The 275,172-nt window shown below is 40.9% G+C and overlaps 2 protein-coding genes across 9 annotated transcripts; one reads left to right on the top strand and one right to left on the bottom strand.

Moving 5' to 3' along the window:
* The first annotated feature begins 54,763 nt into the window (after positions 1 to 54,763).
* PRKAA2 (protein kinase AMP-activated catalytic subunit alpha 2) lies at positions 54,764 to 131,443 on the top strand. Of its 7 annotated transcripts, none has more exons than XM_070245298.1 (11): positions 55,209 to 55,319; positions 63,279 to 63,389; positions 64,655 to 64,805; positions 89,511 to 89,652; positions 109,449 to 109,542; positions 110,168 to 110,312; positions 111,358 to 111,445; positions 113,038 to 113,262; positions 120,400 to 120,904; positions 122,382 to 122,508; positions 123,776 to 131,443. In XM_070245298.1, the coding sequence occupies exons 3-11, from the start codon at positions 64,682 to 64,684 to the stop codon at positions 124,012 to 124,014; spliced, it is 1,689 nt and encodes a 562-aa protein (XP_070101399.1). In that variant the 5' UTR covers positions 55,209 to 55,319; positions 63,279 to 63,389; positions 64,655 to 64,681; the 3' UTR covers positions 124,015 to 131,443.
* Positions 131,444 to 134,409: 2,966 nt separating this feature from the next.
* On the bottom strand, positions 134,410 to 250,885 carry FYB2 (FYN binding protein 2). 2 transcript variants are annotated; one of them, XM_070259876.1, is made up of 20 exons: positions 250,789 to 250,885; positions 217,130 to 217,871; positions 213,785 to 213,964; positions 211,981 to 212,014; positions 190,669 to 190,769; positions 174,641 to 174,675; positions 172,303 to 172,334; positions 168,786 to 168,888; positions 165,945 to 166,104; positions 157,963 to 158,077; positions 157,831 to 157,871; positions 156,409 to 156,472; positions 155,248 to 155,346; positions 151,300 to 151,328; positions 149,790 to 149,850; positions 141,713 to 141,799; positions 139,274 to 139,367; positions 136,089 to 136,245; positions 135,946 to 135,979; positions 134,410 to 135,611 (listed from the first exon to the last, which is right to left on the bottom strand). In XM_070259876.1, the coding sequence occupies exons 1-20, from the start codon at positions 250,795 to 250,797 to the stop codon at positions 135,590 to 135,592; spliced, it is 2,199 nt and encodes a 732-aa protein (XP_070115977.1). In that variant the 5' UTR covers positions 250,798 to 250,885; the 3' UTR covers positions 134,410 to 135,589. The 2 variants fall into 2 exon arrangements, 1 of the variants encoding a protein (XP_070115977.1); XR_011436334.1 differs by having other exon boundaries at positions 134,991 to 135,611; positions 149,610 to 149,850.
* Between the last annotated feature and the right edge of the window lie 24,287 nt (positions 250,886 to 275,172).

Genomic DNA, 275,172 nt, shown 5'->3' with positions numbered 1-275,172 from the left:
GGCAGAAACAATACAAGCTATTTCATGATTATTTCACGATTATTGACATTCTAAGAGGAATTCCGGGATTCCAGTTTCTTTCTTTTGCCCACTCCACCCTCATTGTAATTATAATCATCCTTGAAGTTCGAAGTCACCCAACCCTATCTTTGGAATTCCAAGCTAAAAGCAAGGGCAAGCCTTCCTCACGCTGGAGCCTGCCCTGGTCTTTCCCTCCTCGGAGCCCCGAAGTCTTGGGCGTCTGTGCCTCTCAGGTGGCCACTTCTATTCCACTGTCTGCTACTCCGTTCTACTATTTGAATTTTATAGTTACTTCCCTTTACATGTCCTGTCTGCTTTTCCTTATCTGTGAAGTGACTTTTTTAAATTTAAGAATAAACATTTTCAAAATCCAGACTTTTCCTGTGGTTAAATGGTATTGTAACTCAGCAATCATTGTTGGTCCCTATAAAGTTCTTGGGGAATATTATTAACATTAGTAGGCTGGAATACTAGGAATCTATTTTGCTTTAAGGTTCTCTGGATTAAACTCAACTACTTATTAAGAAAGATAAAAATCTGTTATTCCAGGACCGAATAAAGGGAAAATGAATGAATGTTAAGTAAAAGTTTCTATTTCCATTTACAAGGTTCTGTGGGCTGTTTGTTTCATAGTGAGGAGATCCCAGTGTTAATTGATGGGTGTGTTGTTGCAAACAGTCTTATATGTGGATAATTCTTCTCGGGAGCAGAACACTACAGATACTCATTAAAATTGACTTGAACAAGTCATAAATATGTCAATATCATTCTTTAGACAACAGGAAATAAAACAGCCTACCCAGACACATAAATTTGAAGGCCTCTTTGCTTTAAACTCTAAAACTGAACAATCTAACTAGCAAGTAAAATGCAATACAACAGACGTGATAGTTTAGAATGGTGTCATTTCAAAGTCATTAAGTAATTAAAATTCCTGGTAAACATAGCTTACCAAAATTCACACCTGAAAAGGACACCCAGCTCACTAAACTAGCTTGTATAAAACCTGTAACATCCACGGGGATGAATGCTGTTTTAAGATTAACTTATTATGTGTGGCAACAGCAGCACATCGCTCTAAATAACTGATCCCTCCCAAGAGGTGTAAATGGCCTTCATTTCTGAGATCTCGTCACCTCATAATTTTATTTCTCTCTCTTTTTAACCCCTAACATTCAATAATTAATCATTTTTTCTATTTTGAAAAGGCATGAATTGACTCTGGAAATATTTAAGGGAGAGGTAAATGAGTTCCTTTACGTAAAAGGGTATAATCCAAAGGTCAGAGCCCGAATTTCTCAAACCACTGAAATTCACTTAAGAAGACAGAGAAATTTTGGCTACAAAGTGCCCATTTATCCAGGTTCTTTAATACTGTTACATTCCGCCGGGGTTTTTACTAAACAAAAATTGCTGGCTTGCGTGTAACTGTTGGATTCCAGGTCGTGAGTGCCCCCCGCAGGACGGAAGAGAGCCTCCACACTAACACTCCCGAGCAAAGGCGGGAAGAAGCAGGGGATCTGAGATCCCGCTGTCTTGCATTTGCTGTTTGAGGCAAGCTGAGCAACTACTCTGAATCTCAGTTTCCCCAACTTTTAAATGGGGCTAACATTTTTCTCCAGTTCTGGGGACTAAAACATTAAAAATGAAATAATACATTTTAATATACCTGGTACACACTACGCAGTTGACAAATGTTAGTTGAATGTTGGTATTTTAAATGATGCTGTATTTCTACAACACACGTAATTTAAATACAGAGAGTCAAACAGCTTTTATTGAGTACTATGAATATACCATTTAATTTTATTCATCCTTCTCTAAATGCAATAACACCTTTGGCCATTCTTTCCTATCTTTTTTTTAATTGTGCAATTTCTTGAAATTTCTGAAAGTAGTAATCAAACATCCTTATTTTTTCGTAGGCAATTTAGTTACTTAGTGTTTTCCTCAGGATTGTTTGTGAAACTCAAGGAAAGTTATTTGCTTAAACTAATGCTGTAACCTTGTACAAGTGAGAGTATTTTCGTTTTAAAGCCACTTTCACATCTATTATCTTATTTTATCCTTACAACTCACGGGAGTAGGTGGGGTTGCTATCATTAGCCCATTTATAGATGAGAGAACTGAGGCAAGCCCGTTTAACTGGCCAGAACTGGTTTTCCCTGTAGATAAAATGGACGTGATGCTAACATTAGCTCATGCAGAATAAAACAGAGCCCTTTACAGTTTATAAAGGTATTTACATTCACTGATCTCATTTCAAGTAGGTAAAGCAGAGATTATTACCTTTGTTTTAGAAATAAAGGTACTGAATTTTAGAAAGATAAAAGATTTACTTAAAATTTGGGGCTAAGGAGATTCCTGAAGCCTTACTAGAATCCCAGGTGTCTTAATTTCTCAACCGAGAGTCTTTTCTTTAAGGTTTCACCCTCAAAGGCGCTCAGAAATTTCTGCTTCTTGACAGTGGTTTCAGAGTGATTTAGATTATCCTTACCTCTTTATTTAAAAAGACAGAGGAGAATAAGTTTTATCTTTTTTTCTTTTCTTATAGACTTGAAAAGGAACAACGTTGTTGCACCTTGTGTAACCGAAATGGAAGATTTGGGTTCATTATTTGTCAAGCAGTTATTTGTTACAAAAAAAGGAGCTTTAAGAACACACAAAACAGTAGTGTTACTATACTGCAGCCTCAATTCATGTCAGTATTGGTCCTTTTTTATAAGCAATAATCTTTTCTTTAGCTAGAAATTAGGGCAGTTAAGAGCTAACCTCATGATAATTGAGAAAGTTAATGTTCATTTTTTAAAAAAAGAGAATCTAGAATGGATGGAGGGACTTGCGAATGAAGATGTTGCAGCGTTTGTCCCTCGAACGGGTAAAACTGGACCGGCTGATAACTCAAAAGGAGACGGATGCTGCCACCTTGCGTCAGTGTAGAAAAATGCTGTGACTCCCAAGATTGGCGCGTCGTAACTGGGGATGGGGAGTGGTTGGAACGGGAATTCAGAACTTTTATATCAGACACGAAATAATAACACCCAACAGTTATTGGGATTTTCCTGAGCTGGGTGTGTGTCATTCACACAACAGGTGTCTACCCAGCACCTGCTGTGTACTAAACACTCTCCTGGGAGCTGGGGATGCGGCCGTGAACAGAGCAGGCAAAAGTTCCAGGCCTCATTGAGCCATTGGGCCTCTGATTATTGTGTATGTATGAATTCATTTAATATTCCGGACAACTCTGTGAGGAAGGCTTTCCCATTTTACAGGCGAGGTTACTGGGGCACCGAAAGGTTGAGTAACAGGTCTAAGACTCCGCGGCTACCAAGCAAGAGAGCCTGGATTCGAACCTGGGCAGTCTGACCAAGAGCCGCCAAGACTTTAATCACTAACATACGCATAAACTTCGTCCTCTGTGTGAGGTATGCAAGCGAAAGATCAGTGGTGTCCCTAAGTTGTGCCTTAGCTGTGTGTGTCCGGGAAGGAGACATATGGCTGTCTACAGCTGCTCTTGTGCTGCAGTGGCAGAGCTGAGTAGTTGCAAGGAGTGGAAAGTGTGTGTGTGTGTGTATGTATGTGTACACATATCTACACATTTATGTGTATTATTCGCTGAATTCCTATGTGTACACATTCTGTCTGCATGTTCACTGTATGTATATGTGTATTTATTCACTGTATATGTGTGCGTATTATTCATTCATCCATTCACTCATCAAATTTTCATGAGCACCTATTCTGCACTAGAGTTTATGCTAGGTGCTAGAGATAATCAAATTAAAGCTATGGTCCTGTCTTCAAATGACCGTTTTTAGTAGGAGAAAAACATAAACAAATACTTGCAATATTATCATGGCACTTATCACATTTTCTTGTAAAGCCTTAATAGGTTTCTTCAAAAGAGTAATCTCCTTCAGACAAAAACCAAAGTTTTGTGCCTAGCATGGTACGTAGTTAGCCTTTGAAAAGCAGTTGTTGAATGAATGACTGGCAGGGAGTTATAAGTTCCACATAAAGCCACCAGGAAAAGTTTCACAGAGCAGCTAAGTCATAGCTACATAGTAAGGTGGGAAAAGGTATATAATAAATTGAGTACGTAGGTATATAATATCTAACAATAAAAGTATATAATAGTGAGCACATAGAAACAAAAGTGTAAAACCTTTACTTCACGCCATACACAAACTTAATCCTAGACAGATCATTGACATAAACCTAAATAATAAAATACAGCTTTTAGAATAAAACAAAGGAGAACATGTTCATGACCTTGGGGTAGGCAAAGATTTTTTATATAGGAATAAAAAGCTTTACTTCACACCATTCAGAATGGCTATAATTGACAAGACAGGAAACAACATGTTGGAGAGGATGTGGAGAGAAGGGAACTCTCATACGTTGCTGGTGGGAGTGCAAACTGGTGCAGCCACTGTGGAAAGCAGTATGCAGATTCCTCAAAAAATTAAGAATAGAACTACCGTATGATCCAGCTATTCTGCTTCTGGGTCCAAAGAACACGAAAATACGAACAATAAAGATATTTACAACCCTGTGTTCATTGCAGCATTAGTTACAATAGCCAAGACTTGGAAGCAACCTAAGTGCCATCTGTGAATGAATGGACAAAAAAGATGTGGTATACATATAAAATGGAATACGACTCAGCCATAAAAAAGACAAAATCTTGCCATTTGCTACAACATGGATGGACCTCGAGGGTATTATGCTAAGGGAAATAAGTCAGAGGGAGAAAGTCAAATACCTATGATTTCGTTCATAAGTAGAAGATAAAAACAATGACAACAAACAAACACATAGATACAGAGATTAGACAGGTGGTGACCAGAGGGGAAGGGGGGAGGGAAGAGGGTGAAAGGGCTGATATGTCACACATGTACAGTGATGGATGGTAATTAATCCTTGGGTAATGAACATGATGTAGTCTACACAGAAATTGAAATATAAAGATGTACACCTGAAATGTATATAATGTTAATAAACCAATGTTTCCTCGTACATCATACTACATATTTCATAAAAAATAAGTGAATAAATAAGTAAAAAGATTTCTTATACAGGAATAAAAAGCATTATTGACAAAAGAAGAAATATAAATTGGAATTCATTAAAATTAAGAACTTATATTTATAAAATATATATAAAGTCACAAAACTGGCCTTTGGGCTAAATTCAGCCTGCTACATGTCCTTGTACAGCCTATGAGCTCTAAACGGTTTTTACATTTTCACATGGTTGAAAAAAATCAAATAAAGAATAATATTTCATGATATGAGAAATGCATATAAAATTCAAAATTTCAGTGTCCATAAATAAAGTTTTACTAGAACACAGCCATGCCTGTTCATTGAACATATGGCTGTCTACAGCTGCTTTTGTGCTACAGTGGCAGAGCTGAGTAGTTGTAAAAGAGATCACGTGACATGCAAAGTCTAAAATATTTACTATCTGGCCCTTTATAGAAAAAGTTTCCTGATGGCTAAGATATACAAGAAAGTGAAAAGGTAATTAGGACAGATTAGGAAAATGCATATGTACACGAAGAAGACTTATATCCAGAATATATAAAGAACTACAAATCTATCAGAATAATACAGACAACCCCCCATTTTTTTTTAAAAGGGAGGTAAGCGGGGGGTGGGGGGGAACCTTAAATAGGCTCTTCACACAAGAGGATGGATGAACGGCCAATAAGCATAGGACAAGGTGCTCAACATCATTAGTCATTAGGGAAATGCAAATTAAAACCACAATGAAACACCACTACATACCTGTCAGAATGACTACAATTAAAAATCCTGACAATATTAAGTGTTGGTGAGGATGTGGACCAGCTGGAGTGAAAATTGGAATAGCTACTTTGGAAAACTCTTTGGCAATATCTACTAAAACTAAACATACACCTATCCTATTGCCCAGCAAGTCCACTCCTAGGGAGATGCCCCACAAGGATGAGGGCACATGTCTACCAGAAGACTTGGACAAGAAGATTCATAGCAGCTTAGTTCATGATAGCTCACAAATGGAAAAACATGTGAATGTGACCTTGTTTGGAAAAAAGGGCTTTGCAGATGGAATTGATTTAAGGATCTCAAGATGAGATCATCCTGGGTTACCCAGGTGGGCCCTGAATCCAATGACAGGTGTCATAGGTGTCGATGAAAATAATCCATAACCGATCTATAAATGAAAATTTGGGTGAGTTTATTCTGAGCTGAAATCTGAGGACCATGGCCCGGGGCCTTTCTTCCCAAAGGAGGAAAGGGCACCGAAGAAGTGGGGTGCACACAGTGGTTATATACCCCCAAACAGGGTGTTTCACATATGATTGAAATGTCCCTCCCACAATAGTCACAAGATTCCCCTGTCGGCACAGGCACTAGATGGACACAGCAGGTAGTGGGTCTGCTGTCTTGGTGGGCGTAGCAGGAGGCAAGTCTATTGTCTCGAGCTGGGCGGTCACAGGTGAGCGCAGCAATCAGTTTCTAGCCAAAGGAAAGATGCTTAATCCTTAAGGAGATGCCAACGTTGGGAGGGGGAGGGAAGTTGCACCTTTATCTTAAGGGCCTTTGTTCTTGCCATAGGGAATCTCTAAAGCAGATATACAATGCATGCTCAACAGCCCCGGTAAGGCCCTTTTGGAAAGACAAGGTCAGGCCGAATTAGGTTTATACCAAATGGCTTCCTCATATTCTCCAATATACCCTATTGCTTGCCATTTTTATTTGTCATTAGCGACATAAGAGAAGACATGGACACACACAAGAGAAGACCGCATGAAGATGGAGGCAGAGGCTGTGGTGATGGGGCCAGAAGAGCTGGGACAGCCACCAGGAGCTGGAAGAGGCGAGGAACAGAGTCTCCCCTGAAACCCCCACAGAGAATGTGGGCCTGCTGGATTTTGACTTTCTGGCCTCCAGAACTGTGAGAAAACACATTTTTGTTGTTTTAAGCCACTTAGTTTGTAGGAATTTGTTAAAGAAGCCCTGAGAAACTAAGACATTGAATTACCGAGTGCATTATCTTCTCCAGTCCAACAGAAACTTTTCTCTTTCTTTCCTCCAATGCTAGAGGCTGGTGACATGGGACACTGGATGGCAGGGACAGGAGCCACAGGGCCTTTGCCTGAATGTCCCCCCTGGAGAAGTGCCCCTCCTTCAGGCCTTTACTTCACTCAGGGCATCCCCGGCTCTCCTGGCACCGTTGCTGCATTCTTCCCCATAGAATTCATCTATTTTACTTTTTTTTTTCCCTCCTGTCTTCCTCCACCAGACTTCAAACTCCATAAGGATGAGAACTTCTGTCTTTATTCCCCTTTTGTCTCCTCATTGCCTGGCACTTAGCAAATATTTGTTGAATAAATTAGCAAACGAATGAGTGAGTGAGTGAGTGAGTTAATGAATGAATGACACGCTGGATGCCATGCGTGAACGCCTCGGGAAGAGTGCACAATATCTTTAGATATTGTTGACCAGAGTCCTCCTTGGGGAGGACCGCTTCATTGTTATGCATTAGATACAACACAGAGCTGTGGGTTTCATCTCTCAGCCAATGTCCCAAACCAGCTCCACTTTCTTCAGGAGTTAGACTGTCTGCTTCGCTGACTAAGCTCAACTCCATATTTGCTGATTGCATTCTGTCTCCCCAGCCTGGATTGTGCCTCCCCCTTAGACATTCCTCTCTCCATTTCCCCCTCCTCAGGGGATGTTAACTGGCCTTTATCTCCCATCTTAAATGGTTGGGCAGTTCAGTGGGCTTTCTCATAATGAGAGAGTGTCTCAGGTTAATCTAACCCTGATAAAAGTAAAAAGTTTGATTAAGACAAAAGTCAGGTGGAAAAATAAGGAAAGAAACTTTAGCAACATACTTTGAATATCCACAACACAATGGTTCCTTTCATATGTATTGTCTCTCTCTTCATGTTAAGCCTGTGAAGTAATAGCAAGAGCTACTGCTTAGCAGTGCTTATACGCCCAGCCCAAAGCACTTTGCATGTGTTGACCAATGCACGTACTATTTAACAAGTCTATGAGATCAGTGCTATTATCCCCATCTAAGGGTTAAGAAAATGAGATTGAAAGAGATTAAGTAACTTGCCCAAGGTCACACAATGATAGGCGTGTGGTGGAGCCAGGATCCAAATTAAGCAATGGGGGAGCAAAGTCTGTGCTCTTAACCAAGAAGCTATAATTAACCCAGTAGGTTATTATTTGGCTATTGGAGGTTATTGTTATCTCCATTAACAGAGGAAAGAATCAGGAAAAAAATAATTTTCTCAATGTCACATAGTTAGTAAATGGCAGAGCCAATATTTGAAACTAATCTAAACTATATATCAAACTACATATGTACATATCTACTTGGTTGTGTTCAAACGCATCTCAAATTTAGCATATCCAGAACTACCTCACCAAAAAACACTCCTCCTGTAAGGGTCTTTATCTAAGTAAATGAATCTCCACCTACCCATATCCTTCATGCCCTACATCCAATCAGTCATCAACTTTCATTGATTGTCCCTCCAAAGGAGATCCCAAAATCCATCTGTCTCCACTTCAACCATTCTTTCTCCTCGTCTACTGCAATAACCTTTTGATTACTCTATTTCTGACTTGCCTACTTCCAATTTTCCACACACCAGCCAAAATGATTTTTTAAATGGAAATTTGATTATGTCACTTCCTTGCTTAAATCCCTTTAAAACTTTCTTTAAGGCTTACGGTAAAATTTAAGAGCCATGTCATATGTTCCTTATCTAAATCACCAGGTTTTTCCCACCTTGCCCATACACCTTGGGGACATTGGCTTTCTCTCTTTTCCTCATAGACATTTAGTTCCTTCCTAGTTTGGGGTCTTTACATATACTGCTCCTTTTATTATGTTTTTTCCCTCCTTTCCATTACCTTACATTTTTTAAACAGCTTTTTAGAGATGCAATTGACGTACTATAAAATATGCCCATTTAAAGTGTATGTTTCAATAGTTTTAGTATATTCGCAGAGATGTGCAACCATAACTACAATCAATTTTAGAACATTTTTATCATCCCCAAAAGAAACCCTGTACCCATTAGCAGTCACTCCCTTTTCCTCCAACCCCCCCCAGCCCTAGCCAGTTCCTAATCTATTTTCTGTCTCCATGGATTTGCCTATTCTGGGCATTTCTTATAAACGAAATCATAATATGTGGTCTTTTGTGACTGGTTTCTTTCACTTAGGATGTTTTCAAAGTTCATCTTAGTTGTAGCATATATTAGTACTTCACTCTTTTTTCTTACCAAATATTATTCCATCGTATGGATATATCCCCCCTCCCTTTTTTTTTTTTTTTGAGAAAGTTTAGCTCTGAGCTAACATCCACCGCCAATCCTCCTCTTTTTGCTGAGGAAGATTGGCCCTGCGTTAACATCCGTACCCATCTTCCTCCACTTTATATGTGGTATGCCTGTCACAGCATGGCTTGACAAGTGATGCATAGGTCCACACCCAGGATCCGAACTTGCAAACCCCAGGCTGCTGAAGCAAAATGTGTGAACTTATTAACTGCTGCGCCACTGGGCCAGCCCCAGATATACCCCATTTTTGCTTATACATTCATTTGGTGATATTTGGGTTGTTTCTACTTTTTGGTTGTTATGAATAATGCTGCCATAAACATTGTACCACTGAAGGGACTTTAGCCTTTACTCGGAGTGAAACAAAAGTCTATTTTAGAGCTGGGATAAGAGGAGTTAAGTTTTAAAAGAGTCATTCTGGCTGTTTTGAGAATAGATTGGGTGTGAACAAAGGTAGAAGCAGAGAGTCTAGTTCAGAGACTCGCAGTAATCCAGGAGAGAGATGGTTGTGGATTGAATCAAGGTGGCAGTAGTAAAGAAGGTGGTGAGAAAGCTCAGATTCTGGCTGTATTTTGACGATAGAACCACCAGGATTTGTTGACAAAATGGATATGCAGTAGTAGAAAAAGAGAGACGTCAAAGATGACTCCCAGATTTTTAGCTTGTGTAACTAGAAGGATGGAGTTGCTGTCAACAGAGATGAGAGAGACTGAGAGCGAAGCAGGTCTGTGGAGGGAAGATGGGAGCAGAGTTTTGGACACGTAAAATGTAAAATATCTGTTAGGATGTAAAGGACATTAGGATGCCAAGTAGGCAGACATATATTATAGATAAAATTTTATTTGTCCCTATAACACCAAATAACCTGTATTACTAATTTAATTTTTTATTCATTCAGTAAACAATTAGCAAATGCCTGTTATGTATAAGGCACAATGTAGAAGTCCAATAAAGCTAACCTAACTCTGTTTACGTCTCAGACAGCATTCTCCATAGTGCTGGTTATTAGCAAAAGCAGTGTGGCGTCTGGAAACATACATAGTAGCTCTGTCGTGTTCGGAATGATAATCCTAGGCAAGAAGCCTCACTTATCTGTGCCTCAGTTTCTTCAACTTTAAAATGGGGAGTTGTGCAAGATGATAGCCAAGATCCCCCACAGCCCTAAAAATCCTTGCATTAGCTTATCTTAATTGAAACCTAGTTTTCCTCAAGCGGCATCATTTCCTTGAAACTGTACTGGGAAAGGCAGCTGCTTTTCCTCCTTCTGTTAATGCACTGGGCAAAGAAAAAGAAGCCGGTCTATATATTCCTCACTCTCTGACCACCTTTGTTTCTCTTCCATGAATTTAACAATCGCTCTTCTTTAAAAAACAAACGAATCTTTTTTATTATTATTACAAGAGTAATGCATATTCAGTGTAGACTAAAATTAAAATTATGTTGCCCCTCCTTTTCCTCTGCTAATTTCTCCTAACACTGCGCTCACACTGTGTCTGGTACAGCGTTTGTAACACTCTGTCTGCTCCTATGGTTATTTGCATGCCAGAGACTACACAGTTCATAAGGTCACTGATCATTTTCACAGTTCTCATAGTGTTCAGTTCAGTGACTTGTCAACGACAGACACCCCAAAACGTATACTGAATTGATGAATGAGTCAATAAACCATCTATAATAAAATACATTTTTTTAAAGATTTTATTTTTCCTTTTTCTCCCCAAAGCTCCCCGGTACATAGTAGCATATTTTTTTAGTTGTGGGTCCTTCTAGTTGTGGCATGTGGGACGCCACCTCAGCATGGCCTGATGAGCGGTGCCATGTCCATGCCCAGGATCCGAACCAGCGAAACCCTGGGCTGCCACAGCGGAGTGCGCGAACTTAACCACTCGGCCACGGGGCCGGCCCCATAAAAGACATTTTAAAAAATCTAATATACAATAAAATAAAATTTTCTAGGAGGATCCCTCTGACGTCTGTCAGTGGTTTATCTGCTCTTCTGAGCTTTTGTGTAATATCATTATACCTTCTTTGATTTGATGTATATCTGTGAGATCTTTAGAATGCTCTCTGGCACAGACAAGGTATTTCTGATTTTTTTAAAAAGTAGCATAAAGGAAATATTATAGCAATTAGAATCAGCAATTTGAACCCCAAGTCTGGCACTAAGTAGCTGTGTGACTTTGGGGAAATTGCTATTTATCCTTAAACCTCAGTTCTCGATTTGATAAAGTGAGAATCTCAGACCTTATACACTAGGTTGATGTGGGAACACAATGAGATAATGAATGTGGAAATTCTTTGTAGACTGAAATGACTTTATTTAAAAAAAAATCGTTTAGAAAAATTTCTGAAAAGATATACTATTATTATATTATTTTTACTGTTAAAATGATCAAAATTCTTCAGTGGAATAGTTTAGCAGACTCCTAGTTTAATGCTAAGATTTGAAAGGAATTTGACTCGAGAGGCATGCTCTATAAATTTTAAATGAGAAGACAGAGAACTATGTCCGTAAAAATTTTGGAAATTTATGTAATCTTAGGGCCACCGTGTGTGGCTGCACTGTTCCAGGATCTCCATTCGCATAGCCATCCATGAAGGCCCGGCCTTGCGCAGCGTAGCTCCTGGTGGTCAGCCAGGCAGTTACACAAAGAATGGAGAGCCCAAGTTGGGAACACCCAGTAAATTCTGTGAGTGTTTTGGGAGGTGTATTTATAATGAATTCGTAAACTGTAAATGACACTCTGTATCATTACCAATACTAAAAATATGAAGAAAAAGCGTTGGGACAACTATCCAAAGAGATTGAGTTGAGAGAGTATAGCTGACTAGCAGAGAGAGAGAGGGCTAGATACGGACCCATCCTCCCTTAGCCTACGTGCCTCCCAGCATTTTCTTAATGTGGATCTGGATCTCATTCTTCAAAAAGAAGTGCTTCAAAACAAAGGTATAGTTATACTCTGTGAACAATTATATATCCAAATAAATCATGTCTAAAAAATACGTGCAAATGTATTAACATACATAGGTTGAAATGTATAAATGCTGTGCTACACAATTTTTCTTATGTAGCATAACTATTACGCTTACTTAACAACTATGTTTCACCAATTTATCCATTCATTCAAATAGACATCCACTGAATGTTGCCTCTTGTTACGTCCAGCTAACAAAAAATTGCCTCAAAATGCTCACAGATATTCATTGTGGGTCCAAGGGCTCTTGAGAAAGCATAAAGTAAACTTTAAACGTGATTGTATGGAATCCAGAATGGGAATGTTTAAACCTAAAAAAAAAAGAAGAGAAAAGATAAAGATTCTCTGGAATTTCTATGGGGTAAAATCATCCTGACACAGGAAAGAGTTAAGAACCACGAGTCATCTTGGGGCTCAAGTCAATCATTTGGCGAGAGGAATGGTTTCAAGTAGGACACTGAATCACTGTCAAATGTATTTCGTTCTAACCAATGGGGAAGAATTTATAAAGCTTTTTGTGAGCTAAGGACAAAGCTATGAATGCTGGGAAGGGAAGACCCTTTTCCACTCCTAGGCATGACCAGTGACACCAGGAAGGGAGGAAGCAGCAGTTTTGGAAGGAGCCCAGCAAGTGCCAGAGCAGCACAGGGCACCTGGCGCAGCAGCCACATCAGGAAGGAAACGTCATCCAGGACCCCCAGAGGAAAGGTGGACACTTGAGGGGCTTAGGATCCCAGTGACTTTACTGGCAAAGGCAAATAATGTTAAAGGTAACAAGTAACAAGGAGAAAGGGTTACACAAAGGGGCTTTGTTGTCCTTCAATCTCTTCCAAGAATGATAAGCCTATTTGTCCTTAAAAAAATAAAAGAAACGTCTTCTTTTTTTTATAATATTATTCAGACTCAGTTTTTCCACTTTTAACCCAGTTTGCCTTATAGTAATAAAGAAGACATTATTTTGCAGTCAGATCTGGGCAAAGTATTTTGCCTAGTGCCCTGTGGGGTTGGAGCGACGGTGAAGGGAAACATCCCGAGGCGATCACACGGGGAAGTTCATGGACGCCCTTGAGGTTCTTTCCCTGTCCTTCTGGTAACCAGTAGCTCTTCAGGTTCCAGGATTTGATATAGATACTCTCTCTTAAAACAGGTCAGGAAACACAGGAGAAAATATTAGAGCTAATGTCTGAGGATGTCTCTTAAGCCTTAATGGGCATATTTCTGAATTTTCAATTTTGGAGGAAAGTGGATGTCTTCCTTGCATCACCTCCATGATTCCACTGGTTTATCTCAACATTGTGACAGCACAGAGTCAGACACGCTGTGCTACTTCCTAGTATATGTGACGATAGGCAGGTCACCTCAGCTGCCTACCCTGAGTTTCTTGGTCTGTAAAATGAGGAGAGCTAGACCCGCTTTGCAGTGTTCCTGTGCAGGTTACGTAAAGAACGTGCATAAAGAGTGAAATTAAATGCTCAATTCGTGGTGAGTGTTTGATATTTCAGCCACGTAATGGCAGTGCCCCCTGGAAACTGCGCCCTGTCGTGGAGGATTAAGGCTTCGTGTTTGGTAACTGATTGAAATGCTCAAATTTCTAAAATGCTTGGACAAATGAGGAAAGAAATTTGGTATTCTATATCAGACAAACAAGATTTATCCAAACAGAAAGAGCTAAAGATGAAAACACAGGACTGTGAGCTCATGTAGGGCAATAAATATTTTCATTTGAAAAAGCTTGGGAGGCTGTCCAAATTCTTCCTAGGCTTTGTCATCTGGCCTCTAGGTTGCTTGATTGCATCTGCATAGGAGGAACAGTGAGAGGGTCCAAACTCCACCCCTCCATCACTTCCAACTCGCAAAACTGGTCTGAGCGTCCACCTTTGCCACAGAAAGGAGGCACCTCGGCAGAACGATTCCTTTAATGCATAAAAATTATCAAATCTTCGAGCCAGGAGGACTCTTAGTTATAGCCTGGACCTCATTCTATAAGAAGGAAATTATTCTAGAGAGACAAGGGACTTGCTCAAAATAGAGGAAAACCAAGTTCCCAGCTCTCCTTCCCAGTCCTGTGCGCTTACCCCTACGTCACACTGTTTGTTTCTGATTTGTTTTACATGTGAAGGATTCTGTTTCATCAAAGAATTAGAGGGAAGAAAGAAGCTTTACATTCACATATCTATTACTGTGCCTCCTAATCCATAACTCTTATACATGTGGTTTTCAACCAGAAATATTTAGAAACCCGGGATGATATTTGTTAATAGTCACTATGATGGGGGTTTGCTATCTGTATATAGTGGATGTGACTCAGGAGTGTTGCATAATACAGCATAATAAATTGTCCTTAACAAGAGCAACAGCCATCCTGCAACAAAAACATTGGTGCACTGACCATGTTCCAGGCGATATGCTGCTAAATGCTTAAATGTGTTATACCCCAATTCATTCACACAATAAATTACTAAGATAGGTACTATCGGAATTTCCATTTTACAGAGTAGGGAGCCAAGGCAGTGAGCGGAAGACCTGCTGTATGTGCCTATGTGTGTATGCATGTATGCACTGGCATTTTTATACTATCAAAGCACAGAATATCTGGAACATCAAAAAGGAGGGAAAACCATTATCCATGTCCCACCACGTTTTAGTATATTTCCTTCTAATATTATTTCCCATGTATCTAACTTTTAAAAATAATTATAATAGCATGCATGCAAATGTAAGTTTATATTCTGATTGTTGTCACCTAACATAAGAACCCCCCCCCACTGCTATATAGTCTTCATAACCATCATTTTTAAAGAAATTATGGTGTTCAAATCAGCGCCTGTACCATAATGTCTTTAAACATCCTTTCTTTAGTTATTTTTGCTAACGGCGTGCCTCATTTTATTATGCTTTGCGGATGTTACGTTTTTCATAAATGGAAGTTTTGTGGCAACCCTGCACCAAGTAAGTCTATTGGCGCTATTTTTCCAACAGCATCTGTTCACTTCATGTCTCTGTGTCACATTTTGGTAATTCTTGCAATATTTCAAACTTTTTCATTATTACTGTATTATATTTGCTATGGCGATCTGTAATCAGTGATCGTTGATGTTACTATTGTAATTATTTAGGGGCACCAAAAACTGTACTCATATGACGATGAACTTAATCGATAAACGTTGTGTGTGTTCTGACTGCTCCACCAAGTGGCTGTTCCCCCGTCTCTCTCCCTCTCCTCGGGCCTCCCTATTCCCTGAGACACAACAATATTGAAATCAGACCAGTTAATAACCATACAACGGCTTCGAAGTGTTCAAGTGAGAGGCAGAGTCGCATGTCTCTCACTTTAAATCAAAAGCTAGAAATGATTAAGCTCAGTGAGGAAGGCATGTCAAAAGCCAAGACAGGCCCAAAGCTAGGCTCTTGTGCCAAACAGTTAGCCAGTGGTGAATGCAAAGGAAAAGTTCTTGAAGGAAATTAAAAGTGCTACTCCAGTGAGCACACAAATGATGAGAAAGTGAAACAGCCTTATTGCAGATATGGAGAAAGTTGTAGTGGTCTGGATAGAAGGTTAAAGCAGCCACAGCATTCCCTTAAGCCATAGTCTAATCCAGAGCAAGGCCCTAACCCTCTTCAATTCTGTGAAGTATGAGAAAGTGAAGAAGCCACAGAAGAAAAGTTTGAAGCTAGTACAGATTGGTTCATGAGGTTTAAGGAGCGAACCTGTCTCCATAACATAAAATTGCAGGGGGAAGCAGCAGGTGCTGATGTGGAAGCTGCAGCAAGTTCTCCAGAAGATCTAGCTAAGGTAATTAATGAAGATGGCTACGCTAAACAGCAGATTTTCAACGTAGATGAAACAGCCTTATGTTGTAAGAAGATGCCATCTAGGACTCTCACAGCTAAAGAGAAGTCAACGTCTAGTTTCAAAGCTTCAAAAGACAGTCTGACTCTCTTGTTAGGGGCTAATGCAGCTGGTAACTTTAAGTTGAAGCCAGTGTTCATTTACCATTCCAAAAAATTCTTAAGAATTTGCTAACTCTACTCTGCCTGTGCTCTATAAATGAAACAACAAAACCTGGACACACCTGTTTACAAGATGGTTTACTGAATATTTTAAGCCCACAGTTGAGACCTGCTGCTCAGAAAAAAAGATTCATTTCAAAATGTTAGTGCCCATTGACAATGCTCCTCGTCACTCAAGAGCTCTGATGAAGATGCAAAATGAGGTGAATGTTGTTTTCATGCCTGCTACCAAAACATCCATTTGGCAGCCCACAGATCAAGGAATCATTTTGACTTTCAAGTCTTATTTTTTTAAGAAATACATTTTGTAAGGCTGTAGCTGCCAGAGGAGAGTGATCTTCTGATGGATCTGGGTGAAGTAAATTGAAACATTCTGGAAAGGACTTTCCACTCTAGATGCGATTAAGAACATTCATGATTCGTGGGAAGAGGTCAAAATATCAGCATTAACAGGAGTTTGGGGCTGGCCCTGTGGCGTATTGGTTAAGTTCACATGCTGCTCTTCAGTGGCCTGGGGTTTGCAGGTTCAGTTCTGGGGCGTGGACCTACACATCATTCATCAAGCCATGCTGTGGTGGCATCCCACATACAAAATAGAGGAAGATTGGCACAGATGTTAGCTCAGGGCCAGTCTTCCTCAAGCAAAAAGAGGAAACTTGGCAACAGATGTTAGCTCAGGGCCAATCTTCCTCACCAAAACAAAACAAAACAGGAGTTTGAAGAAGTTGACTCCAACCCACGTGGACGACTTTGAGGAATTCAAAACTTCAGTGGAGGAAGAAACCGCAGATGTGGTAGAAATAGCAAAAGAGCTAGAATTAGAAGTGGAGCCTGATGATGTGACTGTATTGCAGCAATCTCACAATAAAACTATAATGGATGGGGAGTTGCTTCTTATGGATTAGCAAAGAAAGTGGTTTCTTGAGATGGAATCTACTCCTGGTGAAGATGCTGTGAAGACTGTTGACATGACAGCAAAGGATTTAGAATATTACATAAACTTAGTTGATAAAAGGAGCAGCAGGGTTTGAGAGGACTGACTCCGAATTTGAAAGAAGTTCTGCTGTGGGTAAAATGCTATCAAACAGCATCACATGCTACAGAGAAATCGTTAGTGAAAGGAAGAGTTAATCGATGTGCCAAACTTCACTGTTGTCTTATTTTAAGAAATTGCCACAGCCAACACAGCCTTCAGGAACCACCACCCTGATCAGTCAGCAGCCATCAGCATTGAGGCAGGACCCTCCACCAGCAAAAGGATTATGACTCGCTGAAGGCTCAGATGGTGGTTAGTATGTTTTAGCAATAAATTATTTTTTAATTAAGGTATGTACATTGGTTTCTTTTAGTCATAATGCTATTGCACACTTAATGATTAGTATCGTGTAAATGTAACTTTTATATGCACAGGGAAACCAAAAAATTTGTGTGATTCTCCTTATTGTGATACTTGCTTTATTGCGGTGGTCTGAACTCAAACCTGCAATATCTCTGAGGTGTGCCGGGACATTAAATACATGAGGAGAAGATTCACAATTCATTTTCTCCTAAATAATCTCCTATCTATTCCTCTCCTCCACTCCCTGCAAATTCTACTCTTGGCTTCAGCTATACTTTTGATAGTTCTAGGATGCTTCTTTGCCTCTGTTCATGATATTCCCTTACCTGAAACATCCTTTGTCCCTTCTCTTTTTGGCTTCACTTTTAGAGGAGGTATTACTTTCTCTGGAAAATCTTTTTGAGAGACTGCTACAATATCTATGTGTTTGGGTGAACTGTATGCCCATATCTATCAAAACACTTATTATGAAAAATTTCCACTCCCATGACAATGGAATAATTGGTACTGGCCTTGCTCTCTTATCATAAGAAAACTAGAAAAGTGGACAAATATATGAAAATTATTGCTTCAGAATTTGGACAATAGGCATAACAAAGCTTTGACCCCTGAGAGAAGGGAAACAAATGGGAAAAACCCTCTGATTTTCCCACCTTTTTACTTGGAGTCACTCTACAGAACAGGGTGGGAGAGAAAGAGCATAAACAGCATAGTAGTCACACTGAATTGAGAAGAGAAAGAGATCAGAGGTCAGGGAGGCTGAGGTGGCTAAAATTACAGAACAGAGTACCAGAGCAATGGAAGCTAAACAGAAAGAGGTGTCCAGTAAGCTGCATAGGAACCCACTGAGAGCTGATGAATACTAAGCTGTGAATACACAGAGTAAAGCTCCATGAGGCTGGACAAAGAATAATGAAGAACTGCAAGCTGAGCAATTCTTAGAACTCACAGAAGAGTGGAGAGATACTCAAGTTCCAACAAGTCAAAGAAACAGAGACAGTGTTGAACACCTGGAGCATACAATAGAAACCCAAGAAGGCTCATATCATAGTAGTAAGACTCAACTAGTTCTAGAAAAAAAGCTACTCTGGGTCAGCAGTAATAAAAACTAAAAACAGACCTCAAAAGCTTCAAACTGATTTTAACTTAGTACTCTTTTAAAAGGCATCAGAATCGATACGTGACACCACAACATCACAATGTCTAGCTTCCAGTGAAAAATTTCTAGACATGCAAAGAAGCAGGAAAATGTGACCTATAACCAGAAGAAAAATAAGTTGATATAAATGACTCAGAAATGATAGATATAGGCAGGAACTTTAAAGTAGTTAAAGGAGATAAAGGAAAATATAAATATAATGCAGAGAAAATTAAAGACTTAAAAATTCTACAGCTGAAAAATACAATATCTCAAAAAATTCACTGAAGTGGTTTAACAGATTAGATGGTACAGAAGAAAAGATAAATGAATTTGAAGACACAGTAAACTTAAATATATCCAAAGTGAAGCACAGAGAAAAAAGACCAAAAAAGAATGAACAGTGACAATGATTCGTGGGACAATATCACCATGCAATATACATGTAATTCGAGTCCCAGAGGAGAGGCGAAATAATGGCTGAAAATTTTCCAGATCTGATGAAAACTATAAACTCACAGGCCTGAGAAGTTCAACAAGTACCCAGCAGAATAAACACACACACATACACAAAACCAAGGCACATAGTAAACAAATTACTGCACACCAGTGTAAAAAAAATCTAAATGCAGCCAGAGGAAAACAGATACATTACCCCTAGGGGCGACACTGTCAGAAACAATCCTAGCCAGAAAAAAATGCTACAATATTCTTAAAGTGTTGAAGTGAGGAAAAACGTCAATCCAGAATTATATATCCAGGAAAAACATCCTTTAAAAATGAAGGTGAAATACAGATTCTTTCAGAGAAAAACTAAGACAGTTTATTGCCTATAGACCTGCACTACAAGAAATGATAAAGTTCTTTAGGCTAAAGGAAAATCATACCAGTGGAAATTGGGGCATAGATTCCCCCTGAATCAAGGTGATACCCCAATTACTAAAACTTTCTGGTGGTGACTTGAAAGAATGTTCTCGCTAAGGGGGATTCCTTGGTGGGTGAACGATTCAGCCATGGGAGTTGGAGGTAATGCATATTAAATTGTATCTTACAGATCCTCTGTCTTACAGAAGAATAATGGAAAGCCAAAGGCAGTTAACAACGGAAAATTAATTGTTAAGGCCAGAGAGCCTCTTTGGTATCTTAGAAAGAGGCCCTTATCTACTGCAGTGAGTAGCAGAAAAAATTAAAAACCAAACTCAGAATTGAATAGAGTCCCTAGCTTCAAAGACAATTGAACACGTAACCAAAGAAGGTCTATTATGCCAATGTCAAGGCACTGGTTGGGAAAACCGGGGATCCAGACACATGAGTTGGGATATCTGTATGGATGCCCCTGGAGACTTTTGCTCCTCAGCCTTATCCAAACCCTCAATGGCCTACCCCTTCTCATTAAGAGCTAGCACTCTCTTCACGGAGGAAGACACTCTAGAGACCACTCCTCCACAGCACATCTGGGCTGAGCTGCCAAGTCAATAATTGTGTGGAGTAGCAGCATAACCCAGCTGGGTTCATGCTAAGCTTGATAAGGGAGGATGGGATCTGTAATCTAAACAGGCTGTGAGAATTAGTCAGTGTGTATTAGACACAGCCGGGGCAGTACCTGTCGGACTGGATTTTGAGAAGGGGCTAGAACAGAAGACTGAATAAGGTAATGTTTATTGACTTTGGAGGAACTCTCTTGAGATGTTGGATTTAGCACCCCTCCAAGAAACTCAGGGGACAGTGCAAACTCACTGCAAGGGCAGCTGAAGAAAGCAATGGTTCATGCTGAGCTAAGCTGAAATGCTTGAATTTCTGTGGCATGTGGTGGACAGAGAATAAAAAGCTTAGGCAACAGGCATGCTGGAGTTGTGAGGCTAAAAGACTCACCAGAGGATTTCATGCTATGAGAGTCCCAAAGATCATGCAACTTACCAAGGCCATCAGGTATACATCAGTGAGAGAGGCATCAGCATCACAAAGAAGTTTAGTGGTGGCTCTCTTCTAAAGGCCAGGTCTGATAGTAGGAGAGGTAGGTGAACTTGGCTCATTGGTAGGAAGGGGAACGAGGCCAAGTGGTAGCGCTTAACCACCAACCCATGCTTATCATAATGATGGGCAGCACTGATGTGGCATCCAAGATATTGACCCACAGAGTTGTAGAGGTGGCTAATAGAAGACAGTGCCCCAGGGACAAAACAGATGGACAGCCAAAAAAAGTGTTCCTTTATGTCTCTAATCAAAAGAAAGCAAGAATGGATAAACAGGGGGCTGAGGACAGTTGTCTCAGGAAAATTCCTAATTCCTTGCTCAGTTTCTAGACCTGTGCCAGACACCAAACCTGGAGCACATTTCTTTCAGTCTGGGTCCAGTCACGAGATAGAAACCACACTGTGATTTAAACAAAGGAAATTAGATATAAAATATTATCAAGCTCTGATAAAAGAGTAAGTATAGATATAAATATACCTTGAGGCCAAGGGATAGTAACCAAGGAAGGAAAAACATGTACAGGGGTTCAGATCTCATTGGAGAAGGTGTAATTGAAATCTACTAGATGATGAAAAATTCTCTAATTTCCAAGACCAGAGCTGCTCCACAGTCACTGGGCCAACAGAAGCAGCCCTCTGGGGCACAGGCAAGCCACAACCAGTGGGCATGTGTGGGGTGTAGGAGAAAGCTACTTCCACGAGTAAGGAAGCTGAGAGTTAATGAGCCTGAGTTTGTCGGGTTATTTTCTCTGTAAGTGTTGAAGTGATCTCAAAAGAATCCGTCCCATTCCACAGTCCTTATTGTCATCACGACTGCCATAGTGGTCAAAAGTAGTAGTCACTTAAGTTTCCAAGGCACATGATTTATCTAGCACTTCATCGCAATCAATGACAGCTTGATGAATCGTGATGTCATTGCAGGCCATGGGTTGCTAGCATCCCATTGCCCATTAGCAACGTGCTCAGACTGCACTCAAGCTCAGGGCATGACCAACCCAATCCCCAGACCTAAGTTTCTGGGACAATTTCCATTCTATAGCAATCTGGGTCCAATCAAGAGACAGAAACCACACCATGATTTGAAAAGGGAAAGTTCAATATTAAGAATAATTAAGCTATGATAAAAGACTAAGTATGAGATATAAGGATAGCCTAGGGCTAAGAGAAGGGACCCAAGGAAAGTCAAACTTCTAAATGGGGAGTTCTCTTCCGAAGGCTGAGTTCAGACCTTGCCCGAGAAGATGTAGTTGCAACTCACGGAATGGCAGAGGAGCATGCTGGTTTTACGAAGCTAGAGCTGGTCTACTTTCTGGGCAAGCAGGGAGACAACCCTGTTGTGGGGAGGGTGGCCTGCAGAGGGAGTCAGGGTGCCAGCGCAGATGAGATGCCTGGATAGCACAGTGTCTATACCAGGAAAGCCACACCGTAGTTGGAGACGTAGAAGACAAACCTCTGGGGGAGGGGTAGCGGCCAGCAGAAGGAGATGGGGTGCTAACGCAGGCAAGAGGCTTGGAAGGCACAATGTCTGTGTTAAAGGGCTATGGAAAGATTATCGGGCTAGGCTGGAGCTGTGCATCCTGGGACCATGGTGGAGCAGAGCACCACTGACCACATCACTGATCAACAGCACAGCAGCCAGAATTAGTGGAAGAAGCCTCTTCCTCCTGCAGTGTCCCTCTAGCACCCTCTACCGAGAAAGCTTAGCATTTTCTCACTGGGAAGGGTAAATCCTTAAAAGAATCCCACCCATTATACAGCAAGTATTGATGGGTGAATTTGGAGCTGAGAGGTAATGAATTGAAAACTAGCACATCATTGAATAAGGAGGTGGTCTGTCTCCAGGAAAAAAGACCTTGAAACGCCACAGCAAAAATATACCCAAATTCTCCCAGTCCTTTCCCAAAGGGGACTATGGCCATTTGCTTGAGTGACTGTACACTGGGGTAAGAGAAACACCAATACGTTTTTTTTTATTGAGGTCATAATAGTTTATAACATTGTGAAATTTCAGTTGTACATTATTGTTTCTCAGTAACCACATAAATGTGCCCCTTTACCCTGTATGCCCACCCCCCAACTCCCTTCTCCTCGGGTAATCAATAATCTGATATCTTTGTCCACGTGTTTGTTTATCTTCCACATATGAATGAAATCATATGGTGTTTGTATTTCTCTATTAGGTTTATTTCGCTTAATACAACACCCTCAAGGTCCATCCACGTTGTTGCAAAAGGGACAATTTTGTTTTTTTATTTGGCTGAGTAGCATTCTACTGCATATATATATACACCACGTCTTCTTTCTCCATTCATCAGTCGATGTGCTCTTGGGTTGCTTCCACACCTTGGCTATTGTGAATAATGCTGCAGTGAACACAGGGGTAAATAAATCTCTTTGAATTGTTGATTTCAAGTTCTTTGGGTAAATATCCAGTAGTGGGATAGCTGGGTCATATGGTATTTCTTTTTTTAATTTTTTGAGAAACCTCCATACTGTTTTCCACAGTGGCTGCACCAGTTTATATTCCCACCAGCAGTATATGAGGGTTCCCTTTTCTCCACATCCTCTCCAACATTTGTTGTTTTTTGTCTTGGTGACTATGGCCATTCTAACGGGCATAAGATGATATCTAAGTGTAATTTTTATTTGCATTTCCCTAATGATTAGTGATGTTGAATATCTTTTTATGTGCCTATTGGCCATCTGTGTATCTTCTTTGGAAAATTGTCTGTTCATATCCTCTGCCCACTCTTTGATCAAGTTGTTTGTTTTTTGTTGTTGAGTTGTGTGACTTCTTCATATATTTGGGAGATTAACCCCTTATCAGTATATGATTTGCAAGTATTTTCTCCCAATTGGTGGTGGGTTGTCTTTTCATTTTGTTCCTGGTTTCCTTTGCCTTGCAGAAGCTCTTTAGTCTGATGAAGTCCCACTTGTTTATTTTTTCTTTTGTTTCCCTTGTCTGAGAAGACATGGTGTTTGAAAAGATCCTTCTAAGACCCTGTCAAAGAGCATACTGCCTATGTTTTCTTCTAGGAATTTTATGGTTTCAGGTCTTACATTCAAGTCTTTGATCCATTTTGAGTTAATTTTTGTGTTTAGTGAAAGATAATGATCTACTTTCATTCTTTTGCATGTGGCTGTCCAGTTTTTCCCAGCACCATTTTTTGAAGAGACTTTCCTTTCTCCATTATATGTTCTTAGCTCCTTTGTCAAAGATTAGCTGTTCATAGATGTGTGGTTTTATTTCGGGGCTTTCGATTTTGTTCCATTGATCTGTGTGTCTGCTTTTGTGCCAGTACCACGCTGTTTTGTTTTTATTTTTTATTTATTTTTTTAAATTTTTTTATTTTTTAATTGCAGTAACACTGGATTATATTATACAGCTTTCAGATGTACATCATAATATATTTTTAATTATGTGTAGATTACATCATGTTCACCACCCAAAAACCGATTATAGTCCATCCCCTCACGTGTGAGCGTAATCACCCCTTTTGCCCAGCCCCCCTTCCCCTATAGTAACCACCAATCCAATCTCCACTGCTATGTGTTTGTTTGTTGTTGTTTTTGTCTTCTACTTACGAGTGAGATCATACAGTATTTGACTATTTTGATTATTATAGCTTTGTAGTATATTTTGAAGTCAGGAATGGTGATGCTTCCAGCTTTGTTCTGTTTTCTGAGGATTGCCTTAGCGATACAGGGTCTTCTGTGGCCCCCTATGAACTTTAGGATTCTTTTTTCTGTCTCCATGTCACTGGGGTTCTGATTGGGATTGCCTTGAATCTGTAGATTGCTTTGGGTAGGAGAAATACCAACACAGTTTGAAAACTATTGCAGCAGGGCCTGACGTTTAATGCTGATACTGTAATAGTTAATTTCAGTGTCAATTTGGCTGGGCTATGGTGCTCAAATGTTTGGTCAAATGCCAGCCTTGATGTTGCTGTGAGGGTATTTTTCAGACGTGACTAGCATTTAAATCAGTAGATTTTGGGTAAAGATTATTCTCCATAATTTGAGTGGGTCTCATCCAATCAGTTGAAGGCCTTAAGAATAAAAAGTCTGAGTCTTCTTCAGGAAAAAGGAATTCTGCCTGCAGACCACCTGTGGACCTGAGCTACAAAGCTGCAATATCAACTGTATCCTGGATCTCCAGACTGCCAGCCTGCCTTGCAGAATTCAGACTTGCCAGTCCTTACGATCACGGCAGCCAGTTCCTTAAAATCTCTTTATTTCCTTACACACACACACAAACACACACTATTAGTTTTGTTTGTTTGGAAAATCCCAACTAATACAGATACTTAGAAACCCAGTGTCATCATAACTCTCTGTAGAGTGGCTGCAAAAGTGAGCCAGGCAATAAGTAGACTCTTGGCCAAAGTCTGGCTTAAAATTGGCATACTAGGTCTGTGCTCCCACCCTATGGTTATTTCCCCAATTCCTGAATGTATAATTGAAATGGATATACTTGGCATTTGGAGTAACCCATGGCCTATGGGGTAAGAAATAGGATAGTAGGAGAGGCCAAGTGGAAGCCTCTGAAACTGCCCCACCTGTACCCCCAATCAAGATAGAAGCATCATTGTATCCCAGGGAGGGTGCAATAGATTAGCACCACCCCTAAGGATCTCGGGGATGCAGGGTTGGTGGTCCTCACCACATCTCCAAGTGCCCAGTCTGGACTCTGCAGAAACCAAATGATAGATTTAGAGAATGATAGTAGGCCACTGCAAGCTCAATCAAGTAATGGCCCTAATATCAGTTAACATCCTAAATATGGTATCTTTATTAGAGCAGATTAGTTATAGCCTTAGGTACATGGTATGTGGCCCTTAACTTGAAAGTTGTATTTCTTTCTACCCCAATCAAGAAAAAGGACAAGAATCAGTTCACATGGAATGGACAACTATATACATTGACAATATTGTCCCCAGGGTTATGTTAACTCACCCGCTCTCTGATATTAATACAGTCCAAAGAGATGTAGTCTTTCTGGATGTTCTGCAAAACATCACATCGATCCATTACAGTGATGACACCATGTTGATCTGGCAGACTAGGCAAGGAGGGGCTAGCACACTGGAAGCCTTGATAAGGCACATGCATATACTCTAGTGGATGGGAGAGAAACCTTTTGAAATTCAGGGACCTGCCATTTCAGTAAAGTTTTTAGAGCATCAGTAGTCAAGCATATTCCAGAACATCTCCTCCAAAGCAAAAGACAAATTAATGTATCTTGCATCTTTCCATAAAGATGGAACCACAATGCCTGCTGGCTTCTTTGGGCTCTGAAGGCAACACCTTCCACACCTAAGCATACTGCCCATATACTGGTGTCGTGACAGTCTGTGAGCTTTGAGTGGGGCCTGGAAGAGGAAAGCGCTCTGCAGCAGATCTAGGCTGGGGTGCAAGCAGTTCTGCCACTTGGGCCATATAATTTGGCAGATCCTGTGGTGTTGGCAGTATCAGTGGTGGAAAAAATGGTAGTGTGGCATTTGTGGTAAGCTCTAGCGGGAGAATCCCAATGCAGGCCCTTGGGCTTCTGGAGTAAAGACGTTCCATCCACAGCAAAGAATTATATGCCTTTCGAAAAACGGTTCTTGGCATGCTACTGGGTCCTGGTAGACATGGAATGACTGACAGTAGGACACTAAATGATCAGGTGGTCAGAATTTCCCATCATGACCTCTGGGCTCTGTCAGACCCACTGAGTTATAAAGTTGGGCAGTCCCAACAGCAATCCATCAAAAGATGAATGAGTTATATCCGAGATCAAGCATGAGCAGAACCAAAGGGCAGAAGTAAGCTGCATAATCAGCTATCCCAAAGCCCCGAAAGAACCCTGGAGGAGATAGTCCTTCGGAGGAAGCAGGCTGCTTGGGGAAACGGGTGGATTGTAGTGGCCAGAGATGTGCATCCTTTACTCTCCCTTTAAGAAAGAACTGGCTGTCCAGCTACAGTTGCCAAGAGTGAAGTCAGTTGACAGCCTCCTGTTTCAGGAACTTCAGGGTTCACTTTGGTTTTTGAAACGAGCCCTTACTTTTTCCAGGCAACCCCAAGACAATGACTAAACACAGTGGGTGTATGTTATGAACTGAATGTTGGTGGCCCCCTCACACAAATTCATATATTGAAGCCCTAACCCCCAATGTGATGGTGCTATGCTCTCAATGTTTGTGTCCTTTCCAAACGCATATATTGACATTCTAATGCCTAGTGGGATCGTGTTAACAGGTGGGAACCTTGAGAGGCACTTAGGTTATGACAGTGGAGCCCTCATGAATGGAATTAGTGTTATTTTTTTTCATTCATTGAAATATAATTGACATATAATACTATATTAGTTTCAGGTGTACAACATAATGATTCAAAATTTGTATATACTCTGAATATATTGTGAAATGATCACCACCATGATCTAGTTAACATCCATCACCACACACAGTTACAAATTTTTTTTCTTGTGATGAGAACTTTTAAGATCTACTCTCTTAAAACTTTCAAATATACAGTACACTATTACCAACTACAGTCACCAAGCTGTACATTACATCCCCAGGACTTATTTTATGATTGGAAGTTTGTACTTTTGACCACCTCCCCCCCCCCCCCCCCCACAACCATTGATCTGTTCTCTTTATCTATGAGTTTGATGTTTTGTTAGATTTAACATGTAAGTGAGATCATATGGTATTTGTCTCTCTCTGACTTACCTCACTTAGCATAATGCCCTCAAGGTCCATCCATGTAATTGCAAATGACACGATTTACTGGTTTCTTGTGACTGAATAATATTTTGTTTTATACACACACACACACACACACACACTACATTTTCTTTGTAATTTTTTTGTCTTCACTGTTGTAAATAATGCTGCAGTGAACATAGGGGTGCAGATATCTTTTTGAGTTAGTCTTTTTGTTTCCTTCAGATAAATACCAAGAAGTGGGACTGCTGGATCATATAGTAGTTCTATTTTTAATTTTGGAGGAGCCTCTATATTGTTTTCCGTAGAGACTGCACCAGTTTACATTCCTACTAACAGTGCACAAGGATTCCCCTTTCCCCATAACCCCACCAATGCTTGTTATTCTTGTCTTTTTGATAATACCATTTAACAGGTGAGAGGTGATACATCATTGTGATTGTGATTTGCATTTCCCTGATGATTAGTGATGCTGAGCACCTTTTCTTGTACCTGTTGGCCATCTATATGTCTTCTTTGGAAAAGTGTCTATTCAGATCCTCTGCCCATTTTTAAACGAGATTGTTTGTTTTTTTGCTATTGGGTTGTATGAATTCTTTATAGATTTTGGATAGTAACCCCTTGACCAGATTTATGATCTGCAAATATCAATTTTTTCTCCCATTCAGCAGGTTGCCTTTTCATTTTGTTGATGGTTTTCTTTGCTGTGCAGCTTTTTATTTTTATATATGGCCACTTGTTTATTTTTGCTCATTGCCTTTGCTTTGGGTGTCAAATTTAAAAAATCATTGCCAAGAGGCATGTCAAGGAGCTTACCAGCTATGTTTTCTTCTAGGAGTTTTATGGTTTCACATCTTACATTCAAGTCTTTAAACCATTTGAAGATAATTTTTGTGTATGGTGTAAGAAAGGGGTCCACTTTCATTCTTTGGCATGTGGCTGTCCAGTTTTCCCAATATCCTTATTGAAGAGACTGTCTCCTCATTGTATATTCTTGGCTCCTTTGTCACAAATTAATTGACCGTATCTGCGTGTCTGTTTCTGGGCTCTTGATTCTGTTCCATTGATCTGTGTATCTGTTTTTGTGCCAGTACCACATTGATTTAATTACCGTAGGCTTGTAATATAGTGTGAAATCAGGCAACTTGATGCCTCCATCTTTGTCCTTCTTTCTCAAGATTGCTTTGGCTATTCAAGGTCTTTTGTGGTTCCATACAAACTCTAGGACTGTGTGTTCTATTTCTTTGAAAAATGCCATTATAATTTTGATAGGAATTGCATTGAATCTGTAGATTGCTTTGGGTGGTATACACATTTTAACAATATTAATTCTTCCAATCCATAGTCATGGAATATCTTTCCATTTAATTGTATCTAATTCAGTTTTTTTCATCAATGTCTTATAGTTTTCAGTGTACAAGTCTTTCACCTCCTTGGTTAAATTTATTCATAGGTATTTTATTCTTTTTGATGCAACTGTAAATGAGATTATTTTCTTAATTTTTCTTTCTGAGAGTTTGTTATTAGGGTTTAGAAACACAACAGATTTTTTGTTTGTTTTTTTTTTAGTGAGGAAGATTGGCCCTGTTGCCAATCTTCCTCTATTTTGCATGTGGGTTACCATCACAGCATGGCTTGATGAGCGGTATGTAAGTCTGTGCCTAGGATCTGAACCCGTGAAAGTGAACCCCACACCACTAAAGTGGAGCACACAAACTTAACCACTATACCACCAGGCCAGCCCCACAACAGATTTTTATATAATGATTTTGCACCCTGCAACCTTACTGAATTCATTTATAGTTCTAACAGGGATTCGTGTTCTTATAAAAGAGAGCCACAGAGTTCCCTTCCACCATATGAGAGCATAGCATGAAGTCTGTGACCCAGAAGAGGGCCCGCACCTGACCATGCTGGCACCTTGATCTCAGACTTCTAGCCTCCAGAACTGTGAGGAATAAATAAATTTATGCTGTTTACAAGCCACTGTCTGTGGCAGTCCAAAACAGCTAAGATAGATGGTGTTTGGAGATGGGGCCTTTGGGAGATAATTAGGGTTGAGCAGGTCGTGAGAGAGGGGCCTTCATGATGAGATTAGTGGCCTCGTACGAAGAAGAAGAGAGAGCTCTGTCTCCTCATGAACACAGAAGAAAGGCCACAAGAGGATGCAGAGAGAAGGCAGCTGTCTGCAAGGCACGGAGGAAGCCCACACCAGGAACCGCACCCTGTCAGACTTTGATCCTGGACTTTGCAGCCTCTGGAACTGTGAGGAAACGAACTTCTGTCGTTTAAGCCACTCAGTCCATGGCATCCTGAGCAGACTCAGTCAGTGTACCACAGCTTGGCCATTTATACCCAACCAGAACCCCTAATGTTTGCTCCAGGCTCCTCGTTAGGTTGGTTAAGACTTTGTCAGATCTGTATTTTCAGCCTTACGCCCTCCTTTTATTGGTAACCATTCAAAATATCTATGGTCTGTCACTTCGTGGTTTTAATATAAGCAAACACTAACATATATATTTGAATCGTCTCCTCCCTTTCTTAGATAAATGGTAACATACTATGCATGCATTCTCCTCCTTGCTTTTTACACTTAACGATATGCCCTAAAGATAACTCCACAGTAATATATAGAAATCTTCATTCCCCTTTTACATCTGCTTGGTACTCTATTATATGAATACGCTCTGGCATGCTCATCTAAGCCCCTATTGATGACACTGGACTGTTTTCAGTGTTTTGTCATCAGTTTACCCTTAGGATAGGGTCTTAGAAGTGTAATTGCTAAGTCAAAGAGCAAATAAATATGTCATTTTGCTAGATATTAACTGGCATTCATTCTGGAATTTGCCATTAAGCCCATTCCTACTCTTTAATTTGCCATCGTCCTTCAAGGAAATTCTATCCAGTCAAACTAGTCAGACACTTGGAGATTTTCTCCAACCTTCCTTTTATTTCCTGCCACCACTGAAGCAGACATAAAATTAAAATAATCTTGCCTTCTTGGGATGTTTCAAATCGAGTTCTAACTTTTATTTCCGAAAGCCAGTGCTTAAGTCAAACCCTTATGAACTATTTGGACATGCTGTCTCATATAGCATATTACTGGTATCCTGATGCATAGGATAGAGTGGAAAAAAGAATTTGACTTGGCTTGAAAGTCAGGGAATGTTTAAATTAAAAAAAATGATTTCTAAACATATACTGAAGACTGAACAGGCACTAATAAAGGGCATTCTTGGCAGAGAGACACACACGTCCCGAGGTACTGTGGTGGGAGGACGCACGAAGAGCGGGAGGGGCAGAAAGACAGCCAGTGAGTCAGAAGCACAAAGAGCAGAAGGCAAACTGGAGAGGTAGGCAGACGCCAGAACACACAGGGCTTGCCGGCTGGGTTAAATACCCCTTTTTTATTCTAAGATATATAGAAACCATTTAAAGATTTTAAGCAACAGGGTGACAGAGATTTGGGGATTGAAAACGTCCACACAAGAAATACTGGTACACTCTGGTGGCAGTGAGGGTGGCAAAAGAGACAGATTCAAGAAATATTTAAAAATAAACTTAATATAACTTAAATTAATTAAAGCATTTAAAAATCTCTACAAATAGGCAGGACTCAGTGATAGAGTGGTTGGGGGAGTGTTTCCCTTAAGCACGTTTCTGCTTGTATGACTCAACGGACAGTGATTTCAGTCCCTGAAATGGGGAGAACGAAAGACAAGCAGGCTGGGCAAAGCGGAAGGTGGGGTAGGAAAGTGGGCTGGCTTTTTGGATGTGCTGAGACTGCAGTACACTTGAGATTCTAAGATAAGACGGTAAGCACTAGATGGAAGTAGAGGTCCGAGGAAAGATCTCAGCTGATGACATACATTTGTGAGTCATCTGCGAATGACATAATTGGAAATCATGGGTGTATGTGAGAACGCCTAAGTAGGTAATGAGCACCGGAGAGGCCGAGACCCGGTTTTGAGGACTGACAATGTTAGGAACCAGAAAGAGGAGAGGGAGCATACAAATGTAATAGAGAAATGGCAGCAGGTAACTGAGGTTAAAAGGTAGCCGGGGAAAGAGGGTGTTTAAGGGAGAGAATGCTTAGTAGTGTTGATTGCTGCTTGAGGTTGGGTTGGAAGGAAGCCATAAAAAATGATCATTAGATTGAGCAACAGGGAAGTCAGTAGTAGCTTCTATAAGGCAGTTTCAGTGACGCAGTGGAGGTGAAGCCTAATTAAAATCAGTGGAGGAGTGAATAGACGGTGAGGAAGTTGAGACAGCTTTCCCTTTAGAGAAGTTGGGGAAAGGAAGTTCAGAAATGTGCAGATAACTGGAGGACAGTGTGTGGTGAAGGGAGGTCTTCCAAAGATCGGAGAGTGTTTTGAACGCAGATGGGATGATGCAGTAGCGTGGGAGAAACGATTGCTCCAAGAAGGAGGGGGAAATGACAAGGAACCAAGCCCCTGAGGAGGCCAGAGGGAATCTGATCTCTCTTGAGGTATTGCTGAGAGTAGGAAAAGGGACACTTCATCAGGTGAAATCAGAGAGAAGGAGGGGTGAGGGCTGGCACAGACCTGTTTGTTGAACTAGTGACAAGGTTATGAAAGAGTGCCCATCTGATGGTTTCTACTTTCCCAATTAAATTTGAAGAGAGGTTGTCGATTGAAGGTGAGAGTGATGGGGATGGGAAGTTTGAGGATAGAGATTCTATGAAACAGGTATCTCGGAGAATGCAAAAGTGAGCTGAGAAGAGAAACGTAGTAGGATGGTTGGACAGGGGTGACAGTTCATTTTACGAGTCAATTGGCGATATTACTGTTCTTCTGTATTTAACATCCTGTCTTGAAAATTAAGCCAAACTGATCTCTGCAAGAGTTTGGCCTGAACTAACGAGATGATGGTTTCAGTTCTCCGCTTTGCTCACGTCCTAGCCTGAATCTCTCAAAAGCAGAGCCTGAAGTGGTGGGCTTATGCACTCTTATTTTATGAAGGAGTACAGTCCCGGGGAAGAAATGTGAAGGATGAGCAGAGTGAAGCAAGGAAAGTAGGAAAACCAAGGTGACGATGCTTGATGTTGGTGGTTGTAAGGAGCGATTGATTGCTGGATCCAAAAGACTGTGTTCTTAAGAACCAGGGCACGCTGTATCTCACAACTGCCCACTTAGGAGAGAAGGGGGTACAAAAGAGGAAGATTCCATCCACTGGCTATGATCCATGAGATCACAGGTGTGCCCCCCGTACTTCCAGGCTGCACATGTCTGGGTGCATGCAGCCTTCTGGTAGGAAGCTCTCCAGTGGGAGGAGAGACATGCAAGGCAGGGCCAGCAGGTGAAGTGCGTTCGATCTAGGCCTGTGCGAACTTTGTCAGAGCACACACAGAGCTGGCTGGCCCAGGAGCAGCTGGAATAAGACAGATGTTGCAAAGAAGTATCTGATACAACTTACGACTGCGAATATGGCTTACTTGATTTGGCTGAGTGAAGTAATACTTTAGAAATACAGGCAAAAATGAAAATCAACTAGTCTGTTTCTAAAGTCCTTAATAGAAGTCTTCTAATCTGGATGGCGAGCCATTCAGATATTTTAAGGTGCTTTCAACATAGCAGAAGAATTTCAGGTTTGCTTTGGGCAGACTTACGCAGGAAACAATTTTAAAATTATGATTTTAATGTACTATTTTCACAGGGTAGAAGAGTCTCACGGATTGTCAATGATGGCTTTGTTTTCTTAATCACAAAGCACCCTGTGCTGCCATCTACTGTTCACCAGTTTGTAAGAGGAAAATTTGTGCAGAGTTGCTTTACCTGTTTCTCAATGGCACTACTGACGTTTTGTGGCTGGACAACTTCTAGTCATGAGGGACTGCCCCAGGCACTGCAGGATATTTATGTCCCTGCCCCCACTAACCAGCAAGAGCCACCCCAGTCACTGTCAGGACTGAAAACCCTCCCACACCTTTTCTGATGTGCCAACACTCCAACCATTGAGACCCCTGCAGGAGGGGTGGTGGTGAAACTAGGGCTTCGAGAAGCTAAGTGGCAAGGTCACATTCCAGATGAGCAGTGGAGCAGGGGCTCGGAAACATAAGTCCCTTTCGAACTTTCCCTTCCCTCTAGAGATGGTCTTTAAGTAACTTTAGCATTCTTAGTGCATCTGTAATATGACACAGTTTATAACAAATTCTGTTTTCACATAGCTGTATTTCATAAAGCGAGGTTCACTCATAAGATCCTGAGGCTAACAAAGATAGGATGGATGATAGATGAGAGAAAAGTCACAAAACACGAAGATCATCAAGAGTCTGAGAAAGAGATTTTGTAGGGGGACATTTTAAACAAACTAGGCTATTCAGCCTGGAAATTAGAATGGCCATTTGGTGATGGTCGTCTAGAGTGTGAAGGATCTTCACACAGAGAACAGTGTGTGCGACGCACTGTGCAGTCTGAGGTGACCCGAGTCAATGGAGATTGCGTCAGGATAGTGTTTGTGCTGTGTGAGAGCTGACCAACAACTTTCACGCACATTGTCTCGTTTTAACAATCTTTCTAGTATTGTTAAAAACGTCAACGTTGCATATATCTTGCTATGTACCTATGTAAAAGAGCAGGAAAAAACAATCTTTACTGACAAAAAAGAGAGAAAAGACTATTAATATCAAGATATCCAACGACCCAGGTTTTAATTAGATAGAAAGATGGGAGTTCAGATGGCCCATGCCTGACCCCCTAACATCTGGATAACGGAGGGAACTGATTAATTTAATTGAGGCTATAGGTATGTGTTACAAGACCTGGCTAGCTGAACAAACCAACAAAATTTCAATCAGGAGCCGGCCCTGTGGCCCAGTGGTTAAGTTCTTGTGCTCTGCTTCCGCAGCCCAGGGTTTCACCGGTTTGGATCCTGGGCGTGGACATGGCACCACTCATCAGGCCGTGCTGAGGCGGCATGCCGCATGGCACAACCAGAGGCACTCACAACTAGCATATACAACTATGTACTGGGGGGCTTTGGGGAGGAGGAGAAGAAGAAGAAGAAAAAGAACATTGGCAATAGCTGTTTCTCAGGTGCCAATCTTTAAAAAAAAAAAAAAAATCAGTGAAAGTGAAACTAAGTTCAAAGAGAAACTATGTATGCATGACATTGCAGACTATCAATGGAAACAAACACAAAGTTTTATAAAACAGTGAAGTTAGGAACACAGGATTATAGGGAATGTATGAGGCACAACAAAAAGGACAAAGAAGATGATATAAGAGAAAAGTCTGGAAAAAAGAGTTTTGAGACTTCCTTATGAGAACAGAATTATGTGCAAGCTGCAACTGTCTAATTTGTTATTCATGAGGAATTGTTCATTCCATTGCCTACGTATGTAAAACCAAATAACCAACAATGGATACCTAATATAAGTGAGAAGAATGGCCGACCATGTATTGCGCATAAATATGTGTTTTTGTAGTTACATTATCCAACCAACTTTTAAATAAAGGAATCACCTCCTAAGATAGTGTTATTATACCTACCTCCTTGACACACTCATTCAACAAGGAGAGCACCCACTGTGTGCCAGGTGCTCTGATGGGCTCTGGGGACACTGCAGAGAGAGAAATAAATATGTTCTTCCCGCATGCAGATTACTTTCTAGTGTGTGTGTGCGTGTCGGGGGTGTGTGTGTGTCGTGGGGGAGGGACGGAATAGGAGCTAGAAGAAACAAACTAAAGAAGTTAAAAACGTGCAGTCTGTGAACGGTGGTAAGTGGGATGGAGATGGTAAAGCAGGGAGGGAGGACGGGGACTGCTGGGCATCGTGAAAAAGAACATTTGTTGCTCGGGATAAAATACTAGGTGAAAAGAGCAGGATTGAAAACTGCGTATGGGTACCCTGCCTATTTTTATGTAAAAATACATTTGATACACTATCCATAGAAAACAGAATATTAAATTCTGTTTAATCTTAAATATTAAAGTTCCTAACTATCAAATACTATCCTAAATATTAAAGTGATTATCTTTTGAGTTGATGAAACTAAGAGTAATTTTTAAAGTGCTTTTCTTCGTTCTTTGCCATTTTTATTAGTTTTTCTATGATTAGTGTGTATTACTTTTATAAATCAGAAACAATAAAAATTTTGTTATTTTTCTAAACATCTGTTTCCCGTCTCCACTAAGTAGAATGGTTTATACTCCCCCATAATAGATTTGTGTTAGCTATACAGAAGAATCATCTAGAGAGAGATCATATAAAACCTTCCTAAAATGCCTGTAGCATTTCCTTTTGTCATTATTCACGTTTCTTCCTATTAAAATGTTATCAAGGGGCTGGCCCATGGCTTAGTGGTTGGGTTTGGTGCGCTCTGCTTCAGTGGCCCAGGTTCGCAGGTTCAGATCCCAGGTGCAGACCTACACCACTCACCAGCCATGCTATGGCGATGAGCCACATATAAAGTAGAGGGAGAATGGCACAGATGGTAGCTCAGGGCTAATCTTCCTCAAGCAATAAAAAATGGAGATTGCCAACAGATGTAAGTTCAAGGCTAATCTTCCTCAGCAAAAACAAGCACACAAACAAAAAACCCCAGTGATCAATTTTTTAAGGTCTGGATCAGAAGCCCCTGATTTCTCTCCCCTCATTCACTTACTGCTTAGACCACTCATTAGATAGTTATCGTCTGTTTTCTTATATTAGTATCCTTCTCTTGAGAGGCAGTGTTGTACAATGGTTAAGAACACAGATTCTAGGCACACTCAGCCTGGGTTTGAATCCCACCTTGCTACTCACTAGCTCTGACACTTTGGCCAAGTTACCTAATCTTTCTGTGCCTCAGTTTCCTTACCTAGAAAGCAGGGTGCATATAATTTCTATCTCACAGATTATTGCAAAGAAAGTGAGTTCGTCCATGTTGTTGCTTAGAATAATGCTTGCTATATATCAAATATTACTCATTATTACTCTAAATTTAATTTGCAGAAGGAAGGGACCACATTTTGTATTTCTCTATGTTCTAAGCTACAACTAAGACCAGTGCTAGGAAACGCACCCATCCATTTTGTGTCCCTAGGACTTAACGTGGGGAAGAGGTGAGACTTGAGGTGGGGTGGGTAGAACAGGATGTCAAGCAGTTTTGTATGTTACGTTTTGTAATCCACTCTATCATTCTTTGAGGTAGATAGCAGATATGAAAGCAGAGGCTCTGAGATTTTAAACAACATCTCTGAGATCACCCAGCTGTTAAGGGCAAATTAAATCCGTGTTTGTTTGACCCTTTTCATTGTACTTTGTGTTGGAAATAAATATGAATAAATGGATGAATGAATTTGAGAAGGATCTGAAATTGTCTTTTGAGCCCCTCCTGTGTTTATTTATCTACTGCTGTATTCCCGAAACTTAGCACAGTGCCTACTTCACAGGAAGAGCTCAATAAATATTTATTGTTAAGTGAATGAATGAATAAATGAAGAGAGGGACAAAGGAAAAAAATCAAGGGATGAATGGGCAAAATGACTTCTCAAAAAGTTATTTTCAGCCTTAATATCCAGTCTCCTACATTCAGTGTCTGACAGATTCATGACAGAAGCTTCTGTACAGTACCTAGAGAAAGTGGAGGAAGGAATTTGTTACCTATCTGCTATACCTACTAATTCAGACCAACTGGGACACAATCGCCTGTGGTTTTATTTTTATGAAATGAAGAAGTAGTAAGTCTCCAGCTGTGCAACCACAAGCTTCATTTGTTTGGCTGTGGGTTCACTCGGAATAGGCAAAAGAATTCAAATGAATCCGTGCAGTTTATCCCAAACGTATTTTGTCTTTTTGATTCAAGGAACTTTGGGAAAACACTTTTGTGTATATTTCGGATGATTGTATCTCTCTGCCAACACCTCCCCTCAGAAAACTCAGCCTCAAGCTGGCAAAGGTCTACAGGGAGTCCTGGGGGCCCTGCCACCGACTCTTCTTTCAATGCAAACTAGTCCCTCACTTCATCTGAATATAAGTGTGGGAGGAACACCATAAGTTTAACATAAAATGGATTTGTTTATAATAAGATGTCAACATGATAAAAACACGCTAATACATCTGCAGGGTACAATGAAAAACTGCTGTAAAAATAATTTTTATTTAGATGAAAAATACCAGATCGTTCAGGAATGAGCCAATATATGTCTTTGTGAAGGGAGTTTATATCCCACTGGTGCTTATAAAACATTTCTCAATTTATAAAAATATGCTTTCTAGGGGCTGGCCTGGTGGTATAGTGGTTAAGTTTGCATGCTTCGCTTTGGCAGCCCGGGGTTTGCAGGTTCAGATCCTGGGCACGGACCTCTGCACTGCTCATCAAGCCATGCTGTGGTGGCATCCCACATACAAAATAGAGGAAGATGGGCATGGATGTTAGCTCAGCAACAATCTTCCTCAAGCAAAAAGAGGAAGATCGGCAACAGATGTGAGCTCACGGCCAATCTTCTTCACCGCCCCCCCCAAAAAACCTTTCTTACATGATTTTAGAGTACATAAAAGTCCACTGGAAATGGCATAATATCATAATGTTTTATATGGTTACATTCTCTCCACTTGCACAGACAAATATTCAACATTGTAATTAATTTTGGAACAGGGAGTTTGCTTTGAGATAGCCAAATAACTATAATATGTAAATACCGTGTAGTGAGAAGAGCAGAATATAAACAAGATGAGTGTTAAGCATAGATGATTTTAAAATCTGGTGATCTACTGCTAATGCACAGCATTGAACAAGAAATCTTTCTTAGCGTTGGAACCAGAACCCTGCTACAAACGAGGAGATGAATAATGTTTGGTATTATTATTGGTTTTGTTTTTATCCCCACACACATCTGGGTGTTCAGTTATATAACGTTGTAATCATACAACATGGTTTGTTTCCTTTATTTTGTTTCCTGTGGTCCTTGGTGGATAGTGAAAACTGTCTGAAGCATTTAATAAGCCTCAAGTTCTATTTTATTAGGATAAAACTCTTTTTTTGCTTGTAATTTTCTGCATTGAATTAGATGAATGGCAATAGATTTTATTATAAAAATGAATCACTGTCCTTTTGAATTTTATACTACCAGGGGAATCATGACAGATACACAACTATTCATTATTAATACAAACATACAGACACATAGACATATCTGGAGGTCAGTGCCTCGCTCCTAAATATTTGTACCCCATGCATGCACTTTTATACTAAAAGGTAGACGTTGTGTTAAGGATGATAGAAATGGAGCATATTGTACAATCTGTGTATAACGTTAGCTTCCTTTTTGTTTTGAAAGTCACTTCAAATATCCTGCCTTTTGTTTATATTGCTTACGGTTTTTCACACAAGTGTGCGTCTAAGGTTGACTTTTGTATTAATCACTCTTTGCTGCAGTACAAACAACTCTGAAACGTCAGTGGCTTATACTAATAAAGATTTACTTCATGCACACGGGCTTGTGAGCTGCCTACAGCTTTGCCGGGCTCTGGATGTTTTTCAGGACGGGGCTATCTGAGAGCTCCTCTTTCGGCAGAGGCCAGAAGCTCAGGAGGCCAAGCCAAACCCCGCAGGCAGATTCAACGCCTTTGCAAGAACGGGTCCGTGTCACATCTGCTCACACCCCATCTACCAAAGCAAGTCTCGTGGCCAAGCCCCTTGTCAATGCCGTGGGGAACTATATTCCTCCATTGGGGCTGAGGGGTTAGGAGAGTAAATATTAGGTGGAAAGTAATATAATCTATTATGACTACAGATTAAAAGGCTATTATGTCTCTCAGTTACAAAAAGAGTTAAATATTAAAATGTCACAAATTTAAGTAAAATTTTAATATTTCTTTGGACAACTACTTCCAAAGGACATGATTGCTTGAGAGCCAGAATGGAAGTTTCAAGAAAGAAATCTGATACATTAATTAAATCTAGGAAAGTACAAAACAAAACATATTCATTCCTCTTTGGGGCTTCCTCAGCACCTGTGCTTACGTCTTTCATTTTACTTATTACTATGCTTTCTGATTGTTCATTTTTGAAGATAAGAACATTATCTACTATCTTCGATATTCAAGGCCTAGTAAAATCTCTGGCATACGGTAAGCACTTGGTGAATGTTTGTTGAATGACTAAATGAATCCATGTATACATAATCCAGAATATGTTTTTCTTATTGGTTCTTTTCAGTGCTGAAATTATTATAATTTATAACATGAGAGAACCAACATATTTGCTTTTCTCCTGCTATTTTCTTTTTCTACCTGAGACTTTTCACTTTTCCTTCCCTCAGTGAGGTTATTTTATTTTAAATAAAATAAGTTGAACACATTTAGTTTGATATACCTCAGGTATTTTCCTGCAGATAAGTTTTGTGCACATACGTGCACTCCTGTGAGTGTGTGAGTGTGTGTATGTGAGGGAGAGAGAAAAAGAGATCTGTGCAAATAGTTTTTGTACATTTAGGGAATATCTTTCTGGTATTTACCATCCATTTTCTGTACTACTGATGAAAATCGGTTCTTGAACTGGGTTCTTTCCATATTTTTATTTCTTTTGTGATTTGCCTTCTAGAAAAAGCTTCAGTGAGTCACATGATGTAGTTATGAGCCTGTCAGGAGGACTACTCCCGTCCTAGCACAGTCAAAAATATTTCAGCTAGGTTGTATAGTACAGTGCCTTCACGGTAAATAGCAGACAACAATATAAAGGAACGAGGAAGCTGATGAAATTCAAAAAGGTGAAAATGGAAATAGTAGAATGCACGCTGGTTTCTATTCCCATTCAACACATATAATAAACCTTTCAATTTCTATAAAACTATCTTAAACTCACTTGGATCAACTGTGTATTTTTCACGATTTAAACTTCACTCTGAAGTCATGAAGTATTTAAAATGAAGTCCACGCAAAATTGCATCTTTGCAAATCATCCGGAAATAATAGAGAAATATCATCTCTACAACGCCTCCTGCTTCCCCAAACCACGACTTTCCAGTTCTGTACCTGGTTTTAGATAGACTACGTATGTGACAAGAGTAGAAAAAATTCTTTTAATGTACCTACGCAAAAGGAAACAGAATTTGCTCATGATTTTTACATATGCATATCATCTTATTACAGGAAAATTAACTGCTCGTGACAAAGCTTTTGAGGACTAAATGGGTATGGTTTCTTAGTTCAAGTTAACTTGGGTTTTTTTTTCTTTCTTTTTTCTTTGCTGAGGAAGATTCACCGTGAGCTAACAGCTGTTACCAATCTTCCTTTTTTTTGCTTGAGGAAGATTAGCCTTGAACTAACATCTGTGCCAACCTTCCTGTATTTTGTATGTGAGCTGTCGCCACAGCATGGGTGACGAGTGCTGCAGGTCTGAGCCCGGGATCCAAACCTGCAAACCCCAGGCTGCTGAAGCAGAACATGCCCGACTTAACCACTAAGCCACTGGGCTTGCCTCCTGGCTTTTTTTTCTTATAAGTTAAAATGTGATAACAGTTTATAGACTAAATGAGTTATCCAAAATCACACAGCAAAGCCAGCTTGCCTCAAGAAATATCATATTTGAATATTCAGAAGATTTTAATTTAGGAACTTAGACATAGCGTGGCAGAAACAGTACAGTGATGAAAAATAGTTAACGTTTGAAACCTCAGAATTCTTTGCTTAATGCTGAGAAGTATTTGCAATCCAATATTTGTTTTTATCTGATGATTGACTGTGTTCTGAGGATTCGCTCAGATCCAAACTCAGTTAAGACCCGTGACAGGAAGCTATAATAGACGGCCCCTGACAGCCATGGAGTGATGACACACACATTTGGGTAGGGATTTATTTTTTAATTTATATTTGAAAAATGTTCCTGACTGATGGGCAAAAGTAAGGAGCTGTTCATAAAACCTTTGGCTTATTTCCACAGAAATGCTCCATTTATTGAGCAGGAAATAAGGTACAGAAAGAATTCATTTCTCTAATTTATAAAACCTATTCATTCCTTCTGCGACAAACCAAACATCTCCTCATCCCATACCTGTCGTAGGCTTGACTCTTTAAATCGAGCTCCAGAGTAAGTGTTTATGGCACCCTCTTTCGTGAAGAAGAGGAAAGAGCAATTGCTTTCCAATGTTGATAAATTCTCGTGGGTAACAAGGTTGGGGGTTACTTGGTGTGACAAGAAACTTGCCAGAGTGGCACCTCCTTGCTTTATTTGATGCTATGGCAACCCTTTTCAGGTGAAAACCTGAAGTTTGCTAGGACGTATCCAAATTTTACAGAATGAATTTTGGACTGGTGGGGATGAGCAAGATGTTGTTAAGACATTCAGACTTTGGATGCAGCAGGGGTGGAAAACAGGAGTAAACGTCAAAAATGTGGAACAGAGTTAACCTGCACATTAAGAGGCAAAGTAAGGAACAGCTGGTGAGAATTAACAGGGCGCCTTTCCAGAGAGAAAACTCAGCTTGGAGTTTTCGATTCAAGAAACATAGTCAATGTTGGGACTTAGAAACATGAGATGTATTAAAGACAGGTTTGATCAATTCTGTCTCAAAAAAAATAAAAGAAGAAATCTCCCTTGCCTTTCTGGCTGTTTTCATTAAGCAATCACCACACGATTCCGCTTTTGCCCCCTGGGCATCATAAGGATACCATTAGATTTTTAGAACAGGGGAGTGAAGAAAAGGGCAGAAAGCATATATAATCACACTCTTACACATCTATGTTTCTGAGGGTGTTTATGTCATATGCAATGGAAATAGGTAACAAAAATCAAGTTACTTCTTTCCTGTGTAAAGAGAGTTTGGTGAAAGAAATATAATGAGGTGCCATTTTAATCCATGAGTTAAAAAATAAGTAACTTGTTTTTGAATTGCTTCCTGGGCCCAAGTCTTCTCCTTGAGAAGGTAACAGCTATAAGGGCTCTGCTATGAGATCCTTCTTTTGTATCTAGCATGGTAGGCACTAAAAAATTTTTGAGGCTTGAATTACACTTAAAAAAATTAGCATTTAGCTTACCAAAAGAATTCCTTTAATGATTCAACTTTATAGTAAGCAAAACAATTGTTAACTGAAAAAAGCCATATTAAAAGTAAAGTTTTATAAAAGTGAATTAGAATCAGTTAAAAAAAAAAGAATGCCTCCAAATTTATTTTTTTATTGTTCCCCAAACAACGTTTGAAAAAGATTATAAAAGGCTTGAAATATACTTTTTTTTCCTGCTGAGGAAGATTCACCCTGAGCTAACGTCTGTGCCAATCTTCCTCTATGTTGTATGTGGGTCGCCACCACAGCATGGCCACAGATGAGTGGTGTAGTTCCGTGCCTGGGAACTGAACCTGGGCTGCCAAAGCAGAGTATGCCAAACTTAACCACTAGGCCACAGGGCCAGCCCCTGAAATATCCATTTTAAAAAAGTAGAGGGAGATACTTAAGGTGATTTCTTTTTATTCCTCATGAGGAAAAATTTAAAGCCCCATTTCTGAGAATATAGTTAAAGATAGCTTTGACCTTTAGTTTTTTTCCTGGAAAATCTCAGGAGAGACACTGTGATAAGTTTCTCATTACTCATTATAATTGTTAGCATTTCCTGAATCTGTGTCCGTAGGCCTAAGATTCCTCACGCTTTATTACGTACTCCATGGGAGGTAGCAGGTGGATCCTCAATGGAGGAGGCCAACCACATGCTAGCTTTCTGAATTCTGGCAAAGGGACCAAAGTGTCAAATTTGTTGGGGATCTTCTCCCAATATGGTTTGTTTTCCATTCTCCCTTTTTCCCAGTAATAGGAGAAGCTTTCTGGGGCATTAAGATGATGGCACAAAGAGGAAAAGCAAAGTGGGGGAAATAAAAGCTGCCTCCAATCTCCGGGAAAGTGGAAGACATTACTGAGTAGGTCAGAATTTCCCAAGTGGTCGAAGGAAGCAGAAAGACAGGGACGCTAGCCTTGCCTACTCAGTCATGGTTCGCAGGAATCGCTAACGATGGTATGTGGATGACATCCTGCACGTGTCGCTCAGTCCTTTTCCTGAGAAATTTGTTTCAAGTTCTGCATTGCAAGGGGCTGTAAACTAAAAGAATAAAATCAACTTTTCGATTGTTAAAGAGTTGTAGTCACTGGGAGAAGAAAACAAACAAGAAACTTCTCTTCCATTTTGAGGATTATGATGGCAGCAGAGGGCACCAGATGGACAAGCAGTGCTGAGGAACACTGGGAAACAGAATAAGCATGGGTCCCTTGGGTTCCACAGAGATCAGAGAGGTCAGAACTTAATAAAACCTCAGGGAAAATTCAGTTCCTGCAACATTTCTATTTGTTTCCAAAACTAGCATGGCCTGGGGAAAGAAGCATAATTTTTTAAAGTAAAACTATTACTTTGTTTAGAATTTAGTTTATGAAGGACGATATTGTCTTCCTCAAACCCATACAAATATATTATTTCTGGCTTTGAACAGTAATAGATTAAATGAGTGGACTAATTATGTACAAAACACAAAATCTGAATTCCCTCTGAATTTGGTAGTGGAAATAGTACTCCTTCCTTCCTTTATTCATTCATCGAATATTTAAAGAATACTAACATCTAAAAGGCTCAGTGGAGGAAGACGTTGTCATAGTTACTAGTGATAGTGTAACTGTACTAGCTTATTAATGGTTTATTTTAACAAGATAAATCATATCAGACTGAAGAGCGTCAGTTTCATAGCTCTCTCCAACGGGAAAGGGCAGGACTATGCCAGCTGCTCTAGGCATTGGCAAGGTGTGCACTACTCAAGTGCAGCAGTACACAGAAAAGAAGAGTTGAGAATCACAACCCTCTGGGAATATGATGAAAAACAAAAGTGTTCTTGTTCTTAGGCTTTGTAGTCACTCTATATCAATAACTGTCCCAGAAAGTGATAATTACACGAGAGAGAGACAGCTACGGCTTAATAGAATGCCAGAGTAAAAGATTAATTCTAGCCAAGAGTGATTAGGGAATTCTTTGTGAAGGTGGAAAAAGATGGGCATGATTACATGATATAAGACTTTAAAAGGTAAGATGGCTCTTGAATGATTAAACAATACATTCTTAAAACATTTATTGAGAACCTAGGTGCTTGGTATACAAAGATAAACAGGATAAAATCCATGCCCTTGAACATTTCAGGCAGGGGACATTTACACCAAAAAAGGGAGAAAAAGCAATGTCATAGAACAAACGCAGTGTTATAGCACAAAATAGTGCTAGAACAGAAGTGATCTAGGACCTTACAGGAATAAACAGGAAGAAGCCTTTAGTGCTGCCTGGGAGGGGATAGGAAAATTAAGATAAAGTTATTCCTGAACTGAGATTTCATTTGTTTCTTACTCATTCATTCGACTAACATGTATTAAGTGCCTACTATGTTCACAGTGCTTGCCTTCAAGGGATTAATAGTCAAATGATGGACAAGACACATAAATAGATAAGTACAATGATGGGTTTAATTAAGTATACAGTACATGGTGTTATTAAAGACGGGGTGGTCAAATGTATCCAGGAGGTTGAGGAAAGGCCGCAAAGAGGAGGTGAATTTTGAAACATGTGGAGGTATTTGTTAGGCAGACTGCAACTGGGAGTCCCAAGGGCTGAAGCGTTCCACACAATGAGAACAGTGCAAGCACAGGTGCACCGGCCCACCGCAGCTTGGTGTGTGCACAGAATGCAAAGAAATCTGATAGGACTAGAGCTCTGGCTAAAGCAGATGAGATAAGAAATTAGGTTAGCAGGGACCAGATTAAAGAGGACCTTGAATGCAGAGTCAAAGACTTTCAAACCGGATTCCACCAAGTCCTTGAGTTCCAGAGTGCCTCAGGTAAGGGCAGACTGTGGGGGCCATGAATTCCAGACGACAGAGTTCTAAACATTAATCTTTAGGCAATATAAAGTCTTTGAACATTTGTAAGGAAGGAAGTGACAGGTGAATAACTGTTTTTGGAGGATTCATCCATCCACAAAACCATGCCAGAAATCTGGAAGTCATCCAAAATTGCTTCATTTCTCTCCTAATTCATAAACAAGCAGTCACTAAATCCTAGTCGTTCTTTCTCTTAAATATCTCTCAAATCCATCCTTTCCCCCCCTCCCTACTGGAACTGCCAGTGGTTCTCGTTCTCATCATTCTTCTGCTGGTCAAATAAAAGAGCTTTCTAACTTAGTGCTCCACACTCTTCAATCAGTCCTATCCACAACTTTGTCATATCACTTATCGCATATCACTTCTTATTAATAAACTTTGAAGTTTATTCATTTAAATGTATATGTTTTCCATCAGACTATGAGTCTCTTGAAAGCAGGTATGTGAGGTCTTGACAGACTGCCAATTGGGATTCACTGCTAAATGTTTTACCATTATTCATTCTATCCTACACTATCATTTTTTTCCTCTTCTACTCTTTTCCCATCAACTTACAAGCAGGTTGCATATTTCCTTATCCAAAAAAATCCACCCTTGTCTCCACATCCCCCAGTTGCTACTGCCCCCTTCATAGCAAAACTCAAAAACTTCCCTGCTCCCTTTCATAGCAAATATGAAAAGAATTGTACAGAATCACCTTCTCTATTTCTTCATTGCAATTTTCTCATAGACGTACTCTGTTCCGACTTCTATCTCCTTCACTCCAAAGTCATTTGTCAAGGTCATCAAATCCAATAGTGAACTCTTCATCCTCATCTCACTTGACCTTTTCATGGCATTAGACATGGTTGATAATAGCGTCTTGAAATAGATGATAATACTTACTTCCTTCTGCCTTAGTGGATACTCCTTTTCAGTATCTTTTGCTAACTCCTCTTCCTTTCACAGATCTCTAAATCTGGGATATCTCACTGTGAGAATCTCTTCCTTTTGTTGTTTATATTCACTTCCTAAGGGATCTCCAGTCCTATCGTATGTGTAAATGCTCATGATTTTTAAACTTACATTTTCAGTCAGGACCTCCCCCCTGAAGTTCACACTCTTGTGGTCAACTACCTACTTGACATGTCCTTTTGAATTTCTGCTAAACATCTCAAACTTACCACCTTCGAAACAGAATTTCGTCCCTTAGCCTCCTCTTCCTCCCAATTTATTTCTCATGAAGTCTTTTAAATTTCAGTCTGTGGCTCCCTTGCTTATCTAGTTTTATAGTCCAAAAAATGTAAGTCTTCAATTTCTCCTTTATGATTCTTTTCACGCTTCTCATTCAACCATTGGCAAACCCTCTTGGTGTTAACATCAAAATATGTGCCAAATCTGAATGCCTTTCACCATCCTCACTGCTACCACCTTGGTGTAGGCTACTACCAGTGTTCCTCTTGTCTACTACAGTGCGGCCTTAGTGAGTTTCTTTGTGTCCACTCTAGTCCCCATAGACTTTGCTACACAGCAATCTAGAGAGATCCTTTAAGTCTATAATTCATATCACATCACTCTCTTGTTCAAAAATCCTCCAAAAATATGTGATCACACTTTTAAAAAATCCCGAGCTTTTAACATAGCCTACTGATAGGATCTGGCTCCAGGCATTCTAACTGCAAACACCTCCGTTCTCATCCTGGTACTCTCCACTCTGGACACAGTGGCCTTCCTGCTGTTCCTCCAAGATGCTATTTGTACTGCCTGTGGGACTTTGTACTTTCTCTTTCTGTCTAGAACGTTCTTATCCCAGACATTTCAATGGCTCCTTCCTCCAAGTCATTGTCAGGTCTCGTGCTCAAATGCTACATTCTCAGAAAGACTTTCTCTGACGACCTATATAAAAGGCCTATTCAACCCTCCCCTCTCCCCCACTTTCACCTCTGTATCCATTTACTTGGGTTATTTTTCTTTACAGCACCTGTTACTAACATTAGATTATATTATATGTTTGATTGTTTATTGTCTGGCTTTTCCATTAGAAGGTGACAAAGACTTTCTTCTTGACCTAACTCTTATCAGGCTCTTCTGAGCCCAACTAGGCCCCATTCCAGGGCATGTCCTCAAGAGCCCAGTTTTATCAAGAATCCTACTAAGTCAGTTTAGCTGGAATAATCACCTTGATATCCAGCAAAATTTCCTCATCTTTGCCATCACCTCAGCCTGCCTGCAGCAAGTCTCCTGTTAGGTCAGTTTAGCAAAGAATTACCCTATGCTCTTAGTAATTTTCCATTCACCAATCCTCTCACCCTGCTCCTTGGCTATAAATCCCCACTTTCCTTTTTGTATTGGAGTTGAGCTCAATCTCTCTCCTCTACTGCAAAACCCTGTTGCAGTAGTCCATATATGTATAGAAATAGTCCTGAATAAAGTATGCCTTACCTTCCTTAAAATTGGCATGAATAGGGGTCGGCCCTGTGGCCTAGTGGTTAAGTTTGAAGCACTCTCCTTCAGTGGCCTGGGTCACTTCTGAGGTGTGGACCTTACACCACTCATTGGTGGCCTTGCTGTGGTGGTGACCCACATACAAAATAGAGGAAGACTGGCACAGATGTTAGCCCAGGGTGAATCTTCCTCAAGCAAAGAGGAAGATTGGCAGTGGATGTTAGCTCAGGGCAAATCTTCCTCAGGGGAAAAAAAAATTGTCATGAATAATTTTTTCTTTAGTAAATGGTAGCATTATGAGTGGTAACCAAGACAGACATGGTACTCTTATATCTTCAGTGCCTAGAGGAGTGTCTAGCACTCAGTTGGCATTCAATACTTCTTTGTTTAATGAATGAGTATATTTAGAACAAGGAATGATATGCTCAAAAGAATCTGGGAATCTTTAATCGATGGAATAACTAGTTTGCTACCACTTTTAAAAACATTTCAATATTTTAAAACCACGGATGAAAAGCTCATTAATGAATACTTCAAAAAAATTATTAACACATTTAATTTCATAGAATCAGAACCTCAGAGTTAAGAGCACTTAAGGGTGCCCAGTGCAAGCCCACATTCTAATTAAAGAAAGAAATTGGATTCTTTGGCTATTTTTTTAAGGCTTTTAGTCTTGGAGGGAGAATTAGTTTATTATTTACATAGCATTTGGAAATTTTGAAATTATCTAATTGATCTTCACTTCACACTAATTAATCACATCAAAGCTTTGTTTAATGTTAACAGAATTGAGCCGACAAGCCAAAGCATTAACACTGACTTGAGGTCACCAAAAGTATATTTTAAAAAACTTCAAATAATATATATACTGTATAGTTTTGCCGAGAGTTGTTTTAATTCCAAAGTACAGCCATAACAAAGAAGATAAGCAACTCAAGGTGACATTGGTTTCTCCTTATTCAAACCTCACCAATTGAAAAGTGTTCAGTAGAGAGGGGCCCTGAATCCCTGCCAGTGGGGAAATAACTGATTTAACTGATCCAAAACCGTGTTTGAGCTTTCTTCAGACAAGCCGTCAACACACACATGAGACCAAGATTCTAAAATACTGTAAGATCCATAATGTTTATACAGCAAAGCAAACAACCTTTGTTATTCCAATTAATGCATCTGCTCATGGAGGAAATCTGAGCCAAAATGTTTTATTTTTTTCTCAGCTACACTGAAAATTACAATGTTGACTCATATTGAAGCAATTTAGAAATGTACTCAGCCACAAAATGGAAATGGATTCCATTAGGTTTAATATTTGTTGCTAGGGTACCTGCTAAAAATAACATCTCAAAGTTGTATGTTACACTTCCTTGAAAGGGTTTTAAGTATTGTCACACATATTGCATCTACTTATCATCTAGAAGGGGGTTGGGAGAGGTAATATTATTCTCTCAACCTTACAAACCAATAATAATAAATGTCAAGAGGTAAAATGTGTGCAGGGAAAACAGTATACCCAGATCAAACTGTTTGTTGAGATGTCCCGGCCTATAGCCTACAGTGCTTTATAGCAATCTCCCTGTCTTTTTCCATGGTAGCTTCACCCTAAAACGGGACTGGGATTTGGGAGCTGAATTTCCTAATAACCGAAGAGAACTTTAAATATAATCAGGTCAACACTACGAGTTTTACCAATGAAATGTGAGATGATCTGTTTAAGAACATACTGCTAAGTGGCTAAGCTGGGACACGAACTCGGGATTTTTTTCTAGATACTCTGTTTTGTCTACAACACCATCTTACCTCTTCTGATCAAGAGTAATTATTGAGCTAAATCCAACAGGGTTTAGGATATTCAACAGGTAAAATGATCCAATTTTCAACAAATAAATGACATTTTAACAAAGAGGGGGAAGGGGCTGGCCCGGCAGCCCCTTAATTTCATGGTTAATTTCACACGCTCCACTTTGCTGGCCTGGGGTTCGCTGGTTTGGAACCTGCACACCGCTTATCAAGTCATGCTGTGGCAGGCATTCCCACATATAAAACAGAGGAAGGTGGGCACAGATGTTACCTCAGGACCAACCTTCCTCAGCAAAAAGAGGAGGATTGGTGGCAGATGTTAGCTCAGGGCTAATCTTCCTCAAAAATAAATAAATAAATAAATAAATACATACATACATACATACATACATACATAAATAAATAAAAAGAGGGTGAAGGAAAATCGTTATTGATTAAAAGAGACATAAGATCCATATCAACAAAATGCTAACTGTAGACTTTCTAAAATCTTGATTAGAATGAACCTAATGTAAAACCACATTCTTGATACTATCAAGGGAAATTGAACACAGAGTGGATATTCCACAGCGGTAAGGAAGTATTGTTAATTTTGTTAGATGTGACAGTGGTAGTATGGTTATACCACAAAGAAGTCCTTATCTGTTAGAGCTAGACACTGAAGTATTTCCCAGTGAAATAATCTATCTGGTTATTTGCTTTAAAACACCTCAAGAAACAAATAAATTTTGGGGAAGGATAGATTGGTAAATGTTAACGATGTTGATAATCATTAAGGATGGGGGTTGGTTAAATTACCTTACTTTGGTGTCTGTTTGAAATTTTCATAATAAGAATAAAAAGAGAAGTGACTATTGAACTTGTACTGCCTATAAAACACCATCAGCACACTTCATTAATCAAGTGTCCAACTTACTTTTTATTTTAAACTGGAAAACAATAAGAGGAGCACTTTATCATGAATCTATAAGGTCCTATATGTCCTGGCTTATGCCTATGTCCAACCTCACTAATAACTACAACACCCAGAGAGAAAATTTTGCTTTTTTTTTAACATGTGAATGAATAAAATGAAGCTGCTATTAAATTTGACTTCTTAAGTGCTCTTCCCTGTATTCTTGTTCCTTGATTTCATAGCTTAGTAACCATTTTCTTTATTTCAATTCAACAAATATTTCTGGAATGATGGTACCAGGTTACATTAGGCCCTAGGAACAGCAGATGGGGTAGGTCATTTTCATATATATATATATATATATATATGAAATATTCATTTATATGTGAAATGTATATGAAATTCATGTATATAACAGAATTGGTAGATGTTACATTAGCTATATGAAAAAAGTGCTATGAGAACTCTAAAGAGAAACATGTAATCAAAAACTTGATCAATCATGTTAGAGAAAGGACAGAATTATCTTTCTATTGTCTCTACAAAAAAAATTATAAAATATGAAGAGGCAATCAAAGAATATGCAGCTAAAAAATGTAGAAAACAAGTATTATAAACGTATGTGGGATAGTTAACTTATAAAAATATCATGGTTTTTTTCTGGATTTAGGGATGTTTGTGTTATTTGTCAGCTTCAAAAAATCTGTAGATAGTTCTGTTTCTTCACTTCAAATAAATATACACTTTCATAACCAATTTTGTATTTTTTTTCCTTAAAGAGGTCCCCCACATCGTGAAAACTTCAGGTGCCACACAACCTGAATCCACTTGAGTCCCTTTAATTTGCTAGGCACTGTTCTGGGAGCTCAGAACACATCAGTGAACAGAATAGAGAGAAAACCCTCTCTCTTGTGGAGCTTACATTCTAATTGGGAGAGACAGACAAAACGAAAAAATAATAAACACATAAATTAAATAATATGTTAGAAGGAAAGTGCCATGGAGAAAACTTGAGAAGGGTTGGAGGGTGGAGAGTGCAGAGCAGGGAGTGTGGGTGAGATGAAGAAGCATTTGACAAGATCCAGCATCCATTTATGACAAAAATTGTCAATAAAATGGGTCTAGAAGGAAAATAACTAAGCATTAAAGGCCATACCTGACAAACCCACAGTCAACATCACACTTTTTTTTTTTAAAGATTTTATTTTTTTCCTTTTTCTCCCCAAAGCCCCCCAGTACATAGTTGTATATTCTTCGTTGTGGGTCCTTCTAGTTGTGGCATGTGGGATGCTGCCTCAGCGTGGTTTGATGAGTAGTGCCATGTCCGTGCCCTGGATCTGAACCAATGAAACACTGGGCCGCCTGCCGCGTAGCGTGTGAACTTAACCACTCGGCCACGGGACCAGCCCCCAACATCAGACTTGACAGTGAAAAACTGAAACCCATTCCTCTGAGAACAGGAACAAAAGAAGGACGCCCACTCTTACCACTCCTATTCAACACAATACTGGAAGTTTTAGCCAGAGCAATTAGGCAAGAAAAAGAAATAAAGGAGATCCAAATTGGAAATGAAGACGTAAGACTCACTATTTGTGGATGACACGATTCTCTATAGAGAAAACTCTAAAGAATTCACCAAAAAACTATTAGAAATCATCAACAAATACAGTAAAGTTGCAGGGTACAAAACCAACATACAAAAATCAGTCTCATTTCTTTACACTAACAACGAACTAGCAGAAAGAGAAATGAAGAATACAATCCCATTTACAATCGCAAGAAAAAGAATAAAATCCATAGGAAACCGCAATTTTAAATAGGCTGGTCAGAGAAGGTGAGCCTCACTGAGAAGGTGACTGTGAGTAAAGACTTGAAGGCCTGGTCGTCGATAAGACCAACGGAATCTAGTATTCGAGTTTAGCGGTACTCCATTATTCTCTTATTCAGGCCCTACTTTAGAATATTTGAAGTAAGATCACCCCAAAGACCCAACAATGGGAGGGTAAAGCAGTAACAACTGACCGGCATTCAGAACGGAGTGGCTGCCGGGGCACTCATCTCAGAGATTGGTACCAAACAGCATAGGGACACTAAAACATCACTGAAAATAACACAATGGGGAATACTGTATTTACCAGAACATCTTTAGTGGGTGAGACCCCTGAGGGGCATGACTCTTCAGGAGATTTGGTCCAATTAACTGTCTGGTTTGCATTGCAGGGTAGGGTGACGCAAATATGGAACCGTATCTGAAACGGTCAGAGCAACTGAAGGCTGCGTGCTGCCACCCAGCGCTGTCCTTCCCCACCCCCTCCCCCCGACCCACTTAGCTTTCAAGCTTTCCTCTCAATAGAAGTCGGAAAACAGCTAAAAATAGGAGTTTAAAGTATATACTGCCCTAACAATAAAAATAGGAGACTAGGGCTCTAATTGTGAACATTTTAAATGTCCTTAGAGCACTACAGTTCTTTCTTTATAAGCGGCTGTGGTATAGTAGAGAGACAAAAGGACAAGTCAGAACTGGACATTGAGTTCTGACTCTGCCACTTAGCTGATTAGCCTTGGGCACATCAGAGAGGGAAAAACTAATTTTTATCATCTATAAAATGGGCATAATAATAAGTTTCTTTTATGACAATTAAATAATTGTGTTTAAATGAACTTTTTAATCACCAGAGTATCATACACTTGTTTGGTATAATCATAAAGCTACAAGGTAGTTTTATTTTATGTATTTATTTATTTATTTATTATAGTTGCTAAGTAAGGATCATAGCTATGAAGTCTATAATAATTTAAGTTGTAATTATCAACGAATAGTTAAGACAGTGCAGAATGCTTTAAAATCTCTATAGTCTGTCTTCATGGAGCTTCAAGAAAGCAATCTAACAGACTTTTCAACATCTTTTAACCGGATCTTAGCACAAGAGACAGACATACATGTGGTATGTCAAAAGCAGAATAGGTATTTTGTTTTCTTATTCACTTGAATGAATACTGAAGGAGTGACCCTTAACCAAATGGAGGGTTGGCAGCAAAAATAACTGGCTATTTTCTCCAAATTGCCAGCTAGGTAGAGTGATTCTTAAACGATACTTCTTGTAAGCAAGAAAGATGATCCCAAGAATGAACAAAAACACCCTCTGTCCGACAACTGTGCTATCTATCATTTATAAGGTGCGATCATCTCTCGTCAGATTGTCTTGGGTGTCTAAACAAGAATGGATGTTTATTTGCCATTTGTATATCTAACACTTCTCAGAAAAACTTTTGTTACATCTTTCTGATCAATCTTTCTCTCTTTACATATAAACAGTGCGATAAGAGACTTCTTGTTTGAGGAATGTGGTCTTGAAACTCTATCGTCATGCACAATGCTAAAACTGTTCAACTAATCCTTAAACATTTATTCCCAGTCAGTAAATAATTTGTAAGCACTGAAAGACAGGTAACATTGAAGAACAAGACCACACGGAAGGAAGGAAGGGAGGGAGGGAAGGAGATAGGGAGGAAGGAAAGAGGGAAGAAAGGATAGAAGGGAGGCAGGAAGGCATAATCACTTCGCTACTAAGTTCCTGTGGGTCTTCAGACTCGGCCTGTGTGCTACGCTTCCAGTCTCTTAGGATTTTTTCCCCACTTTTATTTTTACCTTTCTTTAATTTGTGCCTTTATAGCCCTTGCTCTTCACACTTCTCGTTGTCCCTTACGTATTTTACTTCCTATGCACACTATATTCAATTTCCCATCTCATTTCTTGCACTATTTTCCTCTTGCGCAGCCCCATCACAGGCTATTTCGACACCATATATTTACATAAGCATATGCTAAAATACCATCAAGCAAATATCGTGACCGACTTGATGAAGAATTTTGTGCAAATTAGTCAGAATTGAGAGTTCTGGAGGAGATCGTGTCTTCCATGTCTCGGACAACATAACTGAAAATGATAAAGCAGCGGAGGGGGGCAACTGCCCATGTACTCTGTGTGGCCGTGCCCGGCGCCCGGCGGAGCCCCCGCGGCTGTCCCGGCCCGCCCCCTGCCGTGCCCCCTGCCGCGCCCCCGCCGCGCCTCCGCGCCGCCCGCGCCGCGGTTTTCACGCGCCCCGCCTCCCCGCGCTGGCGGCCTGTGTCTCTCCTTCAAATTCGACTCGCACCTCCTTCCATTCGCCAAGATCCCCCAAATCTCGGCCTCATATTTCCTCTCCCTTCGCTTGCCCTCCTGACGGCCCCCGCGAGCGCCCCCCGCCCTCGCCCCGCCCAGGTAGGGGCGTCCCCTCGGCCGTCCGCGCACACCTGTCGGCCCCGCCCCGGCGCGCCGCCTCGGTGGGCCCGCGCGCGCCCCGCCCCCGGCCCGGGCCCGCTGCACTGTGGGTAGGCGGCGGCGGCGCCGGGAGCCCGCGGCAGCCGAGCGGGCGGCGGGCGCTGAAGATGGCAGAGAAGCAGAAGCACGACGGGCGGGTGAAGATCGGGCACTACGTGCTGGGGGACACGCTGGGCGTCGGCACCTTCGGCAAAGTGAAGAGTTGAGTACGCCGGGCGGCCCGCTTGCCGGAGGCCGGGCCTCGGAGCCCCGGGGGAGGGCGGGCGGCCCGGCGGCAGGTGGAGCGGTGGCCGCGCGAGGCCGGGGCCGGGGGCGCGGGGCCGGGGCGGGGGTCAGGGGGCGCGGACCGGGGCGGGGGTCGGGACCCGGGCGCGGGCCCGGGGCAGGGGTCGGGGGTCGGGGCGGGGACCTGGCGCCGCGCGCCCTCCGCAGAGCAGGGGGTCGAGCCCGCGGGGTGGGGCTGAGTTCCCGGTCCTGCCGGGCGCCCCGGCAGGTGCCTTCCCTGTGACCTCGGGTAACTGTCCCAGCAGCTGGGGCAGGGCTGGCCTCACATTGACGGTGGGAAGACGCGGACCCCAGAGGCGGAGGAACGTGCTCAAGGTCACACCGAAATTGGCAGAACCAGGCTGAAGTGTAAAATGTCCTCCCCTTCTGGCCAGGCTGGGAGGTCCCTGCCCCGGCTTCTCCCGCGCCCCCCGAGCGCGGGCTGGCGGCCGACGGTCGAGGGGGGCCCCGGGGCCGAGAGGAGGGCCGGTTTGGGGGCTGGGGATGCGCGGGGCTGGCGCGCAGCTGCGGTTGTCGGGGTCGCTCAGAACTGGGAGGCTGGGAGGCTGAAGGCTGGTTGGCGGGTGTAGGATGGCTCTGGGGAGGCTTCGGGAGTGGGCAGAGGAGGAGGGTTCCTTGCTGTTGCAGCTTGGAGGGCGTGGGGCTCAGGAGGCAGACCTGCTGAGGCATATTCTCCGGAGGTCGGTTTTCCCGGTGAGAGGGTCCCATTTTGGATGTAGAAAAACAGGCTGCTTTTGAAATGTTTTTACTTCTTACTGGTTAAGTATTGAACTTTCCTTTTTTGTTGTTAATAAGTCACGTGGGATTTATTTTGTCCTCTTTCCAGAGCTAGAGCCCCCTTATTAAATATACTTTCCCTTTGGTGGTTGCGATTTCAGAATTATAAGTAAAATGTTGGCTTTTTTTTTTTCTTTTTGCTGTAGAGATGTTCGGTAGGCAGTTTGGAGATTTTATTCTGAGGCCTCTATTTCCTTTAAAAATTCCTATTTTAATCTTGTTAAATAGGTTCAGAAAACACTTACTGAGCACCTATGATGTACTGGCCACTGTTCTGGGCAGCGGGGATACAGCAAGAAACAAAATGAGATTAAAAGCCCTCCTTTTGTGGAGTTTATATTCTAGTAGGGAAAGACAAACAATAATCACAATATTTATGTATAATGTATGGTATGTTTAGTGCTATTGAGGAAAATGAATGAGAGAAGGGAGCATAGGGAGTTTTGTGAGGTTGACAGCTTTCAATGAAGTTGTAAAGCAAGGCCTCACAGATAAGGTGGAGTTTATGTAAAGACCTAAGAAGTTTATAAAATTCTTTAAAGTCCTTTGAGGGCTATGGAGTCCTGGATTATTTTTGAAAGACCTCATAAATAAAGTGGATAGTTAGGGGGATATGTTTGGAACGAATATAGGAAGGTGCAGGGATTGGATTAACACTTGTAACATTAGTGGTCGTTACATATGAGTTGTGAGGACTCTTGTGCTTTGACATTATGCAGTTACTCAAGCAAACAGTGCCTTTGCCATCTGGACGTGTACACTCTCAAAGTTATATAACTTACCCTATGTCCTTTCAAATCGTGTTAACGTGTTTATCTTTTTAAATTCTTCAGCTGTAATCTGAATGTTGACTAAAACTCCCGTCAGCTCAGTTGGCCCATTGTCAGAGGACAATTTAAACCTCTTTTGTGTGTACTCTTGAGCTGCTTCCAGGCGCCGGCTTCTTCAGATATAGACCAACAGAAGCTTTTTTGATTTCTGAGAAGTCCTTTTCCTGGAGGACCCCTGTCCAGTGAGCAACCAGTTGGAGGGGTGTCCTTAACACCGGGTGAAAGCCTCTGTGAAGCTAGGCTGTGGCTTCCCAGGCAAGGTTAGAGGTGTTTAATGAAAGTTAGGGAAGTGGCTCCAATCTAAAGTTACTCATTTAGTTCTTCAAGGGACGAGAAACAAAAGTACGTGCATTTTTAAAAACGGGTTTATTGAGGTATATTTTACATTTCCTAAAATTCACTCATTCCAAGTGTACAATTCAGTGATTTTTAGAACTTTACCAAATGGTGCAGCCGTCATCATAGATCAGTTTTAGAACATTTTCATCACCACAGTGAATCCCTCATGCCCGTTACAGTTAATCCTTGTTCCCGCCCTCAGCCCGAGGAAACCACTGTTCTATTTTCTGTCTGTATAAACTTGCTTTCTCTGAACAGTTCTTGTAAATGGGGTCATTCAATATGGAGTGTCTCATGTCTGACTAATTTAACAATGTTTTTGAGGTTTATGCATGACATAGAATGTGCCACTAGTTTGTTGCTTTTTGTTGCTGAATAATAATCTATTGTGCGGGTATGCCCCATTCTGTCTGTACCAGTTGATGGACATTGTTTTCAGTTTGTGGCTATTACAAGCAATGCCACCACAAACATTCGCGTGCAAATGTTTGTGTGGACATAGGTTTTTATGTATCTTGGGTAGATACCTAGCAGTAGAATTGCTACGTCGTATCATAGTTTTATGTTTAGTTTTTTGAGAAACTGCAAACTGTTTTCCAAAGTGGTTGTACCATTTTACAGTCCTACCAACAACATATGAGGGTTCTTGATTCTCCACATTCTCATCAACCTTTGTTACTGTCTGTCTTATAATAGCCATTCTGATGGGTGTGAAATGGCATCTCATTGTGGCTTTAATGTGCGTTTCCCTAATGACTAATGATGTTGAACATCTTTTCATGTGCTTATTAGCCATTCATATGTCTTCTTGGGTGAGATGTCTATTCATATCTTTTGCTTATTTTTTGATTGGGTTGTTTGCCATCTCATAAGTTGAGTTATAAGAATTCTTTATAACTTCCGGAGACAAGTCTCTTGTTGGATGTTTTGCAAATATTTTCTCCCAGTCTGCTTTTTGACTTTTCATTTTCTTAATGGTATCTTTTGAAGTATAAAAGTTTTGCATTTTTGTGAGGTCCAGTTTATTGATTTTTTTCTTTTTATGAGCCGTGCTTTTGGTGTTATGTCGAAGAGATCTTTGCTTTAAGTCTCAAGGATTTTTCTCTTATGTTGTCTTCTAAACGTTTTATTGTTTTAGCTCTTGTATTCAAGTCTCTGACTTATTTTGAGTTAAATTTGAGCGTGGTATAAGATGAGGTTTTAAGGTCAATTTTTTGAATATGAATATCCAGTTGTCCCCAAACCGTTAGTTGAAAACATATGCGTTTTTAGTTGTTATAGATGTAGACTTTGTAAAATTAATATCTAGTAAAAAACTTAATAGTAGATAATTTCGTTTTATATGGCTGTAAAAACATGGAAATGCAAGAGTGAGTTTGCCTTCTCTCTTAATAGTTATGCTGATTATATATTTTGAAAATTTAACTTAATTATTGATGAGTCAATTTATGGACCAGAGTTAGGTATGATAAGAAAAAATTGAAAATGGCATAGTTTTCATTCAATAGCATTCGTTTCAAGTTATTTTTAAAAAGTAAATGGAAATCCTTCTCTATTTGTTGAGAAATAAATAAAGCCTATTAAAATGTTCTAAACTGAATTTTCTCCTTCGTTATTCTATTTTCTTGGATTACTAGGAGAGTGCTTATGGAAACAGATTATGTGGTCTGGCAGAGTTTAAAAGTAATACTTTTTATTTACTTAAATGTTTTCTTTATATTGATTGTTTCAGTTCTTACTCTTTCCAGGGTAGAGTGGAACCGCTGTTCAAGAGCTCTTGTAATTAGACTTGTTCAGCTCTTATTGAAATAGCAAAGGCGATAGAAATTCTAGAAGAATAGATCTGTTTGTGTTATACAAAGACTGGTTGAAGAAATAAGTATTTATTTATAATAGAATGCTGATTATCAGTTACAGAGAAGCCTCCATTTTCCAAGTGAGGACTGGCAGATTGGGTTTATGAAGTAGTTCTTTATCGGAATTGTGCATCAAGAGAGACTTTGCCATCACATTCTCCCTGAGCAGCAAATTCTCATCAAGGACTTACCTTCTCTGTTTTTCAATAGTTACGTGAATGGCCCACAGAATTGACTGTCAAGAAATTAAGTAAATATTTTACTAATTCTCCACTTCTTTTGAGATAATAGGAAAGATAAGCAAATAGAACTTTCATTAAAAATTTTTAACAAATAATGTTCCCTTTTTTGAAATGTAAATTCCATGTCCTAAATGATAAATTGAATTTCAGACAACTGCCCGGTCAGTTGGTGGTCCTGGGAGTTGTGCCTCTGATATTTTGGGCCCTTGCTGGGATTGTCTGTGATGCCTGTGTGTAGTGTCAAGGCCCTCAACAAGACATTTAACCTTTTTGGGCCTCATTTTCTTCTTCTCCTAAAGGATGACTTTAGAACACCTGATCTCTCCGGTCTTCTCCAACTTTATCATTAAGCTGATTTTTTTAAAGATTTAATTCCAAAATATGGATGTGTTTAATGGAAATCTGAATTACTGAAGACCCGAGCTGAAATGCAGATGTCACGCAGAACAAAAGAAAAGAAGCGTGTGTGTAACACTTGAGTGATGAAAGCTACAATTTGATTCAGTTTTTACTGTATTCTGAGTACTTTTTATGTACTTGATTTTATTTATTTTCCAGAGTAATCCTCTGAGTTTGGTATTATCTCCATTTTACAAGTGAAGAAGTTGAGAATCAGATACTTTTTGAGTAACTTGCCCAAGGTCACAGTGCCAGTACGTGGCAGAATTGGCAGTTAAATTCTGGATTCTCTGACTCCAGAGTCCGTGCAATATGGCATGTCAAGTCAAAATGCACAGTATGTTATCTTTTGAGTTTCAAATCTACAAGGATATAATTTTACATATCTGTAGATATTATCAAGAATTGAGAAAATAAGATTTAAATGTCTTTATTTTAGTCCATATTTACAGAGAATAAAAATTTTTTTGAAGCTCCATATGTATGGTAAAAATTTATATTTTCATATTCCCAACTTTTACTCATATGCCTCAGTCCGTTCCTTTTCTTATATGATGAATGTGTTGAATACTGACATTTTAACCCAAGTTTCTTAGAAATACCATGTATTTCGGGTTTTTTTTCTTCCTATGAAAATAACCTTGACTAAAGATTACCAGCAACCTTTGGTAATCAGACTACAGAGAACTTGTAGAAAGGATTTTATGTCCTAGAAAGAGCGTTGGTTTTGGAAGGCATTATCCGTTCCGCTACCAGTTTTATGGCTTTGGGAAAACCATTGAACTCCTGTGAGCCTTTGTTGCCTCCCTTGTAAAATGGCAGTAACAAAACTTGGCCTACCTACTTTCTAGAACTTTTAGGAGGATTAAATGAGTCAAGATACCTAAAATGGCTTTAAAGCAGACAAATTGCGGTACACATGGGTGCTGCTGTTGTGGAGGTGACTTGACGCGTGGCGGTTGTGAGTAAATTCCGCCCCGTGTGAGGTGTGAATAAGTGTTTGCTGGGTTTAGGAGTGCCTTCAGCTCTGATAGCAGTATTGAGACAGAGCTGTGAGAAGCTGTCCCTAGTTTTTGGCTGCCAGCATTGAAGAAAGTTCTTAATGACTAATTTTTTTGTGCTCTGTTATACCTAATTATTAGCATTTATATTAAAATGCATATCCTTTTTGGTTGTCATGTAATTTGTTTTTTCACAAATATGGAAAATGAATGAGAGTCAAATGGAAATAATAGTGAATGTTTATATAAGTCACTAGCTGAACTGATTTTACTTTTGAAATTATGCAAATTCTAAACATGTATTAAACAATAGTTCCAAATAATGAATCTATATTTCTCCTCAAAAACTAGAAGATTAGTGTTTGAATTAAAATCAATTCAGTCAGATCTCTCAAACACTTAGGGAAATGATGTACTATTTAGATTTTTTTTTTGCTGACTTATGTATCATTTATATGATTGTGACGTTGGTAATTTTGTTCTGAATTTCTCAATGATTTTGTTCATTTTGTGTAATCAGTTGGTTGACTCTCAAAAGATTTTTTCCCGTAGGAAACAATGTTCTAAATGGTGGATAGGTTTAGGGTAAACCTTCGAAGGCAACATGGTATATAATACAGAGAACACTGGATTTGGAGACCTGCTGTGGAACTTGAGCTGTGTCATAAGCCACCTGTGTGACCTTAAACCAAAGACCCTTGATATATAAAGAAGAGACTAATACTGTATGTTCTCTTACACCATTGTGAGAAGTACATGAGAAAATTGAGGTGAAAAGATACTTAGAAGTACTTCACTCCTAGGTACTTTTATGTACTTAGGTCCTATTATGCACTTAAACCCATAATTAGCTGAACTCTGAGAATAGTCAGTGATCTGGTTCTGACACCAGAAATTTATTTGATGAGGTGTAGGAGGAGTTTACTATCTCCTGTTTTGTTTTTCCCATGTCTTCTTTCATGTTTCACTCAAATATGTTCAGAAAACTAATTGTCTACATGCTGCTCACTTACCACCCTCCCCTGTACACCACTGCCAAAGCGTATATGCAGACACTGTGACATACGTATGTTCCATTCCCGTGGTGGCAATCATAGAGCTCTTGGAGGAAGGAGGAGCGTGTGAGCATCAGCTGGTAGTTTTTATGTATGTTATTTTTAAAGCCATGTCTACTTAAAGTAGAACCAAAATAATAAATCAAGTTCATTTTTCTTAAACTACAGAAAATGCAGACTCGGAGCTAAAAATGCCTTTCTACAAACTTTTTCCTTATATCTGTGTAAATTAGAAAGGATTCTTGTAGTTTGGTCATATACTGAGGTAACCACCTCAGTTCTGTAGAGACTCTTCCGTTCCCATGCTGACACGGCACTGCTTTATCTAGTTCTTTTGTAAAAACATGCCAAAATACTCACTTGTCTTGTGGTCCGTGTTAGCTTTCCTCAAAGCATTTGGTACTGGTTTGTAATGATACTTCTGCATTTATTCTTCTGAGATTCCTGTGGTTTCCTTAATGATGGGGAAAATATTCTGTAGAGAAAATAGTTAATTTTTTGAAGCCAAACAGATAATTCAGTTTGATCCAGCAGAAGATCTAGTCTCAGATCCTTTAAGAGAGAATGAATCAGTAAGTGGGTGGCACAAGACCCCTAAAATTTTGAATGTGTTATAAAAATGAGAGCAGGTCCTCCTGGTATATTTATTAGATGCAAATGTAAGAGAAAACACCTTGATTCAGGTTGAATAGACTTTCATGTGTTATTTAAATGATTGAAATGCATATGCAGAGCAATGTGTTTATTTTGAAATGTGGTGAACCATTTTATTTTTAGTATGGTCTTATTAAGGAAAGAATTTCAGGCAGCTCTTATCTCTGCTAATAATAGAAACCTTCTTCACCCCTTCAAGGGAACAGGATTCTAGCTTAAGTGGTTTCTTATGTTTAACACTGTTTGCTTCTAATAAATTTTACTGTCTCTTTTGGTGGTGACTTTGACTTTAAAGTGATAATTTTTTTCCATTTGCTCTTAGATTTTTAAAATATCCTTTTATATGATTAAAGATAATTATCAAATCCTGCTATAATTTGTCTCATTCTGAATGCTAATATATCAATTTATTAAAATAAGGTTTCTTAGGATCTTTTTTCTTTATATTTTCTTATGTACTATTAAAAACACAATGAGCAATATGTTCTCATTTAACATCTCTCAATTTCTAAATTGCAACGTAGTTATAAGGTAATTATCTAGCTATCATAATTGAAAATAATGGAATTAAAACCTTTAAATATACCATAATTTTTTTCTGAATTCTTACTTGATAAATACCATAAGTATTAATTTAATTTTTTAACGTGTTTGAGTATAACTTGGTACTGTATTGGTCAATTCCATAATTGACTTCAGTTCTCCCAGAATAAGTTAATAGAATAATAGAACCAGTGTATATTAAGCATTTACTGTGTTTAGTTATTTTTGAGTTAAGCAAAATATTTTATCAGTCTTAAAAATGGGGCAGTGATACTACAACAGATGATTTACTAATTTAAAACAAAGTGGGAATCGAAATGATTCTTGTCTCATATTTGAATTCTATGTCAACTATGATATGGTGAATCCGCCTTTTACTGAGATTATACCAGGGCCCCATGGTGCTTTACGAATTCACAGTTTGATAGTATAACAGTTATACTGTATGCTGTAAACTTGATTTCAGCGAGAAATTTTACTTTTGTCTTACAGTAGCTTTGTGGATAAGATGAAGAAGTGTGCACTGAATGGCTTATTGAACAACTATTCCCAAAGGAGTTAGGTGTCCTCCTAAAGGGAAATCTTGGTCACTGACTCTGTTTAGTAAGTGTAATAAGAGTTCCTATTTGCGATGGCACAAAGCTAGATGAGATAATTAGTAGACGAATCATGGCATCATAATTTAAATTTATATTGAATGTTTGCATTGCTAGGTGGAAACCAAGAAGGTGAAGTTTAATAGGGACAAGTGTCAAATCTAGCACTTAGGTTAAAAACAAAAAAACCCAGGTGCTTGAAAGAGTAGAACAGTCGATAGTAGTTCCTAAGATGCTGGAGTTTTAGCTGACCACAAGTTTAGAAGTATATATTATGAATGCATAAATGTAAAAATTGTTACTGGATGGGAAATAGTTGTACAGAGGCCATAACATTGGTAGCTGTAGAGGTGGTATAGTTCTGCTGTACTTTGGATTCAGCTAAATTTTCTTATTGCATATTCAGTCCTTGGCACCACAATTTGGAAAAAATTTAACCAATTATATCTCAGAGAATGATCATTACAGTTAGGGGAGCCCCAAAAGTACGTCATATGAGGTATAGTAAAGGAAATGTGATATTTTTCTGACTATGAGAAAACGTATTTTAAGTGTGATAGCTGTTTTTAAATAGCTAAAGTACCGTCATCTGGAAAAAGGAGTCACCATATTCAGTGATGCTGTGGTAGACAGAACTGTGACTATTGGGTGAATGTTTCAAGGAGGCAAATTATAATCCAGAATAATGAGGATCTTTCTATCAAGGAGATTGTTTAGGAGTGGTACAGTTTGTACCAGAAATCAGTTAGATTTCTGTCATTGATATATTTACTTAGATACTGGATGCTTGTTTATCCAGATTGTCATCACAGAATTCCTAGTTTGAATGGAAGGCTGACATAGATAATTTTTAAAGTCCTTTTTAACTTTAATGTTCTATTATTGCATATACATTTTTTCTAGTGTGATTGACTTCTACACCTGGATATGACCTCTAACTTGTATCAGATCAATTTCTAGGCAAGAACAATTAGAAAATCTGGAGAAAATTGAAAAATCGATTTGAAGGCAGCCAAGACTTGAGTGATCAGTAACCCAGTGAGAAGAAAAATGCATTGGAGGAATCTGGCATTTTGTTTGGCTTTTCTCTTTAAGTCATTTGCTCATTTGTAATAATGGTAGATTTTGAGAGCAGTGGCTAAAAGTCAGAAAAGCTAAGCAGAGTTTGAGTCATGGAGAGACAACAGTTAGAGTTCACAGCTTGTCAAGAAGGTCCCTGGTAAACTGTTAGATTTTTGTTTGCAACCCCCTGAAGATTTAAATCCTTCCTAGAATCAGCTTAATTCAAGACTTATTAAGATGATCTGCCTCCTGTCTTTATTCTCTGGTGGAGAAGAAAATCAGCTGGAGCCTCTACAGCTTATCACACACAGAGTTCAACATTGTGGAGGACAAGGCCAAGACAAAAGAAAGAAACTTACAGGTGATTCAGATATTAAAGTTATCAGGCAAGGACTTTAAAATAACGGTGATTAATATGTTCAAGATGGAGAATTTTAACATAGTATAGGAATCTATAAAAAATAATCAAAGGGAATTCTGTAACTGAAAAATATGGTAATTGAGTTAGGACTGTGTGGATAGTTTAAGAGCAGATGAGATTCTGTTGAAGAGAGGATTGGTGAACTGGAAGGTAAGTCAGAAGAAAGTATCCAGACTGAAGCATCAGGAGACAAAATGGGGAAAGAAACTATAAGAGACATATGGGAACACAGTGAAAAGTCTAACATAAATATTGTTGGAACCTGTAGAGAACAGGTTAATTGCAGGCATAAGTTTTTTTCTGTGGAAAGATGACCTCAGGTTTACTTTCTTTCAATACAATTTCTCTGGACATATATCAAGATAAATGTGGTTTTTCAGTTCTGTTACCAAACACTGGTATTTATGGTGAACATTACCTGTGATTGGTGAATTACATCTGGACTGGGAAGATTATGAATGGACATGTTATACTCCAGTGGACTACATTACTACTACATTGTTTTACTAGTATAAAACTTATAGGGAAACAGACCTCCAGCTTCCCTTTATGGAGTCTTTTCTAACTCAGTGCACCCATTGTGGGAAGCTTAGGAGTTGCATGAATGGGCTGGTATATGATGTGGTTACTTTTTGGGATTTAGGAATGCTGGAGTAGATTTTATGCCCTTGTGGGTGTCATCCCCCACAACCTAGTCTGCCCTGTACGATGAGGGGTCTGGGAAGCAACGCATATTTTAAGGACTTCTGTTGATGTATTTGATTCTGCCATATTGATACACTGTGTTTCTGGTCCTAAATCTTTCCAAAAAGTTAAGTAAAACTCATGTTAGATTACTACTCATTGTGTCCTGTGAGTATGAGTGTCATTTGGAACCCAAGACCGCTGATGATCATACAGAGTGGGCACTACGCAATTCCAGAAAGAGGGGAGAGAGGGAATGGGTTAGAAGAAATATTTAAAGAGATAATGGTGGAAAGTTTACCGAGACTGATAAACATGTCAAGCCACAAATTCAGAAGCTCTGTAAGCCCCAACGGAATAAATACAAGAAGACTGTTCCTAGGCACATCATTGAAAAAATGCTAAAACCTGTTCCCTTTGCTTAAGACTTTCCTATACTGAAGTCGACTCCATCTCTCTATGCAGAGATGGGGGAAAATGTTAGGAAAAAAACCGTAAAAGTAGCCAGAGGGTAAAAGAGATATATTGTCTTCGCAAGAACAACAATAAGCTACTTTCTCAGCAAAACCAGTGAAAGAGAGGAAACAGTGCAGTGATATCTTCAGAGAGGTGAAAGAAACAAGCTGTCAAACTTAACTTTGTACTCAACAAAAATATCCTTCAAAAATAAAGGCAAAATACATTTTCCAGTAAGGATAAATTTAGAGCATTTGTCACCAGCAGACCCACGGTAAAGGGAACCCCAAAGAAACTTCCTCAGGCAGAAAGAAAATGATGCTCCCAGATAGAAGCAAGAGTGCAAGAAGAAATGAAGACCGTTAGAATGGGTAAATATGTGGGTGACTAAAGAGATATTACTCTATAAGATTATAATGTCTTGTGAGATTTAAAATAATGTAGGAATAAAATACAAAAACAGGAAAAGTGGGAGAGGAAAAATAGAATTAAAGTGTTCTAAAGTCCTTGCATTATCCAGGAAATGGTAAAAATACTAATTTATATTCGATTCTAGTAAGTCAAGGATGCATGTTGTGATCTCTAGGGTATCCACTAAAATGAAAACCTAATGGCACTAGAGATTAAAAAACAGTTTGTTTTTCATTTTGTTTTAGAGAGAGCTCTAAATCATTCTACAGCTCTACTTTAAAGAGAAATTTTATGAAACATAAAATTATATTCAGTAAATATATTCAACTGCAAAAAATTATTCAATTAGGGGCAGGTGATGGGCATAGAAGGGGAAGTGTCTGAAGACAGGAAAAGAAAGAGTGAACAAGGAAGAGACAAAGCATGTCAAATAAGAGAAACATAGAAAGAAAATAGACACATAAGGACCAGAGTTGCAAAGACAGAGAGGGGATGATTTAAGAAGCTTTGGGATTGTTTCTGGAAGACTCTACCATTCATCTGGAGTGAGGACAGCTGTAAACATCTTTTTCAAATCTTTTATCTCTGACCTGAATGCTGATGCTTTCTCTAGCAGTTTTAAATAATCTCTTTTATACGGGGAAACTGTTTTTTTGATTCTGTGTAAATGATTCATCATAAATGATTATGTAAAAAGTAAGTTGATTCTCCTGTGGAGTTCTTGATTGACTTAAGTTTTAAAGTATATTAAAGTTACTTTAAAGAATTTTAAAGTCTAAAGCCAGTATAAACACAAGGTTTAAAAATAAAGTAGAATACAGCATATCACGTAATCAGTTCTCAAAGAAGTTAGCTGTAGGACAAGTCTTTACTAAAAGATCACATCCTCAGCCCTTTCCTGATCTATTTAAAGTAGCCCATTTTTCTCCCTCCCCTCTCTCACTCGTGCTCTGCTTTATTTTCATTTTTCGCCACTATATGACCATTATATTGTATGCTTATATATTGTTGATATTCTCCACCCAAATGCACCTTCCATTTTTACCTGTATTTTCAGCATTTGGAGCAGTGCCTAGTGCACATTAGATACTCAAAAAATATTTTTTAAATGTTGAGTGAGCAAATGAACACTCAGACCAACAGAGAGTAAAAACACCTGGGAGGAAAAGGTCTTCCAGGGTATGTGAGTTTGCTCTCAGTAAAAGTCCAGTGCCTGTTACCTACTGTATTATGGGACCGTTTTCAGTCCGTATTTTATTTTCTTGACATTTGGCAGCTCTTAGTGAACAACTTTAGTATATCTGATTCATAGCAAAGGCAACAGCCCTACCTCAGCCTGCATGTTGACTGAACACAGTAATTTTTCTATGGTCATGTGTTGCTTGACGACAGGGAATCGTACTGAAAAATGTGTCATTAGGCAATTTCGTCATTGTGCGAACAAGATAGAGTGTACTTACACAAACCTCGATGGTGTAGCCTACTACACACTTGGGCTGTATAGTGCTAATCTTGTGGGACCATTGTTGTATGTGGTCGGTTGTTGACTGAAACGTCGCTATGCGGTGCGTGACTGCTTGATTACTCTTATCCATTGTCCCTCTTCCCCTAATCTGTCACTCCTAGACTCCATCCCTTCACTATGCCCTAATTTCCTAAATGCTGGAGATGAAAGGATAAACCTGCGAGTGAGCCTTGTTGATATGTTCTAATCAGGAGAGCCTGGTGGTTAGAGGTAAAGTGGTGTGTTTTGAACTTGGGTGTTGGAGGCACATATACCATCTTGCCACGCACTGATTGTTCTCTAATTCCTGGTTTCTTCATCTGGGAACTGGGTGTAATAATATTTACTTTCTAGAGTTCTGGGGATTAAATAAGGTTTGTATATCAAGTGCTTAATAGTACTTGTTTAATCAGTGGTAGATTGAAAGGAATACCGTCCTTTTCTCCTGTTCAGAACTATCCTGTAGAGAACTGTAAAGGACTTTCAGGGGAAGGAAATTTGGAAAAAAGCGAAGAGACTGTTTTGTTTCAGCATGTGTGAAGAAGAAAGGAGCCTTATGTTATTTTGGCAGCGTCTGGTGATGACGGGCCAGAACATATGTGCGTCAGATGACTCGCCTGACTCCCAGAGTGAAGGCTCTTGATAAAAATGAGGAAGGGTGGCTGATGCCCCCAGGGCCCTGCTTGTTGACGCATAGGGTGTCCCTTCGCTTGTCATAGCCTAAGTGTGGGTATAGTGTCATCTACACATTCTTTCTTAACTTTGTGATTGTATTGTGCCACATATACAAAGAGGTACATGCATTCTAAGTGATTTTTTTTACATAAATCCTCATTGAATTTTCACAGACTGAACATACCCATATAAACTACTAACGGCACAAAAGAGGACCAGTATTCTACAAGCTCCCCGTGGTGTCCCATTTTAGTTACTGTTTCTGTCCTCCACCCCCACTAGGGGTAACCACCGTCGACGGATTAGTTTCACCTATTTTTGAACTTTATGGAAACAGAATCGTATTTGTGAGCTGACTTTCACTGGAGACTGTGTGGTGAGATTTATCCACGTTGTTGCGTGCAGTTGTAATTTATTCATTCTCATTGCTGTATGGTATTACATTAAGACTCTGCTCTTTATCCATTCTGTTATTGTTGGGTATTTGAGTAGTTTTTACTTTTTGGTTATTATAAATAATGCTGCTTTAAACGTTTTTGCATGTGTCTTTTTTTCTATTTATGATATATTGCTATTTTAGATAAACGTTTAAAATCATATCATTAAATATTTTAGAAGTACTGTTTTTTTTCTACGTCACATTTCAGATTTTTGTCTTTACTAGGGTTACTTTTTGAATCATCGACCATGGTTTTCTAGAGTACCATATTCATTTTCATTTAAGTTATTTTGAATCTGTGTGCAGTACTATAACAGGTACCCACTAATATAACATTAGAGCTTTGGGTTTTTCATTTGTCTTGTAGGCTTATACTTAATGAGCTTCACAATGTTGCAATCACACAGTATACTGCTTCTTAAATGTGAATCTTTAAAAGGCTTATTTAGGATGATACTCTACATTTTTAAGTATGAAATTATTCATCAGGAATAATTATATTACCTTATCCTTGATAAATATCTTTTTTTTAACTGATTTCATCAAATGTTTTCTCTCCGCTAATGATTGATACATGTTTAGGCAAATGTGTCTTTTATACGTTGTCATTTGTTGTCCAAAATAACTTAGAAAGTGCTTTCTTAATGTAGAAGGTTTATGAGAACTTGGCTTTGAGAACAATCTCTTTTTTCTGAAGTATAACTTTTGGTTAAAAAAATCAGGTTATATTTGGACTATATTGTGTACTTTTGAGAAAAGGATTTTGTCGTGTTGTTCTTTTTAGTCTAAGTGCTGTTTCCAGTCTATTTTTGCATCATTTAACAAGTGGCAACAGGACTCTTCAGAACTCTTAGGAAATGAATACAGAGCAAATTTTTTCCCCCTGAGAATTGCTTTGGAGATAGCAAGATATAGCTTTGAATCACAGCTCTAGTACTAATTTCTGATAGGAATTTTGGGTAAGTTTCTTAAACTCTGTGAGGCTCAATTTTCTCTGTAAAAACCCTTGTAGGGTTTAAATAAGAAAAGTATATATATTAAGTGCTTAAAACGCATGTACACACACACACACACCCACCCACAAAAGTGCCTGGTAGGTAGTAGGCACTCATTACCATTACCATCGTCATCATCTGCGGTTCAGCAAGAGCTGTCTTCCTGTTGCTGTCGTAGCCACCTTTCCCCAAATTGCTCTGCTTCCTGGGCCCCAGAATCGTCTGGTCCTTTGATCCTGCCTTTGTGGACCCACTCTGGCTAGTTTCCTTTCTACAGTACCTTGTGCTTTTCTTTCTATTTCTTGGGTCTTTGCTACTTAAGGTGTGAGTCTATGGACCAGCAGAATTGAGAACTTTTTATAAAGATCTCAAAGCACCCGAGAACTTTTTATGTGTACATTTCTGTTGGTTGTGTACTTAGGAGTGGAATCAGTGAGTCAGAGCATACATACTCAGTTTTAGTAGTTACGTGTTTTGCACCAATTTACACTTTTCCCTATTGTTTGCACTAATTTACGTCCCCACCAGCAATATAAAAGTTCCACTTGGTCTACGTGCTTGCCAATACTTGGTATCGTCTGTCTTTTGTTGTTGCTGTTCTGGTGGGCATGTTGTGGTACTGTATTGCATTGTGGTTTTAATTTACATTTCCCTGATGATTATTAATATTGAGTACCTTTTCATATGTTTATTGACCATCAAAATTTCCTCTTTTTCAAATGCGTTTTCCTGGAGGACATGTAATTTCTTCCATAATGCCCAGACTTTATGTAAGTTGTAATTGTGGTTCTGTGGTGCTGATGATTATTTCTTCTTCTGTCAGTACTGTTTTCTTTTTGGCTTAAACAACATTTGTTTCTCAGAGTTCTGGAAGCTGGGAAGTCCAAGATCAAGGTGCTGGCTGATCCAGTTCCTGATAAGGGCTACCTTCTCACTGAGTCCTCACATGGCTGAGGGAGCGCAAGCTCTGGTGTCTTGCTCTTCTTGTGGGGACACCAGCCGTGCTGGATTAGGGCCCCACCTTTATCACCTCAGTTATCCTTTGTCCCCTCCTCACAGCCCTGTCTCCAAATACAGTCACACTGGGTTAGGGCTTCAACACGTGAACTGGGGATGGGGACGGCACAATTCAGTCCATAGCAAAAAGTAATACAGATTTTTCATAAAGAACCCAAACATCACAGAAATAAATATGTAGAAAGGGAAAGTCCTTCGTAATTCCATCCTCCACATAAAACCACTGCAGATAGTTGGTGTATCTTCTTCCAGATGTTATTTTTATGTATGTACTAATATTTTTGGAAACGTGCTCTTAAATGCTGTGCATCAATGTGGTTTTCCACAACCGTGCTTTTTACTGTGACTTCCCGGGGAGAGAGTTTCTTAGTCTGCTTTCCTTGCAAGAAAGACTCGTGCCACAGCCGGGGTCACAGGAGATTCCTCCAGAAGAAAGCCCTGAATGAATCCAAGTTCAGGGGAGAGAGAATCTGAGGCATGGAGGCTAATGCACACATTGGCTGTGATTCTGCTTTTTTGAAATTTCTAGGTTTGCTTTCAGAAATCATCATTGATCTGATGATACCTCCTCTAACGCTGGCCTTTCACATGCTCAGTAAAGACATATGATGTACTTACACAATGCCCCATTGAGGGACCTGGTTCAGCCCAATAGTATGAGCCTTTGTCTCCTCTTTTATAAGCAAGTGGATTTGACTTGTCGCAGCTAAGATCCTTTTCGCCTCTGAAGTTTGGTGATTCTGAGTTCTCTCCGGTAGGAATCAAATGGATAAATATGAATTACTTGTTCACTACTGCTTTGTGTTAAAGAGATAATCACCTTTCTGTCCATGTCAACCCCATGGTACTGTGTTTTCTCTTGTCAAGATCTTAGGCCTAAAAATAAAGTACAGAAAAAGCTTTTCATGCTTTGACTTGTAAAGAAATATCCCAGATTGCAGTTGTATCAAGAGCAAGGTGACAAACGAGACTTCATCGTATAGAAAGAATATGCAATTCTAGAGCCAAGGGTGCCTTTTCCAAGAGAAGGAGCAATTGGAAGGTGTTTTTAGTATGACTTTGGGTTAAATATATCAATAGAGGTGAGTAGTATGGCTAATGCTTCATAGTGAAATCTATGCAATTTTGTTCAGCAGGTGACATGGCAAGAATAACCTGGCAATGTTTTCAGTGGGAAAATATCCAAGAATAGAACTACAATGCCATGCTTATTGTGAAGTGATTTGTTAGAGGGATTAATGAACACCAAGCATGTGGATATTCAGCCAATAATTTTTTTTTAATTTAAAGTAAAGAAAACTTCAAAAGCAGTTCACCCATTTCTCCCACCCTCCACCCCCTGTCTCTGGCAACTACTAATCTATTCTCTGTATCTAGGAGCTTTTTTTTTTTTTTAATGCATATATATTTTTAGATTCCACATATAAGAGAGATCATATGGCATTTTTCTTTCTCTGTCTGAGTTGCTGGCATAATGCCCTTAAGGTACATCCATGATGTTGCAAATGGCAAGATTTTATTCTTTTTTATGGCTGAATAATATTCCATTATATATATGTGTGTGTGGTGTATATATATATATATATATGCGCCACAATTTCCTTAGCCCTTTACCTATCAATGGATGCCTAGATTGTTTTCATATCTTGGCTATTGTAAATAATGCTGCAGTGAACGTGGGATGCATGTATCTGTTTGAATTAGTGCTTTTGTTTTCTTCAGATAAATACCTGAGGTGGAATTGCCAGATCATTTGGTATTTCTGTTTTTAATTTTTTGAGGAACTGCCATACTGTTTTCGTGTGGCCACAGTAATTTGTATTTCCACCAACCAGGCACAGGGGTTCCCTTGTTTCCACATCCTCGCCAGCACTTATTACTTCTTGTCTTTTTGATAGTAGGCGTTCTAACAGGTGTGAGGTGATATCTCATTGTGATTTTGTTTGCATTTCCCCAGTGATTAGTGATGTAGACCATCTTTTCCTCTACCTGTTGGCCATCTGTATGTCCCCTTTGGAAAAATGTCTCTTCAGATCTACTGCCCATTTTTTAATCGTTTTTTTTTTGCTGTTGAGTTGTGTGAGTTCTTTATATATTTTGGATGTTAACACCGTATCAGATACATGATTTGCAAATATAGTTTTTTCTTCCATTCAGTAGATTGCCTTTTCATTTTGTTTGTGGTTTTCTTTGCTGTGCAGAGGCTTTTTAGTTTGATATAGTCCCACTTGTTTATTTTTGCTCTTATTTGCCTTTGCTTTTGGTGTCAAATTCAGGAAATCATTGCCAAGGTGGATGTCAAGGAGTTTACCACCTATGTTTTCTTCTAGGAGTTTTATGGTTTCATGTCTTATGTTCAAGTCTTTAATCCATTTTGAGTTAATTTTTATGTATGGTGTAACACAGTGGTCCACTTCGATTCTTCTCCATGTGTCTGTCCAATTTTCCCATCACCGTTTATTGAAGAGACTGTCCTTTCCCCATTATATATTCTTGGTTCCTTTGTCATAAATTAATTGACATATATGTGTGGGCTTATTTCTGGGCTCTCTATTCTGTTCCATTAATTTATACCTGTATTTTTATGCCAGTACCATACTGATTTAATTACTATAGCTTTGTGATATAGTTTGAAGTCAGGGAGCATGATGCCTCCAGCTTTCTTCTTTTTTCTCCAGATTGCTTTGACTATTCGAGATCTTTTGTGGTTCCCTACAATGTTTAGGATTGTTTGTTCTGTTTCTGTGGAAAATGCCATTAGAATTTTGATAAATATTGCATTGAATCCGTATATTGCTTTGGGTAGTGTCGACATTCTTAACAGTATTAATTCTTCCAATCCATAAACATGGAATATCTTACCATTTGTTTGTGTCTTCTTCAGTTTCTTTCATTAATGTCTTGTCGTTTTCAACATACAGGTCTTTCACCTATTTGGTTTAATTTATTCTTTGGTATTTTATTCTTTTTGATGTAATTGTAAATGGGATTACTTTCTTAATTTCTCTTTCTGATAATTCATTATTAGTGTATAGAAATGCAGCAGATTTTTATATCCTGCAACCTTACTGAGTTCATTTATTAGCTCTAACAGTTTTTGTGGAGTCTTTAGTGTTTTCTATATATGATATCATGTCATCTGCAAATAGTGACAGTCTTACTTCTTCCTTTCCAATTTGGATGCTTTTATTTCTTTTTCTTGTCTAGTTGCTCTTGCTAGGACTTGTAATACTTGAATTGTTGAATTATTGAATAAAGGTGGCAAGAGTGGACATCCTTGTCTTGTTCCTGATCTTAGAGGAAAGCTGTCAGCATTTCCTATTAAGCATGATGTTAGCTATTGGCTTGTCATATATGGCCTTTATTATGTTGAGGTATGTTTCTTGTATACTCGCTTTGTTGAGAGTTTTTATCATAAATGGATGTTGAATTTTGTCAAATGCTTTTTCTGCATCTATTGAGATTATCATATGACTTTTTACCCTTCATTTTGTTAATGTCATGTATCACATTGACTGATTTGTGGATGTTGAACCATCCTTGCATCCTTGGAATAAATCCCACTTGATCATTAATGTATTGTTGACTTCGGTTTGCTACTATTTTGTTAAGGATTTTTCCATTTATCTTCATCAGTGATATTGGCCTGTAATTTTCTTTTCTTGTGGCATCCTTGTCTGATTTTGGTATCAGGTTAATGCTGGCCTTATAAAAGGAGTTTGGGAGCGTTCTCTCCCATTCTATTTTTTGGAAGACTTTGAGAAGCGTTGGTGTAAATTCTTCTTTGAATATTTGGTAGAATTCACTAGTGAAGCTGTCTTGTCCTGGAGTTTTGTTTGTTGGGAGGTTTTGATTACTGATTCAGTCTCCTTACTGGTAATTGGTCTGTTCAGATTTTCTGCTTCATCATGATTCAGTCTCTATAGGTTGTATGTTTCTAGGAATTTATCCATTTCTTCTAGATTGTCCAAAATGTTAGCATATGATCTGTTATTTCCTTTCTTTTACTAACTTTGGAATCTCTTTGTTCTACCTTTTTTTTTTTTTAGTTCTTTGAGGTGTAAAGTTAGATTATTTGAGACTTCTCTTGTTTCTTGAGTTAGGCATTTATGTCTATGAACTTCCATTTTAGAACTGTTTTTGCTACATCCCATAAATTTTGGTATGTTACATTTCCATTTTCATTTGTCGCTAGATATTTTTTGATTTATCTTTTGATCCATTGGTTGTTCAGTAGAATATTGTTTAATCTTCACATATTTGTGAATTTTCCAGTTTTTCTGTGTAATTGATTTCTAGTTTCATATCATTGTGGTCAGAAAAGATGCTGATTATGATTTCAATCTTCTTAAATTTATTAAGACTTGTTTTGTGGCCCAACGTATGATCTATCTTGGAAAATGTTCCATATGCACTTGAGAAGAATGTGTATTCTGTTGCTTTTGGGTGGAATGTTCTGTAAATATCTGTTAAGTCCATCTGGTCTAACATGTCATTTAAGGCCAATTTTTTTTTATTGACTTTCTATCTGGATGACCTGTCTATTGATGTAAATGGGGTATTAAAGTGTCCTACTATTATTGTATTGCTATTTCTCCCTTTAGGTCTGTTAATATTTGTTTTGTATATTTAACTGCTCCTATGTTTGGTGCATAAATATTTACAGATGTTATATCTTCTTGTTGGACTGATTCCTTTATCATTATTTAACACTCTTCTTTGTCTCATGTTACAGTCTTTGTTTTAAAGTCTATGTTGTCTAGGTATAGACTCTAGCTTTCTTTTGGTTTCCATTTGTGTGGATTATTTTTTCCCATTTCTTCACTTTCAGTCTGTGGCCTTACATCTAAAGTGAGTCTCTTGTAGGCACCATATAGATGGGTCTTGGTTTTTTTAAGTCCATTTAGTTACTCTGTCTTTTGATTGGAGTATTTAGTCCATTTACATTTCAAATAATTATTGATAGGTATATACTTATTGCCGTTTTGTTAATTGTTTTCTGGCTGTTTTGTATTTCCTCTCTGTTCCTTCTTTTGCTCTTTTCTTTTGTGGTTTGATGACTTTCTTTAGTGGTACACTTACTTGTCTTTCTCTTTATCATTTGTGTATTTACTATAGGCTTTTTATTTTGTAGTTACCATGATTCTTACATATTACAACTTATTTCTATAAGTCTATTTTAAGTTCATAATAACTTAAGTTTAATCCCATTGTAAAGCTCAACATTATTGCTCACCCCTCATGTTTTATGTTTTTTGCTTTTGTTTTTTTTTGCTGAGGAAGATCCCCCCCTAGGCTAACATCTGTTGCCAGTCTTCCTCTTTTTTATGCGAGCTACCACTACAGCGTGGCCACTGATGAGTGGTGTGGGTCTGTGCCTGGGAACCGAACCCAGGCTGCTGAAGCAGAGCAACTAGGAGGCCGCTGGGGTTGGTCCTTGTTTTATTTTTTTGATGCCACATTTTATATCTTTTTATCTAGTGTATCCCTTAACTAATTATTTGTGATCATATATTTATATGTTATTTTTACTACTTTTGTCTTTTAACCTTCATACTAGCCTTACAAGTGATGAATCTACTACCTTTACTGTATCTTTACCTTACTAGTGAGTTTTATTCTTTCATATGTGTTCTTGTAACTAATTAGTACCCTTTCTTTTCAGCTTAAAGAAGTCCCTTTAACATTTCTTATAAGGCCAGTTTAATGGTGATGAACTGTTTTGCTTGTCTGGAAAACTCTTTCTCTCTCCTTCACTTCTGAATGATAACTTTGTTATGTGGAATATTCTTGGTTGGAAGTATTTTTCTTTCAGCCCTTGGAATATGTTATGCCACTCCCTTCTGGCCAGCAGAAAAGTCTGCTGATAGTCTTATGGGAGTTCCCGTGTATGTAAGAAGCTATTTTTGTCTTATTGCTTGTAATATTCTCTCCTTGTGTTTAACTTTTAACATTTTAATTATAATGTGTCTTGGTGTAGGTCCCTTTGGATTCCTCTTATTTGGAACTCTCTGGGCTTCTTTGATATGGATTCCTATTTCCTTTCCCAGGTTAGGGAAGTTTTCAGCCATTATTTTTTCATATGTGTTTCCTTCCCCTTCCTCTCTTCTCCTTTGGGACTCCGATAATGTGGATGTTGGTCTGCTTGATGCTGTTGCATAAGTCCCTTAAGCTATCTTCACTTTTTTCATTCTTTTTTCTTTTTGCTGCCCTGATTGGGTGAGTTTCACTGCCCTGGCTTCAAGTTGACTGATCCTTTCTTCTGCTTCATCTAGTCTGCTGTTGAACCCCTCTAGTGTATTTTTTAGTTCATTTATGGTATTCTTCAGTATGTGGCTCCTGTTTGCTACATTTTTGTGTTTTGTATCTCTTTGTTGAAGTTCTCATTGTGTTCCTCAATTTTTCTCCCCAGTTCTTTATGACCACTACTTTTAACTCTTTATCAGGTAAAGTATCTCTGTTTCATTAAGGTTTTTTCCTGATGTTTTGCGTTATTCTTTAATTGGGAACATATTACTTTGTTTTTTCATTTTGCTTGACCCTCTGTGTTGGTTTCTATACGGTAGATGAAACAGCCACCTCTCCCAGTTTTGAAGGAGGCTCCTTGTGTAGGAGATGAACCTTGTTATTCAAGCCTGCCTCAGCTCTTGGTTGTCTCTCAAACTTTTGTGCTCGTCCCAGCAGCCTATTATATTTTTAATCACTCTCAGTAGTTCAGGATGTGCCAGGACCTGTCAGTGTTCCAAAGGGGAAGATCTCAGCACCTAGATTTAGGCTGACTGAAGCCAGACCCTCAGGCAACAGTTTTTAAAGATGTGCAAAGATTTACAGGCCTGTGGGACCACAAGCTTAAACCTCACTGGCCACCAGAGCCAGGTGATCTGGAGGTGTCCCTGGGTGGCAGTTGCAGAAATTGGGGCTCCAGATGAGTATATAAGTTCATTCCTGAGTGATACTGGCGAGCTTGAACAAGGCAGAGGCAGAGCCCCAGGATGGCATCTGCAGCGTATGTTCCTTCAGAGCAGCTCCCTAGGCCAGTAAATGTGTGTCAGACCTGAAGCCTGCCCCTCAGGCCAAAGCTTCCAGACAAGCGTAGAGACCTCCTTCACAGAAAGACTGGAGAGTGTGCCTCAGTCTGCTCTCTGTGCAGTGCCCTGGGGGTAGTGCCCCACCAAGAACCAGCTCTCTGATTGCTGCAGTCCTGTGGGACCTAGGAATGCAAGCCCCCCGCTCCCCCCCCCCCACCCCCCAGCCACCAGAGCCAGGCAATTAAGGGATGTTCTGTGAGTGGAAGCTGCAAAAACCAGGGTATCAGGCATACAAATTAGGGCACCAGATGTGTGTAGAGCTCCGTACAAGGAGACACTTATGTTCTGGAGTGCGGCACAGGGTGAGTGTGAGGATAGCACCTGTCCTCCAACGCCTCTGGGAAGGATTACAGTCAGCCCCAAGAAGCGTGCTTAATTAGAAGCCTGTCCCTGAAGCCTCAGTCACGAAGGTTAGCCTAACAGGCCTGCTTCACAGAAAGATCGAGCTCCTAGGTTTGATGACTCTTGCTGTGCCCTGGGGGTGGTAGCTGTTTAAGGACTCTTTCTCCACTGGTTACAGACCTGTGGGGCCATGAGTGTAAGACCCACTGGCTATGAAAGCCAGGCAATGTAGAGGTGTTTCCTGGAAGCAGTCACAAAAGTTGGGGTGCCAGACAGGGGTATGAGCTCCTTTCTGGGTGACACCAGTTATTACAGTCCTATGGCACCAGGAGTGCAGGTTCCGCTGGCTTTCAGAGCCAGGTGATCAAGAGGTGTCCCCAGGCTGCAGCCACAAAATTCGGAGTACCAGACACATGTAACAGCTCCCTTCCAGGGAATACTGGTGCTACGGAGCACAGCAAAGGGAAAGCGCGAAGACGGCACCTGCCATCTCCTTCCGGGAGAGTGTTCCAGCAGGCTCCTAGAAGTGTGTGTTAAATCAGATGCCTGGCCATCAGGCTGATGCTTTATTATAAGCAGGTGAGCCTACTGCACTTTAAATCTGGGAGCTAAGTCTGCGTCTGGGCTGGGCCCTGAGGTGAGTGAGTCTGAGGGCACGAGCCTGTTAAGGGCGGTTTCTCAGATAGCTAGAGTCCTGTGGGTCTCTTGATGTGAGCTCCATTGGTTTTCAAAATTCGATGTTTTCAGGGCTCGTGACTCAAGTGTATGTCCTAAAAGTTGGGATGCCCGATGTGGTGTTCCAGCCCTTTGCTCTTCAGGGAGAAGCTCCCTCCTCTGGTACCTTCTTGGGAGGGTTTTGCGCTCTCTCCTGGTTGTGGGACACTACGCCGAGGGTGGGGTTTATGGAGAGACTGTGTCCCAGCTTCTCCTGTCCACTTCGATGTGATTTTCTTCTCATTTCCCAGATGTGTAGTCATCACTCACCCTGCTTTAGGTTTTTTTAAAGAGGAAATTGTTCCGTTTGTAGCTGTAGGCTCAGTGTGTCCATGGGAGGAGGTGAGTTCAGGATCTCCCTATATCGCCATCATGAACCGGAAGCCCACGTACTCGTTCATATTTAGGAGCTCCTGGAATCTGTGCCACATAGGATTCCTTGGAACTTGGAATGTATAGATAATGCCTCTTCTTTGCCTCAGATATGAGCCATTACCACACCCAGTTTGCATTCTCCTCTCAAATTCTAAAGCAGCAATACTAGTAGAGTATGAAACTTAAATCATATGTTCAAGCAACCAAAATATTAGTATCAGTCATGCCTTTCATCCATATAGAAAATAAATTGTTATTAAACGTCAACTTTCTGTCAGGCGCTGTGCCGCGTGCTGAGACTGCAAAGATAAATGAGACACAGATCCTGCTCTGAAGGAGCTGATTGGTTTAAAGAGGGAGGCCAGTAACAACAACAACAACAAATAGGTGATTACAGCACTTGATGTTAAGCGCCATCTCCAAGAGCTGTTGGAAGCACACTGGGGGGTCATTTAATCCAGGCAGTTGAGTTGTTGGAATGAGGGGGGGAGTAGAAGTGGTGATTAGGGAATGCTTACTGGAGAAATGGTACTTGAGCTGAATTTTGAAGGACAGATGAGACTTATACATGTGGAATATTGGAAATTGGCGATTGGGGAACACACATGGTTCACATGTTTAACAACATTCATTTATTCCACTGCATAAAATTCCACTGAATGCTTAACATGACCTAGGCATATGTTAACTTTGGAAATGAGAGAAAGCACATACCTTATGGGGGAATTCCAAGTAGTTCCAAATGACCGAAGTGTAACACTTGAGGTAAGGGAATGGTGAAAGGTGATACTGGAAAGGTGAGCAGATGCCTAAATATGTCTTACATAAATGCTGTATGTATATGTATAAGACTGTATCAAGCCTCCAATATTACATAAATCATTCTAATTATCCCCTCATCCCAATTTTCCAACCAAGTACAGAACATAGCCAGTATAGGATTGGTTCCAGCTTCCCAGTATCTGAGCCTCCATTCTGTGTGGTGTCATAATATGACCTTGCTCCCAGCACGTCTGTCCAACACCATCATAAGAAGTTCTTGAATCTTCCGTTTACTTTCCATTTCATTCAGCTTGCCTTACTTGCAACTGGAGGGTGTACAGAAGACTAATCTTTCCTGCTACTGAAGTATTTCATATTGTATGACACTGGGCAAAAACAATTACCAGTGGGAAGAGAAGGGTTTCTAATCCTGGAGTCTACAGAAAAGGAGATTCTGGAGCTGTCTGAGGACTGATAAATGTGCCTTCCCTCAGGTCCCAGAACTTAGCCATGCCCATTCCCCACTTCTCTCATTCCTGCCCCCAGCTTTTCCCCCTACTCCTTAAACCTAGGGCCAATTTCAAGATCTCATCCTAAGATTTTTAGAACCATGAGAGGAACCTTGAACTGGGGCAGTAAAAAATTCCACTGTCCTTAGAAGAGCTCTGTCCCTAGCATCTCGCCTTAGAATTCTGAGTCCTACTCTCCCAACCCCAAATCATTATTATGTATGGTGTTTAGATTCTATAGTACTTTTAATATAGTAGTGGTGTTTCCGGCGTTATGAGTTAAGTCTTTTGTCAGGTAAACGTGGGGTTCAGTGTAATGTAATCAGTAAGAACCCAGGCAGACTTGGATTTAAATACTGATTCTGTCCCTTACTAGTCTTCTTAATTTCTCTAAGCCTCAATTTCCTCATCTATAAAATTTCCTCATCAGGTTGTTATGAGATTAAAATGAAATAATGTATGTAAAATATTTAGCATGTGTGCATGCTTGTAGACATACCACTGCTACTTGTCTCTCCCAGGGTTGTGGGAAAGAATCATTAACTATCCTTAAATAACCCCCACTACACCTCACACTGGAGCTTACTACCTGTGTGCATGTTTCTGAGAAAAATCTGGGTGACAAATTGAATCCTGTAGCCACTCCGAAGGATGATGCCCATCTCTTTGCACTGAGAGCTGTGCCTTCGCTTGGAGGCCCTCCTGAGGGATTTAGTGTACTTTTTTGTAGCCTAAATTTAAGTCAGACCATCCCCAATATACCTTGATATTTTTAAAAAACTTCCTCTATCTATTTTTGGTAATATGGTGATAGACTTGATTTTACTTAAAAGCTAATAATTTTCTGGGAGCACAGCACTATGAATGTCATGATTACGATGAGATAAAAACTTTTCAAGTTCCAAAAAAGTGATTTGCAAGCAAATTTTGTGTATAGGTCAGGGACTTTGTGTAGGCATGGGAAGTGCTATGCTCACCTACTGGTCCTGTGGAGCATGTGAAATTAAATAGTCAGTTCTTTTTGTGGACTGCAGCTTGCTCTTCTCTGACATAGTTCAAATTATGCAATAGTTCCGTAACCTTTGCAGCAGAAGGACCTTTTGCCAACTCTTTGCTTTGTTTGAGCCTGGAAGATAAATAGATTATAATTCTGGCCTAAAATAATCAGTACTTTATTTTTTAATTGTTCATTTTCTTTGCTTCATTAGATATGATCTAGATTATATGATATTAACATTGAATGTAAGAAGTATTTTGTATGAATTAATATTGAATAATGTATAAGAGAAGTGTTCCAAATTATACTCATAAAATTATAGGGTCTGTGCTTGTGGTAAAAAATGCTGGAGTCCATTGGGAATCATATTGGAAATTTGAAAAATTATAGTCTTTGTGCAAAACAGCTCTGTATTTACAAGGACTTCGTGTGGCTAAATGAAATCCTGCATCTTGTGCATCAAGAAAAATGTGTCAGAACTGGAAAGCATCCAGAAAATGGCAACTAAAATCACCAGGAGGCTAGAGTGGCTTAAAAGACCTACCCTTCGGTGTGGAATGATCACTGGAGATATAATTTGAAAAGTCTTACAGTTGGAAGGGGAATTAGGTTTGATCTAGTCCAACCTGTTGCTTAATGCAGGAGTTTATCTTATATTAATTCTGACAAAGGCCTGAACTTCCTCTGTTTGAATATTGGATGGTGCACACTGCTAGGTTTAAATCCAGTCCTGCCACTTCATAGCTGAATGATTGTAGGCAAATTCTTAACCTCCCTGTGCCCTATTCTCCTGGTTTACTGGTTATTGTCAGGAGCTGTGTCCCTGGCAATAGACAAACACTACAAGGTACCTGACCTCCAACGCTTTTCCATCTAGTATTGAGAGATGAACTGAGAATGAAGTAAATGTTCATGTTACACATCCTGTGAAAGAAGTACACTCAGGGTACAGCCGTTACACTAAAAAGGAGATTTTCAAGGCCTGCCTAGTGGTGTAGTGGTTAAGTTCACAAGCTCTGCTTCAGCTTCCTAGGGTTTGCGGGTTTGGACCCTGGGCTCAGACCTTTATACCACTTATCAAGCCATGCTGTGGTGGCATCCCACATACAAAATAGAGGAAGATGGGCACAGATGTTAGCTCAGCAACTATCTTCCTCAAGCAAAAAGAGGAAGATTGGCAAGAGGTGTTAGCTCAAGGCCAATCTTCCTCACCAAAAAATAAATAAATTTAAAAAATAAAAAGGAAATTTTCAATCTAGGCTGGAGTGATGAAAAAGATGGTCATGAGAGGTTTCATAGAACAGATGACTGTGTTAGCTGAAATCGTTTATTCCCACTTCTGCTTCTGGAGCAATATAAGTCAGTTTCATTCTTTCTTCTTTATGACAGCTCTTTACCTTATCAAATGTAAAATTCTAAAAAGGCATAGATTGGGTAAGTATGGATTTTTTCCCCCATAAAATTCCATAGCTTTAGAGAGTGTTTTGTGTAATTTGGTTGTAAGTTAGGAAAAACAAAATGTACCAGTAATAGGTATTAAGTTTGTAGAACACTTTTAATCCAAGAAATTGTGTGGGCTGTAAATTATAATTTATCTCCATTAGTTCACGGATGACAGTTCAGCAAAATTGGAAATTTGAAGTGATTTTAAAACTTGTGAGTTTTAAAGTATTTTGAATAGTGTATTATGTAGTTTCAACCCTGAATGACAGAAATCAGCAACGTAAGAGCGGCTTAAATAAGGTAGTATTTTGTTCTCTTAGAACTCTCTGAGCAGATGACTCAGACTGCTGTCGTGCCTGATGGGGTCAAAAGCATGGGCTTCTCTCTCTTGTTGCTCCCATCTGTCTAACCCTGTCCTCATGGTATAAAATGGTGCCTTTGGAATTCCAGGCTTCAGGATGAAGGAAAAGATGAAGAAGAAGCTGCTAGGGACATTTCTGCTTGCATGCCATTGGCCAGAACATAGTCACGTGGTCACATATCTAGTTACAAGAGATGCTAGGATGCAGTCTTACTCTTGAGAGTCGTGTGCTCAGGTGTAATTTGGGAGTCTTCTGTCTGGGAAGGAAGGGTGGAATAGATACTAGGGGACAGCTAGCAGTGTAACAGAGCTAGTTCGTTCATCACTTACATCCCAGGTGTCTAGTATAGCTCTTACCATAGTAGGCGTTCATTAAATGGTTGTTCCTTGGATGAATGTCCCTGTTGCTCCTGTCAAAATTGGTATTGATCTGGATATTTACTTATATACATGACAAATTATGGCAAATTTGTCCTTTTTTGGTGTTCATTTTTAATGTTCTTTCTCATCTATCTTCTTCCTTTACAAATAAGTTATCCCTGAAAGTCTTCAGACAGATTTAATATGATACAGAATTTATTTAACTCCTTTATAGCTCATATTTTTTCCCCTACTAAAACGTCTCTTTTCATGTATCTTTGACCAACACAGTCCTGGCATCTAAAAGATACTCAGTATTTTATTGTTTGATTGAACAAGTGAATGAGAATAAACTTTGATGAGTCCAAGCCTTTCAGTTACTTCCCTAGAAAAATTTATGGCTGTGATACACATAGAAGAAATTCTTGGTCTTAAATCTGTTTTTATTACCAGATTTTTAGGAACATTCATTCGGCTTTCAGGAGGAATGTGATTATGAGACAACTATTTGGATTTAATTAGTTATAACTAAGTGTTAATTCACTTCACAAGTTATTAAGCAATAGAGGCTAGCATAGTTCAGCAGAAAGAGGGGGCATTCTTAGTGCATTTGATTCTTTTGACCACACAGAGATGTGTATATATTTAGTATTCTTGTGAGAACATTTAAGTTCTCTCTTGGCAAATTTCAACTATTCAATACAGTATTATCAACTATAGCCACCATGTTTGACATTAGATCCTCAGATTTTATTCGTCTTGTAGCTGAAATTTGCAACTTTTAACCAACCTCTCACTATTTCCTCCACCCCCTACTGCCTGGTAACTGCTTTTCTACTCTCTGTTTCTAGGAGTTTGCCTTTTTTGTGTTTTTTAGATTCCACATATAAGTGATACCATGCAGTATTTGTCTTCTTTATCTGGCTTATTTCACTTAGCACAATGCCTTCAAGGTCCATCCATGTTGTTGCAAACAGGATTTCTTTCTTTCTCATGACTGAATATTCCATTGTAAATATAATATATATATACACACACACACATATATACATATATATACCCCCCCATCTTCTTTATGCATTCATTTGTTGATAGATACTTAGGTAGTTTACATATCTTGGCTATTATGAATAATGCTGCAGTGAACATAGGAATGCATATTTCTTCCATATCCTGTTTTTATTTCCTTTAGATGTCTACCCAGAAGTGGGATTGCTGGATCACACGGTAATTCTATTTTTAATTTTCTTTTCTCCCCAAAGCCCCAGTACATGGTTGTATATCCTAGCTGTAAGTCCTTCTAGTTCTTCTGTGTGGGATGCCGCCACAGCGTGGCTTGATGAGCAGTGCTAGGTCCACGTGGAGGATCTGAACTAGAGAGCCCTGAGCCAGCGAAGCAGAGCGCGCGAACTTAACCACTTGGCCACTGGCTGGCCCTTGTTTTTAATTTTTTGAGGAACCTCCGTGGTATTTTCCATAGTAGCTGCACCAGTTTACATTCTCACCAACAGTACACAAGGGTTCGCTTTTCTCTACATCTTCAACAACACTTAACTCTTGTCTTTTTGATGATAGCCATTCTAACAAGTGTGAAGTGATAACTCATGGTGGTTTTGATTTGCATTTCCTTGATGATTAGCGATGTTAAACACCTTTTCATGTACTTGCTGCTCATTTGTATGTCTTCTTTAGAAAAAAGTGTATTCAGTTCCTCTGTTCATTTTTAAATCAGATTGTTTGTTTTTGCTATTGAGTTATGTGAGTTCTTTATGTATTTTGGATGTTAAACCCTTTATCAGATATGTGATTTTTCAAATATTTTCACCCATTGTATACATTGCCTTTTCATTTTGTTGATGGTTTCCTTTTACTGTGCAGAAGCTTTTTAGTTTGATGTAGTCCCACTTTTTTTGTTTTTTGCTTTTTTTGTCAAATCCAAAAAAAATCATTGCCAAGACCAAAGTCAAGAAGCTTACCCCCTATATTTTCTTTTAGAAATTTTACCATTTAAGGTCTTAAATTTAAGTCTTTAATCCATTTTGGGTTGATTTTTGTGTAACATGTAAGATGGAGTCTAGTTTCATTCTTTTGTTTTCATTTTGGCTGTCCAGTTTTCCCAGCACCTTTATTGAAGAGACTTCCCCATTGTGTATTCTTGGCTCCTTTGTCATAAATTAGTTGACCATATATGTGTGGTTTATTTCTGGGCTCTCTATTCCGTTGATCTGTGACTGTTTTTATTCTAATACCATGCAGTTTTGATTGCTATAGCTTTGTAATAATAGTTTGAAATCAGAAAATGTGATGCCTCCAGCTTTGTCCTTTCTTAAGGTTGCTTTGACTATTTGGGGTCTTTTGTGGTTCCATACAAATTTTAGGGCGCTTTGTTTTATTTCTGTGAAAAATGCCATTGGAGTTTTGATAGGGATTGCATTTAGGTTGCTTTGGGTATTATGGACATTTTATTAATATTAATTCTTCCAATCCATAAGCTGAGCATGGAGTGTCTTTCCATTTATTTATGTCTTCAGTTTCTTTCATCAGTGTCTTTTAGTTTTCAGTGTCTAGATCTCTCATCTCCTTGGTTAAGTGTATTCCTAAATATTTTATTCTTTTTGATGCACTTGTAAATGGGATTGTTTTCTTAATTTCTCTTTCTGATAGTTTGTTGTTAGTGTATAGAAACTCAACTGATTTTTGTATATTGATGTTGTATCCCGCAGCTTTATTGAATTTGTTGATGGAGTAATACTTTCTCATATTATTTTCCAAATGAATTCACTCACTTTTTGGTGTCTTGTTTTTTTTCAGTTTAAGCATATGTCATTAAAAAACAAAGCTGCCATCTGTTTGGCTGTTAGAGTCCTTGGTCTTAACTTCTTTGATCTGGAAAGACCCACATGTGTTCTCAGTAGACACTAGTTTTACTTATCCAGTGGGAAGGCGGACATGAACTCTTCTCCCTCTTGTGTTGACAAGGCTATTGCAGAGAAGCCCTATCAGGGACTTGAGGAGAGAGATATACTTGCTCTGTCACCCCGGCAAATCTTTGGCTATTATAAAATTTCCCCAGGTGAATAATGAACTACCCAGGCATCAAGAAACCATTTAAGTTATTTTAATTGAGTAGAAAGTCCCTGAAATTGATAATGTGTCTCTGGAGTCCTAGAAACATATTTTGGAATGTTAGTAAGTTAAGTTACTTGAACTTGATTTCTCCCAATTTGTTTGATATTCAGGGAAAGTAGCTTTCAAGGTTCATTAAAGTTTTTGAGATGATAATTTATTGCTTGAGAAAGTTATAAAGGTAAAAGTCATCTCCAGTGACAAGAATTTCAGTTCTTCCTAGGTCAGCCCATTCCATGTTTGGATTGCTCTGACTGGGGCCCCTATTCTGTTGGGATTAAACGTGTTGTTTCTGAACTGAAGTCAGACAGTGTGAGATCACATGTTGTACCACCACTTAACATGTTGCCTGGACAGGTTGCTTAACTTCTCTGAGCCTCAGGTCACTCCTCTGTACACTGGAGGACAATAATACTTCATAGAGGTGTGAGGTTAGTGAGCAGGTCAGTTAGCACTTAGAATAATGCTTAGTACATAATAAACACTTACTGTCATTGTCACTTCTATCATTGTTATTAACATATTTGTCATAATGATTTGCAACTTGACTCCAAGAAATATTTAGGAGACAATGTCACCTGACTCCGTGATTTCTAGCTTGTAGGCTGTGTGCCACACCAAGTGAAATAGAGGACATAGGTCTGGTGGAGGAAAATGCTGGGTTTAGTTTTGAATATGTTGCATTTGAGGCATTTGTGGGATACTAACCTTGAAATACATGAATTTGAAGAAGGAGGCAGTCATTGGCACATGGGTTGTATTTAAAACTGTGAGAAAGGAATGGGATAACTTCAGGATCTACCTTGGGTCTAGATTAGAAACCTGGGGATGCTAACCATTAAAGAAAAGGTGGAGGTCATAAAGGAGACCATCTGAGAGTTAGTAGGGGAACCAGGATAGAGAAGTGCCACCAAAGAGAGAGTGATCAATGTTGTCCCGTGCAGCAGAGATTATAGTGGTATAGTGGTCTGAGAAATGAAAAGGATACATAGCTTGGTAATTAATGGGTCTTTTGTGACCTTTTGGTTTCGGTAGAGGAGTGGAGGCAGAAGCCAGAGAGCAGTGAATTTAGAGATAGTGAAAAAGGAAGAAGAAAAGAGAACGTGGACTGCTGTTTTTGAGAAATTTTGGTAAGACAAATGTTGGAAACCAGAGGAGGATACAAGGTAAATGAAACATTTGGGAAGGATGGGATAATGATAGGCTGAGGAGAAGGAGCTATTAGAAAAGAAAAAGGTCGAATATAAGGAGAGTGTAGAAAAGATGCATTCAAGGGCACAAGATGATGAGGCTAGCTTTGAACAGGAGGAGTGCCAAATCATCTCTGAGACATGTGGAAGGACGGATGTGGAATAAATACGTCTTTTTAAAGGAAATCACTCTTAATGACTTCATTTTTCCCAAAGAAATCAAAGGGGGAATTTGTCTGCTGAAAGGGGCCAAGGATTGAATAGGATGTTGTGAGAAGAATGGTGAAAGTTAAGAATAGTAATTGAGGGAAATAGGAGGAGGGGCTGACGAATTTCTTCCCCGACTGAGAGATTTTTCATGTGAACGGTATTTAAAGATATCACTAGTTGTGTAGATAACTGTGAATGTGTTATATGAAAGAGGAATGACTGTTGTTTCATTTAATGCAACATATATTTAGTATCTAATATGTACAAAACACTGTGCTAAGTTCTTCCTGGGAGATTCAGATGAATACTATCATGTTATTTGAAATGTCAAAAACACAAATGTTTATAGTAGCCTAAAAATGATAAGTGACACACGAGCTTTATAAATATACCGTGAGGATGTGAAAGAAGTAGAGATTCCATGAAATAAGGGGAGAGCAGGAAGGCTTCATGGGAAAAGCCAAAAAAGGGATGGGGGCGCTGCATATGGATTTTCTGATGAAATAGTAATGAAACTAGTTATGAGTTTTTAATTTATTATAGTAATCATTTATTCTTCTTGAGTTTTTAATTTATTATAGTAATCATTTATTCTTCTATAGTACAATGACTGGCATTAACCAGAAGAGGGGAAATAAAGAGATACCAAAACATAGTGAATTCTATTCTATCCCAAAGGTGTTCCTATTTTGATTATATTTTTATGCAGGAGTATAGAATTCAGTAATCCTTTCCACAAATATTTAATGAACATGTCTATGCTAGGTGCTGAGGATATAGAGAAGACTGAGATACAGTTTCTGTCCTCAAGGAGTGCATGCTCTAGTAGAAGAGACAAAAGTGAAAAGAAATATCTTCAATTTTATGCAATGAGTCCTATAAAAGTGGAATATATGCATAGAGAAATTTGGGGTTACAGTGAAAGGAAGCATGAGTAAATGATTGCATTGTTATTACAGCAGATTTTTTCCTTTTTCTTTTCTTTAGTTGGAGAACATCAATTGACAGGCCATAAAGTGGCAGTTAAAATCTTAAATAGACAGAAGATTCGCAGTTTAGATGTCGTTGGAAAAATAAAACGAGAAATTCAAAATCTAAAACTCTTTCGTCACCCTCATATTATCAAACTGTAAGTATTTTTGTACCTGATAATAAAAAAGAGAAACTGTCTTATACATTTACAAATAATTGTTTATCTTTTATAAAACATTTTACAAAAATATGTAATTTTTAATATTTATTTTTAGCAAGTGTTAATTCATTTAACCTCCATCAATCCTTTTTTGCATGCTTTTGGTTTAGGATTAAAAGTCATTGTTTTAAAATTGGTCCTATTTTCAAGTGATGAATGAAGCCTTGGAAGTTGACTCTTAACTACTACTATTCACTTTGAAGGTCATTTAGGACTTTGATATTCCTAGGTTCATTTTGTAGTTTTTTTCTCATCACTTTTTATTAACATATCAAGGTATTTTCTTTTTGGAAAAGGTAGACAGTAACTGTTGAAGATTATACACCACAGTTTATTACTTACAAAACTTCAATTATTACTGTAATTACTGATATTAAAGCCCTTAGTAAGGCAAGTGAGTTTTTGAGGGGATAAGACAAGTTACAAACTTACAAGATACGTAAATGTTGAGATTAATAAATAAGCTAGTTAATTAAATTGAAAGATAAATAGTTTAAAATCAATGGACTCAGAAAATTTAGATAAGTATACAACAGTATTTAAATCATTTGAAGTTGCAGTTTAATATTTATTGAGAAAATATAATATACTGAACACTGAAGATTCTTTTTATTTTATTGTCTTAAAGCTTATATAGAGTTCTATAAAATAAATATTAATCTTACTTATTGAGTACCTGATAATGGCTTGGAACTGTATTGAGCATTTTACATATATAATTTCACTTCATCCTCATGATAAGCCTATCAGCTGAGTAGTATTATCCTCATTTTATAGATAAGGAAATTGCATATCTAAAGAGTATCAGCAACTTGTCCAAGGTCAAATAGCTAATACGTTGCAGAGCTGGTAGTTCAGTTCAGATCTCACTCCAAATGCCATCCTGTTAACCTCTACTCCAGTACTCTAGTTTTTCTCAAAACTGATAGTTATATAAATTGCTTTCAAAGGAAAAATAAATTTGTTGATCCCTGGTTTTGACTTGTTTTTAATATACCGTTACTTAAGTTTATAGAAACAAAGAACTAGATGTAAACTCCATGTTTATAGCTTTGATACAATTATGAAACCAAAATAAATTCACAATTTAAATACAAATAAGACAGTGAAGCCAAGGAAATTCAAAATAGTATCTATAATATAATGTGACAAATAATGTTGCTTTACAAAAACCAAATTATTGTTAGTTAAAGAGTAGAACTAGTAAAACGAGGTCCAATACTATATTTATATTTTGATTCAAATAATATTGTTGCAAAGAAAGCTGTTCGTATAACTATACTGTAAAAACAAAACAGTATTAGTATCTTTGAGGCTTTGTTTGTTAGTTCATTATAATCAGACATTATATTTAGTTAAACTTTATAAGTGAGCAGTCTTTGGCTGTCTTTGTTAATGGGGAACAACTTGATAACCCAGTAGAGGTACGTTGTTTACCTCATGGCAAGGCCAGCATAGCAGAATAATAGACTCCTAGGATGTCCTAATGTCCGGAACCTGTGAGTATGTTACATTACATGGGAAAGGAGAGTTAAGGTTATAGATATATTTGAAGTTGCTGATCTGCTGATCTTAATTCTCCTGAATTGTCTGGGTGGGCCCACTATAATCACAGTGGTCCTCAAAAGTGGAAGATGGAGTTAGAAGAGTCAGAGAAAGAGATTTGAGGATGGAAACAAGGTCAGAGTGATAAGATGTGAGAGGGACTCAACTGGCTGTTGCTGGCTTTGAAGATGGAGGAAGGGAACCATGAGCCCAGGAAGGCAGGTGGTCTCTAAAAGCTAGAAAATACAAAGAAATGGGTTTTCTCCCAGAGTCTCCAGAAGACAAAGCCTAATGAGACTTGTGTCAGACTTCTAACCTATGAAACTAAAAATAATACGTTTGTGTTATTTTACGACACTAGGTTTGAAGTATGGCAGCAATAGGAAACATACAGTAGGATCTTGAAATCCTTCCATGAGTGGCTGATCCAATTATTTCTGGGATTTGGAGCATGCATTTAGTCTTTACTATCACTAACTACATTTATTTCTAGTGAGCTATTGCAAATTTTTATATTCAATGATGGGGCCCATTCTGTGCATCTTAGCCACAGCATAAATATACCACTGACTGACTGTTCAGAAAAGGCTTTTTTTGGGTTTGACATCCCGTTGGGTGACCTGTGATGACTGAGTTCTCACACCAGTACCATGAAAACTTTATGTTACAGTAAGCTTCATTGTCATTTGATCTTCACTTAAAGTTCGCTAGATCATAAACATAAACAAGAAATGGGGTCTCTGAAATTGCATGGCAGTACTTGATGGTAAGGCTGTCATCTAGGACCTATATTCTAGATGATCCAGACTATGTATATACAAGTTTTTTAGGATCATCATAAGAATTAAAATACCACCCATGAGCTTGGTGATTCACCTCCCCTGTTCTTTGTCTCCTTAACCTTAATATGGGGCTGCCTCATGGTGTTATTTGAGGATTAAATGTGTTTGCACTGGTATAATGCCTAGTATTTGATGAACATTGGCCCAAAGCAGCAATTGGCAACCTACAAGCTGATTCCACTCCTCTTTTATGATTCCAGATGGTTTTCAGTTAATTGAAACAGTTCATACCTATCTTCGACTCCATGATAGTAGTGACTTTATTCTGAGTGATTTCTAAGCAAAATCTCTTTGCTCTTTCTTACTGAATGGCCATTTCCTATAGGAGGGGAAAGCTGGGAAGCCAAACCAAAAGTATCACATGCTAAGGAGAGAGTGGAGAAGGGAGAGATCTCTCTGTATTTGCCTTGTTCCTCAGAATGGCAACCCTGAAAGACCCCAAGGAAATTTTGCTCATTTGGGGTGTGAGTCCTAGTTCCTGTTCTGTTCCTGCAAAGATGAATCAGATTTTGTCAGCAAGCAATTGCAATTGTCGTGAGGATTTAAAAATTAATTTTTGATGTCTTATATACCAGTGTTTTCTTGCCTCCATTTATATAATTATTTATAATTGTTTAATTTTAGTTTGACTTATTATCTCATTCTGGTTTAGAATTATTTCATTATTTGCTATTCTGTTTTTGAAAGAGTTATAGAATATTCTCAGAATTGGTCAGAAAGTAGTGGGCAGAGGTGAATTTAATGTTTAAGGCTTCTGTCTTCCAGCCTTAAGCTTAATCCATTCAGCCACACTGCCTCTTTAATTGTGGATCTTAATTTTTTAAAAAAAGCACTCATGTGTTCTTGCTGCGGAACAAGCTTGTTGACTTAGCCTCTGATAGTGTTAGTGATTTAAAGAGGGAGAGAGACCTGATCCTTTTAGTGGTTTTGTTTGTTTTATGCAGTCTTGGATTAGCTGCCAAGAATACTTTCCTTGTTACAGAAGGGGCCTCTAGAATTAGTAAGTAAGTTTGAAAACTAAATACCAAGAATGAAGGCTGTTTATTGCCTGATTTCTCTATTGACTCAACTTGAAAAAAACCCACTGGGAGAAAATTAAAAGAAGTAAACTTTAGGATTGAAAGGAAACTCCAAACTTTCCCAGGAACTAGAAGTTGTTGAATTGATTTCTGTCCTTGTTTTTCTTTCCCCCATTGTTCTTAGCTAAGGAAACTTCATTTTAACTGGTTAAAAGATCAGTACTTTCTGATTCGGTAGAGATGGTTTTGCCTGTCTACGTTTTTTAGACTTTATCTTACTCAACCTATGGACAGCTTTTTAACATTGCTCACCACCACCACCCTGAAATGTTGTAGTCTCTAGTTGTCTCTGACTCCAGTCTTCTGGTTTTCTTTTTCCATTCTTGCTGCTGCTTAAGATTTTCTTTTATGGGCCCCTCTATCTGCCTGGCCATTAAAAATTGATGCGTTTCAGCGTTCTGAGCTCGTGTAATCTTCTTAGCAGACCCTCTTTAGGTGACCTCATTTATTACCATGGTGTCATTTGTCATCTCTGTGCTAAAAATTTCCAAATCTATGTTTCTGGGCCAGATATTTCTCCTGAATTCTGAACACATTTACTGAACTATTTATTGGATGTTTCCATTCTGAAGTCACAGAGTCATCTGCAACTTGGTTGAACTTTTCTTTCTCTCCCAAATTTACTCCTCTCTCTGTTCTTTTTTTTTTCCTTTGGTGAGTGAAAATACCATTCATACAATTTCCTAAGCCTAAAACTTGGGCATCATCTTTAACTTTTCCCTCGTCCCTTACATATAATTAATCATTAAGTGCTGCAACTCTTTTTCCTCAGTGTCACATGAATCTGTCCGTTTCTCTCTGCTCTTATTGTCAGGTCACCGTCTTCTCCTGCTTGCTCTACTTCAACTGTTGCCTGTACTTGGAAAACTTTATCTGCATCTCCCTTCCCTTAGGCTTCCAATTCCAACTTGTCATTTAGATCTCAGCTTTTAAATACAGTTATCTCTAGAAAACCTACTTTATCCCTTAACACTGGATTAGGTTTCATCGTCTGTGTTGCCACAGCACCCAGCATTTAGCTTTTCCAGAGCCCTTGACATTATGTTATAATTGCTCATTATGTCCCACAAGGCTGAATTCTTTAGGCGCAGGAACTTTTTTTTTCTTTTATTTATTCAACAAATTTTTATTGGGTACCCACTATCTGATGGGTACTGTTCTAGGCATTGGGGATACAATGATGAAATAGCACAGACAAGATCTCTGCTATTTGTGGAGTTTGTGTTCTAGCAGTATCCAGCAGCTCTAGATAGTCAGTAGAAAAATAAATTAGCAAGATTATTTTAGTCTGTGATAAGTGCTATGAGGTGAATGGAACGTGGTGCTGTCAAAGTGTGTGTCTAGGAAGGAGGAAGTGCTAACTTAGATTAGTTTGTGGGAAAGCCTCACTAAGGAGGTAAGGTTTGAGCTAAGAACTAAAGGATGATGAAGATCTAGCCATTTGAAGATCTGGGGACAGAGTGTTCTCAAAACAAGGGGAACCACAGCCTTGAAGGAGTGAAACAAAATTCCAGTGTTGTAGGAAAGAGAGAGCTATAATGTCGAGAATAGTGTGCGGGGGAGAGGAAGAGAGGCAGCAGGTGGTTCATGAGGTCAGAGAGTAGATATGGGTCTTGACATAGTAGGGTCTTGAGGGCCTTGGTAAGAGGTTGGATTTTGTTCTAAATGGGAAGCTTTTGGAGAGTTAGAGGAGTGCTGTGATATGACCGTAGTGTAGAGTGAGCATGGAGGCAGAGGGACCAATTAGGGACTATCGCTGTAGTCCAGCGGAGAGATTATGGTGACTTTACCCAAAGTGCTAGTCTAGATTTGTGCTGTCCAATACAGTAGCCACTAGCCACATGTGGCATAAATTTAAATTAATTAAAATTAAAACTAGTTTTCTGGTCACACTAGCCACATTTCAAGTGCTTATAGCCACATGTGGCTAGTGGTTATCATATTGGACAGAGAAGATGAAAAACATTTCTGTCATTGCAGAAAGTTCTATTCAACAGCACTAGTCTAGATGGAGAGAAATTGATGGATTCAATATATGTTTTGGAAGTAGATCTAATGTATTACTGAGGAAAAGAAAGGGAGTGAGGAATCATTTTGTTTTTTGCTTGAGCAACTGGGATTTTGGGTTTTGGGTTGGGTGATGATGATGATACTATTTTCTGGGATAGGAAGAATGGAGGAGAGCCATATTGGGGTATGGGTGAATGTTAAGGATGCTATTTTGGCCATGTTAGGTTGAGAATCCCATTAAGCATCTAAATGGAGATGTCAAATATTACCTTTATTTCTCTAGCACCTAGCACAATAGTGGGTGTTCAACAATTACTTGTAGCATGTATAAAGAGGTAGGTCCTGATGGTTCTAGGAGGACAAGCAAGAGCAAGAGAATGAAAGTCTAAAGAACATGGTGTGTTGGGAGTACAGAGTCTGATTTGGCTGATGCACAGGGTGTGTGTAGGGAAATAAGACCAGCAATTAGCTTGTTGACATTCATTCAATGAATGACACCATTTAGGCCCTATGGATATATGTCAGCAAACAAAAAGATGACAGCAACAAAATCTCTGCTAATATGGAGCTTATATTTGTGTGGTGTGTGTGTGTGTCTAGTGGGGGACATTGAGGAGATAGATAATAAACCCTATATTAGTAAAGTATATTTTATGTTAGAAAGTAAAGAGGTGAGGGAACATGCCATGCAGATAGCTGGAGGAGGAAAATAGCAGTTGGAGGAGACAGCAAATACAAAGGCTCTGAGGTAGAAATTCCTACAGGCTAGAGATCAAGGGAGCAAAGTGATCTTGGAGTAAGAGACGAGGTCCGAGACATAAAGGGGATCCAGATTGTGTAGGGTGGTAGAGGCCATTGTAAGGACTTTGGCTTTTGCTCTGAGTAAGATAGGAAGCTGTTGGAAAGTTTTGATCAGAGGTATGATATGACCTGACATATGACCTGAAGCAGAGAAACCAGTTCAGAGTCAATGGCAGTAATCTGAGTGAAAGAGATGGTGGCTTGGAATAGAGCATAATGTGGAGAGTATTGAGAAGTAAGCATATTCTGTATATACTTGCAAGGTAAAGACACCAGCATTTGCTGACAGATTTAGATGTAGATTGTGAGAGGATAACTCAGGGATAACTCTGAGGTATCTGGCTTGGGCAAATAAATAAAAGGATGGAGTTGCCATTAACTGAAGTAGACAGAATTGTAGGAGAGGTTTGAGGTGGGGAGTGGTATCAACAATTTGGTTTTGGTTTTATGAAGCTAAAATGCTTATTAGACATCCAAGGAGAGGTGTAAATAGGCTATTGAATATGTGAGTCTGGAAATAGGGGGAGAGGTGTAAACTAGAGATAAATTTGGAAGTCATCAGCATATAGATGGTATTTAAGATATTTAAAGCCCTAAGACTGGATAAGATCACCAAGGATGTGAGTACAGGTAAACACGAAGTCTAAGGATTGATCTTGAGGGCCCTATGATGTTAAGGTGTCTGGAGATGAGGGGAAACAGCAAAGGAGAATGAAAATGAACAGTTAATGAGGTTGGAGGAAACCCAGGAGAATTGGCTATCTTCAAGCCAAGTGAAGAGCATATTTGAAGAAAGAGAAATTATTAACTGTTCCTTACACTGCTGAATATTGAGTAAGATAAGACTGAGAATTGACTACTAGATTTGGTGAGGTGGAGGTTTCTGGTATCTTTGGAAAGAACCAATTTGTTGGAATGCTGAGGGCAAAAACCTGTTGTGAGGGGTTATATGGAATGAAGGGAGGGGAATGTGGGATGAAGAAGGGGAGGTAGTAGTAATAGATAGTTCAGGAATTTTATTAAAAGGAGAGGAAAGAAATAGGAGTGATAACTAGAGGGGAATGAGGGGTCTAAATAGGATTTTTTTTTTTTTTATGATGAAGATACAGAATATTTACATGCCAAAGAGAATGGTTCTAGAGGGAGAGATTGATACGAGAGAAAGAAGAGTGAATTGTAGAAACCAAGTCCTTTGTGTGTGGGGGAGAGGAATCCAGCGCGTAATGTTAGGAATTGGTCTTAGATAGTGTGTGACCATGGGGTGAGTGGCTGTGTGTGGTTGAGGAACAGATAATTAGAAATGAGCAGATCAGGGAACTTAGAGGCCACGTGTTAGACAAGGATATTATTTACATCCAAAATGATGACCACAGTAGGAGTGGGAAAAAAGACATTAAGTCAGAATGAGAGGGAGTTGGCAAGGAAATTGGTTAATGTCTATAACAAGAAAAAGTATTGGGTAGTATAATCTGATGGCCTCCACTTCAGAGACAGTGGGGTTTTTGAGGAAGGAAGTTTGAGTCAAGATTTCCTTTAGACCATAGTTCATTACTACACTATGCAAATTGGCCAGCATTTCAAATTTCGTTGTGAATTAATAAATCTAGGCTCTGATCAAGAGTGGCTGCTAATATCCAAAACGGAGAGACAAATATGATAAGCCTTCGGCTGGAGGTACACAGCACCATCTGTTCTTTCAAAAGAAAACAAAAATCAAACTGAAATCTGATCAAGTCTAGATCTAAGAGGGGGCTAGAGACTGTGCATTATGCCTCTATAAAGAATGGATCAGCAAAATGAGACTATGGAATCCTCTCTATAGGGCAAACCAAGTGGTTTCTTCACCAAAAGAATGCAAGGAAAAAAACAAATGGAGGAACAACCTATAAATTTAAAGAAACACAAGAGACATATCAACCAATTGTATTTAGATCCTGATTCAATAAAAATATAAAAACAAAAACCAAAAAAGTATTATAAACGAATCAGGAAACCTTCTGATTGGATATTTGATGAGATTCATGATTTCTTAAATTTATGCATGATAACAATATTGCATGAGTATATACAGATACGTTCTTTAAAGTTATTATCCTTTCAAGATACATACAGATCTAGTTACAGAGAAAGTGAAAGCCAAATTCAGTGTGAGCTGGTGACTGAAAATACATACTTTTATAAAGTTAATTGCCAAGACATATTAATTATCTTATGTGCTAACATGTTATGGAAAATATTGATTTATTCTGTATGTCTGCACATAAATTTAAAAAACATGATTAACTTAATAAAAATGGGCAAAAGACACAAGTAAGCATTTCATAAGACATGTGTACAGTGTGTTCGAAGTGTTGGAGAATATATAAAGCCATAAGCTTTCTAAAGATTTTAGCATTGCCAAAATCTCTTTGGAAAATAGTTAGCATTTTCTCCTAAGTTAGACGTTCGCATAAACTATGACTCAGCAATTTCACTCATAGGTATATATCAAAGAGAAAATCTTACCATGCACAAGAATGTTCATAGCAGCACTGTTTATATAAGCAAAATTTGAAAGTAGAAAGGGTAGAAAAAATGCCATTTAGTGGTAGATTGAATGAATAAATAGTCTCTCTATTAACAGGAGAGTAGATGAATAAAAACAATGGAATATTATACAGTGATCAAGTCAAATAACTGTAGCAAACACAACAATGTGGATGAATCTCAATAAAGCAAGTCCCAAAATGTTACATATAGCATTATACCCTTTCTTCTAAAGCTAAGAACAATTAAAATAAGAATACACATATGAATATGAATTTTTCATATCTGTATGGAGAGAGGGGGCTACACATACATATGTGTACAGTGGTCCCCCTTATCCACAGTTTCGCTTTCTGCAGTTTCAGTTACCAGCAGTCAACCACGGTCCAAAAATAATGCTGTGTCACAATGCCTGCGTCGTTCGCCTCACTTCATCTCATCATCTAGGCATTGTATCATCTCACATCATCACAAGATGAAGAAGAGTCAGTACAGTACGATAAGATATTTTGAGAGAGACCACGTTCACATAACCTTTATTACAATATATGTTTTTCTATTTTATTATTAGTTGTATAACTATTGCATAATCTCTTAGTGTGCCTAATTTGTAAATTAAACTTTATCATAGGATGTATATATAGGAAAAACATAGTGCATATAGAATTCAGTGCTATCGGTGGTTTGGGGCATCTGCTGGGAGTCTTGGAACATAGCCCCCGTGGATAAAGGGAGACTGCTGTATGTATATAAATAAAGCTGTATAGAGAGCGAGCGAGAGAAGAGTGAACAGGGGATTCAGGGTGATGGCTCCCTTGGGTGAGGAGAGGCAATGGGATGTGGCGGGCTGCTGCACTCTATGCTTGGATGGAGGTATTGTCAAAGTCCTGGGCTTTTTTAGGTGATGGGTTTGTAGGTTCTTATTATATTATTAAAAGTAGTAATTAACTAAACAAGAGCAGGCCATTCATAGACCAATAAAGACAAATGCCGTGAACCAAGGATGATGATTACTACTTTTCTTTATATTACAACTGAATTTTAATTAAAGAAAAATACTATTCTGTATACATAGCTATATAATATTTTAAGACTCTATAGATATAACCATCAGAAAGGTATGCTCATGACGGTTGATTTTTGCCAAACTTTAGAAAGATTTTTTCCCATGAGTTTTATATGCTATTTAAAGGAATATTGCCTAAAAATGCATGTAACTTGACCAACTGAATAATGCTTTGGGTTTTTCTGGATACTTGAAATTTTTTTTTGCTTAATTAGAAATACTGTTTCTGAAAAGTTTCTAAAGTATGTTAGTTTACTTTTCTATTGTATTAAGAAAATAGTGACATGTATGAGTGATTCCTGATTGAATTTCATAGAATGCTTCAATGTGATTATCATTTTAGAGGGCTCAAAAGATTTGGCTTACTTTGGCCAGGCTTAGAAGATAATCCTGGAATTTGCCTTTTTCACGTGAAACTGTTTTCTTAGGACTTATTTCTTCTAAAAATGATGTTTCGCTTTGTCCCCACCTCATTCTGGTTAATTGAAATTTTATTGGTTGAAGTAATTTTCAGTCTCAGATTATTTGAGTTTTGGCTCCAAGCTGCTCACATTATTTAAAAGTGCTAATTCCTATTTACTTAAATACCTATTTCGTTATAGATACTTTGCTAGGTGTGTACTTATTAATCAAATGATCATAAGAATAAGTATATAGTTACCAACTGAGGTATGTGCTCTGAAGCTCAGGGAAATGCTTCCGTGAGAGCAAAAAGAACCTAACCTGGGTTAGGAAGTGAGCTTTAAGCTGAGATCTACAGGATGAGTGCTAACCAGTTGAAAGGTGGAGTACAGGTCGTGGTATAGGATTCAGGTTAGCAGAAACAGCTTGTACAAAGGAGCTGTGCCAGGAGGAAGTGCAGCATGACTAATAAAGAAAAGAAACCCTGTATTGTAGTGGTGGAATCGAAGATGAGACAAACAACAGAGATAGCAGGGGCCTGATTTCTTTAGGACCTAAGAGCAATGGGAAATCCCTGAAGATTTTTAATTATGATGCTGCTGGAGAACAGATTTGTGTTCTGAAAAGAATACTTGTTTAACATCTGGATTCCTGGGTAGACTTAGGCTCCACGAGTAGAAGGAGGAGCTATTGATTTCACCAAATGCAATACAAGTAGCTACTCAATGTTGTGTCACCATTTCCTAGCTCAGTGCCTGGCGCACAGTAAGTGCTCAGTAATGTTAGCTGTGGTTTTCATTGCTCTAGATTGGCCTTTGGTGTGGACAGTGGATGCTGTGGAGTTAGGGGTCTCATGAAATAGTTCAGTCCAACAGTGTCTATTGAAGACCTGTGATATACTTGGAGGAATCAGCAGCTAAGTTTATTAGAATTTTATCACTTCTTTTCTCTTATGCCCCACAGATGTACAGTTAGAAGAAAAGTGATTGAGAATTCTGTTAATCAATCAGATCAGCCTTCAGGGAGGGACACAGTGGGCGCTCTTGCTCTCTACTAGTCATGTTATTAAATTGGAGTTCGGGGCCATTAGGATTGCTTTTATAGAACCATTTCTTCTAGAGTTCTCAGGTAAAATTCCCTTTCCACAGTTCATTTGAACTTATTCCTCAGTTATATTAGTTTATTTTATATAAACTGGAGTACCTAGTCATTTTTCATCCCAAAGACTAAAGATTGCTGCTAGAAATATTTCTTCTGAAAATTTCTAATAGTTTTCAATACTATGGCTTTAATATTTTACTTTTTTCAAGTGTATAATTTATACATGATGTGTCCTTAAAATGTATAATACGTTGTTATATCACCAACTTCCTGGCCATTTTTTTCACTCCTCCTTAGTCGGGGATAGTAAGCAGAATTACCATCCAGCATATACTTGCTTTTGTGCACATTAACAAAAATGCCCCATCTGAGTGGACTAATCACCAAAAGGTTCCTCTGCTTCTGACACATCCTGTATCCAGGTATACTGCCCAAAGGGTGGCATCTGGGCCCCTTTCAGCTCCTGCTTGTGCCTTCTACTGGGTGCCGTTAAGCCATGCAAAAACGACACTGCTCTACTAGCGGCCATAAATAGTAAGTCAGTATAAATTAGATATTGCTCATGATCAATCAGATTACAGATAATCCTTTATAAACAAAGCAAGCCTATTTTAAAACATAGAACAACTCTTCATTTATGTAAGTGTTAAATGCAATCTTAGTTAAAACATTAATATTGTATTTAACTTGTTTTCAAGATGTCGGTAAAATTGTGTGTATAGAGGGGAAGTTGTACTTTTTTTAGGAAAAATTTTATTTTGCCAAATAAAGCTAAGGTTCTTTCCTTCTGTATTTTTTTCAGTTATTTTATTGAGGTCATAATGGTTTGTAACAGTGTAATTTCAGATGTACATTGTTGTTTATCAGTTTCTGTTTAGACTGCATCATCTTCACCACCAGTAGTCTAATTTTTATTCATGACCATATGTATGTGCCCCTTTACCCCGTTTGCCCACCCTGCAACCCCCTTTCTCTTTGGTAACTACTAATCTGTTCTTTTTATCCACGTGTTTATCTTCCACATAGGAATGAAATCATGCAGTGTTTGTCTCTCTGTGTCTGACTTATTTTGCTTAACATCGTACCCTCAAGGTCCATCCATGTTGTTGCAAATGGGACGATTTTGTCTTTTTTTATGGTGGCGTAGTATTCTATTGTATATATATACACCACATCTTCTTTATCCATTCATCCCTTGATCGCCACTTGGGTTGCTTCCACATCTTGGCTACTGTGAATAATGCTGCAGTGACCATAGGGGTGCATAACTCTCTTTGAATTGTTGATTTCAAGTTCTTTGGATAAATACCCAGTACTAGGATGGCTGGATCCTATGGTATTTCTATTTTTAATTTTTTGAGAAATCTCCATACAGTTTTCCATAGTAGCTGCAACAGTTTGCATTCCCACCAGCAGTGTATGAGGGTTCCCTTTTTTCCACATTGTCTCCAACATTCATTATTTTTTGTCTTGGTACTTATAACCATTCTCACTGATGCAAGGTGATGTCTCTTTGTAGTTTTGATTTGCATATCCCTAATAGTTAGTGATGTTGAACATCTTTTCATGTGTCTGTTGGCCATTTGTAAATCTTCTTTGGAAAAATGTATATTCATATCCTCTGCCGATATTTTGATCAGGTTGTTTGCTTTTTTGTTGTTGAGTTGTATGAGTTCTTTATGTATTATGGAGATTAACCCCTTGTCGGATATATGATTTGCAAATAGTTTCTCCGAGTTGGTGGGTTGTCTTTTCATTTTGTTCATGGTTTCCTTTGCCTTGCAGAAGCTTTTTAGTCTGATGTAGTCCCATTTCTTAATTTTTTCTTTTGTTTCCCTTGCCTGTGTAGACATGGTATTTGAAAAAATGCTGCTAAGACTGATGTCAAAGAGTATACTCCCTATATTTTCTTCTAGGAGTTTTTTTTTTCCCCAGATATTGGTACCTGAGCTAACATCTGTTGCCAATCTTCCTTTTTGTTTTTTTTCTTCTTCTCCCCAAAGCCACCAGTACATAGTTGTATATTCTAGTTATAGATCTTTCTGGCACTGCTGTGTGGGATGCCATTGCAGCATGGCCTGACGAGTGGTGCTACGTCTGCACCCAGGATCTGAACCACCGACACCCCAGGCCGCTGAAGCAGAGTGCCTGAACTTAACCACTTAGCCACGGGGCTGACCCCTCTTCTAGGAGTTTTATGGTTTCAAGTCTTACATTCAATTCTGTAATCCATGTTGAGTTCATTTTTGTGTATGGTGCAAGATAATGGTCTACTTTCATTCTTTTGCATGTGGCTCTCCGGTTTTCCCAAGACCATTTATTGAAGAGACTTTCCTTTCTCCGCTGTATGTTCTTAGCTCCTTTGTTGAAGATTAGCTGTCCGTAGATTTGTGGTTTTATTTCTGGGCTCTCAATTCTGTTCCATTGATCTGTGTGTCTGTTTTTGTGCCAGTACCATGCTGTTTTGATTACTATAGCTTTGTAATATATTTTGAAGTCAGGGATTGTGATGCCTACAGCTTTTGTTCTTTTTTCTCAGGATTGCTTTGCTTATTCGAGGTCTTTTGTTCCATATAAATTTTAGGATTCTATGTTCTGTTTCTGGGAAGAATGTCATTGGGATTCTGATTGGGATTGCATGGAATCTATAGATTGCTTTCAGTAATATTGATATTTTAATTATGTTTATTCTTCCAATCCAGGGGCATGAAATATCTTTCCATTTCCTCATGTCTTCTATTTCTTTCAGTAATGTCTTACAGTTTTCAATGTATAGGTCTTTCACAACTCCTTGGTTAAATTTATTCCTAGATATTTTATTCTTTTTGTTGTGGTTGTAAATGGGTTGTATTTCTCTTTCTGCTAGTTCATTATTAGTGTATAGAAATGCAACTGATTTTTATAAGTTGACTTTGTACCCTGCCTCTTTGCTGTAGTTGCTGCTTATTTCTAATAGTTTTCTGATGGATTCTTTAGGGTTTTATATATATGGAATCGTGTCATATGCAAAGAGCAAGAATTTCATTTCTTTCTTTCCAGTTTGGATTCCTTTTGTTTATTTTTCTTACCTATTTGCTCTGGCCAAAACCTCCAGTACTATATTGAATAGGAGTGGCAGGAGTGGGCACCCTTGTTTGTTCCTCTTCTCAGAGTGAAGGCTTTCAGTTTTTCCCTGTTGAGTATGATGTCAGCTGTTGGTTTGTCATATGTGGCCTTTATTATGTTGAGGTACTTTCCTTCTATACCTATTTTATTAAGAGTTTTTATCATAAATGAATGTTGGATCTTGCCAAATGCTTCCTCTGCATCTATTGGGATGATCATGTGATTCTTTTTATTCCTCATTTTGTTAATGTGGTGTATCTCATTGATTGATTTGCGGATGTTGAATCATCCCTGAGTCCCTGGTGTAAATCTCATTTGATCATGGTGTATGATCCTTTTAACGTATTGCCGTATTCAGTATGCCAGTATTTTGTTGAGGATTTTTGCATCTATGTTCATCAGCATTACTGGCCTGTAATTCTCCTTCTTTATGCTGTCCTTTCCTGGTTTTGGTATCAGGGTAGTGTTGGCCTCATAGCATGAGTTAGGAAGCGTTCTGTCTTCTTTAATTTTTTGGAGAAGTTTGAGAAGGATAGGTATTAAATCTTTGAATGTTTGGTGTAATTCTCCGGAGAAGCTATCTCGTCCTAGACTTTTGTTTTGGGGGAGGTTTTTGATTACTGTTTCGATCTCTTTACTTGTGATTGCTCTATTCAGATTCTCTATTTCTTCTTGATTCAGTTTTCAAAGATTGTGTGAATCTAAGAATTTATCTGTTTCCTCTAGGTTATCCATTTTGTGGGCATATAGTTTTTCATATTATCTACAATCCTTTGTATTTCTGTTGTATCCATTGTAATATCTCCTCTTTCATTTCTAATTTTATTCATTTGAGCCGTCTCTCTTTTTTTCTTAGTATGGCTGAGGGTTTGTCAATTATGTTTATGTTCTCAAAGAACCAGCTCATAGTTTCATTGATCCTGTCTACTGTTTTTTTAGTCACTATTTCGTTTATTTCTGCTGTAACTTTATTATTTCCCTCCTTCTGCTGACTTTGGGCTTTGTTTGTTCTTCTTTTTCCTGTTCTGTTAGGTGTAGTTTAAAATTACTTATTTGAGATTTTTCTTGTTTGTTGAGGTGGTCCTGTATTGCTATGAATTTCCCTCTTAGAACTGCTTTTGCTGCATCCCATAAGAGTTGGTGTGTTATATTTTCATTTCATTTGTCTCCAGATATTTTTTGATTTCTCCTTTGGTTTCTTCATTGATCCACTTGTTGTTCAGTAGCATGTTATTTAATATTTGTGACTTTCCCAGCTTTTTTCTTGTAGTTAATTTCTAGTTTCATAGCATTGTGGTCAGAAAAGATGCTTGATATGATTTCAATCCTCTTAAATTTATTGGGGCTTGCCTTGTTTCCCAACATATGGTCTATCTTTGAGACTGTTCCATGTGCACTTGAGAAGAATGGCATTCTGCTGTTTTTGTATAGAATGCTCTTTCTATATCTCTTAAGTCCCATCTACTCAAGTGTTTCATTTAAATCCATGATTTCCTGGTTGACTTTCTGTCTGGTTGGTCTATCCATTGATGTATGTGGGGTGTTGAGGTTCCCTACTATTATTGTGTTGCTGTTAATTTCTCCCTTTAGGTCTGTTAATAGTTGTTTTATATACTTTGGTGCTCCTGTGTTAGGTGAATATATATTCATAACTGTTATGTCCTCTTGGTGAGAAGTCCCTTTTATCATTATATACGTCCCCTCTTTGTCTCTCACTGTCTTTTTTCTTTTTCCTTTGATGTGGAAGGTTGGCCCTGAGGTAACATCTCTTGCCAATCTTCCTCTATTTTTTGCATATGGGATGCTGCTATAGCATGACTTGAGTGGTGTGTAGGTCATTGCCGGTATCTGAACTCGCGAACCCTGGGCCAGTGAAGCAGAGCACATAAACTTAACCACTACCCCATTGGACTGGCCCCTCATTGTCTTTTTTTTTCTTGCAGTCTGCTTTGTCTGATGTAAGTCTGGCAACACCTTCTTTCTTTTGTTTGCCTTTGCTTGGAGTATTGTCTTCCATCCCTTCACTCTCAGCCTGTGTTTGTCTTTAGAGCTGAGATGCATTTCCTGGAGGCAGCATATTGTTGGATCTTGTTTTTTAATCCGTCCAGCTACTCTGTGTCTTTTGATTGGAAAATTTAGTCTATTTTCATTTAGAGTGATTATTGATATATGAGGGCTTAGTACTGCCATTTTATGTCTTGTTTTCTGGTGGTTCTATATTTCCAATTTTTTCTTCCCTTGTATTTCTGACTGTCATTTCAGTTTGGTAGTTTTCTGTGATGGTTTTCTCAGTGTTCTCTTTATTTATGAATTATGACTCTGCTCTAACTTTGTGTTTAATGGTTACCATGAGGTTTGTATAAAAGATCTTGCAGATAAGACACTCCATTTTCTGATAGCTTCTTATTTCCATTAGCCTAAGCAGGTTCTAGCCCTTTCCTCTTCCCTTTCTGAGTTATTGTTGTCAAAAATTGTTCTTTTCTGTGTTGTGAGTTTGTGATTAAATTGAACTGTTTAAAGTTGTTTCTGATGTTTTCCTTCCCTTTATCTTTTATGTTATAATCGTATTTGCTAAGTGGTCTGATAGCTGCAATTTTCTGATTTTTCTATTTATCTTCCTGCTCAAAGCTTTGTAAACCTTTCCCTTTTTGTTTCAGGTATGAGGGCTTCCTTCAACATTTCTTATAAGGGAGGTCTAGTGGTGATGAACTCCCTCAGCTTTTGTTTATCTGGGAAGGCTTTTATTTTTCCATCATGTCTGAAGGATAGTTTTGCTACATAGAGTATTCTTGGCTGAAAGGTTTTGTCTTTCAGTATTTTGAATATATCATTCCATTCTCTCTTAGTCTGTAATGTTTCTGCTGAGAAGTCTGCTGGAAGCCTGATAGTGGTTCCTTTGTAAGTTATTTTCATCTGCCTTGCTGCCCTTAATATTTTTCTTTGTTGTTGACTTTTGCTGGTTTTATTGTTAAATGCCTTGGAGAAGGTCTTTTTGCATTAATGTAAGTAGAAGTTCTATTGGTTTCATGTAGTTGTAAGTCCAGTTTCTTTCTTAGGTTTGGGAAGTTCTCAACTATTATTTCTTTGAACAAGCTCTCTGCTCCTTTCTCTCTCTCTTTTCCCTCTTAAATACCTATAATCCTTATGTTGCATTTCCTAATTGAGCTGGGTATTTCTCCAATCATTTCTTCATTTGTTTTAAATCTTAGTTCTGTCTCCTCCTCCACCTGAAGCATTTGTGTATTTCTATCCTCCAAATCACTAATTCTGTCTTCTATAATGTCAGCTCTGTTATTTAAGGATTCTGGATTATTTTTTATCTCATTAATTGTGTTCTCCTTCTCCAGAATTTCTGTTTGGTTCTTTTTTAGTGTTTCAGTCTTTTATGTGAAGTATTCCTTCTGATCATTAATTTTATTCCTGAGCTCATTGAACTGTCTTTCTGAGTTTTCTTTTAACTCATTGAGTTTCTTTATGACAGCTAATTTGAATACTCTGTCGTTTTTACTGTAAATTTCTGTGACTTCTGGTTTGTATTGGTTTCTGGAGACTTGTAATTTTCCTTCTGCTTTGAAGTGTTGGTATAATTCTTCATGGTGTTTGATCAACTGATCCTTTGCCAGGGCCTTTGTAGTACTATTAGGTTCAGGTTCCACCTGCCATCTCTGATGGGAGGGGCAGGATCTGTGTTTTCTGAACCTGCCGCATCTGCTTGAAGTTGTGCTTTTAGGGCTTATCTTCATTTGCCTGCTGGCAGCCATTTGGCAGGTCACACATGCACACACAGGTGCTCTGGTGCTGGACTGCTGCCTTGGCAGAGGACCTGCTGAGCTGGTGTGCTAGGTGGCAGGGGTGGGGTGTTTTCTTTTGTGCTTGCACACTGGCACTCTGCTCACAGGCAGTTCACCTGAGCTGCTGCACTTGCTGGGGGCTCCTTTGCAGGGGCTGAGCCACTCCACTTGGTGGAGAGTGTTCCCATGGGTGAGGCTGCTGCAGCTTGGTGGACACTCCCACAGTCAAGCTTTAACTCTGAAAGTGAAAGTGTTCATGCAGATGCCTGGCTGCCCCCCACCTACTCTTACAGTCATGTGCTGGCTGCTGTGTGAGGACCCTCGATCTAGGTTGCTGCCTCTTGGGAGGGGGAGGGATCCACTCACCTCTTCCTACTGCTTCCCAGGGATCTATTCCCTACCTTCAGATGTATGGCTGTGTGGATCTCTCTGATGTCCTGTTGTGCTTTGTAGAGAATCCTCTGTTGGTTAATGAATGTCCATTTAGTTGTGACTTTGTGGAGAGAGACTAAGGGAATAACTCACTCCCCATGATGCTGACATCACTGCCTCTTTATTTTTTTGATGTGCTCAGTTTTGAATGCCTATATATATATATTTTTATATATATATACACACATACATACATACGTATGTTTATTTAGTTCTGGTGGAAATTTTTTTAATATTCACAAAAGTAAAGTGGTGAAACCTCATGTATCTGTCATTCAGCTTCACCAGTTGTCAGGTAATGTTATATCTGCTTTCTCCTACTTCTTCCATCCCAACTTATTTTGAAGCAAATCCAAAATACTATGTTTTAATCTGTAAACTCCTTATTATCTACTCTGGAAGATAAAGACTTTTTAAAATTTTAATAACACAAGCACAGTTCATTGTTATACCTAAAAAATTAAAATAATCAACAACAACATCAACCATCCAGTCAGTATTCAGACTTTCTTGATTGCTTCATAAATGGTTTTTAAAGTTGGTTTGTTTGAATCAGGATCAAAACAAGTCTATACGGTATAATTGGTCAGTATATCTCTTGAGTTAATCTGTAGCTTCTCCTTACCCTCTTTTCTTGTCTTTTATTTGTTGAAGAAAAAGCTGTTAGTCCACCTCTTGGATTTTGTTGATTGTATCCCTTTGGTATCATTTAACATTTCCAAGAATATTTTTTACTTATGTTTAAATATACCTCATCTCCATACACTGTAAACAAAGTTTTGTTTAAATGAAAAAATTAATGCTCAGTTGTTTAATGAACACATGAAAGGAAGGATCTGAAGGAAAGTTTGTAAGCCTCAGAAAGTAGTTGCGTTTGTATAGCTCTGTGATAATTTTGATAACATTATATGATTTGTTACCATCTTAAAATATTGTAAAACACTAGAATGTAAAATTGTAGCAAGAATAGATATGCTAGATTGATTTTGGTTAAAGTGAAATTTTTTATTAACTTTTTTCATTTGCAAAAAAGATACCAGGTGATCAGCACTCCAACAGATTTTTTTATGGTAATGGAGTATGTGTCTGGTGGTGAATTATTTGACTACATCTGTAAACATGGACGGGTGAGTAACGTGCTGTGTAGTACAGTAAGTCCCTAAGCTAAAAAGGAAGAAAGTAGTGGGAAATACCAAACAGTAAAGAGATCTTCCAAGTTGGGGTTGCTTCTGTAATAATGCCCAGCTAAACATGTGGAGTATTAGACATCTTTTCTTTCTTAGAAAGTACAGCTTTCAAAATACTGATTTTAGGAAGTATGTTCCACTTAATTGCCAGCATGATGCTATACCTTTCAAAATGAAAAACCTGTTCCATAACATCATGTTGAAGCTTCACTTATTTCCTTTTCTTAGCACTTTCATGTAAGTTCTGCTTTAGATTGTTTTACTTGTTAATTCCTAAAAACATTGTACACATTTAGTAATGTTAGTTGAAAATTAAATATTACTGCTTTTACTGCTATTACTGCTATTACTGCTATTACTGCTATTACTGCCTAGCACAAAGAAAAACCTGTTGATTGACATGTTGAGCATTAATGCAAGTTTTTGGTTTGTTTGTCTGATTTGTTGAGAATTGTAGCAGTTCTAATTAGCGTACTCAGTTATATGTAGGCTGATTATGAAACTGAATCTTTTGCTATGTAAATGTCCCAAATATTCTTAGTAGAGCTTCTTTTATATTTGATAGGTTGAAGAGATGGAAGCCAGGCGGCTCTTTCAGCAGATTCTGTCCGCTGTGGATTACTGTCACAGGCATATGGTTGTTCATCGAGACCTGAAACCAGAGAACGTGCTGTTGGATGCACAAATGAATGCCAAGATAGCTGATTTTGGTATGTAACTCCAGGGTTGTTCAGAAATGTGCTTGCTACCTTTTAAAGTGTGTCAGTAACAACTCTTACATAAGAACTTTCAGTTTCAACATTTTAAATTCTAAACCATGAAAAGGGATTAGTTGCAGTCTCCACGTGGAGGTACATGAAAATTTGCATGCAGTTCTGGAGCTTATAGTCTTTCTGAATTGATACGGGGGAGTGTCCATGGATCTCAGGGTAATATTTAAGAACTTAGTAAAAGAATAGGAGCTTTTATCAGGGATAAAAGAAAAGGTAAATCGTAATTTTTATGCACCAAGCACTTTCTGGGGTAAACACACCTGGACAGGATGCCATAGTAGGTTTTTTAGCAAAAGATTAGGAAGTGAGAGGTTACGGCAAGAGAGCTGGAAAGGTGCCAGAGTCCAGTGTTGCGTTATTTACAAATTTTAGTCTGTACCTCGTCTTTAATCTAAAAACCAGAAAACCGGTTTCCATGTTTCTCTCCCATCACTAAATCAGAAAACTCATTAAGTACTATAGTTCAGCTAGATTTTTGGTTTGATAGATTATTTTTTCTATGTTGAATTAAAGCTTTCCAAATTAAAAATTTAAGGAACATAATCTTTATAAATTGGAGCCTATCTGATTTCTACTTAGGTAGAAATTTTTTTAAAAGGGCTTTTGAAAGCATAGTATAAAAAAGTAATAGTTTCTGTTTTATTCTTTTAACTATATAAGTGAATAAATAATATTTTGATGCTTTTATGTTTGGAAAAGTTTATGTAATTTAGAATAACCTCAAATTTGTGAAGTGAATCAACATTTTTATTTAGAAAAGGAGTTTATTCATTTGTATATGTGATATACTTTAGCTTTTTTCTCTTGGGGTAACCACTCTCAAATGGTCTCTTTCTAGTCTAAAAATGCATTCCACTGCTTTTTTTCCAATAATTAAGAAATGATGTGTGCAGCATTAAAGACTTGACATTTTCCTCATGCATTTGTCTATATCTGCTTTTAAAAATATCTAGCACTAGGTAAACATTACACCTTTTTTCAGGATTATCTAATATGATGTCAGATGGTGAATTTCTGCGAACTAGTTGTGGATCTCCAAATTATGCAGCACCTGAAGTCATCTCAGGCAGGTAATAATATACTAGTGAAGAATAAGCTTTTGTTCATGCTGATAATATTTAATTATTCTCTTTGGAAGATAAGATTTTTGTTTTGAGGAAGATTGGCCCTGAGCTAACGTTTGCTGCCAATCCTCTTTTTGCTGAGGAAGACTGGCTCTGAGCTAAGATCTGTGCCCATCTCCCTCTATTTTATATGTGGGACACCTGCCACAGCATGGCTTGATCAGCAATGTGTAGGTCAGCATCTGGCTTTGAACTTGTGAGCCCTGGGCTGCTGAAGTGGGGCATGCGAACTTAACCACTACGCCACAGGGCTGGCCCCTAGAAGATAAGATTTTTAACAGAGTAGAAACAAATTTTTCCTTTAATTTTTCCATTATTGAAGAGAGAATAGTTAAACAATTTTTAAACGTTTAATTTAGATTTTGTTATGAATGTATTTAAGGAGTTTTTCCACTAAAAAAATGACTAAAACAAATCTTGATTGTTTCATTTTAGAAAAGTACAGGTAAGAGAGTAAGCATTTGCTAAATTCAAGCCAGTGTCAATATTTACTTATCAGGCACAGTCCTGTAATAATACTTTACATATTCTTTTATAAAGTATACTGACTATTGTTGTATATTTTGTCTTTAGAAGAATGAGGTTTTTGGGGGACAGTATTGTTTTGTGAAATTAAACTACACAAGTGGAGATTGTGTAATTACTTATGTAACTTACTCATTGGTTCATTTTAAAAATGTTTATACAGATTGCAGTGGTAAACGCAAGTGTTCTACAGTGATCAATGTGTGATTTTCAAAGTTAGCAGAATTCTGTGAGAGAAAATATAGAAAAGGTGTTATTGCAAGTAGCAGATATAGGAGTTTGGACAATACAGCAAATGATGTAAATGATAGTAACTTTTATTGAAATGGATTATATTCAGACACAGGTTTGAGTTTGATAATGTGTAATCAGGTTAATTTTAATACTGTAGCAAGGTGAGGGAGAAAAGGAATAACATTCTAGGTGTTCTGGAGCAAAGCTAATCTTAATCCCACGAGCTGGCAAGTGATTAGGATGAAAGTAGTAGGTACTCAGGATAATGTGCTACAGGATACATACTGTCAAAGAGATTGCCACGGGACTAGTTAGATGCTTTAGTGTTTAAATAGTCCTTAAAATAGGTGGGTAAGGATAAAACTTGTATTATATTTGCATTTTCTTTTTTCTAATAGTTTTATGATAAAAATATTTAGCCTATACATTATATAGTATTGTTTTTTTCAAGTTTATGGTCATCTACTTTGTTATTTCCATCAAAAATCAGTCATAGAAGTTTTGTATTTTTTAGTCAATTGGTAAGTTCAGTTATATGAGTTTGTGCCAAATAAGTAAAAATAGCTTTTTCTTTTGGAAAACTTGAATAGTAATTGGTTAGACCAGTTATTCTCTTTGGGGAACAAACATTGAGCGTTGGGGAGGGACCACGGACTTGAATAAAGACCTTGGAAAGCGACATATACTGATCTATACTGTATGTGTATGTAGAAACAGGGTATGTATAGATGAGAAAAAATGACACTTGCATTTCATATTTGTGTTGTCATCTTTCTTAGATTGTATGCAGGTCCAGAAGTTGATATCTGGAGCTGTGGTGTGATTTTGTATGCTCTTCTTTGTGGCACCCTCCCATTTGATGATGAGCATGTACCTACGTTGTTTAAGAAGATCCGAGGGGGTGTTTTTTATATCCCAGAATATCTCAATCGTTCTGTTGCCACTCTCCTGATGCATATGCTGCAGGTTGACCCCCTGAAACGAGCAACTATCAAAGACATAAGGTGAATATTCTTTTTGTTACTGTTATCTACATATTCTGGTATTAATAATAGTACCACTAATTGAGTACCTGCTTTATGCTAGGCTCTGTAACACTTTACTTCATATGAATTTTACATTCCTTATTACACAAATCTGATCATGTCACTCATCTTGTAAATATTTCAGATTGTTTCCAGAGCTTTTTAGCTTCGGTAGCAAGCACGCGAGGCCCCTCAGAGGGAGGCCATCGTCCTCCTGCAGTTTATGGCCTGCACTTGCCACCGCACCCCTTGTACCAATGCAACAGCCACGTTGGGGTTTCCTTGTTCCTCAAACATGACATGTATTTTATGCCTTCATGTCTTTGTTTATATTATTCCCTTTGCCTCTGATGCCTTTTCTGACTTTTTTGACCTATTAGATTTCCATTCATCCTTTAAAATTCTGCTCACATATCACCTCCCTTGTGAACTCACTTCTGGCTCCCCTAGGCAATGTTGCTTCCACTTCTCTGATTTCCACATTTTGTTCATGCTTTTATTCTTTCATTCTCATTTTGTGTCCAGCTGTTTCTCAGTGTGTCTTTCTCCTCTCTTAAATTGTGACTACAAAGGCGGAGGGAAACTGTCTTACTCATTTTTGTATATATAGTGTTAGAAGACCTAGGAATATAGTATATGCTCAAAAAGTATTTGAACAAATTTCAGATGGAAAACAGGGTGAGATTTGTGTAGTTTACATATGGTTGGTGAAATAAAGCATAAAAATTGTTGCTAAGATTTTGAATCCAAAAATAGCTGCTAGTGGGTTTGCTGTGAGGGCTTTCTTGTTATGTGAGAAACCTTGAAAGTGCAGTTGCTGTGTTACTGTGAATATGATCTTTATGTAGTGCACACAAGCCAGGGTGATTCATTGCCTTCCACTTTTTACTTATCATGTCATGTTTCTTAGAGGGCTTTTTGTTCTTACCTAACACTTTATCAGGTATTTATTTACAAACACATTCTTTTGACATCGTTCCAGAATCCTTCCCCTCTCTTCATAAGCCAGAATGACTGTGCAGAGATCTGTAACTCTTGGAATATTTAGTGCTGACTGAGGCAGTTGTTTATGTGACTGCTGCCAGTCTTGCAGGCGAGAGCTGATGCCTCTTGCATTCTCTTTTCTTCCCCCAGCCTTTCTTCCATGTTCAGGCCTCAGACATAAAAATGTAAAATTGTAAATTAACACCAGATTTAGTTATGGAAAGGAACTTAGCAGGAAAAAAACCTCTTGTGTTCTCGGTTCTTTAGAATAAATAGTTCACTTTATTTGCTTTTCCTTAGAAAGAAAATTAGATATGCTGATATATGTACTTGCACCTATTTCTGTCAACGTATGTTTATTCTAAATGTATGATTTAGAATAGTAAAAGTACTGAGTCTGTTATTTTCAAACAGTTGTTTGTAAATTTACGGGCTTTAGGAGAAAAATGTAAATAAAATTCAACCAGGATGAGTTAATTTACGCATGTGTAGGTGGTATAGAATAGTGGCATTCGTCTCTGTACTTAAAATAATATAAAACTTGAATTTGAATTCATTTTTTAATTTACCCATATTCAGTTTTCTAATGTTTGGGAATTCTTGATTCAATAAAATATAGCTCAACAGGGAAAGAATTACAAATTATTGAACAATTATTATATACCAGGCATTTTGGTAGATACTTGATTTATTTTATTACACTGAGAATAGGTAGCTATTATTTTCATTTTCCAAACCATGAAACTGAAACTTAGAAAGATTCTGTTATGATTCATTTATGTATTTGCTTACGTTATTAAATTTTAAGTTCCTTTAAATTAGGGACCAAATATTAATATATGCTAGGCCTTGTGTACTTTATATGAATTGTGTTGAATAAATCTGTTTGTTGAAAATTATGCAACTAATAAGAGGCAGAAGTGAAGCTTAACTCAGAAATTGCCTGAATTCAAAACCTATGCTATTTCCACTAATGTAAATTGCTACACCAGTTCTCTGACATGCATCCTTCCTCCAAATACCATAATATTTTATATTTCTGTTATGCCACCACATCCTGTCTTATAGTGACTTCTGTACAGATCTTATGTTTGCTATAATCTGGTAAGCCAATGGAGGTTAGAAAATATATCTCAATATTAATTTGTTCAGTTAATCATTTTTGCTTTTATTTATTGAACAAATATTTATTTCGCATCTGCTCTGTGCAAGGTCCTGTGCTAGGTGCTGAGAATATAGTGGGAGGTGAGACAGACGTTGTCTTCGTGAAAGTCACATCTTTGTGTTCTCCCGAGTGCCGTAATTCAGTATTACTGTTAATGTTGTTGTGGCTGAAAGTGAAGGGTCTGAAGTTCAGTTGTGAACTGATATAATTCACATACCATAAATTCCCCCTAAATATGAATCCTGAGTTCTTCTGTTTACTGTCAACATATTGCTTCCTCTCTTTGTGCTTTAGTTACATCATATATAGTAGATTTGTTGAGAGGATAGTCGTAGGTTGAACCATTTGAATTTACTATTTCTGTAGGTCTAAAAAACAGTTGAATACCAGAAACTGCAAATATTCATCCTAATATAATTAAAGCTCTTAGCACAATGTCCAGCACACAATGTTAGCTATTAATGTTTAAGTGAAAATATAAGAACCTTGTAGCTGCACTTAAAGAAGTTTAGGAACATTGTGAAGTTTCTAAAATGCGATTGGTAGTCTTCATAACTCATTTAATCTTAAGTCATATATCAAAATCAGGTGTCAGGTAGTGGTGATAGAAAGACATAATTTCTAGTGGCTGTGTTGTAACCCATGGGAATGAATTGATTTTGTCTCAGGCAGATCGTCATAAACATCCTGGTTACTGCTTGCCTTTGTAGAGTTAATTCAGAAACTGACTCCTGAAAATCAAAAGCTGGAAGTATGGCTTTTTAATTGGCAGTTTTGTTATTGTAAATAATTATGGTCCTTTATCTAATGAATTAGAAATGAAAATTTAGGTTATTTCCCTATTTATTATTTTTTAAATGTTTATTTTATCGATATAATTCACATAACATAAACTTCCCCTTTAAATTATGTAATTCAGTGGTTTTTAGTATATTCACAGAGTTGTACAATCATCACCACTATCTAATTCCAGAACGTTTTCATCATCCCCGAAAGAAACTCTATACGCATTATTAATCATTATCCTTTTCCTCTTCCTTTTAGCCCTGGCAACCACTAATCTGCTTTCTCTCTTTATGGATTTGCCTATTCTGGACATTTCATAAAAGTGGAATCATACAGTATGTGGCCTTTTGAGTCTGGCTTCTTTCACTTAGCATAATATTTTCGAGGTTCTTTCATAGTGTAGCATCTATCAGTACTTCATTCTTTTTGTGCTTGAAAAATATTCCGTTGTATGGATATACTACGTTTTGTTTATCCATTCATCAGTTAATGGATATCTGAGTTGTTTACACTTTTTGGCCCTTATGAATAGTGTTGCTATCAGTGTTGATGTACAAGTTTTTATATGGTTGTATGTTTTCATTTCTCCTGGGTATATGCCTAGAGTTTGTAATTGTTGTATATTGTTGTTGCTCTTGTTTGTTTGCTTAGTGATTTTACTGATTCAGTTCCATAAAGTCTATTCTTTGTTGTGGGTGGCCACTGAAGTCTTTGCTTGGTTAGGTAATGGTCAGCTAATTACTAGACAGAGCTTTCCTTAAGTGCATTGATCTAATAAGTCTGCCGGCCCTTGCTGAGGAGCTGTGTATGCATGTTGGGAGTATGTCTTCAGTGCTCCAGTGAGAAGTTCATAACTCTGCCTTAGTCTTCACTTCTTGCTAGCGCAGAGCCTCAAAGTCAGCCAGTGATCAGAAATTAAGGCCTTTCTTGGGCATGCACACAGCTCTGCATATGTGTGTGGCCTTCTTGAGTCCCAGGAATATATCAGAGTATTTCAAAGACCCCCATGGAACTCTTATTCCCTGACTTTTCCTGGTAAGTCTTTTGGTCAGCTGCTTATTTGCTCCAACTCTTTTTGCTGCTTTAGGCAGCTGGGATGTTAGACCCTTGCCATTGGTTGTTTTGACAAATGTCCTGGAGGGAAGGCTGTTGGCAGTAAGGGAAGTGTGAGTTGAGTCAGATAAGGACAAGACTTGTGAGCAGAGGTTTCCAAGAAACAGCCAGACGTGTCAAATAATGGCACTTCTCCTGGGGATAGGACTTCTGGAGAACTCTGAACCTGTGTCCCCATCTCCCCCCGGGTGGTTGCTAGGCTGCTGGTTTTCTGGGCTACCATGATCGTGAAGCTGTTGGTTTTCAAGGCTACCACAGAAATGAGGAAAGGGAGATAGATATGGGGCAACTTAAAATATTACAAATCTTGCTGTTCTTACCGAGACTCAGGCATTTTTCTTGAATAAGTACTCCTTAGATTGTTGCAAGCCTTTGGTTAATTTCCAGAGTTCTTAACAAGTTGATTTTGACAATTTTTGCTAGTACTCATTGCTTTTATAGAAGAGTGAAGTTTTGAAGTTCATTCAAAAGTGCTCGTCTCCCCTATTTGTCACTGATATTTTTAAAATATCAGATGTAACAAAATTTATCTTCTAATATTTCTTTTGAAAAAATTAATATCCATCAGCCATTACCTAAACATCTCTTAGGTGCTTATTATCATGATATAGCAAATAAACATATTAATGAATTCATTTTTGTCTTCATACTTCACATGTCTATTTATCATTTATTTTTTCTGCGTTTATTGAGCGTTTTCTCTGTACTGGGTACTGGAGTACCCCTAAATAAAGCATGGTCACTGTTTCAAGGAGCTCCCAGTTTAGTGGGAAAGATTAAGAAAAAATCAGTAACTGTGAGAAAGTATGAATGTTATAATAGAAAGATCCACTAGAAGCTGTGGAAGTCTCTTCTTTGTGTGTCTCCTCAGGGCCTGGCACACCATCATTTCTCACTTGCTATTGCACTAGTGTCATTGTTATTATTATTATTTTTACTTTTTCAATTCAATTTCTGTATCACAAGCAGAATAATCTTTATAGACTGCGATTTAGATCATGTCACCCCTGTCTCTTTAAAGTCTCAGTGATTTTCATCAACCGTACATTCAAATTCTAAAACCTTTCTTATAGCCTACAGCTGTCAGAAATATCTGATAGGTGTTGCCACTGCAGCCTGTAACTCATGCTTTCATGCTATTGGCATCAGTTCAGTTCCTTGAACATGGCAAAACTTTTTCTGTTCTTAGAGCCTTTGCATATATTGTTTCTTTTGCCGGAAATACCTGTTTCCAACTCTTTGCTTATCTGACTTATAGTCATTCTGGTATCTGCTTACACATTACTCAGAGTGGCTTCCCTAATCATCCACCTCCCATTCTGAATTATATTCTCTCATTTTACCCCAGGCTCTTCACTCACAGTCTTTATCACAGGATTTTCTATATTTGTATATTTGTAACTATATATTTATTTTTGCAAGTATTTGTTTAATCTATATCCAGCTGGAATATAGGAGCAGAAGGAGTGTGTCTTTTTGCCATATTGTGTCCTTAGTAAATATTCATAAACTAATTAATTAGTCAGTAGAAAGCATTCAGGCAAAATATATGTTGATGTGAATGCAGTTAGGGGCTGCCCAGTTCTGCCACGTAGCAGTGCTTCCTGGTCTTGAAGGAATAGTACGTGTTAGTCAGTTGAAAACGGGTGGGATGTTCCAGGATGGTAATAGTAACATCGTGTGCAAAGGCCTATAGCTGTGAGAAAATAAGATTTAGGAGACTAGCTCTCAAACTTTTTGGTTTTAGTACCACTTTACAGTCTTAAAATTGAGGACTCCAAAGAGCTGTGTCTTGTTTGTTTTGTTTTTAATGCAGGTGATGTCTATTAGTATTTACCATACTAGAAATTAAAGCTGAGAAATTTAAAAATATTTAATTCACTTAAAAATAGCAATAAACCTAAGTGTTAATCTAAATAACCTATCTTTTATGAAAAAATCTTTATTTTCCAAAAAAACAAAAGTGGTGATAAGAGTGGCATTATTTTACATTTTTCAAATCCTCTTAGTATTTGGCTTAATCAAAGACAGCAGCTAGATTCTCATATCTACTTCTTTCACTCTGTTGCAATATGTTGTATTAATTGAAGTCCATAAAGAAAATCTGGCCTCACTCAGATGAGTGGTTGAAAAAGGAGGAACATTTTAATAGCCGTTCAGATAGTTATGGATATTCTTCTTTGATATATATTTTTGTTTTTTTGAGGAAGATTAGCCCTGAGCTAACTGCTGCCAATCCTCCTCTTTTTTACTGAGGAGGACTGGCCCTGAGCTAACATTCATGCCCATCTTCCTCTACTTTATATGTGGGACGCCTACCACAGCATGCCTTTTGCCAAGTGGCGCCATCTCCACACCCGGGATCCGAACCGGTGAACACCGGGCCGCCGAGAAGCGGAATGTGCAAACTTAACCACTGTGCCACCGGGCCAGCCCCTCTTGTTTGATATTAAACCAACACTTAACGTGTTAGTTGCAGTATCAAATCAGGAAACATATCTGAACTTTTGTGCTTTATTACAACAAAATCCGCTGGTCTGTTTTGCATTTTCGGTGGAACTTTTACCCATGTATCATTCTGTAACATCATGTATAGGTCGTTTGGAAAATATTGGGTTATTGAGTTAGACAGATTTTGCAAATGACACATTTCATTATCCATTATCAAAAATTATATTCATTATTATCATCACTATAAAGTTATCAGAAAAGTCTTCAAGTATTAAGAAGCTGTCAAATTCATGGAGGCAGATACAAATTATACAAAATTCTAAAATTTTGCTTGAAAGCTTGAATTTTATCATTGGCAACAAATACTTCCAGGTTTTTCTTTGAAGTGATAGGCTCATTTTTTTTATTTTTGAGAAAATGTCCGCCAAACACCCAAGTCTGAATAACTATAGTTATTCAAGGGTATGGGTTAGTTAACTTACCCAGGGTCACAAAGCTAGTAAGTGGCTAGAGACTAGGGCTTTCCGATTCTGTTGTATTCTATTGCCTCATGTCTAAATTATTTGGGACTTGCCGAAGCATGTTCTTACCATAGTGTATTGTGGTATTTTTCCTAGAGAGCATGAATGGTTTAAACAAGATTTGCCCACTTACTTATTTCCTGAGGACCCCTCCTATGATGCTAACGTCATTGATGATGAGGCTGTGAAAGAAGTGTGTGAAAAATTTGAGTGTACAGAATCAGAAGTAATGAACAGTTTATATAGTGGTGACCCTCAAGACCAGCTTGCAGTGGCTTATCATCTTATCATTGACAATCGGAGAATAATGAACCAAGCCAGTGAGTTCTACCTCGCCTCGAGTCCCCCAACTGGTTCTTTTATGGATGATAGTACCATGCATATTCCCCCAGGCCTGAAACCTCATCCAGAAAGGATGCCACCTCTTATAGCAGACAGCCCTAAAGCAAGATGTCCATTGGATGCACTGAATACAACTAAACCCAAATCTTTAGCTGTGAAAAAAGCCAAGTGGCATCTTGGAATCCGAAGTCAGAGCAAACCGTATGACATTATGGCTGAAGTTTACCGAGCTATGAAACAGCTGGATTTTGAATGGAAGGTAGGAAATTATAGTATTTAAGATCATTTGTAGACACCATTTTTCTATATAGTAAGCTGCTCTGAGCCTCTGAGTTGAGTACTGAGGTCAATAAAAAAGTTGTTTTTGGTTTAGATGTGAAAGCTGGTGTTGATGCTTCTGGATGATAAAGCCCATTCTTTTCAATAAAATATCATGTGCATTCAGATCAGAACAAATAAATGTCTGTAAGTATGAGGAGCTGTTCATGTTGGGAGCCTACATATTTTTGAATTACAGAATAGCATTTTTGGCTGAGAAACAAAAAGTAGTCAACTTGAAGTCACCTGTCTCAGCATGTATTATAGCAATAAAAAGTCATGCGTCTTCAAAGGTAGTATGTTTTTACTTTTCTCTCTCTTTTTTTGGAGAGGGCTTTTTTTTTCTTTTTGCTAGTAGCTGTAGCAGCTAGTAATTATACCATCAGGACATATTTCTTCAGTCAACAAATACTTTTCTCTAAGTTGAGATAATCTGTCTTATTTGGCTGGTGCTTTTAATCTCCTTAGATATGTTTTTCTTAGCTCACATTTTGCTTTTTTTAATTAGTGCTCAAATTCATTTTTATTCTATTTGTGTATGTGTGGGGGGAAAGTATTTTTTCATTTCAAATATCACTTTCACTCGTTTCTTTCTTGAGGACCGAATGTATTTTTAAAGGAAGAAGAAAAATGTTCATGTATACCATGTAAATATTCATTTGACATGTTTGAGTGAATCAGTCATTTTCATTTATTTGTACATGAAATGAATAAACAAAATAATATTTCCTTAAAATCGTTAAAAAAACAGACCTCCTTTTTCTGAAGCAGTTTTATTTAGTTAGTTAAAAAAGAGATGTTAATGTCTTTAACATTCCTTACTGAAAAATTTTTGGAACTAATTCGATACATGTTTTGAAAACCCAGAATCATTTTTATCTGAGCTGCAGTTTCCTTCTCTTCAAAAGGCAGATAATCTCTTCCTCACAGGCTTATTGTGATGCTTAAATTTTGTGACAGTACCTGTGACAGTGCCTGCTGCAAACCATTAACATCTTAGTTCCAGTTTATTCCTTCTACTCCATATTCACAGGTTAAGTATTCAAGCTGAGGCTGAGCAACCAGAATTCTTATTGTTTTAAGGTGGATGCATGTCTAGAATGATGGCTAGACTCTACATAATCTCTGAGTTCTCTTTAAATTTTAATTGCTGTACACAAACAGTACTGTTAGTGGAGATTAAATAAATAGTAAACTACAATGTAGTATAAAAACAAAAAGATCATTCGGAATTATTTCTCTACCCCACCTCTGTCAGTTATTTGTTTTGGTATTCTTTGTAATAAGAATAAAAAGAGAGATATTTCGTAGTTTGTTATTTATTCATTTATTTATTTTATTGAGGTCATAATAGTTTATAGCATTGTGATGTAGTTTGTTTTTTTAACATTTTCCTTAAAGAAGATTTCCTGTTTTAGGTAGTGAATGCATACCATCTTCGTGTAAGAAGAAAAAATCCAGTGACTGGCAATTATGTGAAAATGAGCTTACAACTTTACCTGGTTGACAATAGAAGCTATCTTTTGGACTTTAAAAGCATTGATGGTAAGGAAGCTGTGCAGGCATGAGCTCTGAGAAGAGAAAACTTGGCACTAGTTGGCAAGATGTTAAAATCATCTCAAAGCTGTGGTGGGTAGGTTTTCTATACTGGTTTTTAAGTAATCTGGACTTAACTAAAAATGTGAGTGAAATGAAAATGATTGAAGAGACGTGTGGAATATTTCTAATCCAGCACCTCTCCAAAAGAAGTGCTTCCTTTTGGCCTGAAAAGGTCATTGGAAATGTTGGCTGTGGAGCAAAAGTGAGGAACAGTAGGAAGTAGCTTTTGCCTAAAATTAGCTGACGTGTCAGGTTCTTTCTCAGAGTTCTTCACTGTTGGCCTTCTGATACCTAGACTTCCCTTTCACCAGCTTACCTCATCCGGGTGGCCAAGGTGACCACATAGACCTCTCCTGGGATTTAAGTTGGATTTCTGTGCCCAGGGCCATCCAGGAGCCAAAGGAGTCAGGGGAGCTGGTTGTGTCCCAGTACACCATGTGTGCCAAGAGTCAAACCTGGGTGAAGCAGATGTGCTTGTTCCATTTAGAGGCCCACGTGGGATCAAAACAGCATAAACCAAGGCTCAGGAGAAGAGTAGAACAAGAATGGAACTGAATTCAGAGTCAGGGAAGTTGTTTAAACAGAGCATTGAAATTTTATTCTTTATCTACCATTAACTCTAGTAGTGTTTATATGGTCCCCAGACCACCTTCACCAGAATTACCCAGAGTTCTTATTAAAATGCAGATTCTTGGGAGCTACCCCAGATCTACCAAATCAGAATCTCTGGAGATGCGTCCTGGGAAACTGGAAATCTGCATTTTTAACAACATTTTCCTTGCCTCTTCTACCAGACAATTGCAGTGTGTACCGAAGGTTCAGAAACTACTGTGTGATGGTAGCTTGTTTTTATCTTAATAATTTTTTGTCAGTAGGCTGCAAGAAAATAAGCCTCTAAGGATGTACTTTCTTCAAATGCAGGGGTATCAGTTTGGTTTCAAGATTAACGCCGAAGACTATGTTGAGAAGGATTTCAGGGTCACATTTTGGCTATTTGGAAGTCTTCTGATTGATTAGTGGTGTCTGTTATAATTGTGGGAGTGAGGAGGTGTTGCCACCTCTGCTTCTAAAACACTGAAACAGGATGTTCATTATTAAGCTGTCCTTGCTCAGATGCATTTACTTACTTAGTTTTCTGAATATAGCATCTTCATAGGAAGGGCTCGAGCAAGTACATGTTTCTTATAAACGGCTCTTCTTTTGTCCATTTCAGATGAGGTGGTGGAGCAGAGGTCTGGTTCCTCAACACCTCAGCGTTCCTGTTCTGCTGCTGGCTTACACAGACCAAGATCGAGTTTAGATTCTGTAACTGCGGAGAGCCATTCGTTGTCTGGCTCTCTCACTGGCTCCTGGACGGGAAGCACCTTGTCCTCAGCTCCACCTCGCTTAGGCAGTCACACCATGGATTTCTTTGAAATGTGTGCCAGTCTGATCACTACTTTAGCCCGTTGATGATCTTTCTCTATCTTTCTGTTATTGCACTGTGAAAATCAGATATATTCTTTAAATTATTATTTTACTTATGGATATCACATGCTCTGCAATACTGGGTGAGAGACGTGAATGTCTCCAGGGGACACTCAATGCCATTGAAATTACTGAAAACAAAAGTCTGACATTTTATTTACCTGTAGAAATCTGTAATTCTATTTTTCCTGTGATAAATTCACATAAGCATATCTTTAATAGGTGAACATCAGTGAAGATGACTGTTAATTTAAAATTGTGAGTGCACTACAGATGATTAATATGCCCTCACTGGTGAACCATCTCAATCAAAGGGTATTGGCAGGACCGTCTTGCTTGACTGTTTAGTTGAGGTAATCCAGTTTACTTCCTAAAGTTCAGCAGGCTTTAAGCTGTGTTTATGCACCCATTTCTCTTGTACAAGAAGATTAAAAAATGAAAGAACCATTATTAGTAAGGTAGTATTTGAATGTTGAAATCTTAAAAGCCTGCCCCCAAAATTCCAGAAGCCAAGTTCTTCTAGTAGTTTTTGCAGATACTGCCCAGCGTTCCACAGAAGGGCTAGGCTCCTGGAACAGGTAACCGTAATTCCAGGTTCCTTAGAAACAGCTGTAACCAACTAGAGGATTTATCTTGAGAGTTCCCTGAATAATATATTTATATTAAGAGCCCTCAAGGTTCTTCTCAGTATTGGAACATCTGGAATTGCAACAACTTTTGTCTTTTTCATAAACTTTTATCGTTTTGAAACATGCCTTCAAAACCTACCTTTCTCAAATTCTTTTTGGCTCTATTTATTTTTGTACTTTATCAGGTGTGATAAAATAGACAGTGAAATGAAACAAAGCAAAATATCATAGTCCCTTAAAAGAGATCTCTTATCTTTGATCTCTTATTTGGGGGGGGGGGTTGGGGAGGGAGTGTGTGTGTGTGTGTGTGTGTTTGAGAGTTTCCCTCCCACAATGCTAATTCTTCATCTAAAGTTTGTTGTAGTCAGCCACTCCCTCACCTTCCCCAGTCACCATTGTCTTTGTTTATTGTTTGATCCTTGGTGGCTGTTGACTTAACTTTTAAATCTTTTCTGGTTCGATTTCTTTGTTCTCTATCTTGGTTGCTAGCCATCTGTTTTGAAAACACTCTTCTGGCCCTAGGGGCTTGTGTATACTTCCAAAGCTTGATAGGCTGTGACCTTCACTGTTGAACCTGTTAGGCAGGGAAGCCTTAGACATTTAAAAAATCCTCTCTTGAATAAATATATGTGTGTTTACATATATACATATATTCACACACCAGTGCTTTTAAAGGAAAACCAAACAGTTTTTTTGTTTTTCTTTACTATTAACAGAAACAACCTATATACAGCAGAGTAAATAATAGCTCATTGATTATATTTTTAGTAAAAGTAATTTTTAAATTAATTGTAGTTTATCTAATTATTATTTATTTGTTTTAATATGTTATAATTAACAATCCCATTCACCTGACTTACCCTAGGAAAAAAAAAGATTAAGCTCTTGAAAACGGAAAGTGGCTATGCCTTGATAGGTTCTCATTGCCAAAAATGATGTTTTCTACCAAGAAGCAACTGAGAATATTAGGCCACGTTTCTTCTCTGTTTATGGAAGACAGGCATGTCTGTCTTTAAATTTTGAGTTAGGAGTTTGCAGTGTGTCACATCATATTGTTTTGTAGAACCTTTAAAAAATAGTGTTAAATAACTTTTTATGTCTGACTTCTTAATATCAAAATAAAAGGAATCCTTGTTTGCCAATTTGGGAAGGAGGGTGGGGTTGCAGTTAAGATGTTTTAAGTTTAAACCTTTGAAAGATTGCCATCTAGTGGCACCAAAAGGTACTTTTTCTGATTATTTTTATAGGGATAAGCAGTCCTGCTGTGTTAGTGTGATGTGCAGTGTAGACCTGGCACCATTTTGGCCTCTCAGAATGCGTAAATACCTCTTTTGGGCAAAACAAGACCACATCATAATATTTGCGTGGCCATGAATGCGATGACTTTAGAAATAAGGAGCTTATCTGATTCCTTATACCTTAACAGAATCCCTCATAATTTTGAAGGCGGAGAAACAGCAGGAAGGAATCCAGTGGTGTTTTAGCTTCATTAGTCTAGTAAATCAGATGTTAGAAACTTATTCATATCAAAATTACTCTATATGGATGATTATCGTGTTTTTTGAGAGTTAAAAAGATTATTGACTATTTTCTCATTCTTGCTAGTATTTATGAATATCTACAGTTTGATCGTCATCTGTTGAATTTTCGGAGGACCAGGGGTCACGGTTGTGGTTGTCGTGTGCTGAACGGTTCCGAGCACAGCGGTTGTGTGGGTGTGGGTGGTGCAGTGACTGGTTGTGGAGAGAGGATTCAGGAGGCTCGCTGGCACACTGGGGCAGCACGTGGTCATAGGATGCTTTTTGAGGGAAAGAATCAGTTGCTAAATTCCCACATTTCAGTCTTGAAAACTGGTTAATTGTGGAGGTCAGATGTGGCATATAGACCTGGGGTAGGAACAGTTCCTTCCGGTTAAGATTCTGCAGGAGAGCTGCTGTTATAAGGCGTAGCTCTCTCATGGAATGGACTCCATGTGATTCTCCAGCAGCCTTTCCCAGCCTGGGTCCTGTCAGATGCTCTGCAGACAGGTGATTCCATTGAACAAATTGGAAAACGTTACAGGCTACTCCTGCTTGAGGATGACAATGGAAATGAGCACTAAAGACTTTGACAAGTCCTTCTGTGAAAACAAAAGAAAACTATTGAAACTGCTTTGCCCGAGTTGACCATCTTTTTACACTTATTATCCCCTGGGGAAAAGCAATTTTGGCAAATTTGGCAAATACTATTTTAGAAAAATTTTTGGTCCGGGTTGTCATAATTAGGGTACTTAAGAATACAATTAAGCTTTCCTTTTCCTTTCTCATTTGTTGGAGAGAATCTAGTTCAAAATCAGAATAATTTCGTTTTAACCTGTGGGCATTTTTATCTTGAGCGAATGCTGGACTAAGTAGAATTTTATATGTGTGTAACTTATTTCATAGCACCTGGATCTTTGTAATCAGGTTGTGGTGTAGTTTGGGAGCAAAACTGATTCTTTTTTGTATTGACTGGATAACTGAGCAACCTTAAACAAGATTACTTGTGAAAAAGGACTAAGACTGGTGACTCATGCTTATGGCTCTGTGAGTAATGAGTCAATATCATTGGTTCTTACTTTCAAAATGTATAGTCGGTGAACATTTTCTAAATACTTTCCTATAGACGCCGTATTTAGATTTAATCCCTGTTATCCTTTAACATAGGAACAAACAACATCTCAAAATGAATATGGAGGGAGAGAACTGTTACAAGTTGGCTTTTTATTTTGATCAACAAACTTTTAAGGGACACTTCTGTAATCTCTAGTACTTGCATTCCTTGATACTAGCCATCTATAAAGAGAATCCAGGAGCCTAAATTAATCAGAAATAATAGTATTTCTATGTCAGAGAATTGGCTCTATGTCATACAGAAATTCTCCATTTTCCGCAAATAGGTTTTCCATAATAGTTACATAATTCTGGGTTCACTTTCTCTTATTCCCTGGCCAGTTTGTACTCAGGGAATACAAGTTGATTTTAAGTATTAGATGAGACATAACTGAGAAAATAATTATAGACAATTGTTACAGATTATTTGCCTATTTGGATTTATCTGTAGCCTCTCTTAATGTACAGTATACTGAGTTAATATGAGCACTGTACCTTTTATTTAAGAAGCTTGGAACGTGCCACCCACAGACACTGCATCTTTCTCTCTTCACTGGTTAATCATGTAAATCCTATTAATAGTTGTGAAATCTCAGTATCTAAATGCTAGACAGGTTCTCAGTTTTGTCTGTTTTTAAAGACCCCCCCACCTTTTCAATCTAGCATTTCTTTACTTGGTTGTCTTGTCACTCTGTGACTTTTAAAATAGGAGTAATTTATTTGAATAATAGTTCTCAGAGATTCTACTTTATTAAAAATTCTGGATGAGGGATATGTGCAATCTGTTGGTAAGTCACATGCTATGCTGGGCCTCACTTTTGTGACCTCTAAAATGGGAGGGACAGATGAAAAGACCTCTGAAGTACCTTTGAGCTTTAAAGTTCTGTCTTCTCATATGATTTGTATTAGTGTTCACTTTTTATATATTTAGAGTTTTTCTATAGTGTGAATGTTCTATATTTGTTTGGTGATGCATTTTGAAGATATATACTTGAATATTTTTCTAAATATAGCTGCCCTCTGAAATACAAATGGCAAAAATCATCCAGAAAACCAAACATGTTAACACATCGTGTACACTTGGTGTAAAGCAAAACATTACTAATGTGGAGTGGTGGAAGTGTTCGACACGTTTTATAGTGATGTTTAGATCCAGAAATCTTCCATATCTACTCACTTATTTGATCCTTTGCAGTAACCTTGTGAGGTAACCATTTTCCAGATGAGGAAGCAGGACCAGAAAGCTCTTCGTAAAGCTTTAATGCCATACAAGTATTCACCGATGGCCCCTGCTCTTTATATGCCAGCTTCCTCTGGGGAGGATTGTCTGAATCACTGAAACATCTGGGTAGTTGAGTAATAAAAATAAACATAGATGTATTGCTTTTAAGTCTTAGAGTGACATAAAGTAGTCTTAACTGAATATTTCTTAGTTTAATTATTTGAACCAGTTGATTGTACTAAGTGTAATTATCTGAAGTATTTATGATTAGCATATTGATTTTTATAAGTACTTCTAAGTTATTGAGGGTGCTTAAAAAATACTGAAGAAACTTTTTAGGACACGATTCTTCCTGTAATTTTATTTACATGATTCTTATAGCACAATCTTTTTTAAAAAGTAAAATTAGTCCCAGCCCCTATCTTAAATTATCATAGTGTTTGACTATTATATGAATTAGGCTTATCTAAATTTCATATACAGATTGATAATTTTTTGTTTTGTGTGCCTATTAGAAGATAAAACACTATTTTCATAGAGTATATTTCTATTCACGAACTACCTATTATCAGCTTGATAGTCTCCCTTATGAAACTTTGAAATGTAATTTATGTTTGATGAGCTTTAAAAATTATATAAATCTTATTTAAACAAGTTGCTGGCATCCTTACTAGCCTTTCCCACATACAGTTATGATGCATTTGATGCCACTGAACAGTAACAGCATAGAGAACAGGACCCACAGTCCAGACTGGGTTGAGTTTTAATTAAACTTTTTCAGCCATAACCTGATAGGAATCAGGCTGGGTCTGGAAGTTACCAGACTGTGGGCCTGTGTGTGTTTTGTGAGGCAGTGTTAATGTTTACTGCCAGCCTTGCGTAGCAATCCCGTTTGCAGCTGTGGCTGTGGGTGTGACTCTTGGTAACTCTTGTTTATATGTAAAGCAGTTTAGATTTCATGGAAGTAGCTCATGATTATGTGGACAAGCAGGGTAGATAAATTTGAGTTACATTTAAAGTGCAATTAATAGGAAATCCTAGAGTAGAGCACCCTTTCCAGGAAAAAAAGTATTTGTAGAATATCCTAGCATGAAAACTGTTTTGAACATAAATAGAATTTTGACAAGGTTCATACAATGTTTTGGGTTTTTTTTATTCGGGGTTTGCTACTTTGTGTCGATTTAAAATTTCAAGGAGAAGTAGGAACATTCTAGCCAAGGAAAACCGCATAGTTAATTTTTTGCTGCTAATTTAAGCATGCATTTTTCACAGCTGAAAGTCCATTTTAAGTAAGTTTTGTTATAAAGGCAGGCCATTTTTCTAGACAGATAACATTTTCCTAAAATGGAAAAGAGAGACAGATCCACTGGTCTAAAAAAATAAAAACACCTTAATTGTGCCTTCTTTTAATTTACAGGAACAGTAATAATTAGTAAAAAACTTATTTGAACTGTATTTTCCTTCTCCCTGATTCCTCTCATTTTTCCTTAAGTCTGCCCTCCACTCGCGGTCACGCTGTTGGCTCCACCTGTTGTTGGAGGCCCCTGTGGCCAGCCCTCCCCTGTTGCGTCCGCGTCACCCGCTAGACGATGCTTCTGTTTCTGCTCTGTTGCTTCCTTGTTAAGCCGACTTGGTCAAAGTTTGGCTGCCTTCCTGCACAGGTTTTTAAAATGAATGCAATTAATAACAATCTTTATATTGCAACCCTTTAAAAAGTTTATAAAGGAAAGAAACAATGCAGAGCAAAGATGAAAACCTCATTTGGAATTGATTCTCAGCTCGGCTGCGGTGGGCAGCAAGTCACGTAACCTCATTCAGTTCTCTCATCTGCAAAACGTGGGTAATGACCTACCTCACAGACGTGTGTGAGAAGCTCTTTGAAGGCCCTTGTTTAAATACAGGGTTTATCATCCTCATATTTAATGTAAATCCCTTCCTTTCTTTTTAAAATAGCTATCTTTGATACTGATAAGACGTGTATCTTGATTTTAGGTAAGTTTTATGTGGTAAGAATATAGTGGTAAAAATGTGTAAGACGACACTTTCACAAATTATGCTATTCTTATTTTGAGTGACTTAAAGTTTCTTGAAAACACTGAATATTCAGATATTAAAGTTGTCTTTTATTGCAACAAATATTCAGAACTTCCTAAAATGTGGGCTGAAGCTGCCTTAATGTACCAAAATACAGCTTTTTCTCAAGACTATTCACAAATATTGATGGTTGTACAATGTTTTGAGTATTTAATGTAAATTGTGGTAAAACTGTGAACTCTAAGTGTAGTAACCTTAATGTTGTAGGAAGAATGCTTGTGTTCTTTATCATGTATGCCTAAATATCATACATTGAATCTTGAGTGCAACAAATAAAACTGAAAGTTGACAATCACTAGGTCATGTCCATGACAATCATAAGAAAATGTAAGGTCAGATATTAATTATTCAAATTTTTTTCATGAACATCCTGCATTTATTCTTTCTAGCCCATGTTTGAAAAAGAAAAAAAATCCCGTAGGCTGATACATTAACCCATTGAGCACTTGATTAAATTAAAATTTTAAAATCTATTAATTTTTTTTTAAACTGTTGAAATTGTGATTGCTTTTTATATTTTGTCTCGGGAAGGAAGAAAAAAAAGACCAGACTCCCAGTGCTTTTTCGCAGTTTTAATAACCATAGATTCAAATTTCAGTTTTGTTTGTTCCGTGTTTTTCGTGAGTGTGAAATGGCCAGTGGGCAGGATTTGTCTTCCAGTAACACCGGTGAAGCTGTCTTCTTGGATTACACAGCGTTTCGTAGTCACAGGTTCTCCCCAGTTCATATTTGCACTGTGCAAACGCATAGGTGACAAACACAGAAGAGAAAAGCAGCCTATCTGATTGCTTATAAGCTTTTTTCACAAAATCACATTAAAGTCTCTGGTTCATTTGAAAGCTGTTGTTGTTTCTGTTCAGTCATTAGCCTCATATTCTGCATGCCAGTGAATAGTTACACGGAAAGCTGTTGCAGGAAGAGACTGCCGTGGTTCCTTGGAGATTGTCTACCCTCTCTGTCCACTTTGGTCATCTTTGTTGTAAATTGTAGTTTCCAACTTCAGCCATTGTATTAGTTTTCTATTGCTGCTGTAACAAATTACTACAAATTTAGTGACAACATAAATTTATCATCTTACACTTTCGTAAGTCAGAAGTTTGGTAGGCTTAGCTGCTGTTTCTGTTTCAGGTCACTCAAGGCTGAAACCCCAAGCTTTGGTGGGGCTGGGCTCTGGGAGAGAATCTGTTTCAAGGCTCATTCAGGTGGTTTGCACAATTCAGTTCCATGGTGCTGCTGTGGGACTAAGGTCCCATTTCCTTTCTGGCTCTTGGCTAGGGGTCATTTGAAGCTTCTAGAGGCCACCATCATTCCCTAGCCAACGGCTCCCTTCGTCTTCAAAGCCAGCAACAGGGGGCTCATGCTACAGATGTGTCCTGCCTCTTCTTCCACTCCCTCTCTCTGACTGGCTGACTGCCTCTTCTGCCTTCCTCTTCTGATTTTAAGGGCCCATGCGATTAAATAGGCTTCATATGGTTAGCAACCTTAATTTCATCTGTAAAGTCCCTTTTGCCAAGTCACATATTTACAGGTGTAATACCAGGGCATGAAGATCACAGAGGTCAAATTCTCCTTACCACAGCCGTAGAATAAGGAGGGAAAGGCCTAGAAGATCTCAGGCTAACAACAGAATTTTATACTAAAGCCTGCTGAGGTTAGAGAAGCAACGTAGGTGTGATCTTACGTACCGATAATGGTCACCTTCCATATTTACATATGTAAAAGCAACTTTTTGAAAAGCATTGTACTCTAGCCTTCCTTAAAAACACATCAGGGGCCGGCCCCGTGGCGCAGCGGTTAAGTGCGCACGGTCAGCTTTGGTGCCCCGGGGTTCGCTGGTTCGCATCCTGGGTGCGAACATGGCACCTCCTGTCAAGTCATGCTGTGGTAGGCGTCCCACATATAAAGTAGAGGAAGATGGGCACGGATGTTAGCTCAGGGCCAGTCTTCCTCAGCAAAAAGAGGAGGATTGGCGGGAGATGTTAGATCAGGGCTAATCTTCCTCAAAAAACAAAACAAAAGAAAACAGAACAACACACATCAAAGTCAAGATACAGAAGTAAAGATTTTAATTTGCTTTATGCAAACTTTAAAGAGAAGAATGGATTTGTTTATTAGTTAAAACATTTTTCCTTTATTTCCTAAATTGCATAGGTAATGCATGCTTACTGAAGGAAATTTAAAAAGTACAGGAAGTTTGAAGAAGCTGAAAAAAAGTCGTCCTAACCCTGTTACCCAGAAGTAATCACTTCTTTGGGGTTTCTTATTATATCCTCATTTTGTTTTCTTTTCCTATTCTTACCCCTAGAATCTAGCATTTTAAAAGTTCTAAAGATGTGCAGGAGAGGGGCTGGTCAAGAGAATCCCATGTTATCTTGGAATGCCAAGCGGCACTCAGAAAAAGGACGGGAACATTTTATTGGTGCCTGTTAGCAGGTTGCTGTGGTGGCCCAGCCTGCAGATGGATTTGATGGGCCAGCGTCAGCCTCTGTTAGGGTCAAGTACCTCTGCATGCTGTCTTTCATCTGACAGAATGTTGTTATCTTCACTGATACCTTTTTATGTAAAATTAAAAGTGAGATAGAACCTCAGTCTTTCCATTGAAACTTTATGCTAGATTAGGATTTCTAGGAGATAGATGACATCTGCTTGGGACATCACTGAAGTCTTAGTTATAGTGTTTACTTTAAAGAAGCTTGCAGATCAATAGTGTGAGAAATTTGGTTTCAATGCTATGATTTAAACAATGGAAGAAATGTGGCTGACAGTGAAATGGAAACAACCACCTTGAGTATGGATAGAAGCAGTTATTTTTCCTAAAAATATACTCCGTGTCAATAATAGCAATTAGGTACTAGTTTATATTAGGCCAAATGGTTTATACTTTAAAAACATAGAAGAATGTTCAGTTTTAAAAACCTATTAAATATATGAATGTAAAATTAATTATTACATCCTAGCCATTCTTTCAAGTCGTAAGATTTGAATTTCAAAAACATTTTTGTTTTCAGCATTTTCCAACTTCAGAAAAGGCCAGGTACTAAAATAACAGCACTTTGACAGTATTGTGTATTAAGGGTTTAGACACTTATTTATATTAATACATTACAGCCTGAGAACAAGCCTGTGAAGTAGACCAGGTGAGTGTGTTACTAGCCCTGTTTTACTGATGAGGAAATTGAGGCTCAGAGCTGAGTCATGGAAGTAGAACGAGAAGGCGTTCCTCATCCGCCCTTGCGATGAGATGGAGAGTGCGTGGGCAGACCTGTCCCGGTTCAAGTTTAGTCCCTCTGCCACTCTAGGATTGAAAATACTTCATGTTTTTGTGAGGTGGCGAGAGTGATATATGGTTTACGATTTTCTTTTGGACAGGGTTATTGCATGAAACGTCTCTGCTCGGCATAGCCCTGTCCTTTCTCTCTCACTCACCTCCTTGCCCACAGGCCGTACTTACTCTCGTGCTCTCCAGGGCCCAGCGTAACAAGTCCTGCCCTGGAGTGTGGGACAGGGCTGCAGCTGCCTGATGGCCCTTCCTCTCACTGAGTAAATTCAGAGGGGTCCCAGCAGATATATATTCCCAAGCTTTGTTACCTGCCTTAATCTCATCTCCCAAAAAAGCAATTTCGGAGTCATTCCCTAATTCTCTCTCACCTCTAATCAGTCACCAAGACATTCTGTTTCCTTACCTCTGTAATACCTCTGACGGGGCTCCTGTACTATATATTTCTATTGCCGCTGTCTTATATTAAGGTCTAATGCTCTTTTGCCTAGAATATTGCAAAAACAACTCCTTTCTCTAGTCTATCACCCATATTGCTGTGATTGTTTTTTTCTCTTTTCTCTCTAAACATCTGGCATTCCTTCCTGCTTAAGACCTTAGAATGCTCCCCACTCTCTGGAGGAAAAGGTCCAAGTGAAATCTGTCCCATTGTGCCCCCAGCTCACCCCCCAGCGCCTGCCGTTCCCGCCAGACAGCACGGCTTGTGCATCTCTGTGCCGTGTCCAGCAGGGGTCCTTGTGTTTAAAGACCAAGCCTCAGGGTCGCCTTAACTGCAGAGCCTTTCTTGATCTAGGCGTGTCATTCCTTTCTTAGTGCCCTTTCTCAACTCTGGGAGTACTTTTGATTCCTGTCTTCCAGAGGGAGCTTGGCCTTTCCTGGCCACTGCCATTTGGAACATGAAAAGAAGATAAAAGAGCCTAGAAGCTTAAAAGGCAGTGTACATCCCTTAAAAAATAAAATATTATTATAGCTTGGCTTTTATTTTTCTTTCATGTAAGTAAAAATACGTATGAATTCTATTTGAATAGCTGTTCAGGCATAGACAAAAACTATTTTTCTTGTGGACAAGAGGATATATTAAACTGATACAGCATATATATTATTTAAACTTTGTTAAATATATTTAGATACTTCTTAAAATGATATTGGGTGAATTTAGGAATACATTTTCAGAATACTATTTACAAAAGAAACCAATTTTGAGCAGTATTTGTCTGATTTTGGTTTTATGACAAAGTACAAAGACACATCATTATTTTAAGGTTAGACTTTGGTTATACTATTTACTTTTCAGAATTAAATTACACCGAATTTAAACATACAACATCTTCTAGAAATTATAAACACTTGTGTACTAATGTTAGAAGCAAACTAGCCATCTGCACAGCTGACTAGGTGCCAAAGGCATGGTTTCTCACTGTGCATGTGGCTCATTAACAAGTGTTCAAATGCTAACACGCTGCTCACATCCTCTTGAGCCAGCAGTGAAACAGATACTGAAATAGACATTGGAGTAACCATTTAGGAGTAAAAGCAACATCTCAATGTGGAGGAAGTGTTTTTCTTTTTCTCTTCTAAATTCCTAAGGGAAGTTTCCACAGATTCTGCCACCTCAATTTGACGTGTAAACTGAAACTGATGGGAGGCAGGGCTAAGATCTCAGAACTAGTTCTCACTTGGGCAGCCCAAACCATCGATCTCCATCTTCCTAAGGTGACCAACATTGATGCCTGAGAAAAAAGAAAAATGTAAATACATTGTAAACTATAGTCCAGTGGAATAGTGAGTAAGAGATTCCTGGGGGATTTCTTATCCAGTTTAATATTTTTATGCTCCTTTAAAATGTTTATAAATATGCTCTGTAGAGATGTTTGATAACATTCTCAGGAGACACAATAAGAAAGTCTCTTCCAAAGTAATCCTTATAGAATAGGGTGTTGCATATCTAATTTTCAAAACTTTTCCTGAATTTAAATTCAGTAGTCTTTCCTTGAGACTAATGTACACAACAATGTATTAAGTATTTAGAATTCCTGATTTGAATTATAAAATCAAACCACTTACTTGAAATCTAGATGTTCAATTAGCACGTATCCATCTATAGAAACAAAAATCATTATTACTAATCTGAAAGTTATAGAGATGATTCTTTGAGATTTTTTTTTAAAACTGCTTGAAATTTTGTGGATGATAAGCCAATAACTTACATTTGCCTTTCGAATTGCGACATATCACTAGATTTTCTTCAGTGATATCAATGACTTCCAGCTCTTCTCCAGGGGTTATTGGCAAATCAAATATTCCATTTCTTGAATTATTGCTACATGCCACTGCTGTGTTGATGACAGTGATCTCTTTGTCATACTGAAACAAGAAGTTACTAATCAGACTGTGCTTGCATAGTTTTTATTCTTTTTCGTTATGACAAAATTAATGGAGGACGTAATATAGTAACCTCAAAGTAAACCGAACATGCTAGATATTGATCAGTTAGATAACATCTAAGGGAATAGAAGATAATGGCAAAATATTCAGTGAAAGGAGAGTTATTTAAGGAAATAATAGTAAAATACCACAATCATAAATTTGTTTGGTACAATCATATTTTAACGTGTTTTCGTACCAGTTATCTAATTGTACTAGAATGAGTTCTGGATGAGAAGGGTTTAACATGGGTACAAATTAAGTAACGTGGATGGTATGTTAACTGTTCCCGTAATAAAGTTACCACCAAACCCAGGAAAGGAGAAGTTAAAAAAAGAATAAAGAAGGAAAGAGAAAAACCTGTTTGTGTAGTGCGTGCATTTATGATGCTCTTGCATACCTGGCCTTGCTAGACAGCACTCTTCTCCGCCTTCCTCTCAGGGTGGGCGTATATATTCTTATACCTAGCTGTAGCACACACATTTTAAAGTAGTAGGAATGGAGTGTAGGGACCAAGTCCCACTCTCCTTTTGTCGTCAGAGATAGGCATTTGTGAAAAAACTGATGATGAAATCAATTTCTGACCTCAGGGGAGTTTTTCCTGTGTGATAAACTAAGCGGCCTCTGGATCTGAAGACACGTTACCTTCTAAAGTACTGAAATCTATTGACTGGAAGAAAATAGTTCCAGAATATGTAACTTATATTTACAGATGTCTGTCTCACCAAATTAGGGTGGCCAAACTTCTCCCTTTGCTCAGGACAGTCTCTATAGCTAATGTCGCTGTTTACAAGCACTTATTACGATCAGGTGTGCCTCCTTCCACTCTCGGAAGTGTTGAATTTGGTGATAAATTACAAGATCACTCTATAGCAGATGGGATCTGAGCCATAAAATAGATTTTTCGTTTGCCTAAAAAGTAATAGCTTCCTGGCTGATCTTACCTTACCAGACCCTTGTTCACTGTGAAGACACAGTGATTTCCCAAAACACAAGTCTGATTAGGTCACCTTCCTTTTTATATAGAAGATTCACATTTCTTAGCTTGACATTCAAGGTGCTTGGCATACGGTCATTCCCCATGCCCTTATCTCTGTCCCCTTTATTGAAGCCACATCAAGCTCTATGATAACCCTGAGTATACCATGTACCTTTCATATTTCCCTGCCATTGCTCATGCTGTTTTCTCTGCCTGAAATACTCTTTTTTCTCTTAACCACTTTGCATGAAGACTTTCATGACTGCTATGTATAATTTACTATTTTAATTGCACTTTGTATGTACTCTTATTGTAACATTTAATAAACACACCTTGTAAAATGAAAGTGAAACTTTTATTCATGCTTGTATGCTCAACATGTGGCACGTATGAGGTACCCAATTTTTATGATTTGAGCTGAATAAAAATTATTGAAATGGCATAGTTTTTCTAATGATATATCAAGGAAACCCACCACAGGTAATTAGGAAGAATGGACTCATACGTGTGTGAGAATGGGAGTTTCTGTCCCATATGAGACAGTCACAGACAAGATGGGGGAGAAAAGCACTAAACAGAATGTAGAGTCTTTTCAACAAGTAATTGTTACACACTTGCTCTTCACCTAATCAAATAACATCACAGTTTGCAGTAAATAATTTCATGTCACAATTTCTAGATATAGCGACCTTAATTGGCTTTGGTCCGAGCAGGAGTTCTTAGTGATTATGAGGAATCCGTGTGCATTCTTGTTTTAGTTCCAGCCCAAAAACATTTTTGGATGTTTACAAAGTGTTAGGTAGTCTTATTCTGCTCTGCACATGAATGTGAAGATAGACAATACAACCCTTGTCCCCTGGGAGCTCCTAGTTTAATTGATGAACATAAAATTACAATAATGTTCATGTTCTGTGATTAGCCAGAGGTTTGCTCAGGTATATAGAGGAAGAGTAATTTCTTTAATTGGCAGGTGTGGGTAAGTCTTCCTGGAGGAGAGGAGATGCACCCACTGGGTCTTGATAAATGAACAAGAGCCAGTCAGATGGAAAAAAGTAGCAAGAGTTCTGTATACGAGACAGTTGAAACAGACCAAGTAAATGCCTAGAGGAAGGAGTGTCAGGACAAGGACAGCAGTGGATGTTCATTCAAGGGATGGAAACGAGCAGTTTGCTGCTGAAGCACAAAGTGCAAGGTGAAGAATGGCAGAAAATAAAACCAGAAAGACAAGCAAAGGTCATGACATGAAGAGCTTTATGTGCCGTGTTAAGAAACTTAATCCTTATCCATTTGGCAATGGGGAATTTGGGAAAGATTTTAGGCACAGTAGTGACTTGGACACATTTTATGAGCAGGATGCACAACTTTCTCTCTCTCAATCCCGTGTCTGGTACGTGGGAAGTATTCAATATATGTTTCTTAAATTAAGAAATTCTCAGTGTGACAGTTTATGAAATCAGAAGGGAGGACCATTTGAACCTGGGAATTACGGAAAAATGCTCCATGGACTCAATGACAGAAGTGGTAGTCAAGGAGGTTCAGATGCTTCATTCATTCGTTCATTCACTGAACACTGTGTGTCCAGTTTGATTTGGGGAGCTTGAATGAGACAAAAATCTCTCCTTCAAAAGGGACTCAAGAGTTCAGTTCAGAATACACACACACACGTACATGCTGTAATGACAGATATGAGTATAATAGATACATAAAATACGCTGAGGGAATAACTGCCTGGACGGGTTAGGGAAGAGCGGGTGACATTTGAACAGAGCTTTAAAGAACATAGGAGCTTTTCCAGGCCGAGGGAAGGGCATGTACAAAGGCCTGAGAATACAGAATGTAGAAATACATCAGGAAAAAATCAAACATCAGCTAAGTCAGAGATTCTGTCTATCCCAGAGAGGCAGAGGTGCAACACCCTTACAGAATCTTTAAAAATAGAAATGCCCAGCCTTTAATCTTGCTAATTTTTACCTTTAGAGAAGAGCTTACCTCAAATCTTTCTCTAAAAAGTTTTTCTTCTCTTTCCATTCTGTTCTTTTCTAAGTTTTGCTTCTTAGGTCTGAAGAAATTTCTAGGAGATAAACTGGCAAGAAATATGCAGTAGGGTTAAATGTACCATCATAACACTCTTTAAGTTTCTAAATCTATCAACCCACTCTATTTCAGGATAAATTCAAGTACAATTTTGCGTGTATAATTTTATATAAAATGTGTGTATGTATATACATGTACATGTATATGTATATACATACACATCTCTGGAGCAGATTGTCAAACAACTGGACAGGGTAATACCAATCACTCTTCCCTACAATTAAAGTCTTTTTTTGATAGCAAGATAATTTGGAATAAAACCAAGTTGGTTAAACTAGAAACTTCTCTGAAGCAAACTTAGAAGCATAATTGTCTAAAAAAATTGTCTAAAAAAAAACTTAGGAAATTTCTAGATCTTCCTACTCACTCTCAGATTACTTAATGGAAAACAGTAAGAATAAATGGCTTCTCTCTTGTGGTCTGCCAAGTTTTCAAACCTATTTGGGGAATCACAAATCTGTGTGCCTCAATCACAGCACTGTCCTTTGCTGAATCACTTGGAGAAGGAGAGAATTAAGAAAATAAAGCAAGATCCACAAAACGCGCAAAATCTTTAGCACGTAGAAGTGGACAGCCCTGCAGCAGAGGCCGGTGCTCCTCTCCCTCCTCCCTGCTCCTCCCCTGCTCTAACGTGGGCTTGTGCTGTTGTCTAGCAATTTAAAAAACTGACAGATGGAAGAAAGTCAAGCAAGTCCTGTCTGTTTTATTCAGCAGTGTCTCCTACATCTGCTTCATTCTGTCCAGGATTCCAGCCACTGCCATATTTCACTCTTGCCCGTACTGCCATCCTCCTCTGGCCTCTCCTTTCTCAAATCATGTTCATACCTGCCTCCAGAGTCATCTTTCTAAAAATTAATTGATCATGTCTCTTAAAACCTTTCAATCTGTCTTGACAGCCTATAAGATAAAGTCACATTCCTTAGCCTGGTATGCAGGGCATTTTAGAATCTGGCCCCGGTCTTCCTCTCCAGCTGCCTTTTCCACATGGAACACCTCAGAAGGTGGGTTCTCATTTCCATGTCTTTCATACCTGGGATAGTCTTCCCCAACTTCTCTGAAAACTTGTCATCATCTTTGATTAATAAAGGGATAATGAAAGGACTGAACTAATGTAGAAAGCATTTCTTATTGACAGAATAAGTGATGGTAGAAACCACTGAAAAAGGAACAAAGAGCACAGAGAAATTGATGCATCAATCTACAGGAACAATGATAGCCTCAATGTTGCATTTTCAATTCACTCAGTTGAGAATAGAAGTAAACTATCACGTCAGTTTGTTGTAAGAAGTTAAAAAAGCACTAGGAAATTGTTTCCTAAAAAGACTTAGACGTAGTCATTAAAATACTAAAAAGCTTTTGGGGGAGGGGCAGACAGAAACTTCACTGATGTTTCCTCTCTTGGAATTCTGTTTTGCTATGCTATGCCAAGGTATGTAAAAGCATGATCTTTCAGGTGGAAAGATGCTTTTCTAGTCTCTGAATATACCTTTCCAACGTGGGAAAAATAAATTACATCAAGTCTAAACCTAAAGAAGATAAATTTAAGGGAAGGGCCATCCTATGCTGTCCTCTGAGTTTAAATTTGGTATAGACATGTCTGACTTGTTGGGGGTGCTCCTGTGGGTCTTTTCTAGACAGGTTTCCCAGAGCAGACAGACCCCACAGTGTTCCTAGCTCGGTGACTTTTTACACAAGGATTTCCCCAACGCGTTTGTTAAGGTGCCTCAGATCCCGCCCCACGCCCTGGCTGCTGAGGAGAGGACAGCAGCAGCACAGAGCTCTAAGTAACCGTCTGAGACAGCAAAAACCATCACCTCCCCAACAGCCAGCGGGGAGCCCGAATCGCATGAATGAAGGTTAGATCTTGATAAAACATTTTTTAAAAGTTTTAACACTAATGTAGTCATAACCAGAATTATACTGTAATTTAGGGAAATCAGTCTTACTATATATCTGGTTTCTCTTCTCAAAGTTTCGTTTAAGTTCAAATTGGTGTATTATTTAAGTTGTATCTTACAGAGAAAATGTTCTTACAGTCTAAAAGGCTAGAAGTTTTTCATCGTTTGCTAAGGGCTGGCTTGAAATCTTTCCTCACTCCCCATCCACCAAAAGCAGACGGTAATGATGAAGATAAATGTTTGTGACACTTTACGTTTTCATATTCTTTATCTCTTTTAATCCTCTCAACTGTGCTATAATGTAGACGTTATTATTCTCATTTTTTAGATGGGGAACCTGAAAATCAAATTGGATGACTTGCCCCAGGCCGCCCAGCTAGGAAGAGGTACAAAGTGCAGGAGATAAGCTGTAACGTGAGTGCACCTGTGTGCCTACCTTTCTGATTCTTCAGCACCTTTCTTCTCTTTTTTTTCCTTTGGTATCAAAAACTTGGGCTTCCAAGCTTTTAGTTTATCTTCATCTCTGAGGAGAAAAATATTTTGAGCAAGTAAATTAAGATGGAACTAAAACATCGTGGAACCATCAGTACTTTTTGGGCAATTATGTTTTACAAAAAATTTAAAAGTCATCTAGGAGTATATTTTGACAGTCTATGACAAGGCCAGATAGTACATATTTTAGGTTTTGCAAGCCATACACCTCCACGGTAGCTACTTAACTCTGCTGTTGAGACTGCATTTACAAAAACAAGTGGCTGGCAGCACTTGGCCAACAGGCCATAGTTTGCTGACCTCTGGTCTGTAGGGATCCAAGTTTGACACCAGAAGCAAGAGATCAGCCTGCTTATAATCACACTTCCTTTCCTTTCAGAGCCTCAGTTTCTTTGCCTCTAAGACATGAACAATATCTATCCCTTCACTGTGAGACAAGACTGATCCAGCTAGTGTTTGGCATTAGGAGAAGAGCATGGCAGGGAGGGGAGAGGGTCTCATAGCATGAACACTTTTTGAGCACCTCTGTGTCAAGTCTTAGGCTGGGTACTTTACATATGATAACTAATTTGGTTTTCACGGTAAGCATTGTAGCCATCCTTTAAAATAGTCATCCAGGTAATTTTACAAAGTAGGAAATGCATGGGGTCCGGCCCAGTGGCGTAGTGGTTGAGTTCATGTGCTCTGCTTCGGTGGCCCAGGGTTCACAGGTTCGGATCCCCGGTGCAGACCTATGCACTGCTCATCAAGCTATGTGGGCAGCATCCCACATACAAAATAGAGGAAGATTGGCACAGATGTTAGCTCAGGAACAAGCTTCCTCTAGCAAAAAGAGGAAGATTGGCAACAGATGTTAGCTCAGGGCCAATCTTCCTCACAAAACAAAACAAAAAAGAAATGCACGATCGGAGAACTGGGTATTTTGTCATGGTCACGGAAACAGTGACTATGAACCCAGGTACATTTGACTCCAAAGTCTTTGGTCTTTCATCATGCCTGCTTCTTCAACACATTTCTTCCCTGGCATGACAAGGTGACCAATATGTCCGTCATTGATATGAGCAAAACAGGACCCTACGCCGTCACTCAGCTGTATGTCTGTGGTGTCTGCACACCCGAACACTTCAATAACGCTTCAGTGGGTAAATCATAACCACAGGGATGTTACGTCAGAGGAATTTTTGAGATTTTCAGAGACACTGTGTCACGATTCCCTTCAGGTTATAGTCATAAGTGTCCAACAGAGTGTCAAGGACTCAGCATTTGAGCAGCATCGAAGATGAGCTTAGGGTAGGATTTCAGAAGCCTTTCGGGCCTCGCCCAGGGATCTGCCATCCCTGTCTCTTCTCAATGTCTGTCGCCTTCAGAGTCTGTAGCAAGGAGCTCAGCAATCACTCCTTTTCTAACTGTCCGATGGTCACTTGTTTCCTCTCTCCACTTTAGCTTCCCAGAAGTTGGGATTCAAACGGATAGTCCAGTGTGTGGCCCACGAGGTGAGCACAATGCAGGCATCTAGCGAGTGTTCACGGAGAACCTCAGGCACGCGCTTGTGTGCAAGGAGCTATGACTACGGGGCAGGCAGAACAAATGCGTGCTTTCTGAAAAGTTTGTTTTCTTTGCTGATTGTAAACCAGTCTATCCTGAGTATTTCAACAATTGGAAGCAGAAGTGAAAAGGAGATAAAAGAAGCATAATCTGACCTCTCAACGACATCCAAGTTTCCTTCTAAACATGTTTCCAAGCACTTTTTAAAACTGAGTTGAGATGATACTGTACATATAGTTTTGCACTTTGCTATTTTTCAATTGCATCATAAGTATAAGCATTTCTCCACGTCACTGGAAACTACTTAGTACATATTTAGCATGTATTTAAATGGTTATGTTGAGTGCTACACCATAATATACTTAGCAAAGTACTACATATTTGATAGTTGGGTGGTTTTAAGCATCTCCTTTTTATAAATAACACTGAGATAGACATTTCTGAACATAAAATTTTTTCTTTATTTTTCCTTTATTTTTTCATTAGAGATAATTGCTTGAAGTGGAATTATTGGCTTAAGTGAAATTCATGGGATTCTGGATACATATTGCCAAATTATTCTTTCAGGGAGAGCATACCATTGTATACTCGTGCTAGCCACATGAACATTATGGTCAACTTTGTCTCCTTGTCAACTTATTTTAGCTTTTCTAGGGATCCAGTTTGAGAACGTAATGAATTTGGCAGGATGGGGATTGTTATTGCTGTATTAAAGGTTAAGAAACTGAGGCTCAGAAAGGTAAGATGACATGCCGCGGGGCCCGCTGGGGCCACGTTGTGGAAGCAGTTCCTGTGTCCTTTCCCAGATGCCTCCTTCTTCCTGCCCTCACTGACTCTAGCCGATGTTCTAATGAACAAAAGGATGTGAAATGTAAAGAGAAGTCTGGATCACCTAGCAGCAATTTAGTCCAGAGCTGTATAGGCTACCCCTTCATCTAACCCCTACCAAGACATGACATGCAGACTAGGCAAGCTTAGAAGAACTCGGGTATCATCTTCCTTCTCTCTTCTCATTCCAAATTCTGCTACTTTCCATCTATGGTCTGCCTGCTACAAATGCCTTTAATAATTGGTTTCTGTGAGGCCAAACTACTAAAGATTTACTCTATCACATGAAAAAGAAATTGGTCAGTGTATAACAGAGCTAAATATCATTTAGTCAGAAGATATTCCTTGCGTACCTCCCATGTCTTAAGTGCTATATTTGGAGCTGGATAACAGGGATGAAGAGGATCTGGTTTCTACCAAAGGAGTTTACAATTTAATAAAATCCTCTTAAGTTCTCCCCTGAAATATCTTCCCCTCTCCTTCATTTCTTTCACTGCCCTAGAATGCATTTTGATCATCTTTCGCCTGAGCAATAGTAACTATATTCTAACATATGTTCTGTTTCTGACTTTCTCTCAAAACATTCTGTAGAAGGGTCGGGTTACTCTTCCTGAAGTGTGACTCTGGTTATATTCTCCTCTTGCTCAGGGTTCTGGACATTTGGCAGTAGGGCAGAAGAAAATTCTGAAAGAGCCCTCCCAATACAAAACGACGAGATCCTGGATAAAAGTTTTTTGTTTTGTTTTGTTTTAACAAATTGCTATCCTTTACACTTAGAGTAAGTACTACCCATTGTACCCCCACCAAATAAGCTGAAACCAGAACAGAGAGCAGCAGTAAGCAGCATGCAAGCACAAAAGGCACATTTGTCCTGAGGAAAATGCTAGTATCAGCACCACAAATATTTCAGAAGATTGAACCTTAGATCAAGGGCAAGGTAGGAGTTAAGGCAGATTGTCATATTGGACTTTTAAAAAGCCAAATTCAGTTCTATGGAATTTATGGGAGACATAGAGAATGAGAATATGGAAAATAGAAAAGTAAAGGATCAGAAATGTATCCTGGGCAAATACTAACTAAAAGAAAGGCCAAGTAGGTATATTAATATTGGGCAAATTAGACTTTAAGACAAAGAGCATCTCTAGGAGATATAGCATGGTGTAGTAGTAAAGAGATTAGATTGGGAGTCCAGTTGCTTGGGTTGGAATCCTGGTTCTATCACTTACTAGCTGTGTGAGCTTGGGTGAGTAACTTAACCTCTGTGCCTCAGTTTCTCTTCTATAAAATTTGTATAATAATAGCATCTACCTCAGAGGATTGTTGTGAAGAGTGAAAGAGTTAACATATATTAAATGTATGAAACAGTGACTGACCCACAGTAAGAACTATATAAGTGTTATTTTTGTTATTAATAGTATTGGGGATAGAGATGTCTAAAACACAGTTAAGAAACGGCTCACTAGAAGATAGTTTTAATTTTGTATGCAACTAATAAAAGAGCCTTAGAATATATAAAGCAAAAAATGATGATAGAACTTTTGGAAGAAACTGACAAATCTACCATCTTTGTGTGAGATTTCAACCCATTTCTCTCAAATATTGATGGATCAAGCATCTAAAAATTCATGAATCTACAGAAGATTTTAACAAGAGGATTAACTCATGTTTAATTTAAAGGATTTAAAGGATAGAAATTGAGCCCTGTATCAAACAATGAGAGAAGTCACTTTTTTCTAAAGTGCACATGGAACATTTGCAAAAACTGACCATATGCTGTGCATGAATCATGACTCAGCGTGTCAAAGTACTGGTGTCAACTACCTTCACAGCGTACGAATATCATATTAAATACTTTTGCAGACCACAATGCAGTTAACATAGAAATGACACTGGAATAGAATAGAGAGCAGGGAAACAGACCTTCAGATAGATGGAAATTTGCTATGACAAAGATGGCATTCCAGATCAATGGGGAAAATAGGAACTATTCAATTATTCATGCTAGGACATTTATCCATATGGGAAAAAATTTAATTGGATCTCTCCTTCACTATAAATACAAAAATCAGTTCCAGATAGATCTAAGGTTTAAGTGTAAAAGGCAAAGCTTTAACAGTTTTAGAAAACATGGGACACTATCATGACCTAGGGATAAAGATTTCTTTCAAAGATACGGAAAGCAGCAATCATAAAGGAAAAATTGAGAAATTCAAATATGTTAAAGTTAAGAATTTCTATTCGTCAGAAGACTTGAAAGGAAGTTGAAAAGGCACACTGCAAAGTGCGAGAAGATATCTGCAACACAAGTGACAAGGGAGCAGCATCTCGAGTGCAGAGACTCCTGTCTACAAAGGAAGAGAAACAGGCCGGGAACCCGAGAGAAAACAGGCAAAGCCATGAACAGGTCTTCTTTAGAAGGAAAGATATGAATGGTGAATAAACATATGAAAAGGCGTTCAACATTGTTAGTAATGAAGGTAATGCAAATTAATATCACAATGAAGTAGCGTTTTATATCCACTAAATTGGCAAAAATGTAAGAATTCTTTCTGTGCTAAGTGTTGCTGAGAATGTGAATCAATTCTCCCTGTGTATACTGCTGGGTAAAATGTAAATTGGTGCAGCCACTTTGGAAAACAATATAATTTGCATTTCTTCCCCGTTCTAAGTATATATATATCTCCTATAAAAATTCTTACACATGTTCACAGGGCACATGAATAAAAATACTTGTAGCGTTATTGTTCCTAAATGCAAAAAATCTGGAGCTGCCCCCATACCCACCTACAAGAGAATGGATAAACTCTGGTATATACGTACAATGGAATATCACAGAACAGTAGAAATAAGTGAACTACAAGTGTTAAAAAAGGGACAGATTTTATGAGTGAAAAACAGAAGTTGCCCAGTTCTATATATAGCATGATACCATATTTATAATGTTCAAACTCCAAATGAAGAATGTATTTTTGTCATCTGTGTTTGATAACACCATTTTTGTTTTGAACAGGAAATGAAAGTCATAAAGTTTAGGAGAGTGGTTATTTTGGGGGAAAGGCAATGAGAGAGGCTAGGGGATGCGTGCAAAGTAGAGAAGCCAAGGCATCGGCTATGTCCTGGTTCTGAAGTTGACTGATGGGTCCGGGGGAATTTATTTTATCATGCCTTACAACTTACATATGTTTCTTGCTTTCTTTTGATTTTTATAAAAATCATACAATTTATTTTTAAGAAAAAGAATACATTCTTAACTCTAATTTGATATTCCAGGGCCCTTCTCCATCTCATGCCAAATTATATTTCCTGCTTTGTAACACTCTCTTTCCTGAGTATGTGCCTCACAGTCCAATGAAAATACCCAAACACACGTGTTTCTATTTACAAAGTTGTGCACACCCCTCCCCCCCCCCCCGCACCTGCCTACCCTCCCCTCTGTCTCTCTTCTTGATCCCTAGTCCCCATCTGTCAAAATGTTACCCATCCTTCCTGCTTCAACTTGGCACAGACACTTTTCTGATCCCTTAAATCCTATGCAATAGGAAATGGCTGCCTACTCTGAGCTTCCAGATTATTTTGCACATATTTCTCAGCAGGTTCTTCGTCAACTGATTTAAGAAACTGCTCTGGTATGAGGCCACATGATACAGTGGGGAAGCCATCGTCCCTACCTGAGGGACTTCCCATCTAGAGGGGGAGACCGGCAAGAAATAAGACACTACAACTATGAGAAAAATGTTCTGATAAAAAAGGGTACCTAACCCAAACGGATAAGGACAGCAGTAAAAGTCTGAATTCACTTTTAAATAATGAGGGATAAAACAGTTAACCAGGCAAAATGCATGGCAAATGGTGTTACAGGTAGAACCATTCTTTTGTTCTTAAATTCTCATCTCCTTGGAGAGGCCTTCCCAGCTATCTACTCTAAAATGACTATTAATCTCCTCCCAACACACACACCCTATGTCCACTCTCTTTCAAAGTATTCAAAGCAACCAAATTCCAACGTGTAATTATATATTTATTTTTTGTTTATTTCTCCGTCTCTCCAATCAGGCAGGAACAGGAATTATATCTGTTTTGTTCACTGCTTTATACTCAATGCCTGGCAGACAGTACATGCTCAGTAAATATTGGCTGAGTGAACTGATGAGTCTGGAACAAATGTGAAGGTTTAAAGCGGCTGGACAGCTTGCTGAGTTTGAGGAACTCCAGTTTGTATAGCGTGGATGGAACACAACAATCGTGGGTGAGCGGGAAGTGCAGGTGAGGCCAAGAGTTTGCCAGGGGCTGGATCATGAATGAACTTCATGTCCTCCTAAGCAGTTTGGATTTCATTCTGGGAGCGATGGACAACCACTGAACATTTGTAAGCTGGTGGATGGCAGGTTTTGTGACATGATCACATTTGCCCTTTGGAAAGTTTGGAGAATAAACTGAAGTAGCAGTGAGGCGGCCATTTAGGAAGTTGTTGCGGTAGCGCGTCTGAGAAGCAGTGAGGACCTGCATTGTGGCTGTGCAGTAGGGATGGAGAAGTGGGGCTGCTTCGAAGGTTATTGGAACAGAAGAGGCACAGGGCAGGAGGGAAGGAGCCGTCAAGGACAATGCCTAGGGTTTCGGTTTGGGCAACTGCGTGTTTACTGCAACAATCACGAACACAGAGACTAGAAGAAAGGGGCCATCTTTGGACGGGAGGGTTGAGATTATGAGTTATTATGGAATTCTGAGTCTCACACAGTTATCCAGCAGGCTTATTAGAGTGGAGGAGAGAAATCTGACCTCAAAATGTAAATTTCGATATTATTACCATAATGATTACACTTAAAGCCCTAGGTATGGACGAGATCATTCAAGAACATATAAAGGAAGAACTGAACTGAAATAGGAAATCTGAGGAACACATAATTTTTAAGGAGATGAATGGTAGAATTAGAACTCTCACACACACAAAACCAAACAAACAACAGCCAAAGATGAGGAATAGGAAATAATGATAACATGGAAACCTGGGGAAAAGCTAATATTTTTTTCCTTTGAAGGATGGCTTAGTCCACAGTTTGAGACACTGGAGAGAAGCCAAGTGAGATAAGGACTTAAAGGTATCCACTGGATTTAACAAGTTATTAGTGACGTTAGCAAAAATAAGTTCACTGGTATGATAGGAACAGAAGAGCAATTGCAACGAGTGTGGAAAGACGAGCAGACGAGAGCTTTATTTGCAGCCGTTTCGTTGAGAGGGAAAAGACAGATAACAAGTAGCCAGAGGCGGAGCATGAGCTGCAGGTGCTGTCTTTTTTGATAGATTATAGTTATTTAGTCTTTGAGAACAGAGGTTCTGTCAGAGAGCGCCTGCTGGCCTCCAAGTTGCCCTGTACATAGGAGGTTATTAAATAAGCGTTTGTTATGCTGAAATGAGTCTCTAAATTCAAAGAAATAGATTCCAAAGCTCCAGTGATTTTTGAATCACCTACCGCTGTTAGATCATCTACGTTCTTCATTGTTTTCCCTTCTTGGTGGGGGAAATATCACAAGTTGACTTTTCATCCAGTCTCCAAGGATCTGAAGAGATGGCCCTCTGATCATATTTAAGAAAGCTTAACAAAGGAAATGGCTTAAATAGCAGGGATGCCCAGTGAGGTAAATTGACTTACTTGGACTCTTTTTCGTTTATGTCCACATCATCATAGATAATAACTTCTTGAGACCTAAGTTCTGGGGTCAAGATGAGAGCAAAATAGTCCATTATTAAGTATGGTTTATACAGTCGCTGGATTTCTAAATTATGCACAATTACCTAATTATCCAGGTGCATCCCAAGCCTGTTTTATCAAAATCTGATCATAGAATGCAGACAGGCTGGAAGGATCAAAGAACAAAAAGATTCTCCATTTGGGAAGAAATTCAACTGAGAGATTAAAAAAATTGATGTCCTAGTACCTCAAACACACACGCACATATATATATTTATACCAATTTTATTTCATGCAGATCTCCAGAAATATGAAGTGCTGAAAGGATAATTTTTAGACTAGGTTCCCATCGTCTTAGAACTGAACAAAAATATTATACTGCTGGAATAGTGAGAGAGTTTTCCTTAATTCCTAGGGGGAAGAAACCAGTTTAATAGAATATTAATGTTGATTTTTCTCCCATGATTTTTCTTTCAAACCATTGGCAACTACTCCTTTATAATAATCTTGCATAAAGTTGAATCTGACGTGGTGCGTCATCATAATTAGACATTTTCAGTGTGGGGTATTCGCATTCCTTGCTTGGTGCCCCACACAGAATTCCATAATGCTCAAGCGATTCACCACCTCAACTAGTTTCAGACCTTCCGGCATATTTATTCATAATTCGTATTCAATTATTCATAAATTTGGATGGGAGTACAATGCATGCCTATTCTAAGTTGGCCATTTTTTTTCTTTTGACACAGACCAAGGGTATTCTGGGAGATCTGTGATTTTACAGGTTTATAGAATCTTCATTTGTTATTTAGTTCAGCAAACCCATATTTGTGGAATATAATATACATTTGAATTGCCAAGTCAAAGTGAAATCAAAGTAGCACCATGGCTAGAGCCCCAAACCAAAAGCAGAAACAACAAAAGTCATGGCCCTCTTTTACTGACAGATTCAACTTACTGAACATGTATCGAGAGCATACTGTGTGTCAGGCACTGTGCTCATATGTGCACTGTTATTTTTATAGCAAAGCAAACAATATGCCAGTGACCATCTTTGATTCAATAGTATGTGGACTGCAACATAATCCTGTTCAACGTGTTAACGTCGTAATCGCAGCGACCTGGCTGTCCAGTCCTTCGGGAGGCTGTGTGGTACGTATCACGTAACAGGCAGAGACTTCCGCCCACATCCTGGAGCACTGAGTAGGGATGTGGGTCCTAGAGCCTCCCTAAAGAGGGGTGATGTCTATTTCTCTGGTATTTTAAGAGGCCTGATATATGGTAGGCACTTGAGAAATGTTACTCATCTTCCCCAAAATAAATTATAGTTGTGTAGAATGTTTTCTTTGATTTTGATGTATCAATTTTTCATTAGATGTGGAATGCAGGAAGGATTACTTCTTCTCTTTCCCTGCCCCTGAATCTGCTAATGCTGAGTAGTTTTGTGTCAGCAAAAGCAAATGTCACTTACCTAAATCAGGCAGCGAAATGGAAAACGCACTGTTGATTGAGAGAAGACACAAAAGGGTTAAGGCCAAAAGCTGTGTTCAGAAAAGTTAGCTGATACATCTCAAATAATAACATTGAAGACTGGGTTTCTTGATACAGATGTTTCTAGGCGAAGATGTGGAGCAAACCTTTCCTGCAGCTTTGTTCTGACCACCCCCCCATCTTTTGAAAATGAGCTTAGTAGTCCCCAGTGATCACCTGTGCCCGCTTCCTGACTAGACAACCTCAGGCTGTCCCACAGCCCTGCTCTTCTCCATCCACAGGATTCTGTCTCTGCCTTCTAACCTTCCGAGATGCCATTAGATCCATCCGATGTGGGATAAGTGTGGAGAGAGAGAACAATTCCCTGGAGACTCTGGACCCTAACTGTGTGTATGTTTAAGCCAAAGGGATGACTTGAGGGGAGAATTCCAGGCGAGGCGGAAATGGAAGATGATGCATCGCTAAATGGGAAAGGATGTCTGGCTCAGGTAGATTGTTTGGTTCTCCTCAATCTCACAGTTAAGGAGATCACATGTGAGGAAGTATGATGCGGTAGAAAAAAAATCCACGTATTTTAAGCAACTAATTTCAGTTCAGTCCTACAGGTATACTGGGGACACTCACAACGGGCCAGGCCCAGGTGCTGGGTAAACAAAATGATCAGACACAGTTTCTGTCCTGAAGTAGCTTGGGCATAGTGACGGAGACCAAAAGTAAATTAACACAACCCTCTGATAAGAACACCATAAAGGAGTGTCCTAAGGCACAGCGCCTCCAGGAAGCTCAGCTAACCGTCCTGTGAGCCTCAGCCCCTCATTTCTAAAGAATCCCAGCACCTAGCCTATAGAGTTACCCTTGTGTTGGGTGAGCGTACCTCGGTGCATGTGCCTGGGACACTGTGATGCTCAGGGAGCCCTGCTGTATGTCTGTAAGACCAGACTGGATGCTGTCAGGATGTGGCATGCAGGATAGGGGGCAAGAAGAACATGGTCACTGGAGTCAGAGACAGCTGGAATGGACTCTCTGTTCTGCCACTTATCTACTTCCTTGGGCAAGACTCAACTTTTCAAAGCCTTCCATCTATGAAATGGAGAAACAAGTTTCCATCTCACGGGTCATTGTGAGGATTAGAGAGAGCACGTGGGAAGCACTTAGTGCACTTGCTGCCCCCCACGCCTATTAGCACATATCCTGGGCATCTCCACTCAAGGGTCCCTTGCTCGAGGAAGCCTTTCCTAACATCAGTTCCCTTCCTCTTGTTTAATTGGATCAGAGTGCTGGTAGCTCCTATTTAAACATAGAAACCAAGGTCACAAAAAATCTATTGTGATATTTCCTTCCTTTAGGTCATTTATTCATTCAGCAGGTATTTATCGAGTGTCTGTCATGTCCCAGGCACTGTTCTTCATTGGAGATACAGCAGTGGAAAAAACAGTCACAATCCCTGCCCTCATGGATTCTAGTAGAGTGAGGCAGACAGAAAACAGGAAATTTGTGTTCTGTCAGTAGGGAAATGTATGGAGATAGGTGCAACTGAGAAAAATAGAGCAGGGTATGGGGACAGACGGGCTGGAGGTGAGGGTTGGTTTGCCATTTTTCAGAAGATTGTCAGGGAAGACTGCACTGATAAGGGGCCTTTTGAGCAGAGACTTGTAGGGAGGCAGGGAGGGAGGGAGCCACACGGATATCTGGGGAAGCGCATTCCCCGGAGAGAGAACAGCAGATACGGAGACCTCAAGCCAAGGTGGGCTTGGCCGTTTAAAGAAGAGCAAGGAAGACAGTGCATATGGAACAGAGGGAGTGAGAAGAGGTTTACCATTTAATTCCCGTGTAAAACTCACAGCATAGCTAAGGCTGGTGGCATTTCATTGTTGGTTTATTTATGCCTCCATCAGGCAATTTACTAATGACGATCCTAAAAGGCAGTGGGGGCAGGGCGAGAAAAGATTGGGAGTCTGTACTCTTTTTAAATGCCACATTTGCATGGGTGCAACCTCCTTCTGAAGATGAGGCAGTAACCTAAGAGCTGGTCTTCAGCGGAGGAGCCTCAGCCAAAAGGCTCGGCAAAGGGAAGCAAACAAGTAAATAAATAAAATTCTGTATCACCTTGGCATATCTACATGCTATTAATTGAAAAATTAAAGTAGAGAGGCAGATTTTGGCAATGTGAAAGGGAAAAAATCTTAATAGACCTTTGTAAAGATGGAAGATCCCTCTCTGCGGGTTGTGCACTGCTCCTTCACAGAGGTGTGCAAGCACGGCGGCTCGGCTGGCGGGCCGCGCGCAGGGCAGCTTGTGCAGCGGGTCGGACTTGGGAATGTGGACGTCTCCTCTTACCCTGAGGGTCTCTGCTCTAAGAAAAAGGGTTTCTCAGTAGTATTAATAGATGTTACAAGATGTGCACAGGATGTTAGGGGAACACAGAAGAAAGACAAGTAATCCAGGTTTGGGAATCAGGGAATCAGGGAAGGTGGGCCAGAAGGGGTATGTTTGACCTAATTTTAAGAGAAGAACAGAACTTCCATAATCAAAGGAGGTTGGAGGAGGGCAGTGCGTTCCAGACCAAGGGAATGTCACGGTTAAAAGCAGGGAGGCACGAAACAGCACGGCAGAGTCAGATCCATAGGATGTGTGTATGGGGTGGTGGTGAGAGTAAATTTCAGTGAGGTATGGAGCTGGACAAGTAGGAAGGGGGACGCCATAAAAGTATTTACTTGCCATGGAAGGGGGTTGGATATTTTCTCTAAAAGTCATAAGGAGTCACTGAATAGTTCTAGGAAAAAGGAGATCAGGAAAGGAAATGCATTTGAAAACATCGGCATCTTACCTAGATGCAATTTAAGGGACTGCCGGGATCACGCTAATAATTTTTGTCAGAAGCATCTGACCTGCTAAGGCTGGGTCAGCCCTCGGGTCTCAGTGACCACTGGAGCTAAACTCACTCCTCTTCCGTGGTCGGGACTACAATCGATAAACCCCATATTCTGTTCGGTCTCTTGGTGGATCTAAATCCAACAGACAACTAGACTTACCATCACATAACTTTGAGGTTTTATCATTGAAAAGAACTTCAAGGCAGAATAACAGAATTCCTTGTCAATATATGTAATGACTTTGGGCAAATTATTTTACCGTCTCCTACCCTCATCAAACACAGCTCTCTGTCTCTATCTCTATATCTCCGTAGATTAGAGAGAAAAGGGCCTCCAGACACCCCCCGCCAGTCTCCCCCTCACTGCGTGCAAAAGGAAACCTGAGCCCTGCAGGTGCGAAAGGAAGTGATCTGTCCACGGCTGCACGCGAGCAAACGGAAGGACTGAAACCAGAAGTCAGAATGTAGGTCTCCCGCCTCTTTCTACTCCCAGTGAATTTGTAACCTTCCCAAACATTGCTAATTAGCCGGGGTGATCTTGGAGGGTCCTTTCCAGGTCTAAGACTTTGAGATACACAGACCATTCAGCTGAAATGTTCATCTCCCCTCTCCACACATTGCCTCCTCAAGAGGGGCAAATTAGAATATGGAAGTGTAGACAGATAAAACCACTGGAACTTGTAGGGCTAAGAAAGCATAAAGGGACATAATTAATATCATAATGCTGAGTCATGTCAACAGGAATATATGCCAAGGGTAATGAGGAAAGTTTCCTTTTTCGACTTTGCTTGATTAAGACTCTCCCTCTACCCTTGTTTACAACCTTTTCTCTTCAATTTTTTCAAAAGGGACATTGTCACTTTCTCATTGTATCTGTGGGTTTGGTTCACTCAAAAACTGGCAAGAAGGAATAGGTGATAACCAGGGCCTTGGGTTCTGGTTTCTGATATCCCTTCACTGTTTCTGGGAAGAGGATGGAGAGCATCAAGCTGTCTAAGTACCAGGCCGAGGCTGCTAATTCTCTCCTGGAAACAGAGATAAAAAAGGACTTTTTACCTTAAATTTTCTTTCGACTTGGTTTTCCTCATTTTAAATTTATTCTTTTCTTTCTTGAAAAATCTTTGCAGTCTCTTAAGAGCTTCTTTTCCATCTAAACTAAGAGAAATCAGAGGATATAAATAACATGGCGTTTGAGAGAGTGCTAGAGATGGAGGATTATTGTAGTCAAAAGGACCAGAGGCTTCAGTCTCATTTCCAAAACACAGCCCACTCAAGCAAGAGCAAGAAAACGCCTTCTCAACTCCTGTGCGCGTCTTCTTTGTTTAGAAGCCGACATGAAGTAGCACACAGCAGTCAGCTATGAAGGGAATTATTATATTTCAATACAAACTTTCATCTACTCCAAATGGTCTCTACTTTAGGGTGCAAAGTCTTCTTTTTAGAGAAGATGCTTCAGGGAAGCATAGTGTACAAAATATACTAGAAATGCATTATAAGAATTCCTGGCTTCTGAAATTCACGTCAGTGATTTTTTAACTTACAGAATGATAATACAACAAGGGTGGTACATTGACTGTCCAGTTGATGATTTAAATTCTTCCAAATATGCTCTTGGGTTTTTTAGTGGGGTAAGGAGAGAGAATGATACACCCACACCATCCCAACCAGCATTGATCCCCTCTTTTGCCTTCAGCCCTCGAACTTTTTGCTTTTGACCATAGCTGTTTCCTTTCCATAATGTGCCCTCATAACTAAACTTGATGAACAATACCCGTTTGAACAAATATTATTCTTGATAACACTGAATTGTTAGATATTAAATTAAGCCCAAATCCCAGTGACAGTCTTATTAACTTGCAAAGACACAGGTAAGTCATAACCACTGACTTCTTCCTGAAAAAGCACGTACAGAATTGAAGCATGTTATTGATATTTACCTCTCCTTTCTCACTTATTCCCAAAGACAATATCAAAGTCCTCTGCTCTGGGAGATGGACATTTCTCAAAAGAGAAAGCAACGTGATTAAAAATTATAGCGTAAGATTGTACACAATTACAGGTATCCTGTTGGTCACAGGCAGTATTACAATGGCTTATCACCCCTATCTCTGTGCAAATCCTCCCTATACATGGTGGGGCAGGAAGGGGAGCCTTCGTAATCTCCTAGACTAACAGGAAGTAGCATTGACTATGAAGCCAAGAAAGAGAGAAACTCACTCTATCTTTGAGTAGTTGCTCTTTGCTTTGTAGATATCTTCATACGTTTCTTCACTATTTTCTTCTGAAAATTAAAAAAAAAGTATTTTCTTCTGAAATTTAAAAAAAGTATTTTCATTCATTATAATGGCAATAATTCGGATTTATATTTAACAAAAAAATTATTGGATACCTACCAGGTACTAGGTACTTTGATCTTTTTCTGTTAAGTAGTTTTTATTGAAACACATGCACAGGTTTTTACGAGCATATGGTAAAAATAACTAACCTCCATAAAAATATGTACAAATGAAAATTAATATTTGTTTCCACCCCTGATTCCAAGACTGATAGTTTTAATCAAAGAAAGTTCGTTTATCAACAAATTCCTTCCTTCTACCCTCCCCCTTTGCATATTTAATACGGAACCATCGAAGTCTACTGAACGTCAGACGTGGTGCTGAATGCTGGGGAAGGAATGGAGACCTAGACACATCTTCAGTAATCTTTCCCTTCATAGCGTGGCTTTAGCGGAGTCGGACACACACACATACACACACACACACACACACACACACACCCCCGTATATATATATATAGCCCAACACAGACATACTTTGAGTCTACTCTGGCAATGAAAGATTTTCAAGTTCAGAACTTGAATCACACACAGTGAGCTTAGGAGAGTCACTTCTCTGTGCCTCAGTTTCCTTTTTGAAATGAGCATACTGTGTTTAATGATCTTTAAGATTGTTTTACCGTCAAAAATTCTGACATGCTAAGAAGGACAAAAATAACCAGAGTAGCATTTGATTATCCCTCCTCCATTGCCTTTTTATTCATTCACTCAACAAATATTTTTTGGAATATCTAACATGTGCCTGGCATTATGCGAGGGGCTGGGGAAAATGGTAAACATAAAGAAGGTAACCATCTAGGAGGGATGACAGTTATTAATCAAAGAATCACACAAGTAGAAGATTACACTGTGACAAGCAAGTCAGAGAAGCTCAAAGGTGGTCAGCTCAACTGGATCTCAAAGATGCAGATTGAGTAGAGTGTGAGAAGAGGTTGCAGAGGCAGCTAGGGGCAAAACTCTCAAGCCTCTAGAGCATGTAAGGGCCATCTGAAAAGCACTGGGAAGCCATGAAAGTGTTTTAAGGAAAAAGCATTCCTCTAATCAGACTTGCATTGTGAAGAGATCAGGAAGGAAGTAATTGCACAGTGAAGTTGTTTTTATGCCACAGGAGTGCCCCCACTTAGCAGCATCTTCACCGTCATGATTCTAAATGCATTTATCAGCACATACCCGGACCTCTTGCATTAGCTCACATTCACCCTACCCAATCGGTATTATTAAAATATGTATATACAAAAGATGCCTTATCACTAATCAGCCACAAAAACTCCTACTGACAGTTTCAGATGTCTTCCTATACTTACCATTATCTGAGGCAAACGAGTTAGCAAAGTCTGACTTCGGTCTGTGGGGAGGAAAGATACGAAGACCGTCACCCTGTTGCACCTTTAAAATCTCATCACATTCGTCTTGCTGAAGGGCTGGAATGTGCTTACCCCTCTCTCCCAGGGTACTCAACATCATCGTAAATCTCCTCTGAGATGGAATTTGGCTGAAAGGCTCCTTGGCCTGGGATTTCTTTAGTCACCTCCAAGGCCTCCACATACCCACCTGTAAGGAAAACAGAGAAGCCCCTGAAGAATATCTCACCAACAGCTACTATAAATGCATTCGCACACATCATTGGCAATGGAGGTAGTGAAAAGGCAGATTAAATGTGCTAAAACTGGATTATAATCTTGGTACGTGTGGCCGTCTGGCAAAGCACTTCACCCTGCAGAGCCCGTTATGATTCTCTGAAGCTGGGATAATGATAGTGACACCTGCTCTCACGTGACTGTGGTGAGCGTGGACACATTTTCAGGAAGGGTGCTAGTTACCCAGTAAACCAGTAGCTCTCCCCTCTTCTTTGATGGTTCTTCTTCCTCTGATCCCTGACCTCAACTGTGAAGGCCTCCAGTGCACAGCCTGGGGCTTCTCGCCCTACATCCAGATGACATTATCCAGTTTTGTGGTATTTTTTCTTAAAGTACAACTCTTAGACAAGTTTATTGAGCACATGTCAACCTTTATGATTCACCAGTGATGGAATTAGCCAGAAGATAGTGTGCCAGGTTGAAAAATGGATAGGGATTGTTTGCACAAGTAGCTAGCCTGTTAAATACACGTGCTGGTTTATTTGCAGAGCTGTAAACTTGTCATAACCATAAAACTGCCACTTTTTTATCAGTTGGAATAGGTTAACATTTGGAGTATGGGTGATTCAGACCTATTTTCAGACACGAACTATTAATCAGAAATAAGTAATATATCTGAGAAATAAACAATAAGCAAATTAACTTGTCTGTTAATTAAATGAACCAAGCAACAATGCTTTATCCCCTGACAAGAAGTCAACTAGCATATGGGCCCTAAACTGTCTCAATGAATGTCAGCTCCTAGAGGCGTCGAGGTCCTGCTGTTTCTTACAGGCTTATTAGTAAATTTCTCCAGCACAAAACAAAGACGCTGAACACAGTTGCTTAATTTTTATTTTGGGACAACTTTTTTCTTTCTTTATCCTTCCTTTTGGCTGAAGCAAATGTAAAAGTTTATGGCTTCAATTTAAAAACACAGACAACTCCCAAATTTACATCTCTAGCTTACACCTCTCTCATGAATTCTAGATACTCCATCAGCCTTCACACCATTTCCACGTGGTTGTCTAAACATATTATGTTCCAAAACAAACTCATCGTTTCTCTCTGTGTATTTGCTCTTCCTGAAGTCTGCCCCACCTCAAGAAAAAGTGCCAACCCATCCTTTCAGTTACTCAGGTCCAAAACCTTGACACCCCTCTCTCTCCTATCCCACTTCCAATCCACAGCCATGGGTCAGCTCTACTTTCAAATTATATCGTGAGTCCAAACACATCTCAACAACTCTACCACCGTGCCCTCCTCCAAGACACCATCACCTCTCACCTAAATTATTGTAACACACTCCTAACAGGTCTCTGATTTACTCTTCTACATGCTTCTGTCAAGACAGCAGCCAGGATGATTCTTTAAAATGCAAGTCAGATCATTCTGTTCTTGTGCTTAAAAACTTTCATTGGTTTAAAAAATCTCATTTAGCATAAATGCCAAAGATCTTGCAATGGTCTACAAAAGCCCCTCCACTCCCTGGTCCCTGTTATCTCTCTGACCTCCTCTCCTACTACACTCTCCTTCAGTCACTCTGCGCCAGCCACACTGGCTTCCCTATTCTTCCACCAACACATCTAGCAGGCTCTTGCCTCAGAGTATATTTGCCTTCCTTTTCCTCTTCTCTAGAACATTCTTACCCTAGATACACACTTGGCTCTCTTGCTCATCTACTTTGGCTCTTTGAGGTCATCTACGAGCACTTTAACATTGCAACTTCCACTACCGCCACCTGTTTCCCTAATTCTCTTTCTTTGCTTTATTTTCTTTCCATAACATTTGCTACATCCCACATAGTGGATCTTTTATTGTTTATGTATTTATTATCTGTCTCCTCTGATCAGAATGTAACCTCCCTGAGGACAGGAATTTTTGTCTCTTGTTTACTGCTGTATTCTTAGCGCCTAGAAGAGTGCTGGGCATGTAAAAGGCACTCAAATATTTTTTAATATTGAATGATTTGAATGCATATGTCTTCTAACTAGAGAGTTTCACATATTAAATTTATAGTGTTTACTGTTATTTTAAAATTTATATCTATTGTCTTATTGCATACTTTTTATTTGTTCTATTTCTTCCCCATATTCTTCTTTCTTGATTGACTGAGGTTTCTTCTCTTTTCTTCATTCTGTTTTTTCATTTCTATTTCTTTAGAAGCTATATGTGCTATATCTGTCTTGTAACAGTTACCATACTATGTTTTAAGTTTTAATTAAAGTATAATATAGTCGTGTTGCATAATGACGTTTTGGTCAACGATGGACCACATATGCAATGGTGGTCCCATAAGATTAGTACCATGCAGCCTAGGTGAGTGGTAGGGTGTCCCATCTAGGTTTGTGTAAGTACTCTCTATGTTGTTCACACAACGACGCAATTACCTAACAATGCATTTCTCAGAACGCATGCCTGTTGTTAAGCAACGCATGACTGGATACAGGAAAGGGCACAAATCATTAGAGTACACCTCAATGAATTTCCCATATTGAACATATTCATGTACACAGCACATAGATCAAAAAATGTAACATTGCCAGTGTCCCAGAGCTCCCATCTTGTGCTCTCTTCTGGTCACTATTCCCTCCCACAAGGGTCACCACTATCAACTTCTAATACCAAAGGTAAATTCTGCTTGTTTTTGAACTTTATGTTAATGGAATCATTCAGAATGTGCTCTTTGGTGTCGCCTACTTTCGTTCAATATTATTTTTGTGAGATTCATCTATATTGTTGTGTATAGTTATAATTCGGTCATTCCCATGACTATGTATTCCATGGTGTGAATATACAACAATTTATTTATCCATTCCACTTTTGATGGCTAGTTGGACAGTTTCCAGTTGAGGCTATTATAAAAAGTTATGCTCTGAACACCTTGTATAAGTCTTAGTAAACTGAAGTCTGCATTTCTATTGGGTATAAGAACAGGCATGGAATTGCTAGGCCAGAGGCTACGCATATCTTGGGCTTTAACAGGTATTGCCAGTTTTCCAAAGTGATTATCCTAATTTTCAGTCCCAACAGTGTAGGAAAGTTCTAGTTGTTCCATAACTTCACTAACACTTGATATTTTTAGTCTTTTTATTTTAGCCATTTTGGTGGGCATGTAGTGATATCGCATTGCAGGTTTCATTTGCATTTCCCTGAAACTTAATGAAGTTGCACAGTTTTTCATAACGTATTTGCCTTTTGACTATCCTCTTTGGTAATGTGCCTGTTCAAATATTTTCCCAATTTCTCTAAATTTATTTTTTTAATGATTTATTTCTATTTTATATTTTCTGGATACAAGGATGTTTATAGAAGATTTCTGTATTTCATATATGAGTCCTTTGTCAAATAGATATATATATGTGCATATATGTAAGATATATATATATATATACTCTGTGACTTGCCTTTTCACTCTTTTAATGGTATCTTTTGTTGCATATACCCTAGCTATTCTGTCTTTTAAGGCTAAAATGAATTAATGTTGTTACTTTCCATTAAAAACTTTGGAATACTTGAACTTTGATCACCTTCCCAATGTATTTACTATTACTGTTCAATATTTTAGTTCCCTTTCCCTCAACCTGACATTATTATTGTTTTATTCAGTTGATACTTTGCTCAGATATCTTTCTTGCATCCAAAATTCTCTATTTCTTCTTCTTTCTTTTTGGGCCATTGGTCTTTTCCCTTTATCTCCTTTAAGATACTTTAAGGTATTCTCTTGTTCTTTGATGTTCTTCAGTTTCTTTAAGATATGGCTTGGTGTGGATTTCTTTTATTTTTTCCTGCTAGAGAACTTTAGTGTTCATGGATCTGCAAATGGATATCTTTTTAACAATCCTGGAAGATTATCAGGCATTATCTCTTTTACCTACTTTTTCTTCTTTCCCATTCTTTCTAGTGTCCTTTTATAGAACCCTGATTTGATGTTATTTTAAGGCTTCTCATTCTCTTCTCCATGACTCTTATCCTCTCATTCTTTTCTATCATTTCCTTTGTGGAATGAATTTTGGATAACTTCTCTAGATTTTATCTTCTAGTTCACTAATTTCCTCTTCAGCTGTGTCTAATCTGATGTGTAATTCATTCACTGGATTTCTCTATCAACTGATCAATGATTATTTTTTGCATTTTTCAAATCTGTTTATTCTTTTATTTTTAAAGCATATTAAATATGCTTATCTTGTTTTGTGTCTGATAATTCCATTTCTGTAATATCTTGCAAATTGGTTTCTTTTGTCTGTTGTCCTGCTTGTTTCACTTACTGTGACTTGTTTTCTTGCATGTTTAGTTATTGTCTATGAACTGTTAATTTTTTAAAGAATTTTTTTTGGGAATTATTTGAAACCTGGGAATAAAAGAAGGCTCCATTAAAGAGGATTTATGTTTGTTTCTACCAGTTGTCTAGAAGGGCTACCAAGCTGATACCACTTTAGATTCATTTGGGTTTCTTTTGGACCACACAGATAACGTGAATTTGAACTGGAGATGTGCATGAAGATGAGCTTGTGGTAAGAGATTCTTTTTCCTTCGCCCAGCACCAGGGTCAAAATGGGCAAATTTCCTTTGCTCAGTGGGGTTTATGTCTTACTAATTCTCTTTTTGTTTCAATCAAAAGAAGCAATACTTTTGACTTTGTTCATTTTTTCAAGAGGCCTACCTGAATAAAAGGAGTATAGAAAAACATTCAATTGTATTTTTTTCCTCAAAATTTTCCTCTGTTTTCAAGCCCACTCCCTTTGACTAAGCATTTTGTGCTACTCATCATAAGTATTCCAAAGACTTATTAATGAGTTCAGCAACTCCCTTGTGCTTTAGCAATATGTACAGATTACTCAGAATAATCTTCTTCCAACTCTTTTCCTCATGGTATAATTTCCAAATCTGTAGTGACTCCTCATGGACAGTACATAACTGCATGACAGTGGTTCTCAGCCTCATATTCAGGGATGTCCTTTAACTCTTTTGTTCACTTCAACTTGTTTTCCTCCTTTCCATTCTTTTTCTTTTCGAGTGCTGTCAAATTGATTCTGATTCCTAGTGACCATGTGTGCAGTAAGGCAGAATGCTGCCTGGTCTTTTGTGCCATCATCTCATCTTCTGATGCTATATCAGACAATACTCTGCTGCTCTTCTTAGGGTTTTCATGGCCAGTTTTTTGGAATTCAGTGGTCAGGTCTCTTTTCCTAGACTGTCTTGGTCTGGAAGCTCTGGTGAAACCCATCCACCACTACTGGTATTGAAATACTGGTGGCATAGCTTTCAGCATCACAACAAAATGCAGCTGCCACAGTATGACAACCGACAGCAGGGTGGTGTGGTTCCCTGATCAGGAAACGAACCTGGGCTGTGGCAGTGAGAGCGCTGAATCTTAACCACTACACCACCAGGGCTGGCTATTTTTTCCTTTACTCCCAATAATTCTATCCACTTCTCATCTTAAAGCATGGTTTTTAAATTAATGTTACCTCTGTGCTTTCTCATGTGTCATTCACTTCATCAGAAATGTCTTTCTTTTCCTATATTTTTTTTAATTAAAAAATATTTCTTTTATTGTGGTGGGAACACACGAGATCTACCCTCTTAACAAATTTATAAGTACACGATACAGTATTGTTAACTACAGGCACAGTCTTGTTTGTTCTTAAAGTGTAGCCCTTTGGAGCCCCAATTTTATACAGGAGTCTCCCATTATAAACTCACTTTGGGCAGCCCCGGGATAGAGCTCCTGTCCTCTGCATTCCACGCAGTCAAAACAGGAGCCGGGGGATTCATTCAAAACCCTCACGACAAAAGTAGCTTTGGTTCTCACCTCCCAGGCTTCCTGGTTACTGTAGGCGTGTGCATGCTTTCTTTTTATATCAGTTATGTGATACTTTTATATCTTAAAAAAACCTTTATTCTTCACTTTACTTCTTTCTGTGAATCATTCAGATTGTCTAATCCACTACACTCTCAGAAACTGAAGTTCGATTTATTCTTTCATTCCTTCACTCACTAAAGTTTTCTTGGGTGTCTCCAGTGTGCCAGACACTGTGCCAGGTCACAGAGACACAGAGAGAACACCAATGGTCTCTGATCTCAAGGTGCTTACAGTATACCATGGGAGACAAACACGTACATCATGAATTATAATGTAAGGCATGCTCTAATCTTTCAGAAAAAAAATAACTGAAGAGAGCTAACAATTATTTAGCCTACAAACCAGACACTTTATACTCAGTGACAACCATTCCTGGGAAATAAGTAGTAGCGTCCTCATTTGCACATGAAAGTAAGCAAGTTTTCCAAGATTACGGGATTAGTGTACAGTGGTCTTGGGTCCCAGAAATGCTTGGCTCCAAAGCCCAGGATGGAAACGTGCTCATTCAGTTGCTGTGTAAGTGTCAAGGAAACAGGGAGAAGTGAGGAATTATGGTCCTTGGAGAGCGGGAAAGAAGAGGACAGACTAAGGAAAGGGAGGCCTTAGAGGAAGCGACTTTCAAGATAGATCTTGAAGGATGAAAAGGGCATCAGCAGGTAGAGAATGAGCATGACGGCACTGCAGACAGAAGAAAGAGACTGAGCAAAATTCTAGGGCCGTTTAAGCACATAACACAGTAAGGTGAGAACAGAGCGGAGAGTACGCAGGAAAGGAGGCATGTGCCAGGGATGAGGCCAGCTAGCCTGGAGGCAGATTTTAAGGGGCCTTGAGTCCATCTTATGATTGCTGCAAATTTATTCTTCCAATAACTCTGATTCCAACACTTTAGGAAACATCAGTGGCTTACCATAGATTATTGGGTTGGAGGGGACATCTGTTTTATCTACCTAGTGTCTATTTTTTTTTTGATAGCAGCCCTCTTATTTTCCTTGGGAAACCCTTGAATCTGATGTTATGTAGTTGTGGTAGAACTGACTCTGCCCCCAGTTCCAGGGGTGAGTTTATGGCACAGGATGAGTCAATCAAAGCAGCCGAGCCCCAGTTCACGGCTGGTTCAGGGGTGACATGTGATGCAACCAGGGCCAATAGGACTCAGAGCTGGGCTTTTTCTTCTAACTTGGGAGATGATAACAAGGTCTAGTTTTCCTCTGGGGTTCCTAAGAGGATAGGGTGTGAGCCTGTCACTGCTAGATGCCATCCTACCTCCACAAGCGGAGAATTTGTCTGACAATGGAGCCAACCCAGAGGGGAGCAAAGGCAGGAGTGGGAAAAGTGATACTGAGCCCTTGTGACATTGTTTGTGTCCCTGAATCCAGCCAAGCTGAGATGTTCTGCTAGGCGAGTCTTCTTTTCTCTTTTTGCTTAACCTAGTATGACTTGATAACTGTTTACAATCAAGAGTCTTGACTAACATGAAGGTAAAATGCAACCTGAATAAAGTCAACTAACGATATCATGTCATAATCATCAGTGTGTCAATTACTTGGGCCTACAAAAGACAACAGGAGCTGGTAGATAGAAAGAGAAAGGAATAAACATTTGCCGAGTGCCTGTTACGTGACATACTGTCAGATTTGGTCCTCATAAAACTCCTGTGAGGTCCACGTTATGGTCCCTTTTTAGAAATGAAGAAATTAAGCTGAAGGAATATGAAGCTATTCACCACACAGCTGATAAGCATTAGAGCCTAGTTTCGAGCTCAGGCCTTCTGCTTGTTAATCGAGTGCTCTTTCGACTACTGCACAGCTGGCTCACTGGTGCAAGTTACTCTGTACATAATAGGTATTCAATAAATATTTATCAAAGAAAGTCTTGGACATGCACAGCTTTAAAATAATTTGGTGATGGTGAAGGAACCAGAAAGAAATGAACTTACCGTGGTCTTGCGAGAGCCTGGCCAGCTTCGGGTCCTCGGGACAGGCCTGTGTCTGGATGACGTCAATTACAGCGTCCTGCTTCCCAGCCTGCACGTTCCTTTTACCGCTGTGGACTTTCATCACCTGGACTTTTCCAGGTGTGCCGTCATGGGCACCCACCTAAACACATGCAACAGGGAGAGAGTTGAGGGGCTCCGATGACATCCTTTCAGTTCTCTGCTTACTTAGGCTGTTCTTCATTCATTCATTCCTCATGGATAACACTTACTTATTATTTTATTTGATGCTGTGCACCACATCTTTTGTTCACCTGTGAATGGCCAGTGAATGCCCGGCACAGAGGCTGGCTCACAGTCGGCAGTCAGGATATTAATGGAGCACTGACTACCGGGCGGGCTCTTTGTACATTCTATCTCACTTAATCTTCGTGATTCTTCGTTATGAAAATATCATTAGTCGTCTTGATAAAGGGTTTAGAAAGGTTAAATTACTTGGCCTCTGGTCCCACAGCTAGTATTCTACTGAGGCAGGACTTGACCCCAGAACCCTGTGCTCTTGACCACTAAGGGATGCTGTGTTCCTTTTGCCTGACATTTCATCTCTCTACCTGCCATTCTTCTGTTTCTTCTCACGCCTTTCCACACTCCCTCTCCCCAGCATTTGTCAAACGCTTACTAAGGGTGAGGCAACATGCTAAGCTCTGGACATAGAGAGATGCAATGGACATGGTGGCTTACCCGCTGGTCATGGAGACAATACACACAATTAACGAAGGTATAATGTGCCCAGTGTTACTTATGGAAGTACTGCTCACTGAGATGGAAACAGAGAGGAGGGGAGGTCAGTTCTCTTAGCTAGGAGACAGAGTGGGGGAAGACTTCAAAAGCAACTTTTATTAAACTGTACCTTAAACTGTAAGCAAGAGATTGATAGAGAGGATAAAGGACTACCTGGCAGATAAATCAGCATGGGCAAAGGCCTGGCTATTAGTGTCCTTGAAAGGGCAGCATGGAGGCTGCGGAGGAGGGAAGCACTGAAGAGAACGGGGGAAGAGATGGGGGAGGAAGACTGGGGATGGGCTGAAAAGGGGAGATGGAAGGGGCTGAGTTACGGGGGGTCTTGCATGCAAGGCAAAGGGTGTGGGCTTTATCTCATAATCACGGGGAGTCAGGCAGCAGAGAAACCTGATCAGATTTGCATTTTGGAAAGATCTGGGTAGACTGACATGAGGAGACACTGGACAGAGAGAAGAAGTAGAACGTTTCTGGCCGCCTAAGTGTCTTCTAATTCTCAGATGAGAACGAGAGAGAGGGCTACTGTCCTTTCCTCTGCCACAGAGTGGGCGTGAGGGTTGACTGTGATGATACATTGGGAAGTACTTGGAAAAAGCTAAAGGAATTGACAGTTATAAGGCATGGCCTATCCCGAGTTCTGGGTGGGAGCTACACAAACTCAGAGGAGAACAAAAGGAGGGGCCTACTTTTAAGTTACACAGCCAAGAATGAGTTTTTTAAATTGGGAAAAATGACAAGAAAGTAATGAAGTCAATGTTTCACACAAGCATGGTGACTGCCTTCCTTCAGTGCAGCCCCGATGGAAGCAGTACCCGGCTTCTCTGAGGGCTGTCCTTGGGAATGGTCTCTAGAGTCAGTTTGAGTCACAATGGATTATGTATCTACTTACTTATAATTTATATTTGACCCCAAAGAGTACTGCCCAGCTAGACCACCCACCACATTCACCTAACATAGTCTACATAACTTTCAACAATTTCCAAAACTCCAACCCACTCCATGAAAGTAGGAACACGTCCCTTTGGTGGTAGCCTGATCCCATACCTGGCTCTTGTCATATAGCCAGCACTGAAAACCGCTTTTGCTCTTTCATGGTCGATATCCTTAATGGTGCTCCTCTCCTGTCTTTCTCATATGTTCCTGATTAACCCCTTCCTGATCTCTGGCCTCATCACCCATTTATGGCCTTGCCCCTGCTTCTGACCTTGACACCCAGTGCTGCTTCCCTGGCTCTGGTCCCTGTCTTTCTTAATTAGTGACTTACTTCATCTTTGAATTATACTGCTTTGTGATACTCTGTAAAAACCCAACCTGGCCCAGCCTGGCCTCTGAGCCTACACACCAGTTCCGGTTCACGCCACCAACACGCTGTGTGACTCACCCCAGCCCTGCGGACAGCACTGCAACAACTTGATACTATAACATAAGGCTTATCTCAAACAGGTTTCTAGAATGTTTTGAGCACTGGCGGTAACCCCGGTAGTCTCCACTGTCAAGCATCTGACCACTTTAACTGTGTTGAAGGGGACAGTGTCCATTGGAGATGGATACAACACATATACAGTGTTTACTATTAAGAAAATCAACACCACATTTCATTTTTATAGTAGCTTATGGCTTACAAAGCACTTTAATGTACATTATTTCATGGTGGAGGATAGGTGTGGGGATGGTAGTTGGGTGGGGATCATTACTCTCTCCTCACAGATGAGATGACTGGGCTCAGAGACTAAGTCACTCTTCTAAGCAGGGCCTCAGAGCACAGCAGTTAAGGAGCTGAGTGAGTATCTCTTGATATTTTGCCCCAGGGTGCCTTGCTGAACTCACACTAGTCCCAGCCCTGATTCACGACTGATAAGTAGAAAATCTGAGCCTAGGGCTCAGTGCTATTGTCGCGTTCATTGCTTTGGCGAAATGCCCAACACCACGGCATCTCCTGACTGTGTGCACAGCTGCACAGCTCAGCCTTTGAAAAGTCACCCATGAACTGATCCTCTCACATGTCTGAACTGCACTGTTTGGTTCAGAATCCTGGAACACAGATACCTTGACAAGATGGTTTGAAGGTGGGTCCTTTTCTGATTTATGAGATTCCAATTCACATGGCTCCTTTTCCTTCGTGTTTTTATCTTCATCTTCATATTTCGGGCTGAAATGTGAAGAGATACCAGGGAAAGAGTTAAGCTTAGAGTGTTTAGATGACACTGCACCATTCAATCCTAAATGAAGTGAATAGGGAAAATAAAGTTAAGTAGTCATGAATCCTTTAAAAAAGAAAAAAGATAAGGGGACCCAGCTCAGGTGAACCACATGGATAGTTTCCCTGAGTTTCCAGCTGTTCCAGTCAATGTCAGAGCATCAGTTCCTGCTTAAGGCTCCTAATAACTCCCCCTTGCCTGTAGGACGAAATGTCAGTCCTATCATGGGCTGGCCCTGCCTTTCTTTCCAACCCCGTCTCCCTCTGCTCCTTCCCTCCACTTTTGCTATAGTCTAGACTCTCGTAATTCCCCAAACCTACCATCCTATTTTGAGCATCTCTCCCTTTTTATTTGCCATTTCCTTTGTCCGACATGCCTTCCACATGTTATATTGCTGGAAAACACAACAGTCTTCTCGATTTGTCTAAATCATCTTACCTCTGAGAGTCCTTCCCTGCTTCTCCCAAGCAGTCAAACCTTCTTATCGGCTCCCTAACATGTTCTTCTTCTACTCGTGTTATAACGCATCGTCTGTGGATCTGTCTCCAGTTCCTCCACTTTGCCTTGTCAGCTAACTAAGAATCAAGTTATAGTGGCAGAACTCTCTTATTCATATGGCAATCCTCAGCACTGATGATGTGTAATCCATGGTAGCAATGGCACAGTGCGTGGCACAGAGGGGTACTCATCCTGTGTTCCCTAACAAATGAATGACTGGCACGCTCCAGTATAGAGACAACAGATGCAGTGGAGGAGTGGAAGGAGACAAGGGGGAGAGTGTAATGAAAACCTAAGGATCAAGGACAGAATGCTGGGGAGCATCAACATTCACACAAGAACTTCTGTTTCTGGCATAACAGTGAACTAGATAGTTCTATGACCACATTTATATGGAAGGCAGAGGAAGAAGAGCCCTCAAAGGAAATCAGAAGGAGCGGTCATGAAGGAAGGAGAAACACCAGGAGAGAGTACTGTTCTGAAAGAGTTTGAAGGAATTTCATTCATTCATCCAATTACTCAGCACTCTTGCCCACCATTAAAGTCACATGCTCGTTCTGTGATGAACAGGGGCTGCGAAGTGAGGGCTGGGTTCTAAGCCCCACTCTACCTCTTTCTAAAAGTCTAAGATTAGCCTTTCTAAAACTTAAATTTTCTCATATTTAAATGAAAGATCACAGTGCCAATCTCCATGGTTGCCCCAGGAAGGAAATGTGGTTAAAATGTTGAAAGCCTAGCATTGCTCGTAGCACGTAATGGACTTTTAATAATTGGTGGTGCCCTTTTCTTCATTGAAGCATTTGCTGTGTTAGAATTACCCAATTCTTATGTGCCCATTACACATTGCTGATATTTCTCCTAAGTCACTTACCTGCCTTGTTGATGTACGTGTCCTATTTTCCTATCCCCCAAGCTTTGTCCAATAGTTTCTACACAGCTGGATCTCCACACATAACTCTCAAATTAAATTTAATATTGTGACTTTTAGGAATACCATGAGGGAGAAGGGTACATTATCTCTGCTTTAAAACTCTTCTGGGCTAAATTTGTCTAAATTCGTCTAAATTTGTGCCATCCAATTTGGTCACCACTGGCCACGTGGTTATCGAACACTTGAAATGTGTTTGGTCCAAATTGAGCTCTAAGTGTAAAAGATATCTGGATTTTGAGGACTTGGTATTAAAAAAGGAAAAGAACATACCTCGGTAATATTTTTATATTGATTATATGTTGAAATGATAATATTTTATATATAGGGATAAATAAAATTCATTAAAATTTCACCTCTTTATCTTTACTTTTTAAAATATAAAATACGGCTAGTAGAAAATTTTAAATGACTTATGTGGTTTGCACGTATTTCTGTCGGACAGGGCTGGTCTAAGCAATGAATTAGGGCGCTCAGGCCCCCCGGCTCCAGCTCTGCAGACTTGCCCAGCTCTGTTCCTGCTGCTCGCACACTGCATTTGATGCTCAAGCATTATCAAACTGTTTGTGCGTTCCTGCACTGGCTTTGCTGTCTAACCCTCTGTGTCCTTGCTCTATATCTTTCCTTGTGCCTACGACATACTTTCCACAGTTGTCACCTGCCCAGTTCCTCCTGGTCTTCCAAGCTTCAGCTTAGTTGTCCCTCTTCCAGGAAGCCCTCCCGGAGTCTCCCCTCTGGGTTTTACAACTTCCTTAGTGGTGATCTATCACACTGCGATTTCCTATTGATGTGGTCATCTTCCCCTCCAAGTAACCCCGACCCCAACCGCTTCAGCCTCCACTCCCATCTCGAACCGAGGGTAGGAAATATATTCTATTCATTTCTGTTCCTCAGAATCTAGCGGTGTCTAAACAGAGAAAAAGCTCAGTAAATGTTAAACTAAATAGTCAATCATTTGACATGTGTCTACTGTGTGCCCAGCGCTGTGCTCGGTGCTGGAGGATCATTATGGGGTCATGAATTTAGGGTCAGGCAGGAACTCCAGGGAGACAAAGAGACAAAGAGAGGGGGACGAAGCAGGGTTTTCCCCCTGATCCAGCTCTTCTGTTTTTAGCCTCAGCCAGGAAATATTGATACTTGCTGTCCAGCGCTCACCAGCCATGTTTATTCTAATGCCTTAAAAAATAACAGCGTGGGAGAGTGACACAGTCTCTGAAGAAGCAGGAGAGAGCGCTGCTCTGGACCCGGGAAGTATGAAAGGTGCTGGGACACCAAGAACAAAAAATCCCTTGCCCCCAGGGAGCTCACAGACAAGGTGGGAAGGAGAGTGAGGGTGATCTGGCATGTGAGCAAACAAACGACATGAAGTGACATTGGTGCAAACATATGTGCACCTTACAGTGGCACCAAAGGGACGGGACTGGTTAATTTTCTCTAAAAGAGGGGAATCAGGAAGGCTTCTTATAAGAGGGGACATTTGACGGTCAGTAGAAGTTTGCCTCATTAAGTTGGGGTGAGTTAGTGAATTAAATGAGCAAAGGCGAAGAGACTTGAAACAGCACAGTGCATTTTGGAAATTGTAAGTTTCTGGGGAATCATGGCATTGTCATATGCCTGTTTGATTGTGTGACTGTCCCACTATCCAGAATTCCCCAGGGGCTAGCCCTCTGTCCCTGCCACAGCTCCAGTCATTAGCAAATGGCTGGCACACGCTGGAGACTCAGGATCTGCCGAGTGAGTGCAGGGTGGGCTGGAAGGAGGCGAGATGGAAAGGCTGGCAGGACCCCTGGGCACCTTCTCTGGTCCCGGCACCTGGCGAGGTACTGGGCCAGGTCAGGCACTGGAAGCACAGCTGGGCCATTGAGGAAAACTAGTTCAGTCGTCAGAGGGTCACTGGTTGGATCATTTGGGTTAATTGGATTCTGAAGATAAAGCTCACCTAAGCTCTTGATGGAGAGAACTCTTCCAAGGCTGAAAGTAAAGAGGAAAATGGTCATTTTCATAAATCATTCCAAATCAGACATCTGTTTGGGTACAGATCGTTAGAAACTAGACCAAAGGTGAGGCAGGTGAGGTCTCAGTACAGACAAGGGGAGACACTGACAACAGAAAGTTCCATGAGCTGTTGCCAGTAGAACCGCAGATCAATCCAAAAAGAAAACGAGCGTTTGTGAAGTCACGGTGCATGCTAGAGGGCGTGTGTAATTTGACTTAGAAGAATAAATTGTTCTTTGCACGCCTTTCCAGGAATGCGTCTGTAGAACAGAGAAATGTTAAATCATATGAAGAAATGTGAATTTGTGGTATTTGAGCAATGCTTCAGTGGGCAAAATCGGTCTATGCAAATATGCAAATCACGCTGGGAATTCTCCCTCACTGAGCATGCGCACTCTGATAAAAAATCAGCTCCCACATGATCTGGATTTGACTGCATTAAAGTTTTATTCCAGAGACCACAACATAGCCCCTCATTTATTCAGTTGTGACATGTCTGATGCCGTGCTTTATTTGGAATCTAGCCAAGAACTCTGAAGAAAACAGAAAATACCTAAGCATCCAAACGCTGCCACAAAGCCCAGGCCTAATAGCTCACATACGTTCCCTTGAGGAGAGCCCGCAGGCCTTCATTCAGGGACTATTGGCTTTTACTTTCCATATAATTCTAGCAAATTGGACGACAGTGCTGGCGGAATGAAAGGTCAGGGAGCTTGGTTTATATCTCTGCTGCATTATTTACAGGTTATTTAACCTCTCTGAGCCTTGAGTTGAGTTCTCCTCTGTAAAATGGAAGCCGTGACACCAGCTCACAGGGTGACCAGGAGGATTAAGTGCTACCATGTATGCACAAGCGCCCGGCACACAACAGGGACTTGGGACATGCCTGACCGCGTGCAGACTCACTGCTACACGCAAAGAGACAGTAGAGAGAAATGATAATTTTCAGAAAAGAGACAACAATTACAGTAAACAGACTTGTGGTGGTTTGGTGTGAAGGCAGTCAGCTCTGGACACCTGCAAGGCCCAGGAGCGTCTCCTGAGAAGGGCATGCACTGAGCCCCTCAGCCCCCGGGGCTCCAGAGCATCCGCGTCCTCAGGAAGGGGTGGGATCAGATTCCACCCACCGAGCGCAACAGTGCTGACCAAACGGGGTGCATGTCTGAAGGGTAAAAGGTTTAAAAATTAAAGATACTTTCACGCTTTTTTATTTTAATAGGATAAAATTTGGTCATTTGGAGAGTTCACTTGTGCAGAAAGTTTATTTGCTGATGTTGCCGGGTAAGTGAAGCATTCTAGTAGAATGTTTCTCCTTTCATTAATAGGAATAATAATCATTTATAGTGTTCTGTCTATAAAGTGTATCCACAAATGATCAATCCTTTCCAGTAAGCATAAGAAAGCTGAAGGATCTAGACTAAATGTACCCCATGAGAGAAGAGTGGAACCTTAAGGACCCTGTGACAACATGAGGGAAGCGCCTACTGTGTGCCAGGCACTATCCTAGGTGCTCAGCCACTTTGTCTGACTTCATGCTCTCAGCAATTCAGTGAAACACGTATTGGTCCCCACATTTACTGAGCATCTGCCACTGCAGGTGTGGCAACCACGGGCACGTGCTTCCTGCCCTCGTGGAGACGACAGCATTTTACAGAAGACGCTACTGAAGCTCGGAGAGGTAAAACGCTGGAACAGACGCCAGCACTATTAAACCGCATACCTGAATTTAGCTATTTTCATTCTCACCGTGACCCCAGATGTGGGTGCTCTATTCTTGCTAGTTTACAGGTAAGGAAATGGAGCTGGAAGATCACACAACCAGGAGCTGAGACTGAGGCCAGGGATTCTGCTTGGACCCTAATTAACTTGCTACATTGCCCTCAAGGTGGCACCTGGCACCGTGCCCACCAGGAGCCCAGAAAATATGCCTTCGAGGGTCTGGTCATTCTCGTGAAAGCACAGGATATACAAATTTAGCTTGTGCCAAACAACTCTTCTCTCTGAACGGACAGTTATTAAAGGCCAGTTGCTGCTGCCCACTGTAGAGAAGGGGCTGGGGATGGATTGGAACCATCTTCTTCCACCCCGTGACACATTTTCTGTTCCCGAAATGGCAGGGCTCAGGCTTCAGAATCGTGGCAGCTGGAGTCTGGATAAGCCTCAGAAATCTGGGGAAAATCAAAACACAAAGACCTTCCTTCCCTCACGAAAGAAACTACTTTAGCATCAACTCTGTACACTTGTTTTAGTTATAAAGCTGGTAAGAAGAGAGGAAACAATACCTTTTGGAGTTCTTCGATTCCAACTTCATAAGTTGCTAAAATGAACATGAAAAAAATTATTTCAGGCAGTTTCTCACAGCAGCCAGGACCGTCGCCATTATGAGCGAGCGCAGAGTCCGCTCCCTCAGCTTTCAGAGCAACCAGCCACGCGAGGCTCTGTCTACGTGGTTTGGGAAATTCTCGGGTCCCTGACCGTGGTTTTAGCATCTGTGGGGATTTCCAGGATGGAATGTGCAGTCAACGAAAACATTTGAAACAATTTTCAGTTTCCTTTTTGGTAAACAGAGTCATACTCCCTGATTAAGAGAAAGCACTGAGATTTCGTGGTGGCAGTGAGAAGGCAAGCTTGAAAGGACAGGGAAAGGAAAGGCCACAGAGCCCAGATCCTGCCCCGACACCAGGGCGCCACGGTGTTCCACAAGTGTTCTGCTCCCCTGGGCTCGACACCTTTAGATTTTTCTGATATTTCTGTGGATTTTAGTTAAAGACACGATGCCAGCCTTATTAATGAACACAAGTAGTGGCAAGACTTTGGGTCCAGTCCTGCCATTTCCTATCTGTGGGCCTGCAGACAAATTCCTCTATTTCTTTGAGCTTCAGTCTGCTCATCTGTGAAATGGGGTCGCTGGTACCTGCCTTACAGAGTGAATGCGAAGATTACAGGAGACAATGTAAGAAATGTAACATAGCTAGCAGAGCACCAGACAGTGTGTAGAAAGTACTGTGTTTTTTGATAAAATTCCTGATTTGATTTCTTTGCTTAAAAGTTTCCCCTTACAGTTACTGACTATGCATGCATAATGAATAGGATTCCCTGTTTCTTTTCTCTTTTTTGCTGCTAGAATCCTGAAACTTTAGTTTAGAAAACTGACCAGACAACATGTTGCATTTCTAAGCCATTATTATTCTAAACATACAATCCATCAATAAAGCAAGGGAAATCCTAGCTTTTCTTTAGGGACTGCCCACACGTGAGTGTTGACACACAGACCTAAAATTCTGTGTGGATGATTAATAATAGGTATTATTTTCACCGATTTTTGAATCAAAACATATTATTCTGCTATTACTGCTTTAAAAACTTTGTTTACTATTAATACATTAAAAATATCTGCTTATGATACAGTTTGCCCAATATCCATTCCAAGTATGGATTTCTTTTTCAATTTTAAAAATGATAATTTCTTCCCTCCCCCAAATTATTTACCATTCTATGTTTTTCAAAGAATTAACAAATCATGATCTCTGCTTCTCCTTGCCACCTGGAGGAGAGGGGAGATATTATTTTCTCTAAGAAATGGGGAAACCAACGCTCAGAGAGGGCTGAGGGGCTTACTTGCCAAGGCGAGTAAACAAACATAATACACACACAATTAATAACACGTTCATAATTTGATACTGCTTTTTCACAAAGTGGAGATTCTCCAAAGGTAAGTTTGGTCATCAAAACTTGCTCCCAAGGTAGGAATATCAAGGACATAGGACTCTACCTCATGGAGTCAGGAAGGGACCAGCAATTACAACAGGAGGACGCAAAGCACAGCATTGGAGCCCTCGCTCACTCTCCATATGGAGTTATATAACTCTCTCTCCACTGAAGAGCTTTATCTCAGCTGGGAGAAAAAGGACAAATATCAGAGGATGGTGCTCAGCAGCCTTCAAGTACCTGCATCGTAACATTATCATGTCTGTCCGGGCCTCAGCTCTTTCTCCATGTACTACCTTCCCGAGTGACCTTGGACAAGTCCCTTTATCTCTTTTAGGCCAGGAGGTATGACGATTGGTACTAATATTATAAAAACAATAATAATAAGCAGCTAACATTCTTTACACTTATAGGTAGCAGGCATCATGCTAAGGGTTTAAATGCATGATTTCACTCAATTGTCATAATGATCACTACTAACATTTCAATTTTACTGATGAGGAAACACACCCAGAGAAATGAAGTAACTTGCCCAAGGTCACTCGGTTAGGAAGTGGCTTTCAAACTTTCTTTCAGCAACAGAATCATTTGTTTAAAAGGAATATTACCCAGGAGCATAAACAGAATTTTTCCAGTTGAAGTTATCCCCAAGGGTCTCCAAGACCCCTCAGGACAGCCCTGGGACCTAGGAAGCACAGTCTGAATGGCTGGTCTAGATGACTTCTGTGGACATTCTGCACACCTTCCAGAACAGCCTAAATCCTGTTTACTTATGGCTGAGTTTGGTGAAAAAGGGAGAAGCCTCAGGAAGGCACCTGCTGAGCTATGTACCCTGAGGGGATGGTCTTGGTTTTCTTGCCATTGTTCAAGGGACAGACACACCCAATGGTGACAGTAAAAGCCAATCACCTCTACCTCTCCCTTTCTCTATTCCTTCCTTCCTCTGTTCCAGAAAGTATCATTTAGATTCCTCACTCTTGGTGGGCAGAGAAAAAAAAAAGATCCATTTTGAGTTAATTTTTTTTTTAGGATCCTCTTTTTCCAGACAGAAAACACAACGACCTACTTTGCAGGACTCTCAGAAGCAACCATTTTTTTCTCTCATTTAAAATTTTTATTTACTTTTCATTTGAGTTCATAATAGTTTACATCAATGTGAGATTTCAGTTGTACATTATTTCTTGTCTGTCACCACATAAGTGCTCCGCTTCACACCCTGTGCCCACCCCGCACCCCCCTTCCCTGGTGACTACTGAACTGTTTTCTTTGTCCATGTGTTTGTTTATATTCCACATATGAGTGAAATCATGTGGCGTTTGTCTTTCTCAGTCTGGCTTATTTCACTTAGCATAATTCCCTCCAGGTCCATCCATGTTGCTACAAATGGGATGATTTTTTCTTTTCTTATGGCTGAGTAGTATTCCATTGTATATAAATACTACATCTTCTTTATCCAGTCATCAGTCGATGGGCCCTTGGGTTGCTTCCGTGTCTTGGCTATTGTGAATAGTACTATAATGAACATAAGGCTGCATATGCTACTTTGGATTGTTGATTTCAAGTTGTTTGGGTAGATACCCAGTAGTGGGATAGCTGGGTTGTATGGTAGTTCTGTTTTTAGTTTTTTGAGGACTCTCCATACTGCTTTCCATAGTGGCTGCACCAGTTTGCATTCCCACCAGCAGTGTATGAGGGTTCCTTTTCTCCACACCCTCTCCAACATTTGTTATTTTTAGTCTTGGTGATTATAGCCATTTTAACAGGTGTATGGTGGTATCTTAGTGTAGTTTTGATTTGCATTTCCCTGATGATTAGTGATGTTGAACATCTTTTCATGTGTTTATTGGCCATCTGTATATTTTCTTTGGAAAAATGTCTGTTCCTATCCTCTGCCCACTTTTTCATCAGGCTGTTTGTTTTTTTGTTGTTCAGTTGTGTGAGTTCCTTATATATTATGGAGATTAACCCCTTATTGGATACATGATTTGCAAATATTTTCTCCCAGTTGGTGTGTTGTCTTTTTGTTTTGATCCTCATTTCTTTTGCCTTGCAGCTCTTTAGTCTGATGAACTCCCACTTGTTTATTTTTTCTTCTGTTTCCCTTGTCTGAGAAGACATGGTGTTCAAAAAGATCATTTTAAGTTCCATGTCAAAGACTGTACTACCTATATTATTTTCCAGGAGTTTTATGGTTTCAGGACTTATCTTCAAGTCTTTCATCTATTTTGAGTTTATTTTTGTGTACGGTATGAGATAATGGTCTACTTTCATTCTTTTGCATGTGGCTGTCCAGTTTCCCAACACTATTCATTTAAGAGACTGTCTTTTCTCCATTGTATGTTCTTGGCACCTTTGTCAAAGATTAGCTGTCTGTACATGTGCAGTTTTATTTCTGGGCTTTCAGTTCTGTTCCATTGATCTGTGTGTCTGTTTTTGTACTAGTACCATGTTGTTTTCATCACTATGGCTTTGTAGTACATTTTGAAGTCAGGGATTGTGATCCTTCCAGCTTTGTTCTTTTTTCTCAGTATTGTTCTAACAATTCAGGGTCTTTGGTTGCCCCATATGAATTTTAGAATTCTTTGTTCTATTTCCGTGAAGAATGTGGTTGGGATTCTGATTGGGATTGCATCGAATCTGTAGATTGCTTTGAGTAGTATGGAAATTTTAAGTATGTTTACTCTTCCAATCCATGTGCATGGAATCTCTTTCCATCTCTTTATGTGATTATCTATTTCTTTCAATAATGTCCTATAGTTTTCATTGTATAAGTCCTCCACCTCCTTAGTTAAATTTATTCCTAGGTACTTTATTCTTCTTGTTGCAATTGTAAATGGAATTGTATTCTTGAGTTCTCTTTCTGTCAGTTCATTATTAGAGTACAGGAATGCAACTGATTTTTGTAAGTTGATTTTGTACGCTACAACTTTACTGTAGTTATTAACTATTTCTAATAGCTTTCCAATGGATTCTTTAGGGTTTTCTATATATAAGATCATGTCATCTGCAAACAGTGAGAGTTTCACTTCTTCACTCTCTATTTGGATTCCTTTTATTCCTTTCTCTTGCCTAATTGTTCTGGCCAAAACCTCCAGTACTATGTTGAATAAGAGTAGTGACACTGGGCATCCTTGTCTTGTTCCTGTTCTCAGAGGGATGGCATTCAGTTTTTCCCCATTGAATATGATGTTGGCTGTGGGTTTGTCATATATGGCCTTTATTATGTTGATTATTATATTATTATATTATTCTTCTATCCTCATTTTTTTAAGAGTTTTTATCATAAGTGGATGTTGGATCTTGTCAAATGCTTTCTCTGCATCTGTTGAGATGATCATGTGGTTTTTATTCCTCATTTTGTTAATGTGGTTTATCACATTGATTGATTTGCAGAGGTTGAACCATCCCTGTGTCCCTGGTATAAATCCCACTTGGTCATGATGTATGATCCTTTTGATGTATTGCCGTATTTGGGTTGCCAATATTTTGTTTAGGATTTTTGCATCTATGTTCCTCAATGATATTGGCCTGTAGTTTTCCTTTTTTGTGTTGTCCTTGTCAGGCTTTGGTATCACAGTGATGTTGGCCTCGTAGAATGTGTAAGGAAGTGTTCTATCTTCCCTAATTTTTTGGAATAGCTTGAGAAGGATACGTATTAAATCGTCTCTGAAAGTTTCATAGAATTCCCCAGGGAAGCCATCTAGTCCTGGGCTTTTATTCTTTCAGATTCTTTCGATTACTGTTTCAGTCTCTTTACTTTGATTGGTCTATTCAGATGCTCTATTTTTTCTTGATTCACCTTTGGGAGGTTGTAAGAGTCTAAGAATTTATGCATTTCCTCTAGATTTTCCATTTTGTTGGCATATAGTTTTTCGGAGTGTTCTCTTATAATCCATTGTATTTCTGTGGTATCCATTGTTATTTCTCCTCTTTCATTTCTAATTTTATTTATCTGAGCTTTCTCTCTTTTTTTCTTTGTAAGTCTGGCTAGGGGTTTGTCAATTTTATTTATCTTCTCAAAGAACTAGCTCTTTGTTTCACTGATCCTTTCTACTGCCTTTTTTGTTTCAATAGCATTTATTTCTACTCTGATTTTTATTATTTCTCTCCTTCTGCTGACTTTGGGCTTTGGTTGTTTTTCTTTTTCTAATTCAGTTAGGTGTAGTTCGAGATTGCTTATTTGGGATTTTTCTTGTTTGTTAAGGTGAGCCTGTTTTGCAATGAATTTCCCTGTTAATATGGCTTTGGCTGCATCCCATATGAGTTGGTATGGTATGTTTTCATTTTCATCTGTCTCCAGATATTTTTTTATTTCTTCCTTAATTTCTTCAATGATCCATTGCTTGTTCAATAGCATGTTGTTTAGTCTCCACATCATTGTCCCTTTTTCTTGTAATTACTTTCTAGCTTTACAGCACTGTGATCAGAGAAGATGCTTGTTATTATATCAATTTTCTTAAATTATTGAGGCTTCCCTTTTTTCCCAACATATGGTCTATCCTTGAGAATGTTCCATGCGCACTTGAGGAGAATGTGTATTCTGCTGTTTTTGGATGGAGTGTTCTATATATGTCTATTAAGTCCAACTGGTCTAGCTTTTCATGTAATTCCACTGTACTTTGGTCTACCAGTTGAGTTATGTAGTTTTTTATGCTATGTTTCTTTGTTATCTCCTTATTTATTAATTGTGTCTCCGTTCTGCTTTTTTGTTTAGTGGTTACCATGAGGTTTGTATTCAAAATCTCATGGATAGCATAGTCCCATTTCTGATGGCCTCTTATTTCCTTAGACTAAACCAATTCGGTCCCTTTACTCTTCCCCTTCTAAGTTGTTTTTCTGACATCTTATTCCATCTTGTGTTATGACTTTGTGGTTAAAATGACAAGACTATCTTTGTTTTTGGTGTTTTCCTTCCCTTTTTCTTTAATGCTATACTTGAGTATTTGCTATCCTGTTCTGATTCTCCTTACTCCATGCTTTGTAACCTCTTTCTCCCTTTTTTTCCAGGTATGAGGGCCTTCTTGAGGATTTCTTCTGGGGGCAGGGGTCTCATGGCTATGAACTCCCTTAATTTATGTTTGTCTGGGAAAGTTTTTATTTCTCCATCATACATGAAGGATATTTTCACTGGATAGAGTATTCCTGGCTAAAAGTTTTTATTCTCCAAAGATTTGAATATGTCATTCCATTCTCTCCTAGCCCGTAAGTTTTCTGCAGAGAAATCCACTGAAAGCCCGATAGGGGTTCTTTTGTAGGTTATTTTCTTCTGCCTTGCTGCCCTTAGAATTCTTTCTTTGCCATTCACTTTTGCCAGTTTCACTACTATATGCCTTGCAGTAGGTCTTTTTACATTGACATATTTAGGAGATCTGATAGACTCTTCCACGTGGATTTCCATCTCCTTCCCTAGGTTTGGGAAGTTCTCTGCTATTATTTCTTTGAACAAGGTTTCTGCTCCATTCTACTTCTCTTCTCCTTCTTGAATACCTATAATTCTTACATTGCATTTCCTAATTGAGTTGGCTATTTCTCAGAGACTCTCTTCTTTTCTTTTTAGTCTTAGTTCTCTCTCCTCATCTATCTGGAGCATTTCAACATGTCTCTCCTCGATTATGCTGTTTTGCTCGTCTATGATGTCTGCTCAAGCATTCAGGGAATCCATATTTTGTTTTATTTCTTCCATTGTGTCTTTCATCTCTAATATTTGTGACCAATTCTTCTTTATAGTTTCAATTTCTTTTGTGAAGTAGCTCCTAAACTCATTGAATTCTTTCTCTATATCCTCTTTTAATTTGTTGAGTTTTTTGATGATAGCTACTTTGAATTCTTTGTCATTTAGATTACGTACTTCTGTGTCCTCAGGACTGATGTCTGGGTACTTGTCATTTTCTCGCTGGTCTGGAGATCTAATATAGTGTTTGATATTGCTAGAGGGAGTGGGTCTTTTTTCCCCCAGCATACTGGTGTTATTTGGTCACAGTTACTGCCTATCACCACTGGGTGGGGGTTGAGAGCTGCATAGTCTGAGCCCTCTGCCTTCCATGAGATGCCAGGCAGTGGAACCCGGCTGGGCAGCTGGTAGGAGGGGCACTTTCTTCTGCATGCTCTCAGGGTTTTCTCACTCTGCTCTCGTTATCTGCTTTCCTGGGGTGTTGGCTTGATGAGGTCACCCCCCAGCAAAAGCTTTCACCACAATAGAGGGCTTCCCTCTAGGCTGCAAGGGCTCTCAGGGATCCTTGATGTTCCCATGGACAAACCTTCCTTCCCCCATTCCTTTCCTCCTGGAGGCCTCCCACAGCCTCGGATCACAGTCTTTATGGGAGGGAGCAAAATTTCCACCTACCACGTTCCACTGCCTCCAAGGGGGGCTGCAGCCTCTCTGCCCTCTGTCGTATGACTGCCTGGGTCTCTCTGACTTTTTTTGTGTTCTGTTTGGATGTCTTCTGTTGGAGTATGAATGTCCTTTTCATTGTATGTTGGAGGGGAGAGATTACCAGGAGAATTTACTCCACCATGATGCTGACATCACTCCATTTTGAGTTAATTTTTGTTTAAGGTGTGAGACTTAGGTGAAGATTTATTCATTTTCTTACCTAGGGATATCCAATTGCTCCCACACCACCAGTAGAAGTTATCTTCCCTCCATTGTATTGCTTTTTACAACTTTGCAAAAGAAAAAAATCAATTGGGCATATTTGTGTAGTTCTCAATTCTGGGTTCTCAATTCTGTTTCATTGTTCTAGGTGTTTCTTTTTGCCAATGCCACACAGTTTTGATTTCTGTGAAATTAGGAATTCTGCTACCTCTCCATTTTTCTTCTTCAAAAAAATTTTTTTAAGCTATTCTAGTTCCTTTGCCTTTCTGTATACATCATGCACTGCATGACAACATTTTGGTCAACAATGGATCTCATATACAACAGTGGTCCCATAAGATTAGTATCATACAGCCTAGGTGTGTAGTAGGCTATACCATCAAGGTTTGTGTAAGTATGCTCTATGATGTTCACACAACAATGAAATTGCCTAACAACACACTTCTCAGAATGTATCCTTGCTATCAAGTGATGTATGACTGTCCATTTTAGAACAATCTTGTCAATATCTACAAAAGATCTTGCTTCATTTTTATAGGAATTGCATTAACCCTGTATGTCAATTTAAGAATTAACATTTTTACTATACTGAGCTTTCCAATCCATAAATATGGTATGTTTCTCCATTTATTTAGATTTTTTTGAATTATTTCACCAGCAATTTGTAGTTTTCAAAATTTGTCTTATACATATTTTGTTAGATTTAAGTCTAAATAATTCTTTCTTCAGCAATTGTAAATGGTATTGTGTTTTTCAACTTTACTGTGCATGTGTTCATTGCTAGTATATGGAAACATAATTGATTCTTTAATGTTTGTTTTGTATCCTATGACACTGTTCAACTCATTTATTAGTTCTAAGAGAGGCAATTGTTTTTAGGCAATTTACATGTTTATGTAAGAGAGGGTATTTTTGTTTTTTGGTAAATTTCTTGGGATTTTCTAGACAATTATATCATCATAAATAAGGACAATTTGTTCCTCTCTTTTTGATCTGTATGCCTTTTCTTGCCATATTGTGCTGGCTAGAACTTTCAGCACTACGTTAAATAGGATTGGTAAGAGCGAACATCCTTGCCTTGTTCCCAGTCTTGTGGGGAAAGAATTCAGTGTTCCACCATTAACTTTCTTGTTAGCTATAGGCTTTTTGTAAATGCTGTTTATTAAGTTGAGGAAGTTCCCCTCTACTCCTATTTTTCTAAGAGTTTTTATCATGAATAGGTAATTGAATTTGTCAAATGCTTTTTCTGTATAGATTGATATGATTGTGTGATTCTTTAGGTTGCCAATGTGGTAGATTTCATTGATTGATTTTTGAATATTGAACTAGCCTTTGCATCCCTGGAATTAACAACACTTGGTCATGGTATATAATTCTTTTTATATTTTGCTGAATTCTATTTGCTAATATTTTGTCAAGGATTTGGATGACTATACTCATGGAGGATATTACTGCCGTTTTCTTCATTTGTACTGTCTTTGTCTGCTTTTGGTACTAGGGTAATGACAGCCTCACAAAATGAGTTAGGAAGTATTTCCTCCTCTTCTATTTTTCCGGAAAAGATTGTACAGAATTGGTGATAATTCTGTATTAGACATTTGGTAGAATTCTCCAGTGAAATTTCCTGCACTTTGATGTAACCTTTTTGAGAGTTTTAAAATTATGCATTCAATTTCCTTAATAGTTACAGGGCTATTCAAATAATTTATATTGAGTTGTAATAGTTTGCATTTTTTGAGGAACTGTTCCATTTTAATCTAAGTTGTCAAAATTTATATGTGTAGAGTTGTTTATAATACTCCCTTATTATCCTTTTTTGGCTTGAGGAGGATTGTTGCTGAGCTAACATCCGTGCCAAGCTTTCTCTATTTTATGGCTTGAGGAACAGTATGTAGGTCTGCACCCAGCATCCGAACCCACAAACCCTGGGCCGATGATGCAGAATGCATGAACTTAAACCATTATACCACTGGGCCAGCCCCTATTCCCTATTATCCTTTTGATGTCTGCAAGATTTGTAATGATATGTCTGTTTTATTCCTGATATTTTTAATTTGTGTTTTATTTCTTTGTTTCATCAGTCTTGCTAGGTGTTGTCAATTTTATTGCTCTTTTTAAAGAACAAGCTTTTGGTTTTATTGATTTTTTCCTACTGTTTTTCTGTTTTCAATTTCATTTATTTCTGTTCTTATCTTTATTATTTCTTCCCTCTACTTGCTTTGGATTTATTTTCCTCTTCTTCTTCCATGTTCTCGAGGTAAGATCTTAGATTTGAGGCTTTTCCTCTCTTTTAATGTAAGCATTTAGTGCAACAAATTTCCCTTTCAGCATTGCTTAAGCTGTGCCCCACAAATTTTGATCTGTTGTATTTTCATTTTCTTTCAGTTTATATGTATGTTTTGATTTTCCTCAAGACTTACTCTTTGACCCAATGATTATTTAGAAATGTCTTGTTTTGTTGCTAAGTGTCTGGAGACACTTCCTGTTATCTTTTGGTTATTGATTTCTGGTTTGATTACATTGTGCTCAGAAAACATACTCTGCATGATTTTAATTCTTTTAAATTTGTTGACATTTGTTTTATGGCTCAGAATATGATCTATCTTGGAATATGTTTGTGGGCGCTTGATAGGTATGTGTATTTTGTTCTTGTTGTGTGTTCTATGGATGTCAATTAGATCCTGTTGGATGATGGTGTTGTTGAATTCTCCTGTATCCTTGCTGATTTTATGTCTAGGTTTCCTGTCAATTGTTGGGAGAGGAGTTTAAAGTCTCAAACTGTAATAGCTTTTTGGTCTATTTCTCCTTTCATCTTTTGCTTCACCTATTTTGCAGCTCTGGAGTTTGGTGCATACATGTTTAGGATTGCTCAGTCTTCTTGGTGGATTGATCCTTTTATCATTACATAATGTAATGTCTCTGGTAATTTTCTTTGCTCTGAAGTGTACTTTACCTGTTAATATAGTCACAACTACCTTCTTTAGATTAATGTGATATATTTGATATATTGTTTTCCATCTTTTTACATGCTCTACCTATACTGTTATATTTGAAGTGAGTTTCTTTCAGGCAGCATATAGTTACTTCATGTTTTTTGATCCACTCTGCCAATCTCTGTCTTTTAATTGATATCTTTAAGCAATTTACTTTTAATGTAATTAGTGTAATTATCGATATGTTAGGGCTTAAATCTGCCCTTTATTTTTTGTTTTCTGTTTGTTCTGTTTTTTGCTTTCCTGTTTCATCTTTCTTGTATTCCCATAGGTTACTTGACCATTTTAGAATACTTTATGATTTATCTCTTGTGGGGTTTTTTTGTGTATTTTGAATTATATCTCACTGTATAGCATTTCTAGTAGTTGCTTTAGGGATTACATTACATTTACAAGACTTTTCATACTCTACTGGTGTGGACTTTTTATCAGTTCACGTGAAGAGTAGAAACCCTATTTGCTTTTATGTCCCTAACCCTCCCTCTTATAATTGTCTTAAATATTTCCTTTACCTACCTTTAGAACTATATCAGATGATGTTATAAGTTTTGGGTTCAACCCTCAAACATAATTTAGGAAACTCAAAAGAAGGAAGATGCATCATATTTTCTCATATTTGTATTCTTTCCGTTGTTCTTTTTCTGAAAGGTTGTTCCAAGGTTCTTTTATTGTTTCCTTTCTATTTAGAAAACTTCCTTTAGCTATTCTTTTAAGATGAGGCAAACAAATTTTCTTAGTTTTCCTTCATCTGAGAATGCCTTGATTTACCCTTCATTCTTGAAGGATATTTTCACTGGTAATAGGATTCTGGGTTGATAGTTCTTTTCTTTTTTCACTTGAAAAACATTGTGCCACTTCCTTCTGGCTTTCATGGTTTCTGATGAGAAATCCACCGTCATTCAAATTGTTTTTCACCTATAGGTAATGTGTCATTTCTCTCTCACTGCTTTCAAGATTTTTATTCTGTGTTTAATTTTTCAGAAGTTTGATTTTGTTTCTTTGTGTGCACTGGGTTTATCCCATTTGGAGTTTGCTTGGCTTCTCGAATCTGTTGTTTTATATGTTTTACCAAGTTTGGGAAGTTTTCAGCACCATTTCTTTAAGTACTTTTTCAGGATGTCCTCTTTCTCCTCTCTTTCCAGAACTCCAACTTAAGACTTCTGTTATAGTCCAACAGGTGCTTGAAGCTCTGTTCATCTTTTTTCCAAGTCTATTTTCTCCTTGTTGTTCACATGGGTAATTTCTGTTGTTTCTTTCAAGTTCACTGATTCTTCTGTTCCCTCCATTCTGCTGTTGTGCCTTTTATTTTTCTTACTGTATTTTTCAATTCTAAAGTTTCCATTTGTTTGTTCTTCCATTTTTTTTTTTGCAGAGACATTCTATTTCTTCAATAAGACTCTATTTTTTCCTCCATTTGTTTCAATCCTGTTCATAATTGCTCATGGAAGAATTTTTATAATAGCTGCTTTAAAGTCTCTGTCAGAAGATTCTAACACTTCAGTCACCTAATGTTGGCATCTGTTGATTCTCTGTTTTCATTCAAGTTGAGACTTTCCTGATTTTTGGTATGATGAGTGATTGTCTATTGAGACCAGGACATTTGGAGTATTGTGTTATAAGTCTCCGGATATTATTTAACTCCCCTTTTTTAGGCGGCTTTTCATGGAAGCAGAAGGGAGGAGACTGCCTTCTTTTTGCCAAGCTGGGGTAGAAGGCTCAGTCCCCACTTCTGTCCTCCTGATCCCCAGGTGAGGGAAGGGCTCCTTATCACCACTGGGCAGGGTGGGGGCTCCAGCTCCCTGCCAGGCTCCTGCTGATAATGCCCTGGCTGGGAGGGGTAGGAGTGCTTGTTATTGTTCCCCAGGTGACCTCTGCTGATACTAGAGGGAGAGGGTGGCTGCCTTACTGCTGGGTGCTTGTGAAAGTATTGACTCTCCGCTAAGTCTCCTCTGATACCACCCAACAGGGAGAGGAAGGGGCACCTTGTTACTGCTGAGTGAGGGGCTGGAGTCCAAGCTCCCCATGTGGTCTTCACTGACCGTCACTGTAGGTGAAGTTTTGTTAGTCCTGGCAGGGACAAAAGTCTCAGCTCCCCACTTGGCATTCTCTGAAAGCACCGCAGCGGAGGGGTTGGGGTGCATCACTGCAGCCTGATGAGGGTGGACATCCAGGCTCCCCACTCAGCATTGGCTAGCGGGGGTGGAGCCACATTTTTTTCTGTGATGTTTAGCTGGAGTAGAATGGTTGTTGTCTAGAGGCTTTCTGTCTTTCTCGGCTTTTTCTTTCCTGGTCCTTTGGCTAGAAAGAGCAGGCTTTTGTTGGAGCTGTTTCTGTCTGTGCCTATTGGTGTTTCTGGGTTACTGGCTTCTTCAGCTCCAAGTCTGGGATATATGGGGCAAGAATAAAACCAGGGAACTCACTACCTCTCCTTTCTTGGGTCCTGAGGTCCCTAGCTGGTCTACCTTCTTCTTTCTACCTTTTCAGAGTCTTCTAGTTTTCTTATGTTAGTTTTATATGTAACACCCAGATATTTTACTTGTCCTTAGCAGGAGGACTAGGGAAAAGTACATCTGCTCCATCTTCCCAGAAGCAGAATTCCACTTGACTCGAAATGTATTATTTTATCAAACACTCAGAACAACTCCACAAAGGAGATATTATACCCATTTTGTAGATAAAGAAAGTGAGGTTCAGATGTTGTTCAACCAGTAAGTGCTGAAAGAGAATGGAAGACACTGGGAAGAGTCAATGAACAGGGACAAGTCAGGGTAAAATAGCCTACTTCCTTCCTTTCTTTTTCTTGTAGGGTAACTGTATCTTGGCTCTTTAGAGAGGGGCAGGGAGAGGAGTGCGGACATATAACAGAATCCTTTTGATCCCAGGCTATGGTTTCCCAGCTTCTTCAGCCCTGGCAGGCCTATTCCTATCTCCCACAAGGATGCCCTCTCTAGCAGGGGAAGCCCTTGCCATACCTGCCTTTCTCCCAGCCTACTCCCTTTTCGTTGCCCTATCCTCTGTTACCTCTCAATTGCATCAGTGGCTTATTTTCTGAACTCTTTTCAATCATAAACACTTGCCTTCTTAGCAGCACTGTCCATGAAGTACACAAAGAATTCCTCAGTGAAAGACTGAAGAGGAGCCTGGGTTAGTGGTCCTTCTTTGGGTACCTCAAATGATGCCCCCTGGCAGGCCCACCTTGAACATTTGTGGCCTGGAGAGTACAAATGCAGGCCTCTGGTCCAGCTTCCCATTTTCAATCCTCAGCTTCACCCAGTAGCACAAGGGGCCTTACATATGTCTAACCCCATCCATGCCACCCCCATGAATAGCTCTCCCTGTAGTCCAGTCTGTCCTGAGGAAGAAGCACCTAGGGGAGAGAACCAAACATGATCTTAGGGAGCCACTTACAGGAAGGGCTTTCTGGGGGCCTCATGCAGTCCAGAGAAAGAAGGTGCAGGCTCTGTTTGCAGCATCTCCTCGAGCCTGTGAGCCCTCATCTTTGTAGAAAGGCTTGTAGTTGGAATGTAGCCCAGGCGGGGCCCACAGCCTTTCTATTCAAAGTGTGGCCTGCAGACCAGCGGCATCAGCATCACCAGGGAATTTGTCAGAAACGCAGAATCTCGGGCCTGACTCAGAGCTACTGAATCAGAATCTACATTTTAATAAGATCCCCAGGTGATTCATGTGAGCGTTAGGAGTTGAGAAGCCATGCTACAGTGCGACACCCTGAGAATGGAGCGACACTGCCTTCTGGGGGCGACGGGGCAGGAGACGGCACTCTTCTTATGGCCAGTATTTTACAAGCCATATGGGAGAATATAGAGTTTTCCCAGTCTAAGAGAGTTTTTCCAGCAGTCCCTCACCACCTTATTTCCTGGGGGAGGGGAGGGGTATGTCAATGGGTCCTAACTCTTACCCCACAAACTTCCTAAGTATGTGTTCCCACGCAAATGACCTCCTCTCCCAGAGCCTTGGGCTTCTTGTCTGTATAATAAAGATGTTAGACCAGATGATTTCTCTGTAACTCTCCTTCTGGGAGTTAGACATCCTTCAATGTCTAACATCCAAAGGAATATCAAACATCCTTGAATGAGAAGCAGCATAAAATTGAGGCAAGAGCATGGATCTTAGAGGCAATCTGAGCCCTTTTCACATTATAGCTCTGCCACATATTACTTGCATGACCTTGTGCAACTCAGTCTCTCTGATCTTCAGTTTCTGTCTCCAAAAGTGGGTTAGTACAACTGCTATTTCAGCAGGGATATACACAGAGGACCTAACACAGAACTGGTACATGACACAGAAGCCATAGTACAGGCTCAGTAAATACTAGTGTTTATTTGAGCACTAATATGCATGCCTTTTGTAGAGAAATTGGCTGATCCTATATGCAAAACAAAGATATAGAAGCTTATAGAATAGCTATGAGTCCCTGCTTCTTCATTTTCTTGCCTGAGAGGGTCTCTGTCTTCACAGAATGGTCTGAGCTTTGTTGGCAATACCAGAGGCACCAAGACTTACCTCTGAGCCTGTGGTCAGATCCAGTAAATGAATCTCTGCTCCTATCCTCTGCTAAACACAGGGACCTACTTCTCACAGTCTGTTATCTCCCTCCTCACACACAGACTCACCGGGGGACTTCAAGAGAACGCCACAAGAAGAGAGATGAAGTTTCCATAGGAGGAGAAGGAAGAAAAATGAATCGCCGTATCTTGATTTTTCCCTCCCTCTCACATATCTACAAAAGGCACAGCATCTAAGCAGATTGGGGAAAGAGAGAAGAGACGAGGGCCAGAGAAGGCAGCACTAGGAGTTGTGAGAGAGCCTTGATGCCCACTTGATTTAAGTATGTTTTTAAGAGACAAGATCAGGAAAAAAAAAAAAGAAAGAAATGAGACGGTAAACAGCATGGCTGTAAATTTTTAAGCTTACAGTTAGCGAGGAGAAAAATACCATTTTTGACACATTTTCATTCCACACAGCGTTATAATATTAATTGGCTCAGCGGACTTACAATCAGCCATTTCTTTTGCGGTGCACAGGTTAATGGAGTTGCTACAGTGTCTCAGATACGAAATTGTTGCCTCGTAATTATGCGGTTCTTCAAATTCAGCACTGAGAAGCATGGAGAAAAAAGGTTACTTAAAATAATTGCTTTAAACATATTTTAATACATTTTGTATTTTTTTCTCATTAGAGAAGTTATATAAGTGTGTCTGGCCAATAAGGTGACCTCAGCAGATATGGAAGGTACACCACCCCTACTCTAAATACAATTCTCGATGAAATATAACTGCAAAGAATTATACAAAGACCACATAACTCACCTAGAAATCAATAAGGTAAAAATCCCCAGGTACCAGACACACAGAGGAAACCCACAATTAAAGATGTTAGTGAGAATTGCAGCCAAGGGACTCAAAGGGAAACTGGGACCAGATATAGAAAGATCTTAGTGACCGGGCAGCTGGGGCTATAACGACTGAGTCAGAAGTGAAGTTTGAGCCACAGGCCTCATCTGATTGGGAAGCTGGAACTGAGCTATCAGCATAAAGTCCGGAGTCACAAAATGACATCCCATCTGCAAAACAAATTCTAAAAAACCTCTGTGCACTCCCCCAGGCAACAAGCAGGGAGACTCGCCATCTGACTATCACCCCTGGAGCTGAGAGAGTCACTGCTGAGAAATCAGGAACTCGAAAACCAGCACCAAAGTACAGGTTGGGTTCTAAACGCATACGATCTATGTATTTCAGAGAAGCAAAGCCAAAAGCGATGCTTGAAATCCAACCCCCCTTGTAAAGTGGATCTGAAATCACTCTGCATAGATGCTTCCACAGCTCACCACACGGATGGTTTCCAAAGGAAAGAATTCCCCCTCAAAACAAGCTTGTAATGAAGGGCTGCAAATCACACAACGAGACGAATTGCCGTAGAAGAAGGTGCAACTGATGGGAGAATTAAATAATACAGTGAGATGAAAGTGACATTAAAATAAGTACGTTTTAAGTGCTTGAAGAAATAAACTGAGGAATAAAAGCCACTAGGAAAAACAAGAGTGTGAAAAAAGAACATACCAATTTGGGGACAGGAGAAAGAAGTTATAAAAATCATAAATATATTTCTTGAAATAAAAAACTTACTGTAGAGGTTGAAAAGTACACTAGACACGGCAGAAGACAGAACTGGTGAATTAGTTAGATCTGAGGAAGTCCCCTGGCATGTAACACAGAGAGGTTAAGAGATGGAAACTATTCAAAGAGTAGTTAACAGTAGGCAGGATAGAATGAGAGAATCCAACATATATATACCAGGGATTCTAGAAGGAAAAAAGAAAAAGGATGATGAGAAGGAGTCAACATTGAAATAATAGCTAAGACTTTTCTAAAGTTGAAAAGGGACATGAGTCCTTCTATTGAAGCAGCTTCGATAATAAGAAATAGCAATAAATCCACAGTTATACAGTATGTATATGTATATGTAATAAATCAGCACAAAAAAGTAAAAATGTAAAAGTTGAGTGAAAGAAAAGACTACTAAGGGACAGCAGTCAGAGTGGCAGTGGACTTCTCATTAGCAACACTAGATGGTGGGGATTGTGGATAATATCTTAAAGCACTGAGCAAAGGCATCTGTCAATATAAAATTCTCTTCCAGCTAAATTATTATTCAAAGACAAGGACAAAGATGTTCTCAGAATACAAGTGCGTGCTCTCACCACTCTCAGATGCTTGCTGAAACATTCAGTCAAGAGAAACTGAACTAGTGACAAAGCAGGGCATCAGAAACAATGGTGGTCAAAGAAATTAATAAAGCTATTGGTAAACCTAAATAAATACTGACTGTAAAAAATGACCAATTTGTAGAAGTTGAGGAATAAAGTGGAATGAAAATATTAAATAATAATATGGGAGATAGTGAGAGGGGGCTATGGGAATTATTGTCAGGTCTTTGCGTCATTTAGAAGGATAGAGATTTTAATTAACATTGTTAATTGTGGAGGTCAGAATTTAACTGTAACCACTAAAAAGGATAGAAATAGTAGAATATTTAACTTCTCAACTGGTAGAAGGAGACCATGCAATGAGAAAGCATACTATTAAAAAAAGAGAGCATAAAAGGAGGAAAAAATGCACATAAAGAAATTTCATAGTAAACTTAGAATATATAATGGGAGAAAGTCCAAATAGATCGAGAAGCACAATATATGTACATAGACTAACCTACTCCAACAAAATAGAGAGTGTCTGGCCTGATGTTTTTAAAATCTAGCTAATGCTGCTAAAAAGTGCCAGACAAACCAAAACTCCCGTATGAATGAAGGGAAAAAGCGATGCAAACCGATACTAACCAAAAGAAAGCTCAGGTAGGTATGTTAATATTAGCCCCTACTTTAGCATGACAGGCGTACACACTCAAATTACAGATAAAACAGGGGACAAAACTAGAGAGAGTTTTGGGTTTTCATAAATCTAAGAAAATGTTATGATCAGCTCTCTGCCAATACATTTGAAATTTTAGGGCAAATTGGCAACTTTATAGAGAAATATAAAATTACCACACAGCCTAAAGAAGAACTAGAAAGACTGGTGGGCCAAAAAACCATTAGAGGACTTGAATCAATATTACACACACCCACTCTCCCCCACCCACTTCCACAGTCAACCCACCTCTCTCCTTTGCTTTCACCAAATAGTTTTATAGGCAAGTTTTAATGAATGGTTTCAGAGAATTAAAAAAAGAAGAAAAGCTATCCCACTCCGTTAAGAGTATAGTATAATTTTGATATGAAAACCACAAAATGACTAAACGATAAAGGAAAAATATAGCCAAATCTCACTTAAATAATTTTAGCCCAAATACTTAAGATACTGGAAAATGAATTAATCAGTAATAACTCAAGAACAACTAAAATTTATTCCAACACTTCAAGAATGGCTCAATATCGGAAAATCTGTCATTACAATGAATCACATTGAAACAATAAAAGAGAAAAAAAAGATTTTTTAATAGCTGCAAAAAAGCATTCCACATAGATAAACTCTCTTAACTAGATTGACCTCCAATGAGTATCATAACGGCAAAGCGTAAGAAAGAGTTAATATCCAAACCACTGAGAACTCCTGTAATAGGAAAAAAACAAATAAACCCATAGGAAATTGTACAAAAGGATATGATAGACATCATAGAAGAGAAAAATTGAATAGTTTATAGGTAAACAGGGAAACAGAAATCAAGACAATGAGAATTTAGTTCACACCCGTCAGTTTAGCAAGAACCCTAAAGTGTGAAAACAATATCTTGTTTGGCAAGAATATGGAGAAACAGGAGTTCTTTTTCTGGTTTGAGAGTATGAATCGGCACACACATTCAGGAGGATAATTTTTTTAATATCTAGTAAAACTGAAGTGGTTTATTTACTATTCTTTAGCAATTATACTTTTAAGTAAAAAACCCTAGAGAAACTTGTTTATATTCACCTGGAAATATATGAGGATGATTACAGCAGCAGCATTTGAAAGGTGAAAATGTAAAACAACCTAAATGTCACTCAGTGGAGGAACACATGAACAGACGGTGAAATGTTCAGCAGTGAAATGCACACAACACTGCAATTACAGTGAATAAGCTGGAGTTACAGGCATCAACTTAAATATGAAAATACAGCTTTGAAAAAAATCAAGTTGCAGAAGGATAAAGTAACATGCCATTTTTTTAAAAATGTAAAATATTCTATCTTTAACAGATGTATGTATTTGTAGTTAAAGTATGAGAAATACACTAAATGGATACATGTCGATATTCATGGTAGGAGTTCCCTCTGGGAAAAGGGTATGAAATAGAAGGGGGAGTGAAACAAAGGAGACATCAGCTGTACCCACAACACACTCCTTCACACCAAACGTGGATAGTAGAGGAGAAAAAACACCCGTAACCCTCCCACCTTGCCACGAGTGAGGGCTTAGCATTCCAGTGTTCTTCCTGACTTTTTCCATTTATGGATATATTTGGAAGCTGAAAATGATGAACACACAATGAAAAGTTGGAATTTTCTTTTCATGTTTTCCCCACTTATTATTATATCATAAGCACATTCTACTCTATTGTTTTCCTTCCTTTGTTTGATCATTTTGGATATTTTCAGGGTTTTTAAAATCATATTCTCTACAATATTTTAAAATCTCTAAAATATTTTTAAAAATAAATTTAAATAAATATGATCTCATATCATTTTCTCTATAATATTAATTTAAAATATAATATTTTAGACTCAAAATTTTAAATTATAATATTAATAAGAAACAAGTGTGGAAAAGTTGAAAGAAGATTCATCAATTTCTTGAACTACTTTTGTCAGAAATGAATAAATATCTGACTTTAGATATGAATAGTTCATTTTGCTGAAAAGGAAAAATTATGAACTCTAAGGCATCAGTAATTTCTCCCCTCACTATTTTGTTCCCCTCTTCCCTGCAGGAAGTAATCGAGAGAAACTTTCTTAAATTATAGACTACGCCGTGTTCCTCATGCTCCAGTGGCCTAACGATCTCATCGAGTCCATGGTAAATTAACTTTATTAACGAGAAATAAGTGTGGAAAAGTTGAAAGAAGATGTCTAATCAATTTCTTGGACTACTTTTGTCAGAAATGAACAAATATCTGACTTTAGGTGATCAGAAAGGATTTCAACCAAATGTTAAAAAAAAAAAGAAAGGGCGTCTTTCAGATCGTTAATGCTAGAAGAGAAAAAAGATATTATAGATGTATTTGAACCTTCCTTTTTGCTCCTGAATGTCTTTTATCTTTTCCCTGGTCCACTAAAACCAGATCTGAGATCTACTTGATTTAATACAGCATGGGTCAACATAAAGAACTTGGATTGAAGGGAAGAAATAACTCTATGATTTAAATATATTTATGCTTCAATTTCCTTTTTTCTTCTATTTTTTTTTCCTGAGGAAGATTCGCCCTGCGCTAACATCTGTGCCAGTCTTCCTCTATTTTGTATGTGGGTCGCCACCACAACTAGGCTGCCAACGAGTGGTGTAGGACTGCGCCTGGGAACTAGGTTTGGGCTGCCAAAGTTGCAACGAACTTGAGCACGAGGCCATGGGGCCAGCCCCGATGCTTCCATTTCTTTGTTTCCACATGTATTTCCAGAACTGCAGGCGTTACCAGGAGGCAGCAGAGAATACAAACAGACCAGGAGCTTGGGGTCAGACAGATCTGAATTTGACTCCTATCTCCTCTACTTTCTATTATGAGGTATTGGATAAATACTTATAATCTACTTAATCCTCAGTTTCCTACTGTATAAAATAGCAATGATAAAATCTACTTTAAAGGCATGTTGTGGATATTGCATGAAGGGTTTGCCCCATGCACATAGGCAGTCCACAAAAGTGTGCCAGTAATATTATTATATTGGAGGACAGATATCATACTATTTTCAAAAATAAGTTTTGAGGTTTGCATTTTTGGAAAGTTCCTTTTATCTTTAAAAGTCTCTATCTTTTCTGACTTTCTCATAGAAAACCTCCAGTAACCTAAACACCGCATAATAAAACACTAATGTTTCTCGATAATATCTTCAACATTATCTCTGTTCAAGAAGAAGTAACAGCTCTGAAATGTAAGACAAATGTCAAAGATGATTTACAAAAGCAGGTATTTTCTAATTGTGTTTGGACTCTTGGAAACCTATCTTCAAAATAAACTTTCAAACAAGGGAGGACCCATGACCTCCCGTCATGACTGTTCCCACTTGCCATGTCTATCCCCGGGCCTCAGCCCTCCTCTGGAGAATGATCCGCCAGCCTGTGTATTATTAGGCCGTACGCTCTGGAGAAGTGACACACAGTTCATTTAAATGTCTGTTCACTTGGCCCAGCAGTGGACCGCCCGTCACAGTATCAGCTACTGTTTGCTGAGGGTTTCCCATGCGCTCGGCACTGTACTCTGCTTCCTGTCCATCTCTCCCTGACTGCGGGGACTTGAGCCATCGTCTGGGTTCTCAGAGCCTTAATTTCTTCATCAGGTCGCTGTGGAGCGTTACTGTGGGAATAACCGAGTCAACACGTGGGAAACGCTTGACGGGTCCACTTCCTTTCTCATCTTCTCCTGTGCTGCCCTACATGAGGGTGAGTCAAAAATGTCACTGCAGGACAGTTCTGGAAATTCTAAAGAAGGACTTGCGTTAAGTAGAAAGATTAAGACTTGAACAGCAAAACTCTTAGCTGTATTTTTGTATTTATTTTATTAAGGGGGTGGACCTAGTTGAAAACCCAGCTTCTTATTCAATGGGCCGCACGTTTGGGAAACAGGGAGAACAGGAGTAGCTTAGCGGCAGGCGCTCTCGGTGACGTTCTGCAGGCTCCTGGTGACCAGGGAGGATGAGACCATCTGACTTCGCAATTACCCAACGTCGCAAACGGGAAAATTCCCATTTCCAATAAATACTTCTTGTAAGACTACCTTCCCCGCAGGACTTCGCCCTAAGAAATCCTTCTCTTGAATGAAACGGTTAGTGATTAGACTTTTAAAAATGACATCCATGCTATCTAAAATGGATCTCCAAATGCACTTGTGCCAGTTTCATAAAAATACCTGATAAATCTTAAAGGACAGCTTTCTCTAATAAACTAGTAAAATTTCCATCTTCTACACATTAGATGGTTGTTGAAAATGAACAGTCAGTGACGCAGTGGAGCGGAGTGGTCAGAAGGAGACACCGGCGTTAGAGAGACGGACGTGGGGCTGAATCTCAGCTTTCCCTGGCTGTGACCTTGGAGGGGAATTGGACCCAAGCCTGTTCTTCCTTTAATCCTCTGCTTTATGAGGACAAGAGGATACAGTTATGCCATGTTTAGTGCAGTGCTTGGTGCAAAGTGTTTACATTTCCACTTCAACTACTACTTGTACTACCATTTCCACTTCCACTACTTCTCCCACCTCTACCACTAGCTCTCCTACTCCCACCATTTTTACACAACACACACTCACATACTTTTGTGGATACATATCTTTGAATATGATACATATATTTTATGTATCACATATACGTGTATATATACACATGTATGAATAATAAATACATGCGTGTGTGAGCCCAATCCTACTACCACATGTTTCATAAGTTTACTAATTCTACCATGACTTCTACAACAACCACAACAACAAACGACAAATACAGTGCCTCCAATGTCACTCAGCCCTGGACACTAGGTAGTTATTTGTTTCTAATTCTTGAATTTATAACCCAGTTCTTTCTGTAAAGAGCCACAAAACTATGATGACTGTGATGGTTAATTTTATGTGTAAACTTGAGTGTCCACAGGACATCCAGATTAAAGATCACTTCTGGGTGTGTCTGTGAGGGTGTTTCTGGATGAAGTTAGCATTTGAACCAGTGGACTGAGAAGGCAGATGGCCCTCCCCACTGTGAGAGGGCATCATCCACTGAGGGTCTGAATAGCACAAAACGTGGAGGAAGAAGGAATTCACTCCTTTTTCCTGCCTCGCTGATTGAGCTGAGACATTTCATCTTATCTTCTCTTGCCCTTGAGCTGGGATTTATGCCATCAGCTCACCTGGAATTACTTCACTGGCTTTCCTGGGTCTCCAGCTTGCAGAGGGCAGATCATGGGACTTCTCAGCCTCCATAAAAGTGTAAGCCCATTCCTCATAATTAACAAATTATGAGGAATTAAAAGCACCAGATACATTATATATATATATGTGTGTAATCTAATATATAAAATGCAAATATATAAATATCCTACTGGTTCTGTTTCTCTGGCAAACCCTAATACAACGACTAAGTAAACATTATTAACGTGCAGCATAACCTCACACAGCATGCCATCTCCCCCAGCCTCACTTGAAATATTATTAGCTCTGAAGCCCTGTTGTCAAATCATTGTTCTCATTCCTAAGGAAGGCACAGAAACAAGAAGAATAGCTAGTAATTATTGAGCGCTTCCTAGGTGCCAGGCACTGTCCCAATTACATGTATCAATTCATTTGATTCTCATTTGCCTCTGTGAAGTAGATATTATCATTCTTTCCACATTCAGATGAGAACACTGAGGATAAGCCAAGGTCATAGAGTAAGTGGCAGAGCAGAGATTAGAAGCCAGGTGTTGGACTCCAGAATCTGGGGTCTTAATCATGATGCTACATACTGTCTCACAAAAGGGAAGTGCCAGTTGAAGTCAAACACAGCAGAGCAGCTCCCACTACAATGGAAGTCACCAAAGAAGGAGGTCATTGGAATAAATAGCAAGGAAGGCCCCAGGTGACTGAACAAACTATTAAGCAAAGTCCCAACAAGAGACAACCACATGTGCTGAAGATGTGAAAGTAGAGAAGCTCTGAGGTTTCTCATTCATTAACTCACATGCTCTCACTCACTCTTTGAACAAGCTATATTCATGCTAATGTTATATAATAACAGTTAACAATCTCAGTTGCACCTTGAGGCATTTTACAGGTGAGGAAACTGAGGCTTGGAGATATTCAGTAACTTGCCCAAGATGGCACCATTGTTAAGTAGCAGGGGTGGGTCCGGAAATCAGGCCTTCTGATTCCTGCTGATTCCCATTGCTCTTTTCCTCTGAACTACAGGTCGCTTTAGAACCAAGGAAAAACTGAAAATGCAAATAATGAAGCACAGGACGATGGTGACGGTCCCTGAGCTTACGAGCGGGTTTTGGATGATATTTTTCAAGATTTTGTTAGCCTGATCCAATGGTTTCACAGATCAGTTCTTCTCTATATTAGTTATTTATATGGGGAAAATGTGACAGGGAAGGTACTATACTTGTCTGTGCTTGACATTATCACCTATGAAATAAGAATAGTATCCTTAACCTGTATCTTGAGGTTAGCCAGCCCTGGTGGTCTGGTCGTTAAGAATTGGCTCTCATCACCACAGCCGGGTTTGTTTCCCAGTCAGGGAACCATGCCACCCATCTGTCAGTTGTCATCCTCTGGTGACTGTGCATCGCCGTGATGCTGAAAGCTCTGCCACCGCTATTTCAAATACCAGCAGGGTCACCCATGGTGGACAGGTTCCAGTGGAGCTTCCTGAATAGACAGACTAGAAAGAAAGACATGGCCACCCACTTCCAAAAAAAATTGTCCATAAAAACTCTATGAATAGCAGCAAAGTATTGTCTGAGACAGTGCCGGAAGGAGAGAGGATGGTGCAAAAAGACTGGACAGGGTTCTGCCCTGCTGCACGCAGGGGCGCCAGGAGTTGGAATCAACTAAACAGCACTAACAGCAGCAAATTTTGAGGTCAAGGCAGAATCAGTGAAACCACTGGCGAACTTAGGAATGGCTCTGTGAAAGCAGTGACTTCTACTAATGCAACCGCTAACGCAGGTTCTTAATAATCCAGTGGCAACTCTCATAGCATGAAACAAAATGACCTCAAGCCTTCCTTTTCATCATTAAGGTCAACTTTTCAAATGTCCGCATTTCAAATTTCAGGGTGTCTGCTTTGAGGTGGGTCCTAAGATCCACCCCCGTTTGTTTTACAGAGGGAGGTGAGGTCACCCTCTGAGCTAGTGGCAGGCTTTCCTGGGAGTCCTGATGCCCAGGCCACTGCCCATAGTGCTGGACAGACCCTGCTCCTACAAGCAAACTACAGCCCACTGCCGTTTATCAAGCGTTTTGGCATTGCTGGGCACTTTGGAATTGTAGACATTTATCTCAATCCTCACGGCAACCCCAGGAGGTAGAATTTATTGATTTCACCATTTGGTATATGAGGAAATGGGAGGCCCAGAGACATTGAATAATTATTCTAAGATCATACAGCTAGCCTGTGTAGCTCAAAATGTGACTCCAAGGCTATCTGACCCAAAAGTCTATGCTCTTAACCCCTTATAACACACTCTCTGCATCTTCTGATTGTAGATATCGCTACGCCACTCAGCTTAAACAAGCTTCAGTTACACAGCTGGTAACAAAAGACGTTTTAGATCCTCTCCCTGCTTTCGAAGAATTTATAATTTAGACAGGGAGGTGAGGTCCACCCAGGAAACTGGAAAATAACAAGCACAGACTGTATATAAGGGAGTCTCAAGCTAAAGTACCGTCTGAGTCCATTCTGTTATTCAGCCCACATCTGTTGAACTATTATGATGTGTTTCACTGCCCTGCGCACACTCCTGACCCCCCACATGCCAATCACATCAGATTACCCACCATGTTTCCTGCCTCTGGGCTTTTGTATATGTGGTTCCTCTGCTTGAAATATCCTCACCACCAAAGTCCTCATCACAAACTCCTACTTATTCTGTAACACACTGATTAAGTGACATTCTCCCTTGTCCTTCTACCATCTATTCTCCACACAGCAGCCAGGGCTATCTTTCAGAAAGATAATTTAGATCTCGTCACAGTCTGGCTTCAGACTCTCCAGGGGCTTACTAGGATTCTTAATTAAAAACAACTTCCTGGGCTGACCCTGATGGTTTAGTGATTGAGTTCCACATGCTCCACTTTGGCGGCCCGGATTCAGTTCCCAGGTACAGACCTATACCGCTCTGTTAATGACTGTTCTGTGCTAGCGGCCCATGTATTAAAAATGGAGGAAGATTGGCATGGATTTAGTTCAGGACAAATCTTCCACAGCAGAAAAACCAAAAAACCCAAAAAAACCCTTCCTTTCTCATTAGACTCTAACTACGCTAGCGTCCTTTCTGTTTTGCAAGGATGCCATACTCTCTTTCTCCTTGAGGACTTTGCAAATGCTCTTCCTGCTGCCTGGAATGAATGCTGTGTGGCCAGCTCCTTCTCAACAATGAGGTCTCACCTTAGACGACCCTTCAAGAACATCTTTCTGTTGCTACCTTTTCCAAGTAGCCCTCCTCTCCACCTATTTCTAACTACCATAATCCTCTGCTTTATACCATTCTTTGTAGTTGCCATAATCTTTAAATGATTTCATTATTATTTTCTTTAGTTCAATTTTGTGTCTTGCTCTGGAATCTTGTCTCTCACTCACTGCTATGTCTCCAGTGATTAATACAGGGCCTGGCACATTACAGGTTCCCAGACACTTGGATCCTTCTCTTATGCTTGCAGAAATACTGGAAAGCCCTATAAGGACAGGTAGATGATGTCACATCATTAGTTTTTTTCATTGAGCTCCTCCTCTGTGCCAGGCACTGTTCTAGAATAGAAAAGCAAATAATAGACAAGATCCTTGAACCCAAGACTCTTATGGTCTAGAATAATAATTGAAAATAAACAAGGAGAATAAATATTATCATTTGAAGCATTAATAAACACTAACAGGAGAAGAAAGTAGGCTTATATATGGAGTAGACAGTATCTTGGAAGAGGAAGCATGAGCTAAAGTCAGGGAGGCCAACATTGAAGCATTTACCATTACCTTACCTGACATCATTATTTGCTTATTTGTCTTTCTTCCCAATTAAAATGTATACTCCATGAGGGCAGAGACTTTGTTTTGTTATCTGTTGCACTACCAGCATCTAGAACAATGTCTGTACATACTTGGGGCTCAATAAATATTCACTGAATGAATGAATGAACAAACGAATGAATGGATCCTGTATGAGAAGGAGCCTTCAGGTGAAGTTCTAGGAGAAGACCATTCTACACACAGAGAAAAGCAAGTATTTCCACTTGGTAAGAACATGCTTGCTGTGTTTGAAGAGAAGCCAAAAGGCCAGTCAGCGGACTAACAACAGTGAACGAGGGAAAGAAGGGGCTGGGAGAGGAGAAGAGAGCGGCCAGGAGATATGGGACTTTCTTGGTTCTGGCAAAGAGTCTGGGAGTTTTGAATTTTATTCTAAATGTAAAATGAAGGCAAAGTGCTCCATGATTAGTTTGATTAAATAAATATTTAATTCAAAGTGTAAAGGGTCCACAGAAGAAGGGGAAGAGAGGAGAGCGCCTTCCGTGGAGGCTAAAATAAGAAGGACAAGCTTCTTGGCAGAGCATCACTTGCTGGACGCTGGACTAAGAAGCAGAGGAAAGAGGAGTTCATGTGGGTCCGTAACTTCACATGGCAGGAGCCTTTATGTAATACGCAAGGGCAACTGATCAGCTCAGATTGTTCTAACTATTTAGCTTTGCTTATTGTTAGAAGGATGTGATATCGTATATGCAAATCGACGCAAAATAGACAGATAACAGAGTCTTGGAATGTTTTCCTTAATTACGTAAAAGTTCCCGGGAGGTAATATTCTATCTGTCCATCCTTCTCCCCATTCATCTGTTTATCCGTCTCTCCATTGGTCCATTATTTACTTAGTCACTAAATAATGACTTGCATGTCTACTTTCTAGGGAAACAAAGGTGAAAAAGACAGATGATCCCTCCTCCCATGGGGTTTACGGTCTAATAGAGATCTCCCCAAATCCTTTCTGTTGGAAGAATTCTGAGACAGGATAGCGTAGCTGAAAGTCTTCATACACATACAGCCCTGAGCTCCTATCCTGGATAAGCTCTGTGTTACCTGGTACTTCAGGGCAAGTCACGAAACGTCTTTGAGCCCTGATTTTTCATCTACAAAAGAGGAAACTCTGCCCTCCTGAATGGGTGTGGGGCTAAAATGAGCCTAGCTGATGCAAAGGGCTAAGCAATGCCCAGTACGTGGCCACACTCAAAGATTACTTTCCATTCAACCTTTCTGAATATACCTATGTACCAAAATAGGCTTCAAGTCTGCAACTTGTCTGATTTCTTTCTAAATCATGACTTTTCCCAGCATATCATTAGAACGCCACTAAAGAGAGGCGGCAAGGCTTGGCTCCAAATGCTTTCATACTTTAGCTCCACCCTGGCCAGCTTCCCTTACGTAGATCTTTCTGCAGACCGAAAATGAAACCCTGAGGTAGGCGTTCAAGAACACCTGCCTGGAGAACGTCCAGGCTCAATTTGTAGAGCAGGCCATGAGTCTTTTAAACCTTGCCCTCTTTTATCATAGGCAACGATCCCATGTGAATCCACAGTAAGGCAGCCTGGGCGTGGTGGCTGAGAGGCTGTGCTCTGGAGCCAGGCTGACAAGGTCAAACGCTGGTGCTGCCGATCCAGTGGCTTCACCCTGGATTACTCAACTTCACTCTGGTCAGAGTCCGCAAACCACTTGCTTCATGGGGTGGTTGTAGTTGGGAGTTTTAAAATGAGAGAGTGGACATAAGTATCGGGCAGAAGGCTTTGTCTATGGAAAGTGTTCAATAAATAGAATCTCTAGATGATTTTTTTTAAAGGAGGAATACTTGAAAATATGAAAAAAGACGGAACCCCTAAGTAAATCCACCGCTCCTACCACGATTGCCCTTGTGAAAGGCAGGCCAAACAGTGGACTTGTTGTGTCTCTGAAGCCCAATTAAAAAGAATAATAGGAAGTTATTGAAGTGGCTTGAGCTGAAGCCACCTGAACGTTCTGGGTCTAAAACCTCACAAGGCACAGGCTTAAAAAATTTCCTTCTCTTCTTTCTTGCTCTCTAGCAACTTGATTTAGCACTCTGGGATCTTGGGGCGCACTCTCATCTTCCAGATATCATTACGAGGACCCTGGTTTCCTGTTGGTCAATCAGAGCAGGTCTATACTATCTTAATTAGTTAAAATGCATCCATTCAGGAAAGAGCGCCATAGTTGCAAACAATTTAAAAACTAGCCTTTAAAGGCTCTGGTCTCACATGTGCAAAGGCAAAATCACATGCTTGTTTTGTTTCTTATGTGAAAATCAACCCCAAATAGCTTTCAGGAAGGGTCAGTCTTGTCCTGAGCGCTGATAATGTGCCAAGCACTCCACATATGTTAACATCAACACTGATGGAAACAGCAAGGCACCTAGGAGTTGTCCTCGATTCCTCTCTTGCCCTCACTCACATCTCACTCTGCGCAGTTGATCCAGTGATTGCTGGCTTTCCTCCAAAACATAACTTGAATCCATTCATTCTTTTATCTCCATTTCTACTACCTTGTCCATGTCAAGTTATGTAACCTCTCTGTGACTCAGTTGCCTCATCTATAACATGAGATATCTTCATCTACTTCCTAAGATTGTCATAAACGGAATCATACATGTACTTAGAACAGACACTATATAAGTGTCGATTGCTATTTTCAATGTATTGTCATTGTTTTGTTATTGCAATGGCTTCCTAGGCTATCTTCCTGTTTCCACCTGTTTCCCCACTAAATTTATTATTTATACAGCATCTAGAGTGATCTTTACAAAATAAATGTCGGCTCTTGTAACTGCCTGGCTTAACACTCTCCTACAGATTCCCAATGCATTCAGAGCAAAATCCAGATTCATCCATGGCTCACAGGAATCAGCACCACCATTCCCCTAGCACACTGTGGTTTAGCTGCGCTCCCCTCCTTTCTGGGTCTTTAAACACGTGGAAGGTGGTTCTCCCTTGAGAGTTTGCACCAGCTGTTCCCTCTCCTGGAATGTTCTTCTCCTAGACTTTCCATGGCTGAGTCCTCACCATTCAGGTCTCAACCCAAATGTTACCACCAATCCCTAGTTACTGTCTTAATACTGTTTGAAAAATTTTTATAGCGCTTACCACAATCCAAATAAGGACTATAGATGCATTTCATTTGGCCACAGTGTCATCTTTCTGTTATTATCATTATTTTTCTTGAAAGCCTCAGGTCAGGCATTTATTCTCCAATTTCACAGGATCCACTCTTCCCAGTTGCCTAACACAGGCCCTAGACACGGTCACATATTCTGCCCAGGCCCAGGGGTACTTGTGTGCCCTGCTCTGTGTAGGGTAAAAAACACCAAAAACACAAATGCAAAGGCATGTTCCAAAGTATTAGATTGAGAGGTCATCCAGATTCAAAACAGGCTTATATTATCTTTTAAAGACTATCACCAAAATGAAAACACAAAATTAAAAAGTTCAGGAGAGGGACCGGCCAAGTGGCATAGTGGTTGGGTTTGGCACCCTCCACTTTGGCGGCTCAGGTTTGCAGGTCAGATCCCAGGCGTGGACCTACACCACTCGTCAAGACATGCTGTGGTGGCATCCCACATACAAAATGGAGGAAGATGGGCACAGATGTTAGCTCAGGGCCGATCTTCCTCAAACAAGAAAAGGAAGACTGACAACAGGAATTAGCTCAGGGCCAATCTTCCTCACCAAAAACAAAAGTTCAGGAGAGAAAATGATGGACTCCTGGATCCACCCAAAGACCCTCATCTGAGAAACATTATACTGCCTGAATCTTTTCTACTCCTGAAATAAACAGCCTCTTCCTTCCTTAGAGTCTGAGTCAGAGATTCCCTGAGTCAGAACTAACTTCTGACACTTCTTAATGGGAGAAAAGCCATATTTATAGCTAATGAATAAAATATTAGCTAACTATGCTAAGGACTGACAAAGATCCAATGCTGACTCCTGCCCTGGGACTAACCTGCTTTGCTCACACAAATAAGGGCTGTTTATTCAAGAAGGATGCCAGCCAGCTTGGTTCACACGAGAGAGTGATGACAAAGAATAATCTCCAAAGAGTCCTTTCACTGTTTGAAACTGAGGAGATACTAATACTCCAGAGATGACAAGGGATAGAGAGGCCAAGGGTTGAGGAAAGTAAGACTCACTGAGCATATTCTCTGTACTCTGTGCTTTATATAATTTATCGCATTTAGTCTTCATGACAACACAATGGAGTAAATATTATTGGGTCCACTTTACAGATGTGTATGTCAAAGCTCCAAGCTGTTAAATGACTTGTCTAATGTATAGAGGAGGGGTTAAAACTATGCTAATCTGAGTGCAGACATGTGCTTGTTCCATTACCCAATGCTGCTTCTCATATTTAACGCACAATACGAAGAAGCTCAGAAATGAAAATGGCTATTGTAAATGCACTGAGTTCCTTTAAGATGATTAAAATATATATCTATAGAAACACAGCTAAACTACAAAGGCTACTGTTTTGTGAATGGTGAGTTTCAGTTTAGAGAAGAACGTAGTCCTTAGATGTCTTAAGAACTATCATGTAAAGAAGAAGTAAAGAGAATGTCTATTGTACCAGCAAGTAGACCTTGGACAGCTGGTTGGGAATCTAGGGTAGGGAGCTCACTTTTTTTTCTAGCTTAACTTGAAGGACTTTTGGGAAAACAAACAACCAAGTATGTAAGCATACAGGTAAATATGTTTGTCTACTTTGTACACTTCTTAACCTATATAAGAGCACTTGGCATATGGTAGATGATCAACAAATATGTATTGAATGAATAAAATCTGCCCCCACAAAGAAAAACAGTGGACTCTGGGTAATGAGCTCCCCATCAACGGATTTTTGAAGAGACTAAGGTTTCAATCAAGGATTCCTGCCCTTGGTGGGAGGTTATATAATAGCTAAGCAGTCCTTGTTGAACACTCTCTAGATGCTAGGCACTGTGCTACAATCATTGTTTCATTTAACCCTCACCACAACTCTATCAATATCCCACTTTACGAAAGTAGAGACAGGTTTGTAGAGGTTAAGGCACTTCTCCAAGGTTAGACAGGTGTTAAGTGGTAGAGCTTGGATTAAAAAACCTAGGCTTTTGTTGACACTATGCTATATGGCCTGACTGCATCAGATAATCACCAGGGCCCATTCCAGTAATGAGATCTTACCTATTCTATTTCTAATCTAGTATCTGTATTGAAGATTAATACCATGAACATGGAAGATGTTCTTCCCAAACAAGTGCCAGTTCTCATGGAAGTTGTATCTAAGGCTGCTCAGCATCAGGGCATTTACTTGTTCAAACTAACTTATTGTTGACAAGATAAAGTCCCAACTCCTTAGCATGGCACTTAATGCACTTTAGGATCCAATCCTGTCTCTTATTTTGTACATCAGAATACGTTTTGGCTGCTTATTTCCTACTCCTTATTACCACTGCCTTGCTTTCAATCATACTCTATCTTTATAGTGAATATCCAATGGTCCATCCATCCATCCATCCATCTTTCCACGCATCCATTCATCCACTAACCAACTATGGTCACGTGTCGCTTAGCGATGGGGATATGTTTGAGAAATGCGTCATTAGGTGATTTCATCGTTGTGCAAACATCACAGAGTGTGCTCACACAAACCTAGATGGTGTAGCCTACTACACGCCTAGGCTATGTGGTGCGAACCTTATGGGACAACTGTTGTATATGTGGTCCGTCATTGACCGAATGTTGTTGTGTGGCACATGACTGTACAAGTTAGGAATGTGGTTATTTCTGGGAACCATACCGTGCTCTCACCCACATTACAGTCTCACAAGAGGGAACAAGTAAGTAAGCCTATTCAATTATGACCCATCATTGCAGAATGCATCTCAAGTTCTTTCGTCTTCTATGAGGCTTCCCCTGATTATCTTGCTCCCTCTTCATCTCTTTTGCTTTGCATTCTTGCAACACCATGGCCCATATCATAATTGAGGGACAATGAACCTCATTTCAATGACAGTTAGGTTCTAAAATCAGTGTGAGAGGGCAGAATCATCAAATTTCCCTTGTAAATCCCTTAGGGAGAAGTTGTCACACTAGAGGCTACTGTTTCCCAATACTTGCCCATCACAGCAACTTTATCCCCCACGTTGAAAAGAGTTCCTGTGTCTTTGATTAAAATACCAGAGAAGAAGTTGGCTTAGTTTAGAGCTAAGCTGTAGGACAAATGTATATCCAGCTAAACACTACAATCATAGCACACTCACACTCACTCTGAGATGCTCACAGGATGTGAGGCATGAGGGGACCAAGACCAACTCAGAGCACAGCAGCTGCACTGTCCCCGCAAACCATCACACTGGAGCCCATGCTCAATGAATAAATAGTGCAAATCATCACCTGAGCTGTCTAAATTGTCTTGTTCACATAAATGCACGTAGAATGCAGCTCCACTGACCTACCTTGCACCGGCATTTAACTCTTTCAAATAGACAAGTGAGATAGGAGTTCCTGGAGCTCGCAAGGCATGTCTGGCACCACACAGTCAGCTCCTTGTTGAACAGGATTTTCTTATCTCTTCCTTGGTGGACAAGATCCTCCGTGAATCGGTTTCTGTCTACGTCTGCAATCCCATTTCTTTCCATTCCTTACTATACTTTCTACGCTGTAATTCTCCCCAATTATTTCTGGTTTCCACAGATAAGACATGTCACTTCACATCTCCTGCCTGTGCCTGCAGTGCCCCTTCGCATGTTATCCGGCAAATGTTTCCCTCCACTCTCATTTCAAATGTTTCCTCTTCAGTGATAGGTTGATCGGATTAATGTTCCTATTCTCCACCTCTTCTGATCCCGACCCTTTGCCACATAAATTTTTGGTGCCCTCCCCCTCTGACTCTGGGCTTGGCCACGTGACTTGCTTTGACCAACAGATGTTAGCAAACACAATACAGCAGAGACTTGAATGTGCTTACGCAATTTGGCTTTTTTTTTTTTTTTTTTGAGGTCACATTGGTTTATAACATTACACAAATTTCAGGTGTACATCATTGTATTTCAACTTCTGTGTAGACTGCATTGTGCTCACCACAAAAGTCGAGTTTCCACCTATCACTGTACACATGTCCCCATCTCCCCCTTTTGCCCTCCTGCCACCCTCTTCTCCTCTGGTAATCACCAATCTGTTCTCCGTTTCTATGTGTTTGTTTGTTAATCTTCCACACATGAGTGAAGTCATACCGTAATTGTCTTTCTCCATCTGACTTATTTCACTGAGCATAATACCCTCAAGTTCTATCCATATTGCTGCAAATGGCAAGATTTCATCTTTTTTTTATGACTGAATGGTATTCCATTGTATTTATATACCACATCTTCTTTATCCATTCATCCATTGATGGGCACTTAGATTGCTTCCAAGTCTTGGCTATTGTGAATAATGCTGCAATGAACATAGGGGTGCATATATCTTTTCAAATTAGTGTTTTCATGTTCTTTGCATAGATAACCAGAAATGGAATAGCTGGGTCATATGGCATTTCTATTTTTAATATTTTTGTGGAATCTCCATGCTGTTTTCCATAGTGGATGCAACAATTTACATTCCCACCAGCAGTGTACAACGGTTCCTTTTTCTCCACATCCACTCCAACACTTGTTATTTCTTACCTTTTTAATAATAGACATTCTGACAGGCATGAGGTGATATCTCATTGTGGTTTTGATTTGCATTTCCCTAATAATTAGTGACATTGAACATCTTTTCATGTGCCTGTTGGCCATCTGAATATCTTCTGTGGAGAAATGTTCATATCTTTTGTCCATCTTTTGATCAGGTTGTCTGTTTTTTTATTGTTGAGTTGTATGAATTCTTTATATATTTTGGATATCCACCTCTTATTGGATACGTGGTTTGCAAATATCTTCTGCAATTGGGCTTATCTTGCTTGTCTGCTGTGACTGCTAGAACGTTCCTGGGCTAGCTTGCTGGTACATGATGGACTGTGCTAAGTCAGGTTGCCTCAGTCGTCCCACTCAAGGCAATCCCATATCAGTCAACAGCAAGCTGACCCCCAAACATGCAAACAACCCCAGCCAATATCAGCAAAGCTGTCTACGTAGTCCGCAGTTGACTGCACACATATGAGCAAGCCCAGCTGAGAGCTGCCCTGATCAGCTGAACCCCACATTCATGGTATTTGCTCCTGAAGCTTTATTGTCTTTTATTATGTAGTATTACTGTAGCAATAGATAAGTGATACATCTTCTATAAAGACTTTCCTGATCCTCCCAAGAGAAGGCGACCACTCCCTCATTTGTGCAACCTCTGAATCTTGTACCTCCCTCTATTACAAAACTTAACACTCTCTACCATTATAAACATTTGATGAATGAATAAGTAATATGATTATGTATTTTTATGTTTGGTTCTCCTTCTAAGACTGACCTTCTTGAGAACAGGAAATCTTTGTGAGGGAGGTGAGGTAGTATAGTCAAAGTAGTTTGGGCATCCCTGTTGGTACAGCCATAATGGAAAACAGTATGGTGCTTCCTCAAAAAATGAAAAATTGAACTACCATATGATCCAGCAATCCTGCTCCTGGGTGTATATCCAAAGGAATTGAAATCAGTATCTCAAAGAAATATCTGCATTCTCATGTTTATTGCAGTATTATTCACAATAGCCAAGATATGGAAACAACCTAAGTGTTTGTCAACAGATGAATGGATAAAGAAGATGTGGTATAATACACAATGGAATATTACTCAGCCATGAGAAAGAAGGAAATCCTGCTGTTTGCAACAACATGGATGGACCTTGACGGCATTATGCTCAGTGAGATAAGGCAGACAGAGAAAGACAAACGTTGAATGATATCACTTATATGTGGAATCGTAAAAACTGAACTTGTAAAAACAAAGAGTAGAATGGTGGTTACCAGGGCTAGGAGGTAGGGAAATTGCAGATGTTGCTTAAGGGTACAAACTTGCAACAGTAGATAAGTTCTGGAGGTTTAATGCACAACATAGTGATTATAGCAAAAAAAATAAAATACTGTATTATAAACTTCAAAGTTGCTAAGAGACTAGATCTTAACTGTTCTCAACACAAAAAAGAAATCAGAATTATGTGAGCTGATCAAGATATTGGCTAATGCAGCAATCATATTGCAATATGTAAATGTGTCAAACCAACATGCTGTGCCCCTCAGACTTACCCAGTGTTATATGTCAATTACGTCTCATTAAAAGAATATATAGTTTGGGCACCTCTGGGTTGGAGCCATGGCTCTGCACATGGCAAACTGTCTGAGCCCAAGTGTCTTTGGCTGTACAATGAGGACAGCGGCAGCCACTCTGCAGCCTTCTTGAGAAAAGGGAACGAGAAAATCTGTACAAAGTAGCCGGCTCAACGCCTGACATCAAAGGGAGCAACAGACAGTATTTGGTTGAGTGACTTAATGAACTGATACTTTCAAGGCAAAATTCTTAGAAGGTATGCACCAAAAATAGAAGGTCCTTTGTCCCATTATCAATTGCTAACATCACACCAGCTGCCCACAGCGTTCTGTGGCCTCTAATTCGACTTGTTACCATGGAAGCCAATGTTTCAATTTACTGAACTCAACTGCATAATAAATAAAAGGACCTTTGAGGCCGGTCTTTGCAAGTGAACCTCAGCTTGGTTGGTAAATGCAGTTTATTTAATCCCTCATTTAAAATAAAGTTGCAGTTTGTTGCGTATAAATCAGCTCTTCCTGCAACCCTTCTGAGACATCCAGACACCTGGCTTGTGCTAGCTGTCCGCTCTTGGGCGCGCTCGGCAGCCCGGCTGGTGGGCTCCCCTCCTGCACAGTTAAGAACCAGGTACTCACCTCCCTGGAGGCAGGTCACCTTCTTCCACGGCGTCTGCAAGGGCAAGAGGCAAAGTGAGAAAGAGGTGTTATCGGAGCCTGAGGAAAGCAAATATGTTAGTGCAACGACCTGACCCCGAGACAAAGTGAGGAGTGGCAACTGCCCTCTGCCCCAAGCCTCTCCCCCGACCCCTGCCCGGGCACCCAGGCCACTGCCCCTCCTGCACCGCAGCACTCACCCGCCCCGTATGGTGCTTATTTATGGTGTATGCTCTTGTGTTAGACTCTGACCTCCCTGAGCCCCGGAACTTCTGTGGGCTTTCTCTCTTGATCACTTGTGTCTATCATAGGGCCCGGCAAAGAGAGTGTAGCTGCTCAATGTCTGCCTGATATCACTTTTTTGAGGGCTTACTGGTATGCCAAGTCACTTTCCGTGACTCATGTCATTTATCCTCACAATCATCCTATGAGATGAGTGTTACTGTCATCCCCATTTTACAGATGAGGACAACGAGGCTCAGAGAGTAACATGCTCATGCTCAGACTTACAGAGCTGCTGAGTGGGGAGCTGGGATTTACAAAGCCCATGTTATTACAAAAGACTTAGTACTTTGTTCTATGTTCTCTGACAACCTTCTTCCCTCTCAGAGAGATGGTCTGAGGCCTGAATTATTTAATGTTTATAAAAATCACACTTAGCTTTCACTGATATGGAGGCGGCCGTATTATTCAAGTATACTTCTAAGAGCTCTACTTGTCTATACAGAGTTTTCTTTCAGGACAAGACTTAAGATGACTTGTAGCAATGGTTCTCAAAGTGTGGTCCCCGGGCCAGCAGCATCAATACCCCCTGGGAACTTGTTCAAAAGCAAATTCTCAGGCCCCCAACCCAGACCAGCTGAATCAGACACTCTGAGCTTGGGGCCCAGTCACGTGTGTTTGAACAAGTCCTCTAGGTGATTCCGCTGCATGCTGAAGTTTGAGAAACACTGAGTTAAAGAAATTTAACCATGAGGTTGCCCAAAGCAATCAAAGCAGCAATCAATGAAGTAAGAATCACTGAACTAAGAATTAGCTCTCTCAGGGACCATCCACCGGCGCTCACCGCCACAGTAAACAAATGTGAACACTGCACTACATACCGCCCCAAGGGGTCGTTCACTCATGTGTCATCACAGCAAACATAGCAAGGCTGTATAAAATGTCAACAGGATCAGACTGGGGGGGGGGGAGTGGAGAGGGCATAAGGCGGTGTTCCTTTACAGAGGAAGACCCCAAATGGCTTCCAAGGATGCTTTGGTTCCTGGAGAGGACCGGGTGGTGGGGTGGGGGTGGCACAGGAGTGGGGGGTCCCTCATTTATTTACTGGAGGCAGATCATGGAGGCCTGCGGGACCTGTAACGATCGCAGGTTAAGTCCACACTGACCTTCCTCCTTTTTCCCTCCCTCCCCCTCTTCCACGGCACTGGTTGTGTTGACAACACAGGCTTTGTAGGGAGCACAAAGGCTCCCTGCCTTCCCGCCTGGCTACTTTTCCTTTTCTTCCTCTTGGATAGATTCCCAGTGATCAAATGCCCTGCTCTCAGGGGAAGCCGGCTGGCCCAGCAGCGATAAGGGGCCAATTCCCGCAGATCTGTCATTACTTGGGCAAGCTGCCACGGCCTCTACGTGAGAACAAGCAGTGATAGATGTCCGGCCCTGCGGAAAAGCAGTTCGGCACCGTCACCTGGGAGATGACGTGGAGAGGGAGGTGACTGGGGGTGCAGACACTGGAGCCCTGACTCCCACTGGCTGGCTGCATGTGGGGCCTTGTGCATTGGCTTACCTTCCCTGTGGGTCCTGGGTGCAGCCGCTGTCCGCCTCCGCCTCCGCCTCTGCCTCTGGAAGTCCTGGAGGTTCACCAGCGGGGGCTTGGGCGGCTTTCGGGGAGGTGGACCCAGGGACTCCACGGAAGGCAGTGGCTTCGTTTTGGGAAGTTGGTGATGCCTGACATCTGGCTGTTTTTCTGAGCACAAATAGTCCAAAATATAGGTTATTATTATTTCCGTTTTGTGGCTTGTTGGGTGAAACTGACGAGTTTCTTTGCTTCAGTCTCACTCTCTGCAATCTATTCTCCACCTAGTAGCCAGTGTCCTGACCAAAATGCAGATCTGATCTTGTCACCATCCTGTTGCCCAGAGGACGAATTCCGATCTCCTCAGCATGACATCCACTCACTCCTCCTCAGCACGGAAACACCAGGCAGCCCCAGTCTCCATTTCCAGGTCCTTTTCTTACCACCCTTTACCATCCTACTTCCCCACCTTGAGCCCAGACATCTTTCACTCACAGCACTTGCTTCTCAGTTTTCCAGATTTGATTTTAAAAGTCTTAAAAAGCTCTCATATATCCAAAATTTCGTTCATGCCATTCTGGTTCTGGAATGCTGTTCCCTCACTTCTCTCTTGGCGAACTTTGACTTATTCCTTAAGGCCCTGCTCCGATGACACCTCCTCTAGGAAGCTTTTCTTGCTTTCTACCAGAAATCAAGGCCAGAATCAACCACTGTCTGTTTTGTATCCCCATAGCGCGTCATTAACATGGTGCTGTGGCATATTGGAGGGCTGGTCCATCTTCCCACTGAATGTAGGCTCCTTGTGGGCAGGGACTAGGCCATATTGATCTCCTGGCACCAAGCACAGGCCCTGCTTCAGAGGAAATGGACAAGGACTCTTCTCTGAAAGGACTTTCAAGCACTTATGGTGGGCTAACAACATGGGGGCCATGAAGAGGAGAAAGACTGGATCTCTGATTTCCAGGGCTCATAGCCTAGGACAGGCTCCAGGCTGACTCAGTGGTACCTGGGCACCTGTGGATTTTGTGTCCCGGAATTTCATATATTTTATCCTTCTGCACTAATAAGCCAAACTCCAGCAGCAATTTCAGTATTATATATGAAAATCAAGTCTGCCTCTTATACTGATGATAGCATGAAACCTTGTATTATTCAAGTGCCTAGATTTTTGACTCACATCACACAGTGGTTGACTACATGGTAAAACTAAAGAAGTTGGCTAGTGTCTTACAAATACCTCAGTGCAGCTTCCTCCAAGCCCTGCTGACCTCTGCCAGTGGGGAGGGGGCTTCCCTCTTGCCTTGCCAGCAGGGGTTACATCACTCAGGGCCAAAGCTCCTCTCTTCCTGGCTTTAATTATAAGTCACAATGTCAGAAATTTCAGTCTTTATCAAGTTAAGGAGAAGACATAGTGAAAATGAATGATCACTTGCTAAGTGAGCTCCTGCTTTTCACCAGGCACTGTGCTAAGCGATTTACATGGGTTATCTCATTTAATCCTCTCAACAGCTCCAGCAGGCAGGTAAGTAATCCATCCGTTTTTCTTTCCTCACATCTATCCTTCATCCCATTCATCCTCTCTTCCTTCCCATCCCTTCATCAATAATTATTTATCTACTATATTCCAGGCATTGTTCCAGGGGCTGGGGATAGAGTTGAGAAAAAGAACAGATATAGTCCTAGCCTCAGGAATTTTCAGTCTAATAGGAAGAGACTGATGATAAACATGTAAACAAATATACAAGATAATTATAGAGATCTGTCAGTTCTATAAAGGAAATAAACCAGGATGATATGAAAGAGTGTGAATGCATGGAGGTGAGGTAGTGGTCTTTTTAGAAAGAGAGGCCAGGGAAGGTTTATCTGGGAAAGTGTCATTTGAACTGAGACTTAAATGCACCCGTAAAAAGGTCAAAGCAAAGAATTTTCTAGGAAGAGGGAACAGCAAGTGTAAAGGTCCTGAGTTATAACAAAATCTATTTAAAGAACAGCAAGAAATCCAGTGTTGACTACGGGCTGGTGAGCCAGCGGAAGAGAGGCCGGAGGTAAGTCAGAGACAGAAGCAGGGACCAAAAGAAGCAGAGTCATGACATCAGTCAAAAGTCGTTTAGATGCTATTCTAAGCGCAAAGAGAAACCATAGAGGATTGTAAGCAGGAGATCCATCCATCCACCCATCCATGCAATCATTCATTCAATCATTCAATAAATAGTTTTTGAGGACCCACAGAACCCAGCCTGGCTCTTATATGTGCTTCATATGTTCTTATACGTGGTGGTAGAGAAGTTTTTATTCTCATGTAACATATATTTTACTAAGGTAAACAAACAAATACCTAACAATACATCAGGCAGGGATAAGTGATAATGAAGAAAACCAAAGTAATGTAAGAAGGTAGAGAGGGATGGGGGTGGGGTGGCTATGTTAGACGGAGTCCACTCACAGCAGGTGACACTGAGCAAAAACCTGAGGAAGTCAGGGAGCGAGACATCGAAGACCTGGGGGAAGAGTGTTCCAGGCAGAGGGATAAGCAAGAGCAAAGGACCTGGGGTGGAACCAGTGTGGTATATCTAAGGAATAGCAAGAAGGCCAATGTGGTGAGAGAGGAGAGGGTTGGAGAGGTAGCTAGGGACTAAATCACATGAGCCACCGTAAAGTGGCTGGAGTTGAATTTGAGGAGAGGAGTGATGTGATCTGAGCTGTGATTTAGAGGATCGCTGTGCCTTAGAGGATTGCTGTGCCTGCTGGGAGGAGAGCAGAATAGAAAAGGGCAAGAACGTGGAAGCAGGGAGCCCAGTTAACCCATTGCAGTGGTCAAGGCAAGAGATGACGGCGGCATGGACATGGACAGAGGACAGAAATGGACAGAAGTAGATGGATTCAGAACGTATTTTGGTGGTAGAACCAAGAGCTTGGATGCAAAGAAAGAGGGGGAGAGAGGAATAGAGCATGACTCCTAGGTTTTGGCCTGAGCAGACAGGAGGGTGGTTGTCTGTTTACCAAGACGAGGAAGATTGGCAATGGATCTGATTTATAGGAGAGCAGACCAGGCTCTACGAAGTTAAGCAGATTGCCCAAGTTCATGCATCTTGTAAGAAGCAGAGCTAGGATTCAAATCCAAGTTTGCCCAAACTGTCTCTCAATATAATTCCAGGAGATTAATCCCTTTACCCAAACCTGAAATTACAATTTAGCAGATGGGCCTAGAGTATCTGTGCTGGAGTTTGGAGCAGACATTGCCCAGGTCACATATGTGAGCATCCCAAGTCAGCCAGTTCTAAATTAGGCAAACACAGTGACCTCTCCCCCTAGGCCCATGGGGATTAGATTTCTTACCTGGGGCCTGGCTGATGAGCTCACTATCATAGATAGGCTGGCAGGTGCTCTCTGCTGGGCTTCTCTCAGGACTGGGGTTTTCTAGGCTCTTCTTGTCATGTTGAGAAAGTAGAAAAGTAGGATCTTCAGAGGCAGCACGTGATTTTCTTTGGGCCATCAAGTGCCTCTGGGAAGGAAGGGTCTGGGCACCTTTGGTTTCCAGCTTTTTCCTGGGCTCCTCTGGAGTAACCCCCATGCTTTCCTGCTTTTCTAGATGGATGGCCCTACTTCCACAATTGGCAAGAAGAAAGGCTGATGACACGTCATTTTTCTGAGATGAAACCTTCTCCCAGTTCCAGAGCTTGTCTCTGAAGCTACTGGTCACCATTACTTTCTCATTGGTTATCTCAGCATTTGACTGATTCACGTCTAACAGCAGAGATGCCTTCTGTGAATTTACTGCAGAACTAGAAGAGCCTCCTGGAGGTCCTGGGGAATCAGAACATTTCTGAATCTCACTCCTCTGGGCCAACTTCATTTTCTGGGGTTTAAAAGGCTGGGGTTCACCACTGGGACAATATGGTGGGGACTGATTGTGGTTGGATGAGAGGGGTTTCCCATTGGCCAAAATCCTTGTGGGCTGTGTGCTTCCAATGTCACCCTTTTGAGAAACACCTCCTGGGAATTTAATAACTCCTGGAAGAGCCGATGCATCAAGCTTCTGAAATTTGGCTTGAAGTTCCTTGAAGTTTCTTAACCTTTCCTAAAGCATAAAAGAAAAAAGAAATGTCTCATTATTCTAGGGAAAAAGCAGCATGATTAGCTGACTTCGCTGTGGATGCTAAGGTGCTCTAAGTGCCGATGTCAGGTCATCCCCTAGCTAATGACCATGAGCAAGTAATGCTATTGTCCATGCGAGATGGAGTGAAAACAATTGTTCTCTTTGAAACCCTTCAGATGTATTTAACATAACATATAAAGAACACTCATAAAGGAGATAGTATTAACAATTGCTGATAAATCCCTTGATGCAAACTTTTGATAGCTCCCTGCTGCCTACACAAATAAATTCTAAAGCCCTTAGTGTAGCATTCAAGCTTCTTTGTGATGTGGTGGGATTATGACCTCCAGCCAATGGTCAACTCAGTTACCCTTAAACCAAACACGATCATTTGCAATTTTCATAGAAAATTTGTACTTTTCACCACCCTGACTTTGCTGATGTGTTCTCGCTTCTCAAGATGTGTCTCCCATCTACTTGTCAACTTCTTTCTTGCAACTTCACCACCCACCTTCTCCATTGATCTCTCCTGGGGTTCACAGGTAGAGCTAACTTCTGCCCTGTCTCCTTGGGGCTTCCATAGTACTTTATAAGTTGGCCATGGAACTTAACACCGTGAAGTGTGGAAAAGAGCAAACTTTGGAACCAGACAGGTCTGTTTTCAAATTCTGACTCTGCTCTTTCTCATCTAGGCAAACACTTTGGGAAACTTGGCATTACTAGTGCAGTCTCCTCAGAAAAATAAGTTCCCAAGTGGTAGAGGATTAGGGATACTCTATGTGAAGCATCCGTCACAGCGCCTGACACATAGTAAGCCCATGATAGATAAAAGCTATTTCTAAGAGGCCAGATGACCCTCTTGTATTTTTCACTGCCCTTGGGAGATTGTGTTCTTCCTTCTAAATTCAGCTCAAATTCAGTATATGAAAAGAGTGGGAGTAATAGCAGCCTAACCCTTGGGGCAGAGGAAGGAACGTGCCCAGGATCATACAGTGAGTTGGTGGCTTACGTAGGCACTGTTAGGACTCCTGCTCACTACTTTTCCCACTGCTCACCCCCTTCTCTCACCAGATCTGATTTGTTTTGATATAGTGCATTTGGTCATCTTTTGTCTTCACAAGAGGTAGGAGGGTGTGGAGGTCGAGGGTGGGAGGACATCTAATGGAGCCATTTCCAAAAGTAAGAGCCACCATCTTCTCCTGATTATCTTAAAGGTCTCAATTTCATGCATTCAACCTCCGTGCCAGTGCCTTCTGCTTTGCCAGCTGAGGAAATGTTGGGTGACCTTTCCTCACTGTGTTTACAGTTGACTCACACCTGCCCTCTGAGATTTAGGAAGGGAGGGAAACTAACAAGAAGCACGAAGCAGGTGTCTGGGAGCTCTTTCTCTGTCTCTGTCTCTCTCTTTCTCTCTCTCTCTCTCTCTCTCTCACACACACACACATACACACACACACATACCAGACACACATTTATAGCTTTCTTCACAAATTGCCAAGGGTTGGTTTCCTATATTTCAACCAGCAGTCAAGTTAATTCCACTACACTTTCTCTCCCCTGATGTGGAAGAAGCCAGCACTGGGCATGGAACCAGGAGATCTGAGTATGAGGCTCAGCCTCGCCACTTTCTAGTTATGTGCCTTGGACAATCCACTTCCTTTCTCTGAGTCTTCTTTTCCTCACTATAAAATGGGACTGTTTGATTAACAGTTCAGCCTTATTGTAAGGATCAAATGAGATAGCAGATGTGCATACCTCAGTGGTTAATATTTTTTAAATTGCGGTAAAATACACACAACTTAAAATTTACCACCTTAACCGTCTTTAAATGTACAGTAGTGTTAAGTGCATTCACATTGTTGTGAATATCCAGAACTCTTTTCACCTTGCAAAACTGGCCTCTATAGTCATTAAACAACAACTCCCCATTCCCCTTCCCCCAGCCTCTGGGAACCACCATTCTACTTTCTGTCTCTAGGAACTTGACTACTCCAGGTGCCTCATATGAGTGAAATCATAGGTACTTGTCTTTTTATGACTAGCTTGTTCCACTTAGCATATCGTTCTTAAAGTTCATCCATGTCATAGCATATTACAACATTTCCTTCCTTTTTTACAGCTGAATAATATTCACTGTACGTATAGACCACATTTTGTTTATCCATTCACTCATTGAAGGGCACTTGGGTTGCTTCTACCTTTTAGCTGTTGTGAATAATGCTGTTATGAACATGAGTGCGCAAATTTTTTTGAGACCCTGCTTTCCATTCTTTTGGGTATAGACCCAGAAGTGCAATTGCTGGATCGTATGGTAATTCTATTTTTAATTTTTTGAGGAAACGCCATACTGTTTTCGAAGTAGCTACACCATTTTACCTTCCTCATTGGCACATGGGTTCCAATTTTTCCGCATCCGTGCAATACTTATTATTTTGTTTTTTCAATTGTAGCCATCCTAATAGGTGTGAGGTGATCAGTGGTTAACATTTTTAAAGAACTATAATGATGATTACTTTTAGCTCTTCACTATCTGAAGCTGCCTGAACTAGAATGTTATTGCTTGGTAGATTTTAGTCTCTGGAGGAATGATTAGGAAAAACCCTAACAGAAATAGAATTATGGATTGATAACTTCCAAACCAAGGTTCTGTGTTAAGCTCACTGGTTCAGGAGGAAGCAAACCTGATTAAATCTGACTCACTCTTCTTTGGACAAATGTTTGTTAAATATTTACCACATGGGAAAAAACACTGTTTTAGACAGTAAAGGGCTCTGCACTTAAATATTACATTCTAATGTCAGGAAGAGACAGAAAATAAGCAAATACATGCGAAAATATAAAGACAAGTGCTATGTGGGAAATTAAATAGGTGATTTGATAAAGAGTGACCAGGTGCCTACCACTGATTTTCAGAGGTACTGTATGAAAGCCATTCCTCTTTTCTGGGTTCAATAATTTATTAAATTAGGGGTTGGTCTGGCCAAGGTCCCCTCCAGCACTAAAATCTGGATTTTATTTTCCTTGCTATGGGAAATAGATGTGATGCATTCTGCTGTTTACTATTTATCACCCCTTTGATGGGGGGGGGGGTGTTCAGGGTTGAGGACATGAGGCAAGTTGAGTGAGGATGGGTTGTGTGGTGGCCAAAGGGGTATTCCAGTTAAAACCATGCTCCATTTTCTGGGCACAAAGCTAGTCAGTCACCACATCCTGCTGATCTTGTCTTAAGAAGCCCATGAGCCCGTCCCCTCTTCATGCTATTGCCACAGCCTTCGAGTCCTCCTCAATTATTGTTTAAAATGACTTCTTCACGGTCTCGCTGCTTTTATTCTGGGCCCCTCTAATTCACCATTTACCCAGCTGTTAGACAAATCTGACAAATCTGATTGAAAACACAAATCTGATCATGTGCGTCCCAGTTTAAAATCTTCCACTTTGGCTTCTCAAAGCTCTCAAATACAGCTCACACTCTTTTGCTTAGCACATAAAGCCCTTCCTAATCTCAACTCTGTTAATTTTCTGACATCATATTGGGCCCCTCCATGACATGCTTTCTTCCTTTTGGCCTCACGGAATGACTTACATTTTCCAAAACTTACTTTGCTCTTTCATGTCTCTGTACCTTTGAATGCGTTTTTCCCTCTGTCTGGAATGCCCATCTTTCTTCCAATTCCTTAACTAGTAAATTCCTTCTTCAAAATTCAACATGTGTCACCTGAAAATTTTCAGTGGTTTCTGACAAAGTGTAGGCGTTAGGGTTACAAAGATGAATGAGACATTCCCTGAACCCTGATACTAAAACCAGACAAGGATGCTACAAGCAAAGAAAATTACAGGCCAATATCCCTGAGGAACATACACGCAAAAATTCTCGACAAAACATTAGCAAACTAAATTCAACAATACATTAAAAGATTCATACACCATGGTCAATGGGATTTATTCCAGGGATGCAAGGATGGCTCAACAACCACAAATCAGTCAATGTGATACACCACATTAACCAAATGAAGAATAAAAATTGTATGAGTATCTCAATAGATGCAGAAAAGGCATCCCACAAAATCAAACATCCATCTATGATAAAAACTCTCAACAAAGTGGGTATATAGGGACTATACCTCAATATAACAAAGGCTATATATGGCAAGCCCACAGCTAACATCACACTCAGTGGTGAAATGTTAAAAGCTTTTCCTCTAAGATCAGGAACAAGACAAGGATGCCCACTCTGGCCACTTTTATTAACATAGTACTGGAAGTTCTAACCAGAGAAATTAAGCCAAAAAAGAAAGAAAGAAAGAAAGAAAGAAATGGCATCCAAATTGGAAAGGAAGAAGTAAAATTGTCGCTATTTGCCGATGACATGATATCACGTATAGAAAACACTAAGGACTCCACCAAAAACTGTTAGAAATAATAAATGAATTCAGTAAAGTTGCAGGATACAAGATCAATATACAAAAATCTGTTACATTTTTGTACACTGATAACAAATTATCATAAAGGGAAATTAAGAAAATCTCATTTACAATTGCATTAAAAAGAATAAAATACCCAGGAGTAAATTTAACCAAGGAGGTGAAAGACCTATACACTGAAAAACATAAAACATTAAGGAAAGAAATTAAAAAAGACACAAATAAATGGAAAGATATTTTGCGCTCATGGATCAGAAGAATTAATGTTAAAATGTCCATACTACCCAAAGCAATCTATAGGTTCAATGCAATTCCTATCAAAATTCCAATGGCATTTTTCACAGAAATAGAACAAACAATCCTAAAAATTGTGTGGAACCACAAAAGATCTTGAATAGCCAAAGCAATCTTGAGAAAGAACAAAGCTGGAGTCATCGTGTTCCCTGATTTTACACTACATTACAAAGCTATAGTAATCAAAATAGTATGGTTTTGGCATATGGTATTGGCATAAACGGTATGGGAATTAAACATAGATCAATGGAACAGAATAGAGAGTCCAGAAATAAACCAATGCATATATGGTCAATTAACTTATGACAAAGGAGCCAAGAGTATACAACAGGGGAAAGGACAGTCTCTTCAAGACATGGTGCTGGGAAAACTGGACAGCCACCTGCAAAAGAATGAGACTGGACCACTATCTTACACCATACACAAAAATAAATTCTAAATGGATTAAAGACTAGAGTATAAGACCTGAAACCATAAAACTCTCAGAAGAAAACGTAAGTGGTGAGCTCTTTGACACTGAACTTAGCAATGGTTTTTTGGATCTGACTCCCAAAGCAAAGGCAACAAGAGCAAAAATAAACAAGTGGGACCACATCAAACTAAAAAGCTTTGCACAGCAAAGGAAACCATCAACAACATAAAAAGGAAATCCACTGAATGGGTGAAAATATTTACAAATCATATATTGTATTAGAGGTTAATATCCAAAATATATAAAGAACTCATACAACTCAATAGCAAAAAAACAGAGTCTGATTAAAAAATGGGCAGAAGATCTGAACAGCCATTTTTCTAAAGAAGATATACAGACGGCCAACAACATGAAAAGGTGTTCAACATCACTAATCAACAGGGAAATGCAAATCAAACCACAAAGAGATATCACTCACATCCTGTTAGAATGGCTATTATCAAAAAGACAAGAAACAACAAATATTGGCAAAGGTGTGGAGAAAAGGAAACCCTTGTGGACTGTTGAAGGAATGTAAACTGGTACAACCACTATGGAAAACAGTATAGAAGTTCCAAAAAATTAAAAATAGAACTTCATATGATCCAGCAATTCTACTTCTGGGTATTTATCCAAAGAAAATGAAAACTCAAAAAGATATATGTATCCTCGTGTTCATTGCAGCGTTATTTACAATAGCCAAGACGTGGAAACAACCTAAATGTCCATCAGAAGATGAATGGATAAGGAAAGTGTGGTATATATTCAATGGAATATTGTTCAGCCATAACAAAGAATGAAATCTTGCCATTTATGAGAACATGGATGGACCTTGAGGACATTATGCTAAGTGAAATAAGTCAAAGAAAGACAAATACTGTTGTGATTTTATTTATATGTTATACCTAAAAAACAAAACAAAAATACCCCACCAAGCTCATAGCTATAGAGAATAGACTGGTGGTTGCCAGAGGCAGGGGATAGGGAGTGGGAAAATGGATGAAGGGGTCAAAGGGTACCAACTTCCAGTTATAAAATAAATGAGTCGTGGGGATGTAATGTACAGCATGGTGACTTGAGTTAATAATACTGTATTGTATATTTAAAAGTCGCTAAAAGTAAATCTTAAAAGTTCTCATCACAAGAAAAAAATTTTGCAGTTATGTGTGGTGATGGCTGTTATTAGACTTACTTTAGTGATCATTTCACAATGTAAACAATTATCAATCATTATACCATACACCTGAAACGAATGTAATGTTATATGCTGATTATACGTCAATTAAAAAAAAATAGTCCCTGACCTTTTAGAGTTTGTGGAATGAGGGAAGAAGACACAAATTGATCATTTCAACGTAATACAGAAAGTGATTTGATACCAGGGACAAAGTCTTCTATGAGAACATAGTGAAGAGGTCATGATGCCAATAGGGGCACAAAGAAGGCTTCCCAGAGACGGCTCCTTGGCTAAAACAGGCAGCCAAGCAAGGAACAGTGGGAAAGGCAATTCACACAGAGAGAACATGAAAGAAGAAGGCCTGGCATGGGAAACAGCATGACACACACAGGAAGAGTAAGCAATTCTATACTACCCGAGCCCTGATGTTCAGTACATGAGGCTGGAGAAGAAAGCAGAGGTCCCGTCTCCTTAACGTAGTTGGGCTTAATCCTCAGGTGGATGGGGAACTACTGACTTCTTTCAAACAGGGCTATGACATGGTTAGAATTATATTTTATACATATTTGAATAATTGTCTTTATATTTATAAATATTTTATAATACATTTTTGGAGGCTATTGCAATGGTCAAGTAAAAACGATGAGAGGCTGGACTTGGACAATGTTGGTAGGAATGGAAACAAGGGGACAGATAAGAGAAGTACACAGAGAGTGGTACAGACTGGACCTGGAGATTGACTGGATCTGAAGGAAAGGGGAGAGAGGGCCCCAGGAGGATACCTGGGCTTCTAAGGTGGGTCAGAGCATGGCTGTTGGCACCTGAATCTTAGACTGAGAACTAGAGATAAAGGATTGGGGAAAGATGACGAGCCCAGTTTGGGATGTGAGGGGCTGCCTTGTTAGGGAAGCCATCTAACAGGTAGTTATGTATGTGAATCTTTTGGGGTTAGAAATTTAGATTTGGAGTTATTAGTTTATTGGTTAACACAGAGCTTAAAAGTATTGACCCTGAAGTCAAACTAAATTCAAATTCCAGCTCTGTCATTTATTAACTTTTTGATCCTGAGCAAATTACTTAACCTCTCTCTATTTATTGCCTTATCTGGGATAATAATTGCATTCACTTCATAGGGTTTTTGTGGCAGGTAGAACAGTGGCCCCTCAAAGATGTCCACATCCCAATCCCTGAAACCTGTGAGTATGGTACCTTGCATGGCAAAAGGACTTTGCAGATGTGAGTAAGTTAAGGACCTTCAGCTAGGAAGATTATCCTGGATTATCTGAATTGGTCCATGTGATCACAAGAGTGCTTGTAAGAGGGAAGCAGGAGAGTCAGAGAAGGAGATGTGACAACGGAAGTAGAGGTGAGGGAGGTGGGGGTCAAAGATGCTACAAGCTGGCCTTAAAGATGGAGGGAGGGTTCACAAACCGAGGAAGGCAGGCAGCTTCCAGAAGCTGAAAAAGGCAAGGAAGTGGATTCTTTCCTAGGGCGTCCAGAAGGAGCACTGTTAGCAAACACCTTGAGTTTAGACATCTGACCCCCAGAGCTATAAGATAATAACTTTGTGCTGTTTTAAGCTACTAAATTTGTGGTAATTTGCTAAAGCGGCACTAGGAAACTAATATAGCTGTTATGGGGATTAAATTAATAAGTACACGTCCAGCACTTATAAGACATAATAAGTGAGCCAGTCCTGATGGCCTAGTGGTTAAAGTTCAGCACTCTCACCACTTTGGTGGCCCAGGTTTGTTTCCTGGTCGCAGAACCACACCACCCATCTGTCAGTTGCCATGCTGTGGCAGCTCACATAGAAGGACTAGAAGCACTTACAACTGGGATATACAACCATCCACTGAGGCTTTGGGGAGGGAAAAAATAAAAGAGGAAGACTGGCAACAGATGTTAGCTCAGGGAAAATCTTTCCCTGCAAAAAAAAAACATAATAAGTACTCATTAAATTTTAGCTCTTATTATTACAGGTGGTTATGGAGGTCATGGGACTGGGTGGGATCACTTAGGAGAATGTGTGGTGAGACCGGAGCCACAGGACAATAGCAGAGGCCAAGAAGAGTCTGAGAAGAAAGAGAGGTATGAGGATAGGAGAGAAAGAGAAGGGGTGGGCAGGATTAATGAAGAAGGAGTGCCCAGCAGTGGGAAATGCAGCAGGAAGTTCTGTAAGATGAAGACAGAAAAGCATCTGGTGAAATCCGTCAAGATGGAAACCATTTCACGGACATTGCAAAAGAACATCTTGGCAGACGCAAAATTGCAGTGGGCTCCAGAGTAACGGAGGTGAGGGAGTGAAAACGTGACTGTGGCTTTTCTCTTAAAAAGCTGGCATGACAAAGGCAAGGGAGGGGAGAGATTAGAAGGAGATTCAGGGTTAACCAAAGGTTTAATTACTTTTTCTTTCCAGTGAACCCCCCCCCAACACAGATCCTAAAAACCTCAGAACTGTATTTCCAGGCACTCTTTCAACTAGAATTCTGCCAAGCAGAGGTATGTGTGAGAGGTGGGACATGAGCGCATGAGGGTATAGCCACTTGGCGGGGAGGGGAGCCTCTGGGGAGCAGAGTGGGGTGCTCCCATGCCATGAAGTAGGCAGCAGCATCAATGGGTTTCCAATGCAACAATCCTGTGTGGATGTTGGACATTTCCCTTAATTGTAGCACCCAAGCTCATCCTCAGCCCTTCTGGAAATTCCCAACATAACCTATTATAAATCCCTTTCTGCTCAAACTGGCAACGGATGTGGTCACGACAAAAAACTCTCAGCAGTACATCCTGGTTTGCGTTTCTTCGTGGTACCTATCAGTGCCCAACAGACTGTCTCTCTCCCTCCACCAGAGTGTGCACTCCTTGAGCACAGGCGCTGTGTCAGTATTTGTTCACTGCTGTAATGCCAGGCCCAGAAGCACATTTGGCCCGTGGTAGGTGCTCAGTAAAGATCTGGTGAATGAATGAGTCCTTGACTTGCAAGTCTTTCAGCATCTTTCAAGACAAGGAAAGCATCTCATTTATGTTGGTACTAGTCCTGGGGTGCACAAAATGTTTGGTGAATGAATAAACCAGTGAATGAACATTTAGGAAAATTAGCAGGTTCACATAATTCATGAGCTGTAACTACAGAAGTTTAAATTTTTTCCTAAGGACAGCATATAATGCACACAGAAACAAATTGTCTAATTTCTATAACATCAGAAGACGACTCTGAAAATAGCCATGGAAGATAGCCTTGCACTTCCTGTCTGGACGGAGCAGGCCTTGAACACTTCATCTGAGAAGCAAGGGCCAAAATGATTCCAGAGGTATTGTGGGAACAACCTACCATAAAAGACAGCGGTGTCCTCTAAACAGAAGAGGTTTAGCGCTTTGATGTGGAAATTAAGCAAGGAGGAAGCGACCAGCCCCGAGAAACAAAGACATTGCCAGTTCAGCGAGAACAGGAGAGCAGCGGGAGACAGTCACAAGTCGGACTCCCATTCTCTAAATGTGGTATTATCATATTTACATGAATATATTTAGCCAAACTAGGGGGGAAAAGACTCCATCAAACAGACGTCTCTCATTCAATATTTATTTTACAGGAATCTAAGGAATAATAATGATAACAAAATAGGTATTATATGCCTATTTGACATATATATGCCTTATATGACATGACCGTGTGCAGGCACTAGTTAAGGACGTAACTACATTACATTATGACCATGTACTTTGGATTTTCAAGGAAGTTCTGATTCCATGTAATTTAAAAGGTGATAAGAAAGTGCAGAACCAGATAAAATGCAATTTAGCGTCATACCCTTTCAAAATAGATCTGCAAAGGAGAATAAATTCTGTGTCACATCACATGTCCTGACTTCTGGTTTATAACAGATGGTACAGAGGGCTGCTCCACCCTCCGCAGCTTAGTGCCGTGCAGGCTGCTGGGTAACCCGCCCCTGCGTCACCGCTCCCTGGGCTTGCATCTACGGTGGCATACACCACACCACGCTGCAAACTGCAGTGAACACAGACTACAGTGGCCCAATAAATTAGTAGTGACTCAGGGAGTGAAAGTCATCACAAAAATATACAGAAGTCCCGAAAGAAGACACCGTTTTGAAGCATATTTCTTGATTTAAAAAGAAAAATTAACTCATCTCTGAATTTCTGCAAGTTGCTGAATATCGCCTTCCACCAGGGAGAAACAATGCAACGCCAGTGGCAGCGGTTCGCTACACACTGAACATTCTTCTCCTGGTAAGCAAATGCAAGGGCCTTAAGGAAAACGGCGACTCAAAATCTAAAGCACAGCAGAGGCCAAGAAATGGAGCCCGGAAGAGAGGCAGTAATAGCTGTCAAAGTCTGCCTAAGATGGAAAGAAACAGAAGTCAATTAAAAATAGCAGCTGAGTCATCCTTCATGAATAAAATGGCTTTGATTCAACCTCCACTGCCACAAGAGCTGGAATAATGGCAAACAGTCTGTGCTTCTGGTACCGGTGATTAATTCCAAAACCCCCAAAGAACGGGTAGGCACAGCAGAGCAGAGCAGTGCTGTTTGAAATCCTCCCACCTGCCCTCCGAACAGACACAGGACAGCAAGGTTAAAAGCTTCCATCTTAAAGGTGTAAGAACCAAGAATTGCACACCCTCTCCCCATTACCCATCAAGTGGAATCAGTGCTTTTCATCCTTCACGTCAGGTATGGGCAAGAATCCCAGCTCTGCTAGATGCGTGACCTTCAGCCAGCTGTTAAACCTCCCTGCATCTGTAAAATGGGGTTAATAAGGCCCGCCACATGGGCTATCGTAAGCTCTCAGTTAAGTGTGTACAAAGCCTGCTAAGTGTCTGGCCCCTGCCAGTGCTCTTTGTAAGACTACCCCTCCTCTAGTCGCAACTCCACATGCTGCATGCTGAAAAGGAGGTGTCCAGAGCTCCCCAGGCTACTGGCAAAGCACCTCCTCCACCAGCATGACACTGCCCACTGCTGATTTTAAAAGCAGCCCAGAGTCCTGCTTGATCCTAATAAGACTGCCATGCCTCCCTCACCACGACATCCTCTGGGTCACCATGAAAGCTGCCAGTGCCCCAAATTCTTAATAGTGGGCAAAATTAGTCAATGACTCATCTTCCCCTAAAACAACAGGCTGTCATGCCTTATATCCCTGTTTACCTCAGCCATCATCAGAAAGCCAAGTTAGCCAGTAAACACAGGGCCTTACCTCCCACAGACCTCTATAGCATCCCCAGTTGAATCCCATTTCTCACCCTTCCAGTGAGTAATCTGGAAATCACGAGTGGTCAGCAAAATCCCTCATGTCCTCCTCTCTTCTAAGAACATGTCCTCCGCCTCTTTGCTCTAACTCAGACTGGTGTCTCCCCTGAAGGCAGCTTCCTTGACGCTCTCCCAAGTGTGGCTTCTTTCTTCCACTCTCCTCTACTCCTGGCCAGGAGGAGAGTAAAGTGTCCTTTTAGCTCCTCACTGCTGCTTCCAAATCATTTCTTCTTCCTTAGAAATACCAACTCCTAGTAATAGTACACCAAACTAAACCCACTGCTCCCTGTGGAAGGCACCTGCCATATTCCTGGTCACTCCCTTTCATTATTGAAGATTTTAGCAGCTTCTTACTCCTCTCCCTCCACTACTGCTCCTATGACAATAAGCAAAGTCAGGATCCATGTGGATAATCCTTCCAACACCCTGGGCTCCTTTCTGATGATCTCGCCTTCCGCCCTACCGCGGCCACTAATTTCCATGGTTACACCTTAGACTTTGCCATTACCACATATCAATTCCAAGTATCCTACTCTTGAATCACCACCTCCTATCTCACCCACTTGCCTGTCTGGTACCCCAACTCCAGAAATTCTTTGGCCCTGTTAAATTAATCCCTGGGCCTCAATATCTCTTCCCCATCCACTATCACCTGTTGTCTTCATTTCCCCACGTCCCCAGATTAGATCCCATAGACAATCACTGTAATCCCTCTGGCACAATATCAACTCTCTTGCTACCCTCCCACTTCATAGTTACTTGTGCCCAGATAAAAGCATAAAATGCGCCTAGAATTCTGACCTTGGTTACATTCTCCTCTGATTCTTTATCAGTACCCGGAGCGAGCAGGGTGCTCCCACCTTATAGGGTGTAAGAACTGGAATTTTCTATTAGAGTGTGAGCATGCAGAAACTTGGAATCCAAGTTAGGGAATTAGGATTTTATTCAGTAGGCATTGGAAGCCTCTACGGGCTGTGAGCAGGACAGTGACACACTAGACATGTATGTCACTTAAGTCTCATTTAGATCTCCCTGCTCACGTAAGTCTCTTTCAGGGGACTATTTCCAGAATGTCCTGGCCTCCCCCAGTTCTGGGCCAAGTGCCTCCTCCGCTCAGTTCTGTCTCAGTGCTGATCACACCTCACTCACCACAACTGTTTACTGCTCGGGCTCTCCCACTAAACGCAACCTTTTTCCAGTGCACAAACCATGTCTTTCCATCACTGTCTCTTCAGCTGATAGCTAGGCTAGCTAAGCAGAGCAATTCAAAACATTTGATCCCTCTTCAGTGAAGGCAGTTATGTAAATCATTACCCAACCACGCTCTATGCATAATATCAATGAAAACACAGTGAAGTGAAGAATTAGTTTGGCTTGGCCTATTCAGGGAATCCGTTCAAAAGGAGGTAAGATTGCAGGATAAGCGGGTTCTCTCTGGAGAGAGCAGGGACTATGCAGACGTTTTAGGCTAAAGGAACAGCAGAGGCAGAGGCACGGAGACAGACAGGCCCACTGTATTTCAGGTGAGTAGATCAGAGCATAGAGCAAGTGAGCTGGAGGAAGAAAGCCATTATTCTCCCCAGAAGCCATTTTCATTTAGGTCCTTCAAAGTTTTCACTCAAAGAAATAATAAGAAATTTCAGTTGCCTTTGAAGGATAACATGCGAGAGAAGATACTTTGGTGCAGAAAGCCTTTCGGTGGATTGAGTATCATATCACTTTGCCGCTTTCTCATCTCCACCTGCTTCTTGAGGGCCTTTCTGCCCATCCATCACTAGTCACAGAGCCACTAGAACTTTCATCCAAGAATTCAAATAGTACTTTGACACCAACACAAGTAATCATCTCTCCAGCATCTGACATGAAAACTTGTGTGTTAGTCCTTCTTCCACAAAATCTCTTCCATCCACACCTCCCCTCCACAATAGCTTGGGCTCCACTTCTTCCTCCTTCCTTCGGAAAATTGCTTGGGTTCTCTAAGCTTTAATTTCAGCCTCTGCAAAGCAACACTAATTTAGGTCTCGACTTCCTTTACAAAACCCTTAGGCCGGATGTACGTTGGAATTTAGAAATTGTCCAATTTTAGAAAGATAATATGTTACAAATTCCATATATATAAACCCTAGTGTGGTCTGAGGCAGCATGCTGGGTCAGACGTGGTGCTATTTCTGTAGTAAAACATCAGCGTTCATCTAATGTAGGATCAATAAAGACCCCAAAATGTCTCATGTCAGTTCAGGTAGGCTTTTGATACCAAAAAAGATATGAAAAATGAGTGATTTTCAGAGCTTACTGGATTTTGGAACTGTGGGTAAGGCATCATAGACTTGTTCCTATCCATTCCTAGGGTTCTTTCAAGGCTTAAAGAAGAAGAAAAAAGCAAAACAATTATCCTAACTCCAGGCAGAATAAATGGTGGCTGTTACTATGGTTATTCCTCATCCAGTTTGTCATCTTCTACTCAGAATTTTGCAATCATTTTCTAACTGGTGACCGGGCCTTGCTCAAACATTTCTTCAGTGATCTGATGGCTCTAAAAGACAGTTCTGGTCATGTCATTCCATTTTTGAAAAAATTAACAAAGTTTCATAATTATCTGTCAATTATGATATCAACTCCTTCACCTCCTTGACCTCCTTGATCCAAGCCACGCTTACACCTCTTTATGCTACAGTTGTGAAGAACTCCCAGGGTTCCCCAACTGTGTGCCTTCTTTCCGTGCATCTCACCATGTCCTCGGCTGCACCTGCCACCTGGAATGTCCTGCCAGACATTTACTGTCCAAGTTCTACTCGTCCTTCTCGGCATAGCTCAAATGCTCCAACTCGAGGAAGCCACTTCATCAGTGGCCCCTTCAAAACAACCTCTTCCTCCCCAGACCTCTTCTGGCAATGGTCTTAAATCTAGAGGTGCATTGGAAATGTCCTGAGGACTCCTGAACCTGCCCCACTGAAACAGAATCTCTGGGCAGTCTGTATCTTATGAATCACCTTGAGTGCTTATTGTGTAGCCAGCCCAGCATCTGGTCCAAGGAATAGATTGGGAAACATGCCACAGCGTTTCATCTGCAAATCTCTTTTAGTCCTATGCCTCTTCCCACTTTTCACGTCCTACCACAGTTACTCAAGTAGATACCTCATCTTCCCTAAGAGTCTGCAAACTTCCTGACAGCAGGTAGAAAAACATACTTGCCTTTGTAGAGCCCACAGGCTCAAGCATGATGCTTTACTCCTAGTAAGTACTCAATATTTGCCAAACTAATATTGAAAGAAATGCATGAATGGATTTCTGCAGTAATGACTAGAGGGCATGTTCTTTAAAAGGGTTTTCTTGGAGACCTACAAATCAAGTTCATGCAATGATGCCTCCACACTGCAGTTCCGGTCATGTCACTCCCCTGTCAAACCCTTCAATGGTTCCCTGTGACCCCGATGATAAATTATACATTCCTTAGCCATATACCTAATGCCCTCTGATCTTTTCCTGCCTCCCTCTCCAGCTTCATTTCCCACCACTTCCTGCCTCTAACTCACCCCTCCAGTAAAACTGAACTTGCCTCTGTACAATTGTTCATGCCATTCCCTTTGCCTGGAACACTTTTTCCATACTTATTCACCTGGCTAAACTTATTCACCTTTTGAGCCTTAGCTGAGCTGTCCATCCCTCCCAGAGCCTCTTCCAGCACTTAGGTTGGCTAGGAGACCTGCTCCATGATTTAAGCACCTTTGCTTACCTCCAGCTTTCCATCTATTTAATTTTATTAAAATCATCGCCTATGTATCTGCTTTACCTGCACCCCACTCACACTGTGAGGTCTCCAGGGGCATGGACCAGAATGGATTCTTTTTCACCTGTGCTTCTGTCACTGTGCCTAGGCACATAGAGCAGAGATGGACAATATGTGTTCTTTTGAATTGAACAGAGCTAATTAGAAAGCATTTGGATGTATTTATGCGTGGAGGAAACTGAGGAAAATGGGGAGTAATTCTACATAAAAGAATATGCAAGGTACATTGAATTCTTATTATGTTACATCATATTATGTTATTATGTTTCCAGATACTGTGAAGCCCAACAAGTGTACCTCGTCTCAATTACTATAATCCTTACAATGGGCTTCTGAGCTGTGTCCCTGAAGATGAGGATGAAACCAAGGATGGGAGTTTTCTGAAGCTTGCTCAGGTCACGTAGCTAATGAGCATCTGAGCTGAGGTCAGAACCCAGCCCTGACACCAATGTCTGAGACGTTTTCAAATGGACTCTATGCTCCAGTATGCCTTTTCTCTAAGGACAGGTTTCCAGTTGTCTTTTCCAAAATTCATCCAACAATTATTTGTTGCATGCCTACTATGGGGTAACATAAATGAATAAGCCAGACACAGGCCATGTCCTCATGGGGTACACAGTCTATGGAAAAGAGGGACAAGTAAACAGACATTGACAGCACCCATGGCACCTGCTGTGATGAGGCATCACCAGGGCAGGCAGAGGGCAAGCCTGACAGGGTGTGAGGTGAGCCAAGACCTTCCTGGAGAAAGACATGAAGAAGACATAGGAGTGTGACTGTCAGAAGGGTGGGGGCCTTACAGGTAGAGTTGACATCTGTAAGACCTGAGGCCTGAGAGGGCCTGGCATGTGTGGGTTTCCAAAGTGGTGAGGGGACTGGAATGTGAGATGGGGAGGATGAGAAGTGGGGCTGAGGCAGCACCCTGAAAGGCCCTGTGAGCCATTGAAAACAAACTTATCAACACATGTTTTCATTTTTATGGTTCAAACTGCCTTCATGGGCCAGTCCCAGAGGCCTAGTGGTTAAGTTCAGTGCACTCTGCTTCAGCGGCCTGGGTCTGGTTTCCGGGTATGGACCTACACCGCTCTGCTAGCAGCCATGCTGTGCTGGGGGCCCACATACTAAAACAATAGAGGAAGATTGGCACAGATGTTAGCTCAGGGTGAATCTTCCTCAGCAAAACAAACAAACAAACAAACAAACAAAAAAACCCAAACCAAACAGCAACAACAAAACCCTTCACAGATTATACAGGGAGATGGTGAATTAGAAATTGATATTTTGCAACCTCCAAATCCCCTCACTCAAGCACAGTGAAAAACAGGAGGATAGCTATTCATTTCACACAAATGAGGTTTATGATGCCTTTTAGGAAATCAGAAAACCAAAATCCAAAAACCCCACAACGGGTTCAGGATTGACGTTGCTGGGTAACTGCATTTTGTGGTAGGAGTGAGGGTCTCAGAGGAAAAATTGGGCCATACATTCTCACATGTCAAGTGCAAGATGCAGCTCCCAGAAAAGGGGCTCAAGTGTGACTTAGCCATCTGGAGATAAGGGTCTGAAGCCAGAATTTATGATCTCTGCAAACAGGCCAGTCCTCAAACTACCCCATGACCGGCCTTCCTGAACGCGTTCCCCATGCTCGTTTGGCACTGAAACTTGGGTCAAGAACAGGGAAGGTTCTCAAGAAACTGGATGCTGGCAAGTTGGAAAAATCGCCCACGGAGCATCCTCACTTGAAGGGCTTCCCGCTCCGCGTGCTGCCCTCTCGCGCCCCAGACGGAACAGCCGCGCAGCGTCCTTTGGGTTTAGGCCAGTTTCATTTAAAGGGCAATTTACTGAAGACTGAAAAGAGAAGGGTTGAATAACTTCTTTGAGCTACTTTATTGCTTTCACCCTACAGCATCTGATGTCAACTCCTTAGCCAGTGTGGCCATCTTAATTTCTTAGATTTGTTTTTCATATTAGAGTCCCAGCTCCATGAAGAAACAGTAAAAGAAATCAAAGACACCATTCTAAATTCAATCAAGACAGATTTTACAGGCGTTAGATTTTTTTCGTTTGTTTTTTTAAAGAAGAGAAAGCAGCTCCTGTCTGTTTTCCTATCTCTTTAGTACCTTCTTTTTCCAATAGCAATGGGAGCTGTCTCTAAGATCTGGAGAGATAGTCATCATCACGGCCATCGTCATCATGTCCCCCACCACAGCCACCACGGGCTCACCCCACACCATTGCTGAGCTTGTACCACTGCGATCGGTGCTTTCCAGGTAGAACCTTGGATTCTCTGAACAATCCAGCTGGTAGGGTCGGTGATGCTGTCCCCACTTCACAGATTAAAAAACTGAGACTTGGGGAGGCAGAGCAGTTGAGCTCAGAGATTATAAACCACGTGCCCTGGGAAGTCAGACGATTTGTGTTTGGATCCTGGCCTTTCCTCTGCCAGCTCGGTGACTTTGAACTTTACCTCCATCACCTTGGTTCTCCTCAATAAAATGGCAACAATGTTAGTATTTACTCTATTGTTATTCCATTAATTTAGACAATCTAGGTCAAGTGTTCAGCACAGCACCTCGTCTATATGTTCTAGCTACCTGTTATCATTATTGTTACTATTAATATTGGTGTTGTCAAAGATTGCAGCACTGTCAGAGGTAAGTTTGGATTTAAAAATCAAGTCAGGGGGCCGGCCCCGTGGCCGAGTGGTTAAGTCCACGTGCTCTGCTTTGGCGGCCCAGGGTTTCACCAATTCGGATCCTGGGCGCAGACCTAGCACTGCTCATCAGGCCACGCTGAGGCAGCGTCCCACACAGCACAACCAGAAGGACCCACAGCTAGAATATTCAACTATGTACTGGGGGGCTTTGGGAAAAAGAAGAAAAAAAAAGATTGGCAACAGATGTTAGCTCAGGGCTAGTCTTTAAAAAAAAGAAAAAATCCAGTCTGATCTCCACACTCAAGCTCTTCACTCTGCCACACTGGGGAGATCCTTTTCTTAGATTTCTCGTTTGCCTTCCAGCCCCGCTGCAGTGGAGAAGTGATCACTCCATTTTACAGATGAAGAAACTAAAGCTGGAGGGGCCAGGTCACTCGCCTAAGATTGAAGAGCTAATAAATGGCTGACTAGACCCTCTGACCTCAATCCCCGAGCTCTTTCTGCCAACTATCATCACCTCCATTTTTGCCTGTGAACAGCCAAGAAATACAGCTGAACAGCGTTTGCGAGGCCCTTCATCTGGGACAACATTGCTTCAGACAAAATTGATGCTTGACGGTCTTTGTCTTTCTCAATATGTATTCTGCTAATCCACTCACCAAACCTCAGGATCTTCTTTCCTCAAAGAACTTGTGCAGCCAGAGCCTCTCGTGAGAGAGGTTTACAGCAGCAGCTGGTTACACAGCAGTCCCCAACAAAGGCTCCCGGCCCCACCTCCCGATTTCCTTCACCTTGGGAGGGGGCCAGATGTGTGGGGCCAACAGCACATTCTGCAGGCCAGCTGTTTCCTAGGAAAGAAGCACCCTTGGCCCCTTGGAGGAAACCAGGAACTGATGGGTTTACAGAGAAACCGTGTGCTGTGGTAGAAGAGCACTGACCAGGAGAGGCCTGGGTCCACTTTTGGCTCACTCACTAGATGCGTGACTCGAGGCAGGCACTTTCTATCTCTTCCTCACCTGTGGGACAGGTGCACCGCTTTACAGCAGAGAGTTAACTAAAGCTTCCTGCATGAATATGAGGCTGAATAACAGTAATCTCTGTCAAGCCTCCCTTCCTGCCTTCTTCATTCACTAGCTTTTTCAGTCAACAAATGTTAGCCCTCTATATCAGATGTGAGCCCAGCTATCAAGCTGCACATCTGCGGGGGCACCAGTCATGTGTGATCACACAGTTACATAGACTACCAGGTGGACCACAGGTGAACAGTATCCCCTGGAGTTGTACAACCCTGTGGCCCCGCTGTGGATGGAAGGAATGATAGTGATGAACAAATGTTCTCAGTGCTCATGGAACTTATCGGCAAACAGGTTGTCTTAAAGGTCAACAGAGATCATTCCTTCAACAACTAGTTGAGTGCCTATTACATACTAGGTAGTGTTCTACGCATGTGAAAATGCATTGTTAACATAATACGGGTATACAACCAACAGTTTATTTTCCTCTCATCTCCCCCTCTAAATACCTAGTGTTCTGGAAGCTTCCAGTCTCATCTCCTCTAGTTTATCCCTGCACTGGATGCACTCTTTTCTCTCTTATTCACCCTTGAGTTTTCCAACATAGAGCCCGAAGCAAAGAAGACAGTAAATATTTGCTGAAAAAATGAATGCCTCCACGCTTTTGCACACATTTCATCCTCTGCCTGGAATGCTCTGCGCCCTTTTTATCATCTGAAATGTGTTTGTCTTGCTTGATTCAGCTCAGTTGGAGCTCCCTGAGGGAGCCTCCCACCAGGTGTGCAGTGAGGGGTGGTGGTTCCCATGCACTCCCAGAAACCCCGTCCTTCCCTCAGCTGCAGCCTTCGTGACACTGCTCTGGTCTTTTACATCTTCCTTTCCTCCCTAGGAGGAGAGAGACTCTAAGTGCAGCAACAGGGTTAAGAATGTGGGCATTGGGGTTGAGAAGTCTTAGGCTAGAATCCTATCTCTATCAATTCTGGCTCTATCACCTTGATAAAGCCATTTCAGTTCTCTGTTCCCTACTTCCTGATGAGTAACATGGGGATACAACTATTCACATCATAGGACTTCCCGGGACATCAACGCTGGCCCGGTGCCTGCTGCAAAGGAGGCCCACAGTAATGCCATTTCGATGAGGATGGTTGTGATATGGATAAAGAGGCTGACCACGAGGAGAGGGACCATGACGATCACCATGATTATCATGGTGATTTTGACAGTGATGAAATGATTATTTCTGGCAAAAGTACACGCTTAGGAAATATGTCAGAATTAATCGGCCTGATGGTTTCAGATGGGAAAACTGTATCCGTGCTGATGGTGTCATTTTAGTTTCCAATAACAGAAATGCTTCCATTTGGACCTCCCTTGTCTGCATTCACTGACATGAAGTATCCATGGGTTTTCTTGGAACTTTCATTCCAGTCCACCCCTTAGTTCTACTCATTTTGTGAAATCACCCTCTTCCCCCCAATCTCTGCTCCATTTCCCACCTTATACCCCAGCCCAGCCAACAATGCTAGTTCAGAACAATGGACAGCAACACAGGGCCCAGCCTTCAAACATTCAGTTCTGCTTCCCTTAGGATCGCACGCCGATCTGCACTCCCTCCTGGAGGTTTCTCTTAGCTTACTGTCAGCTAAATCTGGAAAATACTAACGGGGATCCTAGCAAGGAAAAAGCAAAGACAAAGGCAACTAGATGCAGCTGGCCTTGAACTGATCTTATGGGTGCTGGGTCAGACTTTGTTACTTAGCTCAGAGATACTAAGGTATCTCTGAGATACTGAGGTAAACAGCCAGAATAACTGAAGGGCAGGATGAGGCAGGCCCCACTGACTAGAATGCATGGCTTCATGGAATATTAACTGAGATTTTTCTTTGTGTTAACTGACAAGAGGAAATAATAAGGCTTTAATAACAGATGATGCTGGCAAACGAAATAAACAACACTGCAAATTGCTTAGCTTTGAGAGAAGAAATATGAGAACCAGGAGAGAGGTGATCTAGCTTTCTGACTTTTAAGGTATATAACCTTGGGTCCTCAAGAAGAATGTGCAAGCTTTTGACTCATTGAGGCCAAATTAAAAACAGAAATAAAATTGGAATCAGCCCAGGATGTGAATATCTGCTACGTCACTCTGTGGTCTTTGAGAAGTCACTTAGCTTCTCAGAGCTTCAACTTGCTCATCTGGAGGATGGGATACCTTCTGGTTTAGAAAATTTGTGGTGAGGATTAGAAATCCCTGGGTCTAACTTGGTACTGCTCACAGAGTAAACAGCTAATAAAGTCATGTTGACCCGATGAAGATAATCTTATAAAACCACGGAGAAATTAGTTATTACCCACAGAACTTATCATGGCCTGAGGAAGTGCTAAAAATCTCTTGACCATTTAAAGACAGAAAATCCCATTCTTTTTTTGTAATACTTAAAATGCAAATAATCCTATTTGTCCTGTCTACCTCACAAGATTCCTATAAATATCAAATAAAGTGAAATATTAGGATGCTTTGAACAGAATAAAAAATAAACAGAATGCAATACAGATTCAAGACACTATATGAACATATGTATAAATGCTATAGATCTGACACAAAAGGATTTTCCAGGTAGAAAGAGCAAGTAATCTTTGGAATTGGCTTACCAAAGACAAAGGGCAATTAGCTCAGGATTTCAGTGTCTAACACAACACATATCACATGGCGTGTACTCAAAACTTACATGCTAAATTGATGAATAAATCTCAGGGAGGGCTGGGGGAAAAAAGAGGGGAATGGCTTAAAGCAGGACTCATTCCAATGATTCTATGAAGCTCTATCTCAAACTTTGAAATGAAGTAACTGTCTAACCACATAGCCACTGGCTCATAAGCAGCGTGAGAGGAGGACTTAGTTAATTCGGTGTCTGCTGCATCCTTCCCGTCGGCCCGCACAAGTTCTTCACCTTAGTACTTGTCCAGTCCTTAGCAGAGGCACGCTAGTCTCCATGTTTCTCTTCTGCCACTGTCCCTGCCTCCCCAAACAGACTGTGCCCCTTCTGCCTTAGTTGCCTCTCATATGCTGTTCCCTATGTCTGGGATACCTTTCCTCTCCTACCTCCCATTCCTGGTGAACGCTTTTCATGTTTTAAAACCCAAATCAGAAACTGCCTCCCTTGGGAAAGCCTTCTCTGCCTCACCCAGGTTGGGTTAAAACCTCCTTCCTCTGCTCCCTCAGTTACTTGAACATAATGTCATTGTTCACATTACTTTATAATTGTCACGCTGTATTCTAAATATGTTACTTTTGGACATCTTTCCTATTAAACTCTGAGAAATTTAAGGAAGGTCTAAATCGTATTTTACTTTGTGGGCCCTCAGCACCTTGCCTGTTAAATGAAAGATCTCTGGGGTCAGACAGGGTCAACTCCTGGATCCATCGCTTAGTAGCTGTGTGGTCTTGGGGGCTAGTTACTTAAACTCACTGAGGTTCAGTCTCTCTACTTGAAAACAGGAACAGTAACGTTACTTATCCTTGCCAGACTGCTGTGCAGATTAAACTATATCATTCATAGGAAGGGCTAAGCACAGTGCCTAGCCCAAAGAAATGCCATCTCGTTGTTGCTGTCATCATTGCTGTTATTTAACCATTTATGCCGCCGGGAGACGCAACAGTGAATGAGAAATGGGCGCTGCCTCTTCCTAATGGAATTTACAACCTAGACGGAGAGAAATTAAATAGATATTTACACAAGTAACTTTCCTTTTTACAACTGTGACACATGCTCTGGAAAAAAAACCTTTGGGGTGAGTAACAGTCAGGATAAATTAGGACTGTGATAGGCTGAATGACACTTCCTCCCAAAAATGTCCATGCCCGAATCCTCAGGCCTGTGAGTATGTTACCTTACACCATAAAAGGAGATTTGCAAATGTGATTGAGTTAAAGATCTTGAGATGGGGAGATTACCCTGGATCATCCAGGAGGGTGGAATGTAATTCTAAGGGTTGCTGTAAGAGGAAGGAAGGAAAGCCAGAGTCTTAGAAGATATAAGGATGGAAGCAGAGGCCAGAGAGGAGAGAAGATGCTCTGCTGCTGGTTTTGAAGTTGGAGGAAGGGGCCATGGACCATTGAATGTAGGCGGCTTCTAAGCTGGAAAAGCCAAGGAAACGGACTCTTCCTTGGAGCCTCCAGAAGGAACGCAGCCCTGCAGACCCATTTTCAACTCCTGACCTCCAGAACGTAAGAGAATGAGTTTGTGGTACTTCAGGCCACCAAGTTTGTAGCAATTTGTTACAGCAGCAATAGGAAACTAATACAAATGCTCTGCAAAGAACGCTTTGGGGTATATACCGGTCAGGATAGGCTAGGTTTTGTTATAACCATGCAACTCCTAAATCTCAATGGCTTAACCTAAAGGCCTCTCTTTCTCACATACACACATGCTACAAGTCTGACATGAGTCAGAGGGGCCTCTGCTCCTCACACTCACTCAAGGACCGTCATCTAGTGATGTCACCATCTCAACACATGGTTGAAAGTCATGGAACCAGAATTTGAACCCAGTGTTTGCCTTGAAGCTATTAGACGCTCAGTATTGACTATCATACTACATGTTTGTTCATCAGCCAGAGAAGCAGCAAGAAGCATGGAGACATTAAGCTGTGAGCTGTTTCCAATTCTACCTGGAGTAAAACAATAGGTTTGCCAATAAATGAAATAACCACCACTAATCTTCTCCACCTCCCCATAACCCAGAAATCCTCCTGTGAGGTCAGGTGTCAAATCCGTGAATGTCAGCACTCACAGTGGTGATTGAAGACTCTCTGATTCAACCTATCATTTCACAGACTAAGATTCTGAAGAGCTGCGCAAAGCCACACGGACTCACTGCCAGGGCCAAGACTGGTTCTGAAAGCAGTACTTTTCCTCCCTGTCTGGGGGGGAGAACTGAAGCCGAGAAAGACACTTTATGCAAATCTTTCAACCATTTTAACAAGATCTGCCCAGATGTTATTGTTCCAACCTTTCAGATAGGAAAACTGAAGTCCAGCGAGCTCATGTCCCGAGGGGCGGGGCTTAAACCTGACCCTCTGGAACCCTCGCCCAAGCTCCTAACCTGCACTACACGCTTCCTTTGGGTGTATATGGCCCTCCCTCACCCGTGCTGGGGGCACAGAAAGGCGACAGTTGGGATTCCTTCTCATCCCTCAGAGCCCCCAGCTCCACACTGCACTCCTGAGGAGGAGCAGAACACAGGGTTTTATGGCAAACGTTCCCAACAGCGAGTCTAGAAGCTAAGTATTGTCTTCTAAGTCAGTCTTGTGAAGCTAAAAGTCAACATGAATCTCTCTTCAGTGTTGGGGAAGATAGGGACATTTATACCCCATGAGGGAAGGATGAATGCCGTCACCCGCTGATATTTTAAGGAGTTAATTGGAAAGTACTCGAACAGTTGCAGCTATACTTTGAAACAACTTTTTAGATGGAGGGTGTCGCCAGGCTCTGTTTTTCTGCTGGGAGATTTATTACTGATTTTCCTTGTGAATGCATGCTATGAAGAGATGTATTTTCTGGAAGAGAGACTTGAGGAACAGGAGGGATGTTTGAACCATGCCATTTCCCCTGAGGGCCGCATATGGGCAAAACTGCTTTTGATTTTCAAGCAGAGACCCAGAGGCAAGTTGTGTCCTTGGGTTTCACGGCATTGGTGTGTTGGGATGTCTCTCCTTTTTCAGCTAGCTCTGTGCTTTTGATAGGCTGGTACCACTATTCTAGAGTTTCTGGGAGAAAGGAACTCTTATAGCGTGTGTCCTGTAAGCTTTCAGCTTCTGGGTTGAAATCCCAGTGCCACCACCTACTGGCTGTGTGACTTTAAGCAAGTTAATCAACCTCTCTGGATCTCTCAATGGGCTGCCTGATGACAGTGTTTACTCTAGAGGTGCTCTGAGGTTACACGTACAAAGTACTTAGAATCATGCCTGACATACATAAACGCTCAGTAAGTGTTAGTTGCTCCTGCTGCTAATAATAATGATGACACAATCAGGTAACCCCAAAGAACTTGCATTTCCTCATCCGTGAAATGGAGGGAAGGTCTCCCTCAGATGATTCGTGAGGTTTGAATGAAATAATTCATGTAGGCACAGGGACTGACAGAGAGTGTGTCTTCCACCAAGATCGTCTCTCTTCCTTCCTGGGACATTAGTTCAACAAATTGTCACTCAGCAAGGCACAGTGGTGGGCACTGAGGGGCGTTAAGAGCACAGCTGGTTAGCACATCTATTGGCAATTCATTTGCTTCCGAGAATTACAGAGCCAGGCAGTAGGGTCCCTTGCCCACGACATGTAGATCAGAATGAGGCAGAAAAATACACACCAGATTCTTCCTAAGCTGTCCACCCCCAGCTCAGAAGCTACTAGCATGCTGGACGAAGACTGCATGGACGTCTGCTACGTGCTCCTATAGACATGTCGTCTGGTTCACTCAATCCTTGCCAGTAAGTGAGGAGACGGAGGCCCAGACTCCCAGCCCAGCGCTCTTCCCTGCACCCCACGATGTGGGGAAAAAGCCTCTGCGCGTCCTCGGAACCAGCTCTGCGTGGAAGCCGAGCACAGGAGCCTTTGGGATGATTTTTAAGGGTGTGGAAGGTGGCACTTTCCTGTTGTTCCTTTAAAAGGTTAAAGAATAATGCTGCTTTCTTTTTCTATATTGACTTCAAAATGTTAAGAAACCTTTTTCAGGTATGGTTTTCTGTTTCTTACCTAAATCACACACTGACCTTTGAGATGCGCTAGTGGCTGGTGCACGACAGGCGGGCAGCAGGACTCAGAGAGCGTTTTGGATTCTACGTCTTCTGTGCTCAAATTTTGGATTGGGGGGGTTCTGATGACAACCGGGAATATTAGTGTAGGATTTTATTATTTACAATAGTACTTCCCAATACATTAGCCTGTGTAATCCTCGTAGACAGAATTTCAAATAAGTATTTAATATTAGACACACTTAAGTAAAATTGTAGTTTTTTCCAGTATTATGATCCAAAATTGCTTAATTATCTCTGAAACGTATTTTTTTTTTCTTTTTGAGGAAGATCAGCCCTGAGCTAACATCCGCCACTAATCCTCCTCTTTTTGCTGAGGAAGATTGGCCCTGAGCTAACCTTCATGCCCATCTTCCTCTCCTTTATATGTGGGACGCCTGCCACAGCATGGCTTGGCAAGCGGTGTGTAGGTCCACACCCAGGATCCAAACTGGCGAACCCCTGGCCGCTGAAGCAGAGCACGCAAACTTAACCCCTGCACCACTGGGCTGGCCCCTGAAGTGTACTTTTTATAACTTCTCTGTATTTCATATGTCCTGACAAAATGTTCAGTTCTTTTGATTAATCTTTAAAGGTCACGCAGGAGTTTGCTAATTCAGATTTATATAGGTGAGAAAAACCAAATCTGAGGAGTCAGCAATGAGGGAGGAGTGTGGACCACGATCCTAAGATCGCCTGCAGCCCCTTCCCGTTTCCCGGCAGCGTGGGAAGAAACACTTCTCAGATTTCTTCTGTGAAGAGCTAAGCGCAGCCGCCCTTTCGGGAGAGGTCACAATAACCTCACGGCAGAAACAACTCCCCGGCTGGCTGACGGGGGAAAGGCACTGCAGCCAGTGTTCACATTAATCCTCTTCACTCGTTTGCTGATAAGGGCCATGGATGAGTTTCCAGCCCTGCCGGAACAAGGTGCCCAGACTGTGCAGCTGAAACAGATGTATCGCCTCGCGGGTCTGGAGGCTGAAGTGCGAGACCAAGCAGCCGGCAGGGTTGGTGCCTCCTGGGGCTGGGGGGGAAGGGTCTGTCCCGGGCCTTTTCTCTTGGCTTGTGCACGGCTGTCTTCTCGTTCACAGGGTGTTCTCCCTGCCCCTTCACATCGTCTCCCGCTGTGTGGCTCCACGTCCGTGTTCCTCCTTTTACAAGGACACCTGTCATATTGGGCTCGGCCTGCCCTCGTGATTTCACTTTAAGTTGATTACCTCTGTAAAGACCCTATCTATCTCCAAACAGGTCACCTTCTGAGGTCCTGGGGATTAGGAGGGCAGTGGGGACACAGTTCAACCCAGAATAGTCCATTTATTATACGGTAACATATTGTCATTTTAGTTTGTACAATTACTTGCCCTTTGAGCCCATGGAGCTGTTCGAAGCTCTTTATCTGAAACTCCGTTGACTGCTAAGAGGTAGATATTATTATCCCCCTTTACAAATGAGGCAACTGGGCACAGAGGGATTAAGTAGGTTGCTTCAAGCCAAACAGCTAGTAAGTGGTAGAGCCAGAAACTGAAACCAGTCAGGCCGCCTCAGAGTCCGTGCCTTTAAGCGCCATGCTGTGCTCCGTCTGGGAGCAAAGCCTAGTTCTTGTGCTCTGGGATCTCACAGGCCAGACCTGGCTCTGTTCATAGGGGTGAGGTCTTGCAAGGAGAGAAAAGACCAAGTGTGACCAAGAGGCTAGGAAAGGCTTCTCAGGGAGGTGATATCTGAGCTGAGTCTGATGAAGTGCAGTAGCACTCTGGAGAGAAGAATGTGCATGCAGAAACAGGCTGGAGCACGAGGGAGCGGGGCAGGAGGCGGCAGACGGAGCGCCTGGGCCTTGTCAGCAGGCTGAAGGGCTTGGGCTCTAGCCCACCGACAATGGGGAGCAACCCCAGGGGGTTCAGCACGGAGTGACATGATCAGATCTGCCCTTGAGAACCATCTCTCCGGTGGAGAAGTGTGGTGCATGGTTTGGAGAACGGACGACCGGACTCAGTGGGAAGGTACCACTGAGTGAGTGCTGGGGTCCGAGCTGCCAGGGAGGACCGGCTGGCACAGACATCTGCCCTGCAGCTGTGCAGGTCACTTAATGTCTCACCGTCAAGGACTAAACAACACAGGTCAAGAGGACTCTCAGCACAGTTTCTCTGCAAAGGTGGAAGTGATATGGCCAGTCCTTTAGAATTGTGAATAATTGGATGATCCTCCCTTTTCCCCTTCTCAGAAAATTTCCGGAGGCTACAAGAAGCTTTGACCCGACAATCTGATCTTAATCCCCAGTGCACTCCACTCTCCCAAGAACAAGCTTGTTAACAACAGACTATCTTTACAGTGTGATCCTTATCGGGTGGCTGGTCCACTTTCTTTTTACATTACCCTGTCTTGTGACTTACTCATTAACAATCAGATCAGTCAGGAAAAACCCCTCTGAAATTGCTCTTGAGGGCTTGCCAAGTGGTTTCACAGGCACTCAGAATCTGGGTTCTAGACTCAGCTCTGTCTAAAACAAGCCATGTATGACCTTGGGAAAGTGCTGCAGTCCCAGAATGTCAGAGCATGACAAGACCTTGGGGACATTTAATTCACGCTCCCTATTTTGGAGGTGAAGTCTCTCAGAGGCTAGGTCGGCCTATAGGATAAAGTACGTACGGCATTCTGGGTCTTTCGACATCTGGCCCCTATTTACTTCTTGGGATTTGCTTCTGGCCACACGCACTCTCTCATTCTCTTTCCCTCTTTTAATTTTCTGCTGTATCAACAACTAACTACAAGAGTGTCTTCTGAACTCTCATCCACACTGCTGCCCTTTGCTCCTTTGTCCACACTGTCCCTCTGCTCCCCTCCTTCCCTGATGAAATGCCACCTGCTCCTCCACTCACCTTCAGCTCAGACGCCAGTCCCTCCAATGAGGCCAGGAGGAACCCCGCCCCGGGTTAGGCACCTACTCTCAGCGCTCCCACAGAAACGTGCACCTCTCTTCATCATTCCACTTTTCATTTAATACTACAATCGTCTGCTTTCGTGACACCCTCCCCTGCAAAACTCAGCATCTATGATAGGCCCCCTCAGAAATGCTAGGATGGGGCCTGGCTCCTAGAAGATGTTGGGGAAATATCTATTGCATAACAAAAGGGTAGGGCTTGGTGATCTGCTGCCTCAGTTTACTCTCAAAATCAGTAAGAACATTTACGGAGCATCTGCCACATGTGAGGCACAGTGAATAAGCAGTTACAAAGTCTGTTGTCAAACCACCCTCCCCCAATCCCGTGGGCCTCCAGTTTCCCCTTCGCTAAAATGGGACTTGTTAGACTGACTGGTCTTTGAGAAATCTCCCAACTCCTGCATTTTATTATTCAATGATTTGCTCAAATCACTTGACTAATAAAAGGCGGAAGTAAACATAAACACAGGTCTTTCAACTACAACTCTAAAGCTCGTTCATCAAAATTCAAGTACCATTTTGTAAACATCCCAACTGAAAAGCATTCGCAGCTCAAAAATGCTATAATACTCTTGCCAAGACTGTGTGACTAAGTGAAAACTTACCTGGCTGAGGGAACGCAATAGGGGATCTCTCAGATTTACAAAGAGAAAAACTCACCAACCTCTCTGTTTGAGTGTCTAAACTACAAATAAAGCATCTTTTTATAGAAGTGCCTTGAGCCTTATGTGCATGGGGGAGAGTGACAATTCTTTGTAACTAAAAAGAATAAAGGATATCTAATTGTTCAGACATCTATTGATGCAAAACAAACCACTCCAAAACAGAGTGGCCTAAAACAGTAACCATCTTTCCATATCTCACCATTTTGTGGGATAGGAATTTGGGCAAAGCTCAGCTGGGTGATTCTTCTGTTCTCCAGGGTGTTGATGAAATTCACTCATGGTATCTCACTGGTGGATGGGCTGGTCTGGAGGGTCCTGCTTCCAGCCTCGTGGGAATGTGAGAAGGTGAGGCCTAGCTGGAAATGTCAACCGGAGCAGCTCCATGAGGCGTCTCCAGCCTCTTACATGGGGCTCAGGGATGTACACCTCAGTGTTCTCACAGACGAGGTGGAAGCCTCTGAAGTCACCCAATGTCATACGTGTCACACTCTCTTGGCCAAAGCAGTCACGTTCTATCCAGATTCAAGAGAAGAGAACAAAAACTCCACCTCTTGATGGGAGGAATGTCAGAAAATGTGGAGCCAAGTTTTAAAACCACACAGTTAACAGTAAAACTGTCAGACAGTAAGCCACCACAGCAATACATACTAAACCCTCTATGCACCCAACGTGAGGCTAGACCATGAAGACACAGTGTCTCAAGCATACCTCCTAACAGGCTTCTCCCTTAAACCTACTCGGCCCCCAACTTACAGCTTACTCCATCCAAAACCCACTCCCGATGCCCCACAAGGCGCCCGCCTGAGGTCACCTCACTGGGAGCTGACTCCATTCTCACAGGCGCTCAGGGTTCATTCCTTGGTGTCTTTGATGATCCCTCCCTTTGATGATTTCCTTTCACATTTTTCATCCAATCCATCAGTAAGCCCTGGTGACTGTACCTTTAATATATATCCAGAAGCTGACCACTTCTAGCCACCTTTACTGCTGAGACCCGGGTCTGAGCACTGGGCCCTCTTGCCTGGATTATAGCAATAGTCTCCTGCTGCTGCACTAGTTTCTGCTCTTGCTCGCCCTCTCATCTGTTTTCAACACAGTAGCCAGATGACCCTTTTAACACGTAAGTTGGATCATTCCGTTATGCCACTCACAACACTCAGGTGGATTTTCATCTCAATCACAGGAACATCTGAAGTTCCTACAATGACCTCTAGGGTCCTACGTGATCTGACCACTACCTCTGACCACTCTCTCCTTTGTTTCCTCTGCACCAGCCATTCTGGCCATTTTACTGCTCCTTGAACACACCAGGCATCTTCTGTCTCAGGGCCTTTGCACTGGCTGTTCTCTCTCTGTAGAATGTTCTTCCCTAAGATACCACGTGGTTAATTCCCTCATCTCCTTCAGGTTTCCCCTCAAATGTCACCTTATATTGATGCCTATCTTGAAACCATCCCATTTAAAACAGCGGCCTGTCCTGCTGCCTCGCCGTCCTTAAACCCTTCCCTGCTTTGTGTTTCTACATTGCACTTGCTGCCCTTTGACTTAGTGTATGTGCATTAATTTGTCTTCTCCATGACAACAGAAGTTTTCTAAAGGCAGGCATTTTTGACTGGTTCACTTCTGTACCTGCAGCACCTGAGACAGACCCTACGACACAGTGCAGGGCTCAGGATATACGTATGGAATGAATATTTTGTTGACTTTTTAAAAATAAAACAAAATCCTCCTTGTAAGGAGCGGGCCTGGTGGCATAGAGGTTAAGTCCATGTGCTCTGCTTCAGTGGCCCAGGGTTCACAGGTTCAGATCCCAGGTGAGGACATATACACTGCTCATCAAGCCATGCTGTGGCAGCGTCCCACGTACAAAGTAGAGGAAGATTGGCACAGATGTTAGCTCAGGGCCAATCTTCCTCACTAAAGAAAAAAGAAAAGAAGAAGCAGAACCCTCCCTCTAAGATGAGAAATAACCCATATTTCTCTTTTGATCTTTTTTCCCTTTCCCTAAGCAGAAAAAGTTGCATAACCACATTAGCTTATCCCATAAAAATGTCATTAGCTGACACGCCCTTTCTTACTTTTCTCGAAATTGTCTAACATTCTACCTGTTTTCCCACTGTCATCCTTGCTAGCAGCCTGGCTTATAGATGGCACTCAGTATTTGTTATTGACAAACCTAAGTTCATGCTCCAGCTCTGGGACTGGCCAGCCCTGTGATACTGAGCAAGTGACAACATTCTGACCATCGGTTTCCTCCCCTACAAAAAGCGGCAAACGGCCTCGCCTTCACTGAGTTGTGCTGCAGATAAACTGAAATGAAGGAGGCCGTGGATGTCCACCACATCACAGAGGGCAAAGTGTAAGTCAGCTTCTTTTTCTTACAACAGCACTAATTCTGTTCAGCCTGGCATTTCTCCATCAAGGAGGAACTCCTCAGAAGCCGCTGAACTGCAAGATGGGGGGAGAGAACTCAGAGGAGAGGAGCTGGAGGCGACACCAGTGTGCCCTTGCTCACTCTCTTCCAAAACTCAGCTAGTCCGGCTGGAGTGATCTGCCACGGGGAGACAGGTGTCCCGTGCCTGGGGACAAAGGGGAGCTTTTCCTGACGGGCAGCAGCTGAAATGGTTCCTCTGCCCAGATTTAAAACCAAACCCCTGGGAGGGAAGCCACATGATTCACAGGAGAAAATGACTTGACTCCAAATTCATAATAAAGACCACATGGAAGCAACCCCATGCCCCCTCTGTGAAAAAAACCCTGATTTGAGAACAGAGGGAGTGGCGAACCGGAGAAGGAAAAAGGAAGCTGTGGTCAGTCAGGTGGAGAAATTCTCCAACTATGCCAACAGCACACCGCCATCCAAGGACAAGGGAATTCCACCGCCTTGTGCTGGGCACTCGCCCAGACGTCTCTCTGTTTGCAAGCACCTCCAGTCATCCCACAAACTAGTCATTCTAGTATGTTATGTTACCAGAGGGGAACCCAGGGGGCTCAGCAGGATGAACTCACTTGCCCCAGGCCACACAGCTAATAAGGAGCAGAGCCCACAGTAAAGCCACCAGCCCCCAAAGAGCCCGGCGCGGCGCTGCCCCCGGACGGGAGAGAAGGCGGCCCCCGGCCGGACCCGCAGAGCCCTCGAGGGCCGCAGGCAGGGAGCCAGCGGGCGCTGGGGACCAGGCTGCGGGTCAGGGCAGAGCCCAGCCCCGGGCTGCGAGCGGATCCCCGACGCCCCCGCTCCCGAGAGCCCCTGTGCCCTCAGCCTCCGAGGTGGCACAGGACGCGGCACACACCCCCTGCCGTCCCCCCGCCCGGGAGGAAGGCCCGTGTGGGCTGGGGGCCTGACAGCGGACGTGCTGACTGCTCTCGGGGAGGCAGACGCGGCAGCCCGCGGGGGGAACAGACCCGGCAAGAAGGGACACAGCGGACGACAAGAGACTGACGCGCCTTACCCCGTCCATGGCTTTCCCGGAGGCAGAACCTGGGAGTCAAGGCCAGTTGCCCGGAGCCGGGGTCTGGCCAGGAGCCCGCCCTCTCCGCCCGCCCCGCAGGGGCCACGCCTGAGCCCGCCCCCCGCCCCCGCCACGCCCCCTCCACGCCCCCCTGCCAGCCCTACCCGCACCCCGCAACCCCGCAGCCCTCGAGGCGGCTCCCCATCTGCGGCCGCCTGGGTCCCACCAGCGTCGCGGGCCGGGCCGGCGGGGAGAGGGGCCTTCCCCGCCAGCCAGCGCTCTGCCCGGTTCTCTCCCCGGCTGGCCCCGCGGTCACTCTCCGGGGGTGCACTTTGTGCCCAGGCGCCGGGAGTTGCGAGGACTGGGGTGGCTCCGCCTTGCGAGTACAGGACGCTCAGGCTGACAACGTTATCTCCAGTAGGGACAGCCCGGACCCAAGCGGCCCCTGCCCACGGCCGCTCAACGTCCCAACACGCTGGCTCACCGACAGGGACACCAAGGCCCCGGGGACAGAGCTGCCTACCCTGGCAGGGGGACTTCGCGGAGGCCGGAAAGGGGGCTGCTAGAATGGAGCACTTGTTTGGGGCCAAGCGGTATTTAGCGTTTGGATACGTTATTATGTGTGAGGCCCCCAGGGCCCTGGAAGCGCTGATATTCCCGTTTAGCAGGAGGAAGCAGGCTCAGAGCATCCTCTGACCGGCCCACCGGGGCCCGGAGGTAGCCAGCAGGAGCATCAGGGTTTGAACCAGGTCTGGCTGACTCTAAAGTGATTTTGTTTTTCTGTTTTGTTCTTTTGTTGCTGTTTTCGCTTCTGTTTGCTTTTCGGAGAGAGCTGGTGCTGGAAACCCAATCCCCAGTTCCGGTTCTTGAGAGCTCGCGGCTGTCCTGGGGGTCCGGCCGCTGCAGGCCAGGCCGCCGCGCTCTCCTCCAGGCGCGGTCTGTGTGACTTCTCTTGCTTGGCTAGGGCCGCGCTGGTGAAAGGACAAGACTCTCCTGCCGTGTCCAGGGGAGAGGAGGGGGAAAGTGAGGACAGCCTGCGTGCGCGCTCACTTCCAGTAACAGGCAGCTCCCAAACCTGGCTGACATCAGAGCGGCAGGGAGTCTATGAAAATGCAAGCTTCAAGACCCCGAGGGAGGCACGAGTGAATGCTTCAGCTCTAGGGTCTGGGAATCTGGACTTTAAATAAGCTCTTTAGGTCTGCATGTTTTAATAATCGATGACGCTGTAAGATAGATCTACATTATGACTCAGCACGCAGATACGCACACATATACATATACTGAAATAAAAATGTCTCAGAACAGTCACCCTTACAGTGTGTGTTATCGCAGTGATATTTTCTGTTCTCTTCTGAGCCATGATGTGCCATTTACTTTAAGAAGTCAATGGCCACCACGCCCCGCTACAGTAATCTTGGCTCACAGTTTGATCTTTGCTGCCCTGTGGGCTCTGCGCACAATCAGACTGGAGGCCACTCCTCCACACTTAACGGTGGACAGGCCAAAGGTTCTCTGTGACTTTCCCTCACACCCAACCCTCACTCAGGTCAAAGGCAACCATGTCTGGGGTCCACTTGTAAATAATATGATGGAGCAATCATCTACGGAAGCTCTCAGGACGCTGGCCGCCTCCTCCGAACCCCAGCTGATAACTGGGCAGTCAGATGCCCTTTGCTCTTAACACAAGGGCTCCCTCTGGTGGCCTCAGACCAGCCTACAAGGCGGAGGGGGTGGAGCAAGTCAGAGGGGTGCTCACCTGCAGGACCTGGCCGCCCTGGGCGCTCTGTGCTTTTCGGTTTGGGTCAGAGCAAGCTACAGTGGGAGGCCATAGGATGGAGTAGGCACTGATTATTGGTGGCTGTTATGAGTGTTTGCAAGTAGGCTTAAGAACTGTGACTCTTGGAACTCCATAGGATCCCCCTTTATACCTTAAGATCCTCAAGATACCAACCTCAGTTTCCCCATGAGCTGTTGGCTGTGAGAATGTCAGCGATCCCCTCTGTGATGTATGTTCCTCATCTGTAAAACTAGGTAAGAGGACTGGCGGTGCCGGCTATGGATTAATGAGCCATGTGAAAATCTCTACAGTGCTTATCACTAAATAGGCACCAACAATGTCAGTTCCTCTTCCTTTCCTCTCTTCTCCTCAGTTAATGGTGGCTGTGTCAGTGTCAGGATGCGTATGCTACACTTGGACGTTCAAATGGAGTGGCGTTGCTTTATTTCCCTGTAATGATCCCATTTTGCTCATGAGCCCCCATCCCACGAGGAGCAGGTCCCAGCGTCCAGCTTGACATTAGGAGAGCCCATACATGCTTCCGTGGGAGTGTGGAGGCAGAAGAGGCAGGAACAACGGGCAGACATGGTGGGGAGGGCTTTGGATGTGAAATTTGGGGTTTGACCTAAGTTTAGCCAGATCTTATTACACCTTAGAAATAAATAATTCAGTTGAATAAAGAAGTATGAGATCTTACTATAGCCACAAGGTGCTCTGATGGCCTGCTGCTGGCTGTAGGCCAGGAAGACGCTGCCTGGGATCTCCACTTAAGCACTGGGCCAGGAAATGACTGAGCATCCACTGCCTTCTAGGGACAGTGTCCCAGAACTTACAAACATCACCTTATTTAGTCCTTATTATGATCCTCATTTTCCAGTTGAGGAAACTGAGGCGGATATGAGTTAAGTCACTGACTCGGGGGATTCAGTTAGCAAGTGGAAGAGCAGACATTCCAGTGCAGGCAGTCTGGCTCCAGAACCCACTCACAACCACTCTGGTTGCCTCCATTTAAATCTTAAAGAAATACGGACAAATGAACTCACAGAATCTGCGAACTTCAAGCGTTCTTTGAAGCAATTTTTTCCACACTCAATTTTGAAAGAAGTCTGTGAGAAAGTATGACAGATGCCTGGGCTGAAGTTAGGCTAAGAATCTTCTAGATGTTTCTGTCTTTCAAGACCCTGGCTTCAGTTTGCCTCTGCTGGTAATGGGGATGATGTCCATGCTCTCCTGTGAGGTCTCATCCATTCTTGGGCATGCTGAGCAGTGGAAATAAGTATTTCCAGCATGTTCTTGATGCTTCTCAACCTCACTTTCAGTCTCAGATACTGCTGGTAGCTTTTCAGTGTTTCCATTCATGTCTCAGTCTTTCATTTCTTGGCAAACATTGTTTACCCTTTGCACCCGAAGTAATGGTTTGTAGCAGAACACTTTGATGTAAAAAAGAATTTAAAAAATATCCGAAAATGGGAAATCCTGTGCATTCACCTCTTTCCAGGGTAAACTTTGAGCACCATGTTATCAGATGACAAAGCCAGAGCAAGTAGATTGATTGGCAGAATTAGGACGGTGCTGCTAGAGTAACCTATTATTAATATTAACATTATTATTGGTTATATTAATCATTTCTGAGGATTTCTAGTGTAATGTGTAATTTATTTATGTATAATTTATATCCTGACTGCTTTCAAAAGGGAGAGAAGGAAAGAGAAAAGGAACTTAAATTTATTGAGAGTCTATTGTGTCACAAGCTACATGGTTTGCCTATATTTTCTTCTATTCCTCTTGACAATGTGATGAGATAAGAGCTGTTATCCCTACTTGACAAGTAAAGAAAAATGAGGCTCAGGAAGGTCAAGGCAAATGCCCTGGCCATTCAGAGTGCAAGTCTGGTTCTCTATCTGGACTCTGCGCTGCTCTAATCTGTTGCTCCTTCCTCCGCTCCATATGCCCCAGAAGGACTTGGGGAGTGGACCATACAAAGCCAGCAAAAGAGGATAGTTAAAAGTGAAGATAATCACCATACAGAGGACAGGACGGGTGGGAAGGTAGGAAAGATGGTTAAACAGTACCGGAATATGGGGTGGGGTGATTATTACAAGGTATACAATTATTTAAAGATAAATTATTTAAGGATAAAATGCCTAAAATTATCCCAGGAGGTGTGTGGTTTCAAGAAAGGGTCTGCTTCCTTTTTACCAGTTTGTGAAAACTGTCATTCAGCTGGTTTCTCTTTTACTTGAAGGAAGCTCACATCTCAGTTTTGTGCTTATCTAGATAACCATCTTAATAGTAGATCATAATTTAGTAGCGCTTTCTTGAAGGATGCTCAGCAAACACAACCAAGGCAAGTTGCTTTCCTTTGAACGGCCTTTTACGAAGAATCTGAGCACCTCCGTTGTGCCAGGGGCTGTCTCGTAGCTGGGGAATGCAGCAGTCCTCTAGCTTCTTGTAAGGAGACTGTCTTCCTCTGCTTAATGCTGGTTACATTATGAATGCATCACTCAGATGAATTATTAAGATGCTTTCTGATATGCTTATCTTGTAGAGATTGAAGGAAGACCACTCCCCTGTCTGTGGGAAGGAAATGGGGCTTGCATGGAAGTAGGGAATTGTTCCAAATATCAACCACTCCAATGTCCCATCATCCAGAAAAGTGGATGGAAAATTCAGGCAGGAAACCCTCTTATCTGTCTTTGGGTCTTGTTTTCTTGGGTCTGGACTTCAAGGCATGGTGATACCACCTGACTGCCATGCTTAGAGGCTCTGAGTGCCAGGATGTAGGAGTGTAGGTCTCTCCACAACATCCACAGGTCAGTTGGTATGTGACTTAGGACTCATAATTGGGTAGCTAATTTCGTATGTATTTGAAAGCTCCATCTAAGTATAAGAGTTAGAATTGCTTTCCTCGCAGGAAGTTAGGGAGGCAAAGCTTCTCTCCTCCACCCGTGTACACATCCCCTTCTCTCTCTGACTGCTTCCCCTGAAATGCCATGCCTCTGTTTTGTGGACTTAAGATGTGCGTGGGCATTCCTGGGTAGGAGGGGTCAGATGGCTTCTGATCTGTGGCTGCAGGACAGGAGTGTGGCAGGCGGGTGGTCCTATGCAAGACTGAAGCTGAAGATGCATAAACTCCATTTTAAAAAAAAGCAAATGAGCAGCTGTAGTTTACTCTCTGCTTGTTCCTCATGGGTCATCCCCCAATCTTTGGTAAAATCTAGTAGAGTGAGATATTTAACCTCAGCTCTAGCATAGTGAAAAGGGAAGCATCTTTGTCCACATTTGGGGTGGAACGTTAAATAAGGGGAGAGGGAGAGCAGTGTCCTCCGAGGTCAGCACGCTGCAGGACTGGTTACCGAGAGACTCCACAGGGCTGACGAGCCTGGAGGAAAGAGGATGGAAGACTCAGGTTTCTGACATATAGCTACCTCTTCTCACATGTTGGGGGCTTTGGAGGTTGTTTTATTAAGGGAGGTAAGATGGGCAGAGAAAATGCTTTGTGTTCCTCAAATCCCAGTTCATTTTCCTTTTCTTGGGAATGTGAGAAGAGTGTATTTCCCAACCTCCCTTGCAATTAGATTTGGGTGTGTGGCTATGTTCTGGTCAATGGGATGTGGGAAGAACTAATGCATGTTACTTCTGGGCCTGCTCCATTTCCCACTTTCTCTCTGCTCCTTGTGCAGCAATCTTAGAAGCCATGTGCTTAAGATAGCAGAGTCACAAAATGGAATGAGGCTGGATCCCCGAGTCCCTACTTCTGAGAGAATTAGGAAGGAGGTCTGTCCAATAATTACCAGATTGTGATATAAATAAGTCTTTGCTGTGTCGAGGTATTAAAATCTGGGGATTATTTGTTACTGCAGCATAACCTCTTTTATTCTGACTAATACAACTTTGTTATAAACAATTGGTGAGCAATAGTAAAACTTGGGCAGTGGGCTGGTAGGAAAAGTAGAGGAAATAGGAAGGGTTGGGTCAGCAGATAAGGAAACTAATCCTGATGTGGGTTTAGCCAACTTCCTGAGGATTGAATTGAAGACCAGATTGCTATGCCTGCATGTCGAGATCTGTGCTGCTGGGAATAACAAGAGGCATCCTTTATTTATGAAGTGCTTATTTTGTATCAGGCACAATGGTCATTACTTTACAAATACCAAATATATATACCACTCAATCTTCTCAATAATCTTAGGAGGAAGGTATCGTTACCTCCATTTTATAGATGAAGAAATTGAGGTGCAAAGAGATTAAGAGTTTCTTCCCTAGGCATCACAACCCATGAGAGGAACAACTGGGTTCAAACTCAGATCTGTTTGATTGATCTGTTAACCATGATGCTACAGGTGGTAGCCAAGCTGGAGCTCACAGGGGTGGCATCATTGTGATTTCAGGGGAAGGAAGGTGCCAGCTAGTTAGAGAATGATGGTTGGCAGCATCTGGGGTGAATTTCAACACCCAGGGAAAGAACTTACCATGCCTGGAAGAGGTATCAGGGCATCAGACACAGATTAGGGTGTAAGGCCTTACAGAAAGGAAAGTGAAAATCAAGAATAGAGGCAGATGGTTAGTCAGAGGAGCAAGGCATGCACGGCGAGGGCTGGGCCACAGGTGAGGCACAATGGCACACGTGACAGTCACTTCATCCCAGAGAAGTGTGGACATGACAACAGAGTAGCAAGATTAACACCAGCCCTCCCCTGCTGGTGTAGATGTCCCTACCACACTTCCTACTTGGTTAGGAGTGCCCAGGGCCCGAGCAGACCTGGGCCCTGTGGTCCTAGGCCTCCAGACCTGCTCAGTGGGCAGCTGGAACAGACAAGGAGATGGATTAGAGGGGATCCTGGCTCTGGAGGAGCTCACTTTTGAACAGAAAAATTACAAACCACACAACTAGTGCTCTGTTAGAAATATGGAGAAAGCAAATACCCTGAGTATTTGATTTTTGACCAGTCGGTGCTCACTCACTTAGTAGCTGTTCCTTTGACCAAGTGACTTGGGTCTTTGACCCTCAGTTTCCTGATCTGGAAAATGAGGCTAACAAACTCAGCCCCCCAGATGGCTCTGAGTACGAACTGACAGAGGTACATAAAGAATTACACGTGGTGGCTGATCCCGAATCGGCACTCTGGAATGGCTGCGTCTGTTCCCTCGTCCTCTCCAGAGAGGAGGCGGTGTCTGTCTCCACCCAGAGGGTGAAGAGAGAGGCTTCACGGAGGGAACAAGGCTTGATCTTAGTCCTAAAGTGGTCAAGGATGGGGCAGTCCAGAGGGCGAGAACAGCTCGTGCAAAGCCCTGCCTTCAGCAGTCAAGTCTCCAAGTGGGCCCCTTGGGAGGATAAAAGTTTTCAAAAGCTTGGTCTCCGCTTTCAGGAGTTGCTGTTTCTGACCCTTTGTCATCCGGAAAGCAGCCCTACAGATTACACATCCTCTTCTGCGTTAGTGTCTATTTTTTCTGCTCACCAGCTACGTTATCGGAGCGCCCAGCCGCTCAGGCTCTGCTGCCAAGAGCTGGTGCAACAGCTTGCCGGGAGGTGGGATGTGGCCAGGCCCCAGCACCACAGCCCATGTGACAGATCTCAGTCAACTCTGAGAGGGTGTTGGAGGGGACGGGCCATTTGGCCTTTGTTCAGGTTGCAAGATGAGAGTCTTTTGTCACTGAAATGAAGGGCTTCCTGGGAAGAGAGGTGGCGTGTGTCAAAGAGATCTCCTTTCCCACTGTCTCCCAGAGCAGAGGATGCTGCTTCAAGCCAGGTGGAACTGAGCATGCAGGTCACTGTATTTATTCAAAGGCATTTATCACTGCAGCATTTAATCACCTATACAAACATTTGTGGAGTGGAATTACCTCACCTGATGCCCACAGCCACATAGTAAAGGAGGCAGGGTTCATAATAATCCCCTTTTGCAGATGAGAGAACAGAAGCTCTTGAAAGGACTTGATCAGGGCTCGATTTGGGGAGTGTGGCATTTGGGGGAGGGGAAGGGAATTGGGAAGTTTGGAGAAAAGTATTACAAACCAGCAACTTTGAAGCTGAAAGCTCCATGCTTGACCTGATCTCTCAGCTCACCAAGACCCATACTTTCTCTTTGCTCCCACCTACGTCCTGCCCACGCCCACATGCATATCCCCATCCCTTCATCCATTCAACATATGTTCACCTAATCTCTACAGTGGGCTGGGTTAGGCCAAGACGCACAGTGAAGAACAAAACGCACGCTGTCCTCACCACTGTGGAAGCCGTAGTCTGGTTAGGGAGTGAGGCATTAAAGTGAATCCTTATATGATTACTCACGCCCGTAAGTGCTATGAAGGAAAACAGCAGGGAATAAAATAACAAGGGGTCCTGCTTTGTACAAGGTGGTCAAGGAGTCTGGGTCATTCCTGAATTCCAGGCCCATTCACTCATTCATTCACTCGACACATATTTATGGAGACCTACTCAACGTGTTGAGCGAGGCCGTGATCTGCATGTTGAGGACTCATGGTGACATACCCACCTACCTGCTGGACCGCTCACTCGGGTGTTCCATGGACACTTCAAACTCAACAAAGCCACAACTGAACCAGTGTCCTGATCCCCGAAACACACTCAGGTGACATCAATCTCATTCACTTTCCCAAGCGGAAAGCTTGGACACTCCTGACGTGCGCTGATGCTCACCTCTCAAACGCACTTGATTGTGCCTCCTTCGACAACATCGAGCAAGTGTTTACTCTCTGCTCATTCCTGTGTTAGGCGCTTGATATTTTCTGTCACAAAGAGGTGCATTCCTTGCCATCAAGGGACTTAGAGTCTAATTTCACCTCAGGAAGTGACTAGACTACTCAGAAGCATCTCTTCAGCCAGTCTGTTTCTCTCCGTCCCTCCGGCAGGCTGCAGGTGTGGGCTCAAGGTGCCTCTGCCTCCAGTCTCCCACCTCACACGAAATGAGCCCTTGTGTTACCCAAAAGATCTTCCCCAAGTCAAACCTTACCTCACGCTCCACCACTCAAAACCTGCTCTAACTCTCTAATGCCCCAGGAAGAAGTCCAGACCCTTCCCCAGGACACACATGCTCCTCTGAATCGGCCCCTGGAGCTCCTCCAGCCTCAGCCCCGTCACTCAGCTGCCTACACACCTGCCACACTGAGTTACCTCCGTCCTGGGTGCACAGTGCTATTTCTTGCCTCTGGATGTTTGTCTAGCCCATTTCTCTACCTGGAGGGCTGTCCCGGGCGCGCCTGCCACGTGCCGGTGCATTCCGCCTGCACCTGCAGAGCCGGGGCAGGTGACGCTGGCAGTGCGCCTTTTCTGATGGCCACAGGCAGGGCGACTTGCTCAACCCTCCGTCCCCACAGTTCCCTCCTTATCTATCTCGTAACCCACGGTGACTACGAAACTGGTCCTGTTGACATCCACGTGATAACGTCTCTGAGACCTCCATGAACTCCTCACCTCCTGGGATTTCTGAGGAGCTTCCTAAAAGGCTTCCCGGGGGCCCTCCAGGCATGCTGTGAGCTGGAGTCAGCACGTGGCATAACAGTGGTCTTCCTTTCCAGCCTGGTTCCTCCTTGCATTGTCCGGGGCTCACAAAACAGTCAAGGAGCCTCACTCTTGTCCTGGTTGTGGGTGCCCATCACGACGACACCAGTGTCCTTGGGTTTACATCACATCAGACGAGATATGAAGAACTTTTCCTGCACAAACTCACTTTATACCCACAACAACTGCAAGGTAGGCACTCAGTCCTCCTTTTACAGATGAGAAAGCGGAGTCACGCAGATCAAGGTCACCAGGCTGGGCAGTGTGTGAGCTGGGATTAGCCCCTGGCTGCCTCACCCAGAGCAGTGTTCTTAAGTGCTGTGCATGGGCCGCACATGGAGCACCTGGGCTCCAGCTCTGCCTGCCAAGCTGCCTTTGTCCCTCTGTCCCTGTGTCTGTCTCCCCCAAGTAGACCGCGGGGCCTTGGAAAGCAGGAATTGGTTCTTACTCATTCTTATTCTCTGCATCCAACTCAGCGCTAGGCCCACAATAAATGTTTCCTCAATAAATATGTGGCCTTTCAAGTGAGATTTCACTAAGCTGTATTATTTTCCTTTTCTCACTTTAGTGCTGAGCTGTTTCTTAATAGCTGCTCAGCATCATTGACAGCCAGGCCGATGAGGGGTCAAAGTGATTAAAGAGATGCCTGGGCCAGGCAGTGGCAGAAAGGGGGGCTGCACCATCCTCTTCACTGTAGCAGAAGCTTTAACCTCATGCCATTCCCAGATCCCTCCCCAATGCCTGGTTCATATTCATTTGGCCTCCAGAACATGGAAATAAAATAACGCTCTGGGCAGCACTGAGGAGACCATCCGGCCGTATGCTGGCCTCACGCACAGGGGAGCATTTTAGCAGCCAGTCTAATACTCAAATCTCCTACTTTGGCCGCAAATGTGCATCTTCCTTTTATCTGCAAATTGCACAGGGCTCCAGGAATAACTGTAAATTGGCCTGGCTCTGGCTTAAGTCACATATGGGCCCGAAGAACGGGAAGATAATGAATCCTTCGCCATTGTCCTGTGGATCTCGGCCAACAGCCTCCATATTTTGGATTACGCAACTGTTCTAATCTTGATGATCTCACTCCATACTCAGTGTCTTCACCATCTGTCAGTGATGCAGATGCCATGCAGGACCTGGATGTGGGTGAACTCGAACAAGGGCTTTGTGGTTGGGAAATCCAGCTAGGAAAAGTGGATAGAACTTGAAAAAAGATATTTTTGGCCATAGAAGGAAAAAGAGACTGATAGGAAAAGCCATGAAGGTGTCTTAGAAAGTGGAAAAATAAAAATTATTTATGACATGTAGACATGGTTTTCTATTCATCCATCCACTGATGTCATTCATTAATTCTCAACTGCTGGATGGGGAGATGAGCTGATGTGCCAGTCATGGTCCGATTAGGAAAATGGAATTCACTTTAAATGTTTGAAATGGGAAACTCAATACAGAAAACTTGTTACACCAGGGATGGAAGAGCTGAGGGACCAAAGTGGGGACTGTGAAGAAACCCAGAGACTAGCCACAGCTAGAAGCCACTAGGCCGGAGGGACAAAGAGGAGGTGGTGTTATCAGGGCCCAGGAGCTGGAATCACTCAGAAGAGCCTAGAACCACTGAGGGAGAGAAATGGCCACTGGCGTGCATACCTCCTGAGGCTTCTGGAGAAGGGACAAAACACCCCGGCTTCTCCCTTCCTGCCATCCTACAGTCTCCTTTCCGTGCCTCCCATTGGCCAAATGCAGGCAGAGTCGACCAGTGCAGGAGCTGGAGCCACGCAGCCTGCAGGGGTCAGACACACTGCCTCAGAGAAGACAGCGTGGCCGGGTAAGGAATGGATCTGGGGGCAACCTCCCCGAGGCCAAGCACATGTGATAAATAAAAATATTACAAGGGCAAAAGGTGGTGTTATAATAAACTTTTTTTAAAAAAAATCTACAAGATCACAAAAGAAAGAGTCACAAAATCCTGTTCTTGTGGAGAGGAAGGGTTAAAACTTTTCAGAGGAGACGACACATGACCTAGGTCTTGAGTGAGGCATGAGAGCATGAAATGAAAGCAGGGAGAAGGGCATTTCAGGAGAGGCGATGGCAGGAGGGGACCACGGCTTCTGGAGAGGGCCCAGCATCCAGGGAGTGGAGAGAGCTTTAGCCTGGCAGGAGTGCAGGGTGTGTGGGCCAGAGAGCCGCCAACAAGAGGCCACAGCAGGATGTCGCGGCAGCTCAAGGCCTGAAGGGCATATTGATTCCGGCTTTAGCCTGTAGGCCGGGAGAATTCAGCTGTAGGGTGACTGAAAGGGGGTGGTAATCAGATCATCTTCCTTGTAGAAGAGGGCGATATCGTGTGACCGTCTCTTTCTTTAAACAAATATGTAACTCAAGTGCCTTCCCGAATGTTCACTCTTTAATATTTATTAAAAATATTTTTGGGACTCTCCATTGACTTGTCTTCAGATCCCAAGATATGTTATTTGAAAAGACGAGTCTTTGCTTTGGAGGCTAGATTCATTTTTTTGAAAAACTTACAGGGGTTTGGGACCAAATCAGATGCATAGTGTGATCAATCCAGCCACTGCACTTCTTTTGGTTAAAACTGAGGCATAGTTAATACACTTTGAGCTATGGCCACATGATTGGCATATGAAGGTCACCTCTCTAGGTGACTTCTCGGAAGAGCAGCACTCATTTAGATATCTAAGTAGTCTGTTAAAAGTCGGCCTCATTATTTTATGATTAAGCATAGAATGATTCACTTTAGGCGTGAAGCACAGATGAAAAGAATGATCCTTCCCATTTGTGCCGGATCTGACGCTTTCTAACACACTTGCACAAAATCAAAACAAAGTACAGGGAATAAAGAGGGGAACAGAAAGCGGCAGAGGAAGAAACTAAATTATTCTTTAGAGACATGATTTTTTAACACTGCACTGTCAAGAGAGACAGGAAGTCAATATCTGAGTATATTTCAAGAAGTCAATATCCGAGGGTATATTAGGGAACTTCTTGTCAGAGGTTAGGAAGTTGAAAACCATAACGTCCAGTTAACTCACAGATTTCTGAAAGGCTGGGTGATTACTTTGAGTAATCACAAAATAGCATTTGCCATCTACCCCTACAACTTCTTTCTTGCTTCAAGGGAAATAAACATACCAAGCATAGCACACACTTTTGGTAGCCTATGTAGCATTCATTTCCCCCTGCACACTCTTTCTCCTGCTTAAAAACAGCCTTTAAAGAAAAGTTTGCTTTCATTCTTTCCCCACAAGCCTAAGTGACTGAAGGAAAGCTGACCCCACCCGCAGCTCCAGGTATGGGTCCTGATTGGCAGGTCATCAACACATTCCAACACATTGGTTCAGGCGTGAGCGTGTGACCTAAGCCTGTCCAATCAGAGGAATTGGAGCATTCTTTCTTAGAATATTGGGCTGAGACTTCCTCATGCTCTCAGAGTAGACTGGGAACATGCAGTAATAGGGCTATTGACAGCTATCTTTGACCCTTCCGGGAGTCAGGTTTAGAACAACCTTACCAGGCAGAAGGAAGGGTGGAGACACAGAAAGAATCTGAGTCCTCAAGCTGCTGGATGGATTAAAACAGCCCTAAGCTTAACTCTACCCTTGGAGGTTCTAGCTCTGGGGCCAATGAAATCCCCATTTGGCCTGCCAGTTGGAGCTGAGTCTTCTTTCTCTTGCAGTGGAAACGTGTGGCGTAACAACAAAAATACTCCTTCAGAATGAAGATATTGTTTATGTGAGACACAATTGCTTTTTAACCAGCATTTATTGAGCCCTGAATCTGTGCCACATATTTTCACATAGTTTCACTCCAGCTTCATACTCCATCCCTATTCTTATTTGGAGAAACTGAGGCTAAGAGAGGTGAACTGACTTGCTTTAATAGCCAGGGTAATTACACTGGCTGCCATAACAAATAGCCTTCAAATCTCTGTGACTTAGCACATCTAAGTTTATTTCTTGCTCGCATCGTTTGGTAAGAATCAGGTGGCTCTCCTGTCCTTTAAGTAATGACTCATGGATTTGGCTCACTTCCCTCGTGTGACCTTGACATCCTGGATTACTTTGTTTTCATCAATGTGGATGGAAACAGAGAGTGTGAAAAGTCGCTAGGGATGCTGTAGGCGGAAGGCCTGGAAGCACCCACATCCCACTGGCCCACATCCTATTCCGCAGAACTCAGTCACATGGCTCCCAATTGCAAGGGAGGCTGGGAATACAGTCTTCCCATGTGCCCATGGGAAGAGGGAGCGCGTCCATCCTCACCCTTGTGGAGCACCGTCTCAGGATGCTGCTGGCAGAACGTGTGAGCAGCGGCGTGGCTCCAGGCTAAGCCCTGCACGCCCACAGCCTTCTATTTCTCCTGCTCCTGCCTTCGCCTCCCGTCCCCCACCCCATACACATTCATTAGTACCCTCAGGAAGTAGTTACCCTGCTTATGTAAAGGTCAATTTGTATTTTTTCCTCGGTATCTTCTTAAGGAAAGTAGAAACTCCCAGTCTCCCTGACATTTGCTAGAACCACAGAAGCTATTACTACCTCAGAGAAGTGTTCACCGCACGATAATGTATATGAGGGATTGATCATTTACTTATCCTCAGAGCAGATGGACTTTATAAGGAGACGTGCTCTGTAATGCAGACATGGCTGTGAAGAATAAATCAAATTTCTCTGTGTACTTAGGGGAGAAAGAATTATTCAAATGTGGCGTCTGTGCTTCAGGTCCATTTACTGAGCCCGCAATCCTGCGCAGTGGCCACGAGGGGGAGCCCTGGGCCCATCCCCGCACTGGCAGCTATTTTTAGAGGCAGCCGCCAGCCTCCAGGAAGAAGCTGAAGAAAGAAAAGACGTGATTTTTTTTTCCCCCAAACCGGACCAACTTATAAATTATTTGTGAGTCCAATAAAAGGCAATTATCAACATTTCCTACTATTTCAAGAGTAATATATTCTATGTTAGAAAAAGATTCAATTTATTCCGTGGCTATGATTCAGACAATGGAAATCCGAATCAACCACAACCAAAAAAAAGATTGTAATCCTGTACAAACCTCTGTGTTTAAAACTTAAATCAGAGGATGTGAGTCCCAGCCTGGTGGGTGTGAGGTATTTGGGCTGAGGCAGTGGAATGTGATGGGCTTGGGGGAGGTGGCGTGTGTGCGCGTGTGCTTGTGCACGTGTGTACATGTGGGGGTGTGTATGCGTGGGCTCACACCCACAGTGAGTAGGACTCCTTGTTCTTTCCTCAGCACGAGGGAGGGAAGTCAGAATAATCTTATCCAAATAATTGAATAATGAACATTGTAGAAGTATTTTAGGGAGTATGGTTTTATTATTTCCAGCTCTATATAATGGAGCTCAGAAAATCTCTGTTTCATAAGTCAGGTTGTTGTATTAAAAAGAGGCTTCTGCCCTCCCAACCGGTGCAGCGGGAAGCGCCCCCTTGCTGGGCAGCAGCACCTCACGGGGTGATGGCCGAGCATGTGTCGCAGCCCGGGGAGGCAGAGCCCGTCTTGCCTCTGCGAGGCAGTAAAAGTGAGATTTGGGGCACATTACTTACCCCCTCTGATCTTCAGTGTCTACAGTGCCCATCTCGCAGAATGAACGTAAAGATGAAGTCGTGGATGTGAGTGCCTACCACATCATGGGTGGTCAATAAATATTAGCTTTCTTCTTTGATAAGTTCACTTGTTTTCCTAAAGATGGTAACAAATAAATTTGAACTGAGTCTGGTTCTGCATTTTCCCAAACTCTGAGTCCATGGGCCTGGATTCGTGAGGATTTACTTTGAAGCGGTGGCAGGAATGAGGGGTGGGAGACGGTGGGCCCACCTGAGAGTGGGCAGTCTCTCGCTGATTCCTTAGCTCTAGAACGGGGGGCTTGTTTGTGTAGACGTGTGTTCTCCAGAGAGTCTGGGCACTTACCTGAGCTGAGAAGTGCTTTCTCAAGGATGAGGAACAAAGCAGCCCAGATGGGAGTGAGAGCATGGGAGCCCCCAGCCCTCCATCAGCTGCAATGACGACTTAGACATCCTTAGACATCTTAGACGTCCTTCCCCCTGATTGCGTGAGCAGCAGAACAGCAGGAGCTGATGAAGATGAGAGCCTCAGCCAGCGGCTGGGGAACTCGGAAGGAGGGTGGGGGCAGGCATCTTGTGGATTGCCAGGACTCTGGGGTCAGGTCAGCGCTCCAGAACTGAGAGAAAATGGAGGATCCTAGAAGGAAAGCCCTATATGGCACGAGGACAGCCATCAGGCTGCATGGTGAGCCCAGCATCTGCTCTCCTTGTAAAGCATGGGTCCTGAACACTTATCTGTCTTCACTCCTGCTCCTCCTGATCCGATCCCTGTTTGTGACCAGCTCAAGCCCAAGACCAGTGCTCGTCACGGCTGCTTATTCTCAACCCCCTCCACCACCATCCTCCACCTCTCTCAGTCCTTCCCTGTGCCCTGGGAGGCTGACCCACACAGACTACACCACCTGGACTTCCCGGCTGCCTGGTCCTGGTTGGGAAGCACCAGCAGGAAGTCCCAAGGCGAGATGAGAAGGAGGGCGGGCATTTCTTCTGGGCCCCTCCCCCTGCCTTAGAGTGCCTCTCTCAAAGTGTCTGCATCCTTCCATCCCTACGGTGCACGCCACTCTCCTCGTGGCCCTGTACCCATTGGACTCTAGTCATAACCTTTTCCTCCCTGGTTCCTCCTACCATCGGGGTGATAATGGCTTCCTCCTCTTGCTAATCCCTGGGCACCTCACCATCCTTGTCAGTTCCCTCAACCCTGTCCTTCCCTCCATGAGAGGTCACGGCATTCTCATGTCTCCTTTGGAACTCCCTGAGGGGAATTCTGTTTTCCACCAGGGCCCTGACTTATATGTCATCCCTTTGTAAATATTTATTTATTTCTATATTGTTTGTTCCTTGTTTTAGAAAGGAGCTTATAAGGATTTATAAAATGTGAAATCGACGAAGGTAAAAGTAGAATTAGAAAACATGGGAACAAAGGCATAAATTGGAACCAAAGATAAAACGAGGAAAGCCGCACAGCATCGTAAACTCTCCTCTTGATTGTTGGCAGGCCACACGTGCAGCCGCTTGTTTTCCAAATGCCCACAGATAAAGTAGAGCATCTATTAAATTCAGAGTCTGTAAACTACAAGCAAGCCAATTACCCTGCACAAATACACACGTGTGGAGGTGGGAGTGTCAGCAGCATTCTTTCAGGTGTAATGAAGAGAGATGTCCACGGACAGCACCAGAAAGGGAAGGAGAATGGCAGGGCCTCCCCATAAGGATGCCCTTGGCCATGAGGGAGGAGGGGAGGCCCCAGGAGAACGAGAGTGTGGCCCGGCCTCCCAGGTGAGGCACCTGCATCTGGGGTGCCTCCAGAAACCTCAGCGGAAGGATCTCCATCTTCGTGTTGCCACCAGGACGGCGGAGCTATATGCAAGCATTAGCTGCTGCTGCTTCTCTTTCCGCCAACATTTGGCTTCCTCACGTGTCCTTGGTCTTCCTCAGAGCTGCTGGTTACTTGGGAGTCCTCATTGTCATAATTTTTATTTGCACATCACATCAGTTTATTCAGAGTCTCTGCTCTACTTCATAGCCTTTCTCTGGGCATCCACCTAGCCTCCGTTTCTGCTACTAATAACTGGATTTTCCCTGCATCTTTCCATTCAGGTTCCCCAGAGTGGAAATCTGATCGGCCAGCTCACCTTTCTCTGGGCAGAACTTTCCATGTTTTGCAGCCTCATAGCTGGCCTTTGGTCAGATGTCCACACCTAGTGCGATTGGGGGTTACAAGGTATTCACATGCTAAACATGGCAGCTCAGGGGCTGTGGCGTATGTGGGTAGGGCAGTTTCCCTTAGAAGAGGACAGCAGACAAGGGAAACACTGCAAATCATTTTTGCTCTTCATAGAGAAATTGTGGATGATTTGTGAACATTTGGTGATTCTGGCCCATTGAGGCCCCTGGGAGTCTGTCATGGCTCCATCCTCCAACAGGAATTCTGCTGATCTATTCTAGCTGTGTGAACAGGGCCCAGACAGCAGAGGGAATGTGGCCTGGGCCCAAACACTAGGCATCTGAGTTTGTGAGGTCATTTGTCCCCAAGCACACCTGAGAGTGAGGTGGAGGTTGAAAAACAAATGGACACCATCTGCTAGTGAGGACTGAGCAGGACTCTGGCCTGCCCTGAACTGACTCAGGCCACGGAAAGGGTGAGCTATGGATGGAGATCCTGAAGGAGTCCAGCTGAGCATGGCTGAGGAAGGCAAGTACCATCACTTAGCCAGTCTGGATAGCATGTCCCTCTGTAGCAGGGACGGCCATCGGAGGAGAACTTTCCCTAGGGAGCCTAGCAATGGTTAGTGACGGCAAAGCTGAAATTCTCACTCTGCCACATATTAGCTGTGTGACCTCGGACAAGTTACTTGATTATTGAACCCATTTCTGCGTATATGAAATACAGACAATAAGATCTACCTTTTGGAGCTGAAGCAGGAAGTACGTGATATAGTGGTTATTAAGTCCTTGGAGACTAAACTCTCAGAAACAGACAGTAATTTTTATGATTATGATTATTGGTGGAGCAACTGACCTGTCTCCTAATGTTTGCAATGGGACTTGGGCTCCCAATGACTTGGGAGGAAAGTCATCTTTCAAACCAATGTGAGCAGTTGTGCCATCTAAGATGAGGCGGCCACAGTGTCTTGGGATAGACAGGGCTGGCTGTGTGCTTCATGCAGCTCAGTTGGCTGTGCATTGAATAATCTATTGTGAAGCCCAGATTTGAAAATAAATTTTTTTAAAAGGCAGTGGTACAAGAAAAGATAACAGCTCTCCCCAGAGGCACAGCAGACTACAAAGCATTTTCTTGCATGGAGATGCAACGAGGGCTTGGTCCGTCATAGCATTACCCTGCCTCTGAAATCCAGGAGGTTGTGAGGGAAAGAGCAGGCAACCTTGACCTCGTATTCGAGACACTATCTCTCAAGATGGCCCTCCCCACCAGAATCTGAGATCCCTTGTTCAAGTGAGAATGTGAGCGATGAGTCACTGAATCCACCTGTGCCATCTGGGGAGGGCTGCAGGGGGCAGGCGGCTTAAGACCTCTCTCTGTCTGCCTCTGGAGGGAAGAGACTGTCCCCCTTCAGCCCAGGGAGCCGTTTCTCTAGTGAGAAGGCAGGGAGCCCCTGGCCGTCTCGCTGCCACGTGCAGGCGGAATTATCTCCCAAGAGCAATTGGAGCCTGCCTTGGCCGAAGTCGGTGAGCTTGTAAAACCTCTTCCCCAAGGCACTCCAGCACCCAATTTGAAGATGAGTGGGGATTTACATGATTCCACAGAATGTTTCTTTCCAGTATCGGCTCAGTCAGTCGTGAAGGAGGAATCTGTGAGCAAAGCTTAGTGGCTGTGGCTCGAGCTTCGTTCTTGTCCGGAGGGGCTTCAGGAGTGGAGGCGAACAGGGCTGAATCTTTGAGGAGGTTAAAATAAATGATGCTCAGGGCCAGGATGCATCAGTTTCATCGTGACCCTGGGGAGCTCTCTCTTTGGGGTCAGGAGTGATGAGCAAAGAGAACTCTTCTGACTCTAAGCCCTCTGTGTAAGAGACACTCAATGTTTTGAATATTTATTTTCGGGCCAGATTCTGTGTTAAGCTAGTTCTCCACTTGCCCTCATGAGATCCTTACAACAACTCTGTGAGGTTGACATTTTTGTCTTTATCTTATGGATGAGGAAACGGAGGCTCAGGAAAGTTAAGTGATGAGCCCAAGGTCACACAGCCAGAAGGTTGCTCAGCTGACTCCCCACTTCGGGGAACGCTCCCTGGAATTCAAACCTGGATGTGTTTATTCTTTCCAAATAAGCATCATGGACCTAAGAACAGAGTCGGCTGGCACACTTGTTTTGTGCTTCAGTCCATGCAGGATCTTGCTGGAAAGAGGTTAGCAGGCAGTCAGGGAGCCAGACAGCAGTTGTCTCTGTGCTGCTGCCCTGTGGTTTGTGGGCTGGAGAGGGTAGAGAATTGACCCAGGTTGATCCAAATCCATGCTGATCCACTTAACAGGTGTGGGATCTGGAGCAAGTCACTTATCCTTTCCGAGCCTCAGTTTCTTCATCTGTTGAGTGGATCACTCTAAGGATTCAACATGGTGGTCGGTGCAACGGGCTTGTCAATGAGCAGCAGCTCTGCGGACGTCACATCACCGCCTCCGCTTGTCTATTACTGCGCAACTAACCACCCAAATGTGGCGGCGTAAAGCGACAATGATCATTATTTTGCTCATGAATCTGCAGCTTGGTCAGGGCTCAGCAGAGACTTCCCCCCGCTCCACGCAGCGTTGGCTGGGGTGGTCCTCGAGGGACCTCTTCCAAGATGGCTCTCTCACATGGCTGCAAAGTTGCTTGTCAGTTCCTCTCCGCAGGGGTCTCTCCACAGTGTGACCTGTGTTTCCTCACAGAATGGTGGCTAGGTTTGAAGAGGAGGGGTCCCCAGAGACAGGAAGGGAAACCTGTCAATCCATTAAGACGTGGACCTGAACCTGGCAGGGCACCACTTCTGTCATATTCTATTGGCCAAGCAGTCCTAGAGTCCAGATTCAAGAGGAGAGGACATCCCTACCCTTAATGGAGGGAGTATCAACAAGTTTGGGATGCTTTAAAATGGCCGTGGCACAGTCTGCCCTCTGGCCACAAATTATTTATATTTATTCCACATGCTGACTTTGCTCAGTACCTCCCAATATCTCCCAAAAGTCTCATCCCATTGTGGTGTTAGCTTCAGGATCCTCGAGGTTCAAGATCTTGTCATCTCATCAGGTCAAGGTGTCAATGAGGCTCCTTGGGTTCAGTTCCTCAGATACAACTCCTTCCGGATCCTGTCAACGAAAGACATAAATCACCTGCTTCCACACACAGCAATGAGGCAGGGCATCTGAAGCCCGTGGGGCAGCAGCGTTCAGCAGAGGCTGGGGTGCGCTGTCAGAGTCTCAGGGGAGAGTTCTTGTAGCATCCTGGTGCCGTGGACTGAGCACAGGTCTGATGATAGATGACCCGGGTTCAAATCTAGACTCCACTGCTGACTTTACGGGCTGTGGTGAATGTCACTTCATTGCTTAGAACCTTAATTCCCTTTTCTTCAAAATGGCAGCAATACTCTCCGCTTCACAGAGATTCTGTGAGATTTAAATGAGGTGTTGTACTGCAACCTGCCCAGAAAAGTTCCTGGCGTATACTAGGTCTTCAATAAAAGAGAGTTGAATTTAAAATCATGAGATATGCAAATCAATTGGGCGTAATGACATTTTTTTCACAGAGTGAATGCAAGGCTCAAAATATACGAAAGAGATTTGTAAACTCTAAAGTTTTGTGAAAGAATAGCGTGTGTTTGTTTCTTTTGTTAATGTCCGTGGGTTGCTCCCCAGTCAAAGCCCCAGCATCAGCAGGGTCGGTCCCCTCTGTCCTGGGGCTGTTGACAGGTTGGTCTCTGAGGCAGAGGCTGGGAAAGGGAGCGGCTGGCTGGACGTCAGCTGAAGGCCATTCGTCTTTTCCTTTCCTGTGTGCTTACCTTTGCCCCGACATTGCCAGATTTCGTCTCCATGGGATCACACTCAAATCCAGTAACCCAGCCATTTGGTGCTAGGACAGATTTCTGGAGCAGATGAGCAGACCAATCTAGATTGGGGCCAAAAGTTCAGAGAAGCAGGGATGGCAACATGGTTTCTGTTTCTGGGAGACAATGATGAAGCCAAATGAATATGCGTTTAGAAGCAGGCAGACCAGGGTTCAAATCCAGGCATTGTCCCTTCTTGAGGGTGTGATGTGGGAAAGCCCCTTCATACCCTGGATCCTCAGCTTTCTCTTCTGACAAACGAGGAAATCATGATTCCAGCTGAGAGGGTTGTTGTGAGAAGGCACTGAGGCCATGCATGTCAAGAGCTCACTTCAACGCCTGATGCAGAGGCAGTGCCAAACAGACGCTGCTTTACCATTATTGGAAGAACTTGGGAAATAATACCCATCTAATCAACTGGGATGAGGATGGGAGAAATTGCACTCAGCACGCCTCTAGAGTTGGGCATGTTGGAAGAGCCAAGGGAAAGGTAGCTGCTCCTGCGGCCATCAATAATTGTAATTTCAGCAATAACAGTGTTGAGCACCCTTGACTCAATTCCTAACATTCCTCGAAAGTTTCTATAAGCGTGGAGACAAAGTTTAAATTATGTATACATTCAAATACCATTTGAAAGATTTCTCCTGCAAAAGCCGGTTATCTAAGTAATAGATTGACACAAAGCAAAGAAATAAAATGTAAAGATAAACAGGAGGGAAATCATATTGAGACCAGTGCCCACAATTGTACTGATGTTCCAGGTGAGTGAGTGCACAATGGAATTTCCACTTTGAAGGTGACACCATATTTTTTAGGCAGAGAGAAATGCTAAGTGGAACAGATTTATTGAATAATTGGAAAAGGGATATAAACCAGATATGGTTTCACTTATTTTTTAGTCACTGCCTTCAGTTAAGCTCTGTTTAAATCCACTTTCTCATATCTTACTGGTAAATCTGTAGCTTTTTGGTCACTTTCAGCAATGAGGATAGACTCAATCCAGTGTTTTAGCTTCCTTGTCGCAGCCACTCTCCTCCTTTGTCCCTCCTTGACCTTGTGTGGGCTATTCCAGCAAGTGCCCTGCCTTCAGAAACCAGGAGAGAAGCAGGCCCCAGTCTCTATGATTTCATAAGTTCCCAAACACCAAGAGCACCTCTCTCAAGAATTTTCTTACCATGTTCTCCTCCAAATCAGAGTGGTTCTAGGCTGAGAGCCGAGAGATTCTGCAGCTCCGTTGACAGCAGACTGGGGAACACACTGTATTGGTTAGCTGTTGTCACATCATGCTGCATAACAACTATCTCCAAACTCAGTGGTTTAAATCTCATTTTTTCTCACAGATCTGAAGTCAGCTAAGAAGCTCTGCTTTAAGCTGTGGCAACTAGACTGAGTCTGGATCTGACTAAGCAACTCCATTTCAAGCCAAAGGTCTGCAGGCTGGCTGAGTTGTTCTGTCCATGTGTCTCTTTTCCTCTGGGACTAGAGGCCCACCTGGAGCATATTCTTCTCCTGTGATAACAGAGGCGTAAAAGGCATCACCAAGTATCACACTCTCATACAACTATGTCCAAAGGTAGGAAGGGAAACAAAGATTCTCCTTGCATACCTGTTTCTTTTCATCAAGGTGTACAGTCTTTGTCAGAAGTTACCCAGCAGTCTTTCATCGCATCTGCCGGGACTGGGCCCCACGGCAATCTTCAAATGAATCCCTGGGAAAGGGAAAGTGCTCACCATTATGGGCTTAGAACGTGCTTGTTGAGTGAATGGATTCCTATAGAAATGAGTAATCCTCCTTTAAATTCCAACATCAGTTTTAGGAACAAGCCAAAAACATGCCTAGGTTTAGCAAAAACACATGAAAAAGAAATGAACAGGGGAAGAAGAGAAAGGAAGATTCCACGATTCTACTTCATGTTTTGTTACAGACTCAGCTACTCAAACAATAGGGTAGTTTCAGTGATACGGAGTACGGAGGGTTAGTTTTTAGTAATACAGAGCTCAGAGTCTGTAGGATACACTGGACCTTATCTAGCTTGGGGGTTCTTATTTCACTTTCAATAAAATAAAGGCAGTTGCAGTGAGAACTTAATAATAATTATTATAGTAATATGCTGTAATAAGCTATTAATAATAATTAGCTATGACTAATGTTTCAGTAGTACAAACTAAGTGCCAGGCACATTCATAACTGCTTTACGTGCCTAAATTCATTATTATGTGCTGCTCATAGATTGACGTGGCCTCAATGAACCCTCCTTCCTGATATTCACACCTCATGTGGTCATCTTCCACGCTGATCCTGGGCTTGGCCATGAGACTTGCTTTGCCCGTGGGACATCAGCAAGCATGACGTAAGTAGAAGCATTCTCTCTTGGAAGTCAGCTGCCAGACCAGAAAGAAGCCTAGGCTAGACCACTGCGTGATGAGAGGCCTGTGAACAGAGAGCCTGGAGGAGAAGACGCCGTCGCGCATGTTCCAGCCCCGCTGAGCTCTCAGCTGAAGGCAGCCCTGTGAGCGACAGAATCCTGAGAAAGAATAAATCAAGGTTGTTTGCAGTCACTGAGCTTTGGGGTGCTTTGTTACACAGCAATAGAAACGGAAACAAGTGGACAACAAATGTGTGCAAATTCCTTGGACAATTCAAGTCAAGGACTTTCTTTTCCTTTCCTACTATTTGTGATCAGCCAGAAAAGCTAACGGAATGACTATGAGCTTCACAGGGTTCATTTATTCATTCGACAAACGCTTACAGAGTGCCTGCTCTGTCCCAGGCGGTGGCCTGGGTGCTGGGCACGTTGTGCTGAGTACAACCCCACCTTCACAGAGCTTACGGTTTATGACATGGACTCACCCGCCTCGATGACCTGTGAAACGATTAGCAGTGCTCCCCCAAACACATCATTTGTTTTCTTCATAACCTACTACACATCTGTCCCTCATCTCAATCTGATTTTAATCTGCTCATAATTCCAAAGACGGGGAGCATTAAAGTCAGACCAACGTGACCTCAGCTCCTCTCTCCCTCCCACCTTCCTCTCCCAGTCTCGGTTTCCTCATCTTCACGCTGGGTATAAGGATTCTCATCTAAAGTTACAGAGAATTCCAAGAAGAACACCTGTGCTCAATGAGTGTCCGTACTGTTTGTCTACCCCCCCATAGATTAAACACCTACATCCAATTTCAGGGCACTTTCAATCAGAGGGCAGTTCTTGGGGCATCAGGTCTGTCCTTCTCCTGTTTTCTAGGATTCAGATGTGAAGAGGATTTTGAACCTCGCTATCCTGCATGCCCTGCACCTGCCCTGACTCCCTGAGCCTTTGCGCAGGAAAGCTGGGCCTGAGATCCTTGACGCCGGCCCCTGGCGCAGAGCCTTACCAAAGGCTCTCAGGAGCATTATCTCAGTTACTCTTTCCAGCAGGCCTGCCGGGCGGATGCTCTCAGCCTCATTTTACAGTTGAGATACCT

Source organism: Equus caballus, chromosome 2 (assembly GCF_041296265.1).
Source record: "Equus caballus isolate H_3958 breed thoroughbred chromosome 2, TB-T2T, whole genome shotgun sequence".
NCBI lineage: Eukaryota > Metazoa > Chordata > Mammalia > Perissodactyla > Equidae > Equus > Equus caballus.
The sequence above is the reverse complement of the archived record's forward strand: the minus strand, read 5'-3'. Positions and strand labels throughout refer to the sequence as shown.

Bases quoted from the DNA above. Each gene is read 5' to 3' on its own strand.
- PRKAA2 (XM_070245298.1), top strand. From the start codon at position 64,682: ATGATCTGCCTCCTGTCTTTATTCTCTGGTGGAGAAGAAAATCAGCTG. The intron at 64,806-89,510 runs GTGATTCAGATA...TCTTTTCTTTAG, and splicing joins CAAAAGAAAGAAACTTACAG to TTGGAGAACATCAATTGACA. The intron at 109,543-110,167 runs GTGAGTAACGTG...TATATTTGATAG, and splicing joins ACATCTGTAAACATGGACGG to GTTGAAGAGATGGAAGCCAG.
- FYB2 (XM_070259876.1), bottom strand. The intron at 174,676-190,668 runs GTAAGTCCGCTG...TGTTCATTTTAG, and splicing joins CGCAAAAGAAATGGCTGATT to CAACTTATGAAGTTGGAATC. The intron at 157,872-157,962 runs GTAAGCACATTC...TCCTCCCCACAG, and splicing joins GAGTACCCTGGGAGAGAGGG to ACCGAAGTCAGACTTTGCTA.